This window comes from Daucus carota, chromosome 8 (assembly GCF_001625215.2).
Source record: "Daucus carota subsp. sativus chromosome 8, DH1 v3.0, whole genome shotgun sequence".
Lineage (NCBI taxonomy): Eukaryota > Viridiplantae > Streptophyta > Magnoliopsida > Apiales > Apiaceae > Daucus > Daucus carota.
Window position 1 is genome coordinate 24,439,072 of NC_030388.2, and position 288,358 is coordinate 24,727,429.

Consider the following 288,358-nt stretch of genomic DNA (forward strand, 5'->3'; position numbering starts at 1 on the left):
AAATCCCAGAATAGTGCTGGCACTGTTCTTTGTAATCCCTCTTTAGCCAGAACGTCTGCTTCAACATTAAGTTCCCTAGATACATAGTATAGACTTTTTGAAGAATCCAGCAGATGAATAAAATCAGGAATGGGTCTTTGTAAGATATTGCACACTTCATCTCTATTCCTGATTAACTGCAAAGCTCCTGTAGAATCTGAGCAGACTGCAACTCGAGCAACATTGGAAAAGTGACTAGCGATCAGACCTAAAGCATAGACCAGAGCTTCCAGTTCAGCATTAAGACTACAATCCAATTGGACTGGAATTGAGAAAACATGTAGCACCTTCCTATCATTGTTGATTAGACGACCACCAATTGCACCTTTAAAGGAACCGTTAACACACGCACCCCAAGCACCATCTACTGCATAAACTAAATCATGAGATAGTAATTTGAAGTTCCAGTACTCCACATTCAGTTTATTAAAATAGACTGCCACTGCTCCGTTAAGGTTAGATTTCCAGAGAGGGTCTGCTGAGAACGGAATCAATTTAGAGGCTTCACCCCATTGATTGACTCTGGAGAAAATTAGGCTTAGAAGGCATGATCGAGAAGGTGATGTAGAGTGAAATACCAACTCATTACGAGCTAGCCAAATGGACCAAACCGCCGCTGCAACCACCGTGTGCCATATTTTTTGAGACACTGAAGAACGATGGAATGACAAAATTTTCTCAAGAGAAAATGAGTTCAATCTTCTAAATTTCGAATCTAAACTCCACCAAATGGCTATAAATTCCCAAACCCATTTTGCTACCTCACACTCCCATAGCAGATGATTAATAGACTCTTCCTTAATACCACACTTATCGCACAACATATTTATTTCTGGTAATCTTGAGTGAAGAAAAACTTTTGTTGGCAGGACTCCCCATTGAATTTTCCATAAAAATATTCTAATCTTCGGTGGAACTTTAAGACCCCAGATTAGTGACCAAATTTTATGCTGTGAAGTAGTAGAAGGGACAGTAGTTACCATGTGCTTTTGGAGAGCTTTCGATGTGAAAGAGCTCTTATCTCCTAACCAAATCAGAGTGTCTTTCTGATGGAGAATTTGAGTTTCTTCAATTAAGGCATTCATCTGAGAGATTTGAGACAAATCAGAGGGGAGAATTCCATCTTGCCAAATGGTTAAATTTCTGCCATTCTCGATCCATAGAACTAAAAACTCTGCTATTGTTTTAAATTTCAAACTGGAGAGGGGATACAAACCAGGAAAAAGTGAAGCCAGAGGTCCATCACCCCACCACCAATCCTCCCAGAAGTATATGGACTCCCCATTCCCGAGTTTCCATTTAAATTTGTTGGCATTAAGGAGTGGTTCAATCACTCTGTTGTTGCTGATGCTTGAAATGCCTTGCATAATCGAAGAAGAACCTTGACCTCTAGTCAGTGACCCAAGGTCGAACCTGATCCTATCTCCATATTTACGAGTTAAGACTTTGTTCCAAAGGTGGTCTCTTTGCGAGTAGCATCGCCACCACCATTTTGCCAATAGCGAAATGTTCCTGACTTCAAGAGGAGCAATTCCCAAACCACCAGATGATTTAGGTGTGCAAAGGCGTTCCCAATTTAAGAGGTGTAATTTCCTTGGGGCATCTGATTTACCTCCCCATAAAAAGTGTCTTCGCTTTTTGTCGATGGATTGTATAGTTTTCTGTGGCATTTTGAACATACTAAACCAATACGACGACAAGCTATCTAGCACAGATTGGAGGAGAATTAAACGGCCCGCCATCGAAACATTTGCAGAATCCCATTTACGCAATTTAGACACTATTTTCTGCTCCAATGGTCTCCAAAAGATAGATTTTTTGGGGGACTGGCCAATAGTAGCACCTAAGTAAGAGAATTGATCATTTCCTATAGAGCAGCCTAACCACTCGGACCATTGCTGAAGTTGTACATGACTTTCTTTGAAGCCATAAAGCTTACTTTTCCCATAATTTATCTTTAGGCCTGAGATTACCTCAAAAATTTTTAGAGTTGTCTTGATTCCTTGGACCGAATGAGAGTCATTTGCCAGAAAAAGTATAACATCATCAGCGAACTACAAGTGAGATATTTTTTCTGAGTAGCCTGCAACTGACACTCCTTCAAACAATCCTGAGCTGTGAGAAGCGTTTAGGAGACAAGATAGAGCCTCACCTATAAGGTTGAATAAGAGAGGAGATAATGGATCTCCTTGACGAAGGCCTCTGGAAGGGTGAAATTCTTTCGTAGGGCTACCATTAACTAGAATCGATACCCTCGAAGAATCGAACATCTTTCTAATCCAGTGAATCCACTTCGAATCAAAATGCATTAACTCCATTACATGAAATAAGAAGCCCCAGTTTATGCAGTCGAAAGCTTTCGCAAAATCTATTTTAAGAATTAGCCCCCTGTTGCGAGCCGATTTCAGAGAGTGATATATTTCTGATGTGAGAAGAATACCGTCTGAAATTTGCCTACCTTTTACAAATGCCGTCTGAGTGGGGGAGATTAATTTGTTCATAAAAAAACTCAACCTTCTAGCCAAAACCTTTGAGATGAGTTTCATGCTGGAATTCATCAAAGAAATTGGACGGAAGTCAGAAGGATTTGAAGCTGCACTTGATTTCGGAATTAATGCTATAAACGAGGAGTTAGATCCCGGAGGAATGAAGCCTGTGGAATGGAAGGAATTAAAGGTGTTGCAGATATCGCTCTTGATAGTTGGCCATAGTGCTTTAAGCACCCCAGTATTAATACCATCAGGCCCCGGCGCTTTGTTCGAATCCGAGACTTGCAGAGCTTGCCAGATTTCTTTTTCAGTGAATTCCTCGACTAAAAGCTTGCTATCATCCTGAGAGAGATTTGGTAACAGTCCTTGACGAATGGAAAAAATGCGATCAGTTGGAGGTCTACAGAAGAAGTCTTGGAAGTGGTTGAAGAATTCTCTCTTTATTGAGGAAGGTTCTGTAGTCCAACCAGCGTCAACCTGCAACCCATGGATGAGTTTGATGCGATTTCTACCCGCTATGGCTCTATGAAAGATTCTGGTGTTGCGCTCTCCATGCAATTGCCAGTTCATTCTTGAAATTTGGCACAACATGCTTGATTTTTGCTCATAAGCCTGCTCTAGTTCTATCTTCACTTGCTTTTTTATGTTCAGAGCCGCATTTGTGTCATCAGCCTCTTCTTGATCTTTCTCCAGTTTAGCTATTTTGGCGTCTATATTACCATTCGAGTTTTGGTTCCACATCTTGGCATATTTGCGCACTTCTCTAAAGCGACTGTTGAGAGAGCAGTTCGGATTAGCTTTCCACACTTCACCCAGATTTCTCAGAAACTCTGCATTTTGAAGCCAATAGTTGAAAAGTTTAAAAGGATGAGGACCCCAATCTGATTGATTGCAAGAGAGAAAAATTGGACGGTGGTCTGAAGACTTTCTGTTAAGACCTTGTAATGACCAGTTACCCGTGATGTTCCACAAAGAATTAATCAAAGCTCGATCAAGTCTACTCTTTCTATTTTCAGGCCCGAACCATGTAAACAACCCATTGCGGATGGAGACGTCTGACAGACCGTTGTCATGCAAGAAGGAGAGGAGAACTATTGTGTCTCTGTGGTTGTATACGCAGTTCTCCCTTTCTAAATCTGAGAGTACTACATTGAAATCCCCAAGAATGACTAGAGGCAAATTAGGCTTTGAAGATAAAAAGTTGGAGAGCTCTAACCACAGTTCTTGTTTGGGAACACTCTTTTGCGGGGCATATATATTAACACAAATAAATTCACTGGTGCACCCTGGTTTAGATCCAACAAACCATTGCCAATTTTGCTTACATCCCACCTCAGAGGCCTTGATGATCGAACTGTCCCAGGCCAAAAGTAGGCCCCCAGATAGACCTTTGCAGGGAGAATCTATCCATTGAACCTCTCCTGAAACTCCTAAAGAACCAACCAATTTTTCACTCCAATGAGCTCTTTTTGTTTCTTGGAGACATAGAATCAAGGCTTTGCACTCTAGCATTACTGAACGTATATTTAATCTGTTTACCATCTTGTTGGTACCTCTAACATTCCAGCTTAGAATAGAAATTTTATCCATAAAAATAAAATTTGAATTATATGAGGAAGGTCACTGGAGAGACTTAGTTACCTAAGTTGGCTCTTATCAGATTGAGGCTAATCTCCTCTGAGTGATCTGGCAGAAGTCCCATGTTTAGAGCTGATTCATAGACAAATTTTGCTTCATCAAATGGCCCTTGTTTAGCTACTATAACTGGGAGTCCCAATTTCATGCCCTTAATTTTCCGGCGTCGAGGCACCTTGAAGGCTCTTATTTCCTTAGATTTAGCTTTGCCTTTGGATGGTCTACCTCTTCTGCTTTTGATTCTCAAGTTGTTAATACTTGAGAGCAACTCACTATTGTCAATTTCTTCCACCAATTCCTCGTTTGGGATAGAATATTTCTGCGATTGGATCGAGTGAGAAGCTGTAGATTCATCACTTGATAAATCTCGAACCTGCCATCTGAGTTTCCAATCGACTATCCCCTCATCCTCTTCTATTACATTTGGAAGCCTAGCCTCCCCATTCAAGGGAACAGAGAGAGGACCTTCAGTGCCATCACCTTCAATGTCTTCTTCGCAAATCAAAGCTGGGGGGGGGGGGTTACAGGGTTGATCAACGAGCCTGAGCTGTCTTCAAAGTCTATCGGCTCCTCTTCCTTCTGATGTTCATATTCCTTGTCTTGTGAAGCATTCAAAAGATCCTCCCCCTCGTATCCTGGAACTATTGATTCTGAAATCTTGGCATTGCCCTGAGTGCTCTTAGGATCCTTCGTTTGAGTATTCACTAGATTCTCATTATGGGAGTTGTCACTGCTTAAACATTCCACTTCCCCCCTTACCTCCTCATTCTCCTTGTGCTGTGCTGGTAGAGTTAGATCCACCTCCTTATCCTCCTCATGCTCCTCCATAATACAGTGGTTGTCACTTACTACTCCACAATTTTAATGGTCCAGGTTTTGTCTTCTACTTTTATGGAAACATTTTCATTTATGCACGAGGCACTATTAGTTTCCATTCTAATTCTTGGTACTTGGTAGATCCCTTCACAATCAATGATTGGATAGCAGTTTAGGATTTCCCCCCACTTATCAACCAACAATTTACAATTTTGAGGAGTCCAGGCTACCAATGGCAAACCCCTCAATTCAACATCCACTATTCTACTTGGGATATTATTGTCCCACTCGACCTTATTAATAGCTGAGAAGCCAATACCCATGAAGTCTAAATCTAGATCATTCATACTAACAGTGTCAGGAAAGTGTGCAATGAAAGAGTTTTGTGACAAACCTCTAATAGTAGCATCCCCGAATCCCAGGCCTGCCATTATCGATTCCACTTTTCCAACACTCATGTTTATGGCTGTTCTCAACAACAGACAAGAGTTCAATTCGGATAGAAAGTCCCTATCTGCTTCCAGCTTGCACTCCCTGACTTGCTTTTTTGAGGAGTGATCATTAGATGACATGCTTCCATTGAGTCGAGCTTCAGACTGCTTATTTTGTGTTTCCTTCTTGAGATTGTCTGCCTTATCGCTCTTTACGCTTTTAGGGGAAGACTTGTCCAAATTGAGCTTAAAGGTATTTGAGGGACTGGAGCTGACCTTCCTGGGTTTAGCAAACTCAAGGAGCAGTGTGTTGTTGTTGACGACTTTCTTGTGAAACTTTTCAATTAATTTAGAGGCTTGGATCGCATTTTCAGTGATAATGAAACCGAATCTATTACCCGAAATGCCTGTCTTCCTGGGGAGGATAATGTCTTTGACATTTACCACTCGTCTGAAAAGGAGCCATAGGTCTCTGAGTTGCAAACTATCACTGAACCCAATGATGTAGATTGTGTTGCTCTTCTTGTCTGTAGATACCTTTTTTCCCTGCACATTAGGAACCCCTCTCCTTGGTAAAGGTTTGACTGGAGACTTAGTCAAGACTTCTATGAAGGATTTACGGGGTCCTGGCTTATGAGATTTGAGTGCTATATCCTCAAGCGATTTGTGGTGAATTTGTCCTAATGCAAAAGAGAGTGCTCTTTCATCCCCTCCTAGAGCTTCTTTCAGAATACTAGCTTCAATTTTGCCTTTGTGGGCTGAAATGAAGTCTAGAAGGACTTGATTGGTATGAGGGTGTTTTCCATTCTTGCCTGGGGTATTGGACTTCTTGGCTAGCAGATTAAGTCTCGATATTGCTTCCTTTCTCCTTTCCTCCGAGATGCGACTGATTCTTGTTGCTTTTTTGGGGATAGTCTCCCTCCTTTCTTCTAATGAGCCGTAATGGATATGGTTCAGTGCCATACGCACACTTTCATTGTTTTTGATGTTGAGGACTTTGAGAGTGTTAGGATGGACCAAATGCTTGTTTGCTTCAATAAATCTCAATGTTTCCTTTTCTTCTAGAGAGGGGTATTCTGGCTTCCTTGCCTTACGGATTTTGAGGTTTGAAGCCTTTTCCCACAGTCCATTATTGAGCAGCTGCCTGTGAATTGTACATAGGGCCTCTTCTTCTCCCTTAAGACCCTCAGCTAACAGGTCTGGGTTGATTTTTGGTTTCAGGAATTGGACTTTCGCTTGTGCTAGTTTTAGAAGGGAGAAGTTACCTTTTGAAATCGCATTTACCAGATCATAATCGAGAAGGAACCAGTATTGAAGGATCTCTTTACTAGTCTTCTCAGCTTCCTCTTGATTTCCGGCGGTGTTGGAGTCTGACTTCGGCAAACGGTCGGCTGCAACGGTCGAGAGATTTTGAATTCCCATGATTTTCCTTTTGAGACTAATTAAATATATGTGTTGTATTGTTAACAAACTAAAGATGAGAGCTTTATCTGCCTAAACTATACTCCCTCCATCCCACCAGTTTCTTTACGTTACTTTTTGGCACACATTTTAAGACTCATATAAAGTATAGTTTCATAATGTTTTTATTTTTAAAAAAAATCCTGAAAAAGATTTTGACGTTTAAACTTTTATTAAAAAAAAAAATTTTAAAAATGATATTGAACTATATTTTATAAGAGTCTCAAAATGCGTGCAAACAGTGAATGTAAACATCCTGGTGGGACGGAGGGAGTACTTTTTATATCAAAAAACTTCCATTGATCCTCGTTTCATCACTGAAAACTACTCTTTATTCCAAAAAACTTACCATCGATCGTCATTTTTATCAACGAAACACATTAAGCATCAAGCACCCATATATTGATATCGTTCTTTTTGGCTAACCTTGCTGTTGCTTCATGTATCTGATTATATTTTCCAACACAATTTCATCTTTTTAACTATATTAGAAAACATTTTAAAGAATATTTCGAAAATACTTGTAAGCTATCTTGATTTCTAATACTAACAAGCTATGCATTTTAAACTAGAAAATGCTAAATATCATAAAAAATATTCTCAAATTTAAAACTTGGGAATAAAATTTGGGATCTGTAGTATTAATCTTCTAAATTGTGTTTATATATAGGATAAATACTAATCACTATCTTGTTACATTTACAGCTTAGACTCTTCCTTTTCGGGTTAATTATCAAGTTAGTCACTGAAGTCGGCTTAATGTATCAAATTGGTCACTGAACTCAAAACGGTATCAAGATGGTCACTGAAGTGAGCATAAATATCAAACAAGTACCTTGAAATATAAGTTCAAGCACTAAAAATATTATTTATAAAATTTTACACATTATTTTTGAATGTTACCTAAACCAACTAAAAAGTTATGACTTCAAATATTTATGATAATATATTTAGATTTTATCAAGTTTATTTATTATTTTATTTTTAATTAAAACAAAGAAAATAAGTATATAATAAACTATAAATAATAAATAAACTTGATAAAATATAAATATATTATTTTAAATACTAGAAGTCATAACCTTTTAGTTGGTTGTGGTAACATTTAAAAATAATGTGTAAAACTTTATAAATAATATTTTTACTGCTTGAACTTATATTTCAAGATACCCATTTGATATTTATGGCCACTTCAGTGACCATCTTGATACCGTTTTGAGTTCAGTGACCAACTTGATACATTAAGCCCACTTCAGTGATCAATTTGATAATTAACCCCTTTCTTTTATCAATTATCAATTATATATGTATATTTTGTCAAAAAAAGAAAGTTTTTATTGGAATTGTGCTAGTGTTTCAGCACCACTAAATTTCAGTAATGGGAGATGAATTTTGTCAGTCTGGTATCGGATAATGAATTAAAAAAAATCAAAAATAATATTTTTACAATACTACTTACATTTTGGGATTCAGGTTTTGGATAAACCCGATCCGAAACCAGTGGATTTGGATTTGGATGTGATATGTAAAATCCGTTTGGATTTGGATTTAGATTTTAAGAATAATTTGGATTTGGATACGTCAGATATCCAAACCGATCCGACCCGTTGCCATCCCTATCTTTAATATCGCTGGAAACCAATTCTTTCAGTGTTATTATTATTTATTTAAATATCTTAGAATTGATTTTAAATTGTAAAATTAAAATGAATAAATTTTTGTCCAAGACCCAAGAGATAATTAAAATTTCCATAAAAAATAAATAAAATAAACTTTAAAATCATATAAACACAAACACAGTTAAAATAAATGAGATATTATTATGAATGAAAATGTGCTCTACATAGCATAGATGGATTGAATTCAACATAGATTAATTCGCATCCGCAAATATTATCTTATGACCCTTACGATGCACATATACTTTTAAAATTATAAATGTATTTTAATAATCTTTATAGTGCACAGCTATTTTTAAAAAATATATTTATTTAAAGTAAAGTAACTGTAAACGCAATCAGACCAGCGACTTGTATCATTAATTACAAGCCTGTGTTCTTGTGCTCAGCAAGGAAAGCAAGAAGTTGTGATTGTAGAATCAAACCATTCCCCACCTGCTAAAGGACTTACAAATACAAACCAACTCAATTTGCTATGCTCAGAAGTTTGTTAACATACAGAAACAACTTAAAGGCTTCCTATGATAACTAGGGTAACGATTTAATAAAGAAAATGAATTGCATGAGGGCACATATTCATGTTGCAATCCTGCAGCTTCTAAATATCCTTCTCAGGACCATACAAGTCCCACATCATTCCTTGAAAATATTCACCACTGTTATTTTGTCACCTGTCTCCATACATGACCACGAGCCCAGTACGGCTAATAAACGTCATTCAGTCATTTGTGAGACGAGATAAGGCAGCTACCACATTCTGGATCAGAGGACGGGCAGAAGCCTGTTCTTGGATACACATACATGCCACGGCTACAGCCTGGTACAGACCTCGCATTGGATACTGATCTTGTAGTCTAGGGTCGGCAATTTCTGCAAACTTCCTGTGGTCAATAAAAGGTCTTGCCTGCAGTTAGACAACATCGACAACAAATTAACATCCTCATACCAGTTCCAAGAGCATATGTAGGTAAGTACGAAAACTGGGCTGTATGGATTACCCATTCTACAAGGCTTTGTTGTCCTTGAGGTCGAGTACTGTCAATGGCTTTACGTCCAGTTATGAGCTCCAACAGCACTATGCCAAAACTGTAAACATCAGATTGAACCGTCAATCGTCTTGACATAGTTAGGATCCCAGTAACCATTAGTTCCCATCACCCGAGTGGCAACATGAACCTTATTGCCTGTTGGGCCAAGTTTTGCAAGTCCAAGGTCAGAAAGCTTTGGGTTAAACCCTTCCCCTAGTAATATGTTGGATGATTTGAAGTCCCTGTAAATAACTGGAGGGGTTGCCTTGACATGGAGATACTCTAAACCTTTGGCTGCACCTGCAGCAATCTTCATTCGTGTGTTCCAGTCTAGAGGTTCTCGATTTTGTGGAAGATCTGCAAATAAATTTAAGAACTCTAAATAGCTGATTTATACAAAATCTGGAACGGAATATTCTGTTCACATGCAGTAGATGGCAGAACAAGGTAAGTTTTTAATTAACAAGGATACGCATCCCTTATATGTTCCTATCCCCTTGTTAATATATTATGGCTGCAGAACATAAGGGCAGTAATCAGTATATCATCCAATATGTACAAGTAATGAGCAGTGAGTAGACTAAAATCAAAAAATCTGTTTGTTACTTTGTTTCTTTTGTTTTTAGCTGGTTTCCAGAATTTACTAAAGCACGTAGAAGTTTCAGTCTATACAGATCTATATACTGTAAATTACACGATTTTACTAGATAGACATCTGAAAAACACTTAGCTACAAGTTTAGTACAGTAGCCTGCAAACAGAAAAATATACAACATATACATATCTGAAAAACTACCACAAGAATAAACTCACTCAAGTGTCCACCTGCAAATAGCGATTAGCTGCGCAATGACATTGAACATCAACACATGCTTCTGTCAGTTAATTCTCATCTTGATAACATGCCTCACATTCCATATACTTTCAATTCATCATGTAACACACAAAATTTAAATATCATCCTGATGAAAGAGAACTTGAACGAGCAAATTAGAATACTTGTAAATGTTTACCGTGCAGGTGGTTATCCAGCGATCCCAACATCATATACTCGTATACAACAAGCCGTTGAGCGTGTTGAGCACAGTATCCAATCAGACTGACAAGGTTAGGGTGGTGCAGAACATTAAGGATCAATATTTCAACAAGAAATTCCCTGTGACCCTGAAGCCCACCTCTATCCATTTGTTTCACAGCTACAACCTGTTCATCATGATTGCATTTCTATTAGCAGTGATCAGTGCCAAGATAAAAACAACATACTTGCATCTTGCTGATTAAAATCACTCAAGCACGGAGCTTTATATTCATGTGAATTCAAGTATTTACAAAAAATAACAAAAAGATGGGAATAGATGAACAGTATCAAGTTCCAGGTACAAAAGAAATGGCAGTACAATTAGCATGATATGAACAAGATTCTAAATACTCTCATATACCAAGAATTGTTAACATATATTATGTGCTCCATATTCTGTGGCATACCAACCCCCGATGTCCTGATGAATCCCATGAAGCTTACCGTACAGTTTAAATGTAGAATAACTTATAATCAGAATAATATTCTGATTATATCCTCTTAATGAATATAATCAGGATTACAACTCTTATATAAGCTTCAAGCACTAGCAATAGGTTAAGAAATAAATTAAAAACGTCTTTCCTTTACTTAAGGAACAAACAACAAATTACTAATGACCAAAAAATTCTAAAATAACAAAATATAATAATAATATCCGCAACACTGCAGCCCAGAGGTAGGGGGGGTTAGACCATGGAGGTAAGGTGTGTGAGATTTTAAATTATGTGCCTCTTTATTATTATCGTTGTTATTGTTGTTGCCATCATCATCATGATTAAACTTTTAAACAATTTCTGGGACATATAATTCCACACACCACACTCCGTCTTTAGCTTAGCTCGGTTGTACAGATGTTACATTCCTGTCTTAGCTCAAGTCTACGAAGTTTGTTCAAAGACTTAATTTAGTCAAGATGTCAGCAATTTGATTACATATAGGCAAAATAATTTAAAGGACTTCATTGTTGGCTCCTCGACTCTAAAAATGAAATGTTGTGTTTCTATCTTTCTTTTATACTCTTCTTCACTTTTTATTTCCTCCAAGTCTGCAAATATATTTCTGAAAAGTAATAAAATTCCTTTATCTATCAATCCGATCCTTCTTTAATCATATAATTTTTAAAATATGCTACATACTTTTATTATTGTCGTTTAAATAGTACATGTGTATGACTGATAAATTATTGAGAAAACCCTTTATTGATTCGAACATAAAACTGTAACTAGTCGAACTACTCATTCAATGTACTGTATAGATGAGACATGCGCTTCACGCCTTTACCGAGCCACACTCTATTGCCTCGTGTTTTGCACCTAGGTTCCAGGAGGTTTTGCACCTCTTACCCTTCATAACACTGGTTCATATCGTCCACCAGTGTTTGTGACTGGGGAAACATCCAAAGCTGAGGAGATTTTAGCAAATAAAGTTTGAAAGGCCATGTCATATTTAGTGATGTTGAGGACAAAGAGAAACGCGGGATTTACATATGGACAACTACAATTCAGAATTACAACTCTGATATACTGAGAATTTTTTAGATAATTATATTATATACCTCTAAATTATGAACACTTAAATTAGTGTTGACTCAGATTCTAAACAACAAGCACTATCTAGGTCGGGAGTTGGTCTGTGGCCGTTGATGGCCATGGAGGTTTTTTACAGCCATCTGTTTCCTGGCTAGGATTATAAATTTTGCTCCATTTTTGGCTTAAAAACATACTACCAGCAACACTTTTTAGCTGGTAGATTGTCTTCCAGCTACAAATTTTAGCTAATAGGTTACAAAAAAATTTCTGGTAGAACGGATTTTTTTATTCTTTTTTTGCCAAATAAATATATGAGATTTCATTAATCAGAATAAAACTATGCTGGGACAACCCCTAACCAGCGATACAACCAGGTGAAAAAACAAAATAACTTATTTCCTGACTGTTTAACAAATAGAATTTCAAAAATTCTCGAATCTAAGAATGAAATCAAAGACATCCTAATCAATCCAAATTGCACCGACATCCCTGAATACGTTATTATCACAATTAACCTTAACACATAAGAATCATTGATAGCCCGGTGTTCAGAAATCCCAATTGCATAAACTGAGGTTGGAGAAACTGCACCCCAACTAATGACTTGCCGGATACCAGCTATTGACATGCAGTAAATGCTGGAATCCAAAAAATGAACAATATCCAGTTGTGAAAGGTGAGCTCTTGCAATAATCACCGCCGCTCTAGCCTTGATACGGACTTTCCAGATCTCCCAAAACACCAATTCAATCACTCTCGAAGGACCAAAATAACAAAACAAAACACACCAGAATATACTAAAACATATGACACACTCCAAAAGGAGAGACACAAACCACTCCAAAAGGAGAGACATAAAAACACCCAAAAGATAAATGCAAAATTCTCACCCAAGGTGAAGATTATTGAAGGAAAAATGAAAAGAAAACAATAGGCCAGAGAAAATAGATCTCCTAAGATGACTATGGTTATTTAGATGAGTAGAGGGGAAGGGGAAGAGGAGACGGCGGATGAGGGGAGAGAAGGGAGAGAAAGGGGGTCGACTCGACTCTCATTGAAACCCTTGTACTCAAGCTAGCTGGAAAGACAAAATTATGAAATACCTTAATTTTAGCTAATAGGTTAACCCTAGCTTAATCCCTTTGCTATGATTTTTGAAGCTAGCTTACCTTCCACTCCATTTTTGTCCGTCTTCTCTCATAAGACAGACCACTTAAACAAGATTAGCTTCAATTAATTTGCTTCAGTACTCTACCAAATATCATACCAGGAATAGCCAAATAAGCAAGTAAAAACTTCACTCAGATGTAAAAAGCTTGCTATACAAAAGAGTAGTAGCTATACTCATCTACAATGTCTCTAAAACGACACTTTGCAACACAGGAAAATTCTTAACACAAAGCAAACAAAGTGTCAAGACGTTCTTCAAGGAAGATAACCAGGTGGCTTCAAAAATGATGAAAAAAGGTATTAAGCCAGGGTTTAACTAGTTTCAGGTAGAGGTGGCAAAATATGGTTTTGGTTTGGTTTTGGTTCTTATAAAATGGATTTGGTTTGGAGAAATGAACCAAAACCATTTCCAAACCATATATTAATAAATGTGGTTATGGTTTTAGTTTGAATTATAGGTAACTAGTTTAGTAAGGGAAAATAAGTATTATATAATGAACAAAAATTAATACACTCAAGTGACAATATAATGAATACTAAATAAAACAAAAGTGTGTTTGAGTGTGTGAGTTGATGTAGTGGTTCAAGCTCTTGGCTTCTCCAAGTAAGGTCATGAGTTCGAATCATGAGATGTGCATGTGTGGTGACTAGCAAAAAGAAAGAAAGAAAAGAAAAGGAACAAATCAAATCTTAAAAGTGAGACCAAATGTGGTTAGATCCATATTTTGTGAGAAATGTGAGACTAGAAACCAAACCAAATCCATTTTTCTATATGTGATTTTAAATGGATCCAAATCCACAATTTTGGTTTGGTTTGGATTGGTTTAATGGTTTTGCAACCATATTGCCACCTCTAGTTTCAGGGGTATTTTTCCCTTCCAGCTACTATTTGTAGCTTGAAGCTTTGAATTCAGTTCTACCAGAAATTTAACCATAAAATCTTGTACTTTTCTAGTACGTAAATTAGATGAACCTACTAGCCGTATAGCTCGAAGACAATCTACCTGCTAAAAAAGTAGCTGGTAGTATGTTTTCCGGCCAAAAATAGTACTCCCTCCGTCCCTCCCATTTCTTATCGAATGGGTTGGGCACGGAGGTTAAGAAATATGAATAAAGTAGTTGAAAAGAGAAAGAAAAGTGGGTGAAGTGGTGGGACCCACTGATTTTTAATGTATAAAAAGGAGATAGTGGAGTAAAAGTAGTGTGAAAAGGAAAGAAAAGTGGAGAAGTGGTGGGACCCAATCGACCATATTTGGTAAGTTTTGAAATGTAAAGAATTGGATGGGACACCCCAAAAAGGAAATTGTAAAGAAATGGAAGGGACGGAGGGAGTAGCTAGTAGCTAGTACCTCGCCATTCCTGGCCATCAATGTCCAAGGACCAGATCCCAGCTACGTCATGAAGTCATAAGTTATAACTCCTTCCTTAATTCTAGTAATAAAAAAAACTATAAAGAGATCATGTTAATCCGTTTGCTTGGAAGAGAAAGAAAACTCCTTGTAATCATCGATTCAAAAGGAACAAAAAATAATAATAATGGAAACATTCATGAAAACATTATTCCACAATTACATATTGTTTATACTGTGCAGTTACGTTGACAATTTTTCTGTTTAAGAAAAATTCTGAATCCTGAGAAGTTGACAAATTACTGGTTGCAACTAATATACACAAAAATGATATAGTAAGAGTAAGATCAATATTAAGTAAACGATTAATGGTATAGCTTTCCACAAAGATGTGCCCAACTATGTCACAAGTATATTCAAATCGTGCTCTCTGCAACTCATAAAATCTGAAATGGCCACATTATCCTTATGGTTGAACCTTTCTAGAAGTTTCTTAATGCTCCATATATATTCATTATGCTTACTTTCGGCTAAGGTACAATATAACATAGCTTTCCAATATGATCTTATGGATGGCATGCATCTATTTCCACCAGGAACGCCAAAATTTAAAGTGTTACTATAATTCACAACATTTAACTTCATATTCATGTACCTAGCGCATCCTGAGCAATACATGAGAAACATCGTTAACAAACAATGTACGTGTTTTGTGAAGTGTCCAAAATGATCAGAACCAAACAATATTCATTAATTGTCAAGGAAGTGCTAAAACGTAATATCAAAAAAGATGTAAGGAAGTGACCTGGGTTGCAGTTTTAAGTTCAAACAGATGGGGAAAACTAATTCAATCTCAATAATGTGATTAACAGATATTTCAATTGGACTAAGATCATTTTGAGCATGTGTAAATGTTGAAGGGATTCATAAATCAATTTTGTTAATTTGTCGGATAAAACATTTTAAACAACAATGATATTCTTTATATAACGCTATCAAAGGGCCAAAGGGTTGGCACTCAAAATTTACAAGGACTCAACAGGACAATTCTAAAAGTTCAAAAGTTGTTTGCAAATTTAGGAAACACTGAGATCTGGTTTCTACAATCTTTATAAATTTAGGAACTAGACTATGACTCTCTGAAAGTCCATAGTGTTTTTCAAAATATTATAGTGTTTTTCAAAATATTTTGAAACTTGTTGACATGTGACTCTAAATTTACATACAAACAAAAATGTTAAGGTTACATACCACATGTTATTTTTAGCACAACAAACTCACTAATGATTTTCAACCAGAAAAATTAAAATTAAAAGAGCAACCCAAAACTCTTAACATCAAATTAAATATTAATAGACGCTTAATTACTTAATTAATAATATTATTATTATGAACAAAAAATGAAGTTAGGCATGTCGAACAATTAAAAATTAATAGTTAGATATTATATTTGAGGGACCAGGAGAATAGGAGATCCATTGGACAAATGATTTTCTTAAAATATATAATATAATAATCAGCAAGAAGGGAAAGTTTACCTGACCCGTGTTTTGAAGCACACCTTTGTAGACACGTCCGAATCCTCCTTCCCCTATAAAGGACTCCTGACTGAAATCATTTGTTGCAGCTGAAAGCTCGCTTAAAGTAAATGTTTGTGCTACAGTGTGAGCATCAGGTACTTCCATTGCTCCAGCTGATTCTCTCTTTACGTCACCCTTTACACCAATACTGCTTCTAGAGTTAAGCGTATCTGCCTTAACGAGTTCTATCAAAATAAGTAAAAAGGATTTACTATATAGGTGACACGATTTTCTTACCTCACAAGACACAGAAGTTATTGTTTTGGTCTCTGTTATATTAGAGTATTACAATTATAAGGGAACTATATCTTATATATAATAAGCATAAAGAGGAATCTTACTCCTAGTTTTGGTTGTAACAGTACCACAAAAAATATAAGGATCGTTACATCTCTTACTAAATAGAAAACAAGCATTAGATCTATTAGTAAAGAGTTCTTTATTTGTGCTAATAGAGGGCTTTGTATCAAACCTTAAAAATGACAAATATCTTTTCTTATTTTATGATTTGTGTCCAAACTTTAACTGATACAATAGTATAATATTCAAGCATATAACCACACGCCTAGCTACTGTAATAAAATCATATTTTAGCATGATCATTCTGTTCAGTGGAGGCTTTCTTGCTATCCATCATGGCCTTGATATGTGTGGCTAATCATCCTACATCAAAGGAGTAACGTCTAACTCTATTACCAAATCTAGCATATCTTTGCAAAAAAAGTACGATTATTTTGTGAATCATATTTGGATTCTTCAGCATACATGCCAAAAAGTTTAAGGGGCACATACATTAAATCCAATGGCATGTAACTCTATCAATATGAGGCGTTTTGGGTCTGCCGAAAAATATATTTGTCAAGGCTTTACCCAAAACAGACAATACCATACTGTTAGAAACTGAGATTCCGTTGATATAAAAGCTTATAAATATGAATTTATTCATACTTTTCGGAGTATCACAATGAAGCCAGGCCTCTATTTATAGAATAACTGTAAAATTTACTTCATGTCTATACAATCTCTGCAACAACTTATTAATATTACAAGCTACGCTTTCTGCAGTAAGTTACATCATTTTGTTTGCATATGAAACGGATAGTTGAATTATCCATGTTGCTTTGTAGTCAAAATCAATATACTTATATAAAGGAGAAGCGAGGGGCGTGTAGGTGGCGCCTCTCACATCGCTTCGTTTTATTTTTCTAATTTTCTGGAATTTTTGGATGAAAAATATCAAAAATTAGAACTACTTTTTTTAATTTCAGGTATATTAGAAACAAGTTTCAGAATCTGATTTTGTTTCAGATTATTTATGGAATATAGTAGCTTGAAAGTTTTAATCTGATTTTGTTTCAGATTATTCAATTATGGGAAAGACAGATTATTTATGGAATATAGTAGCTTGAAAATTTTAATCTGATTTTGTTCAGATTATTTAATTATGGGAAAGAGTAGCAAACAAGTCTCTCTCCACCTATAAATACCCGTATAGATCGTAGGATTTGGATATCTAAATACAACCTCCTCGCTCAATACCACAAACATAGCTGATAGTTCTCTTACTCGATTTTTAAAAGAGGAGCGAGGGGCGTGTAGGTGGCGCCTCTCACATCGCTCTGTACTATTTTTTAATTTTCTGAAATTTTTGGATGAAAAATATCAAAAATTAGAAATACCTTTCTCTTGCTCGATTTCTAACTCGGAAGTGTCGTTCTTCTGCAACGATAAGTGAAGGCTGTTACAGTAAAGGTTGTTGCAAGCAAATATAATTATAGACCGTTATATTGGAGTCGACAAATCCAAACACAGGAAAAGAATATAGTCTTGATAGGACATTGATAGTTGATGTCAATAAATTAACTATTAATGATGTATGTTTGTTGGTTATTCTTTTATAATATTTGTTTTGTTCATCGGACATGTTTGTTGTTGTTAATTTTTATATTATTTACTTTGTATACATGAAAAAATTATTCATGCATTATCTGTTTGCTCCGTTCAAGCAACTTTTAAGAGGGTAATTATATTTAAGTTAAATGTTTTTGTGCACGATCAATCTAAAAAAATTGGAGTAAGGTGACAATGTAAGAACATGATTACTTTCCAAAAAAAAATAAATAATAAAATTAAGATTCATCATGCTTTAAATTGTTAATTACGGGTATAAATTTATTTTCATTTTTTCACCATGAATTATAGTCTAATTTTGCAATTTTATATATTAGTATTTGTATTACATCAAGATTTTTATAAAATTATTTTATTTTACAAATATTAATATTGGATCATTAATATACTTTTTATAGACAGTCATGAAATTATTTTATTTTATAAATATTAATATTAGATATTAATATAATTTTTATAGGTCGCCGCAACGCGCGGATTCTCAGCTAGTTAAGCATAAAGATAGAAATGTTAGTAATTCATATGGCATACTTTCATAGTGATTGTAAATAATGAACAAACGACTAGCAAAGTGCTACCGATAAATGAATAGAATGCAAAAGCTCCGAAACTAACCAGAAGATTGAAGTGGATAATTTGGCAAGTGTGTCGGACGATTATGACTATTATTGCGATCTTTTGCGAATTGCGTGCTCTTTGCAAGTTTCCTCTGTATTATTCGAGAAACTGATCAACTCTTCAATTTCTTGCAACTAATTTGCAGTGTCCGGGTATTATGGATTGGGTCCTGTCCTATCAATTGGGTGCGGGACATTCAAACAACATATGTTTCTCGGTTGTTCATGGTTTGCGTAATGTTTTTTCGGTTTTTGAAGTGTGCACACACTACACACTGAGCATCAAATTTTATAAGTTCAATGGTTTTTAATTTGCTCATGCTTCTTTTGTAATGATGGACCCCTGCAAATTCATCAACCACACCAATCAAAATCCATCAAAATTATAGAATTTGGTGCTTATCATGTGTCCATGGGCACACATTAGACAAACCCATGTTTTTTCTTGGTTGTTGATAGTTTGCGTAATGTTTTAAAAAAAGACATCTAAATTGAGACGGATAGAGTATCTTTTTCAAGGTTAAAAATGGGGTGGAGAAAATGGGGACTGCCCAAACCCACTCTGAATGGGGCAGATCCGTCCCGCTAATATGCGGGATGGGGTAGTGACGGAGATTGATTTTATGCACCCAAAATATGGGGCAAGTATGGTATTTGTTGAATCTCCCGCGGGGATTCCCCGCCCCGCATAGATTTAATATAAATAAATAATTATATTTAATATAATATATTTATTATATTTAGTATAACATATTTATTATATTTAATATTATTATTTTATAATACACAAAACTATAATTTTAAAATCTATTTAATTTGGAGAAGATGAAGACTTTTTCTATTATATCATTAACGTCTTTAGTTTGTGAAGTATTTTAAGTAGTTCTGATCTTGAGACTTGAAAGTATTAGAAAGTTCTTATGTTAGTAAAATGTCTTTTTTGATATTTTATATGTAAAACGGTTACCAAAAAAAGATTGCGCGATATTGTTATTCTAATTTGACATGCATGTATTATTTAGTTTTTTGCTTTTAATATACGTGTCTCATATATTTTTATTAAATTCTGAAGAAAAAATTACTAAATTTTTAAATAATTATTTAAAATGTAATAATATAGCAGCGGGGCGGGGCGAAATTATATTAAATCCCCAGTGCGGCGGGGATGGGGATTAAAAATAAATCCCCGCCGGGAATGAGGCAGGGACGGGGCAGGAAAAATATACATGGGAGCGTGACTGGGAAATAAAGTCCCCGCCCCGAACCCGCCCGATTTTTAAACGGGAAAAATATCAAATTGGTGATTCGTTCCATTCAAATATATCAATTAAGTTACCACTTTCCAGTTTGACTCCAATTGGTCGCCGAAGTACCTCTTTTGTTCAACCCGTTAGAGTCAAACAAGCGTATCGGTCATTTTTAACGTTAAACGTTAAAATATATATTAAATCAGCCAAATACATCGTGTGGAGATGAGTTGACATGCTTACTAGATTAAGACAAAATAAAACTCAAAGAATCTCATACAAATTTACACATATACATATTGCGCAAGAATTGAAGGACATGTACATATATACATGTATATGTATATATTTGTCTGAATTTTTTTGGGTTTTATTTTGTCTTAATCTAGTCATCATGACAACTCATCTCCATGTGGCGGTCTTATGCTAATTTAACGTTTATTTTAACGTTTAGCGTTAAAAACGATCGTTCCTCTTATTTGACTCTAACGGACTGAACAAAAGACGTACTTCAGTGACCAATTTGAGTCAAACTGGAAAATGGTGACTTACTTGATATATTTGAATGGAACGAGTCACCAATTTGATATTTTTCTCATTTTTAAACCTAATCTTTTTTAATACATTCTACACTTTTAAGTTGTTAGACCGGTGAAATACTCATATCGCTCGCCTAGTTAAAAAAGTCATTCAACAGACGATTAATCTCAACGTGTTAGAAAAAAGTTATAAACCTACCTTGGATATTATAAAATGTTATAAAATCTGTATAGTACTATTAAAAACGTTACCGATATGTGATTGCTGAAAGAACTCTTATATATCACTCCTTGTATATTACTACCACTTTCATTGTAGATCAACAATCATGAACTCTAACATTTTTTTATCTAAATTATTACTCACTTTTACTACACATCAACTGCTGTATTAGATACAAATTCTAACCTTTTCTTGTTTAAATTATTACTCACTTTTACTGCACATCAATACATCATCATCCCAACTAATAGCATACATTAGGAGACGTATAGTATACATTGGTATACGGGGACGTAACACGAATTTAATGTTTCAATAAAATATAAATCTGTAACTTATTTTTTAGGATTTTTTTCCTCGTATAAAAATATAACATTCATATTTTTATACAAAAATTAGAAATTTTTTAAAAATAAGTCATAAAACTATATTTTATAAGAGTTTTAAAATACGTGTAATGCAGTGATAAACATACAATTGAATGGGAAAAAAAAAAGTCCTCAATTTTAGATCCACACACTTGAGTAACAAATGAATACTTCAAAATGTCACATAAAACATTACATATAGTTATTCATACAATTCTAATTATTCTATAATTCTATCAAGAGCAACAATATTTTACAACACATTTACGTGGTCTGTCATAAATAAAGTCAAAATATATAAAAAGAAGCCCCATCTCGGCTGATTTAGTCAGTACTGCTGAAGGGAGTTGAGAGTCTAGCAGGCTCGGCTGATTTAATCAGTACTGCTGGAGGGAGTTGTCTAGCAGGAAGAATCTTATATTTTATATGTACAAAATTTTTAATTAAATCATCCTCTCTGCAATTGATGTGGAATTCAAGTTTCTTCACTTTTCACTGGAGTCCATTTATTAAGTGATGCAATCTCTCTTCTAGAATGTGATATGAACCCAAGAACATATCCAATAAGAACCCCCACCACCAGTACAACAGTTCCGACAACATACCAAGATCCTGAGTATCGCGCCTGAACCCTTGATTTAGAAATATTATCGTTGACCCTTACTTTAGAAACATGACCATTTGGAAAGTGATCATTATAGCCATTTTCATAGCCAGCAACTTGACCAGATGCCAGAATATCTACCACATCATGTACCTTGCCATCATGATTTCCTACAAAGGAAAGTGTTAGCTTTTCTTTTGTTGCATGAAGTCTAGTGTACCCAAATTCTCCAGTACGATACATTGACCATTTAGGTTGTGGGAAAACAGGGTCAGTAGGGTGATCTGGTCTTGGTTCCCATATAGGTTGCCAGTCTTGACCTGCCATTCCTATAACGACATGCACGGGTAATGCTTCCACTCCACAAGTAAAATTATTTATTGGACAAAACCTTTCGTACCTATGTACGTGACCCCATAATGCAAGGGTTACCTTATTTTTCACAAACAGAGGCTCCAGATGCTCAAGCATCTTCTTTCTTAAAGGAGCATCTCTGATCTCATTGCTTGTTGTGTACATTGGTCTATGTCCTTGGACGACCACAAACGGGGTCTTGCTTCTGTCAACTGATTCCAAGTCATTTTTTAAAAAGCTATGTTGGCTGCTCCCCTCTAGGAAATTGGTTTCTGTAGACATATATACGAAATGCACAACACCTACATCAAATGAGTAATACAAGTTTCGTGTTGCAGGAGCACTTGTTGCTGTTAATTCTGAAGAGTTTCCAGGCATATTGAACCTAAGACTGTAGGGTACCCCACATTCTCCACCCCCGTCTGTCTTATAAACAGAGCTAGCCCAGTCAGGTTTCCAAGGCTGTAATGGCCAATCATATTCATGATTACCAATGCACACTTGGTAAGGGACTTTGGAGGCAACCGGCTCAATCTGATTAAAAAAGGTGTCCCACAACCATGCGTACCCTCTAGCATAGCTAATATCTCCAATGTGGGAGATGAAAGTAGGCTTGTCACCAAGTGCTTCAATATCACGATGAATCCATTTTAGGGTTGATATGCTTTCTTCCTGTGTACGGAGAAAGGTGGAGTATGGTGTTGCAGCACCCATATCGCCAAACAAGAAAGCTGTTGTTTCATTCAGGCCTCCATCGTGAGAAACAAAGTTGTAAGTAGTGCTCCAACCCGCGGAGTCGCTACCCACCTGTCATATAAAAAGCAGATAGATGCTATAAATACTCGCCACTGAACAACATATCTTTGGAAACTTCTATTCACAAGTGTTAGTAATTTAACACATACAAAGTTGATAAAAACATTCAAATTGGTTGGCGAATTGACTATAACACCATCCCTTTTTTCAGTTTAATCTATGGAAATAAAATGCATAACAGCCTAACAATTGTCCATGATCAAACATTATCATATCTAGTACAAAAACTAACACCTCACACTTCCAGAATATATTCCTATTTGTTTGGCAATAACACAAAGACAAGTGATACTTTAGTTCAGAATCTTTGTAAAATAGAGAAGTGATGATGAAATAAATCTCGACAAAATTTAAGTGGATAGAGAGAATACGGGAACTAAACTGTGATAATATATGTGAAGTTAATACAACCTTGTAACAATATAAAGTTGAACAAAATGTCCAAAAAAGATATTGCAGGAGCGTCAAAGCGAACAGGTCACAGCTGAATTTAGCAAAATTATCACCAATTCATTACACATTAATATATCATAGATTCTAATGGCTCCCTGATTGTTATGGATGTATTATAGGTGACATGGCAAGTAACAAGACCATAATATCACACTAACAAGTACCAAGCGTGAACATGCAATCAGATAAACTCCAAATCTTTAGCAAATTGAGCATATATTCTTGATATTGATATATTCATTGCATCCCATAAGAGGGGATGGTTCTTAGGACCTAAAATTCATTCTTATTTATTGTCAGTCAGTCAGACTCTCATCCCCCATTCTCTATCAATATAAGTATATCACCTCCCCTTGGTTACACAGTCCCCTAAATTCAGTGAGTACAAAGTAAATATCATTTCACACCCCGACCTCTTTTAATACTCTCTTTTAAACTATATATTAACATACCCCTATATACCAAATTACCAATTCCTTTCCCATTCTGTCTGCCTGACTTGTTTATGCTTAATATATATATTAATGTGCTTTCTATGTACTTTTCTTTAGGAGTGCTCTCAATGCAATTTATGTATACTAGTTTATAACCCACATTTTATTTTACACCTTTTAACTAATTATTCGTATAAACATGTAGTAGTAGTTATTATGATTGTCATCTTTACATATATCAAAGCAAACATGGGTGTAACTTGTAGTACTAAAATTTTATTATGCTTTTTTGGTCATCCCTTAATTAACCTTATTTAGAAAAGAGAAATAATAAATCCAACACTAAAAAGCTTTCCCTTTGTACCAACAAGTCTACTATACGTGGTTGTCTCTTGCTCTTACAACATTAAACGAATTCAAAGAACAAATATACTATATACTCCAAAACAAAAAACTCCATCATTACCCTTTAACCTGTATTTTTTTAAAAAGTCAAATAGAAAAAATATATATAAATAATGAGAGACGTCTTTTACTCCAAGACAAACATGAAATCAATAAGTCACCACTTTATCCACTTTTTTCTAGCTTTATATAATTTTCTTAAACTTCGTTCCCCACCCAAATGTAAATAAATGTGTGGCTTAGAGGGACTAGCTTATATCACGTCGAATGCATGAGTACTTTTTCTATTCTAATACTTAATGTATTGAGCTTATATTTATCTTTGTTCTTTCCCTAATTTTTTAAGATGTTTAATTAATATCATGTTAAATATATTATAATAATTATATTAATTGTTTATTTGCTTTTTCGTTTAAAATACATGGATGTTAAAAAAAATATTTTGATATTGTTATTGAATGTATAATGTTTAGTTGTTTATAAATTAAATTTTTATTTAACACAAGTACCGTATATCATCATCTATTTTTCGATCGTTACTATTAATTAATCTTTTGTTTAAGCTATGGGGGACCCAAGACAACCAAAACCAACCATAAGAAGTCGCTCAGAGCATGTCCAAGGTGAGCCCGAGTGCGGTGGAACATGTGAAAAAGGATCCATCTTCAGAGTTTAGCATTGGAGCACCTTCCCAGGCTCAGTTCTGTTGTTTCTATTATATTCCACTCTTCTTTTTTATTTTTCTCTGACCGAGTTTACTGAAAAGGGGATATATACGTATCAGCGGGCCTGAAAAGTTGTTCACATGAGTTGTGTTTTCAGCGCCGAAATGGGCGTTTCTATTTTATATATTCTATTATAATGATCTAGTCAATACTAACAAAAATATATTAAAACATCCTAATTTCGCATCTTTTGGGCCTTTTTATTTCTAATCTGTTTTAATGGTCCGAACTCCGAAGTACTAAAAACTTATCCAAAGAGCCTAACAAAAACATATTCACCCAAAAAGAACCAGAGGCCTACTATTTAGGCCTATCTGTCAAGCCCTATTCCTATAATTCTAAATTCTAATTAACAACCAAACGACTTTTTTCACTTTGTGGGAATTTTAGATACTAGAAAACTAGTACTTACAGAAAGTTGATTCCTAAATGTAACCAAACAAGCACATGCTTTAGATTTGTTCCTAGAAATGATTAGGCATCTTCATACTAAAGCTTTCACAAAAGCTACCTAGGTGAAGGGGTGTACGCCGGAAAGGAACCAGCCCAGCTATAGCTGCCAATTTAAACCAATCAACTAATCCATACTTGTACAGTGAGTAACTTTTACATGTACATTCAAGGCATAAAAAACAATTATTTCTTACTAACCTAGATTCTAGTCAGTTAAAAAGTTCACCAAAATCAACTAAAAATATCACATTTGCTTTAAAAAAAACAAACTAAAATGATCACATAAACAACACCAAGAACTGATTACATTTAATCCTACTAATTTGTTCAATCTTACTAAGAGCAAGTCCAAGAGTGTCTTAGTTGATGCCCTAAATATAATATAAAATATCATGTCCTAGTATTTTAGGACATATTTTACCCACTTGAACTCCAACAATGTGCCTTATTCTTACAAGATGTTTAATATTTTATTATTAAAAACTCTCTTTCATCACTAAAGCATAATATAAAAATGGAGAGAGAAAATGAGTGTTGATGAGATTTTATAATAAAATATGTTATAGGGCAAGGAGAGAGATGCCTCAAAAATAAGGCTTGAGCATGTTGTCCTAGTGATATAAGGCATCACTAGGACATTGTTGGAGTAACTTTTTCCATCAAATGCCCTAAATGATAACTTAGGACATGAGATAGGGCATCTCTTGGACTTGCTCTAATCAAACAACAATAAAGTAGTTCAAGAACTTTCTTATAAATAATATCACATGTTCACAACCAACAAATAAAGCCAACTTCCGGATTAAAAATTCAGGTGACCGAGCAAATATAAACACAAGATACATAAAAGCATGCATTTGAATCCAGCAACTGACCTTATAGTAATACTTAATCCCTTTCTTCAAATTTTTCATAACCCCGTCGTGTATATACCCGGGATCCCTCCACCCAATACTTGTATTTGCCGGAGAATCACACATATGTTCCCTCTCATACCTCATAACCCGCGTACCCACAACCATATCCAACCTATTTTGACCCGACCCATATCTCACAAAACTCTCCTTCCCATCACCAGTCACAAACATCACCCTCATTTCACCCTCATTACCCGTCAAAGCCAAATGAACCTGTTCAGGGCCCCGACCCGACTCAAACTCCAACTCCTCTGACTTGCCCAACAGATGCTTCGTTCCAGGTAATGGGTTATGGTCCTGGTCCTGCTGGGTCGGGTCAACTTCGGATTCATCCCATCTAAAGATCCGAAACTGATAATTTGACCGGAGATTAACAACCGGGAAGGTGATTTGACCCGACCCGGATTGCCAATTGGATGAGTTGGACAGAAAGAAGTAGCCGATAAAGTGGGGTGATTCAGAGTTGGGTGGGGAGTAGATACCGAGCCAGTCGAGTTGAGAAGGTGAGTCGATTCCGGACCATTTGATTGTAACCGGGTCACCCGATTTAAAGAGCTTTTTCGGGGAGAAAGATATGGAGATTTCGGTTGAAGATGATAGCTCAAGAATTAGGAGGAAAAAAAGGGTGAGTGTTAATGGAATCATCAGAGGAGATTTGAGTATTATTTGGATCAGCAAGTTATGTTATAGATTCACAAGTTTGAACATGTAAACTATGTACAATTGTTTAGTTTATTTGATGATCTGGGTATGGATAGATCTGATGTCATTGTCCTCGTGGTTTGTTTTGGACATGTGTCTCTTTTTTTTCATCCTAGTAGCTAGGGGTGAGCAAAAATTCTCCAAACCGTCGGAAACCGGTCGATCCAATCCGTCCAAACCGAATTTAACGGTTTAATAACGGTTTGGTTTGGTTATGGTTTCAAATTATAAAAACCGAATTATTTCGGTTTGGTTTCGGTTTTTACTTTCAAACCACCCGATAAATCCGAACCGAACCGAATATGTAAATTCAAATATTAATATACATGTACTAAAATGTATTATTAAAAATAAAATTATAATCTACAAAAAATTGTAAAATCTTAAACATATAAAAAGTATCCTAGTAAAGATTTTCTTTAAAAATATTTTTTATTCTATTTTATGATATTAATTTTGATGTATGTATTATGTTTCAATTCTTTTTATTTATATTTTTATAAATGTATGCGAATACATTTTATTTATTTTCTTCCATCTCTGCTTATTTATCAAGCCAATATATTCTTGTATCCTCTTTAAATATGATTAAATAGAAAATATAACTTGAATTTTTCATTCCTTATTTTTCAAGTTAAAATTTAATTTTGTTGATAACTTTGTTTTACATATAAAAAACGGTTTAAACCGAAACCAAACCGAACCGAACCGTTTTAAATGGATTGGTTTGATTTGGATTTTAAACATAATGGTTTGGTTTTGGATTGAGATTTTGAAAAACGGATTATTTCGGTTTGGTTTGGTTTAGATCTTCCAAACCGCCCAAACCGCCCGGTGCTCACCCCTACTAGTAGCACAATTGTTTGCACGACTCAGAATCATGCATGCGGTAATTTTAGTTTTCAAACTCTTGAGGGATAAATTGAAATACACTCTTGTAATTATATTATTGTACTCATTTCAAAATTTTCGGTTGTCGATCTACTAAGTGAACAAAAAATTCAACTAAATAATTAAGCATCTAAAAACTTACGATTACGAGATTAAGATTAAAAAAGTTTCATAAAATAGTTTTTGAGTTTAACGATAACCATTAATTTTTAAATTGTGTCTACCGATTGTCATCGACCCGGATAATTTTCAACCCATCCCTAACATTATCCTAATTGCTCCTGGAGATGAACTTCTACATCGATGAACTTCTACATCTCATGTGCCCCTGCCATTAGGGGTGAGCATTCGGTTCGGTTAACCGAAAACCGTACCGAAAAACCGAAATAATTTCAGTTCGGTTAACCGAAAACCGTACCAAAAAACCGAAATAATTTCAATTCGGTTAACCGAAATTAATATTTCGGTTCGGTTTTCGGTAGCCAAATTTATGATTTTCGGTTTTTCAACCGCAGTTAACCGAAAATCGAATGGTTTACCGAATTTTATATATTTTATGAAAAAACTAATATTTTAATAATACTACCTCCATCCCAAATTAGATGTCCCCGTTGACTTTGGGCACGTAACTTTAGGTGCATTGACCGTCTACTTCCGAAATTTATTTTTTTATTTTTTCTTTTATAAATAAAAATTTCATATTTTAATTTTTATCTGCAAAAATAAAACTTTAAAAATAAGTCACGTATCTATGCGGTCAATGAACCTTAAATTGTGTGCCCAAAGTCAACGGGGCCATCTAATTTGGGATGGAGGGAGTACATGATTAGTGCACTTCAATAGTTATCTGTATCCACTTCATTAACTCAAAGAATCCATCATCTCTGAAACTTCCAAACGACGAGTCTTATCAGTTGAACAATCAGTATATCTACTCCTCGCGAATCAAACAATCAAACTAAAAGAATTAAGATAACCATTCGAGTATACTGATTCAGTTTTGTGTCTAGATGTGTTTCTGGCTTTGCAATTACAGCTATATGTTTGAATCTTTGTGTGTATCAATCTATTGGCTATCAGGAATCAGGAAATGTCACTGACCCAGTATGTGTGTACGCCAACATTACTACTACTTAAAAATTTCGGTTTATAAATTCGGTTTTCGGTAATAACTGAAATTTAAAATTCGGTTCAATTATAAAACCGATTTTAATTCGGTTCGGTATTTGGTAGAGGTTATTAGTAATTTTCGGTTTCGATTAATCGAAAAATATTTCGGTTTCAGTTTCGGTTAACCGAATGCGCAGCCCTACCTGCCATAGTCCAGACTGCTAATACTGGGTTTCATAAGACATCTAATATAAAGAATTTTTTCATAGTTGATACTATTATGCAATCTCTAATGAATATGTACACATGATCAGAAGGATAGTGATCGGGGCACTTCTTAATTACAACTTTCTTTTTAACAAATTCTTTTATTAGAATTCAAGTGTGATAGCATTTAACCTCATTTGTCGCTCCCTTGTTGTCCTTTGTAAGCAATCTTTTCCAAAATCTCGTGTATATCAGTCAAGTTTATTCTTGAGCAAGCTTCACCAAGTGGCATTTCAAGAAAGAATGAAGCAGTGCTTGCAATACTCGGCAACTAAGGGCAAAAAGTATCAAGAAAATAGCTGTGAAATGTCTGATATACCCTTATTCATCATATAATTACAAGAATACCAACCAAAAAATTCATTTAATTCACTAAAATTATCTAATGTTATTGAATGCTCTAATTACACATAAAATAATGACATTAATTACGCTTATCATCTTACATTAAAATTTCATTTATAAAAGTATCACTAACAAATTCGTGGCTACAAAAAATTAGAAGTCATTAATCAAGCAATTAATTCATGTAAATTTTAATCAATTAACACAAAAAATATTCACGTGTTTTGATTTTTGATTTTTTATTTAAATTTCGCAATCATAATCGCTTGGGTGAATCCCATAAATTTCATTTATTTACACACTTTCATGTTGATTCGATCTTAAACATTGCTAATTCTACACACTTGATTCAGTTTTAAACATTAAAAATTACACGTTGAGTCCGAATAATCTTAAGTATTATCAAAATATTCGAATCCTCCATACACTTTAAGTATATTATGACACATATAAAACTGCTTATAATAAAATGAAAATAGGAGCGTGAGATAGTGGCAGTGATACATTGTTCTCTGATCACAATCAAACTATCGAAAATTATATATGCATTACAAGAATTCTTGTAATATCTTGAAACTTAATCGTGATTTGACAACATGAGCTAATATGTCCAAATATGTTTATGATCCGTAATAAATTTTTAAAATACGGTGATTAATATTATTATTGCTAAATAGTAAATATTATATTTTCACTCGCTTAAACAAAGGAATCAAACTCACATATTTTATAGAAAAACAGATAAATAATACGCATGTTCTAAATAAGATAATTACACAAAATAATGATATAAAATACAATATAGATTAGCGGCCCGTGCCTTGCACGGGTTTTTATGCTAGTTAAAACATAAGAAGGAACCTGCATTTTTAAGAACAAATCATGGCTCAGTCGGGGTAGGAGGGGAGAGTTTTGTTGAGAGTTGGTGTTGTTGCAGTTAGTTAGAACTCTGATCAGCTGAGGGAGGGAGGGAGGGAGGGAGAGAGAGAGAGAGAGGGGTTGTTCAGTTGGTGGCTCGTGGCAACATAAAATGTCTTTGTTAAATTTTAACAAAGACTATATAAATAACTTTTGTTAGTTTTAAATGATACAATCACTTGATTGAAAGTTTTCGTTTTTTTTCGGTCAGTGGATCAAGTATAAGTTTTGATTGAGTATAGTTATGAACATTAACCCAATATAAAACACATCCTTAACATTATATTTAAAAAATGATAAAAAAAAATTGCATAAGTCCTTAAATGTTCATAACAAAGCTCCTCCAAACAATGCCAATATTTTTATTGCTAGCTCTGCATTGCAGAGCTTGCTAAAAGGGTGTGCAAGAGGAGCATCTGAACACGGCCTCAAATTTAAAAGGGCCTCAAATATTTTAAACCTATATATAGTGTCTATATATTTTTAGACCTAAAAAACTCTTTTAAAAGTCCATAACAAGATCCAAAACATATAAATATTATAGCTAAATACATCAAATTTTAATAGCGGGTCTGAATTTAAACAGACACAAAACTAGAAACATTTGTTATATCTCTATATCCTAATAAAGACTCTGAATTATCGATTATTTAATAACACTTTTCTCATTTTTTCGCATAAAATCATAGCCCTATCATGTTATTTCTATTTGACTGTTTCAGTTTTTCGTCTTTGTTTACTCCGTTCTCAAGTCCATCAGTTGGAGTTAATAAAATAATAAGGTTAGTTAAGGTAAACTTTTATAGCAAATCTATTATCTTTAACATTAGCAATCTAGTTTAATTGGATAGCCCTGATAAGTGTCTTTTATTTTTAATTTTTCGGTTTGATTGAGATTTAGTGATTGGGAATTGAGACCCTGAAACAAATAAAGTTGATTGAGATTTGAGCATTTGAAGCAAATAGAGCTGCTTAAAATTGTTTCTGCTTCAAACGACTCTAATTCACCATTACCAGGTTTTTTTGCTCCGCTTCGGAGGTTTCAATGTTTAAATTTTTATATACAATGTTATTGTAACTCTTCTTTGAACTATTTTTTCATATATATTAAAGTAATTTTATTATTGCAAAAGGTTCGAGAGGCATCAATTTTAGCTATCGAACATGACACTAGAACATTATTAGCCGGTAATGTATAGGATCTTAATTATATGAGTGTGTATTATGAATTCAAATATCAAATAACCCCACATTCTTAATCACATGGATGTACGAGTTAGATTTATACAGTCTACGTACAGTCTACGACTATTAGAAATCTGCAAATCTGGTATCATGTCACCAACAACATTCTATTCATTAGCATTCCCGTACTCTACCGCTCCATATGCGTGACTAATTTGAATATTTGATGTATGTATTTTGCCCATTATTTTATTATTTCCATCGCGTACGTCTTCTAAATCACGTACAAACTACAAACTTATAAGCATTTAAAATTATTACTCCATAGAAATATTTCACAGAAAATATTTAATATTTCATAAAAAATATTTCATAGAAATGCATATTGACATATACAGGTTCGTCTTTCTCAACATGGTCAATGTGTAACACCTCAGTCCCACATAGAGGGATATGAAGACTTTATTTCAATTTATAAGCAGGAACGGAACCAGTTTGGGTTGGGGTGGGCTTGACAAGTGAATAACGAAAAAAAAATCTACTTTCATTCATGCTAGGAATCGAAAAAAAATGAAAACAGCATCCAGTTAATCAGCATTCTCTTGATTATATTGATTTTGGACTTAGTTGGTAGTGGACTTGGGCTTACTTAACACATAAATCACATGATATATATAACTACTAAACTTTTTTTTAGAAAAACTTCCCTGGGCTTAAGTCAAGGGAAGCCTTTTTATACATCCGTCTCTGTAATCTCTCTATAAGCATAGATACTATTACCAATTGCACCAACAAATCAGAATTTTTTTGAGTGTCCGTGATGAGTTTGTGGATTTAGTTCAGTTTATAGGTATAAGTACTATTTATAAATGATTGTTTTTCTATAAATACTATTTATAAATGATTGTTTTTCTATAAATAATAAATTAATTAATTAGTAGAAATTGAAACATATTTCTAGATGTTAAGTTTATTATATTAATCAAATTGAAAAATGGAAATACAAAAATATCTGAATTAATTTATATAACACCTGAAAAATTTAATAAATTAAAATTTTTAATTATCTAGAGGAAAAAAACAAAATTGGTCGAAGTCATAAATATCCATAGGGTGTTGCTAAATGCAATTCAAAATTGCTTAGTGCAGTTCAGGGAAATTACTGTTTAATCCATGTGTGATTGTATACATGTACACGAGTATTGAGTAGCATTAATGTGAGCATTTACTCACCCCGTTCTGATTCTTGCAGACCGTTCTCATTTTGTTTATTTGAAAGACATTTGTTCTCCATATTCTCATTATGTGTATTTTTTTTATTCACTTTTATTTTTATTAATAATTTGTAAAAGTAAATTAAGTTCCATTCCTTACATTTAATTATATGAAATTTTAATTTTTATTCTAATAAAAAATGTACTATTTTTAATTACTTTTTATGAATTGACATTAGCTTCATTTTAGGTATATTACATAGGTAAATAGTTTAAAATAGCTATAAATTTTTGATTAAAACTTCAATTTTGTATTTGTGACAAGTCATTTCCCAAAATAAATATTAGATTAAAATGTTAAATATACCTCCATTTCACAATATATAATTTTTATAATTTTATATGAAAAAGATTAAAATTTTCATTAATTTACATGATATTATAATAAATTCCAAGTCCAGTTTTTTAAAAAGGTAATTTGTCTTCTGAAATTTGTACATTAAGGACTGCGCTAATAACAACAAATATTTGCAAAAAATATTTTAATAAAATATATATTATTAAAAGTACCAAACAAATTCTGTCAAAAAAAATACTAGACAAATATTCCTTCATCCCAAATTAGATGAACTCGTTGACTTTAAGCACGTGCCTTAAAGTCCATTAACCGCATAGCTACATTATTTATTTTTTAAAATTTTATTGTTGCAAATAAAAATTTAAATATGAAATTTTTGTTTATAAACTAAAAATTAAAAAAATAAATTTGAGAACTAGACGGTCAATGCATCTTAAGTTAACTTATAGTTATGTGCCCAAAGTCAACCAGCTCATCTAATTTGGGATGGAGGGAGTATTCAGTACTATACATCATAATTTATACATTATTTTTTAAAAAAATGACTTATCACAAATACAAAAATACATTTTTAATTAAAAATTATAGATATTTTAAACGATTCATCTAATCTAATATTATGAATATAGACAATGTAAGTCCTTAAATTTATTTTCATATTCATCTTTCATACTCTTTGTATATTTTATATTATATTTTGAATTATTTCACTTATGAGATTTGATTATATAAATAAAAAAATTGTTTCTTGGTAAATACATGTAACTAATGATGATTCATAAAAAGATAATTAACAAAATGCCTTTATTATTAGACTAAAAATTAACACCTCGTATAACCAAAAGTAAAGAATGAAACTTCATTTACTCTTACAAAATTATCAATAAAAATAAAAATGAATAAATTAAAAAGTTCAATACGCATCATGTGAATATTTTTTTTTTTCAATATAGCAGGTACAGCGAGAACGAATGGTTCCAACTTCCAATGAATACATGTCTCCGTGCACATGAATGAAAATATGTGAGCAATTAATGCTGACATCCATGCATACCATCATACTGTACAAGGATTAAGTAGTAATTTAGGCGAACTGCATTAAGCAATTTTGAATTGCATTTAGCAATTATGAAAAGGAAAAGATAAGAAGCTATAATTTGTGTGTTTGACACATATATAAACACAAACTCGTATAGTCAAGTTCATATGTGTCTTGCTCTGCTTATAAACTCAGATCATCTCCCCAACCACCATCTCCTCAAAACTCCTTAACTAACACCAACACTTTCACCTCTTATTCTCCAATCAATCTCTCGCCCTCTCTCTCTCTATCTCGATCTCTCTCCCTCTCTTGATCGTCGAACAGTTGAATAATGAACGCCAATTCTCTCTTTCGTCGCCGCCCCGAACTCATCTTCACCCTCCTCCTCCTCCTCACCACCATCGCTTCATCCCATTTTTCCGACCACCCGCCGCAACCCCATCTCGGAATGCACCGCCGATACCACATCCTCCACCGTTCTTGCACGTCTCTCCCCAAAATCCCCACCACCAACTCCAACACCAAAACCCCACCTCCTGTTTTCTGCTTTCACCATCTCCACAAACACTCTCCGGCGAGATTACACGCCGCCGACGAGATTGATCCAAGATACGGCGTCGAGAAAAGATTAGTCCCTTCTGGACCCAACCCTCTTCATAACTGAGGATTCATGTTAGCCCATTACACATACATAGCTAGTGTGTGTGTGTGTGTGTTTTCTTGATCGAGTCAAGATTTTTTTTATTATGTCTTTTTATTTTTTTGTTTGTGTAGAAGATATGTAGAGTACTAGTGCTGTTTCCAAGTTTGTTTTTGAGTTTGTATTCAGCTTTGTAACAGCAAAAAACAGGCCTGGAAATAGTAGCTTCTTTACATTCGGGGAGATTCGAATTCAATTTATCTAACAACGATGAAATACTCCCTCCGTTTCAAAATACATGTCCATCTTAGAAAAAAAGTTTTGTTTCAAAATACTTGTCCACTTCAATTTTTAATGTAAATTTATAGTTCCAAAATCAACTTTACTCCACATATTTCAAATTTATATTTCCAAGATCAACCCTATACCACATATTAGGTTCAATTAATGACTTATTACACCTCTTTTTTCTCAAAATCTACTTTTCTTAAACTATGTGATTTTTTGAAAGTGGACATGTAATTTGAAACGGAGGGAGTATTTGTTAGTTTAGAGTTTTGATTTTAATTTCTTGTTTTGTTATGGTGGGGGAGATGGTGGACGTTAGTTTCAAAGGATATGCATGAGTTTCATCAATATTCATTAATGCAGGTGGCCATGTACGTACGTACCCCGAGGACAAAATGGTCATTTACCTAAACTGCTTGCCTCATCTCGCTGATTAGTAAATGTTGATGTTACGATCTTGCTAGGGGTTCGGATGTTTAGTTATTATCTTTTGGTGCAATTATGAATGAACTTGTCCCGTCCTCCAAGTCTTCGCATGAATCGTTTTCGCACCTTTAAGCATCCCACTTCTAGCCCAACAATAACCCATAGTTGTGGCTTCAATCTCCATTTGAGCCCAGCCCATGGATCAAGCCCTTTGGTTATAACAGTGTTTTTCGAGATGCTTGCTTCTTAAACTTTGACATACTTTCCAGTTATCTAGACAGTTCCATATCGTTCTTTTAAAAATTTTCTTTTTTTTAATAAAAGTTTAAACATTAAAATTTTATTGAGAAAAAAAATAATTTAAAAATATATTATGAAACTATATTTTAAAAAAGTCTTAAAAAACGTGCCAAAAAGTAATGTATACAATTGAATTGGACGGATGGAGTAATCATTTTAGAGCATCTCTAACGGAATATGTATAATGGTCGGTTATATTGATTATGTAAATTTTTTTGTTAACAGGACATGTATATACTCGAATGGGATTATCAACAATTGTGCTCGTGTAAAATTATAATTAAGGGCTCACTTGGTTTGACAAATATAATCAACTAAATATGGTTGATTATATTTTTTCTAAGGAGATGGAGAGTTGGAGTTGTATAATTTTTAAATAATCTCTCTATAAGTACCACTTGATGTCACATAGAAAATCTTAGCTAAGAATTTTCGTGATGGAAGACGCTCTTACAGGAGGTATTTCAGCACAGCTCGCAAACTTGACAAACCTGGATGCAAGTACTTGACAAACCTGGTAGCTGTATCTAAATGGCGGAATATATTCAAAATAATTTCCAAAAAATACGGCATGCTGCTTGCCATCAACAGTTCTTACTTCTTAGAGCATCTCCAAGAGCCTCCTTGTTGGCTCCTAAATATAATATAAAAAATGTGGCTCTTAGTAATTTAGGACAAAGTTAAGAGTGTAAACTCCAACAATACTCTCTACATCTCTTCTCTATTTCATATTTTATTCATATATTGGGCTCCACTATAACAAAAGAGAGGGAAAGATGGAGGTTGATTGGAGGGAATGATTTTTTTATTGTGAAAAAATAAGTTAGGAGCCATGTAGTGGCTCTTAACTTTGAGGAGAGAGGAGAGAGAAACAAGAGGCTCTTAAGATTTAAGAGCCACTTAAGAGTCTCTTGGAGCAACATTTTGCTTCTCCCTCCTCAAATCTCAAGTTAGGAGCCTAAATGAAGAGCCTCTTGGAGATGCTCTTACTAGTATCCTGGTGTTTTTTGATAAATTGCATATGCTACATCATATTAATTTATTGCCAACAGTGATACAGGTATCTATCCTATAACAAAATGTCAGGAACGATCCTACCATCACTTGCTCATATACCTGGATTGACATATTTGTAAGTGTTTCTCTCAGTTTTTTGTTATGTTATTGTTATATGATTGCTTTCTTATGTCTTATTAGCAATGAGCTGAGCTGCTTAAGCTAGCCATCTTGTGTAGAACAGGCTGGAAACCTTGGTAAAGCAAGTGAACTATCTTCAAAATCCTGAACTGACTTGATATTAGAAGTCATTTTTAACTTTAAGTTGTCTTCAACTATAATAATGGAAGTAATCATTAGTGTTTTGTCTAGTTGATTATCAGACCCATATTATACTAGTATAAAGGTATATGACTGACTCTTGCTCCACCATAATTAGCTGAATTTATTAATGCTTCGGTGACCAGCCATTTGCTGTTGTTTAGAAGGAATGAAAAGAGGTGGTGATGGAATGAAAAATGTTACTCCATTAAGCAAAATTAAAGTTCAAAGAAAAGGATGTAAGATGAGCTAGAGTGAGTGCAACTTGGTACGATAAGATTCACCGGAGGGGGTGTTTAGTTCATGGTTAATGAGCCCGGTTAACGGGAATCGGAATCTTAATCCCATAACAAGTGTTTGGATTAGTTATTTGGTGCCATTGAATGGGAGCCCCAATCCTTTTAGGTGGTTAAATCATACCCTTCCCATACCCTCCATTCCCATTCCCTATTCCGATTCCCAACCTCAATCCAAACACCGCCGAGAAAATGAATGGGAATGACGAATTACAAAACATCTTTTTTGTCCGAAAATAATTGCGAAAATACTTTTAAGATACGTGATATGTCCCAAAGAGGATTATTGTAAAAAAAATTCAGATCTTTAAATTCCTTGGCTTCAAACTTCTTAGCAGAAATTGATGCGCACAAAATAACAATATGATCAGCTAATTAAAATTCAGCATAATACAGAGAGTAAATCACACTTTGCACCACTATCTATGGGTCGTTTTGCGATTTGGTCTCATTATTTAAAACTTTGCAGGTTGCACTCATAAGTTTTTAATCTGTAACGCTTTGCACCCACTTAACACTTTCCATCTAAACCACCGTTAAGTCTAACAGAAGGGAGGGGCAGTTTGGGAAAAATCTGCATGGGGTTTAATTAAATGCAGGTTTAACGAAAAAAAAGTCTATTTTAACGAAAATAAAATAAATAGTAAAACATATTTTATAAAATAACACATAAATATTATAAATCACTGCCAAGGATTATAAGAATTTAATAAAATATATTTTGATATTTATTTTATTTTGAATATAGAGATATGTGTTCTTACATATCCCTATATTTAAAATCTATTAAATACATATATTTAAAAAATATATATAAAACCAAAAAAATTTATTAAATGTTCAAAGTCTATTTTAACGAAAAAACACGTATTATTCTTACATATCTCTATATTCAAAATAAAATAAATATTAAAATATATTTTATAAAATTCTTAAACGTGGCACATGTTGCATTCGTTGCAAGGGATTTGCAGCAAATGAAGAGGTGCTTTCAAATGAAGTAGCAGGCTCCAGGGCTTAGCGAACAATGCACACTGGTTTCCAGTTCGAGCTGTAGAAACATTAGCACTAACAGAAGCCCCAGATATAGCTTTAAATGTGGTTTCTGGAAAACTCTTATTGAGTTCTGAAAGATCACATATTTTTCTGACATATCTCTATATTCAAAATAAAATAAATATTAAAATATATTTTATAAAATTTTTACAATCCTTGGCAGTGATTTATAATATTTATTTGTTATTTTATAAAATATGTTTAACTATTTATTTTATTTTTAGTTAAAATAGACTTTTTTTCGTTAAACCTGCATTTAATTAAACCCCATGCAGATTTTTCCCAAACTGCCCCTCCCTTCCGTTAGACTTAACGGTGGTTTGGATGAAAAGTGTTAAGTGGATGCAAAACGTAACAGATCAAAAACTTATGAGTGCAAACTGCAAAGTTTTAAACAATGAGACCAAATCGCAAAACGACCCAAAGATAATGGTGCAAAGTGTGATTTACTCTAATACAGAATAACAGAAAGCAATAACCTGGGAATTCATTACAAATTATTCACATGATCATACATCATCATGCACGTCCCCTCCCAACATCTCATAACCAAACCACACACCCCATACAAACACACTAAACATAGTTAAAACATCATACTAAAGTCATCATCAAACCAAGTATGAATCTATTTAAAGTATGAATCTATTTAAAGAAACCTCCGGCCATCTTCATAACTTGATCACCCATGCCACCCCCATCCTTCTCATCGGCCTTCCCCTCTTTCCCGGACCCCGCCGCCGGCTTCGCATCCCCGGCCTTGGGTGGATCATGGCCCGTGGTATCACGATACTTGTGCAAATACTCCTCCGCCTTGTCCACATACTTCCCATAGCTCGTGTCCCCCAGCTTCCCATACTCCTCCGCCGCCTGAAGCAGATCCTCCGCCGCTCCGGCCACCTTACCCTTATCCACCTTTTCCTTCCCCATCGCCGCGTCCGCCACCACTTTGGCGCTGGCTAAAAGCTCGCTGTTCGAGGGCTTGTGGTGGTCCCCGGCCGTGGCGCCCGCCGCGTGGGAGGCGGCGTCGGGTTTTTTGTCGTCGGATTTTTTGTCGTGGCCACCGAATAGAGCGTCCATTTTTGTTAGTTGATGTTTTGGGAAATGTTGGAGATGAAAGTGTTTTTATGGGGGGGAGAGTTGGTTAGTTGATGTTTGGATGAGATTGGAGGATTTTGTTGTTTACGTTAATGCCCTTGCATGAGGATATTCGGTGGTTGATTTGGAGTGGGGTTTTCTAAATTTGATATTCGTCAAAGGGTATGGATGTAATGTAGATTTGAGTGGAGGTTAGTATCTTATCCGTGACTTGCCGACAATTGTTTCGATGACGCGGCATGTTGCCCGGCCCTTCAAATATAAATATCTCGGTTCATTATTGAATTTGTTGTTGTCTTTTCGTATTTATACAGTAATTTATAAATATAAATTGTGTATCCGAGTGAATCATACATGTTGAGTATAAATATCACTTCATACCTCCCAAACCCCCACCCAATTATTTACATTCAGTTTGAGCACGAAGGTTAAAAAAGAAATAATAATAGCTGAAGTGGTGAGATTCATTGATTTTTGATATATAAATGAGAGATACGGTAGTGTGAAAAGGAGAAAAAGTGAGAAAGTGATGCGACTCATTAAATATTTTAGGAAAATTTTATAATGTAAACAAATAAGACGTCCAATAAAAAAAAATCATAAAGAATCCACTAGGACATAGGGAGTATGCATGTCTGAAGTACTAGTTAATTAATACTCCCTCTGTTTTTTAATATATGAGATTTGACTTTTTGGCACACACTTTTAAGTGCTTTGACCGGGTAGTTAAAAGTATTATTTTTGAATTTTTTTTTTCTAAATAAAAATATATAATCAAAACTTTAATTCACAAAAAAAATCAATTAAAAATAATAATTATTACTATGTGGTCAACTCACCTAAAAGTATGTGTCCAAATCAAAAGTGTCATATAAAAAAAAACAGAGGGAGTAATTACATATCACATAAGTTTAAAAGAAAACAATAATACAAATTGAGTGGAAAGAGCTCAACTCTAGAAACTATTTTAGTGTATAGTTAAAAGTCTACATCCCAACCAAAAATCGTTTTACAAGTTTAGTATAAACAAGCATCGTTATTTGGGTTTTCCAACGAACAGGTCAAGTTGACGAGAACTATCACAATTCACAAGTATGTCAACACTATATGGTGCCATGACCACATTATGACAATACTCGTTTCCGGGATTTACTACAAAAACAACTATGAGCCCTCTTCTTCTTCTACTGTAAATGTTAGCAACTTACAAATGCAAAACACTTTGCTCTATGTCGATGCAAGTTAATATACATCTATTGAAGCTATATTCTGGAGGAGTGCTGCCTGAGAACACGCGTGCATTTGGAAGCTTGATGCTCTTAGAATACACTTGTGTTCTCAGGTCACCCCTTTAGAAAATAGTTCCCCATCTTGTCTTCAACCAAAATATACTCTGCAGTTTCTACAGCTTTATATGTAGTTCCGTAATCCCAAATATTGTTTTAGCTGCAGATTATTGGTTAGCTTAAATAATGCAGATTGATAGGGTCAGTGACAATTTGAATTAATTTAAAATATTAATAAAATAATATATTTTTTAATCATTATTTAATTTTGAATTAAATATTTACATTTAGTTACTTAAAAATATAAGAAATAAAAGTTATTCCGGTACCCAAAATATATAGTTCCGTAAATTATTTTTGAGATTTTCTTTTTCTGTATAAAAATATAACATCCAAATTTTAATTTAAAAAAAAATTTTAAAAATAAATTACACAACTACATTTTTACAGGAGTATTATAGTCTGTCTCCGTGACTCCGTCCCCAAATGTATACTAATGGGACGGAGGGAGTATGAATTTAGAATAAACAAGATTTCCTGAACCACCCCGGCCAAACGACCCCTTTGATCGTTGAAAGCGAAGAAACCAAAAACCCTAAATTCCCAAAAAGTTAGTAGACATGGAAATGGAAATAGACAATCCTGAAGAAATTAAAGCAGATGAAGTGTTCAAAGCAGCCGAGTCAGGCGATTCATCAGTCTTCGACTCACTCTCTCCCCAAAATCTCCTCAAAATCCTATCTTTCCGAAACGAAGACCAGCGCTCTCTCCTCCACGTCGCCGCCTCTTCTGGACGCACTCAGGTACTCACTTCCCTCACTTATTTATACTTTGTTTATGTAGTTATAATGTTGAATTTTACTTTTAGGGTTTGTTGATTGATTATATATATCCTAGTAAGTTTTGGTTTGTTGATGATAGGTGGTGAAGATACTATCGGCTTTTGATCCGTTAGTAAGTGGTATAAACAGTGCTGATGAGGAAGGTTGGGTTCCTTTACATTCTGCTGCAAGTAGTGGCAATGTTGAGATTGTCGAGCTTCTGCTCACTAGAGGTGAGCTTCCGAAACAATTCGGGGAATTATATAACCTATTGTGGGTGTGTTGAGCCCGGGTTGTTTCATCTTTTTCTTGACAAGTAATGATGGTTTAATAATTTTTGACTAGTGGTATATAGATTTATAGTTTGTAGTCGTTGCAGACATACATAGTCTAAATCCTTTGTAAAAATTTGTATCTTGCAAGTGGATCACAGTGTGTAAATTCTGTTAACTTATTTTGTACTAGTTCTAAATGTTTTCGTAAATATGTTAGTTTGCAAAGTAATCAACATTGGCCATAATTTCATTGAACAAAAAAAGTTCTATCCACCTGGCCAGCTCTACTTTATTTACATCATATTTGAGTAGTTTTTTTTTTTTTTGGTTTAATTCTGTATATGGTATTTAAACCTATCATGTCATTATCTTTTCTCCTATGAATTCGAGTTGTATTTTTAGATGTTATACAGGAGTTTCCTTTGAGAATTTAAACCCCGGTAACTAGTGTGTTGTCATTGTGTCACAAGCACATAATTTCTATGTTACAGGGAATCAGCCTCTCAGTTCTGCCTCGGTAATTGGTAGCAAGAACGTATATAAAAGTTAGGATGTACTGGTGATCTGAATAGTGATGTATTGACAACATTTATTTTACCCTCCTGTAACTGATTGTAACTCTTGGAGCATATTTCGAACTAGCTAGGATTAATATGTTACAATATTTGGTCAATTTAACACCAATGAGCTGAATCTAATTCCTTACAGGAGCTGATGTTAATCTGAAGAATAATGGCGGTCGCACTGCCCTTCACTATGCGTCTAGCAAGGGTTGGTTGAAAATAGCTCAACTTTTGATTGCACATAATGCTAAGTTGAATGTGAAGGATAAGGTTAGTGATCACATGAATGAGATTTGACTTCTGTTACAAATCTTTTTGTTTCAGTAACAATGTTTAAGCCCATTCTACAATCACTATTACACATAACTCACTTCTATATAATCTTTTACAAGGCTTTTCATCTGTTATAATGTGGTGGTTTGCAATTAATTTAGGTTGGATGCACCCCACTGCATCGTGCAGCGAGCACTGGTAACGGGGAGCTCTGTGAATTTCTCATTGAAGAAGGCGCAGAGGTTGATGCTGTTGATAGGGCAGGTCAAACTGCCCTTATGACTGCAGTGATCTGTGACAACAGAGAGGTATTGAAGGAGATTTACCAAACTAAATTTCTAAAATGCAACGTAGTTTGGTCATGCATCATACTCATAATATCTACGCTAAAAAGCACTTTAAGTTCTTATTTAGATGCTATTTTCTACTTCGTCAGTTTGGTCTTTATACTTTGCTAGATTGGTCACTTGTACCGGTCAGTAGGACCTTAGTTCAGTATCAACGCTTACTTTCTAGGGATCAGTGGTGGACTTTGGGTCTGAGCTTTAGCTTGGGTGATTAAAGATTAAATAATCTATTTACATCTTTTATTCAAGTGAGCAAAAATCAGTATTGTTAATGAGCTTATACCTCTTTCCAACATCTTCCTCATATTGGGCCTGCTACTGAATTATTATGATGCCGACAAGAGCTTGGTTGCAGACCTTTACATGTAATGAGTATTATAGTGATGCAGTTTGGGCCGTGCAGCCCCTAATGGGTGTAATGAGGATGTCATCATAGTAATCTTGGTACAGTACCTGTCAACATATTTTAACCACAAATTTATATTTATAGGTGTGAATCGTCTGACTGAGCCGTGCAGTCTTATGATATGAATTGTACAATGCATTTGTATGAATTTAAAAATCTCTGCAGTAGGCAGGACTGTTCAGGATCTTGGTGTTATTTTTTTTATTAAGTTTATATAATTTTGGATTATACTAAGGAGCTCGTTATAAATTATGAATTAGAGTCAGAAAAATAAGCTGGAGAAAGAGGGATAATAGTCCTTGCTATATAGTATGTAGGAATCACACAGCAATGGAGGATTTTAGTTCTCTAAAATTGGTGCCCTCATCCCTTCCTGCTTGCAGTGTCTTTTTCCATCAATGTGTCATTCTTATATTTATATTTTTGATTGAGCTTTACTCTTCGCCACATTGCACCAGATAATGTTCTTAAAGTTATATGCACCAGATGTTTGTGGAACCAGTTTACACGTCTTCTTACGGGATTCCATCCTTGTGTCTGCATTGCCCTTCGTGTGTTGTAAACTGATTTAATGCTGCTGACCACAACTAGTTAGTGGATTGCGCCTTGATTGATCTCTGTGTTGCCATAATTCACTTTGGATAAAGTGAATGTAAAACATTGTGATATCAAGGGCAATTACATGAGAAAAAAAAAGGGAATGGATATAATAGACCAATCCCGTTGGTCACAAATTTGCAATGTAATATAAACTGCATCAATTGTGAGTGATTTCATTTATAATTCTGGGCTTGTTCATTCTATTGACAAAGTGCCACATTATAGCAGTTGATTCGTGCATATACTTGGCAATTTATCATGATTAGTATGAGCGGTAGGAAATTTGGCGAGGGAGTAGCAATATGCTAATCCACTGTTTTCTTAACGTCTTGTCAAACATAAGCTAATGTATCTTTAAATCTTATCTGTATCTGGTTAACAGGTGTCTCTACTACTGATAAGACATGGAGCGGACGTGGACGTAGAAGACAAAGAAGGGTACACTGTACTTGGTCGAGCTTCAAATGATCTAAGACCACTACTAATCGATGCTGCCAAGGCAATGCTTGAAGGATGAACAAGTTGTGGTTGTGGTCTTGTAATTCCAAATGGTAATGAAAAATGAAACTTTGGAATGATTAGGCTATGGAGCTTTTGAAAACCTGTTAAAAGAAATGAAAAAATGTATTTAAGTCGGGGTGGTCGGATGGGTCTGAAGAATCTGTAGTTGTAGTTGAAAGAAACAGTTAATGCTTCGTATTTAGTTGTTTCTTATGTTCCAAATACAATTTTTGTTTTGTTCCCTTGCTTACTCATCACTCATATTTACACTACACAGCATCTCAGTCATGAAAGTTCAGACCTATTTTTATTTTTTGCAAAAACCTGTTCCAATATTTTGTTTGAAACTTCGTTCGAGTTGGTTGGTTACTTTGTCCCTGAAAGATGCAGGAATGTGACACTAAACAAAAAGGACGGTCATTACATTGCACAAGTGTGTATATGCAGAGACCAGAGTGTTACGTGTCGCAGAGATGTACATACAATATGGGGTATAATCCCCCAAGCCAATCCCTTTTAATGTTTTTTTTTTTTTGTTTTAACCGGTGTTTTAAAGATCCTTGATCTATACAAAATATTTTACCTGATTATATTTCGATTTGACTAAAAATCTTCAATTTATCAAAAAGTATTTAATAAATCTTTGACAAATCCTGAATCGGTGGATCAACTGATTAATTCCATTTTCCGATATATACGTTCATGGTTTTAACTGTTAGAGGAGCTGAAGGGCAAACTTGGAAACTTGAACTAGACTAAAGAGCAGGATATAGGAGTATATTTTTGTGTAATGCTAATGAAATTCCAGCCGTTGGTTCATCTATCTTCCCTCCCACATCTTCTAGTTATCTCCTCTTGAGCAGGAGTTAAAGAGAATGATGATGGCATCTTCTACTTTACTGGATGCTTCTGTCAGAACCTCCACACTAACTACTACCACCATTAATAAGCACAGCATCTTATCCTCTTCAAATCCTACAAGCATCAGAACCCCTCAGCTTGCTCTGCACAGTCAAAGGAAACCTCTACTTTCTGTACATGTTCTTTCCAAGAATGTTCTTCATCAGTTGCCAACATGTTTACAAGATTCTATTCTTCAGACATCCCTTGTTCCTCTAACTGCTTCTCTTGCTCTTCTCCTGTTCTTCAGTCCTGCAGGTAATTTTTTTCTGCCCTGTCTAAATTATTTTATTTTTTCATTATTTGTGAATAACAGAATTTCAAGATTCAAGTTTAAGTTTACTGTATTACCTATTCTGTTTAGAAGTGATAATGAGGTCAGTTAACGGGAATCAGAACCTCAATCTCATGCATAAGTGTTTGGACTAGTTATGTGGTTATATGGAATGGGAACCCAATCCTTTCAGGTGTTAAATCATACTCTTCCCACCCCTTGGGTTTCCATACGATTCCCATTCCGGTTAACCCCCATTCCCATTCCCGATTCCCTTTCCCAACCTTAATCCAAACGCCCCCAAAGTATTAGAAGATCACCTTGATATGCATATTATATTTGTGTTGAAACTTAAAACAGTCCCACTCGAAATCACGTCCTTTGGGATTGAAGAGTGGTTTACTAATTGAGTCCATTGAGCTCTGGGACATGTATTTTTCTGTCAAGTAGCTCAGGGACATGTAAATTTTAGCCAAGTAGCTCTGGTACGTGTGAAGTTACCTCTTCAAGGAGGTGGAATGGCATTCAAAGTACTATAGCAAAATGTGAATCTTCAAGGTTTATTTTATGGACTAGAGATTGCTCCCACCCCCTAGTTAGGACTTTAAGAAATAATGATGATTTACTTCCAGAGCCATCTCGACTACACTGCAGTAAATTTATGTTGGATTAAGTATATTTTTGTTTACGGCTAGTAAACTTCTGTTTACTGTACTTTTTGAGTCTGTATGTGTGGGGTTTAGGACGCTGATTTTACACTGATATTGAGTTTGCTTGAAATGCAGCAAATGCCGGATTACTCTCGGGTTCAACTGGAATAGAATCTGTCCCTGGTCCCGAGTTGCCTAAAATTGAATTCCTCAACAAATTTAATGGTATGAATGCTCTGCACATTCTCTCAAGCAATTTATGTATAAGTTGATACTCATAGATTACTGGCCCTGGCATATGCAGAGGAAAACCAAAAAAGATATGCAGAAAATGATGCAAGATTCAAAGACTCTCCGGTGCTTAAGGAATTGCTTGAGAAATCCAAGATAAATAAAGAGAAGTAATTCTCTCTTCCAGCATAGCTTATTCCTTTACTGAACCTAATTTTGTTTGTTTTGTTTTCTCCCCCATAATTTTGTTTTCTTAAGTATATCAGGCTTAGAACTTCACATATGACAGAGAATGCAGTGAACTCTAAGACCTAGTTTCATAAAATTATTTCGAGTAGTATATGTATTGGTTTAGTTTAAGCTATAGTTGAACACACACTTGCATGATTCAGGTAAACTGAAACTTATCATGTTCGATGAAAACTTAAGAAAAAGTAAGCACATTTGCTCAATTGGTGGTATTAAGCTGTAGTTTACTCATGTCAAGAATTTTTTTATATTCCAGTCCAAGTAATATATCCGTCCCAAGGAAGTTGTAGTGCTTTTGAAACATGTATGATAAAGTCTACATCAATGTTTGCGAGTTGTAATGGTAAAATTATACATCAATGGTTGTGTTATAATTTCAATTTTGTCGGGGGACGAATATTCAGGAACAAACAAGCAATCTTGGACAAATATTGCTTGCGCGGTGCAGAATGGGGTGTTGGAGATTGTTCAACAGAAGGGATGAGACCGGATGAAAGAGATGAATTCATTGCAATGTTAAGGAAGAAAACTGGAATAGAATGATCAGAATATAGATGAGCACAATTGTTTGTTGTTTTCCAAATAATAGTGGATGTCAGTGAGTATAGTATGGTGTTATCAACTATTGCTAAGTTACAATTCACATAATATTCTTCTCTCTTTTTTACTGTTTTACAATTGATGGGGATAGATCATTATTCATTCATATGCTTTGTTTAATGATTTAAATTTTTATAAGCTGAATTAATTGAGTTATATTGTCTTGCTATCTCTAACTAGAAGGACTCTGCGAGCCTGTATTTGCTCTAACAAAATGGATTTTGTGATCAAATAAGTAAATAACTATTTAATTAAAAATTATTTGGTTGGACATATTCATATGCACAAGAGTACATATAATTCAAATAAAAACGAAATTAACAAAGAATAAAATTATGATAAGTTTATATAACATATTTTTAAATTTTATATTTTTAGACGACGATGACAACTAATTTAAATATTTTCTTATAGTTTCCCGACACAAAATGTAATAAAATGACCGGCTGGTCTTGATAATATATAAAATAAATACCCATGAATTTATTGTGGTATATAACTCTGAATATCATTATGTGATAATTTATAGAAATATTAATACTAAAAATAGTAGGTAAAAGAAGTGAAAGGAAATCTGATGAGGTTGACCAATTAAATAGGAAATCAGCATAGTTGTAAGAACCAGAAACAAAGAAATGAACTAGAAACGAGGAATTCACTTGATCTCATTTGTTCCAAGGATGATCCAATTGTACTGGGAATGTCCCATTTCTAAATTTTAAGGTACACCAATTTTTTTTATTTTCTTTGCTTTGATGTGTCTGTTTATTATCAAGTTTCATTCTTTTTACCATTTTGTTGTTACCCATTTCTTAATTGACTTCACATTGATCAAGAATCTGTATGTATACATCATTTGTGTGTTCTGTGTGTGTTCTGTGTGTGATCCTTCTTTATTTTCATTTGGTCTTGAATATAATTTAATCATATGAGTTTGGATTGAAAAATGGAGAATGTGGTATCTTTTGTAACATTAAGTTTATGTTTTTAGGGCAGAAACATAATTGGAATTTAATGTCTGGTTAGTGTAAAATTAGTGGAATTCAGGCACCACAGTATGGGAAATTAGGAAGGTTTTATATATGCTCAGCCTCGATTTTCATTGAAAATTGGATTGGACATGCTTTTTATGTTATTTCAGATCCAGGAATGCAATCAGATTTTTATTGATGTACAGATGCGAGGGAAAAAGGCAAGGATAGGCTATATTTGATTTTAGTTCTTTTTTATTGATCATGGATCCTCCACCTACCGATGGCGGAATTGAAAGAGATAACTTCGAAGAAGTTAAAGAGGGAGGTCCTATGCACCATTGCAATCTTTTTGATGCAGAAGTGACCCACAAGATAGCAGAAGCTTTTCTTCCCGGTTTAGCATCAGCATGTATTGACAACACACTTGGGGGTCTGTTCAAAAGCCCTGGATCAGTTGCCGTTGCAATTAGAAAAGAGATGGTGGACGCACTAATTCAGAGAAGTGAGACTTTCGTTGCAGAGGCTGTGGTGTTAGAAGGTGAAGCAGAAACTGAAGTGCCTGAACATCCTTTTGATATTATTTCGGATTTCATCGATGATTTTGCAAGTTCAAAAAATAACTTCTTTAGCAGGGTCTCTGGGTGGATGCTGAGTGATATGAGGGAAGATAAAATAGATGAGTTTGCTCAAGAAATGGAAATTAACGGGTTTTGGATGATTGATAGAAGGGAAAGTGTTGCCCAAACTCTGCTTAAGAATGTTGATTTTAAGGATGCTTTTCATTGCAACAAGAAGTTCAACACAGCAGACGAGCTTGTGGAGCATTTACCACAATGCCGGTTTAGGACTATTCACTGTCCAAATGAGGGTTGTGATGACCAGTTCAGTGCTGGTAACTCGGAAATCCATGATGCAGTTTGCCCCTTCAAAATGCTTCCATGCGAGCAGAATTGCTCAGAAATCCTAATGAGGCGTGACATGGACAGGCATTGCATCACTGATTGCCCAATGAAGCATGTCAGTTGTCCGTTTTCTTCGATAGGCTGTGCATCTTCTATTCCTCGGGCTAGGCTTGAACAACACAAATTGGAGAATGTGCGTGATCATGTGCTTAGCATTTTACAGAGCATCCACAAAAAAGCGTCAACAGAGGATCTGAAGCACAGGGTGGATCAACTTATAGAGGTGAGTTAGTAACAGTTTTATCTAGCATCATAGATAATAACCCTTGTTAGTTTTGTCCAATTCTCATAAATTGACTGTTTAGACAGCTTGGCTAAAAACTCAAGTAGAAATGCTTAATTTCTTATGTTGCAGAATCTTTTTACTTCTACATTAACTTAAACACCTTCATATTTTGAGATCCCTTTTTCTGTTATGTGCTTTTACTTATCTAATGGTCGATTGATAGCATTGGGAAGTTCAAAACTTGTAATGTTGACGACAAACAGATTTTTACATTGTAAAAGCTGAATATGAACTGTGGGAATTCTAAAATTTTAAAACCTTACATGTTGAAGAATATCTTTGCATTCTCCTTGACTTTTAAAAACATGCTATTAGACATAGAAGAATTCCTCTGTATATGCTGTTGAATTTTTAAAACAAGTAGATATCATCTTTCATCTGAATTATACACATATATTGCATCTTCCATTGACCTCTATAGTAATTAATGATTTCTCCAATGAAGCAGTTATCTTCACCTGAACAATTAGCAAAACCTCAGAATGTGCGACCTTTAACTACTTTGATCAAGAATCTTGAAGCAAAGCTTGGTCCCCTAGAAGTTATGCCAAAAACTACCAGCTCTGAAGAGATTCCATCACAGAATGAAGGATCTACAGATTCACCAAAAACAAAGGAAGAACACGTGGAGTCATCAAACACAATGGAAGTGCGCACACAACCCCCGCCAGAAAATAAGACCAATGATTCACCTATTAAACATATAGACTCGCCACAAAGCAGCACCATGCATTCACCTGCCAGAACAGAAGAATTTGAAGATTCACCCACTAAAGGCAGCTCCATGCAGTCACCTGCCAAAGAACAACACTTGGCAGGGTCATCAGATGGAAATGATGATCAAGGAAAAAATAATGAGCTTATGGATTCACCCACAAAAGACAGGACTAGGGAGTTGCCAGCTGAAGAAAAACACCCAGTTGAGTCTTCTGTTGTTGCAGAACACGTCCCTGCAGCCAAATCTGAAGAGCACAATGTATCTTTAGATAGAGAATCCCCTTCTGCAAATGATCTCTCTACCGGTCAAGCAAAAATGGATATACCTATGGATTCAGCTAAAAACGACAGTACTAGAGAGTCACCAGCCGAAGAATACCCAGTTGACTCATCCACTGTTGCGAAAGACCTCGCTGACTCTCCAACCAAAATTGAGGAGCACAAGGAATCTTCAGAAAGATCATCACTTTCTGGAAATGATATTTCTACCAGTCCAGCAAAAAAGGATGAAGTTGAAAATAAAGATCTCTCTGACCCTCCAGCCAAATCTGAGGTATAAATTTATCTCCCAACGATCAAGAACATGATGAGTAGCTTGTCAGAAGAGATGAAGGCAAGAAGGAAGCGCAAAAGGCATCCACTGCCCAAATAGAATAGCACAGGAAAACGCCTATCAACATAGAATAGTTTGATGGCTCACCCAGGCAGAACGAAGAACTACTGCCTGAAACGAGAATACATGTACAGTCTTTGTCTTTGTCATCGCCAGTGGAAGCTAAAGCTAATTTTCCATAACATGTCCTTGAAAGAGATTTTTTCTTAGTTTCGGATGCTAGAACTGTAACTTATTCATTCATAACTTTGATTTGCCAACTACTTAATGCATGAGAAGCCTTCTGGACTTAAGTGTGATCTTACTCTCATCTAAAAGGCATTGCTTAATGCTCAGTAACTCTGTTTGCTAATTTGATAATTTAGTGGTTGTATTGGTTTGAAGTCATTGTGGAAGTACTTGGAGTCAAATACCAGATATGTTAATTTGTTTCATAAGGGGAGCTCAATGTTTAGATTTTTTGGAGTTATTCCCTAGTGGTTATATACATTCAGCATCCCACCTAATCATTAACATTTAGTTCGGGTACTAAGATTAGAAAATGTGAAAGAAAAGAGAAAAAAAATGGGAAAAGTTATCTACTAGAAATGAAGAAATATATGGTATTTTGGGAGTTGGTATTAAATAAAAGGAACAAAATTGTTAAGATCTGGAAAGAAGAATCAAAGTATGTGTTTCTTCATTGAATATCTCTGTAAATTTGTTACTTGCCAATGCATGGTTTTGGATTTTGATTTATGAAATAATAAACCAATTTTTAATGTCCTTCCACTGAATATCACTTTAAATTGATTAAGTAATAAAAATATGTTCCGATCAATTTAATAAAATGTATAAATAATAGCCGTTGTCGTTATCACTAATTTATAAGCTAACAGAAATTTATATATAAGATAATGTATTTTTGTGACTTCAAATTTCGAAAACGAACTTGATTTTCTTATGCGAATTAAAAAATTCAAAAAGGCTATATTCAAACCTTCTTATACGACTCTCCGAGAGTGATGTTTGTGTCCGTGATGATTAATAATATAAGAGGTGAATAATATTATTTAGAGAGGATTTTTTCAACTTTTTATATGATCATTATTAAAAAAATTTGTATTCGTTCACACACACACGTGTGATCAAATAATAAGCGACTTATTCCTTGCAAACGTGTTTATTAGCAGGCTTGAGTTGCTCATTCGGCGCCATAGCTCTGCAATATTCCAATCCTCTTACAACCACCCGGTCAGTCCAGCCTTCACTCTTCCCTTCTTTATGCTCATTTTCATATATAAATAATTTTTATGTATGTATCTCCTCTGTGTGTGTAAAGACTAAAGTATGGTTTCTGTGTAATTTTCATTTCAAAGGGAGTAATTCACTTCTTGTATATTAGGGCTTCTTTAATTAGAGAAACATGCTGTAATTAAACTCAATTTTGTAAGTTTTGATTTGATCTGATTGTTCGACTTAATATATTCAAGTTCAAGATTGGTGAGAGGAGAAATAATAAATTTGTTGACAAGTTTCCCAAGCCAATTAGCTCTATATTCTTGGTAAAGTTTCAATTTTTAAATATGGGTTTATTTCTATCGTTTCTTATCATCTTTTTATGGGTAAATTATGTTATGTTATACAGTATTAAGGTCCATTGGCAATCTGTGTCTAGCTTTATGTGATTCCATTTTGTGTTTAAATTTTTTAGGTTTTTTTTAGAAAAATTGGTAATTGGGTTCTATGCATTAACTTAACATCAGATATGAACAATTTTTTTAGTGCTGAAGAGGGAAGTTAAGAGGAACGTTTTGGGAAACAATGGTACAGTGTATGTCGGTCAGCACCGTTCCCAGAAGCAGTAGTGGTGTCAATGGACCCGATCATGTTTCGAGGAGAAAGTTCAGATTTTCGGAGACAAGTCATGTAATTTTTGGTGTTCAAAGACATGGATTTGGGGGTCCCTTTTTGCCCCGCCAATCTTCAATTTATGATGTTGGTATAGAGAAACAACGAGATTTTACTGTTAAAGCTGGGTGGCTATTTAAAGGAAATGATAAAGAGTCAGATGCAAGCATAGAGCGTAGTGATTCTGCCATGGAGGATATAATGATATTCTTTTACCAGCTGGACTTGGGGACTCGTGTTCAGGTTTTCAATGATCTAGCCCTTTTAGAAACTATATATGTATTCAATACAAGCAGTTGTTTTAGCCTATAATGTTTTGTACTTGCAGTATGCACTGAATGTGGAGCAGTACGAGATTGCGCAACAACTAAGGAACAAACTTACTGAGGTCAGATGATAAGCTCCTATTTAAGTATATTTGCTTATTATTATTTGTTAGGTTCCTTATTCCAGAAGTATCGTGTTTGTCATTGAAGTGTGTCGGTGTCCTCATTGGGAAGCATTTCTACAACTGTTAAATTATTCAAATATTTCCATTTACATTTGGGGTCGGGATAAGTTTATTTTTCATTTTTATTGTCATGAATCAACAAAAGTGCTCAAGCTGTTTCATATTGTAAGGTTATTTTATTGTCATCTGTACTTCTTGTTTCATATTTTAGATGTACAAAGTATGTCAACAAAAATTATGTTAAAGTTGACTGCACATGTTGATTAAGTTTCCTGTTAAAAGGTTGATGCTGAAGTTATCAAGCAACAGGAAGCAAAAAGAGGATCTGCTTCTAAAAGTGAGGCTCAGGACAAAGCTATAAGCATCTTACGGCTACGGTGAGAGTCACATAATTCTGCTCTTGAAATTGGTCGAAGTTATGTATTTTCTAAATTATGATGTAATAATTTTCTGGTTCTGTCTTAGATCTTAAAGATTAATATGCTTCTTTCCTTCAGGGCAGACCTACAGGATGCAATTCAGAGTGAGAATTACGCCAAGGCAGCTTCACTACGTGATGAAATTTCTAAGCTAGAGTCACAGTCTCTGGCTGTATCAATTAAGGCTCAGGCCTATATCAATACTAAGTTTGCATTTCGTTTGGGTCAGAAACTTAAGCATAAGAAGTTTGGTAAGTACTTTTTTTTGTTATATTAAAATTTTATTATGTCCAGATTCATCTGCATTGAAACACAGTGTTTCTTTCCTTTTCTTTTCCTTTTTTAGTTCATGATTTTGGGTAGTAAAAAAGAACTAATAATACTTCTCTGCACGCATGACAAACATTTCTTTAACTTAGTGTATAGTAACAGTAGAGCTTCACTATTTCTAAATGTGAAGAAAAATAATCAAGCAATTAGGATCTATGTACTTTGTGTATGTTGGAGATGTTTAATAGGGTAATGCATTAAATTTTACTCTGGCTTGCAATTTTGACCCCAGTCAAGCCAGTGATACTGATATGGGTCATTGACCAGGCTTATTCAGTCCATAGGACCAATAGGATTAGTTTCTGAAAAATTTGTGTGGATACATCCAGCGCGATAGTTAATAGATATTTTGTACATCAAAAGGCTCTCTACTATAATGTATGTAATTTATCATCTACAACTGGAATTTGACAAGTAGGTTTCCTGTTGCTACTTCTGGAATATCTGAATATAAATGTGCATTATGAGAAATCTCCATCACAAATTTCCCGTGTTGTGTTTGAAATTACTTATTTTGATGGGACTTTAGGATATCGAGCTGTGGTTTGTGGTATGGATCCTGTATGTACCGAGTCAAGTTCATGGATGGAAAGTGCACAGGTTTCAAAGTTGAAGCATGGTCCAAATCAGCCATTTTATCAGGTATGATAAGATTTGCTACGTATTATAGTTGCAGCTGGACAGTGAGAATATTCTACTATACTTTTTGATTATCACTAGCCCTACTACAGTTTTCACTTAAAATCTGTTTCGGAGAGCCATCTTAGGTATTATTGGAAAGAATTATACTTCTTAATATGATTGATAAACACCTGGGTGGTGCACAAAGCTTGTACGACCGTAGGTGTTTATCATCATATGTATCACATCAATGGCATGTACTATACATTCTTGCTACAGTATCTCAAGTGCTTTTTATGGTTTTATGTGCACGTAACTTCTATTAAAGTATAGTGTTCATATAAATTCTTATATATTTGATTCTTTGATCTTGTACCGAGGAGATTATAGAAGTTTTATTCATTGTATTTATTAGCAAATTAATGATACGCAGTTGCAGAATTGATTGCCTGTTATCAATAGCAATTTACCATTTTAGCACAATCATTCGTTATGTACATATAACAAACAACAAAGAGCCCCTTCTAATATATTTTACTGTTTTTCAGGTCCTGGTTGATGTTCGTGCAGATCCCAATCTATTAGTAGCTTATGGTAATTAACATTTGTTTATCAAATACTCTCCAGTTTATGTCTTAACCCAACTTGGATTAAGCGGTTCTCTCATGTGATTTTTTATTTGCAATGGTTCACTTTAGTAGAGCATTTTATCTCATTACAGTCAAGCAATGCCTCAAGAAAATAGTTAATTCATGTGCTATGATTAAACTTCCCACTCATACAATGGTCCTTCTAATATATGATTTTGAAAATTTTCCTGTCTATAAGCAATTTTTTTATCTTGGTAACGGTTCTGTATTACAGTGTCAGAAGAAAATTTGCTGGCTCCGGAACAACCAGATACAGTGAGTAAAACTTGCTTCTCATACTATTACATGAACTTGTTCTTCATCTTACTGCAACACTTGTTTGCAATGTACAGGAGCGATTTGAACATCCTTATGCCCCCTTTTTATTCTACGGGGTGGATGCAGCTGGGGACTTCATACCAGTCAAGCAATTGCGAGAGAAGTACAACAAACCTAGGCATGAAGTGCCATATGGTCCACAAGATGAAGAAAATGGACAAGATGGTTAAGACAGTTTCAGCTGCATATTCAAGAATCAAGATCTCAGAAACTATGTGCAGTCAATAATAATTAAAATTCCCGTTTTCCTCAGCCTCATCTCAGTGTAAAGAATTGATCGATCAAATTTATCATCGCAGGTCAAATTATAATAGATCCCTCCTAGCGCTTTTTGCTGCAATATGCCGTTATTTGCTGGCATAAACCCTGGTATATGTATATATCCTACATCTAGGAGATTTTAACGCTACTCTTTGACTTGGAAACTTTAATAGATTGCTTGGCTCTTTATAGAACCAAAGTTATGTGTAGTACAACGATTTACAAGCGTAATAGTGCATGGCAAGCATTCTGTTTATTTATTCTTCCTTTCGAACAGGCTTGTAAGAGCAAGTAATCTATCTCATTACCTATTAATAATATAAAATAATGAATCCCAGTGAGTCTTAGTCATTTAGGTAATCTATTTTGATTGTCAACTCCAATAGCAATCCCTGTATTTGTTCCCTTATTATTATTTTAATAATAAATTTGAGAGAGAAGGTGAGAGAGAAGGGGAAAAATAGGGAAAAGACAAAAGAACGAAAGTGGGGATGAATTTTTTAGTCAAAAATATTAAATAGGTAATGACTCGAGGTTACCTAAAAATAGGTAATAATCAGAAGATTTGAGGATGGGTTAGTGATTTAGGTAATCACTAGGATAGTGTTGAAGTACCTCTTTTTCGATACATTATCTAAATATGAGTTTAGAAGCTTATTTAGGTAACCTATTGGACTAGCTCTAAGCGTCCGCATGATCCGAGAGGGACGCCAAATTAGTGAGGGAAATTTAATTACTTCCCCCGTTAAAATATGGGCATATTTGCTATTTTTTGCATGATTTTCCATCCCGACCTGAATAATATATATATTTTTTTGATATTTTAAACAATCTATTATAATTGTTATCATCCTCTTCAATTATGTTTAAGAACAAAAATTAACCAGATGCAATAAAGGTGCAACATGATGGAGGTTGTTGATTAAAGATGGAGAAGAAAAATGATAATCGATGATGAACGAAGTGGAGAAACAATTACATAAACGTGCAAAACTATTGCATAGTATACAAGGATACATAAAAAACAATTGCATAGTATACAAGAATACATAAAAAACAAAGGGTTTGTCTAGTGTGTGCCCATGAGCACATGCTAAGCGCGGAAATTTTTGCATTTAGATCATTTTGATTGGTGTGATTGATGTATTTGCAGGGGGTCCACTATTATTAAGAAGTGGGAGCCAATCAAGATGATCTAAACACAAAAATTTCCACGCTTAATATGAGCCTATGGGCACACCATAGAAAAACCGAAAAAGAAAACCATAGTTGATGCCAATGATTATAGCTGGTGGTTCGTATCTAATACAGTATATCTAATATTCACCCACTAAACATAATTTAAAAAATAATAAAAGGAGAAAATAAGGGTCGTCGAATTAAATATAATGAATGACTATATATATTGGTCTACCATACTACAATAAAAATATGGTCTACAAAGAACTTTACTCTAGTAGAATATAAATATATTATTATTTATGTATAGATATACAATTGGAGTCGGAGAGATATGAATCTCCGACCCGTTCAGACCCCGGAATTTTTTTATAAAACTTTACCCATTCCCCGTCCTCAAATAATTCTTTGAATTCTCGATCCTAACAGGACAACGATCGGATCGGGATCGAGCGGACAGGGTAAGCGCCCAATCCTGCCTAAAATATTTAGCCTAGATTTTAAAAAGAGATCCGGCCCAATTTTGAAAAACAATCCGATCCGATTTGCACCCCGAATCCAGTTCGTGTGCATCTATATTCTTGACCCTCCTGTTTTGTTCCCTGGATTCGGTCTGTGTATCTCCATTACTCAACTTGAAATGTTCACAAAGTTTTTTTCTTCAAAATTTTTTTTTTTGCAACTCCGCAATTAAATCTTGTAACTGTATATTAATTCTTGATTACATTGATGCAATTTTGTCATCAGCTCAAGTCTTTAGCTAAAGATTGAAGATTTACATACAATTTGGGTATTCGAAATTCACACAAGAATGACACTTTACATGCCTTTCTTTAACAGAACTTTAAGTTCAAGAACTCTAACTCAACTACATGCTCACCTTATAGTTAATGGTCACCAAAAAAGCCAACCTGCAGCAACTAAACTAATTGAATCATATGCAAACATGGGTCATGTTGAATCTGCTAGAATTGTGTTTCAGAACTTCAAAAACCCAGATTCTTTCATGTGGGGTGTGCTTATTAAGTGTCATGTTTGGAGTGGTTTGTTTAGAGAAGCTATTCTTTTGTATAATGAGATGTTGGGGAATTTTACCCAAGTTAGTAGCTTTGTATTTCCATCAACTTTGAGGGCTTGTTCTGGTATTGGTGATCTGGGTGTTGGTGAGATGGTTCATGGGAGGATTGTTAAATGTGGGCTTCAGTTTGATCTTGTGATTCAGACTTCTTTGCTTAGTATGTATGGTGAAACTGGGTGTTTGAGGTATGCGCGCAGTGTATTTGAGGATTTGTCTGTGAGGGACCTTGTTTTGTGGAGTTCAATCATATCGAGTCATGTGCAGAATGGTGAGGAGAGTGAAGGGGTAGATTTGTTTCGTGAGATGGTTGGGGAAGGTGTTGAACCTGATTCGGTGGTTATGCTTAGTGTGGCCGAGGCGTGTGCGGAATTGGGTTTGTGGAGAGAAGGGAAGTCGGTTCATGGATATGTAGTGAGAAATGCCATTTTAAGTGATGGAGCGCTGGATAGTTCTTTGATTACAATGTATGGTAAATGCGGTGATTTGCATAGTGCAGAGGGGATTTTTAACAATGTTGTTCACTTATCTACAGCTACTTGGACGTCAATGATTACATGCTATAATCAATGTGGTTGCTATAGAGAAGTCATAGATATTTTCTCCAAGATGCTATTGTCTAATGGGGAACCAAATGCAGTAACTATGATGGGAGTTCTTCGATCTTGTGTTAGGTTGGGTTGGTTAAAAGAAGGCAGGTCTGTTCATGGTTTTGTTATTAGGAAAATTATGGACCCTGAATATAATTCTTTAGTGCCATCTTTAGTTGATTTGTATGCTACTTCTGGTAATACAAGATGTGCCCACAAGATTTTATTTGTGTCAAGAGAGAGACATATTGTATCATGGAATTTGCTCATATCACGCTGCATCGAGGAAGGGTCTAAAGAGGCGTTGACTATATTTAGGAAGATGCAAAGTTACAATATATCTCCAGATTCATTTACGCTGGCCACTATGCTTTCAGCCTGTGGGAAGTTTGGTTTGCTGCTGTACGGACGTCAGATACATGGTCATGTTATAAGAACAAGCTGTCCAAGCGAGTTTGTCCTGAATTCGCTAATTGACATGTATGCTAAATGTGGGTTTGTGGATTCAGCTTACTTGGTATTTAAGAACAGGGGACAAGGAAGTGTTGTAACATGGAATTCAATGATATGTGGATTCTGTCATAATGGCTTTTCAGCAAAAGCTATTAGTCTTTTTGATCAGATGTATTCAAAAAGTCTTGAAATGGATGCAGTGACATTTTTGAGTGTAATTCAAGCTTGCTCGAATTTGGGATATCTAGAGAAAGGGAAGTGGATACACCATAAGCTTATTACAACTTGTTTACAGGATGATACATACATTAATACAGCTTTATTAGACATGTATGCCAAGTGTGGAGACCTTTACATGGCTAGGGGTATCTTTGATACCATGTCAGAAAGAACTGTTGTATCGTGGAGTGCCATGATCGGTGGTTATGGTTCGCATGGCCAGATTGACCTTGCGATTTCACTCTTCAACAGAATGGTAGAATCTGAGGTAAAACCAAATGAAGTCACATTTATGAATATATTATCTGCATGCAGCCATGCAGGATATGTGGAAGTAGGAAAGTCTTACTTCAACTTAATGAAGGACTTTGGTGCTGAACCACAGTTGGAACATTATGCATGTTTAATTGATCTTCTAAGCCGAGGTGGAAACCTAGACGAAGCGTACATGATCATTGATACAATGCCATTTCAAGCTGATGCAAGCAACTGGGGTGCTCTGTTGAATGGTTGTCGGATTCATAGACGAGTAGACATGATCCAAAAAATTCAAGAAAAACTTTTAGGTTTAGATATGGATGACACTGGATATTATACTCTACTATCTAATGTATTTGCAGAAGGTGGAGACTGGGGGGAGTTTAGTATGGTGAGATCATTAATGAATGGTTTAGGTCTAAAAAAATGCTTAGGAATGAGTAAAGTTGAGATTGATACAGGGGTGCATGGAAACTAAGCTGTATATATGCATCAATGATGAACAAAGTAAACATCCAACACTTGGAATCTTGTCCAGGAGTCCAGGATTGTAAGTAGATATGCTTGTTACGTTATTAAAGATAGATATGTTCATTATAATATTTACCAACTATTACTTATGTACAACGATTACTGTTATTACAGACTACACTGTAATAAGTCAATTCACATTACTGCCCTTTGTACGCATGTATGTTAAGTTCCAAGAGTACCCGAAATATCGCAGAAGGGGGTCAAATGCGTTACTCTTATAGTTTTGCTTTTCCTGACAAGATTATTATATAAGGATGAACTAGTACAATGAATGAAGAAGTAGTTTGATTCGGTCTGAAATCGTATAAATAACATTAGTTTAAATCAATTCTCTACTATCCTTGATCACTCGCATAGACACATGCACATTACTTTGCATGCATTTAAGTATTTTTGGTGATTCAGTGAAAAGAACATGATGGTAGAAATGTTGTCAGTGCGAGGGCTTTTCTTATTCTTGCTAATATATACAGTCTAGTTACTACTTAGGGAACTATGCTAAAATCTACAATGATGTATGTTGCCCCTAAAATAAATTGAATTATGTGAGATGAAGTTTTTTTTTAGATGATTATGTTTTTTTGTACCACCTAATTTTGTAGTTCTGACAGGCAGCTAAAATTGAGGCTGCAGCTGCCCATGGAAAAGATGGAGGATATATTGAAAACTAAATCCAGAATCCCAGGTATCTTATTCTTTTTTTCTTCTTGTCTACAAACTTGCAACAAGTAACTTTCTTTACTTAAATTCCCTACCGTACATCTCACCCTTGCACCAATTATGTCTTTTGGCAAATCTATTTTTGTAAACTGCAAAGTGAGCACTAAAAAATTGGTACCATTTTTTCTTTTCAAGTCTCAGACTTGAGTAATTGCCACTAAATTTATTTTTCATTCCATCTGAAAAATACAAAAAGGTGTGTTACATCCCTACATAGTTTTAACTTTCTCCATGACGTTGACCTTATACTTATAATCTGAACAATGGTATAAATGCATTATACAATGTGATTTAATTTCTCCTTGAAATTACAAGTTGAAGTATGACATGTTGAAATTAACTTGGGAAACATAAATTATGACATGTTACTTGCAATCTGGAGGCCTGCCATTATAGTTCTCGAATCAAAAACTTAGTGTCTACCAGATGTTGAGTATGATCACTTCCCAGTATGTTATACTCCCTCTGTTTTTTTTATATGATGCTTTGACTTTTGGCACACATTTTTAAGTGCTTTGACCGAGTAGTTAAAAATATTATTTTTTGAATTTTTTTTTTTGAATAAAAATTTTGATTATATATTATTATTCAGAAAAAGAAATTTTGAAAAATAATATTTTTAACTACCCGGTCAAAGCACTTAAAAGTGTGTGCCAAAAGTCAAAGCGTCATATAAAAAAAAACAGAGGGAGTAGTTGTGTATTTGGGAGTCAGCATGAATATAGTTTCAAGTAGCACTATTACAAGATGTTCATTTAGTTTAAAATTATAGTATACTTCAAAGATGCTAATTTGAGTTTCTTCATCTATTCAGCTAAATTAAAAAAGATCATTGTACGTGGGGCCTGTATTCATCTAGTCAGCATGAATGTAATTTCAAGTAGCACTATTACAAGATGTTCATTTGGTATAAAATTATAGTATACTTCATAGATGCTAAATTGAGTTTTTCCATCTCTTCAGCTAAATTAACAAAGATCATAGTGCGTGTGACACTGTATTCAAACTTGAGTTTAGTATCTTTTTTGTCACGAAACCTAAACATAGATGTAATATCGTACAATATTTTTTTTTTGCTTCAGTTTATTAGCGTCGAAGGTTAAGGTCTAAAATCTAAACTTTCCTGAAAATTAAGAGTACTCTTTCATTTAAAGACCCTCTAAACTAGATAATGCAAAAACGAAGACGGTTTACTTAAAACAGGGGTGTAGAAGTAATCTGACATGCTCTTTAAAGAGTGATGAACTGATATCTATACTGAATTTGGACCAATTGCCTATGCAGAGAATGAACCAGAAGTTGATGGAAGAAGCACCATTCCTTACATTGATATGCGAGCTGAGGAAAGCCATGGGTGATGCAACAGTTGCAGCTGCAGCATATATAGGGTATACTGGTATTGGTACTGTCCTTAAAATGAATCCCTTTCCTTCATAAAACTTAACAATAAAATGCGGGTAAATAAATAAAGAAATGACTTACATTTACGGGTTTTTAAGACATGAAAGTTTTTCTTGAAAACTACACAACTGTATTGTTATGTTTGGCCATATATAGGCCAAGCGTCCTGTGACAGAGATGATATCTTCTGTTGACTTGATTGAAGAACAATTATGTGTTTCAAGAGGGAAGATACTTTGTTACAAACAGGTATGATATAATATAACCTAATATAGGAATAAATCATTAATTTATGTTCACTTGCTGATTTTATTTAGAGGAAGATATTTTGCTTAGAGGACATTCAATATAATGCCGAATGATTGCAGAAGATTCTTTCAAAATTTTCAGACCTGGGCCAGGGAGTTTATGCTAAATTAAGCATATGTTGAACACTTCACCATGAGGGTTTAACATTAGCAAAATTACATTGTTCCTCGTATTGCTACATATGACAGTATGAGACCATACTCTCCATACTACTATAGTTTGGTTTATTGACTAGGGAAAATTGGAATGTTTTATAAGCTGATATACTGAAAAAAATTGTGATGGGTGTGTATTGTTAATTTATTAGTTTGTATGAAGGTAGATTGTGTCGGCAGTGCTATCTCGAGATATCTAGCAATCCATGCCGGAAAAAAATTAGTGCCCTATATTGATATCGTAAAAAGGTAATAAATGACATATCGATAATATTTATTCATTGGATCAGCCAAATAAGAAAGATATTTAACAACAAATTATTTAATCAAAACATTTAACAACATGTTTGATGCTATTTTGAAGTAAAAATTAAAATCTGTGCCCCTAAGAAATTTTGTGCTTATATATTTTATTAAATTTTTATTTACTCCTTTATATATATGTAAAAGAAATATGCCTTTAAAAGTTTAATTTTTAGGTACTCCCATTCGTTAGCATAAGCGGATTGGTCTCAGGCCAATGTGTCGGCGCTGTTGATGACACACATGTATCTGCTCACATAAGAATACCTAATAAACATGCTCTCGTGGTCATAGAGATACCCGAAAATTAATGTGCTGACTGACTGCATTTTTGATTCAAAATTCACATATACTTCGAGTGATCGGGGAAGGAACTGCATCAGATTCAAGAATAATTAAAATGCACTTATTAGAGAAGTTAAATTAGTAAAAAATAATTGACAGTGGGATAGACCCTAGCTTCCTAAAAATCTCTCTAACTCTTTTCATTTCTAGCTGTCGCCGGAGCTTCCATCAATCTTCATGAAAAGTCCCAATCAATTAATTTCTTTTGATTTGTTGTTCTTCTTTCATTAAAACTCCTCACCAGATCTATTCTTAGATGTTAGATCTATTAGTTTTTCAAGATTTTGATTCGGTGATAAATCAATTGGGATGCATAAATGATAAGTTAGGCGACTGTAATTCAGTTTTAGCCATATCTGGAGTTCACATCGATCGGTAAGATAAGGAACGTGTGAATTGACCCCACGATAATGGTATGCGTTCAAAATATTTTGTCATAGTACTTTTGAATTTGTCTGTCATATATGTCCTTTGAACAGATTTATATTTCGTAATTGAATTTTGTGATTCGTTTATAGCTAGATATATAAGGTTTTATACTACAAATTGTGTTATAGCGTTTTTGTATATTCAGTTTTTTATTGTGTTCCTTTCGAGGGAGAGTCATAGTTGATGGCTTTTTGATCGTATATTGTGATTTTATTTTGTCGTTAATTATCATTTGATGACTTTGTTTCGATGCTTGACATAAGCCTTTGTTCTTGATTATTTCTTCCCTCTTTTTTCTCTCTCTCTCTCTCTCTCTTTATTTCTTTCATTCGTTATTTTTTCTCTCCCTCTTTCTTTTCTTCCTTCCCGCAGATCTTGTGTCCTTCATCCGGGTTTTCTTTACGGTCATTAAAATTTTATTGACTAAATTTTGTGGGGCCATCTTTGCATGATTGTGGTTAGTCGGTAGATTTCTTTAAATGAAAGTTCTCCTTTTCTTCTTAGTTCTGTGGTTTTGCTTCTTTTTTTTCGAGTGTTTTTTTTAGACATCAATTTTTTTTATCTGAATTTTTGTGTGACATTTCAGCAATGCCCTCTGGTTAGATGAAAGATTTTCATGTATGAAAGAAGCTCTTTCGATCCTCTCGGTATTGTATTTTGGTACAATTCACTAACGTGAAAGTCTTATGACAAAAAAGAAAAGTTAAATTAGTTATCCCTGCCGGTAATTATTGAACAAATAATCAACCATTCTTTTTTCAATTCTTGTATTCAATATATTATACTGTATTTAATGTAGTCCTATATCTTATTTATGGGTAAATATTGTTTAGTTGATGCGGGTCTCCTCATAGAAGTGGACTAGTCCCACTTTTAGTGTTCATTACCATCTAAAAGAGTACACAAATCGTGGACCTGTAAATTGTAAAGAGGTATTTAATTATCGCCATGCATCATTGAGGAATGCTATTGGAAGGGCAATTTTTTTCCTATTATTAGAAGTATAATTAAGCCATTCTATTCGTGTCAAGCACATTCAGACATATTTATCACTTGTTATATATTGCAGAACTTCTTTGTACAATTTCTTACGAGAAAAAGATCATGATATGACACATGAAGAAGAAGTGATACAAGAGTTGGAAAAAGAAACTCTCGAAGTAGTGTTTTATGCACTAAGAAACAAGTTTGAAGGTTGGGGCCATTGCAGGTAAAATCGAAATACAATAGCGAATACTATGTGGAGCGAATACTTATTGCACAAGGATAATGATGTTAAAATGTTAGATTAGTTAATAGTTGTGGCGAACTCATTCGTAGTTAGATTGTTTTTAACTATACTTTGAGTGAGTTGTTTTGTTATTATTTTTGATTTAATTTAATCAGTGAATGTACTTTAATATTTTTACTTTATATATGTATTGCAACTGATTTTTGTATTAAAATTTTGTTCTCTTTACTTTGTATATGTAGTTCATAACATTTTGATATAATTCATTTTCAGTTTGATTTTAATATTTCCCAACCTGATATAAAATCAAGGAAAAATCATTAAGATGGTGATAAACAATCTAGATTCAGCTAGACAGCTACTTATTAGATTGGAGATAATTTTATCAGCTGAAAATATCTAACAATGGCCCTGTTTGGGACGGAGGGAGTATCTAGATTTTCTTGAAATTTAGAAACTAAGTTATATGTGGCAACTGATGAAGAAATATGGGAACTATTAATAGTTGGGTTTAATAGTTGGGGGTCTAATTAAGATGTTTACTTAACTGATGACATGACCTAATTAAAAGTATTAACTTTATTATACTTCTGCATTATATTATAGGCAAAACCTGATGCATGCAAGTGGAAAACGAAACAAATTTTTAACTACACTGAACTACACGAGTTAGTCGCAAAAGTAGAGCAGCAAGTTCAACAAGTGAAACAAACAATAATAAAAGAATAAGAGAAGGTCTAATATATGTTTCGGGGATTGGGAATCAATAGAAGAAATCAATAGCTTGTTATTTGACAACACTCTGAATTTGGAAAACATAGACAATTACAATGACGATGACATTCAGTTTGTTCTCTATTCGTAAGAAAATTTTAATTTTGCACTTGAATCAATGGCAAAAAAGAAGTGCGTGGATGCAGAGGAATTACTCCCTCTGTCCCACAATACAAATATCTTTTGGAAGGAAATTTTTTTCTCATAATATTTGTCCACTTTTGGTTTTCAATGCAAATGTATTGATATTATTCCAAAATTAACCTTCTTGAAAGTTGTATAAGAGGGTTGAATAAGAGTTTACATCCATACATTTATTAGGGGTAAAAGTGAGAAAATATTATCCAACTAATGTTTCCTTACTATGTGTAATTTTTTTCAAAAGATACTTGTATTGTAGGATGGATGGAGTAAAAAATAGGAAGAAAACAATTGAAATTTAAGATGATATAATTTAGCAGACTATGATAACATCTCAAGCCCACAACTAGATGCATACCGGACCAACAACCCACTAAAGGTCGGCCCAAAAGTGCTAACGAATTGGTATACATTAGTTATTTGCTTGTGTTTATAAAGGCCCAAACACATGTCAGATGTTACAAATATCCCCTCTTATATGCTCGACGTCCTCGTCGAGCACACAATCAACTTAAGCAATCCAAGCAGTGCCTTGGCACTTCCGGCCGAGTCATGCGTGGTGGGCCCATAACCCACATGTCCAAGGATCGAAACCTCACTCTGATACCATTTATAACATCTCAAGGCCACAACTAGATGCATACCGGACCCAACAACCCACCACAGATCGGCCCAAAAATGCTACCAAATTGGTATACATTAGTTATTTGCTTGTGTTTATAAAGGTCCAAAACCGATACGGATGTTACAACATGACTTCCTTGCAATATGTCGCAAATAGTATCAGGACATACCATATTGAAGAAGTGTAATGTTATGTTAGAAAGGTCTCGACAACGTGTATAATCACTTGGAAACTATTAATTCGAATGCAACTTAAATTTGTGAAACTTACTTGTTTCTTGTGTGAAACATCCTAAAAGTGCAATGATAATATTTAGTTGTCCCCTTCAAATGCAAAAACATATCTTGAAAAATACAAGATTTAGTTTATACTCTTTGTTTTATCATTTAATTATAATTCATAATAGGAACTTGGGATTATGATATCATTCGGGGGTCGTTTGGTTCGTGGAGCGGTATCCGGTTGGAATTAAAAATCGAGTTGAGGTGGTATGGGGTTAAGTTATCATTTTTGATATCATGTGTTTGGTTGAGTATTGGAATGAATTTATTTAATTTAAAATATTATCATGTTATTGATTAAATTAAATTATTTTATTAAATGAAAAATTATAGATTATTTTTATTATTATTATTAACATTTATTTGTACATATGGATATTTTTCTTTGATATTATTAATATTTTTTCAAAAAATAAAAAAAGAACATTAATAATAATACTCATACCATCATCTCATACCCATTTCTCCACTTGGGTTTCAATGAGTCATAACCTGGGGTTTCAGGTATGGGTATGAAGATAAAAAAAAATCCAACCAAACACTAGGTATGGGTTTAGCTCATTTCATACCCATATCTAGGGTTAAAAATGGGATGGGGAAAATGAGGAACCCGCCCCAACCCGTCCCGAATGGGGCAAATCCGCCCCGCTTATATGGGGAATGGGGTAGTGACGGGGAATGATTTTCTTCCCCGCCAAAATATGGGGCAAGTATGGTATTTGTTGAATCCCCGCGGGGATTCCCCGCCCCGCCCCACATATATTTAATATAACTAAATAATTATATTTAATATAATATATTTTTTATATTTAATATTATTATTTTATAATACACAAAACTATAATTTTACAATGTATAACATGTCTCTTTGATTTATATTATATTTAGTTTTTTGCTTTTAATATACATGTCTCGTATATTTTTATTAAATTCTGAAGAAAAAATTATTAAAATTTAAAGTAATTATTTAAAGTGTAATATTATAGTAGTGGGGTGGGGCGGGGCGAAATTATATTAAATCCCCGATGAGGCGGGGATGAGAATTAAAAATAAATCCCCACGGGGAATGGGGCGGGGACGGGGCAGGAAAAATATATATGGGGCGGGGTTGGGAAATGAAGTCCCCGCCCCGAACCCGCCCCATTTTTAACCCTACCCATATCTGATTTCTCATACCACCCAACCAAACGACCCCTTAATATTGATTTATTATTTTAGTTTTTAGTTTTAAATTTATGATACTCTAATTATATATGTGTAATGGATTTAAATTCTCAAAAGTTAGACTTTTGTCACGGGTTTAGAGTTTTGACCTTTCTAAACTCACCGTGCCGGCGTCTAGCACTTGTCGCCCAACCTTGCGCACTACTAGATCAGCTTACTAATAAAGCCCTTCTCTATTAGTAAAACCCAATTACCCTTGATCCACACTACTAGCCCCTTGCTAGTTACAAAGCTTAGCACTCAACCCTCACAAGCTCTCTAGCTCTCACTATGAATGCTATTACTTTGCTTTCCCAACTTGTTGTTCCTCCAAATGAGGGGTCTCACCCTTTTATAGACTCCTCCACCACTTGGAGAGAATTCTAGAACATGTACATCTCACATGCTTCTAGATTATTCCACTAACTACACCACTCTATTCTAGAACCTACCTTTCTAGAATATACAAGTACTACATAGGAAAACTCTAGAAACTCCCAAGCCTCTTGAAGGTTCCAGAAGACTCCACCAAGCTCCACATGGTTCTCCTACCTTCTAGACTCTTCCAAAACTATGAGCTCCTTCTAGAGAATTCCGCCAAGTTCTTCACCATTCTAGATTATTCCGCACTCTTCCGATCTTCTCTAGAATGTTCCTCACTCAAAGAGGTTGAATTTTGTCGGGGCGTGACACATTGCTATCTATTATCTTGTCAAATACCTTTAATTGTGTTGTGCGATTATTAGCTGAGACACTAATCGTTATTAAATATAATATTGTCGTTGAGTTGTAACTTTAACGAATGAATTACTAAAATTTTAATTTAAGATTGAAATAAACTAAATTACTTTTGCTCTTTAACTATATTAAAAATTAATGTTAAATTTGCTTTAATTTTTTTACTTGCTTTTGCAAGTAGTGTATGTATTTCTCGCGAATAACAGTTTTTCTGAAAAGACTTAGTCAATTTATTTGCGGTCACTAAAAGAAGAAAGAATTTTAATAAGAGGATACATCGATAAACTCAAAATTATCATATCTCAATATTCTATACATAATTTACGAGTTTTTGTTATGATAACATATAAGTTATCACAAACTAAGCTGGAAAAGCAGGAAGTAGATATATTACCATGTACCATATTCCGGCGAACACGTTTTTATGTAATTTTGTTCTTGTCACCGAACACATTTTCTTGTAATTTTGTTCTTGTGTATTTTTCAAAGTAATCAACATCCTAGTAAATTTATAATCGAATAAAAATCTTTAATACTTATAAAAAGATCGAGAAAACCCATGACCATATATCGACATGTCAAATCTTTCAAATATATATATAAAAGATAACATTTCAACCGCTTTTGTTTTAATATTCCGTCATATCATATTGTATCTTAACTCTTTTCTTGATTTGATTCGAAAGAATATAAGATTGGATGTTATTTTTATAAAATCCGTTCTTTAACTTTTTTTAATCAAATAAATCAATTCCATATCGAATAAGAATATCTTAATTCAAAACGATTAACGAAATTCATTATCGACGTGTTAAAAGATTGAGATTTGTATATATAATACCCATCCAACCACCTTTGTTGTCAATATCTTGCTTCTTCTTATCACCTCTCTCTCTAAACAAATCTATATCCATTTCATAAACTATTACTTTGCATAAAAGCATTCTCATTTTTGGTAAAAATGGTAAGGATGGAAGTCAATGTTAAGAATGTCCAAACAGAAGAATTCGGTGCCTTACCTTGTCTAGCTCGGGCTGTTCGGATTTTGTTGGTAGATCATGACATAACCTCACACATTTCCCTTACATCTATGTTTGTGCAACAAAATTATAAAGGTAATTATTTATTTTTTATACATTTCAGAACATGTTTTTCTCAATACTTCTCCTTTCGAATACATTTAAGATTTTGATTTTCTAAATTTTGTAAGTTTATGGATTCTTTCTTGTTTGGTGCTTTGCTCAGTGTGTACTACTTGAAATCTCAATATTTATCAGGGTGACTCATGTTAATGACTATGATTTATTTTCGAGATGCCTTATTCCTGAAAAGAAATCTATAGATACATGCTTTTTTGCCAATATATTTCTATCTTTGTAAATAACGAATATGAACCATTTTCAAATATTTAATTTTAAATCTTATATCATATCTCTTATTTAATCAACTAATGAACTTTTCAAATACTATGTGTGCAAGACTTTTGTGATTAATCTCTTACAATATTATTCGATGACATGTTTCTTGATCTGGTTGGTTTCAGTGACCACTGTTGAATCCGCAACTCAGGCACTGTCATTCCTTGAAGAGAAGGAGGAGAATTATGATATGGTAATTGCTGAAATTCCCATGCCAGAAATGAGCATCTCTGAGTTTGCAGAGAAAATTCATGGTCACAGTAGTAAAATTCCAATAATATGTAAGCCAGATTATATTTGATCTCCTTTTTATTTACATCATATGTAGTCAAAATTGATCAGCTTGTATGTATGCAGTGATTGCTAAAGATTTACCAAGAGAGTTAATGTTGGAGGCTTTTGACAATGGGGTGTGCTATGTCCTCCCAAAGCCACCTAGTCAAAGTGACATTGCAGGATTGTGGCAGCATGTCCGTCGAGTGACAGGAGAAATGCCTGCTTCGATAGACTTCTCTAACTTTCGATTAGAGGATTGGGACAATCCTACCAGTGATAGTGGTAGGGGTGGTTCTGCAAGAAATCAAGAAGAGATGAACTTAAAGATGAAAGGGGTCGTTACTGAAGAAGGCCATGCAAAAAGGAAACAGATCCATATTGCAGGCACTTCTGGTTCTTCAACTGACTTTGAGGTGGAGGATGGTCACTACTCTAAGAAGACAAACATCTCTTATTATTTGCATTTTCATGAGAAGTTTTTGAATGCAATAAGCACTCTCGGTGAACATGGTAATTAGCACTAATGTTGCTATAAATTATTTTATGATATATATGTATGCTGTTGTGTAATGGTAATAATGTGAACTTGTCTTTCTTTTGGAGCAGATGCTCAGCCAGAGAATATCTTAGCATTGATGAATGAGCCTGGCTTGACATATGACCAGGTTGCTAGTTATTTGCAGGTATATATTTATCTCAAACTAACTGATCAGTTCTGAAAAATATATGATATATATATTAAAACAATCTGCACCATATTATTCACTATGTACATATAACTGACTCTCATTCCAAATATAGCATTGATATCATTTATGTTACTCCGATTATTCTGTTTAGGGAGTCGTATCCGTATCCAACACTTGAACATGCAAACATGATATTATGTGCGGGATTCTTTGATTGAAATGTGGACACTCTGACAACCTAAAAGACTACATTTTAAGTTAAATTTACAATGTAAACGGGAAAAAGCAAAAAAAATATAACGAAACATATAAAAAAAGAAGACCCTTAATTTAAAAAATATCTAATAACTTGATAGAGTTACCTTTTGTTAAAATATCTACTTACATGTTTATTATTTTATGTCCCCGCATCCGTATCCCAAAAATAGAATACTGTCCCCGTTTCCCCAATTCGAAGTTTTCAAGTTCGACACTTCGTATCCGAGTTAGACTAACCTAGGTTATCCTTATTCTAATGTTGCTTAAACATTGATGTGTATCTAGTTTAGGTACCAGTTTCAGCTTATATATCTTGTAATTAAGGTGGACCATTGAAGTGCCTTCTCAGTATCACTTACCCTTTAAGTGTTCTTAAGTGTACCAGTGGAGTTTGTTCTGATCATCACTTACCTTCTTAGCTGCTTAATATTAATGTTGGTACAGAGCAGGTACACATATCTTATAGTCCTTTGTTACCAGGATGACAAGTTCATAACAGGAAGATTACTAAATCCTGTCCATATATGATTTCTTAATAGTTGTACAAGTACCATAATTTACAAATTGTTAAGCTTTTGCATGTAATCCTTATTGTAGTTAACTAATATTGATTACATTTGTTACTATTTTCAGTACAACTTAATTACATCATCTAGTTTACTAGAAAGTTTCCTTCTTCACTGCAGACATATGAAGAACAGAAGAGACTCTTGTCGAACGTGATGAAAACTGCTAGTCCAGTTATGCCAGCACCGGTAACCAATTCCAACCAAGGAAATGCCTTCAACTACCCGGGCAACCAATATGGTGTCCCAGTACCATACGCTGGAATGCAACAACCACAAGGTGCAAGTGGTTATTTTAGCAATAGATGGGAGGCTCAAGAACGAGGAGGTTCAAGCCTTCATTACCCTGGCAACAATACTGCGAACGCAGTTATCAACCCATATGTCGTCCAAGTACCACAGGGTAATGGTGGAATTCAAGAACCACAAGGTGCAAGTGGTTACTTGAGCAATAGCGGGGTGCCTCTAAATCAAGAACAAGGAGGTTCAAGCCTCGGTTACCCTCGCTACAATAGTGGTGGTTCAAGTATTGGTTACGTGAACAATGGTTGGCAGGTTCCCAACCAAGGACCAGCAGGTTCCAGTATGCACTTGAGGAATCGTTGGGAGGCCATGAATCAAGAGCCAACAGGTGTATCTGGAACTGCACCATATAGCTTTGGAAATGCACCAGCAGCTGCAAGCACACACTTGAGCAATAATTTCGAGGCTTCGAATCAAGGACCAGCTGGTGCATCTGGAACTGCACTATATGGTTCTGGAAATGCTGGCAATACGGGTGCCATGAACAACAAAAATCACGGAGAAGGCACTAGTGGTTCCGGTCAGCTGTTTGATGGACTACCTAGCGATGAAGAAATTAGCCGAATCTTGCAGGACTTTGAAGACTCTGGAGGTGACTTGTAGGATTTTATAAAGTGAGGTTTCAACAAGTGTCGCAACTCTTCAGCAGTCATGTGGCTAATTGTCAATCGCTTGGGGGTGGAAACATATCATAACTTGAAGACTTGTCCAAATTAGTCACGTATCACCACATTGATGGATTTAGCATTATTAGCTTTTTGAAATTTGGATGGATTTAGCATTATTATCTTGATATTACTGAAACTGCAAACACTGTTCTTAGCCAAGAATCAAGTGCTTCTTTTTGTTGAGGGTGTTTATAAGATTAATAAGAGTTATACAACTAATTCATCACTGACCTTGCTAAAACCATAAAACTGGCAATGATGTTGAAGAAACTTTCAACACATCAAGTAATTAACAATTTTCAAACACATCACTCTCAGTTAATTACTTAACAGAAATTCAAAAACAATTTTTAAGAATATGAAAAAAAATCTTAAAAAATCGTATTTTTTTAAAAAAATAAAAATCTTAAAAATTCAGAAAAATCTGAAATTAAAAAAAACTTTAACAAATTAAAAAAAACAGGAATTTTTTTTCAAAGTTCAAAAAAAATTGGAAAAAAATCAAAAATTTAAAGAATTTGAAAAAATTTGGAAAAAAAATTAGGTGGCAAGTTTTTCTTTTCTCGATTTTGAAAATTTTGAAAAGAACAAAAAAAGGCTTGCCACGTTTTGTTTTCCATTTTTTGAATTTTTGATTTTATGCACATTTTTCAAAAAATAAATAAAAAATGATCAGATTTTGTTACTTTTTTTCAGATTAAATAAATTTTAATATTTTTTCAGATTTTTTTTCAAATTTTATGAATTTATTTGTATTTTTTTTATTTCTTTTCGAACTTTCCGTTAATTACTTAACGAAACTGGCGAAGAGTGAAGCTTGTGAATTTTTTTAATTACTTGATGATGCGTTTGAAAGTTTTTTCAACAACATGACCCGGTTGCAAACTTTCAGCGAAATTAGTGATGAATTAGCTATTTCACCCAAATTAATAATCAGCGTGAAGGTTGAATAAGAAAAGAGATTAAATATTAAATTGGTCACTGAAGTGAAAGTCATGTATTACTTCGTTCACTAGTCTTAACGGGATATCATTTCAATCTTTAAAGTCACAATAAATATCAACGAAGTACCTCCAAATTTGAGTTCAAAATATAAAAATATTATTTATAGAGTTTGACACATTATTTTTGAATTCTACTGTGACCAAGTAAAAGATTATGATTCTAGTATTTATGGTAATATATTAAGATTTTATTAATTTTATTTAATATTTAGTTTTACTTAAAACAAATAAAATAATTATTTGATAAAAAATAAATAGTAGATAGTAAATAAATTTGATAAAATCTAAATATATTATCATAAATCATAACATGTTAGTTGATTTTGGTAACATTCAAGAATAATGTGTAAAACTCTATAAATAATATTTTTACTTCTTAAACTCATATTTTGAGGCATTTGTTTGATATTTATTATGATTTTACTAATCCAAATGATATCCCGTCAAGATTAAATAACAAAATGATATATGAAGTCCAATTCAGTGACCATTTTGATATTTAATCCATAAAAAAATGTCTAGAGTTACTAAAAAAGAATGTTGTTATATTAGATTTTTGAAAAGATTTAGAAGATAATCCGGCATCAAGATACGATTAGGGAAGCACCCCATCTCCATTCACAAAACACGGCTACTTGCTTTTTTCAGGCCGTAACTTACAAGTTTGTACTTTGCAAGTCCCCTTATTTTCTTGTGTATACTTTTCCAACGCCCAATGTTAACGAGACCATATTAGCCTAATTACAATTATACGGAGCAAAATCGAACGAAAATTTAAAAAACAATTTTATAATTTCGATAGATTTTTCTAAAATTTTGAGTTTTTTTTTTGAATTTTTGATCCGGACCAAATAAATAAAATTATATTTGTTATTTATTTTATATTATATTATGTATAATATATTTTTATTAGATATGTTTATATAATACATGTTCGACAAATATAATTTTATTCTAAACATTAATTTATATATTGATTAACTTGCCTATTATTTTAGTGTCAATCATTTAAATATAATTATTTTTGTTGATATATATATATATCTGTAAAACTAATATGATTGATATATTATTGATTTACTATTATATATATATATATATATATATATATATATATCACTTTTTTATATTATTGATTCACTATTATTTACTATTATACGCGCGCGCACATATATATTTTTATAACATTTTTGTTAAATTATGCATTAACAGCTTCTCGATGATTCTCGATGATTCTGGATAATTCTAAAAACTTTATAAACAGAGACTCGATGATTCTCGCCGATTCTCGTTGATTCTGGATAATTCTAAAAACTTTATAAATAGAGACTTCAAATTTTCTAACCTTGTCATTCCATACCATTATATCTCTCCCCTCTCCGTTTATTATCTCCTAAAACCTCTTTTCCCTGTCTAAAGATCTTTGTCAAATAAACCCTTTTTTTTTATTTTGCACAGTGGTTGCTTGATTTGCCCGATCTTTGTTTAATTTGCCTAATTTCCTCTGTCATGACGAGCGTCTCGACTTTGCTTGATTGAATTGGTAAGATGTCGTCTAAAGTATTATTATTTTTAAACGCTAGCACACACATACATACACTTGTGATGCGATTTGATTGGATATGAATGTATCAAAAAAAAATTGATTATATTTTCTACCACAAGTCCACAACTTAATTTACATTTTTTTTTTTTTTTGACAATGCAGGCTTATATGCCTTACAACTTAGTATCAATAATTCTCGGGGTGAGCCAGAGTCGAACCCGGGTGCCCCGGGTCAACAGAGGATAAACCCACCACTGGGCTATCCAATCGTGCTCACTTAATTTACATTTTAAATGTGAAATAAAATCAAACAAAATCTGCTTCAACACACACATAGGGTAATACTCCAATACAAACTACTATGTGTGTGTAAAATGTTTGGTTCAAATTAAAGTTATCGATCGATTATGATTTAGTTTTGTTTTAATTTTTATTTAATATTGGGTTAAGATATCTTTAAGTTCAGTTTGGATATTTAATCTGCATTTAAAAATAGATCACCCATGTTTCAATACAAAAAAGAGTTAACAACTCTAAATTTGCACAATTTTTCATATCATTATGTTATGAGTTTTTTCTCTAAATGAATATATTAAAATTTAGTAATATCATTACCTTGAACTGTGAATGTTTTCATATCATTATGTTATGAGTTTTTTCTCTAAATGAATATATTAAAACTTAGTAATATCATTACCTTCATATGTGAATGTTTTTATTGTAAATTAACACACTGTATACTTTTTGTTTCAATTTATGCGCAATTGCAGTAGATAATGAAGAAAATGCTCCAATAAGATCACTATCTTATGGTTTGCGAAAGCAATTATCAACCCATATGGTGTCCCAGTACCATACGGTAATGCTCGAATGCAACAACCACAAGGTGAAAGTGGTTATTTTAGCAATAGATGGGAGGCTCAAGAACGAGGAGGTTCAAGCCTTCATTACCCTGGCAACAATACTGCGAAAGCAGTTATCAACCCATATGTTGTCCAAGTACCACAGGGTAATGGTGGAATTCAACAACCACAAGGTGCAAGTGCTTACTTGAGCAATAGCTGGGTGCCACTGAATCAAGAACAAGGAGGTTCAGGCCTCGGTTACCCTCGCTACAATAGTATTGGTTACCTGAACAATGGTTGGCAGGTTCCCAACCAAGGACCAGCAGGTTCCAGTATGCACTTGAGGAATCGTTGGGAGGCCATGAATCAAGAGCCAACAGGTGTCTTTGGAACTGCACCATATGGCTTTGAAAATGCTGGCCATATGGGTGGCATGAACAATCGATTGCACGTTCCAACCCAAGGACCAGCAGCTGCAAGCACGCACTTGAGTAATAACTTTGAGGCTTCGAATCAAGGAACATCAGGTGAATTTGGAACTGCACTATATGGTTCTGGAAATGCTGGCAATACGGGTAACATGAACACTAGAAATTACGGAGAAGGCACTAGTGGTTCCAGTCAACAGTTTGATGGAATACCCAGCGATGATGAAATTAGCCGAATCTTGCAGGACTTTGAAGACTCTGGAGGTGACTTGTAGGATTTTATAAAGTGAGGTATCAATAATGTTACATAAATGGAATATTGCAGAAAGTTAGTTAGAGAAGTGCCAACTCAGCATAACAAACTTCAGTTTCTAGATCCTTCTGATCATCTTGTATACATATCATAGCTTGTACATTTCAGTTTTCAAGTTTATGAAATGTTAGCTTGTTTCCTCTTCATTTCTGCAACACCATTGCTGTTTGTACTGTCGCAACTCTTCAGCAGTCATGTGGTTAACTGTCAATCGCTTGGTGGAGGAAACATATCATAACTTAAAGACTTGTTCAAATTAGTCACTTATCACCACATTGATGGATTTAGCATTATAATCTTTTTGAAATTTGGATGGATTTAGCATTATTATCTTGATATTACTGAAATTGCAAACACTATTCTTAGCCAAGAATCAAGTGCTTCTTTTTGTTGAGGGAGTTTATACGATTAATAATCAGCCATAATTTAAGCTGGATGCAGCAGAAAACAACTTTTTAGTTTATTGCAAATTATATGTAAGAAGATTAAAGGAAATGATTCAAGTAGTAGTAAATAGATCCCTAAGCTGAGAAGTCACAAAGGAAAAACAAAAAGGCTTGTATTTCAAGGTAAAAATGTCGGTGCTGGCAGGTCTCTTTGGAACTTACATCTGCAACATAGATGTGAAATTAACATGAACAGCACTAAAACTTTCATCATAGTCTCTGTACTCCATGTTTGTTATTGTTCCAATTTCATCGAAGACTTGATATTCTGGTCTGACTCCTTGAGTGGCACCGTGATCGACTAAACAGTCCCTATGGCTTTATTAGTAAGGATACCGGTAAATAAGCTAAATCATCAATGTGCTATACTAAAACTCTCAGTTGAATCAACTTCAGAGTCTGAATGATCAGTCACGACATTAATTCATAAGACGAGAACATAAAGAAGAATGAGTTACACAGGCTGAGGAGAGAACAATAATTTCATAAGACAAGAACATAAAGAAGAATGAGTTGCCAATGTAAATACTGTTATCCTCATATTAAAGAACCTAGATTGATTACAGAATGAATTAGACAGATATCTTGAGTAAAATTACGAGACTGGAGTCCATCAACAGACATGCACCACAGTGAATCCTCCTCTTCGACGAAGATATTCTTCACGCTGTTGATCCAATTTCATCAAAGCCTCATGAACGGAAGCACGATCACCAACAAAAGTCTTGATAAAAGTCATAGCCACCACCAGACCCTTGAAATCCTTCTTCTTATTCATCCTCTCCCCACACCGCATAACTTGACGAATAATCTTGTCATGAACAATATCAGCCTTCACATTCAAGGGCTCCAGAGCCGATTCCGAGATTGTCAAGTAAGACTTGAGCTCATTACTTGCTTCGAAGAAATCACGCCGGTCCACAAAGAGCGTTCGTGTTCCAGTAGTCACTAGTTCCTCTCCGATCAAAGAAGATGTTGGTGAGTGCAAATAGTTCTTGAGGGTGTTTGTGACGAATTTGAGGTGAATGATATTCTCTGATTTTTGACAGGTTGAATGAGAAAGAGGGTAATGATATGCCTTGCGAACTCTGATTTCTAGCTGAGTCCCACGCCTTTTCATCACTTTGCTTCCTAGACGGGCCATGCTTAATCCTCTGTATTACAATCAAGATAACCTAGTAATGTATAATTTGAGAGAGATATAGTGGGAGAGACAATGGGAGAGATTGAGACAGAGAGAGAGTAGCAGCGATTATCTTTCTTTTTGTTTTACGATGACAAGTAGCAATCAATATGGGCAATATATAAGGACACACAAACTTGGCCACTACGCTTCCTCTGTTTTACGATCAAAACTAGGGCTGTTCACGAACCGAGCCGAGCCGAGTTTTGACCGAACCGAGCCGAGTTTTAATTTTTTTTCTGACGAGTCGAGCCGAGCCGAGCTTTTTTATCGAACAAAAATTGTGTTCAAGCTCGGCTCGTTAACTAACGAGCCGAACACGAGCTTGTTCGCGAACAAATACAAGCCGAGCCGAGTCGAGTCGAGTCGAGCCGAGCCAGAAAAAAAATAAAGACAAACCGCTAGTTGACTCTTAAAATAGCTAACCAAATAATTTTAATTTTTTTGAAACTTTGTTTATATCACTAAAATGTATATATGTTAACATCCATACGGTTGGATCGGTAAGAAATATTTTTTAAAAAATTGAAACACTAATTTAGGATTAAACACTAGTTAGCGGTACTAGTTAACCTTCTACTTGACTGTTAAAATAGCAAACCATATAAAATTATTATTTTCCGAAATTTTGGTTACATCACTAAAATATATATATATATATATATATATATAAATTATATGTTGAATTCTGAGTTCAATAATATATATAAATTATAAAAAAAAACCCAAAAATATTACATTTTTTCGAGTTTTAACGAGCCGAGCTCGAGCCGAGCTCGAGCCGAACATACTAAAAGCTCGGCTCGAGCTCGTTTACTTAACGAACAATTTTTTGTGTTCGAGCTCGAGCTCGTTAACTTAACGAGCCGAGCCGAACGAGCTCTTAACGAGCCGAGCTCGAGCTTGTTCGCGAACAGCTCGGTTCGTTAAACAGCTCTAATCAAAACCAGATGAGGATTTTGATACAATACGAGAGAGAGAGAGAGAGAGAGAGAGAGAGATTTTGTTGTCCTATGTGTAGCTGTAGTTCAGAAGTGCTCTTCCAGGAAACTTGGTCACTACGTACGTATTGTAGGCTTATTTGGAAACCTCTGCCAGTTGTTTGAAGTTTGAACTACAGTATATCGAAAAACTTTTTACAACTGATTTAATTTTACGGTAAAGAGTGTTTTTATATTGGTATAAAATATATATTTTAATTAGAAATATTTTTATTAATTAATATGAAATTGAGGTGAATTCATTATTATATTTTTAGGATAGATTCGGGTTACCTAAAACTCTTACATAAATCTTTCTTTCTACATGTTATAACAATAATAATACATTATTATATTATTATATTAAATCTTTCTTTCTCATGCCAGCAAGATAAAACAAGAATCAATAACAATAATAAATCTATTCTCAAAAAGATAAAATAAAAAATAACAATAATAATTAGAGAAAAAGAGAGAAAATTACTTTTGAAATTATTTTAGTAAATTAAAAAGATCATCTCAACTGTTCCAGAAAAAATTATCAACTCATTTATTTCATTATCATGTGATGAATCTCCAAAGATAAAACGACACAAAACAATGTGTCATAGTTCGATGATGCTTGTACAACCGTATCATAGTTCCATGATACTTCACATCGAATGTCACCCAATGTGACTTTATTTCCTAATTTGTGTAGGACCTTTTTATCCATTACAACTTAATATCATAAATAGCTATTCATCACAAACATTAGAATTTTTTTCATATTGAGGCCTGAAGGGAGTAATTCTAAGAATATTTACAACTAAATCATAACATAGGATGTATGAATTCCAACTATTCTAGATATTTGTAGATATGTGAACATTCAATTTCGAAATATTATTTAAAACTTATATTATTCTAGTGATTCAGGACGCTCCATATCATTGTTCGACTTATTTTCAATTTTTGAATTATGATACCAAATCATCTCCACAGCCTTCTCTTCCCTTTTACTTTGATGCAAATCATTAAAAATGGAAGATAACAAATTGTTACAAAAACAGAGTCTGATAAATGAATAGTGGTTAAGAAGGAAATTTCCAAGAACAAGCGAACAAGAAAAACAGTCTACAAATGGTTAAATACGGGAACAAAAAAAATGGTTTTTAGAATATCACAGACATTGCTTGTGGGATATTTCCGATTTCAGCCAATGGTAATGCAGGAATTCAAAAACAAAAGTTAAATTCCGCAACTTGAGGTCTGCAGAATATACACATCACAATTATTTGTAACATGTTCATTTCTGGGAAATGCACAACCCAAAACTATGATCTGTACTACTTACTATCAAAAACTAGGTATAATAAACTATATCCAGTATATATAGGAGATATTATCATATTCTAGCTAATAAATACCTATATGTCGCAACTAATTTCTTTTCTTCAGATCTCTCTGTTTCAGAGAGGAAATACTGTTGCAATTGCTGTTGATTCGTGAACAATCTCATATATTCCTATAACATTCTCAATAGTCAGCAATACTATAATGCACCATTCCAGCAGGTCGGACTTCCGGTTTTGCAAGACTTCTTGAAGAAAATGAATGTTGTGCTGTCAAAATTAGTAACACAATTAAATGGTGAAATAGAACACATCAAGAAAAACAAAATATAACCAAGTTTTGGATTAAAAAGTTGCCCTACATTTTACTGTCTACATTATAATTAAAAAATTTAAATAATTCAGAGCTAATAGAAACATAATGCACATGTCTTTGGGTAAGGTAAACGGATATATTATACTCCCTCTGTCCCTCTAGGTAGTTTACCTTGAAGGACGAGAGTTTGGCACGCATTCTAATGCTCCTTGAAAACATAGTTCCGTAACTTATTTTTTATTTTTTTTTCTTTTGATAAAAAATTGATGTTTGAATATTTATACACAAAAAGAAAATCTCAAAAATAAATTACAGAACTATGTTTTATAAGAGTCTTAAAATGCGTGTCGAACAGTGAAAAAAAACTGTAAAGAAATGAGAGGGATGGAGGGAAGAGTGAATTAAGGGTCTGTCTAGTGTGTGCCCATGGGCACATGCTAATTGCTAAGCACTAAATTTTATAAGTTTGGGACATTTTGATTGGTGTGGTTGTATATGCGGGGGGTCCACCATTATTAAGAAACTACAACCAATCAAAATGAGTCAAACTTGTGGAATTTGGTGCTTAGCATGTGCCCATGAGCACACACTAGAAAAACCGCTGAATTAATAAAGAGGACACTGTGAATATGTATGTTCACAATCAACTAATTCAATATTATAAGTTGTATTACTAGCAATTGAGGGACCTTTTTACGTACCTCAACAAATTTCAGTTTGAAGTCGAGGTTTCCAAACCGTTGTGTGACCTCGTATTCCTCACGTAGGTATTCGTATATTTGAGCATATTTTGCATCTCTCCAAGCAATCTCTGATCTAAATAATGTAAGCACATCATTCAGATGTTAATTATCATGCTCTAATGCATGAGATATTACATTGTAATTCATGGTTCAAGAGGCAACAAATAATATATACACATGAATGTCAGGAACGGCCTGTCTTAGTTGCAGTACTTGCTAATAGTAGTTGTCAGGATTAGTAATTAGCACAATAGTACAATTTAGTAAGGATAGTTGTGTCATTTCAGTACTAGAAGTTAGTTATAGCTGAGGTTTGCCTATAAATACTTGATAAGCTTTGTATTTCCAGTTATGTTGAATATGAATATGAAAATGGAACTTGTTCCACAATTCTCTCTCTCTTCTCTCTAGGGTTTCTCTCTCTCTAGAAATCTATCTTGTTCTTTAAGTTTCTCTTCTCATCTAACTCTGATCTATCTGAACTCTGCTTCTCATCTCTATTTCTGCCTATTTCTTCTCTAATTCTCTATTATCAAGCTGTTACCTTACTTATAAACTCAGAAAACACCGAATATAGTAACAAAGCTAGGTCAGAACTCATCAGTTCCTGACAAATTGGTGTCGTAGCTGTACAAATCGATCAACCACTGCTTCAATCATGTCGTGCACATCAATCCTAGCCGAGCGAGACTAGAAGTGTAGTAATCGCAGTAGCAAGTCAGAAACTTTGTTCTCAACAGTTCAGGTTCTTTGTTTTTATGTCTCTCTCTTAGATCTGTGCATTTCAGTGTTAGTTTGTGTTGATTCACTGTCGTTTAGAAGTCATTAGTAGTTGCTTGTACTTGTTGTCGAAGATAATCACAAAAAGAAGGAAGTTACATCTGAGTTGGTAAATTGGAGATAATACTACTCTGTTATGTCGAATTGCCGTTACTGTGACTTGAACTGGACTGAAGAGGTGATTCATATCTGTGTTGTTGGCACTAAGAACATAAACAGAGGAGAACATTAGTCTAGGTGTGATTTTCAGAAGTCACTCTTGTGTGTAGAGAATCTATTTGTGTAAGTGTGCTTATAAGAGAAATTGTGTTTGATAGTTTTGCTGTTGGTGTGTTGATCTGCAACACTAGTGGAGATTTGTGTTGTGAAAGAAGGAATTACTTCTAGTGTGTAGTAGTGGAGGTAATGCTGGTGAATGGAATAAGAAGTAAAGGTGTAGCAGTGAAAAAAAGTAATCACTGGAGGAGTGTACATCAGGTGTTTGATTTCTGGTCTCAACTAGTTCAAACTGTTGTTTATTGAAGTTAAATAGTTTCCGGCTCTCATTTAGATAAATTTAGCAGTTCCGATTTGAGAAAAATCACAAAAATACTAGATCTATCAAGTTTTCTTACATTCCAGAACTGTAGCACTCTGTTTCTTGTAGTTGATCAGAGTTGAACTGGTTGTGAGTTGATATTCTTGGAACTAGTGGAAATTCTAGAATTAAGTGGCGAATTGAATAGTGGCCTCTGTGTGTTTGTGTTTGTACTGGATTTGGTGGAGTAATCTGCTGTGTAGCGAAGTACGAGAAGTTTTAGTTGTCCTGTAAACATCTTGTTTGATTAAGTGACTGTGAGGTGATCAGGTTGATTGTGGTTGTACATTGTGGTTGTACTGAGAAGTTACTACTACAAACAAGTCGTTAACTAATTGGAGTAATGGAAATAGGAAGTGACAGGGCTTTTAATGAACTCTCGCAAGAAGTTCAACAGCAATTTCTCTGGTACAGAGAACAATCCAGTAGGAAGTTTCAGGAATTGGAGGATTTAGTTGCTTTGGCTGCTCAAAAGATTGAGTTATTGGAGAAAAGGAAGGCTCAGAAGAGAAGAAGACCTAGATTGGCAAATCCTTTTGCATCGAAACAGGAACCATTGGATTTACATTTCACTCAATTTGAGGAGTATACTGATCAATTGAAGGAAACCAGGCCACTGTTTAGGATCACTCGGGAAGAAGAGATGTCTTCTCCAGAAAATTCAGAACCAAGCCCAGAGGAAAAGTCTGAGATAATTTCTGCAATCTCAGAATATCAGATTGGGGATTCTGTGCATCATCTTGAGTTAAGACCTCCTAAGTTTGAAGGTGCTAGAGTCTTCGAGTCATCACATGATTGTGAGCATCTTGTGGCTGTTGAACCTATCTATAATGATGATCCTATCTATGATGAAATCTCATGTGAAGATAAAGAAGATTGGCAATCAGAGGAAATCATTTGTGTAGCTTTGGACCTGGAGGATTCCTTTAAGCCCAAACAGAATTATGACGACAATTCTGCTGGTGCCAAGGTGTGGGAATGTATTTCTGACTCTATGGAACCCTCTCCATCATTTTTTCTTTCTGCAGTTGCATATCTGCCTAGAGAGGTACCAGATGAGGCTGGTAATGTTGGAAACTTATCAGAAAAGCAGGATAAACTTTTTGGTGTAAACAACATGTTTGATTGTTCTTTGGAGACCAATTTGTTCGACAAGGATACCAAAAGAAAGACAACAACAAACGAAATGGGAGATGAATTGAATATCTCTATCACAAAGGAGGGAAGCAAAGAAGATAGTGACATGAAGTTATGGTTCGCTGGACAAGATGATATGACTAAGATTGTAGATAGTTACAAAGTTGAGAAAAGACAAGGTATGAAATCTTGCAGTTTTGGTAAGGAAAACGTGCTTATCTTTGATCCTGGTGGTCAGGTGCAAAATAAGAATTCAAAAGGTGATTATAACAAGTTCAAAGATGTGATCTGGAGTGAGGTGAAGCTAGAAGAAGCTGCTATTCAACTCCGAGTTGGGGGTCAGCTTAGACATGTGCAGGAGGTTTGAAATTCTTGGCAATAGATCAACTATCGATGGAACCTTCTCAGTTGCAGAGGAAGCTGTTCATTTTTGAGGTTAGGAATCCACTTAGACAAGGCCAAAATATTCTGAAAGTGAGTGATGGATTCGATCGAATTGTAAGTGAAATCAATCAGCAACACGTTGATACTGTGGGAACTAGGATGATTGCACTACCCTACAAGTATGAGTATGTGGTACTGGAAGAATGTGAACTGGAAATGAAGAAGTCCATGAGTCCTGAATACCATCAAGCCTCGAAGGCAAGTGTTACAATATACATATTTGATCCAGGAGGAGATTTAAGTTGTCTCCAAGTTGTTCTACTTAGTGTTTCGACTGGTACTGAAGTGCAAGATCAACCATGAGGACATGGTTTATTTTCAAGGAGGGAGATATGTCAGGAACGGCCTGTCTTAGTTGCAGTACTTGCTAATAGTAGTTGTCAGGATTAGTAATTAGCACAATAGTACACTTTAGTAAGGGTAGTTGTGTCATTTCAGTACTAGAAGTTAGTTATAGTTAAGGTTTGCCTATAAATACTTGATAAGCTTTGTTTTCCCAGTTATGTTGAATATGAATATGAAAATGGAACTTGTTCCACAATTCTCTCTCTCTTCTCTCTAGGGTTTCTCTCTCTCTAGGAATCTATCTTGTTCTTCAAGTTTCTCTTCTCATCTAACTCTGATCTATCTGAACTCTGCTTCTCATTTCTATTTCTGCCTATTTCTTCTCTAATTCTCTATTATCAAGCTGTTACCTTACTTATAAACTCAGAAAACACCAAATATAGTAACAAAGCTAGGTCAGAACTCATCAGTTCCTGACAATGAAGGTGCACGAAAAATAAAACATATACTTCTTTGTTTTGCAATTTTAATCATACAGATTTAGATCAAAATTTCATACTAATCAATTAGACCCACTTAGCATTCTAAACTACTACAAGAAAACTACTAATCACAAATTATTTTATATCTCAAAATGAAACAAAGACAATTTTGATTATATTCCTGACAGAGGAATTATAATTTGAGGCAACACTCGTCAATACTTAAACATAGCAGATGTGAGAGTGTCAAATCCGAAAAAAAACATTTGCATTCCAAGAGGGATTACCTGTCAAAAAGACCGACTCTGAGAATAACATCGGCAAGATTTGAATTGGCCTTCCCCACAAGTTGAAAAAGCTTTTTCCTATCCATCGTAAAAGTACCAGTTTTCTCCATCCCACGATTGATTCCGGCAAATTCTTCAACCATGCCGTCAACCTGAGGAGTGTTACAGAAACAGGAAGAAGTTATAGAGAAGCAGGAAGAGGGAGGGGAGAGGGAGAGAGTGAGGGAGCGGGTGTGGGGAAGGGAGGCAGCGGGTGCGGGAGAGGGAGAGGGGGGGATCCCCAACCAAATTTTGTGTTGCAAATAACCAAATTGCAATAGCTGTCACAATGGATACATTTAACTTCAAATACCCATTTGCAGTTGATGAAATCTAAGAAAACAAAGGTCCACTGTAAACTCCAACTATTTGTATTTCAAATCTACTGGATACAGTTTATTTTGTAGTCCACTTTCACTTAGGTACTCAGGTATATTACCTGTGAAACAAAATAATCCAGAGCAATACTTTGTCCAAGCACGCTACCAATAATGCGTATACTGTCAATGTCCAGACTTTTTAAAACAATGTAGTCTGCCCCTCCCTGCATGTCCTCAGATAGGTGTGGTTTCTCCTGTACAGCATAATCTGTGTATAGGACAAAATAATAGAAAGGATGAAGCTTTTTCAGAGAAATAAAAAGGTTACACCTGTCTGCAAAAACTGCACACTGTTTAATGAATTGCAGATGTTGATACTAACGTATAGCATAATAAGAGAAAAGAAGAGAGCAATCGGCAGTGACCAAACACATTTCATCAAACATCATGAATATTAGCAATATGCACACTTGGTGAACATAAGTAAATATTGCGGCTTGCACTAGACATTTTGCATTGGCAAATTCAATCCCCCATAAATTTAACAATAAGGAAAGAGAAAAGGAGGAACTTTAAAGCTGACTGCAAACTGTAATATAAGCACGATATATCACTCCTTTTTCATAGACGAAAATTTTCCTACTGCACCCATGGCCAGGCATCTCTGAGTTCAGAGTTTCATCAGCAGAAGACATCATCAACTCCGACACACATTTCTTTAATATTGATATCATAGTCAACTTTCTTGCCAAAGGTAAGAAGTATAAACTTACAGTCTAATAACTGTTCCTTAAAAAAATTACTAGATACATTTGAAACACAAATATAACTTATAAGCACAGGAAACATTAGCAAATATATGTATATTTATTTATACACACACACACACACACACACACATATATCGAATTTCTGGTGTGTGCCCATGGGCACACACTAACAACCACTTTTTAGTTAGGTGTCAAGATTTTTATAGGCTGCAGTCTCATTAATGATGGACCCCCTGTATGCACAAAAATCTCCACTGATAAAAATTTGTTACCTAAGTAATAAGTGACTGTTAGTGTGTGCACACACTAGAAAGACCTATATATATAGGCACAGAAAACTTACTGCAGTATTGCAGGTCAAAACATCTATGCTTAAATGGGTCATGACCCACAGATCCATGTCCAATGTTGGGTGCAGTTATCATTTATGTAAATGTGCTCTATGTGTAGTTCAAATATAAACAATGAGAAAATACAATAGAAAAAAAAGGAAAAAGTGGGCATCTGAAAGTTCATGAAATTCAATTGTGCAAGGAAAAATACATTCACTGGAAGGTCTGCGTAAAGATACTGACCATCTTTCCTCATCTCATTAAGTAATCCGGAAGCATGCTTTTTGATGATTCCGATGTAAGATTCAACTTCATGCTCCTCCATGTTGAATAAAACAGCAGAACCATATTGGTATACAACCATAAATTGACTTGAGCTCGCTTTCTCTCCCTGTACCCAAACATTTACAACAACTCAAAGGAGAGGAGGAAAATATTGTAGGCTTTGCAGCATCATGCTAATTAATTGTCAATTTTACTCTGCACCTTCATTTCTGCTTTATGTATGCAACTTTTTGAATAATTAGCAACTTAATGAAATTGCAATATGATAAACACATCTAGATTTACCTAGATGTCAAGTTTGACCATCTTTGTCTTTTAGCTGCCAAGCTTAGAAATTATTATGTCAAATTCTTCAACTTTAATATCAATGAAGTGTAATTGAATAAAATTAGTGTACCCCTAACATTGTAGTCAAATGGAAATATTGAACCTCATGTTTTCCCCAGACACAAATTAATCCATCCCTAGCTTTGTAGCCCAGTGGAGACCCCACTTCTCTTGATAATTCAAGTCTAAGTGGAGACATGTGTAAGTGTTTAAATTTCTGTAATTGACTTGAACACAAAAGAACAAAGAATTTAATTTACATGACCCTCGTTGTAGTTGAAAGATGAACATTTATCCCAATATATTTTCTTATGTTCTAGACATGTATCTACTAAACTAAACAAAAATGAGCTGCAACTCAGGCCACTGAGTCAAATATTCAGCCTATGAACCCCCATGTGCAAGAATGAAAACTCTATTTTACAGTAGGTAGTTATGGTATTTACTGAAAGAGTTTAGGTTGTATATAAGTGTCAAGTGATTGATGTAGAGAAAAATTGATGAGAAAATCATAAGAACAATGATGTCCTAAACAAAACACAAGAGGAAGAAATAAAATATATTGATATATGAGGGTACAGTGTTTCTTTATCCTTACCGTAGAATTTTTAGAAGAATTGCAAAATCTTAGAGCAATATAATTTGATGAGCGGGAGCTTGGAGGAACAATATAACTCAAATGTTCTGCCTGCATGCTCTTCAAATCAATACTGTCAAAATTAAAAATCTGAGAAATTCAACCATAAGGAACTAAATTATGAAAAAAAAAGGGGGTAAGGTGAGCCCTGTAGTGTAAGACGTGAGGATATAAAAACATGAAACCAAGGTAGAATCAAATGCTACATCTATGTAAATGTTTATACCAGCAGAATCAATATGTACCTAAAAGTACTAAAGAAATAAGGTCTGACCCTGCTTTACGTTCGGAAATATATTAAGCATATCTCATTTTGATTAAACCCCCCTACTTACCTATGCATCAATATGTTACACATTCAAATACTTTTGTTCTTAGACACTATTGTCTCTCTTTACTAAGTGCAAAAAAATAGGAAAAGGTATTCTTAATCCCAATTAGCAATATTAGAGTTAACTGTACATACCCAATCCAACTATTCCATCGAATTCTGAACAGAAACTACATATATATAGCTAACAGATTCCCGCATGACTTCAGAATTGATATAATTACAGATCTGTGACATCTGTCTCGCAATAGTAGACCTTATTTAACACAAAGCTTGTGTCTTTCTAATTATTCGAATCCATTACACATCACAAAGAAATACTTATCTAAACAGCACACAAACCCCCATTCGTACTCATTAATATAATCCAAAAAATTCATCATCTGCCAGTTCATGAGTTCAAGCATCACAAAAGTACAAAACAGACTAATCAAACACAAAATCAATCTAGCAGCTACCCAAAAATCATAACTAGCATAAACAATACATATAAATCCCGAAAATTTTAAAGTATCAAAAAAAGGGGTTACCTAGTAGAGAGAAAGAAAGCTCTGACAGGGATCTTTTCAAAGTCTTGATCTTTAATTGGGTCATTATAATCAAGATTATGAGATGGGTCACACCCATTTTCCTCAAATTCATCTTCATAAAGAGGGGTTGGACAAGGGACAGCAGAAAATGACCTGAAATTGTAAAACTGAAATCTGGGTACTTGTAAATTACAACAAGGTTGTATAAGAAATGGGCTACTATTACTGAAAAGAATTAAAGGGGTAGTCGTTGTTGTGTTAGAGACTCGGAAAGATTTAGAAGATAATCTGGCAAAGCAAGATATGATTAGGGAAGCACCCCATCTCCCCATTCACAAAACACGGCTACTTGCTCTGTTTTTTCAGGCCGTAACATATAAGTTTGTACAGTATTTGTAAGTCGCCTTGTTCGTCTTGTGCATACTTGTTAACGAGAGCGTATTAGCGTAATGCGTAATTACAAATACGGCCGAGCTAACTTGAACAAAAATTCAAAAAAGAACCTTATAATTTTTTTTATTTTTTTTTTGATAATGAGAATGAATCTCAACGAATACGATTCGGCAATTCGCCGTGATAATTCTTTCATTCAAGAAAGCTTATCATCTAACCGTCGGACATGCAAGATGACCGGAGAAATTTAGACAATAAAACTTTAATGTCCGAAAAGAAAATCCGTCTTCTTCCAAGCATCCTGAAAATATAAACAAAGGAAAACAGAGAAATATAAGTCGATATATATAACAGATTATATATATTATAAAAAAATAAAAGATAATATATCCAATAATTAAGCCAACAAGGTGGCACAAAATTGCAGCCAACAAGATGGCACGTAATTACCTCTTACAAGCCAAAAATATGCCATCAATCAAAGCCCTCCTATAAATGGTACAAAAATTAACCATCAATAAAGCACAATTAACATAATAACTGAAAATAAAGACATATACAAAAATTTCAAAAAAATTTCATAACACAAAAGAACCAGCTATAATGGATAAAGGAGATACTAAATAAGGAAATTAAAACTATTATACAAATTTCAAAAATCTGTGCAAAACATTAATTAATCAATATAGTTAATATAACAATTACTAAAAAGGGTAATTTCAAAATTTAAAAAGTTAAACATAGCCACACACTAATTAAGAAAAAATTGCATGAAACAATTTGCCTATATTACAACCAAAAAAATTAAAGAAATTGAATGCAGATAATCAAAATAATAAAATTAAATACAAAACTACAAAACTGAAATCGTAAATTAAGCCATAATTTTAGTCAAGAAAATCACAACCGCGAACCACCGAAGAACCACCGTAGAACCACCATCATCTAATCGATATCTAAAAATTCTTAATAAACAATGTTAACACTAAATCTGTCGTAGTAACATAGAGTACAATTTTACGCAAATTAATAGCAAACTGCAATGAGTATATTTATAAAGTAAAGACATTAAGATCTGATGCAAAATCTAAATTACCAACGGATCATATAAACAAGTAATATGGTGAATTAGAAAAAGTACACCTTAGTTTTGTGGAGTATATTCACACAAAAAGAGTCGTCTTCTAATTCTGATCGGTCCTTTAAAAATGTCTTTCTTTTTTCGCAAATTCGACCCGGTTTGATGTATAGAGAAACGCAAACTCCACTCCCTTAATAATCCTTGACTCGGTCGAATGATTTTGGTGGGGGTTTGGAATTGCCAGATCGTTCTATTTTGATTTAGTAAAGCAAATGCTATATAAAAATTAACGAGAGAGTAGAGAATATTTACATAGCCAATCACCAACGTAAAACGGAGGAGTTTCAATAGTAGTCCTTTCGATTAAGAACCTTATAATTTCGGTCCAGTTTAATTTAGAATTTTCTATTTTCTATTTTTTTGAGTTTTTGATCCGGATCAAATAAATCAAATTATACTTGTTATTTATTTTGTATTATGTGTGTACTATATTTTTATTATATATATATTAAGTTATGCACTAGCAGCTTCTCTATGATTCCCGATAGTTCCAAAGCCGCTTCTTTATAATTCTAGATAGTTCCAAAATCTTTATAAATAGAGACCCCAGATTTCCTAACATTGTCGTTCCATACCATCCTATCTCTCGCCTCTCTTTTATCCCCTAAAACCTCTTTTCCCTTTCTGAAGATCTTTGCCTAATTCACTCTTTTTTATATTTTAATTTTGCACAATCGTTGCTTGATTTACCTGATCTTTGGCTAATTCGCCTAATTTCTTTTATAATGACGAGCGTCTCGACTTTGCTTGATTTGAACTGGTAAGAAATTGTCCAAAATTAACTTTTAAACACCAGTACACACATACATACACCGTGAATACATGACTTGTGATGATTTGATTGGATGTAAATGTGAATGTTTTATTGTAAATTAACATACTGTATACTCTTTTTTTTTTCAATTTATGGCAATTGCAGTGAATAATGAAGAAAATGCTCCAAGATGGATTAAGATCACTATCTTATAGTTTGCAGGTTAGATTTCATTCAATCTGTTTAGTACATGCAAGTGAATGTTTTTTGTTCGTAAATGATATGTTGTTATACTAGTTGTTTTTAGTTAATTATTAGTTTCGACTATATTATAATTCATTGTTTCCTTTTTGATGTCATTGGCTAATGGGTCAGGGTCATCATAAGTGGACTGCAAGAGGAAATCGCCATGAGAGATGGTGTAACCAAACACGGTGTTGGAAAATGGCGCATAATTCTCAGTGATCCTGAGTTTAGCATTTGGCGCACAATTCTCAGTGATCCTGAGTTCAGCACTGTGTTGGTTCAAGCCTCGGTTACCATGGCAACAATAGTGCGAAAGCAATTATCAACCAATATAGTGTCCAAGTACCGGACTGTAGTGGTGGAATTCAAGTACCACAAGGTGCAAGTGGTTACTTTAGCAATAGCCGGGAGCCTTTCAATCAAGAACGAGGAGGTTCAAGTCTCGGTTACTCTAGCTACAATAGTACGAAAACAATTATAAATCAATATGGTGTCCAAGTACTAGATGGTAATGGTGGAATTCAAGGACCAGGTTCAAGTATTGGTTACCTGAACAATGGTTGGCAGGTTCCAAACCAAGGACTCGCAGGTTCAAGTAAGCACTTGAGGAATAGTTGGAAGGCCCTGAATCAAGAACCAACAGGTGTATTTGGAACTGCACTATATGGCTTTGGAAATGCTGGCAATATGGGTGACAGGCACCAACTGTATTAGAGTTTATCGTCAGAGAATGTTTCTCGGAGTTTGTCAAATCTGGTTCTCAAGAGCTGATTGATTATAATCAAAGAGATATATTTTATAGAGATTTGTAGGTTACATGACTTTAGTAATCAGTAGCTATCAGTTATTGGATATTTAATCTAATGCTTAAATCATGTTTATCATATTTGTAATTGATAGGGTAGTTGTGCAGTATATAAGCACAGATTAGGTTTACATTACAGAATCATGTTTAAGAGAGTTTCCTTAGAGAGAGAACCCACAGAATCCTTACCTTATTTGTAGTATTAGGTAGGGTTCCGCATCAGAACTTAAGTATTAGTTAGGGTTCCATATTTACCTTGAATATTGACTCCGATTTGCAATTTTTAAAGTCTATAACTTCTTCTTTTTATTGGAAGTCCACAATTTCTTTGAAGTAAATAAATTATTAGTTATTACATAAATACAAGAATGCATATACCAAAAAATTATTAACTATTACAAAAATACAAAAATGCATATACGAAAAATGAAAAAAAAGAGCCGATTGTAATTTGATGGCTATAATTTTTACCGATTTTTAAATTAGTGATTATAATTTCAAATTTAAAGATCGGCGTCTAAAATTTTTGGTGAGATTCAAAATGATGGCAATACTTCAAAATTTACAAACCGATGACTTTAGTTTATACCGAATTTCGAAAAGATAACCGTGTCTTAATAATTTAACAAATATATAAGGTAAATGAAATGATAATATCGTAAACTTATAGAGAAAGTTATTAAGTTAAAAAATAATATTGATGTCATGTACACACATAAATAGCTATTTATACGCCAAAATATTATTCAATTTAAACGATTTTTCTTCAAAATGTAAAATTTAAACTATCTTATTAAATCGATTTTGGAATATTAAATTTAAATAATATTATAATCGTTATCAAATCAAAGTTGATGTGAATACGAACTTGATAACCTTTTAATCTTAATATAAATTTACGTGTCACCAAAATATTTTTAAAATTGGTAAATTACTTTTTCATATGATATTACTAAAGTTTTATATGTTGAGCTGAAAAAATAGTGCCACTCTTTTTTAATTTGACTTAAATCATTGTCACTAATTTATAAATTTTACTCCCTTCCTCCCAATATACATGTCTTTTTTGATTTTTGATTAGTTAAATTGATTATATTTTGACTGATATATATATATATATATATATATATATATATATATATATATATATATATATATATATATATATATATATATATATATATATGGGAAACCGGTCCACAGCCACCGGTGGATAAAGACCGGTTTCCAGCCACCAAATCATAACCACTCGTTGCTGTGATCCTACGGTTGAAAAAGAGACTCCTCGCAATGAAACATTGCAACCCCGCAATGAATCATTGCGGGTATACATGTCCCCGCAATGAAACAATGCAACTCCGCAATGAATCATTGCGGGTATACAAGTCCCCGCAATGTTTCATTGCAGGGAGTCTCTTTTTATTCCCTGGACCCTTTTACCCCTCCCTTCACATATTATATGCCTTGTAGAGTTTATTAAATTAAATTGTTATCATTTAACATTTTAAATTATATTAAAAATATTGTTAAGATTAGAAGTGGTGAGAAAATTTTAATTTTTCTTAGTACAATATATGAATAATTTTCTATCTAATTTCTATATATTTTTATCTTATTAACTATTTTATGTCTTTTTGCTATACGAATAATTTTACTTATTTTAATACTACTGCTTGTTTCTTAAATATATCGAACATATGTTTGAACTACATAGTTCACATGCTCTTTTATGGTTGATTAACTTTTTGCAGTTAAAGTTGAATTATTTTATTACAAATTATTCACTTTTTTCAATTCTATTTTGTACTGGTAGTGTTTTCAGATATACTCGAAAATATTCAAATCAAAGATAAATATCAAAATTATGAATAAACATCACTTAAATTGGTTGAATATTCGTAAGAACACATATAATTAGTATTTTTGCTAGAATTTAATATTTTTTGATAAATTATTAACTTTTTCCAATTCTCGTTTGTACAAGTAGTGTTTTGAAATATATTCGAACAAATGCAAATCATTGATACTCAAACAAATACAAATCAAAGAAAAATATCTAAATTATTAATAAATGTTATTTAAATTAGTGAAATATTAGTAAGAACACATATATTAATATTTTCTAGCTAAAGGAGAATACATTCTTACAATTTATTGAACTTTTTAAAATATTTTGAATAAAACAAGTAATATTATTATCCCCGCAATGTTTCATTGCGGGGATAGTTTACATAATTTTCATCCCCGCAATGAATCATTGCGGGGTGTTAAATTTGATTGAAAAGGTGGTTGGATGAGGTGGATAGTTTTTATTGCAAAAAGACACCCGCCATGTTTCATTGCGGGGCGTATTTTATTTTAAAAGATACCCGCAATGAATCATTGCGGGGGGTATTTTTTTACTTCATTTACACCAGTTTGATACCCACAATGAATCATTGCGGGGGATATTTTTTTACTCCAAAACAACCAAACAAGGATTCGAACATTGTACCTTGCAGTTTCAGGACAAGTAATGACACCAGTTTGACAATAGATGTTTTTCATTGGTAGTCGTCCATTAGGAAGGAGATATATAACCTTTGAAATAAAATTCAATAATAAATAAATTTTACTATATATTGAAATTGATAATGTAACTTAATTTTATTTCTTATTTAATTAATAATATAAATAATTTAATTTAATTAATAATTAAATTAAATTAATTTTATATTCAGGTATTTTAATTAATATTATACTTTATAAAATTCAATTTTTATATTAAAATAATTTAATTTAATCAATAATATAAATAATATAATAAATAAATAGTTTAATTATTTAAAATTTAAACAAAAATATTTTTAATACAAATATTATAAAAAATAAATTCACTTCAGTTACAAAGTATTGCGAGATGTTAAAAATATATATTTTATATAAATAGTTTATAATATTAAAAGTTTAAATGAAACTATTTATTTTAATATAAATAATATAATAAATAAGTAATTTATATTATTTAATATTTAAAAGAAAATATACATATTAATATAAACAATATAATAAATAAATAAGTAGTTAATATTATTTAAATAAAATATAGATGCATGTGGCAGAAGGGTACTGAGGGTATGAATTTTTCACCAGGCTTCCCGCAATGTATCATTGCGGGTAACTAACACCCAGCAATGAAACATTGCGGGTCAATACCCCGCAATGTGTCATTGCGGGAGTTAATTACCCCGCAATGTTTCATTGCGGGGTTGCAATGTTTCATTGAGGGGATTCCTTCTCATCCAACGGCTCAGATCTGGTGGTTCACTATCCAACGGTGGCTGTATAACAGCCCCCAGATATATATATATATATATATATATATATATATATATATATATATATATATAATATTATATAATTGAAAAGATGTAAAAAAAATATCATTGAAAAGTAAATCCAACTTATTTTAGTATGTAACTTTCTATTTTCTAAAATAATGCATAAATATTTTAAATAATTTGATCAAAAATTAGTAAATTTGTAAAATAAAATTGAGGAGGAGGGAGTAAATTGTAGGTTTGGATCTGAGTAAAAACCTCTACCTTGATTACCGATTTACAAATTTAAAACAATAGCCATTACTTTGAAATTGAGAAGGGTGTATTGGATTGAGATTTTAAAGCATTTTTTTGCATTCATGAAATCCGAGAGTATTTGATTGAGATTGTTTGAAATCCATTAAAATCTTGAGTTATTCAATTGGGATTTCAAATTATGCTACAAAATCTGGTGGTATTCAATTGGAATTTTAAATTATGCTTTAAAATCCGATGGTATTCAATTGGGATTGTTTAAAATCCATTAAAATTTGATGATATTAAAATGCTGATGGATTTTTTTTTCATTTCATAAAATGATGGATTTTGTGGCATTTTTCACTGTATTTTAAGTTTTTTTGAAATCCCACCAAAATCAATGGGATTTTGAAACATTGTACCTAAATCCTATCAATTTTGCGACATTTTATCAGGTATCCGCAAAAAATCAAAATCACATACAATCTATTAAAATCCATAGACTAAAAACAATCTCTTAAAATCCCAATCGAATACAGCCAGTGAAACTCGCCTCAAACTTTTATCCAAAATTACAACTTTACTGAGAAAAGAACGATAATTCCTCGAAACTTGTAGAAAAAGAAAACAAAATATATTAGCAGCGAACAAAGAATATAAACAACTACTACGAGTCGAGGCTCGAGCAGCGACAACTGATCTTTCTGCAACTGCAATTCTCCGATCTATTATTATTCCAAGGTGCGGCGTTCTCCGATATCTATGCTTACAACTAATTGTATCTGTATATCTTTCGTTTTGAGGTTTCAATTTTGCTTTGCTACAAACCCTAGATTTAGTCATTCATCTGAAGCGTGTAATTAGTGGTTGCGCTGTTCTCTCTTATTTTAGTTGGTTGTATGTAGGCGAATGTTTGATCTTAATGTGATGTTTTTCAGTATTTTTGAAATGATTGTGTGGTTAATTATGTAATTTGTTGTTAATTAGTTGAAGAGATTGGGATTTATCTGATCTGTGAATTACGAAGGTTGTAGTTGTTGTGTTGAAATTAGATGCTGAAGAATTTGGGGCTGTAACAGAACTAGGAGGTTTTTGTGATGAAACAGAGATTCCGATAAGGTTGTTTCACCATTAGGTTGTTTACCCCTCTATAATTGTATAATAGTTGGAAAAGAACATTTTGTGTACCTCAATTTTACAGAATTGTGATCTTAATACATGTGCGAGATGTGTGCTTTGGTCTTTCGAGATAGATTTTTGTATTCCAGGGGCATGTCATTTATTAAACCTTGCTATTTTTATGATTTGTGTTATATGACTTTTGATAGATTTTTAAACATAGTATTTCCCACAAGGTTTAATTAATTCAGATTATTAAAATTGCAAATTACTCGCGTCTTTGTCCTTTGAAAACTGTAATTGATTTAATGCAAGTCTCTTCGAATTCACTGGTTGATTTATGGAAAACTGAGAATTATGCTTGAAGTTTGCCTTGCACTTCGATTACTCTTTAGCTTCTAATAAATTGTCTTTTGATGCTGTGGACTTTTTGATTTCAGGTAGCTGATTAATATCGGTAACTGTTTCTTATCTGTCATTGTGAGTTATATTCGGTTCTGTGGGACAATTTTAGCAGTTAAAACTTTCCTATTTTAATGAATTTTATTAATTTTTGTAACTTAGACCAGGAAATAGTGCTTACTAGGTACCATAATTCAGTAGTTTTATTGTTATGATTGCCAAGCTCAGTAAATAATTAGACATTAGTGTCAAGGTGCCGAGGAGGCGATCAAGTGTCTAGACAGTGAACTCCTAGGCACCAATGAAGCAATGAGGCACTCACAAGCTGTTTTGTTGCTTACTCCAGGACATTAGAAACTTATATATCTGATGATGAGGTTTACATTTAATGGCCACTGATTGCAATCAAATATTCACTTGACTTATCTTTCTCAATGGGAGCTGATTTAAACCACTTAAATAACTGTATATCGTTCCATTAAATTTATTGAAGAAAATAACAGAAAATATGATAAAATGGAGGTCATATTATGATGTGGCAATTTTAGGGTAAGTATTTGACAAATAAAACATAAAAATAATGATTAACTTAGAACAGAAAGTATCAGTTTCGTCACTTTTTTGAGAAATTTAACAGGGTGAAATAATGGTGATATAAGTTGGTTTAAACGAGCTCCCATTGAGTATCCTGAGTTAAGTGAGGTATCATGAGACATCTGAGTGCAATTAGTGGCCATATATAAACCCCCTTCAATGATAAATTGAAAAGGTTATGTCTACCACATACATTTTACAGATCAGACAAAACCAACTATATCCTGTCTGAAGTTTATGCATCTGCGAGGTTTAATATTTTATATTAACTTTTCTGCTAATTGTAAAGTTGTTACTTTTTTAATAATTGGTAGCTTTCATGAGATTCCAAATAAGTAAAGAGCTTAGAGTTTTAAATTTGTACTATTAAGTAGACAGTAAGAATATGACATAGCTTTTACTGTGAAATTTTTAGCTTGGCATTTTGGCTATGTTATAACAAAACCCCTGTGCACTTATGGCATTCTATTATGGCATTCTATTGGTAGTTCTATAGAAAAAGATAGCAGTATGTTGCATCTTCATAAATTTCACAAAGCTTGAACTTGGAATAAACATACCAAGGGGGCAGATAGTGTTATTAATTATAATTGAACTTTATATTAAAAATAATCTTCACAGTGAAGATGAACGAATGTTTGCTCGATATTTATCACTTGATTATACTTGTACAGACTTTGAATATTGGAAGGGATTCATGGCATCATTTCTCCCAGCAACAACTGAATCCTTGATTCAGGCTACAGAAGCCAAAGCTGCACCTGAAGCCATTGCAATTCTCTACCGTGTACTTGATGACCCTTCATCGACTTCAGAAGCTCTAAGAATCAAAGAACAGGCAGTCTCCAGTCTTTCAGATCTTCTTAGAGAACAAAGTAGGGCTGAGGAATTACGGAACCTTCTGACTCAATTAAGGCCATTCTTTTCCAAGATCCCCAAGGCCAAAACTGCCAAAATTGTTCGTGGAATTGTTGATACTGTAGCTAAAATACCTGGTACATCTGATCTTCAGGTCTCCCTTTGCAAAGAAATAGTTGAGTGGACCCGTGCTGAGAAGCGTACGTTCCTCCGTCAACGTATTGAGGCAAGGCTTGCAGCTCTTCTGATGGAAAGCAAGGAGTATTCAGAGGCGCTAAGCCTTTTGTCAGGTTTGATTAAAGAGGTAAGAAGGTTGGATGACAAACTCCTGCTTGTGGAGATAGACTTGCTGGAGAGTAAGCTCCATTTTTCTTTGAGAAACCTTCCCAAAGCAAAGGCTGCTCTCACAGCTGCAAGAACAGCTGCCAATGCAATTTATGTGCCTCCTGCTCAACAGGGAGTTATAGATTTGCAAAGCGGGATCCTTCATGCAGAAGAGAAGGACTATAAAACTGGTTACAGCTATTTTTTTGAAGCTTTTGAAGCTTTTAATGCACTTGAAGACCCTCAGGCCGTTTACAGTCTCAAGTATATGCTTCTGTGCAAAATCATGGTCAATCAGGCTGATGATGTAGCTGGAATAATATCATCACAAAAGGTGGGATTGCACTATCAGGGCCCGGAACTTGATGCAATGAAAGCAGTTGCTGATGCTCATTCAAAGCGTTCACTCAAGCTTTTTGAGTCCGCACTTAGAGATTTCAAGGCACAGCTAGAGGAAGATCCTATTGTCCACAGGCACCTGTCCTCCCTCTATGATACTTTACTGGAGCAGAACCTCTGCAGGTTAATTGAGCCTTTCTCAAGGGTCGAGATCGCTCATATTGCTGAGTTAATTGAATTGCCTGAAGAGCATGTTGAGAAGAAATTGTCGCAGATGATCCTTGACAAGAAGTTTGCAGGTACCTTAGACCAGGGTGCTGGATGCCTCGTTATTTTTGATGACCCGAAGTCTGATGCAATTTACCCTGCAACATTAGAAACCATTTCTAATGTGGGCAAGGTTGTTGATAGCCTCTTCACCAGGTCTGCTAAAATCATGGCCTAAATGTAGTGGCTCAGGGAATACTTTATTTCCCCTGTGGTTTCCTTTCGCATTTGCAACATTGACTTGCTCAAATGTATTACTACCAGAATTTTTCTTGTGATGTTGCTTTGGAAGACTGAGTCACTTTCATCATTGAATTCTCGGACCAAATCTAGCATGCTAATCTTTAACAGCTCCATGCTTTTGTTATGTTATCCGTTCAGGATATGACTTGCATGAAGTTATAAGGAAGATATTTGTGATTGGCTAATAAGAAGTTTAAGTAAGCATTTACAAATTATTGGGTTTCTATTGTCCCTGAGACCCTGGCAGGTCGTGGTTTAATAGCTATATTTTCATGCAATCAGAGTTTAAATTCTGATCTGGTGTAATTGTCTCTTATCTATGGGTTTTGAATTCTTAAAGCTTTCATTCACCCACTTGACCAAGATTTCATGTATTCTGTCTTTTGTCGATTAGACGATCAACCAAACCAGCAAAGCCAGCCCTTCTGACAATGTCCACCCAATGCAAATCAGCAAGCCCTTCTCTTCTTTGATATTACCTGTCCAACCCGAAACGGGTAAAGTGGAGAGGAGATCTATTTTAGTTGTAGTCTTTCATTCTACATTGTTGGATAACAACTAAATAATAATTTAAATTTCAAACTTATTTTGTTATTTATGTAATGTTTAAGAGTGTAATCACTTAATAGTTAACATATTTCAATTTTGACAAATTTAAAAAGCATTTTAATCGTTCAATCTGCATTGTTAATCGAAAAGTATAATATAACAAAAATTAGGATCATCTGAAACATCAACAGTCATGCACCTTAACATCTTCAAGATAAATTGAAATTATAGCATCTGCAATGAGTTATAGATGCAATAATTCAAAAACAAGTATATGTGTAAATCTACTTTCATTCAAGGTGGTTGTAAGTACATATATTTTCCGGTTTCTAATGTCTTCAAAACAAATAAAGTAACTACATCCAAGTTATGTTGTAGGTGAACCAAAATTAACAAACAGGTCGGCAACAAGGTTCTTCATCAACCATGATCATGAGGCGGTGGAGGAATTGAGAAACGCAGTCAGGTTTTACCTCCTCAATTTTTGGCAAAAATGAAATGTCAAATTAGATCTAACAAAAATCTGCATGGATACAGGTTGGCTAATTGGCGTTTCGACTGACCTCTCAAGTAAGATAATGAACAATCTACTGAATGTGCTTCTTTCCACCAGCAACATCTAAATACTCCCTCCGTCCCATTTTAGTTGTCACATTTGGTTTTGTGCCGGTCAAATTGACCAAAGTTTGACTGAAATTTATTAATATTTTATCAATTGAAAAAATAAAAAAAACATGTCACCGAAAATAACTTGTAATCTACTTTAAGATGTAATTTTCAGTTTTTTAAAATGATAAAAGAGTGACTTGTAATCTTTGGTCAAAAATTAGTCAATTTGACCAACAAAAAAGGAAATGTGACAACTAAAATGGGACGGAGGGAGTATTGTTATTCCTCTGTGTTTGTAACAAAATGTAATGTGCTATTGGCATTTCATCTCCTCCGCTCAGCATAATTTACTGTTATGCTCTTAATCAATTTGCAGTGCGTTTGCAAAGAAGTTTTCTGTATTATCTACATGACCAGTCTAGAGATAAGTTTTAAGGTCCTGCAGTTTTACGAACTCCTTCCAACATACAGCAGTGATCAACAAATACTACATTCAACACCGTCATAATATATCTCCTATACTGATTAAAATCTGTTACTGAAATCACATCATACCTTGGTCATCACATTGTAACTTGACAAATCAAAACTATACACCTACAGAACAATTGCATATTTACAAACTGATAATAACAACAGCAGAAATTGGAAATCATAGTCACCATACTGGACACCAATTCTATGCAACAAAAAAGCCTAAGTAACCATGACACAATTACGCATCTACGCTAGAATGCTTTGTCTTTCCTCTAAACAACCTTATTTCAATATATAGAATTTCCTTTATTCGATAGCTTTTTTTTTAGATTTCAAAGCCCTGCAAGGCGGGCATCAATACTAGTTGAAATTATAGCATCTGCAATGAGTTATAGATGCAATAATTCAAAAACAAGTATATGTGTACCTCATTTAAAAGATAAATTACATAAAATAGTTCGGATGGGCATTCATCCCGCCCCGCTCGACCCCGATCCGATCCCCGCCCCGTTCGGGTTGATTTGGGGAATTTTTCGGGGGGGGGGGGGGGGCGGGCGGGAAAGTTCTATAAAAAATTCGAGGATTGGGGCGGGGTTTGGGATTCGTGTCTCCCCGCCCCGATCCCCGCCCCCAATTGTATATTTATAAAAATAATAATATATATTATACTATATAAATTATTAAAAATAGATATCTTCAATAATATTTATTAAAATTAAAAAATAATCTTTATTTTTATTGGTCGATTATATTTATATTGTAATAAAATATATTTTCTAATTTTAAATTTGTCTTTTATTTATATTATTAATCAATTTTAATATGATTTGATGTTGAATATAGGAGAATATCATTTTATTAGTATATTAGGAGTTCGTAGTTTATTTTTTTTATTAAAAAGTATATTATATATTATAAAATTATTATTATTTAATTAAAAATAAAACTCCCCCAATCTCTGCGGGGATCCCCGTTCCCTATTCGGGGCGGGATCGGTGAGGAAAAGAATCCCTGTTCGGAGTTCGGGGTGGGGTCGGAATGAGTATTAAATTCGGGGATCGGGACGGGAATAGTACTCCCCGACCCCAAAGTGCCCCGCGTCCGTCCCTAGTTCACCTCTTATTACCATACAAACACGTTTTGATATAAAATTAGATGTTGACACACTAATCAAATACAACTTTGGGTCTATCTCAATTGAAGGAACAATTATTTAAAAATAAATTTTAATTAAAATATATATTATAATTCGATATAAACACTCTTTAGCGTCAAATTAAATCACTAGAAAACAGTTTTCAGATATACTTCAAACAACTGGCAGAGGTTTCCTTATTCAAGAAAGAACGAAAAAACCTGGCAGAGGTTTCCAAATAAGCCTCCAATACGTACGTAGTGACCAAGTTTCCTGGAAGAGCACTTCTGAACTACAGCTACACATCGGACAACAAAATCTCTCTCTCTCTCTCTCTCTCTCTCTCTCTCTCTCTCATTGTATCAAAATCCTCATCTGGTTTTGATTGTAAAACAGAGGAAGCGTAGAGGCCAAGTTTGTGTGTTGGTGCTTAGAGCAAGTCCAACAGCTGCCCTATTTAGTGTCCTAAGTCATAATATAAGGCACTTGACTAAAATTATTGATCCAAGAGTGTCCTAGTTGTGCCTTAAAACACTAGGACAACTAAGAAGTGCCCTATTAATGAGGCACCACTATGCATGCCCTAAACTATGCCAATCAATAAAAAATTAGTTTCCTTTCATCTCTCTCTTCCCCTTCTTTTCATTTCCCTCCAATAATCATTTAAATATATTACTATTTTAATAATAGGGCTTGTGGATAAGGCTTCTTGTTGGAGTGAATGTATGAAAGTGATGTCCTAAACTACTAGGACATCATATTTTATTATTATTATAAGGCACCCACTAAGACACTCTTGGACTTGCTCTTATATATTGCACAGATTGATTGCTACGTACTTGTCATCGCAAAACAAAAATAAAGATAATCGCTGCCACTCTCTCTCAGTCTCAATCTCTCCCATTGTCTCTCCCACTCAATCTCTCCCAAATTATACATAGCTAGGTTATCTTGATTGTAATACAGAGGATTAAGCATGGCCCGTCTAGGAAGCAAAGTGATGAAAAGGCGTGGAACTCAGCTAGAAATCAGAGTTCGCAAGGCAAATCATCACCCTCTTTCTCATCCAACCTGTCAAGAATCAGAAAATATCATTCACCTTAAATTCGTCACAAACACCCTCAAGAACTATTTGCACTCACCAACATCTTCTTTGATCGGAGAGGAACTAGTGACTACTGGAACACGAACGCTCTTTGTGGACAGGCGTGATTTCTTCCAAGAAAGTAATGAGCTCAAGTCTTACTTGACAATCTCGGAGTCGGCTCTGGAGCCCTTGAATGTCAAGGCTGATATTGTTCATGACAAGATTATTCGTCAAGTTATGCGGTGTGGGGAGAGGATGAATAAGAAGAAGGATTTCAAGGGTCTGGTGGTGGCTATGACTTTTATCAAGACTTTTGTTGGTGATCGTGCTTCCGTTCATGAGGCTTTGATGGAATTGGATCAACAGCGTGATGAGTATCTTCGTCGAAGAGGAGGGTTCACTGTGGTGCATGTCTGTTAATGGACTCCAGTCTCGTAATTTTACTCAAGATATCTGTTTAATTCATTCTGTAATCAATCTAGAAACTTTAATATGAGGATAACAGTATTTACACCGGCAACTCATTCTTTTTTATGTTCTTGTCTTATGAGATTATTGTTCTCTCCTCAGCTTGTGTAACTCATTCTTCTTTATGTTCTTGTCTTATGAATTAATGTCGTGATTGATCATTCAGACTCTGAAGTTGATTCAACTGAAAGTTTTAAGTATAGCACATTGATGATTTAGCTTATTTACGCGTATCCTTACTAATAAAGCCATAGGGACTGTTTAGTCGATCACGGTGCCACTCAAGGAGTCAGACCAGAATATCAAGTCTTTGATGAAATTGGAACAATATCAAACATGGAGTACAGAGATTATGATGAAAGTTTTAGTGCTGTTCATGTTAATTTCACATCTATGTTGCAGATGTAAGTTCCAAAGAGACCTGCCAGCACCGACATTTTTACCTGGAAATACAAGCCTTTTTGTTTTTCCTTTGTGACTTCTCAGCTTAGGGATCTATTTACTACTACTTGAATCATTTCCTTTAATCTTCTTACATATAAATTGCAATAAACTAAAAAGTTGTTTTCTGCTGCATCCAGCTTAAATTATGGCTAATTATTAATATTATATGCTCCCTCAACAAAAAGAAGTACTTGATTCTTGGCCAAACAAAAATGAATATCAAACAACACACAAACAAATCAAAACAAGCAATCAAGTTCTTTATTATGTTCTGTAACGAACAAACTTAGTGAAATCACCATATGAAGGGTAATCGGGTGCTTAGTCTCAAAAGGAAACCTTAGGTCAGTCCTCACCGACTCCAAGCTGTACTCTGTTCTCTATGCCACCAGTTTTCTACTCTACTTGTACATTGGAATCATATTCATTCCACCTGCACTACAAATTGGAGTGAAATGTGATTCCAGAATTCCCGCCTGCTTTCAATAAACAGATGTAAGCTGCCCTGACTGATGATATATCTTGCTAAGAATAGTGTTTGCGGTTTCAGTAATATCAAGGTAACGAATTTCATGGAGTGTTGTGCATTGCATATACTTCCCTGAAATCATAAGAAAATAATATATGCCGCACCACATAATAAACCCATCCGAATATCAAAAGATAATTATGCTAAATCCATCCACATTTCAAAAAGATAATAATGCTAAATCCATATGATAACAAGTCTTTAATTTGGTGACTAGTTTCCTTCATCAAGTGATTGACAATAAACCACATGACTTCTGAGACTTGTGATACCTCAGAACTTGACCATATCCCAGAAGCTAACTGCAGAGCCTTCAAACTCCTGCATGATTTGGTTAAGATCTTCATTGCTGGGTATTTCACCAAAATGTTGACCGGAACCACTGGTGCCTTCTCCGTGGTTTTCATTGTTCATGGCACCCGTGTTGCCAGCATTACCAAAACCAAACAGTGGAGTTCCAAACTCACCTTCTGGTTCTTGCTTTGGAGCCTCACAATTATTCCTCAAGTGCTTCCCTGCACCGGCTGCTCCTTGGGCTGGATCCTGCAATCCATTGCTCATGTAGCCATTTATTGGCATCACTTCACCGCTTGCACCTGCAGATTCTATGTTGGGAACCTGCCAGCCATTGCTCAGGTAACCGGTACTTGCAACTCCTAGTCCTTGATTCAAAGCGTTCCAACTATTGCTGAAGTAACCAATTCCACCTTCTGGTACTTGAGCGCCATATTGGTTGATGTTCCCAGGGTAGCCGAGACTTGAGCCTCCTGGTTCCTGATAAACAGCCTCCCAGCTATTGCTGAAGTAACCACTGGCACTACTGTTGCCAGGGTAGTTGAAGGCGTCCTGAGCTTGTTTTACACCGTCAAAACCATGGGGCAAGAAGTTTGGGGCTCCCGTATAGTTTGAACTTGCAGCAACAGAGGTATTCCCCTGGTTGAAACTGATTACCTGTGCTGAAGGGAGCACAGCTGGAATAACTGGACTAGCAGTTCTCTGCACTTTCCACAAGAGACTCTTCTGTTCTTCATATGTCTGCAGTGAGGATGAAATTTTTTTAGTATACTAGATGATTTGATTAAGCTGTACTTAAAAAAGTAACAAGTGTAATCAATAATAATTAACTACAATAAGCATGAGGTGCAAAATCCTAACAGTTTGTAAACTATGGTACTTGTACAACAATTAAGATATCAAATATGGACATGATTTACTAATCTTGCTGTTATAAACTTGTCATAGTGGTAACAAAGGACTACTCCCTCCGTCCCAAAAACAGTGAGCTGGTTTGACTTTCACGGAGATTAAGAAAAACGTAGTAAGTTTAGTTGAAAAGTGGGTAAAGTGGTAGGGTCTATCAATATTTAATAATAGATTTGAGATAGTGGAGGAAAAGTAGTGGATGTAATAGTGTTTATTTAATAAAAACAGAGTATAAAATAGAGAGGTGGTGGATGTAATAGTAAAAAGTGGTGTTCAAAAATAGTAAGTATGATAGATTCATTCTTTTTGAGACGTCCCAAAAAAGAATAAGGGTCACATAAAATGGGACGGAGGGAGTATTAAACATCTGTACGTGCTTTGTACTAACAGCAATATACCAGATACCCATCATTGTATAAGCAACATTAGAATAAATGATAGTATCCTATATTACTATGACTTCGGCACGACTTGTGGGACACAATACACTTTCCTTTTCGGGATGTCCCATTCAATTCTATACATTTCAAAACTTTCCTAAAATAGTAAACTTTTATAATATAAAAATCCCACTCACCCACTAACTTCATCTACATACAAATGTATATATCTCAATGGGACGGAGGGAGTACCAAATTTTCAAAATTGGGGACACTGACACACTATCCTATTTTTTGGACACGGGATAATACATTAATAAATAAGCATGATAAGTACATATCTTACCAAAAAGTAACTATCAAGTTATAATTAAACACAAATTTGTGAGAAATTTTGTAAATTAGAGATCTTGTTTGCTTGTTTTTAATTTTAATTTTAATTTTTATTTTACTTTTTTCCCTTTTAAGTTGTATATTCACTTAAATTTAGTCTTTTAGCTAGTCAAAGTGTACGCATTTCAGTCGATGATCCGCCATAGAATAAGTGTCATGTCCGAGTGTCAAGTGTTGTAGACGGGTACGAATACCTAAAAAGAATAGTCAGAGTGACATAAATGATATCAATACTATATTTGGCAATGAGACAGTTATAAGTAGGACTTTAAAATGATTTGGATGATACCAGATACCCCTCTACTTAGGTACCAGATCATATTATTTTTAGGTTCTCCAGATTTGGGTTCGGGATCATTTCATTTTAATATAAACTGATACGGGATATAGGGGTTCAAATTTAAACCGAATATGAGTCAATATCCTATTTTTCTATTTTCAAGCCGAGTAGTGTATGATCCATTCAATATGAGACGAATGATCCACTAACATTAAATATCATTTTTATTTTAATTATTCAAATAATTATTATTTAAAACTATAATAATTATAAATTAAAACTTATAATTATATATATATATATAATTATATATATATATGTGTGTGTGTGTGTGTGTGTGAAGATAATATGTATTATTATGGTGAATAAATCATATTTAAGAAGATTTAAACTTAAATAAGATATTAAAATTTATTAAAATGATACTATTTACTTACAAATGTAATGAGTTAAAAATATAATATGTATATGAATTCGAATCGAATATGAACCATGGCTCATATTCGGGTATTCGGTAGGATCATATTACGAAAAATAATACTATACTTGATATGAGTGAGCACACAAGTGATCATATCCGGGACCATGCTTTATGAAAATATGAGACATGTATCATATTTTTGAACCGGATATAAGGCAAGATACCGGATAGTCCGGATCAATTTCCAGACCTAGTTCTGTGTGTGTGTAGTGAATAATATGTTACAGATTGTTTTGATACATCAGATATTTTTCAGAACAGATCAGTTAGTGTTTAAGTAAATATATACCTGCAAATGAAAAGCGACCTGGTGATATGTCAAGCCAGGCTCATTCATCAATGTTAAAATATTTTCGGGCCGAACATCTGCTCCAAAAGAAAGATAAGTTCACATTATTACCATTACACATCATAAATATATATATTAACATAAAAATATACAATACTAGTGCTAATTACCATGTTCATCAAGAATGTTTATTGCATTCAGAAACTTCTTGTGAAGATGAAAATTCCAAGTGATGTTTCTCTTCTTAGAGTGGTGACCATCCTCCCCCTCAAAGTCAGTTGAAGAACCAGAAGTGTTTGCAGTCTGAACCTTTTTTCTTTTTGCATGGCCTTCTTCCGTAACTATCGCTTTCATTTTTAAATCCATCCCTCCTTGATTTCTTGCAGAACCACCCCTACCGCTCTCACTGCCAGGAGTGCCCAACTCCTCTAATTTAATGCTAGTCATGTCTAAAGAAGCAGGCATTTGTCCCGTCACTCGAGGGATATGCTGCCACAAAGCTGCAATATCAGATTGACTGGGTGGCTTTGGGAGGACATAGCACACCCCATTATTCAGAGCCTCCAGCATCGAATTCATTGGCAAATCTTTAGCAATCACTGCATAAATACAATCTGATCAATTTTGACTACTTATTATGAAAATAAAAAGGAGATCAAATATAATTAGACTTACACATTATTGGAACTGTCGTACGGTGACCATGAAGTTTCTGTGCAAACTCAGAGATGCTCATTTCTGGCATGGGAATGCAAGCAATTACAATATCAAAAATACTGTTCTGCTCTTCAAACAAAGACAGTGCCATAGTTGCGGATTCAACAGTGGTTACTGAAACCAAAACAAGAGACATATCATCGAATAATATTAGAAGAGATTAATACCAAAAGTTTTTGTGCGCATAGTGTTCGAAAATTTCATTAGTTGATTAATAAGAGATATGATATATGTTTTAAAATTAATATTTGAAAAGTGGTTCAAATTCGTTATTTACAAATATATATATATATATATATATACATTTTTTGGGAAGAAACATGTGTTTATCGATTTTTTTCTAGTAATATGGCATCTTAAAAATAAATCAGGATCATTGACATGATTTATCTTGGTAATATTGAGATTTCAAGCACTACACACATAGCAAAGCATAAAACAACAAAAAATTGATGAACTTACGAAATTTGGGACAATCAAAATCTTAAATGTATCTGAAATGAGAAGTATTCCAAAATCATGTTCAGATATATACAAAAAATAAATAATCACCTTTATAATTTTGTTGCTCAAACAGAGATGAAAGAGAAACGAGTGAGGTTGTGTCATGCTCTACCAACAAAATCCGAATAGTCTGAGCTAAAAGAGGTAAGGCGCCGAATTTGTTTGTATAGGTATTCTTGATATTGACGTCCATCCTCACCAAAAATGAGAATGCTTTTATGCAAAGTAATAAAATGGATATGGATTTTTTGGAGAGAGGCGGTGAGAAGAAGCAATATATCAATAACAAAAGTGATTAGAGGGTATTGCATATATAAATCTCAATGTTTTGACATGTCAATGTATGTTAATGGATTTTGTTTATAATTTGAATAAAGATATTCTTATCCGATAATTAATTGATTCACTTGATTAAGAAAAAGGCGAAGAACAGATTTTAGAAAAAACTTATTCAATCTTATGTTGATTTGAATCAAATTAACAAAGAAGTTAAATACGATAAAATATGATGGAATAGTAGAGCAAAGCGGTTGGGGACGGTATCAGGATGTTGATTACCTAAAAAAACAGAAGAATAAAATTATAAAAAAATGTGTTCACAGGAATATGATACATGATAATATATCTACTTCCTCTTTTCCCAGATTAGTTTGTGATAACTGATATGTTATCTAAAACTTATAGGATACATATAGAATATTGAGATATTATATTTGAAAGTTCATTCACGGGAAATACATACACAACTTGCAAAAAAATAAAGTAAAATTAACAATAATTCTAAGAGTCGGTTGCTATTTGGTAGCCTTAGTTTGCACCGAATTTCAAAATGATGACTATTTTTCAAATTCGCAAATCGATGATCAAAGATTTTGCTAATTTCAAATTGGTGGGTACACTTTATGATTACAAATCGGCGAGTTTAGTTTATACCGAATTTCAAAAAAATAACTATATTTTGATAATTTAATAACTATAAAAATTAATTAGAATAAAAACATCATAAGGGCATAGAGAAAATTTATAAATTATAAAAAAATAGTGTCGATGTCACATATACACACAGATATTTATCAACATGCAAAAATTTTATTTAGTCTCAACAATTTTTCTTGAAAATATTGTTTAAGTTTAAACCATCTTAATTAATCGACTTTGAAATGTTTGATTTAAATTATATTATTACCATTAAATCAAATTTTACTTGAACACAAACTTGATAACCTTTTGGCTATAAAATATAATTCTGTGTTATCAGAATATTTTTAAAATTATTCAATTACTATTTTTATATATTATTTTTGGAATATTATTTTAAACAATAAAAGTACCCCACCATTTTATAACTCGGTATAAATCGACAAAAGGCCCTCCATATAACAATTTGGAGAATCGATGACCTAAATATTACATTCTTAAAAACTAGCCCCCAGATATCACATTAAAATGTTGCATCGTGTAGCGTTTAATGTATGTTTTTATATGGGTTTGCCTTATTTGGGCTTTCAAAAATACTGGATAAAGTAAAGTTTATTCATAACATCAATTACAAACCAACCCTTAAATAAAAATTATAAACCAATATAATGTAGTTATATTCACTTTAGAAATTAGTGATTTTTGTTGTAAAAATTAGTGAAAACTTTCAGAAATTAGTGAAAATCTTCAAGTCAATGCTTGTTGTCGATTCTGGTTATGATGAGGATGGTGGTGATAGCGGAGGTGGTGGACATAGGCGCATCGCCTTAAATATTTCGGCCGCATTTGCATCATTTTCGAAAAATTCATGATGCGATTTCCGACGGCGTAAAAAGATACTCGTAAATAGTGTTGCTGTAGCTGCAGATAACTAGGGCTCCGGCGCCATCGGTAGAACTATAGTACTCCTCGTTGTCGCAATTAGGACACTAACGCGCTCATCCAGGCTGTATATGTTTTGTAATTGCGGACAATGTCTTATATTTATGCCAGTGTTTGTACAGAGTTGTGCTATGTTTGAATAGTTATGCATTGTTGGTTTTGGATCTGTCCCGGTGATAACGATTTGTTGTGTACATGTTTTGTTTAGTTGAGATGGTAGGCGGAGGTGAGAGGTTATAGGTGGTTCACGTCCAGGTAAAGGCGATGGCAGAGGTGGCAGAGTTTTTAGTTTGTAGAATAAGGGGTCGTTTGGTTGGGTGGGATGGTGAATCAGGTATGGGTATGAAACCAGCCAAACCCATACCTAGTGTTTGGTTGGACTTTTTTTTATCTTCATACCTATACTTGAAACCCTCAGAATATGACTTTTTAAAACTCAAGTGGAACGGTGGGTATGAGATGCTGGTATGGGTGACAGTATTAATATTCTTTTCTTATATTTCGAAATAATAATAATAATAATAAATATTTATATATACAAATAAATGTTAATAATAACAATAATAATAATAATAATATTTATAATTTTTTATTTAATAAAATAATTTAATTTAATCAATAATATGATTATATTTTATATTAAATAAATTCATTCCAACACTTAACCAAGCGCATGATATCAGAAATGATACCTTAACCCCATACCACCCCAAACCCATTCTTAATTCCAACCCGATACTGTTCCACGAACCAAACGACCCCTACATGAGTTTGTAGTTGAATAAGACTCACATTACAAATCTAGCGTCAAGGTCCTCATCTTTCTAGCTATTTTATCGTGGGCCTCCTTTTTTGAGCCAAAAAAAAGTATAAACGCGAGTAGATGTAGCGTTTGTGGGAGTTTTTTTGAAAGAAAATTATAGAGTACGGCACGGTACGTCTTAATTGATACCCCTCTGTCTCTCTCATTTTTCAACATTTTTTTCACTGTTCGGCACACACTTTAACGCGTCTATTAAACATAATTCTACAACTTTTTTAAAACCAAAAATTAAATTATATGGAACCGAAATTGATTCATGTTACCGAAAACCGAATCGATTTGTTTAATTGTTTCTAATAACCGGATCGGATACGGGGACAAACTGACCGACCCGACCAGATAACCCAATTGCACGAATCTTCTCTCTATTCTAGACTACATAACTGAAGCTGACTCTCTCTCCTCCCTCTCTCTCTCTCCTCCCTCTCTTTCATATCTCTCCCCCCTCTCTCTCTCCACACACACAACTGAAGCGATCTAGTTGCTTTTAACTTACACCCACTCCTCTACAGATCTTCACTTTGACTCAAGGTAAGCTTTGATCTTATATATTCACATAGATCCATCTCCATGATACACACACACACACACACACCTTTATATACTTACAACTATACAATTTATGTATGTCACCTAATCTTTCACCACAAGACAACTGGGTATTTAATCTTGACATTATGGGCTGTCGAAAGTTCTGATTTTTAAAGTGATGGTTTATTTATTTGGATAGTTTGTGATGATCAATTAAAAGTGAATCATCTATTTAGCAAAAAAAAAAATGTGAATCGTCTCGTGTTGTTTTTTGTGGCAGATATGAGTGAGGTATTTGAAGGATATGAGAGGCAGTATTGTGAGCTCTCTGCCAATTTGTCGAGAAAATGTAATTCGGCTGCTCTTCTTGATGGAGGTATTGCAGTTTATGCTTGCTTATTGTTTTCGAATAATTTGACTAGATTCCATCAGTTTTTTTCTTTGCTGTGTGTAAGTATGATAGTCCTAAGCAATATTTCCGAATCAAAGTAAATTTCCCTAATTTAAGAGATAACTATTGATATAATTAACTCTTGTAGAACTACATGACTATTGAGCTTCCAAATCCTTTTATATTGATCCCATATAGTCTCTTTGGGATTTTAGGAACATCAGCCGTATCCTGATATGGGCTAGATAAGTTTATTTGAATGCTTTTATAAGCACAAGACTGCTATTAATGTGGAATAAATTAGTAACTCATTATGAATCGACATGTAGTGGGTGTTGGGTGGGGTGAATGCGTTTGGTTGTTGCAGATCCCCGAGTGAGGATGTTTACCCTAAGCTAGCTTTTGGGGTTGAGATTTGTAAGTCTGAGAGGGGTTCTTATCCTACATACTTTCTTTTGTTCGGAGATAGGACCATTCGCCCACAATATTAACGTGGTATGCATTGCTTCATCTAAATTACTAGATTTTTGGAAAGAATAACCACAATCTAGATAATGGTAGTCTTAAAAAAAATTAAATACTGAATATTGATCATATAGTCAGTGTTGTTAAATTGGTTTGCCATCAGTAATGTGCATTTGTTCATTATTCTCGTAGCAAGTATTTTCCACAATTTTTTGGGATACCCTTTTTTCTTGTTTGATTTTGGTCTGTTTCTAAGTTGGTCATCTATAATTGTTTTGTCATTTCTTGCAAAAAAATTTGGTTAAGTAGTTATGTATGCTTCAACTTAATATTGCTCTTGTTACAATTTGAAGAGCAGAAGAACAAACAGATTTTGGAACTGCAAGCTGGATTGGATGAGGCTGATGTCGTGGTAATGTATCTTGCTCAGTATATTGTAATAGAAAGTCTTTTAACTTTGTTTTTCTTATGTTTTATGCTGGTACTATGCCACCAGATACGGAAGATGGATCTCGAGGCAAGAAGCTTGCAGCCAAGTTTGAAAGCTATGCTTCTTGCTAAGCTAAGGGAGTACAAATCTGATCTAAATAAGTTGAAAAGGGAAGTTAGGAAACTCACATCAGCTAAGTCTGATATTGCTGCTCATGAGGAATTGTTGGACTCTGGAATGGTAGATGCACATGCGGTACGTCGTGCAGTATACATGTGTGCGTATATTTTGGGAATTATGTGCTGGCTTTATTAGCGTAGAATATAAATTTATGGATGGATTGATTGTATAGTAAATCAACATAGCTTAACGCATTTATTTCTATGTACTTATTAAAATTTATGCTAATTTATATTCCTAGTTTTTCTTGTTGCAAATACCATTCCACTTGATCCGCAGTATTTATTTAAGGATGTCCTAAGCCCTAATTCATTGCAACATTTCCCTCGTGGAAATTTTTATCTTTTTATCAGTCCTATTATTAAGAATGAAACTATTTGTGGTACGAAGCAAATGTGTTGTTTGAGTCGAAGCATTCCATACTCTCGTTTTTTTCCTGAGACATGTGTGTGTGTGGCGTGGGGTGGAGATGATTGTAGCTGTGTTAAGTTTTATAGACTGTGTTGTGTGTTCATTATGTTGACAAATCATACTTTGTATCTGTGACTGCCATCAGTATTTGCTCTAATTTATGATTTTGGTATAGGTTTCTGTAGATCAGAGAGAAAGATTGGCAATGTCGACTGAAAGACTAAACCAATCAAGTGATAGACTCAGGGAGAGTAGAAGAGCTGTGCTGGAGACAGAACAGCTTGGTGTATCAATCCTTGAGGATTTGCATCAACAACGGGAAACTCTCCTGCATTCCCATACAAAGGTATTTTGATCACAAGATATATTTTAATGAACATGTTTCTTTTTTTTTGGGGGACTCTGTTTTGGAGGAGCAAGTGGGTGATTTATGCTGTTTACGGCACCCTGCTGAGTCCCTTGCAAACAATATTCTGAGTTCTTTCTAGCATTCTCTTGCTCAAACTTAATTATCCGGTTTTCTGTTTGCTTTTCTGTGCTGCAGCTTCATGGCGTAGATGATGCGATTGACAAGAGTAAAAAGATTTTGAGTGCAATGTCTAAAAGGATGAGCAGGAACAAGTGGATTGTTGGCTCTGTCATTGCAGCCCTTGTCTTCGCAATTTTATTGATTCTCTACTTCAAGCTCTCACATTAGGTGCCACCAATTTGATCTGGATTGTTGTGTATATAATGTTAACCTTACAATTTGCGCTTTTCATGTCTCTGTATTACATTCAAGCTTTGATCGAACATTATGTTAAATTTGTGATTAGCCCATTCTTCATTTTGGCAATCTTGTTTGTATGGGCAAATAGATTTTTTTTTTTTAACACTGTGAAAAGTGTCAAATGTGATTATGAGATTCTTAATATGTTTGATTGGCTACTTAGTTTTTGCTAAAATCATGTAGAAGCTATTCTTATTTTCACTATTTATGTCCTTGATTACATAATATAGTAATTTATGGCTTATTATATGTAAAATGACATTATTTTAGCAATCAAGTGTTATGTAACTTGTTACTCTGATATTAACAAGTTCTGTAATTTGTGTTGCGCACTGCATAACTTTCTTAACTAATTAATAACTAATGTTATATAGTTACAGAACAAACCATAATTTTCTTAACTATGAAAGGATGCACAAACTACTTTTAAACTGGAACCAGCAATGCCAATCAATCAATTAATCATTGTTTTAGAAGTGCCAAAATGTACTAAACATAGCTCAGCCATCCAAATAATTATCACCAAAATCCAAATGCAAAATGCCAATAATAGTAACTAAACCATACAAAAATAATTCTATACACACACTCTTAGATACATATACATATTTTTAGTTGCATTCCATATCCACACCTCCATTGCCCTTAATTCTAGCCTGATTACAAATGAGTGGAACCTCCGGTGATGGAAACAATGCGGCAGCAGCTGCAAAGAAGAAAGGCAAGGCAAAAGTGAGCCGAACATCTATGATATTATGGCATGCTCATCAAAATGATGCATCAGCGGTGAGAAAGCTGTTGCAGGAAGATCGGATGCTTGTTCTAGCTAGGGATTATGATCATCGTACTCCACTGCATGTAGCTTCACTTCATGGTTGGATTGAGGTTGCCAAATGCTTACTTGAGTTCGGTGCAGATGTTAATTGTCAAGATCGCTGGAAAAACACTGTAAGTTTTATCGTTCTTCATTCATGCATAAAAAATATGAGTATCATGCGGTAAAGACCATAAAACTGTCATAACATTTTCGTTTTGTGCTTGGTCTATGTTGCCGTTCTGTAATTTTTCTTAGTTCCCATGGTTCATCCCTAAAGTCTATAATATAAAATATGTGTTTCAATGCATGTTCTAATTAAGAGAATCGACAGAACAAATGTATAATGTTATGGATTATTGTCGTAAAGTTTATTGCCAGGGACTGATCTAAACATATTGTTGCTAATGTATGCATGTTATAGACAGAAATGGCTAAATATCTAATATTGAATATCGATTAGATGTAATAAGTTTTGAATGCTTCTGCAATGTTTCTAGTTAAAAAAAATAGTTATTAAGTTGCGAAGTTTATTACCAGGGAGTAGCCTAATTGCTAATGTAATGCTTATATATATTGTTAATTTTAGGGAATTAGTGAATATGCTGTTGAGTAGTCTAATTGCTAGTTTAATGCTTGTATATATATATTTGAATTTGTATTCTTTTGATGTGACTGCTAAGTCTGCTGATGATCTTTGAGGATTGATTTAAGTACCTGATTATTGTGACAGCCTTTAGCAGATGCAGAAGGAGCTAAAAAGCATCAGATGATTGAGTTATTGAAGTCCTATGGCGGTCTATCTTATGTAAGTTTGGTGTATGTGGCCAATGTGCATGTTTGTCTTTCATTGTTCAATTGAAGAATGTTAACAAAAATGTGGGCTGACCGTAATTTTCTCACTGAATTATTGAGACATATTAGAAATCAGATTTAGAAGTGAGCCCCTTTATGAGCTTTTCTTGAGCACATTCTACATTCTTTGAAATCGTTGAAGTGGTCTCTTGTAAGCACTTTGAGAGCTCACAAATGATAGTTAGCAGGATTTTATAATATATATCCACAGCTGCTAAATATACTTTTCTGGGTTGTTAATATCCTTCTGTTTCGAGTTTCTTATGCATTCTTTGCTGAGATATATTGGTGTTCTGCAGGGTCAAAATGGTAGCCATTTTGAACCAAAGCCTGTTGCACCTCCTTTACCTAATAAATGTGACTGGGAAGTGGAGCCCACTGAACTGGACTTCTCAAGTGCGATCATTATTGGAAAGGTCTTTTTATATATCTGTTAAAATCATTAATTGTTATATTTCGGTTAAAATCATTGATCATTATTGCTAAAATACTGATTAAAGCTGCTACAGTTGATGGCAGTCTTCTAAATTAGTTCTTTTAACTGTTTTAGGGGTCCTTTGGCGAGATTCTGAAAGCATTTTGGCGTGGAACACCTGTAGCTGTGAAGAGAATTCTTCCAAATCTTTCAGATGACAGATTAGTGATGTATATATCCACTTCTTATATGGCATAATCCTATGTGTGTACATGTCTAATGCATCATTTTATCATGTCTTATTTTGATTATCTGCTTAATTTGATTATGGATCAATGATTTTTATATGGCACAAGCTTATGTGATCTTTTCTTCTCTACTGGTATTCAGTCAGGACTTCAGGCATGAGGTGAATTTGCTCGTTAAGCTTCGCCACCCTAATATTGTGCAATTTCTTGGAGCAGTTACAGAAAGGAAACCACTAATGTTAATTACTGAATACTTACGAGGGGTAAATCACAGCAATTTATGTATTTTAATTTTGTACCCTAGTTGGCTGTGATTTAGAAGTAGTCTTGAAATCCCGTTGGCATTTTTCTTATATATGGTTGTAGGGTGATCTTCATCAATATCTAAAGGAGAAGGGCGCGCTTAGTCCAGCAGTAGCAGTTAGCTTTGCATTAGACATTGCCAGGTACTTTTTTCGTCTTCTGTTTCTGACGATCGATTGTTCTAGTATTGAGAATTGTAAATTTGATGTTGCAGAGGTATGGCTTATCTTCATAATGAGCCTAATGTTATAATTCACAGAGACTTAAAACCAAGGTTAGTAGCTTTTGTCTTGATATGAATTGCTAATGCAGGCAAATATCCTTTTTCGAACCATTGTGACCGACTTTCATGATTTTTTCAGAAATGTACTTCTGGTTAACTCAAGTGCCGAACATCTAAAAGTCGGGGACTTCGGACTAAGCAAGCTTATCAGGGTTCAACATTCTCATGATGTATACAAAATGACTGGCGAGACCGGAAGTTGTGAGTGTTTATGCAATTATTCCGTTGCCATTTACATCAATTTTTTACTGTTGTTCATCACTCTTTCTTCTTTTTCAATTTAAAAGATCGGTACATGGCACCCGAAGTTTTTAAGCACCGTAAATATGATAAGAAGGTCGATGTTTTTTCTTTTGCAATGATACTCTACGAGGTAAGATTCTATTTTCCAAAATCTTTTAAAAGAATTGTCAGGATACTTCTGTCAGTTCTTCACCTGATTACGAAAATTGTTAAAGATGTTGGAAGGTGAACCACCGTTAGCGGGCTATGAACCTTACGAAGCAGCCAAATATGTAGCTGAAGGACACAGACCCACGTTTAAGGCCAAAGGTTTTAGTCCTGAGCTAAAAGAGTATGTAAAATCTACTCCCTCCGTCCTCCCGAATTGTATACACCGCACAACCTTTAAATTGTAATGTTTGTGATGTAAATATTTTCAGCCTGACAGACAACTGCTGGAAAGCTGATATGAACAAAAGACCTTCTTTCATTGAGATTCTGAAGAGGCTAGAAAGAATCAGGGACGCGCTTCCCACAGATCATCACTGGAGCTTATTTTCTTAACATATGAGTTAGCGTAGGTCAGTGTTAAATATTGTCCCATATAAGTTATGAAAGTGTTGTCCGCTTCACCAAATAGATCCCTCTTTGTTAGTTGGGACATAACCATTGAGCATGTATTAATGAACCTGCTTTGTTCACCAGATCTGGCTGAGGTAAATTGAGTTACACATTTTAAGTTGATCATATTTTAACTAAAATAATAGACTCAGAACAACTCAAGCGAGAACCCTTTAGTAGAAATCATCGAACCAGCATCCCACACTCCTTCCTCGACCAATATCACACCACACGCGCTACTATCACAAAATCATCGAACCAACATCTCACACTCCTTCCTCGACCAGCACCACACCACACACGCTACTATCACCACACACCTTCCTCGACCACCATCACACCACCCAGGCACATACGCCTTCCTCGACCACCATCACACCACCCAGGCACATACGCTACTATCACGATTACAGGGACCGTAAGAAAATATGATGGAGAAGTGGAATGAGTATTCCACCCAGAATATGTGATTATATTTCTAGTTCAAGTATTTTGGATAGAATGATTAAATGAATGAAAATTATATAAACTTTTTATAAACCTCATCATCATCACTATTAATAATCCCAAAGAGTCATTTGTTAAATTTGAATAGTATTTACTAGATGAGTAGACATCTGAATCAAGAATAGATGAACAAATAGTGTTGTTTGTCAAGCTAATTTTATTTTTTCAGAATGACACAATTTATTATTTTTTGGATTAATTAGTATTTATCTAAATATTTGGATACAGAAATATCATTACTTATTCTAATAATATGCATTATTTAATTAGTTCACATGTCTTTCAAAATCCCGATTCATAATTTTTTAGTTATATTCATTCATTTATGTACAGTTTTCTCATATTATTTTTTCCTTTTTAACAGAGAAATATGGAAGTCAACAAAGTCGATGTTGTAATTCAAGTGAAGATTTGTGGTGACTGATCTTTATCGAAATTCTTCTTAATAGTGGTGGTGATGGATGTAGTGGTTGAGATTGTAGGCTAAAATTCGTGATTGTAGGGAAAAAAAAATAGGATTATTCTACAAGTCTATCGATCTCAAGTATTTTTTTGCCTTCTGCAAAAAAAAAAAAAGAAGTATTTTTCCGCATACATTAATGTGTGTTTACGTACCCTTATTTATAAAGGACCAAGCAATACGGTCATATTTGAAAAATTTGCAAAAATATCCCTACTTTCAAACTTATTTTCAAAAATACAATCGAGATTGGAAATTGGATGGCAACGCTCATTGAAAACAATTGATTTTCATATTACTAGAATAAAAAACAAGGTTGTCTCGTATTAAAAGATTATAACCCAAAAATTTTAAAAGATTATTATCACATCGCATTATTGTTTTAGTTCATTATTATGAGATGGTAATATCTTAGGAGAGAAGATATTATAATTCCATGAAAATATAAAAAAAGTGTTTGCAACACAATCCATGGGATTAATGACCCCATAAATTAAAGAAAATAATGTAGTTATCCGGAAATTATAATTCTTTTAACAAACAAACATGGCCCTAGTGTCCTGTATCAAGATCTATGCATTAAGAACGCGTAACTAATTATCCTAAGCTTCAAAACTTCCATAGAAGGATGGGGGCAGGGAGATGAGCAATTATGCAGTACTGCCATTTTTATACATTCTTCAAGTCAAACATTTTGGCGTAAAGAACATAATATTTGAAGCTATGCGCTCGATTAAATTTATACAAGACCATAAGAATGCAAGTTAAATAATCTTCTTCTTCTCAAAGAATGATTTTAGATGCCACACCTGCAGCCCCGAGACAGACAAGCAAATCACAAGTGAAAGCAAACTGAGCCAACTCATACTGGAGTTGGTTGCTGTATTAAGTTTCTGCATCTCTTGTTCCCTGCAACAAGGATCGGACACTATTCAAACAAAGCGAAAGGGATATACAAAGATGCCTAAAGGGGAAAATGTCATTACCTTTCACGAAGATAAAACATTTCTTCATGGACAGATGTGACAGTTTCTAAGAGTTTCTTCACCTCCAATTCCATGGCCTGTTAATAAAGAAAAATGATGCATACCTTAAACAATAATTTGATTTGAAGTTGCGGCTTTGATTAAACCAGTTTTAGATACAGATTTTAAATAAAATAAAAGAAAAAACAGTAATAGACAATGACGGCAGGTAAATAAGCTTTCAGCATAAAACCACACACAGATACAGGGAACCCGGGTGCAGTACTTGTTGGCGAGCACTGTAGTAACTAATTAACTAGTCCCAAAATGTAGATGCTCCTATGTTCAAGTCCAGGGTTGTCTATTTAGAAGAGGCGCTTGAGATCTAAATCTACTTACTGTCTACTTGCCCTTTAAACTAATATATACAACTATTACACCACTATTTTCAGGCATCAACATCCTGCAATGTCCCACATATATTTGAATGACATCACAAATCACATTAAAGATATACTGCAGTTGTTTCCATGGTGCTATAGATCTCCTTAAAATGAGTTATTGATGGTTTTCATAATCAAATCACTAAAAGCAACAATGCCGACCATAATATATAGTAGAAACAGAGCTTTTTCTTCAGGGTTATCAAAGTGGGCATCCATTTGGTCTCTAGTCTTTGCTTAAAAATCCATATCATAAAGCAAAATAAACATTTTCGTTAAAAAACAAACCAATTTACGCCAAAAATTTATCAACAAGTTGCCGTAAAACATGCAAACAATCCTACAATTGCTACTTAACACGAAATGCATACACATAAAAAGACCTCTTACATATAGGTCATACAGACAAGGCAACATCCTCAAGACAAGCGAGTTGCTATATAGGCTAATGGCACTCCTAAATTAGCTCAAGATAACAGATTCATTTAATTATTGCTTAAACTTTTAGCGGAAGATAACAGATTCATTTAATCATTGCTTAAACTTTTAGCTAAATGAACTCATTTTCATTCCATATGCAAATGTGTGTGCACGGGTGTGTCAGAAAGAGATAGAAAAAGGCTTACATCGACTGAGCCTTTTTTGGCAACATTAGTCCAATCTTTAGCAGCAATACCAGACTTCCATTCAAAATCAACAGTCATTGCAGTAGCAGGCTTATGCTCGACAGCCAAAAAGCAAGCAACATAGTCACCCGACTCCACTGCCTGAAAACTGAATTGTCCAGACTCCACATTGTCTGCAGAATGATAGCTTCTCCCATGTTCAGATGATACCTGCACTCAACACAATGGAAACTATTACCACCAAAACGATCAAATCTCGATCAAAATTTCATTTTCTCTTGCAACACAAATATAATCATTTTCACCCTTTCGATAAATCACAACAAAATCCATAAAGAACCCCTTCTGTTTGATTAAATCAAAAGTCACAGACCATTTCTAGATTTGAAACTAAAAATCACCTCTCCCACCAGAAAAGATCAATTCTTGGTCATAATTCACCTTTTTCTCTTTTCAAACAAACATTATATATCTTTCTAGAGGGACCCAACAAGATCTTTACAGAACCCATTTGTCCAATTCAATCAAAAGTAAAAATTCTATAATTAGAAGGCTGTTGAAAAAGAAAGAGTAAAGAAAAAAACATACCCTGACAATGATTTTCTGAGAATCAGGGAGAGGCTGATTATCATTTGGATTAACAATAGAATACTTGCCAACAGTCATGGAATTCACTCTGATCTCTTCAGAGATGCATTTGGAATGACCTGATTCCAGATCAAATCTCAGAGATTCTGAGACTGCTACATAAGCCCCAAGGATTACAAACACAAGCATGCAGCTTCTGCACACCATCTTCAATGTATGTGATATATATCTCTGTGTGTGTTCTGGTCACAGGAAAAAATTGGATTACGGAGGGGCAGAGAAATGACTAACGAGGATGGTAAACAAGAGTCAAAACAAAATCAATCTCAAAGAATTGTAGATTTTCTTTATGACTTTATCTAATAAAATATTTTTTTGGAACAAATTAATTCAAATTCTTTTCTTAGTACCGATCCGAATGGTTTATCCAAATTTAAACCGATCCGAACTAAATCGGTTGGTTTAATAATTTTCTGATTGTCTAATTATTGAATTACAAGTAATATATATATATAGGCTAACATTCAAAAGAGGGACTCCTTATATGGAGTTACATAGTGCGCCACTATAAATCATCAATTTTATTATAAATTCTGTTATAGAATACATATAAAACGTGATTCTAATATAAAATACTATAAAATAAATCTATTTTAAGTAATTTAACACTTAAAATTTGATTTAAAAAGTATATTTTCGAAACTGATTCTACAACGGAGGATTATTATTCTGTTATAGAATCATGTTGAGATATTGCATAATTTTAGATGATCTTTGGAATAAAAAAATTGTATAACTTCGTTTTCGGTTTAATAATCAAAATTTGCAATTATATTTCATAAAAAATATAATAGATTATATATTATGTATATATTTATAATGGTGTGCTACGTAACTCCGTATAAGAGAGTATGCTATGGAGTGCTACCATATATATATATATATATTACTGATATTTTATATGTTAATTAATAAAATGTATTTTTTAACGCTAATTTAGTATACAAATTTTTTATATTATTTATGTATATATAAAAATCCATTAGTTTATTAAGTCCGGAAAATTCATCAACATTTGACTATCATCAGATTTTAATGGAGTTTAAACAATTTTAATTGAATACCATCAGATTTTTAAACATAATTTAAAATCTTGATTAAATATCATCGGATTTTTTTAGCATAATTTAAAATCTCAATTGAATACTCAAGATTCTGATACATTTTATAAAATCCAAGTTGAAAAACCTCGAATTTAATGAATAAAAAAGATTCTATAAAATCCGAATTGAATATACCCCCTAAATGTCTTATAATAATATCCAAAATTAAGATTAGAAAATCTGGTGGTATTAAATCATAATTTTGAATTATATTTACAATTTTAATGATATTCAATTGAGATTATTTTAAATCTATTAAAATATGATGACATTCAAATACTAATATACTAATGAAATTTTTATAATTTCATAAAATGATAAATTTTATGAGATTGTGCAGGGTATTCATGTTTTTAATTTATGAGATTTTAAAACACAGGGGGTGTTTGTTTTAAAAAAGTCGAAGTTACTTCTGACTTCTGCTTTTCTTGACCCGTTTGGGTAAAGAAGTAGAAACACTTTTCTCTCTTCTGTTTTTTTTTTCCAAACACTTTATTAACTTATTTACTTCTCACTTCTACTCCATTTCTTTACTACCGTTTGGCTGAGCTTAAAATAAGTGCTTCTTGCTTAAAATAAATAAGTGGAGTAGAAGTTAGAAGCCAGACAAGACTTATAAGTGATTAAAGTGTTTGTCAAATAAGCAGAAGTCCTGAAACAAAAGCTAGCATTCCTAGCTTTTTATAAGTGCTTCTTGACTTATTACACAAACAGTATAAAATAAGTACTTCTAACTTATAAGTCCAGAAGTCGGCTTAAAAGCCGTAGCCAAACACCATCATATAAGCCAGAAGTCACTTATTTTAAGCTAACTTAAACGGCCATAGTGTGTGCTGGAACTAGAGGTGGCCAAACGAACGAGCTCAAACGGCTCGACTCGTCTCGACTCGTATAAAAACTCGCATAAAAACGATATCGTAACGAGACGAGTTCAACTCGGCTCGGCTCGGTAAACTATACGAGGCGTTCACGGGATTGAATATCACAACTCGGGCTCGGTACGCCTCGGCACGGACGTTCGTCACGGCTACCGCTTCGTCTCGGCCGCTCAACTCATCTCGCAGGTCTCGGCTCGACTCGCCGAGACGTCTCGGCTCGTCTCGTGGAGACGCGAGTCTGCTCTACTTCCATATAAACCCCGACCCCCCTCCCTGTCTCTCACACCTCCCTCTCATTCTGTCTGGGTAACTACACAAATGATGACTGAGGAGTGATGAGTGGTGAAGTCTGGGTCCCACCTCCTGGTGAGGCTTTTTGATTAGCAGTGTACGTAGAATAGATAGTCAAAAGCATGTATGTATAGACTTTTTTGATAAGATATGTTTTATTTTTTGATGAATCAAAGGTGCGTTTGTCATTTATAATATATTTTTATTTATATAACTATATTATATTTTATTATATGTTATCTATTTTCATTTCTAATTATAATTATTTCTATTTAGAAATATTCAAAGTAATTAATATACTTGCCAAATTAACGAAAATAAAAATAAGAATATATGACAACAAAAAAAAAAAAAAGTTTGTGACATTGTGCTGTTGCCTATTACCTACCGCTTAAGTAAACTCGTCACGAGACGAGTTGGCCGCCTAGGGCCCTGGACTCTGCTGCAATCCCAAACATTTAAAAAAAATTATATATAACTCGCCCAACTCGCCAAACTCGCGAGTTGGACACGAGTTTAGTATTGTATGATTCGGCTCGTCTCGCCTCGCCTCGCCAGCCTGGGACGAGACGTCCCCGAGTCCACCTTCAATCAACTCGTCTCGCCTCCGACTCGTCTCGCCTCGTCACGTCCGTCTCGTTTGGCCACCACTAGCTGGAACCCAGCATCAATTCTACTACACTTTGTGGTTCATACTATCTCCCCAAAAACAAATACCAGATCATCCCAACTTTCACAGCGTATGGAACACGGACCTGATGTATAGTCTAAACATTCCGATGTTATTCATTTCAACCAATCACAACACAAGACATTAACAATGAACTCAAACATTATTTCTCTAAATTCTTAGTCCATGTACCCAGGATAACTGCCTTGATTTTCCTCATGAGTCAGCGCCGCCTACACGTGGTCGAACAACTAGTAAATAATATTAAGCAGAATCAGCTAAAATAAGACACGTTTGTTTAAATTAATTGGTGAAAACGAATGTTAATGAAGTTTAAGGAACAAGGTAACAACTCCTCATTTGGAACATATAGAAAAATTACATCAGCTAAAGCAACTCATCTCAAGCCTGACCATTACTTTGTCCTCTGGGAACTTGATTAATACCCAATTGTTACTAATTATATCAAATTAACACAACCAAAAACATGTTATATTGGATTCATTAGACTTTGACTGGTTTTGGCAATGTGTGTTAAAGACTAAGAATGATCCATAATCAAGTTTATTTTACTAGCTACTTGCAGATTACGCGGTGGTTGTTTTGTTTGCTCCTCTTCTCCTGCACGTATATATATCAGGCCGGTCAAGTATCAATATAAACTAAAACATAAGTACTATTCTTGGTATTAATCGATATAGCAAACGTGTTCTTAAATTAAAGTGATTGCATTCTTGGTTTTGTATTGCAGATGGGTGGAAAGGTGAGTCCAGATGATGCAAAGGTGAGTGATGAACATAAAAAAGCGGAGAAAGAGAGGAGAGAAGCTCATATTAAAACACTGGATGATCTTGTTAACGTTAATTCACTTTTTACTTTAGCGGTGTTTGTGGGCTTGTCTCAGGCTTCACCAGGCGCTATCAGCCTGGAGAATCGTGAAGAGTGTAATGCTGGTCCTGGAGTAGCTAAAATGCTGGTTCTGTACGAAGTTGTGGCCTTTGCTTGTTTCCTCTTATCAAGCCTTGTTGCAAAAGTGATAAAGCTACTGCTGGGCTTGGATAGTGATAGATTCAAGTTGGTTCAGGATAGATTTGATTTAAAGGACTTTTTGTTGATTTTGACCGCCAGTGCCTCTGTTAGTGGGATTATTTTGCTAACACTTTCGGTCATTAACATAGTCCAGATCCGAATAGGCTTGTATTCTTGTGGAAGTGCTGAAGCAAGGAGAGCTATATGGGGTCTTGGTACTATCGTTGCCATTGCTTTGGTGATTTACGTGCTGGCTCTGATTGTAGCTATTTATGCCTCTATTACTACTGATGGTCAGTATTCAACTAGTTCAAAAACCAATTCTGATGAAAAAAGGGGTGATCATCAGAAAGATGAAAGTTCTGGTGTAATCCAAGGCCGCTCAGCCGTTTGATTTTGTGCTCAGTGTCACGAAGAATAGAATTTACTGCTAGATTGAAGTTCAGTATTTGTTTGTAGTCTATATGGAATACAGCCAACTAAGGCGACGTTTGATTCATTATGTTAGCTACCCAATGTTGTGTGCAGTGATTGTTTCTTAATACTAATTGCAGCAGAGAGTAAATTATTTGGAAGTGAGCTATATATTTTAGTAGTAATACTCTAGTATAAGTATGCATATCAACTATATTTCAATCAAGATCATACTAAAACTAGGGTAAACTATAATCATTTGAGCTCAATAATTGAAATCATTGTTTTAACATTGCACTGGGAAAGAGAGGAAAGGAGATATCCTTAAGAATTACACCCTTCTCATGACAGCACAACACATTAAGCTGCAATACGCTTATGCTGTGCAGAGTCTTTCTTCATCCTTAACACCATATTCCTTCAGTGAGGTTGGTGCATGCATGTAAAGATAAAGTCGCAGATTGCAGCAGATAAAATATAGCAGTCTGCGAAATCCAGTGATCTCTCGGAGAAGATGCTTGTTCCCAGGTTCAGTACCTTTCACAGCAAGTAATTATAAAAAGATATTAATCGAGGGTCCGTTTTTATATTAGAAATATAAAAGATCGAAATTATAAATTACAGCTGTGCATGAAGACCCAAGATAATCTCTCTTCCAGCTGGCTGATTTCAGATAAGGTTAAAAAGACTCTCTGGCGCCTATAAATATAACCAATCTTCTGTTAAATTCACTAGCTACTTTCTACGCAAGTTTTACCACGCTCATACATTAATTAACCTAGTCTCCTCTCAAGTCTTAAGGTTTCAGGATCAGAAATTAGTTATGGCCTTAAAGCTTCCCGTAGGCTATAAATTTTGCCCAAGTGACAAAGAGTTGTTGGAGGACTACTTGAAACGCAAGATTCAGGGGACACTTTCTTGGGATGTGATCCAGGAGAAGGAGATTTACGGTCCCAACGCCAATCCATGGGAGATTTTCAGTGACTCTTCGACTCAGTGGATAACCTTTGGTAAACAAAAATCTGTTTATGTCTTTACTCGTTTGACAAAGATGGCAGATAAGGAATCATCTGGTGAGGGGAGTGAAGGACACTATGTGAGGACAGCAGGTTGTGGCACGTGGCATGTTGAAACGGGTCGTAAGGCCGTCATGGATGGTGATAATAATCCTATTGGGGAGAAGAGGATGTTGGTTTTTCAGATTAGTGATACTAATGGATTGAAGAATGGAGTTCAGTATTATTGGAACATGCATGAGTATCTCTTGAAGGGGATTGAGGATTATGTGGTTTGTCGTATCACTCTTGATATGATGAAAACTGTCAAGGTTTGCCCCAAAGATGTTTCTGGAAGACGTGGCAGCACCAAGTCTAAAGCAAAGAAGAAATCTGCTACTACTTCTAATAGTAATCAGAGGGAAAAGGCGGTGTTGGTTAATAGTTTCTGCGATCCAAGAAAGGAGGTGGCCTCTAATATTGATGATTCTAGTACGTGTGGATTCAGTTATGAGAATCAGAGATGTATTGAAGAGAGGATTGAGATGGTCTATCAGAATCTGTTGGCCTCGACGAATACCCTTTGTCTCGATGGTTCTGACCAAAGATCAATCCCTAATGAAGGCATGCCACAATATGATGATGCAAGGGGCAGGTCTTGTGTTGAAAAACCAGAGGGTCAGGGGCTGAATATACTTAATGATGATCAGGGACTCAACAATGAAGAAGCTGCCCAACCAGTGATTATGGGTGAGGGTTTTCAAAACATGGGGACAGTATTATCAGATTTCAACGGTGGGTCTGAGGACGAAGTATATCTGGACTTGGAGGATATAAATATAATTGGTGATGATTTCTGGTCAGATGCTGCAGACAATGTGCCGATGATGGATCAGCCACTGCCCAACCATGATGTTCCTTTAAATTCAGAGAATTTGCTTGATGCGGGCTCTTGGTCAGATTTATTGGAGGAATTGGGGCAAGACGACAACAATGTTGACAATGTGCCAATGATGGATCAGCCACTGCCCAATAGTGATCTGTCTTTGAATTTTGTGGATTTGCTTGATGCGGGTTCTTGGTCAGATCTATTGGAGAAACTGGGGCAAGTGAACAACAATGTGCAGGAGCAACCGCAGCAACAATGGCAACAGCCTACGCAGAACATGAGTTGCGGATTGGGGAAAAGGAAGTCATTTGAAGCCGAGGAAGCAGGACCTGCTAAAAAGACTTGCATGTGACTTAGTTTTCATGTTCTGATTTTATTAATTTTTAGGCTTTCTTGTATAATGACGAAATTGGTTACTGCAGTTGTCTGTTTATTTACTTGGCCAATTCCAAGGGAATGGAACATTTTCTTCTTACAATCTAAAGTTCTTGCATATATACTGCTAAACTTTGTCAATGGATAATGTACTCAACTCTGCATCCGATTTTCAGATTTATTTTCTTAGTTGCTTGAACAAATTCAGTGAATAAAACATTGTTGAAATCAATCTATAGCGTTTTAGTTCAATAGTTTTAATAAGTTGTATTGCTCTGCGCTTGGATTATGTATTTGTTTTACTTGGTGATCTTGTATGTGAAGAAGCTTCAACTCATTTTAGGTCTCCGAGGCCGTCACACTCTTCAACATTGTCAAGTGTTCTAATATGAGCCTGTTTACTTGTGCATTCTCCGGAACACATTTCCATCCATCTGCAATAAAAGACCAAGAATGTACTCACATTGATTCTTATTTTCTAGACTTTTCTCCTTGAGTCCTTGGTCTTGCGTTGCATGTGTCAACTGTTACGCATGGGAATTCAGGGTTTATATTTCACTCATTTTACAATAGAATCTGCGGAAAGAATTTCTGTTCATGTCTTGTGTTGTACTCTCTCGTCTTGTCATATTTCTATTTTTGTTGGTCAAATTGATTAAGTTTTGACCAAAGATTATAAGTCCCTCGCTCATTATTTTAAAAAACAGAAAATTACATCTTAAAGTAGATTAAAAGTTATTTTCAGTGATATATTTTTTTTATTTTGTCAATTGATAAAATATTAATAAATTCAGTCAAACTTTAGTCAATTTGACGGGCACAAAACCGAACGTGACAACTAAAAAGGGACGGAGAGAGTAAGGCCTGCGTTCCCTGAGCTGAGAAACTTATGAGGGTTTGGTCTCTAATAAATGCAGTAATTAGATAGTATGAAATTTCAAAATTAGCCTGAGCTCAAATGGAAAAATATATTAATTTTTAGAACAAAACAAGATGACAAACAAACAAAGGTTAAATGATATTCTCAATTATCTCTGATTAATATATTTTCGAAGAATAACTTTTGATAAGCTGCTACGTTGGAGTCCAGAATATTAGATATGAACATAATTTGTTATTGCAATATATTTCAAATTTCTATATATATTTCGAATAATAAATGTTTATGTCAAAATGTTGGTGAGATTATAATTATTTTTAAGATCCAAATACAAGATGTAGCAATCAACATTGGGAGTTTGGGACCATGCATCGCATATTCACAGTGTATATCAAAACATCTCGAATTCGTGTGTTGCGTTTCACCACTGAAACAAGGTCTGCGCAAATCAAATTAATAAACAAATAAGAGTTTATTGCGTTTTGAATCCCAGTGGTTTTTGATCAAAATCACTTTATTACCAATACTTTCTATAATTGCACTATCCATCCTTTTATTATTTTTGACGCATCACTTTGCATCCTTCCTCTTAAAAGTTTGGGGTAGTTTGGACAATATTAAAAAATTAATTATAGATAGGCTTTTATTTAGTTTTTTTGACCTCTAAACGATATTTTTTGAAAATTCTTAAAGAATGAAAGTTGTAGAGAACGAAAAGATCCTTTTAAAACAATAAAATTCAAAATTATTGAATTTTTTTTGTAATTTTTTAATAGATTACAAAAAATAGAGATCTTGTAAAAATTCATAATAAATTCAATTAATTTCAGATTTCGATGATTTTGGATGATTCAGAAAACAATTTCAATTGGTTATAACTTTCGTTCATGTTGTCTCCTCATATTATGTTTCGAAATATTTTCGACATAATAAAATGTATTTACAACTCATTTTTTTAGTTTAAAATTCAATTTTTCAAAAATATTTCGAATCATGATATGAGGACACAACATGAACGAAAGTTATAGACGATTGAAAGTGTTTTCCGAATCATCAAAAATCATCGAAATCCGAAATTAATTGAATTTATTATGAATTTTTACAAAATCTCAAATTTTTATATTTAAAAAATTACAAAAAAGATTTCAATGATTTTGAATTTTATTGTTTTAAAAGGATCTTTTCGTTCTCTACAACTTTCATTTTTAAGAATTTTCAAAAAAAATATCGTTTAAAGGGTAAAAACATTAAATAAAGATCAATCTATGATTAATTTTTTAATATTGTCAAAACTACCCCTAAATTTTAAATGGAAAGGGTGCAAAGTGACGCGCCAAAAATAGTAAAGGGATGCATAGTGCAATTATAGAAAGTATTGCTAATAAAGTAATTTTGACCAAATCAGTGGGTGCAAAACAAATAAACTCAACAAATAATGAGTCGGGTGTGAAGCACCCTATCATGTTATTGTGACAAAAATTGGGGACATGTGTTTGAGATATTTAGCATTGAAAGGTTACTCCCTTCCGGGTTCATGTCACAGCGGGACGGGCATGCCAGATTGGGCATGCCCTAGGCATGCCTTTTGTCCATTTGGCATGCTTTTTTACTAATTTTTTTTATATATATAATAAAATTTATATAAATATTATATCTTATAAATATTGAAAATTTTAAATATAGTCCAACTTCATAGTTAAATATTAGATAAACTACTAATATAAGTTAGTACTGTATTAAGTTCTGTTCTTAATATTTACTAACTTTTGTTATATTTGTAAGTGCACTTTAGTATCAATCCTGTAATGATGCAGCAGTTTTTGCTATATTTAATGGAAAATGGCATGCCATTTGGGCATGCCTTTTTATAAAATACATGCCTATAGGCATGCCAGTGAGAACTGCCGTGACATGTACCCGGCGTCACCCTTCGGCTCTTTTACATGTCCATTTTGCATTTCGAGGAGTTAAATTGATCAATTTTTGATTAAACATTACAAATTATCTAATCATTATTTTTAAAATCTGAAAGTTGCATATTAAAATACACTAAATATACTTTCTATTGATATAATTTTTATTATTTTTCTCAATTATCTGATACATGTAAAGTTCAGTCAAAATAAAGTCAATTTGACTGGTCAAAAGTCAAAATGGACATGTAAAAGGGGACGGAGGGAGTATAAATAATAGTATTATAATTATCTCGTGCATTTTATAATAAAATCAATATAAACAATGTGAATTTATGGAGCAGGCTTGTGTTCCATGAAGCTCTTGATCTCTCTGAAAAGCAATCAGCTAGAGCAAGAGTCCAACCAATATATGGAGGAACCAGCATAACACATTAAGCAGTAAGCACATACACTATTGCCGCCAAAACAAAGACTAAGAAGTATACTCAGAGTAAGAACATAAAATATCTAGCAGAGAAAATATAGCAAATCTAGTCTCTCGGAGAGAGCTAGCTGATTGGAGGGTTCAGAGAAGATGCTTGTTCCCTGGATCCAGTACCTTTAGCAGCAAGTAATTATAAGAAGATATTGATCGAGGGTCCGTTTTTCATATTAGAAATATAAAAGATCGAAATTATAAATTACACCTGCTGCATGAAGACCCAAGATATATAATCTCTCTTCCAGCTGGTTTAGATCAGATAAAGATAAGAAAGACTCCATCTCAGGCGCCTATAAATATACCAATCTTCTGTTAAATTCACTAGCTACTTTCTACCCAAGTTTTACCACGCTCATACATTAACCTATTAACCTAGTCTCCTCTTAATTCTTAAGGTTTCCTCAGCATCATAAATTAGTTATGGCGTTGAAGCTTCCCCCAGGTTATAAATTTTGCCCAAGTGACAAACAGTTGTTGGAGGACTACTTGAAACCCAAGATCCAGGGTACACTTTCTTGGGATGAGATCGAGGAGAAGGAGATTTACGGTCCCAACGCCAATCCATGGGAGATCTTCGATGACTCGTCCACTCAGTGGGTAGTCTCTGGTAAACAAAAATCTGTTTATGTCTTTACTCGTTTGACAAAGATGACCGATAAGGAATCATCTGGTGAGGGGAGTGAAGGACACTATGTGAGGACAGCCGGTTGTGGTACGTGGCACGTTGAAACGGGTCGTAAGGCCATCATGGATGGTAATAATAATCCTATTGGGGAGAAGAGGATGTTGGTTTTTCAGATTAGTGATACTAATGGATTGAAGAATGGAGTTGAGTATTATTGGAACATGCATGAGTATCTTTTGAAGGGGATTGAGGATTATGTGGTTTGTCGGATCACTCTTGATATGATGAAAACTGTCAAGGTTTGCCCCAAAGATGTTTCTGGAAGACGTGGCAGCACCAAGTCTAAAGCAAAGAAGAAATCTGCTACTACTTCTAATACTAAGGATGGGAGGGAAAAGGCGGTGTTGGTTGATAGTTTCTGCGATCCAAGAAAGGAGGTGGCCTCTAATATTGATGATTCTAGTACGTGTGGATTCAGTTATGAGAATCAGAGATGTGGTGAAGAGAGGATTGAGATGGTCAATCAGAACCTGTTGGCCTTGACGAATACCCTATGTCTCGATGGTTCTGACCACAGATCAATCCTTAATGAAGGTATGCCACAATATGATGATGCAAGGGGGACGTCTAGTGTTGAAAAACCAGAGGGTCAGGGGCTGAATGTACTTAATGATGATCAGGGACTCAACAATGAAGAAGCCGCCCAACCAGTGATTTGTATGGGTGAGGGTTTTCAAAACATGGGGACAGTATTATCAGATTTCAACGGTGGGTCTGAGGACGAAGTATATCTGGACTTGGAGGATATAAATATAATTGGTGATGATTTCTGGTCAGATGCTGACAATGTGCCGATGATGGATCAGCCACTGCCCAACCGTGATGTTCCTTTAAATTTAGAGGATTTGCTTGATGCGGGCTCTTGGTCAGATTTATTGGAGGAACTGGGGCAAGACGACAACAATGTTGACAATGTGCCAATGATGGATCAGCCACTGCCCAATAGTGATCTGTCTTTGAATTTTGAGGATTTGCTTGATGCGGGTTCTTGGTCAGATCTATTGGAGAAACTGGGGCAAGTGAACAACAATGTGCAGGAGCGACAGCAGCAACAATGGCAACAGCCTACGCAGAACATTAGTTGCGGATTGGGGAAAAGGAAGTCATTCGAAGCTGAAGAAGCAGGACCTGCTAAAAAGTCTTGCATCTGATTTTGTTTTCATGTTCTGAGTTTATTTTTAGGCTTTCTTGTATAATGACGAAAGTGGTTACTGAAGTTGTCTGTTTATTTACTTGGCCAATTCCAAGGGAATGGAACATTTCTTATGACAATCTATAGTTCTTGCATGTATACTCCTAAACTTTGTCAATGGATAATGTACTCAATTCTGCATCCGATTTTCTGATTTATTTTCTTAGTTGCTTTGACAAATTCAGTGAATAACATTGTTAAAATCAATCAATAGCGCTTTAGGTCAATAGCATGAAGCTGTATTGCTCTGCAATTGGATTATATATTTATTGTACTTGGTGATTTTATATGTGAAGAAGCTTAGACTCATTTTAGCTATCCCAGGATCAGAATCACATTCTTCAACATTGTCTAGGCTATGAAGCCTGAGATAAGCCATGGAATAAGGGTAGAGTTATTAGTAAATTAAGATCATCTAGTGTTTTAATATGAGCTTGTTTGTGCATTCTCTGGACTCACATATCCACCCATCTGAATAAAAGACCAAGAATGTGCTCGCATTAATTTAAGGATACGATTGCTGGTATGTCGATAGTTCTACTTTTTTAGACTTTTACTTAATTTCGTACTTGGAGAGCCCTCATATTGTGAGTAACTATCGAATAATCTACAATGACTAAAATAAATTTGTTGTTTTCTCCTTTGTCTTGCGTTGCATGTCATTTGTTACGCATGGGAATTCAGGGTTCGGGACTTATATATTTCACTCGTTTTACATTAGAATCTTTTGTGTTCATGTCTTGTGTTGTATTAGTTAAAAGAAAAGAGTTAGAACATTTAGACTAAATTATCTATATATCGAGCATGCCTCTGTTTCGTAAGCTGAGAAACTTATGAGTTATGAGGGCTTGATCTGTCAAATGCAATCATTAGATACCGATCGTTTATGATTATCCTGGAGGCGATTCGACTTGTCTCGGCGAGTTGATTCATCTCGGCAGTGATGAGACAAGCCAACATGATGTGTCGAATTTAAGTTGAGACAGGCGGTAGGTGAGCATTCGGTCGGTTCGGTTCAAAACCGAACCGAACCGAAAAAACCGAAAACCGAAATATGCTTTTTTTCAAAACCGAACCGAACCGAATTATTTTTCTAAACCGAACCGAACAAACCGAAATATTTCGGTTCGGTTTCGGTTTCGGTTTCGGTTTCAAAAACCGAAATTTTCAAAAAAACCTGTGCTCTTAGCAAGTGTTATCCTTTGTTGCTCTGCCTAGATACTACCATTGCCAATTTAACTAGATTCATCATGCCTTTCAAAATTCGCCGTAATCCAGAAGCTTACTGATATGCAAGATTGGGTCAAAACACAAAACAAATGCTCACAGTAGTTCCCCATTCATGAAACTAAGCAGGCTCGAGAACAATGTAAATGATTGAAATAATTGTTGCCTTGCTGCTGCTGCTGCTGCTGTTCGTGTGATGTATTGACGTGAGGTGAAGAGCTGCGACTTCAAAAGAGAACTAGCTGGATAGGACTGAGTACATGGTTTAGCTATATATAAAATATATTTTTTAAGATGTATTATAAATTTCGGTTTTTTCGGTTTAAACCGAAATATCATATCAAAAACCGAACCGAACCGAAATTATTTTCGGTTCAAACCGAAAAACCGAACTAACCGAAATTTTGAAAAAAATGAAACCAAACCGAACCGAAATTATACGGTTCGGTTCGGTTTTTCGATTTTGGTTCGGTTTTGCTCACCCTTAGTACGAAGTGAGACGATACGCGAATTCTGATTCTAAATTTCGTGAACGCTTCGCCTATTCAAATGATCCGTGCCGAGTTAAACTTGTCTTGTAACAAGGAAAAAAAAATTGATAAGTTTTTAGATGAGACGAATCGAGCCGAGCTCATTCATCTGTTTGGCTAGCTCTACTTTTAATTTTAGGAACCGACTGTAATATTTTATCTTTAAAAATTTTAACTGACAGTTTCAACTTTCAATCTTGTATGGTTCAGCATATTTTTTTAAGACAAGAACAACAAAAACACAATTACACAATTATCTTTAAAAAATGAATGATAAATTTTTAATATATTTTAATAGTTAAATTTTTTATATATATTTTAATATATCGTTGACACATTTGTGTTTTAGCAACATCTCAGTAAGGTATAAAATTTAATCAAGAGTATGCTAGTGGCTGTGATATATGATATTACTAGGCACAAATATATATATAATTTTTATTAAAAATCATCAATAAACAAATAATGAGTTGGGTGTGAAGTCACTCTGTCATGTTATTTGGACAAAAGTTGGGAGGATCTTGTACTAAGTTTCCAGGATGATAATATGAAGCTCTTATTTCTCTGAAAGTGAAAAGCATTCAGCTAGAGCAAGTCCAAACAATGTATGGACTATGGAGGAACCAGCATAACACATTAGCACATACACTTTTCCCGCCAAAACAAAGACTAAGAAGTATACTCAGACTCTCAGAGTAAGAACATAAATATCTAGCAGAGAAAATATAGCGGCCTGCCTGTAAAAATATCTAGTCTCTCGGAGAGAGCTGATTGGAGGGTTCAGAGAAGATGCTTGTAATTCCCTGTGTCCAGTACCTTTAGCAGCAAGTAATTATAAAAAGATATTAATCGAGGGTCCATCCTTCTTATAATTCCTGAGTCTACCAGGGTCCCCAGTTAACCAATCAAAAAACTTGATTTATTTTAGAGCCAATAGGATGGCAAGCCTAAAATTTAGACCAATAAAATTATAGCAGTTTTTTGGTCATTTAACTAACCATGGTCAGTGGATAATTTATAAGAATTTTTTTAAAGTTAACCATGGTGAGTGGATAAATTATAAGAATTTTTTAAAAGTAAAAATACTATTATTTTAACAGAACACTACTACATCCACAGTTACGTCACAACTGTGAAAATCAGAATAGGAGAACTTCACCTGCTCTTGAAACAAAACTTTGCGCGACCCTTCCGCTACTGACATTATTTACTTCTTCGAATTCAACCGGAAACCGTGTAAGCTCTCTCCAACTCATTAGCATACAACCAGAGCTTTCGATATTGTATGTTATTTTTATTGTATGCTATATGTTTGTGTTATTGTCTAGCTTATAATACCTGAAGCTACAGGTCCCAAGTTAACCAATCAAAATCAAGTTTGATCTGTCCAGCTTAACAATTCAACTGCCATTCAGAAGATGCAAAATTTCCCCTTTCATATTGTCTTTATTGTTTTTAGTTTATTTGGGATGTTTAGTTAGTTGTATGATTTTCTATATATCTAGCCAGCCAATGTATGGATTTTTTAGTGTTATAGATTGCTAAAATCTGTGTGGTGATTTGACCACTTAGTTAAGAACAACGATAATACCAGTCAGAAGAGTGGAGATTGTTTTAGGCTTTTACTTTAGATTTTAAGGAGGAGAAGACCACATGGGATGTGGGATGAGTAGGTGATGCTGGAGCTATATATCTAAAATACAGGAACTGTGTGTAGTTTATTAACTATCATTGCTAAAACTGCGAACTTCTATATGCAAAATTGAAAGATGAAGGACAGTCCAGAAAACAAATCAAAATGACATAATAAAAACTCATAATGCCATGATCTGAGACATTGTACTCATAGGTTAAAGTACCACTAATTCTTTCACAGAAGTTAAAAGAATGACTTAGGAAAAAAAACTAAGTTAAAGGAATGATAAAAGACAAACTTTTAGCACTCTCAATTCAAATTTTGTAATTTCTTGACCATTTATGTGAACATCAGTATTACCATTAGTAGCATTGTGGCACCATTAGTAGCATTGTGGCTGAGTCTTCCATGAAAACTTAAATGCAAACTTATAATATTGTTTGGTTTATTACTGCTGCAATACTTTGTATCACAAACCCAGCACAACTCCTCTGTTTTCCACTTCCCTTTTCCACACTTACAACACACCCTCCTTTTACCTATCTTTTATTTTAATTTTTCTCTGTTGTGATCCCAACATATTCCAAGAGCTTCATATTTAAATTTGCAGAATGTTAGTGTTTAACTTTAAATGTCCAAAACTGGCACAATAATTAGAGTAGTAGTAGTTGTTGTTGTTGTTCTTATTATTATTATTATTATTATTATTATTATTATTATTATTATTATTATTATTATTATTATTATTATTATTATTATTATTATTATTATTATCTTTTATTTTAATTTTTCTCTGTTGTGATCCCAACATATTCCAAGAGCTTCATATTTAAATTTGCCGAATGTTAGTGTTTAACTTTAAATGTCCAAGACTGGCACAATAATTAGAGTTATTATTATTATTATTATTATTATTATTATTATTATTATTATTATTATTATTATTATTATTATTATTATTACATTTTTCCTGCGATAATACCTTTTTTCCAAATAACGAATATATAACACCACTTTAACATGTATATTGAAAAAAATTATTAAAAATGCATATTTTAAAAATTATTAAGGACTAATTTTTTTTAATATAATTACTTTTATGTATCTTTTGTGTGGAAGTTCATGATTTTACTTTTCCTTTCGTAAAATATTGTAGAATTTTAATGTTTAACCTTAAATGTCTAGACCTTGACGCATTTGTCGACTTTTTTCACACATATAACATGTAAAGTGTTAATTGTTAATTTATTGATCTTTTTAATGTTTTTTTTTGGGGTTCGAGGTAAATAACTTTTTTCTTTTGGTGGCTCAGGTAATTAACTGTGACTATTTATATGGACAATTCTCATCCTCAACAGCACACCGTCACTTTGCCCTTGAAACGAAAAAGAGGTTTCCTAATGCCTTGATATATTTCAATTTCTTTTGTTATGTTAAATTATTTTTATTCATCATGGTTTCAATTGTCACTTTCAAATGATAGGACGACCAAAGAAAGAAGTTGTCAATAGTTCAAATACACCTACATCGGTGTCACCTGGACAAAAAAGGGCCATCGGTATTGATTAAAATCCATGCATTTTAGATATTATGTTATAAAAATGTTCTTTGGTCATATCATAATTTTTGTTTTAAATAATTACCAGGTCGACCAAGAAAGAATGTAGATGTTGGAACTTCAAGCACCACACTTGAATTAAAGGATGGTGTCCTGCTTTCAAACTCAACATCTCAACTCATGTCACCTCCACCAAAAAAACCTGTTGGTATAACTTTACAACCACTTTATATGTGTCAATAAGTATCTAATACATATCATATTTTTATCTAAATATAATGGTTATTTATAAAATTACATTGATATCAGGCCGTCCGAGAAAGGTGCATACAAATTCAATAAGTGCCTGTGAAACAATAATTAGAGGTATATTTTCACATATTTGTTATGTACTCTTCTATTTATTTGTACTTAGATTTTAATTTTTTTGTATAATATTTTACAGGTCGACCCGTGCCTCTTATACCTGTGCCTCTTATAGGGAAGACATCTACATTATGTAATAATACTTACATTGACGTAAATGGTTAGTTTTATTGTTTATGTTTGTACGTTTGGCCAAGTTATAATGTTTAGTTTTCATCTTATTATTTGTATTTATGATGTATATATTCATTTTGTAGCCCACCTTCGTCCTTTATTGCCAAAGCCGCCTTATTTATCATATAATAATGTCAGAAACGTACCATCTTCCTCACAACTTACAAAAAGTGAGTATTAGATTGCAGCATCCACTATATTTTGTAATATGGATATTTTCTTGCAATAATCATGATCTAATTGTATGTTTTTATAGGAAGTGGACATTCATTTGTAAATAGTAGCAATGATACGAGAGGAACTTCATCAAAGGTTTTAAAAATTAAATCCAGATTTTCTGGGAGTATCGACGATGTAAATGATTCGGAATCATATGAATTAGACGAAGGTAACCATTATGTGTTATTTCATATATATATATATATTTTTTGAAATCATGTGTGATTTCATATATAACACCATATATTCGTAATATTTTCTGATTGATACATGTAACATATACACATTCATTTACGAATTGATGAAATTCCTTTTTTATGGACATGCAGAGTATATTATCGACGGTGACAATGATGAGAATTACATTAACGGCGAAGAAGCAACTGATGATGATACAATGATGACCCGAACAGGCGAAGGTACTAATTTCCTGAAATAATAATGTATGGACATTACCATTTGTCAAGAGTCATGAATATTATTATGTTCACTTTCATCTAATATCATCATAATTATTATCTTAATTAGGTATTAGAAGTAACTATCTCAATTTAGGTATGCCCAAGTACAAGTGCAAATTTTGTCAGGCTATGATGTGGATTGAGGAGAGAAATAACAAATCTGTGACCGACCCTACCTTCTCAATATGTTGTGCTGGTGGTCAAATTCAGTTGCCAGAGGTCAAAGATCCTCCTCCTTACCTAGCTGGACTACTATTTGGACAATCGAAGAAATTTCGCGCTTCTATAAAAGTGTATAATGCCATGTTTTCTTATACATCTTTAGGAGGTAAAGTGGACAAGCTCATAAATAAAAATGGCGGGGGTCCATTTTGTTTTCGACTAAGTTGTCAGAATCATCATAGCATTGGGAGTTTGGTACCGCTTGATGGGAGAAAACCAAAATTTTGTCAGTTATACTTTTATGACACTGAGAATGAGGTTGATAATCGAATGCTTGCATTTCGTTCAAAGGATGATAAAAAGGGTATACAGCGAGAAATTGTTGAGAATCTCATAAAAATGTTTGATGAAGTAAGTCCCTTGGCTCAGAGATTTCGACAAGCAAGAGATCGTTTCAAAGAACAGCCACCACAAGATCTGAAGATCATTCTTAAAGAATCTAGGTCCGCTTCTGGACGTCCGAATCACATTTATCCATCTTCAGAGATTGCTGCATTCATAGTTGCAGAAAATGATCCTTCGGGTGGTGATAGAGATGTAGTTGTCCATACAAAAACTTCTGTTCCAAAGAGAATAAGCTTTATACACCCGCTTTTCATGGCATTGCAATATCCTATATTATTTCCATACGCTGAATATGGTTTTCATACAGGAATAAAATATAGGACTACAGGTTCTAATACTAAGAAGAAAAGGAAAAATGTAACACTGAAAGAGTACTATTCTTACCAGCTCCATACACGACCAAACGAAGGTTAGTTATTGTACATTTTGTTCATTGTACATATAATGATGGTTCATGTTAAAATAATGATAATAGAATTTATGTTACATTTATATGCAAAATTTATGTGCAGGATTGACATTGCGATATGGTGGACGTCTCTTTCAACAATACATAGTTGATGCTTTTTCTGTTATTGAGCAAACACGTCTTCATTGGTATAGAACTCATCAAAGTACAGTCAGGGCTGATATGTATCAAAACATTCGTGATCAAGTCAGAAAAGGTGATGAAAATCCCAATAGTTGTGGAAAATCCTATATTTTGCCAGCATCCTTTACTGGTTCAAAACGGTACATGAACCAAAATTTCCTCGATGCTCTTGCCATATGTCGGGCTATCGGACATCCAGACATATTTTTGACAATGACAGCTAATTCCAAATGGCCAGAGATTCAACAAATGCTTGACCATACTCCCGGACTGACTGCGGATGATGCACCAGATATAGTTACTCGAGTTTTCAAGTTAAAATTAGACCAGCTTCTGCATCTTATTAAGAAAAAACATTTTTTTGGTCGCTGTATTGGAGGTATGTGCATTTACAAGTTTAAGAATGTTATGACAAATTTGTGAACTACCATTTATGATATTTCTGACAATGTAATAAACATTATATTTCAGCATTACATGTCATAGAATTTCAAAAACGCGGCTTGCCTCATGCACACATGGTGATATGGTTACATCCTGACAGTAAGCCTAAGACCATTCAACAAGTCGATGAAATGGTCTCTGCCGAGATACCAGATATGGATCAAGATCCGGATGGCTACAATGCTGTAAAACAGTTCATGATTCACGGACCTTGCGGCACAATCGACAATACCTCTCCATGTATGGATGCTGAACGTAAGGTTTGCACACGCCATTTTCCAAAAAGGTAATCGTTATAAGGATACATGTTTAATTACTATAAATTAGTATTGTTACTGTATTTTATACGATAAAACACTTCCATACTTGCTATATTACTGTTGTTCATACAAAAAAACACCATACATTATGTACACAACTTACTAATTTTAAAGTCATGGCAAAATAACAAGAAACAAAATTGCAATATAAACTGCATGCTACAACATTGTATAATAAAATACTCTATTTTGTTAAATGACAAAATTTTAAATAATTCTCATAAGTTTAAGAGTTACACTATGTTAGGATACTGTGCATCAAGCACTTCCAAAATAACATCAGATGCTTCGATGACCTTGGCCAACTCCCTGTACAAAGCCTTCTCCGGAGTGTCTACATAAAATCAAGTCTTAGACAACATAAACATATAAAAAGTGGTATTTTCAATTAAGATTAATATGTTTTGCATTGGAATATTGTAGAGTAAATAGTCAGCACCACACTAATTTACAGAGCAAGACAGAAAAATAAATCATTCAAAACAAACTATACATGCTGGAATATTGATGCTTCATCACTCTGCCAAAAAAATAAATACTGAATTTATTTATTGTACTGTAAAGAAAAAAAATAAACCATTATCTGTAACTAACCTAATGCATATATTCAATTTTTTATAATTTCAAATGTTCAGATTAAAGTATTACTCATGGGAAAAAAACCCATCAGGGAATATAACTTGATATATTCCTCTTGAATAACTGCTTAGTGGCCACTAGAAACCGAAAGGTATGCCATTGATATAATACCAATGTATAATCTGCTGGTATTTTACATGTTTTACTTGCATTAAGTTACATTTCTTTTATAATTTATATGTTGTAATTGTTACTACTTATTCCATGTTTAATTTGCATTAGTCTAACTTTCACCTCCTGTATAATTTCATAAGGTATGCTTCTGAGACAACCTATGATGACAGTGGATTTCCGGTGTATAGACGACGCAAAACAAGCCATACTGTTCATAAAAATAATGTCGACCTAGACAATCAGTGGGTAGTGCCGTATAACAGAGATTTGTTACTCATGTTTCAGTGTCACATCAATGTTGAAATTTACAATCACTCACGAAGTTTGAAATACCTTTTCAAATATTGCATGAAAGGACATGACCGAGCAACCATGCTATTGGTTGGAGCTAAAAATACACTGCATGAAAATACCCAGCAATCAGACAATACTAAAGTTGCTCCTATTAATGAGATCAAACAATATTTAGATGGTCGGTACGTGTGCGCTTCAGAAGCGATATGGAGAATTTATGGATTCAATATACACCTCAGAACTCCATCTGTTGAACGACTACCTATTCATCTGGAGGATATGCAGATCATCACTTTTAACAGCAATGAGTTGTTAACAAATGTGGCAAAACGTGCTTCTTTTCGACTTACTAAGCTCCAAGCGTGGTTTCAAGCTAATCGAGAATATCCGTGGGCACGAGATCTCTACTATCAAGAGTTTCCTGCTTCTTTTGTGTGGGATGCAAATTCAACCAGATGGACACCTAGAAAACAGGGTTTTGTTGTTGGCAGGATGAACTCCACTTATGCTTCTTCAGGAGATTTGTTCTACTTAAGAATGATACTTACTAGAGTCAAAGGAGCAACGTCTTTTACTGACCTTCGAACTGTCAATGGACAAGTATATAAAACTTTTAAAGACACATGCAATGCTTTGGGACTTTTACAAAATGACATGGAGTGGCACGAGGCAATAAAGGAAAATTCTCACCATGCTACTACATCACAGTTGCGTCAGCTTTTTGTTCATATTATCGTCAACTGCGAGGTCAGCAATCCAGCAAAACTGTGGAATGATCATATAAAAGATTTTTCGGATGATATAGTTTGGATGCGGCGACGTATTTCTAAAAATAATGAACTCATTTTGTCCGAGGAGGAAATACAATTTTGGGCTCTCGCAGGTTAGTGTTCTAAACACTGAATACGTTATCACTGTTTTATTAATTTAGATATAATAGCACATGAAAAAATCTTATTTCTGCCAATATTGAATTACTCTCAGAACTTGAGCAAATATTGAATTGCATCGGGAAGTCTCTACGGAGTTATTCAGATATGCCATTCCCTCCCGCTGAATTTCTATGCGGAATTTCAAACACTCTTATTCAGGAGGAAAGAAGTTATGATATTCAGACCATGATAGCCGAACACCAACAACTACACTCAACTCTAAACAGAGATCAAATGGTGGTATACGATTCAATAATTGAATCTGTTCACAATAAAAAAGGAAAGTTTTTTTTTGTACATGGCAGCGGTGGATGTGGAAAGACCTTCCTATGGCGAACAGTAATTTCAAAATTGAGATCCGAAAGAAAAATTGTTTTACCCGTTGCTTCCTCTGGAATTGCGGCCGTGCTAATGCCAGGAGGTAGAACTGCTCATTCGAGATTTAAGATACCATTAGATGTAGATGAACATTCAAGTTGTGGTTTGAAAATGGGAACCGATATAGCTGAGTTATTACAAAATACAGATCTAATTATTTGGGATGAGGCTCCAATGCAAAAGAAGTATGCATTCGAGGCACTGGACCGAGCTCTTAGAGATATACGTGGCAGCATTTCAGAAGACAACATGTTGAAGCCATTTGGTGGTATTACCGTAGTTCTTGCAGGTGACTTCAGACAAATCTTACCTGTTGTAGAGAAGGGGAATAGGCAAGACATTGTTAGTGCTTGCATAAATCGGTCTTATTTGTGGGATCAAGTTACGTTCTACACTCTTAAACAAAATATGAGGTTGAAAAGAGGTAATACTGAAGAGGTTAACAATGCTATCAATAAATTCAGCAAGTGGGTGCTAGACATTGGCGATGGACGGCTTTCATTTGTTAATGATGATGACCCAAATAAGGATCCAGAAGTTGTAATTCCGCAACAGTTTATCAGCCCCTGCACAAATAATCCTCTTTCCGATATTGTTGACATTGTATACCCAGATATTGAAGGCAATTTCAAAGATCATCGATATTTAAGGGATAGGGCAATTCTTGCTCCAACTAATAAGGTGGTTGATGAACTTAACGACCATATCATGGATCGTATACCAGGAGAAGACCAAATTTACTTGAGTGTTGATAGTATTGACGAAGGTCCAGTAAATGAGAGTGACCTGAATTCAGCTTTTCCAGAAGAATTTTTGAACTCAATTGACATGTCTGGACTTCCCAAGCACATGCTAAATCTCAAACCTGGTGTTGTGGTCATGCTAACAAGGAATATAAACCAGGCTTTTGGGTTGTGCAATGGCACACGTATGGTGGTAAAAAAACTTTTTAAATGGACAGTTGAATGTGAGATTATCACCGGAAGCCATTCAGGAAGTAGACATATAATCCCAAGGATGATAACTACCCCTTGCGACAACAATTCTAAATGGCCTATCATATTTAAAAGAAAACAGTTTCCTCTGCAGGTCTGTTTTGCAATGACAATTAACAAGAGTCAGGGACAATCAATGGAGAAAGTCGGCTTATATCTTCCAAACCCAATCTTCTGTCACGGACAACTGTATGTTGCTATTTCACGTGTCACTACCCCAGAAGGATTGCATATTATGTTGGGAGATGGAACAAACCACACTAAGAATATTGTATATGAAGAAGTCTTTTACAACCTACCTACAGAATAGAATTCTGTATTAGAAATTAAAATATTTGAACCTGACACTTATTTATTGAATATGTTTATTTTAGTGTGATTCTTCCCGTTCATTTATTTCCATCTCTTCAATCTAAACTGTATTTATTATATTTGTTTAGAGATAGATTGTATAGTTTAAACTTTTTACAGGTGTATCTACAAAGTCGATTAACGGGAAGCTGTATATTAAAGGCACTGAATGATGCATATAATTTTAAATACTGCATGACAGGAACTTGAATATGCATGTGATTCTGTGATTACAAATTTCAAAACTCTGTTAATTTTAATTTAGTTTATTTGCTTCATAAGAACTCATGGACCTTCACAGGTCACAACTACATCAGTGAAGTCTTCAACCCCAATCACTTATATACAAACACATGTTGATGTAATTTATATGCATGTGTATATTTGCAGAAAACACATATTCATGCTTTCGGCGGAGTCGATTTTGTGAATGGAATGGAAGAGGTTCCTGAAGAGGGAAAGGTTTACGTCATATCGGAATTTAATGTTGATGATGTCAAATATTCTTATTCGGCTGTCAGTAATAAAAAAGAAATATATTTCCTCAAACGGACAACAATGACACTCATCAAGGAAGACGACGGAATGATTCCAAAATATAAATTCGAGCTGGTAGGTTTCAATGCCCTGAAAGCCAGAGTTGGAGACACCAATATCTTGACAGGTATTGACATACAGAAAAACAAATTTATATACAATTATAACACCCACTTATCACCTCCTGTTATCACTAAGCTCTTGCTCGCATTACCAGATCTTATGGGTTCAGTTGAAAACATCCTTCCAATGCAAAGCCGCAACACAGCCACAGGGCCAAAGGACATATTGTTGTTTGACCTTACAGACGGCAGGTAAACTATTAATCTCCCTGCATTATCCTAAACACAAATCTTTTTTGCCCAAACATAATTTAATATAATTTTTGCAGTGAGAGGATAAAGGTAACAGTGTGGGCAGACCAGGCACATGAATTAAAAGCAGAACTCGACAAAATGGGAGATGAGTACAAAATCATCATTCTTACCAGTTGTGGTATAACAGAGTATCGTAGTAAGTATCCTTCCCCCAACCTCATTTAAAATAAATACACAATATAATATACTAATTTGTAAATATAATATCAAAATGGCCTAACAACCACAATCTCATTTTTGCAGAACAACTACAAGCAAGTTCACTATCCCCAACAAAATTCTATATCAACCCAAATTATGATGCGGTGCACAATCTACGATACAAGTACGTAATGTTCTCTAAATATGCATATCATGCCTCTTTTCTACTAAATCATCATATAATTATACTCACCAATAAACTTATCAACACTTTGCATATTCATGCCTTCACAACACTCTTATGCCCACTATTTCCATGTGTTTTGATGTAAATTAATATAATATCTTCCCCACCTACTATCAAAACAGGCTCAATGCTATAAATGAACCAATGATTGGGGATGAATCACCTTCAGTGGTTGACTGCTCAGAAACGAAGATCGAAACATATAATTTGAAGCAGATTACCGAGCTTCGAAAATCTGATATGCAAAATGTATGTAAATCCTACCCCATTTTATTGTCAACTAAAACAATCTCCTGGACTCTTATTACTAACCTATTCTAACCATGTTGTAGTTGGAAGTGATATGTCATGTATCCGTTTGTAGCATCGATGCACAGTCTAAATGGTGGTTTTATAGTTGTGACTCATGCCCAAATGAACTCACTTTCATCGACAATAGCTACAAGTGCGAAGACTGCGTCAAGATCGTATCATACCCAGACAAGAGGTATCACTTTAAATACATAATATCCGGCATATTATATACAAGTAGTAAACATGTTTTACAAATAATATTGCAGGTTCAAGGTCTCTATGTATGTTACTGATCCAACTGACACAATTCAAGTGTTTATGTTCGATCGCGAGGTCAGGCGTTTAGTGTCAGCCACAGTAAACGGTTTAATTGGTCAAAATATGAAGGTAAAAACACATTATAATCTTTTTAAAAATAAAGTCTGCAATACTAATATCCTATCATAGAAACAATAATATCCTAAACCATTGATTATATCTTTTACAGGAAGGAAAGGGAGACAAAATACCAGAAAAAATTATCAACATCACTGGAAAAAGACTCATCCTCACTTTATCCTTAAATCCTAAAAACTTGGTTGATGGGAATTCGGTATATTTTGCATCAGATGTAGTTGAAACTTCTGAAAATCCATCACCTGAACAACCTTCTGAACAAAATACCACAGTAAGGGCTCTCAAAATTTATATTGCAACTATAGTTTACCAAATAAATTAATATTCCTACTCAACTGTTTGCTATCAAATACAACTTTAACGACCCTAAAATAACATATTATTTTCTCCATTCTTACAGGTATCAACTACACATCATAATGGTGCTGCTGTCGATAATACCATGGGGATAAAATCTGCATCAAATAAACGAGTGCACAACAAGGACGATGGACCTACTAAGAAAAAAAAAACTTAATTACCATAGGACATCATCCTTTTCTCACAGACACGTAGGAACTATAATTTATTCTCTTAGAACTATGTTCTTTATCTGATGCTCAACTTTACATTCTTATCGGGATTATAACTGATACTATATTATTTATGTTCGAAATTATTTACCGATTACTCTTCATATATGCCAATTCTTGCATCATGAACCGTGTCACAAAACAATCAAGCTTCAACTAGGAAATAACAACAAAAAACAGTGCACAATTTGAAATGTCGTGTCCAATATCTATTTAACAAAAATTTTAATAAAATTACGGTGCGTAGCACGGGTTAAATACTAGTTTTTATATTAGAAATATATAAGATCGAAATCATAAATTTACAGCTGCTGCATGAAAACCCAAGATAATCTCTCTTCCAGCTGGCATTATATCAGATAAAGTTCAGAAAGATTCTCTGGCGCCTATAAATATACCAATCTTCAGTCAAATTCACTACTTTGTACACAAGTTTTACCACGCTCATACATTAACCTAGTCTCCTCTTAAGCCTTAAGGTTTCAGCATCGTAAGTTAGTTAGTTATGGCCTTGAAGCTTCCCCCAGGCTATAAATTTTGCCCGAGTGACAAAGAGTTGTTGGAGAACTACTTGAAACCCAAGATTCAGGGGACGCTTTCTTGGGATGTGATCCAGGAGAAGGAGATTTACGGTCCCAACGCCAATCCATGGGAGATTTTCGATGACTCTTCGACTCAGTGGATACCCTTTGGTAAACAAAAATCTGTTTATGTGTTTACTCGTTTAACAAAGATGGCAGATAAGGAATCATCTGGTGAGGGGAGTGAAGGACACTATGTGAGGACAGCAGGTTGTGGCACGTGGCATGTGGAAACGGGTCGTAAGGCCGTCATGGATGGTGATAATAATCCTATTGGGGAGAAGAGGATGTTGGTTTTTCAGATTAATGATAGTAATGGATTGAAGAGTGGAGTTCAGTATTATTGGAATATGCATGAGTATCTTTTGAAGGGGATTGAGGATTATGTGGTTTGTCGGATCACTCTTGATATGATGAAAACTGTCAAGGTTTGCCCCAAAGATGTTTCTGGAAGACGTGGCAGCACCAAGTCTAAAGCAAAGAAGAAATCTGCTACTACTTCTAATACTAATCACAGGGAAAAGGCGGTGTTGGTTGATAGTTTCTGCGATCCAAGAAAGGAGGTGGCCTCTAATATTCATGATTCTAGTACGTGTGGATTCAGTTATGAGAATCAGAGATGTGATGAAGAGAGGATTGAGATGGTCTATCAGAATCTGTTGGCCTCGACGAATACCCTTTGTCTCGATGGTTCTGACCACAGATCAATCCTTAATGAAGGTATGCCACAATATGATGATGCAAGGGGGAGGTCTCGTGTTGAAAAACCAGAGGGTCAGGGGCTGAATGTACTTAATGATGATCAGGGACTCAACAATGAAGAAGCCGCCCAACCAGTGAATTGTATGGGTGAGGGTTTTCAAAACATGGGGACAGTATTATCAGATTTCAACGGTGGGTCTGAGGACGAAGTATATCTGGACTTGGAGGATATAAATATAATTGGTGATGATTTCTGGTCAGATGCTGACAATGTGCCGATGATGGATCAGCCACTGCCCAACCGTGATGTTCCTTTAAATTTGGAGGATTTGCTTGATGCGGGCTCTTGGTCAGATTTATTGGAGGAACTGGGGCAAGACGACAACCATGTTGACAATGTGCCAATGATGGATCAGCCACTGCCCAATAGTGATCTGTCTTTGAATTTAGAGGATTCGCTTGATGCGGGTTCTTGGTCAGATCTATTGGAGAAACTGGGGCAAGTGAACAACAATGTGCAGGAGCAACAACAGCAACAATGGCAACAGCCTACGCAGAACATGAGTTGCGGATTGGGGAAAAGGAAGTCATTCGAAGCTGAAGAAGCAGGACCTGCTAAAAAGTCTTGCATCTGATTTAGTTTTCATGTCCTGATTTTATTTTTAGGCTTTCTTGTATAATGACCAAGGTGGTTACTGCAGTTGTCTGTTTATTTACTTGGCCAATTAATCCAAGGGAATGAAACAATTTTTGTTACACTCTAAAGTTCTTGTATGTATACTGCTACACTTTGTCAATGGATGATGCACTCAACTCTGCATTCGATTTTCTGATTTATTTTCTTAGTCGCTTTGACAAATTCAGTGATTATAACATTGTTGAAATCAATCTACACTCTACAGTGATTTAGGTCAATAGTATTAAGCTGCATTGCTCTGCAATTAGATAATATATTTCTTTTACTTGGTGATCTTATATGTAAAGAAGCTTCAACTCATCTTAGGTATCCCACACTCTTCAACATTTTCTAGGCTATGAAGCCTGAGTTAAGCCAAGGAATAAGGCTAAGCTATTAGCAAATTAAGATCATCCTGGTGTTTTAATGTGCGCTTGTATTTACTTGTGCATTCTCTGGACTCACATTTCCACCCATCTGCAATAAAAGACCAAGAATGTACTCGCATTGATTTAAGGATACGATTGCTGGTATGTCAATAGTTCTGATTTCTTAGACTTTTACTTAATTTCGTACTTGGATAGCCTCATATTGTGAGTAACTATCGCATAATCTACAATGACTAAAATAAACTTGTTGTTTTCTCCTTGGTCTTGCGTTGCATGTCATTTGTTAGGCATGGGAATTCAGGGTTCAGGACTTATATATTTCACTCGTTTTACATTAGAATCTTTTGTGTTCATGTCTTGTGTTGTATTAGTTAAAAGAAAAGAATTAGAACATTTAGACTAAATATATATATGGAGCATGCCTCTGTTCTGTATGCTGAGAAACTTATGAGGGCTTGATCTGTCAGATGCAATAATTAGATGCTGATTGCCAGGGCCGGCCTCAGAGATTTGGATTCCCCAGACGAACTTATAAAATGGTGCCCTTTCAAAGCAGGATTATATTTTTACGGTGGCATTAAGCTGTGTGTCTTACACAAAATATTAATCATATATAACATTTAATTAGGTAGTTAGTAGAAACTTAGAAATAAAAATTTGCACCTAGACTAGAGAGTTAGGATCATAACAATTTATTAAAATGACATACTCATTGCCATCAATTCCTTGTGCTGATCATCACTATTGACCAAATAATATGCATTTTTGCAAGCTAGTATCTTCCTTAAGGGTCAAAGTTACATACTGATATACCTAGAAACATATTAATTCCATCTGCTTGGCTGCAACAATCTATTACTAACTCCAGTAAATGACTGAATGTACGAAATATCCCACTGCCTGTCCAGAACACTTCCAAAAAGTATCACTAGGTGGCAAAGCAAACTAACTGGAATTACAACATGTTTATTTTAACTAGCCTTAATTGCAAATCACTATTTGATAATGGAATTAAAGAACAGGTATAGGGCTGCTTTAGAAAACCAGTACTTAATTTGGACCTCAGTTTTTTAACAATTAACTTCTTATATTTTCATAATAATTCGATTTTACTTTTGCTAAGTATTTTCAAATTATTTATATATGTATACATATTACATTTTGGTGCCCCTTTCACATTTTGGTGCCCCTCTCAGCATGGTGCCCTAGACGTTCGCGTTGGTCGCTTTAACCAAAGCCGGCCATTGTTCATGATTATCATGGACTCAAATGAGAAATATAATAATTTTAATAACAAAACATGACCGAAGGTAAACAAAATTTCAATAATATTTTTAACTATCTTTGCTTGATACATTTTTGAAAATTACTTTGGCAAACTTGTTGCTATCTCTCTTTTCAATGATATTTTTAATTATCTCTGCTTGATTCATTTCTAAAAATAAGTTTGGTAAGTTTGTTGCTATCGGTCTTTGGTAATTATCTCCACGTCATACGCGAATTCTAATTCTAAATTTCGTGAACGCATGCGAGTTAAATTCATATTGTAACAGACCAAAAATTAGTAATTTTTAGATGAAACGAATCGAGCCGAGCATTCGAGCCGACCTCATTCGTTTGTTTGGCCAGCTCTACGTATCATCTAATCTGTGTTATTTAAACTAATTTTAATTTTGGGAATCGACGGTAATATTTTATCTTTAAAATTTTAAGCAATAGTTTTAATATTGTATGGTTCAACATATTTTTTGAAGACAAGAACAACAAAGACTCAATTGTCTTTAAAAAATGAATGATAAATTATTGTCTCCAATTATTAATTAAGATATTATTCTGATGTACTCCCTCCATCCCAAATTAGATAAGTTAGTTGACTTTGGGCACGTAAATTAAGGTGCATTGACTGTATAGTTCCGAAATTTATTTTTTAAAATTTTCTTTTATAAATAAAAATTTCATATTTAAATTTTTATTTGAAAAAATAAAATTTCAAAAATAGGTAATGTAGCTATGCGGTCAATGAATTTTAAAGTACGTGCCCGAAGTCAACGAGCTCATCTAATTTGAGATGGAGGGAGTAAAAAATAAGACACTTCTACCTATTAGAAAAGTAGAGCAATAAATTATTTATTATATAATAAAATAAGAAAATAAGAAAAGAGATCCTTTTAGGTTACATGACACTAGTTCATATACTCCCTCCATCCCAATTTTTGTCTTGGTCAAATTAACTAAATTTTGACTGGTATTTTGTTATTATTTTTACATGATCCTGAAAATTGAAAAAAAACATTTTAAAACTGAATGGAAGTACATTCTAATAATATATTTTTTATAAATTTTTTTAATTATTTAATATATGTAAATTTCAATGTCAATTTGACCACAAAAAGTCAAACAACACAAATAAATTGAGACGGGAGTATAACGTTAGGATTTTTGGATGTTATAAATACTTAAAATGATATATTCTTCAGTAAGATCACGTAGATGTGATAGGGACAACAACACTTATTCCCTGCTACAATCACAGTTCACAGCTTCAGGTTCAGCAGAGAAAATATAGCGGCCTGCAACAAAATCTAGTCTCTCGGAGAAGATGCTTGCTTGTTCCCTGGGTCCAGTACCTTTAGCAGCAAGTAATTATAAGAAGATATTCATCGAGGGTCCGTTTTCCATATTAGAAATATAAAAGATCGAAATTATAAATTACAGTTGCTGCATGAAGACCCAAGATAATCTCTCTTCCAGCTGGCTTAGATCAGATAAAGATAAGAAAGACTCCATCTCAGGCGCCTATAAATATACCAATCTTCTGTTAAATTCACTAGCTGCTTTCTACGCAAGTTTTACCACCACGCTCATACATTAACCTAGTCTGCTCTCAAGTCTTAAGGTTTCAGCATCGTCGTGAATTAGTTATGGCCTTGAAGCTTCCCCCAGGCTATAAATTTTGCCCAAGTGACAAACAGTTGTTGGAGGACTACTTGAAACCCAAGATTCAGGGTACCCTTTCTTTGGATGTCATCCAGGACAAGGAGATTTACGGTCCCAACGCCAATCCATGGGAGATCTTCAGTGACTCGTCCACTCAATGGATAATTTCTGGTAAACAAAAATCTGTTTATGTCTTTACTCGTTTAACAAAGATGGCAGATAAGGAATCATCTGGTGAGGGGAGTGAAGGACACTATGTGAGGACAGCAGGTTGTGGTACGTGGCACGTTGAAACGGGTCGTAAGGCCGTCATGGATGTTAATAATATTCCTATTGGGGAGAAGAGGATGTTGGTTTTTCAGATTAGTGATACTAATGGATTGAAGAATGGAGTTGAGTATTATTGGAACATGCATGAGTATCTTTTGAAGGGGATTGAGGATTATGTGGTTTGTCGGATCACTCTTGATACAATGAAAACTGTCAAGGTTTGCCCCAAAGAGGTTTCTGGAAGACGTGGCAGTGCTAAGTCTAAAGCAAACAAGAAATCCGCGACTACTTCTAATAGTAAGGATGGGAGGGAAAAGGCGGTGTTGGTTGATAGTTTCTGCGATCCAAGAAAGGAGGTGGCCTCTAATATTGATGATTCTAGTACGTGTGGATTCAGTTATGAGAATCAGAGATGTGGTGAAGAGAGGATTGAGATGGTCAATCAGAACCTGTTGGCCTTGACGAATACCCTATGTCTCGATGGTTCTGACCACAGATCAATCCTTAATGAAGGTATGCCACAATATGATGATGCAAGGGGGACGTCTAGTGTTGAAAAACCAGAGGGTCAGGGGCTGAATGTACTTAATGATGATCAGGGACTCAACAATGAAGAAGCCGCCCAACCAGTGATTTGTATGGGTGAGGGTTTTCAAAACATGGGGACAGTATTATCAGATTTCAACGGTGGGTCTGAGGACGAAGTATATCTGGACTTGGAGGATATAAATATAATTGGTGATGATTTCTGGTCAGATGCTGACAATGTGCCGATGATGGATCAGCCACTGCCCAACCGTGATGTTCCTTTAAATTTAGAGGATTTGCTTGATGCGGGCTCTTGGTCAGATTTATTGGAGGAACTGGGGCAAGACGACAACAATGTTGACAATGTGCCAATGATGGATCAGCCACTGCCCAATAGTGATCTGTCTTTGAATTTTGAGGATTTGCTTGATGCGGGTTCTTGGTCAGATCTATTGGAGAAACTGGGGCAAGTGAACAACAATGTGCAGGAGCGACAGCAGCAACAATGGCAACAGCCTACGCAGAACATTAGTTGCGGATTGGGGAAAAGGAAGTCATTCGAAGCTGAAGAAGCAGGACCTGCTAAAAAGTCTTGCATCTGATTTTGTTTTCATGTTCTGAGTTTATTTTTAGGCTTTCTTGTATAATGACGAAAGTGGTTACTGAAGTTGTCTGTTTATTTACTTGGCCAATTCCAAGGGAATGGAACATTTCTTATGACAATCTATAGTTCTTGCATGTATACTCCTAAACTTTGTCAATGGATAATGTACTCAATTCTGCATCCGATTTTCTGATTTATTTTCTTAGTTGCTTTGACAAATTCAGTGAATAACATTGTTAAAATCAATCAATAGCGCTTTAGGTCAATAGCATGAAGCTGTATTGCTCTGCAATTGGATTATATATTTATTGTACTTGGTGATTTTATATGTGAAGAAGCTTAAACTCATTTTAGCTATCCCAGGATCAGAATCACATTCTTCAACATTGTCTAGGCTATGAAGCCTGAGATAAGCCATGGAATAAGGGTAGAGTTATTAGTAAATTAAGATCATCTAGTGTTTTAATATGAGCTTGTGCATTCTCTGGACTCACATATCCACCCATCTGAATAAAAGACCAAGAATGTGCTCGCATTAATTTAAGGATACGATTGCTGGTATGTCGATAGTTCTACTTTTTTAGACTTTTACTTAATTTCGTACTTGGAGAGCCCTCATATTGTGAGTAACTATCGAATAATCTACAATGACTAAAATAAACTTGTTGTTTTCTCCTTTGTCTTGCGTTGCATGTCATTTGTTACGCATGGGAATTCAGGGTTCGGGACTTATATATTTCACTCGTTTTACATTAGAATCTTTTGTGTTCATGTCTTGTGTTGTATTAGTTAAAAGAAAAGAGTTAGAACATTTAGACTAAATTATCTATATATCGAGCATGCCTCTGTTTCGTAAGCTGAGAAACTTATGAGTTATGAGGGCTTGATCTGTCAAATGCAATCATTAGATACCGATCGTTTATGATTATCCTGGAGGCGATTCGACTTGTCTCGGCGAGTTGATTCATCTCGGCAGTGATGAGACAAGCCAACATGATGTGTCGAATTTAAGTTGAGACAGGCGGTACGAAGCGAGACGATACGCGAATTCTGATTCTAAATCTCGTGAACGCTTCGCCTATTCAAATGATCCGTGCCGAGTTAATCTTGTCTTGTAACAGGAAAAAAAAATTGATAAGTTTTTAGATGAGACGAATCGAGCCGAGCTCATTCATCTGTTTGGCTAGCTCTACTTTTAATTTTAGGAACCGACTGTAATATTTTATCTTTAAAAATTTTAACTGACAGTTTCAACTTTCAATCTTGTATGGTTCAGCATATTTTTTTAAGACAAGAACAACAAAAACACAATTACACAATTATCTTTAAAAAATGAATGATAAATTTTTAATATATTTTAATAGTTAAATTTTTTATATATATTTTAATATATCGTTGACACATTTGTGTTTTAGCAACATCTCAGTAAGGTATAAAATTTAATCAAGAGTATGCTAGTGGCTGTGATATATGATATTACTAGGCACAAATATATATATAATTTTTATTAAAAATCATCAATAAACAAATAATGAGTTGGGTGTGAAGTCACTCTGTCATGTTATTTGGACAAAAGTTGGGAGGATCTTGTACTAAGTTTCCAGGATGATAATATGAAGCTCTTATTTCTCTGAAAGTGAAAAGCATTCAGCTAGAGCAAGTCCAAACAATGTATGGACTATGGAGGAACCAGCATAACACATTAGCACATACACTTTTCCCGCCAAAACAAAGACTAAGAAGTATACTCAGACTCTCAGAGTAAGAACATAAATATCTAGCAGAGAAAATATAGCGGCCTGCCTGTAAAAATATCTAGTCTCTCGGAGAGAGCTGATTGGAGGGTTCAGAGAAGATGCTTGTAATTCCCTGTGTCCAGTACCAATCTTCTGTCAAATTCACTACTTTCTACACAAGTTTTACCACGCTCATACATTAACCTAGTCTCCTCTTAAGCCTTAAGGTTTCAGCATCGTAAGTTAGTTAGTTATGGCCTTGAAGCTTCCCCCAGGCTATAAATTTTGCCCGAGTGACAAAGAGTTGTTGGAGAACTACTTGAAACCCAAGATTCAGGGGACGCTTTCTTGGGATGTCATCCAGGAGAAGGAGATTTACGGTCCCAACGCCAATCCATGGGAGATTTTCGGTGACTCTTCGACTCAGTGGATACCCTTTGGTAAACAAAAATCTGTTTATGTGTTTACTCGTTTAACAAAAATCCATGTGTTTACTCGTTTACTCGTTTAAAAATCTGTTTATGTGTTTATGTGATAAAGATGGCAGATAATAGTAAAGTATATACATGTATTTTAAGCGAAACACCACTTGCAATATTGCACTTCTAATACTACCACATGCAATATCACGGTTCATAACCCGATACAGTTTATGCAGTCCCGTATATACTTCTTAATGTTATTAACAGACAAAAGGATATTTATGTAGTTTCACCTCTGTTATACTTCTTTTGTGCTTCTTTTTGCTATATAATGAAGCTGCAACCCCCTGAATCATTCTACAACCTCACGCAACCCTAATTTTCTGGCTAGCATAACAGTTGGAAAATTAGGGTTGCGTGAGGCTGTAGAATGATTAGGCGGGGGTGTTGTAGGTTCGTTAAATAGCAAAAAGAAGCACAAAAGAGCCGTTATAAAGGCAAAATTACACAAATACCCCTTTATCTGTTAATGACGTTAAGAATTATAGACGGGACTGCATAAATTGTATCGGATTATGAAATGTGATATTGCATGTGATGATTTTAGAAATACAGTATTGCAAGTGGTGTCTCGCTTAAAGTACAGGTACACAAAATGCACTTAATTACTCATAATAATATTATATCTATCTCATGCATTTTATAATGAAATCAATAGAAACAATGTGAAATATTTATCAGTAGGCTTGCGTTCCATGAGCTGCAAAAGTTGGGAGGATCTTGTACTAAGTTTCCATGATCATAATATGAAGCTCTTAGTGCATAGTAACACATTAGCACATACACTTTTCCCGCCAAAACAAACACTGAGAAGCTGAAGAAGCAGGACCTGCTAAAAAGTCTTGCATCTGATTTAGTTTTCATGTCCTGATTATATTTTTAGGCTTTCTTGTATAATGACCAAGGTGGTTACTGCAGTTGTCTGTTTCTTTACTTGGCCAATTAATCCAAGGGAATGAAACATTTTTTTTCATCACAATCTATAGTTCTTGTATGTATACTGCATGAACTGTGTCAATGGATAATGTACTCAACTCTGCATCCGATTTTCTGATTTATTTCCTTAGTTGCTTAGACAAATTCAGTGATTAAAACATTGTTGAAAACAATCTACAGTGATTTAGGTCAATAGTATTAAGCTGTATTGCTCTGCAATTAGATAATATATTTATTTTACTTGGTGATCTTATATGTGAAGAGCTTGGACTCATTTTAGGTATCCCAGGATCAGTGTCACACTCCTCAACATTGTCTAGGGTATGAAGCCTGAGATAAGCCAAGGAACAGGGCTAGAGCTATTAGTAAATTAAGATCATCTGGTGTCTTAATATGAGCTTGTTTACCTGTGCATTCTCTGGTCTCACATTTCCATCCGTATACATGCAATAAAAGACCAAAAATCTATACGTACTCACATGGGTTTAAGGATACCATTGCTAGCTAGTATGTCAATAGTCCTCATATAGTCGTATACAAGTAAAAGAGAAGCAGTCTTAATTGTGAGCAACTATCGCATAATTCACAATTACTAGCCTGGACTCAAATGAAAAAATATACTAATATTAAGAACAAAACTTGACTAGAAACAAACAGAAGTTCAATGACTTTTTCAATTATCTCCGTCTAATATATTTTCGAAGAATAAGTTTTGGTTACTTTGGTGTCATCTCTTTTTTCTTTGGAGTCCAAAATTTTAAAAAAAATATAATTTGTTATGGCGATAATATTTTAAATTTATTTATTTTTAATAATAAATGTGTATGTCAAAATGTTAGTAAGATTATAATTATTTATTTATTCAACGATCTAGCAAAATTTGTGCAATCAAATTATGAACAAGTTATAACCTACATTACCTGACAAAAAAAAGAGATATATATAAAGTTTAGGGATCTTTTTAAAAATACCCATCTGTAAAATTATTTTTTTAAAAAATACTACCATCTTTTTCATTGTTTTTAAAAATACCTTTTCATAAATTTTTTTTTTCAAAAATACGATTTGCAACTTTTGCAACCTCATTTGCAACCTTGGGCGGCGCAGCCGTAAAAGTTGCAAATGAGGTTGCAAAAGTTGCAAATGAGTTTGCAAAAGTTGCAAATGAGGTTGCAAAAGTTGCAAATAAAAATGGAAAGTTGCAACTGTTGCAACTGCAATTGCAACTAGTTCAACTGAAAACTGTAAGTTGCAAAAGTTGCAAATGAGGTTGCAAATGAAGTTGCAACTGCAGTTGCAACTTTTGCAACTGCAGTTGCAACTTCATTTGCAACCTCAGTTGCAACTAAATGCAACTGAAAACTATATATAGTTGTAAATGAGGTTGCAAAAGTTGCAAATGAGGTTGCAACTGCAGTTGCAACTAGGGCTGAGCAAAACCGAACCGAAACCGAAAAACCGGACCGAACCGAATAATTTCGGTCCGGTTCGGTCCTGATTTTCTGAAATTTCGGTCAGTTCGGGTATTTCGGTCCGGACCGAAATAAAATACGGTTTGGTCCGGTCCCAATTGAGAAATTTCGGTTCTGGACCGAATGGACCGAACTTTTATATATATAATTAATATTTTTATTTTATATATTAGATAAAATATTATACTATCTCTATCCTATACACTAGTCGACTAAACAATCTTCTACTATCTCTAGAGCCGCGCCTTTGTCACACACGCAGTAGTACACGTACACCGTAGTCCGCACACAATCACCGGCCCCGTTAAATTCAAACTCCACAGATTCATGAACTGAGCAGTAGATACTTTCAGCTATGGATTAGTATCTTTAATTTATTTCCTTGTTGTACCAGTTGTCTTTCTTTGTTAATATACATGATTACATGAAGCTGCTTGATCAGACTACTGCTGCGGTACTATCTTGTTTATAATGCTTGCTAATTTTCTTTGTAAATATAGATTAATTTGATTTTCTTAAAAAATTCGGTTCTAGCGGACCGGACCGGACCGACCGAATTATTTCGGTTCGGTTCCGGTTCGGTCCATATGCAAACTTCGGTCCGGTCCGGTCCAAAAAAATTTCAAAGTTTGGTCTTCGGTCCGTTGGACCGAATCGACCGAATGCTCAGCCTTAGTTGCAACTTTTGCAACTTCATTTGCAACCTCAGTTGCAACTAAATGCAACTGAAAATTGTAAGTAACAACAGATGTATGGTGTGCCCCTGGCGGGGCCATTAGATTACAATAGAATCAACTGAATGCAACCATATGCAACTGAATACAACCATATGCCATATCGATTCCGAAAATGAGGTCGAAAATGACATTTGAAAACTGGAACTTGAAATCAGGAATTCAACTGCATATGAAGTTGCAAAAGAGGTTGCAACACGGCTGGCGCCGCCTGTAGTTGCAAATGAGGTTGCAAAAGTTGCAAACAGTATTTTTGAAAAAAAAAATTTATGAAAAGGTATTTTTAAAAATAATTCTGGAAGGTAGTATTTTTGAAAATAATAAAAGAAAAAGTAAGTAGTTTTGTAGATTTCCCTAAAATTTACATGGTACGTATTACCATTTCTTAATACCATCATCGATGGTTTCTGTAAAAAAAAAAATAATAATACTACCATCATCGATGGCTACATGGTCCATCTCCGCACCCATCCAATTCATCCCGACCTAGAGACTCGCCTTAATTTCTAGTAAGCCCACTTGATCCATCACGATCCTAATAGATCCCCTAAAGAATCAATCTAAATCTATTTCCGAATCCATAATTCTTCCAGTTCTGTTATTTATATTGATTTTGTAATAATAAGTGTTGTTTTGATTTTTATCACGTAATTTGAGGTGAAAAAAACATATTTCTACATATTATTTTTAATTTTTTTTTCTAAATAAAAGTTTAACATCTATATTTTTATTAAAAAAAAGAAAAACTGAAAAATAACGTGTAGAATTATGTTTTTTTTTACATCTTAAATTACGTGTGAAAAAGTCAAAACGACAATTATATTGGGACAAAGGGAGTATTTGATGACCCCTTGTGATTGAACATGTCTTAAATTAAATAAGATAATTTTTTAATTCACATCAGTTTCATCAATTCGATAATATTTTATTATAATCTCTAGATTTAACTCCTTTGGCCCAAATTGTAAAAAGATCCAGTATATATAGTCATACAGTGAATCCTCCGTGTAACATCATTGTATCGTTGTGCGAGATCACCAAATATTGGGATAAGAAGGCAGTTCCACATTCATCGTATTAATCGTTACCCATAATTTAATAATATCTTTATTGTCTAAAAAACCGGAGATCTCCTACTGACCTTCCCCATATTATGTGTATTTTATGTTTCTTGTTTTTATAGAATTAATTTCTATCATTTTGTTTCCAACACTATAGTGATACTACTAATATTCTGCTTTCAAGATTTATTACTCTGAATAGCAATAGTACCAATGATAGTTTCCAATCTTTCCCACTTGGTGATTAAAAGCTGATATTGTTGTGCACTTGAAGCCTCTGCAATTTCTTGTTATGGTACCTTCTGACTTATTGCCCTCTGTCATCTCTCTCTCTCTCTCTCTCTCTCCCTCCCTCCCTCCCTCCCTCCCTCCCTCTCTCCCTCTCTCTCTCTCACACACACACACACACATACACTTTATTTCCCAAAGCTTGAATTTTTCTTGTATCATTTGATAACCTTTACAGTCAAACAGGGTCATGGCCTCATGGGCTAGTCTTGTAATTTATATGCAGTAGTGTGCTTGTATATATTTATGCTTTTGATATTACATTATTGTATACATTTGATTTAAGGTAAATTGTGAACATTTTGTGACAATCTGTTAGGTGAAATCTCCAGTGGTTTATTTGGGGTATGTTGAAATTGCAATGAGGTAGGGGGGGATAGAAATGGATGTTAGACATGAGACTTCAGAGATGAAGTATGATAAGTTCTCAGGCCAGGTGACCCGAAGGACCAGATTAAGAGTGTGGTTTGTTCGGATTTGTTTCTGCATTTTGATATGGACACTTCTTGTTCAGTTAGTCACTGTTGGTGGTCTTTGGCATCCAAACTTGTTAACTAGATCGTTGAATCGGAGAAATAAGTATAATATGTTATCCATAGAGGAAAACGTGGTGCAGTCTACGCCATCTCTTCCACCTGCAAGTGAGTTTTCTTGATTTATTAACTTTGGATTTTATTGGAATTTGCTCATGCATGTCTGTGATTGTTATTTTCCTGATTGTGGTTGGCTCAAGAATTCTCCTTTAATATGACTGTAACTAATGAGATCAAAGTTCTTTTCCAAGACCTCTTCCTAGAATGCATGTTAAGTAACTAGTCAATCTAAAACCTTAAAGGTGTGAGAAAAGGGCTAACAGGATCTTATATATTCTCATAATTTATTATTTATTATGGTTACGAAGGCAAATTTGTGCCCCAAAGATGGGCGCCCATTATCCACTCTTCGACCTAAATATGGGCTTTCGAGTTCTGGGGAGTGAGAGGGAGTGTTAGAATATACAATATGATCCTGACCGCGCCTCCTCCTAACACCTTAAGGTCTTAGGAGAACTGGCAATTATCTCTCAATATCTTTAGCATCAGTTAGTGTACATTAGTTGTAACTTGATAGCTGTGAAATCTGTGAAATCTGATAGTAACAGCCAGCTTCATAAGCCTAATGAGAGGCTGATGGTAGGTGATATGATAGGCTGATATTAAGGGATAATGTAGGCAGATTTTCAGGCAGATAAGAAGGGATTTGATAGCTAATTTTTAGCTCTAATTAGCTCTGTATTACCTATAAATACAGGAGCAGCTTGCGTGATAAATTCATTCAGAAAAAATGCATTTTCTTATATATTTGTGATTAACAAGGTATCAGAGCTTTGAGCTCAATCCTACGTGAAGTATATTCTGAAAGTTTACAATTATTGCACAAATTAACAGAGTATTAATGGGCTTGTGCCCAATGACAGTATAATGTGACGATTACTGATTATTTATCCTAGGTATCATAAGCTTACTGGCTACTGAACTATAATAAGGCTAAACGATGAGTAATATGGAGAGAACTTTGATTTTAATTTTTCATGCCACTCTTTGCAGTTAAAGTGGGCGAGCGAGCCATGATCCTTTACTAATATTGATACGTGAAAACTTTCTTTTTCATTTCATGTAAAATTGTACATTGATTCCACATTTCCTACTATTTTGCAGGGAACTACAGTAGTAATGGATATCTCAAAGTTTCTTGCAATGGGGGTTTAAATCAAATGCGTGCTGCGGTTTGTACTTGTGTTTTCCCTCCAGGTGTTGTTATTATTTTGAAGTACTAATTTACATAGCAAAATGTGCACTTTTCAGATCTGTGACATGGTGACAGTTGCTCGACTTTTGAATGTCACCTTAATTGTTCCGGAGCTTGACAAGACATCCTTCTGGGCTGATCATAGGTATAACTTTTACCTTTCTGTTATATCCTTCTGCTGCTTGGTGTTTAACATATCACCCTGGGGTGCTCAACTTGTAGTAACTTTGAGGATGTTTTTGATGTGAAACACTTCATTGACTCTTTGCGTGATGAAGTTCGGATTGTTAAAAGACTACCAAAAAAGTTTGTCAAGATATATGGATACCAGCCACTAGAGATGGCTCCTGTTAGTTGGTCAAATGAAAAATACTACCTGCAACGGGTATGTTACTCTGTATGTGCTAAAGTTAGTTTTACGTGTAATTTGCATATTTATTGAATTAACTTCTCCTAGTATTTGAATTTTTTCATTTTAAATAATTTGGTACCATTGAGGTACAATAAGTGGAAAGAATTAGACAAGTTCTTTACAAAATTGATTTTATCCACCCCCCCTCCATGTCTGTCTAATTTGACAGAACATTTCTTTATGGGCTTACTTTCACCTAATGCAGATTCTACCACTCTTCGAGAAGCACAAGCTAATACATTTCAAGAAAACAGATGCAAGGTTAGCAAATAATATGATCCCCCTTGATCTTCAGAAACTCAGATGCCGTGTCAATTTCCAGGCACTAAGATTTACACCTCAAATTGAGGATTTGGGACACAAATTGGTTCATATTCTTCGAGGGAAAGGTTCTTATATAGTGCTGCACCTAAGATACGAGATGGATATGTTGGCTTTCTCAGGTTGTACGCATGGCTGCACAAAGGAAGAAGCCGACAAGCTGAAGCGATTAAGGTGATTTCCTATTAAAGTAATCCCTACCCTCGGGGACTTGAGCCTATACTGAATGCATATGCATGTATTTTGTTCCTTGGAAAATGATTTAAGGTCTTTCATTTCAATCCTCTAATTTAATCACATAGTTTGAAGTTTGAACTTGGCTTCTAATCACACACACAGACAGAGTTATTTATGACAGAAAATAGTAATAAGATTGAATGTTTTGGATGTTAGTATATGCAATTTTCTGTTTGTTTTATTTATCAGATCATATTAAAACTCCCTCAACTTTGATTTTTGCAATAATTTTATGTATATATATCCACTGCACTCTCTTTGCAGGTATGCATTTCCAAGGTGGAGGGAGAAAGATATAGTTTCTGAAGAGAGGAGATTACAAGGTCAATGCCCTCTTACGCCAGAGGAGGCATCTTTAGTGCTTGTAGCATTAGATTTCGACAGGGAGACACAAATATATATTGCATCTGGCGAGATATATGGCAGTGAGAGGAGACTTGATCAGTTACGAGTTTCGTTTCCACTTATTGTGAGTAATTTATGCCTTTATGTTGTGTAATCCATAGATTAATCTAAAAATTGATTTACAAATGTTTGAAAACATTTCAATAGACTATTTAGTAAGGTTACGAGGGTGCAACTTCTTATACATTGTTTTGGTGCCATTTGGTAATATTCCGATGCTTTTTCAATGACATCAGTTGCTACTTTTCCAATCACTGAAATAAACTGCCAATTCTTCGTTATAAGAAACTGTATGATTCCTTTGTTATCAAACAACAATCCTCAGAATCCTTTACGAGTCCTCTTAGTTGTCTGATATGAATTGGTTGATGTTTTGATTGGAGTCTTGATGTTACAACTTTTCAGGTGAAGAAGGAGACGCTTTTGGATCATGAAGATCTGCAACAATTTCAAAACCATTCATCACAAATGGCTGCACTGGATTTCATTGTTTCCATTTCCAGTAGTGTTTTCATACCCACATATGATGGTAACATGGCAAAGATAGTTGAAGGTCACCGAAGGTACAAAATGCAAAAAATTTCAAGAAGCGATGTATATATGGTTACTTTCTAACGGAAAAGATCAATGATACTCCTTGACCTTAAGATTCTATTCTAATAAATTATACATCATGCAGATATCTAGGGTTCAGAAAGACCCTCCAGCTTAATAGACGAAAGATTGTAGAATTAATCGATTTACATAAGAACAATACACTTTCCTGGGATGAGTTCTCAGCTGCTCTAAAATCAACGCACAAGAAAAAGGTAGGAGAGCCCTCTCATCGCAAAGTAATGAAAAGCAAGCCCAAAGAAGAAGATTATTTCTATGCAAATCCGCACGAGTGTCTATGTGAAAAACCAAGGTGCATCAACTTGTCACATGCTGAAAATGTTAGTAAAAATTATTGATCAGCCATATTGCTGGGGTGGTATTAGCAATCTGTCGTATTGAATGACCATGTCTTAATGAGGAAACCATGTAAATACGTAGTTGTAGATTGAAGGGTCAGATACTTGATAGTAGTTGAAATACATCTGTCGAGTGTTTAGATTAATGGAGCCAGAGAAACAATTGGTCTGGGAAGAGTGCCGAAGAAGTGTTGCAGGAAACATTGAAATAATCCAAGTCCTATGCAGGAAATACATTCATTTTGTCAATAGTGTTGGCTGGATTCAATATCAGGAATAATATTCTGCAGATGTTCATATGAATACCATAGCATTTCTATCCACAGACACATGTACCAGTAGTTGCTCATAATATTCATTTCAGATTTTGTAATCTACCATCCCTCAAATTAGTGAATCTTTTGTATTTGTAAGACAACCTCGTACTCTGGTCAAGTCTTGCTTGTGTCTGAATTCTACATGATGATGTACTGTATCAGATTTCGCCATCAGCAGAGTGCTCATTCAGGATCTTTCTTGTTTAATATTAAGTTTCGAAAATTGTCAACTGTTAGGTAATATATGAATACAAAGCACCATATAAAAATTACCTTCTCTTGATTTCATTGCCACAATTTTAATTCCAGCACCGGTAAAATGACATTTTCATCACATCAGAAAGAGGTTCATGGATGCCGTGGCTGACATGTGTTCTGTTCTTGATGTGGAAGTGTGGCACACCCTGTGTTAGTACTTTCATATAGACAAGACGGAGGTGTACATGTGGTAACTACCCTCTAAGGCGCCTCTCGACGTCTGCATAAGCTGTAAACACCAGAGGTTTTGCTAAAATAGACTATCGAAATCTCAGAGTAGGGTGTAAATATTTTATCTTAATGTGTATCCAGTTATAAACTTCATGAACAAGATTGTCATCTAGCCTACCTAATTCTGCATAAAAAACAACGGAAAACCAATTCATGCACCTTATATCATATTGATAGCATGCGTTGAACCTTTCCTGTCAGCTATTCTTGTCAATTCCTGTAATTAAAAATTAACATCAACTTCTTATCTCAAACACTAAATCTTATGTTTTCCGGTTCATTCAAGGCCATACACTGAAAATTATTGAGTTGAGTGAGTTCATGATAGTGAAGAAGTAAAAGATGAAGTTTGGAAAAGAATTGAAGTCGCAGATGGTACCAGAATGGACAGAAGCATACATGGGTTATGATTCTCTGAAGAATCTCTTGAAAGATATAAATCATTTTCAAGAAAGAAATAGAACAGCACCTTTAGCTACTAATCCACCTGGATTAAGTCGAAAACTCACACTTTACAGAGCTTTTAGTGGCTTAACCCAAAGAACTGTTTCTCCAAGAACTCATGACTCTGAAAGCCAGCCCATTTTGGTTAACTCAGTGAAGAGATCAAATGGAGAAGAAGGGTACGAGACGAGGTTTCTGATGGTGGCTGACGAAGGAGGAGAGTATGAACTTGTATTCTTTCGGAGGCTTGATGATGAGTTCAATAAAGTTAATAAGTTTTATAAGGGTAAAGTTCAGGAGGTGATGAAAGAGGCTGCTGAGTTAAATAAGCAAATGGATGCTCTGATTGCATTTCGGATCAAAGTTGATAACCCAAAGCATGTAATTTTTGAAAGTCAAGTGGAGATGAACCGTCTTGCTGCTGCTGCTAAAGCTTCCTCGGAAGCAGCTGCTTTAACTGCCTCAGCTTCTACTGCCATGAGATCAAGAAGTAAGTCTATTGTTAAGTACTGCATGTTCATAAAAAAATTTAGTTAATATTGATTGATGCTCTAAGTTGTTGATTAACAGGGAAAGTAGATCACATGGATGTAATAGATGAAGATCATTCAAACACTGGACAGAGATCAGATGATTCTTTCAGTAACGATGCAATTTCTGGAGGCGTCAGCAAGACCAGGGGAATTACATTCAGACCACCTCCGCTGGAGATACTCAGCCATGTTACAGTTAATAACTCTATTGAGACACCTCGTTCGACCATAAGAAGTGTGCTTAATATTCCTATTCAGACTGACTTGAAACTGACCAAGGAGAATCTGAGTAAAGTTGAAGAACAACTTAAAAGGGCTTTTACTGAATTTTACCAGAGGCTTCAACTTCTAAGAAGTTTTAGCTTTATGAACATGTTGGCATTTTCAAAGATCTTGAAAAAATACGATAAGGTAATAAGCGATTTACATTCCCTAGTATTAGATTATTTATCCTTTCTGCTTGCTTATAGTTTCAATTCTGGGATTTCCTGGTCGCTTCAGATAACTTTAAGAAACGCTTCCAAGTCCTACTTGAAATTGGTTGATAACTCTTACATTGGCAGCTCTGATGAGGTGAAAATCTTGAACTTGAAAAGAAATTTTCTCAGATCATTCACATGCTGTGTATGTATGTCCACTGCACGTTTGTAAATGGACATATAAGACATAAATGAGATAATTTTACAGGTTCCGAAGCTCATGGAAAGGGTTGAAGCTGCATTTGTTAAGCACTTTTCTAACTCTAATCGCAAAAAAGGACTGAGCATTCTAAGACCAACAGCCAAAAGACAACGACATAGAACAACTGCCTTCTTAGGTACATTTCTAGTTTCCTCTGCATAAGCTTATCTTATTTTTGAGACGAGTAATCTGCCGGAATTTAATGACGGATGCACTTGATGCCTTTAGTACACTATAGAATTACTCATGGAACTACAGATCACTGGTTCCTGGACATCTTTCTTCAAATGTCTGTGTTTTTTAAATTTAGTTCCTTTCTCATCTTATAGAAAAAAAATTCAGGTTTCTTTGCTGGGTGCACGGTATCTCTCATTATCGCCCTCATTTTAATTGTACGAGCTCGTAACATAATACAAGAGAGTGGCAGAGACAAATACATGAATACCATGTTTCCCCTGTACAGGTAAACTCTGCTAAAAACCTGTTTTTCTACCCTAACCAGCACCATAGTCCATACCCTCATATTGTTATATTCGTTGTAGCCTGTTTGGGTTCATCGTCTTGCACATGATAATGTATGCTGCAAACATATACTTCTGGAGACGATATCGAGTGAATTATCCTTTTATATTTGGGTTCAATCAAAGAACTGCACTAGGCTACCGAGAAGTTCTATTGCTTGCTTTTGGCCTCGCAGCCTTAGCAACAGGTTGTGTGCTAGCAAATCTTGATATGGAAATGGAACCCAAAACAGGGGATTACAAGGCAATTACCGAGCTTCTGCCTTTGGTTTTAGTAATTGTAAGTTCAATAAACCTATATCACTAATCAGTTAACATCTACCCTTCCAGTTGATTACAAACTGATATTTTCACTACTGGTTTATTTTCTGTAGCTTGTGTTATTAGTAGTGATCTTACCATTCAATATCATCTACCGTTCAAGTCGATACTTCTTGCTCACATGCATCTTTCACTGCATTTGTGCTCCTCTATACAAGGTACCGTAAAAGGTGAAATTATCACCAGTGCCTAATTTTCTAGTTATAGGAATAAAAATCAGTTATATGATTCTATTACTGTGAATGCAGGTTGTACTATCCGACTTTTTCTTGGCGGATCAATTTACTAGCCAGGTTCAGGCTTTCAGAAATCTTGAGTTCTACATTTGTTACTATAGTTCAGGTGACTACAAACGCAGAGAAAACAGTTGCAAGGATAACGAAGTTTTCAATACCTTCAATTTCATTGTAGCCGCCATCCCATATACATGGCGCCTCCTTCAGGTACTACAGTTTCTTTTTCCTGTAACAAATATCACTTAAAAGTAGAAAATTAAGTTCTGTTTCTGGTATATTGTCAGTGTCTCAGGCGCTTCTTTGAGGAAAAAGATAATTGGCAGGGTCTAAACGGACTAAAATATCTTGCGACAATTGTAGCTGTGACTACTAGAATAGCTTACAGCCGCGACAAGAGTGCTGGATGGAATATAGTGGCCTGGATTGCCTCTATAATCGCCGCATTTTCTAGTACATATTGGGACCTTGTGTGGGACTGGGGGCTACTAGGCCGAACTTCCAAGAACCGTTGGCTACGAGACAAACTACTAGTTCCACACAAAAGTGTTTATTTTGTAGCCATGGTTAGCAGCCTCCGATCTCCATTCAAATTTACACTTAATTTTCGAGAGTTAAAATAATCTAGTAAGGGGGTACATTTAGTTTTGAATGTAAAAATGCAGGTATTGAATATTCTGTTGAGGCTTGCTTGGCTCCAGACGGTTTTGGACTTTGATGTTTCATTCCTTCATCACCAGACATTGGTTACGATTGTAGCCAGTCTAGAGATCATCCGTCGCGGCATTTGGAACTTCTTTCGGTAATTTTAATAATTCAAAATCGTTAAAATTTGATATCTAATGCAGTTGTTACAGAGTGTTGCATACTTGCATGTGTAGGTTGGAGAATGAACACTTGAACAATGTGGGGAAGTATCGTGCCTTCAAGTCTGTACCACTACCTTTCAACTATGATGAAAATGAAGATGAAGAAGATGCATAATTAGTAATTATATCCTGCTTGTTAGTTTTATTTTATTAGTAAATTGACATGTTATCCGAAAGTTTTGGTTCATGAATTAGAAATCATATATATAATCATATATAATTAGGAAAATGACATGCATTTGTTCCAAACAACCATGTCAATTGTCAAGTAACAAAGCAAGACGAGGTTTATTAGTGTTGCACAAACAAAAATCAAAACATATTCTCCTTAAAGACAGATTAAGAGAGCAAATGCGATATCACAAATAATGGGCATGCCTAACCTGGAACCAAATCACCTAAGCTTCTCCTTGCCAACTTTCCTCTAAGCAGCCCATATAGCCTTCAATCGGCAGAGTGAAAGTTGCCATACAACTATTGATCATCGGAAATGGAGCAAAATGAGGCACTAGCGCAGCCCTCTTCAACTCCTCAGGTAATGCCTCAATCGCTGCCTTCTTACACTTCAACAAATTAGTCTCTGCAGCTTGTCTAGTCCTATGTTTCCTCGTCAAGATCCTCGAATACTCTTTCGCAAGCTTCTTTCCATCCTCAGCAGTCAACTTATACTTAGTATCTCATCCGTATTCACTAAGGTTAGGTTCACTTGGAAGCAACGAGGAGAGAATGAAATTGAAAAGTTATATACAAGTTTTATGGAAAAAGGGGAAATTTTATATACAAGTAGGAGATAATAGTGATTAAATATGAATAGGTTAATTTTCTTGTGATAAAGATTGTAAAGACGGAGCACGATTGGATAGCCCAAGTGGCGGGCATATCCTCTGTTGTCCCGGGACACCCGGGTTCGACTCTGGCTCACCCCGAGAATTATTAGAACAGATACTAATTTGTAAGGCATATAAGCCTGAATTGTCAAAAAAAAAAAGATTGTAAAGACGACAAGGAAAGTAGGAATGGAATAAGTATTCTTTCCAAAATATGTGTGTTAAAATTTTAGTTAAATAGTAGCAATTGAATGATTGCAAGAATAAAAGTTATAAACATTTTCTCTAATAACAGCATATCAAAATACAAAACTCATTCCATTCTCTCTCCGTTCTGTTCCATCAAAGTCAAACACAACCTAAGCCTAAAGTAATCAAATCGAATCCAGGTGTCCCAATTATTCCAGGATTATCATCATCCTGCATTTTACTCTGCTTCTTCAGCTTCTGCATTTTACAACACAAAACAATTCCGTCACAGTCTGATGATGTTTAACAACGAAAAACACCTCAATTCGTCCACATAAATCATTTTAAACAAACAACTTCACTTCAGTATAAATATATTTATATAAATAAATAATTTAGAACCAAACATGAAACTTGAAATACTCATGACAAGAAAAAAGATCCATTTTCTGATGTTACATAATCAGCCTGTCAAAATTAGGTATTGAATTTCCTATTTTCTAATCTGATCACCAGCAGCCCTGCACCCAACAGTTTTGAATAGTTTTGTTGGGGAAGTTGTTAGCAATTGATGATGAACCATCTACTGTTCGTCTTATATAGTGTTTCTTTAATGAATTGATAGCTGTCGAACTAGGGTTCATGTCACAGCGGCACGGGCATGCCAGACTGGGCATGCCCTAGGCATGCCTTTTGTCCATTTGGCATGCTTTTTTACTAATTTTTTATATAAATAATAAAATTTATATAAATATTATATCTTATAAATATTGAAAATTTTAAATATAATCCAACTTCATAGTTAAATATTAGATAAACTACTAATATAAGTTAGTACTGTACTAAGTTCTGTTCTTAATATTTACTAACTTTTGTTATATTTATAAGTGTTATCAATCCTGTAATGATGCAGCAGTTTTTGCTATATTTAATGCAAAATGGCATGCCATTTGGGCATATCTTTTTGTAAAATACATGCCTATAGGCATACCAGTGCTGTGACATGTACCCTATGCTGAACACTGAAATTTCATTAGTTAACCTAAAATACTAACAATATATCAGAACTGCTGAATTTACTATCATAATTTTCTTGTCAGCTCTTGCATGCACGAAATTTCTCAGCATAATTTATGTTTACGGTCTCCTACTGTCGGCTGTCCGTATATAACACCAAATATATACACATGCATGCGCCGTGTTTACGCGTAAACAGAGTTATTATAGTAAATATCTTCAGTCTTTAAAGTAAATAATATTTCTTAAACCGAGTTATTAAACTCTGGGAACCCGACACATTTCTATCTCTTTCTGAATGTGATGTATATGTATCATGATCCATGACCCTCCATGTACTTAGGATAAAAACAAGAACGTACATATAGTATGTAGTACTGGTAGAGACACAAAGGGAGATATAGGGGTCGTTTAGCTGAGATTAAACTAAATGTTTGATTAAATTAAAAATTTATATGGGGATATTTGCCTGAGCTTAAAATCTTAATTAAAGTAAAAAAAGGTGAAATATAATTTATAAGCAATTTAAGAATTAAAAGTGATTAAAATGTTTCGGATAGAACCAAAAGCTCGAGACAAAAACTAGCATTTGTAACTTCTCAAAAGTACCCAACCTCTTTGGAAAAGAAGTGTTTCTCTTGCTTTCCCAATTACAGGCGAATAGTATGCGAGCCGCGAACGTATATATAATACATACTGTCTAATTCAATATGATTTCTCCCGATCTTCGTTACGTACCATTGACACAATCATACAGGCATGCATATATGTACAGAACTATGTTTATTAGCGTAGTGCCGTTCAAGTCAAGTAAAATCTATCTGGCTTAATTTACTTGACATTTAAAATGTATACATGTTTAAATTCAGAAAAACGATCGTATACAAGGAACATCATGCGTGTTTACTGGCCTTGTACTCTCTTTGGGAATGCCTCTTTACTTGTCTGCTAATACCATCTACAAAAATATTAACTACTATGATTAAAGAACATCAAGAAGCGGGCTTTCTTCATCCGAACAGTTGAGACATCAAGAAGATTTTATGCTTGTACTCTCTTTGGGAATGCCTCTTTACCTGTCTTAGTTGATATTTTTGTATATGCTTGTACACAACTCTTCGGATGAAGAAGCCGGCTTCTTTTACCCAAAATAAGTGGCAATGCTTCTTCATCTGAGCAGTTGAGTACAAGCATTAGCAGTCTTTTAACTAAAAGAAGTTGGTTTCTTGAAGAAACATTTCCGTTGTAAATTAAAAACCTATGACGAATTATAAGATTAATTTATGTCGTAAATAGAGCAGTTTGCTGTTGTGTGTCTAGCACAACTACAAAACTAGTTACAGATTACTTTTTTTTTTTTTTTGAAATAAAAGCACTTACATTACTTAAATAGAATCATAAACAAGAATCTCAACCACAATTCAGAAGGATTACTAATCCATTCCTTCACATCGACATAGAACGTGTTGCTCTTGCTAAGATATGAGCTACGAGCCTACGACCTTCACAGACCTATGAGTAAAGTCAATTAGCACGTTATCAAAGTGCTTACGATAGTCAAGACAATCCAAGACAATTGTGTGAACCTGGGGTTTTTGACAAGCATCTGACAATTGCTTTGCGTCTGTTTTGAAGACATTGAGAACAAGTAATTTGTCTGTTTCATATCTGAACTTTTGAATTTATAAATGACGTCAAAATTAATCTATTTTTGCATTAAACATGCTGCTTACAAGAGTTAAAAGGTTAGATAATAAATAACTATCAAGCTAGCTGTAGATTAAGCAAGGCGTACTTTGATAATAAATGATAATCATTTTATAAGATAACTGACTGATCATCATCTCAGCAGATACAAATCTTGATTTGCTTATTACAAAAGTCGTACAACTTGCCCAGAAGTTCTGAACCGAAATAGAAAAAAATTTATGTGTTGACTCTAAGAAAACCGTACACCCCGTGTTGGATTTGCCAACCAAGTACTTCTGTCTATTTATAATATTTGCAGTTTCTGCTTTCTCACATGCAAATTGTATGCAGCTTCTATCTCTTCTTCCTCTTGTACTTGTAGCCATTTCTTGATTCTCTTCTCTGATCCCTTCTGTTTTCTCTTCTTTTTTTTTTGTATACGATAATTGATGATGCAGGACGAGTAATAAGGTCTAGCCTTAGTTCGCATCAACTGAGCGAAACAAAGCCAGACCGACAGAGGTGAAGAGCTCATGGCTCAAGAGCCAAGCAACCAAAAAACCAAGAGTGAGATCGTTCGGTTACAAAACAAATGTTCAAATATCCCTATAAATTATAAACATCAGCTGCAACAGATTGCCATTTTAAATCACATTGTTAGGAAGCTTTGCTTGATTTTTGTTTAGAACTCAATCTAGCTAGCTCATCAGAAGATCCAGTACTGATCAAGCTCATTTCTTCTTGCATCTTATATTTTATACATATTTTAGTTGCTCACAAATCATATATAAACACATATTCTAGCTTCTGATTATTCATAATTCATACTGTCTTCGAGTTTTCATCATGAAATTTGGAAAGGAGTTGAAGTCACAAATGGTGCCCGAGTGGCAAGAAGCATATATGGATTATGAATTCTTGAAAAACCTCTTAAAAGATATCCTTCATCACAAAAAAGATACTACCCCTGCACCTAATTCTGATCATCCATCAGGATTAACGCGAACTCTGTCACACTACAGAGCTTTTAGCGGTCTGACATCAGTTCAAAGAAGCCTCTCTATGCGCAGTACCACCAGTAGTCACCACGAAGACATTGAGAACCACCCCATTGTGGTGAACAATGTCAAGGGACTGGATGGGGAAGATGGCTATGTCACCACTTATCGCGGGGCAGGGGAGGATGATGGAGAGCAGGAGCTTATCTTCTTTAATAGGCTTGATATTGAATTCAACAAAGTTAACAAATTCTACAGGGCTAAAGTTGAAGAGGTGATGAAGCAAGCTGATGAGCTGGATAAACAGATGAATGCTTTGATTGCTTTTCGGATCAAAGTTGATAATCCACAGCATGCTTGGTTTGAGACTGCTGTTGATATCGATAAATTTGCTTCCACCACCTCATTATCAACTTCAAATTCTTCCTCTGGAAGGGGGCCTAGCAGTAAGTACTAAAATTATTACATCTTCACACAAAAAATCGCGCACATTAGATAGCTGATTTATAGCAAATATTTTGTATCAATTACAAATTGTTATTGTGCAGAAAGAATATTGCCTGAGCAAATGGATAAAATAGAAGAAGACAGATCCCTAAGAGGGCTGCGGTCAGATGATTCGGATGATTTATCATCAAGGGATCATCGCATATCAGACGAAATACGACATTCATCAGGCCGAGTTGTTCCAGAAGTAACAATGAGCAAAAGTTCAAGAAGTAGCACAGATAGTGACTCTGTCTCTGGTAGACCACCATCACTTGAGATACTAAAACGTGTGACGGTTAACAAAGCGGCTGATACGCCTCTTTCGACAATCAAGAACGTCCTTAACGTTCCAGTGGACACGAACTTGAAGTTCACTAAAGAGAATCTGAGTAAAGTTGAAGATCAACTCAAAAAGGCTTTTGCTGAGTTTTATCACAAGCTTAGACATCTGAAGAGCTACAGGTAAATAGTTAATCATTTGAATCCATCTTGTTCGCTTAACTATTAATTTAATTAAGTAGAAATTTAATTGTGTGTTTCTGTTTTTTATTAATAATTGTAACAGCTTCTTGAATATTTTGGCCTTTTCAAAGATCATGAAAAAACATGACAAGGTACGCAATAATCAGTTAGTCCAGCTCGTTTTTGTTTTATTGCCTGCACACCGACACACCCGAGTCTCGGATCTAGATTGGACTCTGGTTCTTAGATAGTTTTTTTAATGCTCAAATTCGACCAATTTGCAGATTACTTCAAGAAATGCTTCAAAGTCCTACCTAAAAATGGTTGACAACTCGTATATTGGTAGCTCCGATGAGGTAATGTGACCTTACAATTGTTATATCAGTTTAGTGATTCAAACTTTTTTATTTAAACATAGTTATATACTATTTTTCCTTACATCTGTTTCGGTGTATATCTGTCAGGGGAGTGATCTCAAAAAATACATTTGTCTTCGTAAGAAATTATTTATAAAGTATAGGTATTTTTGTGAATATTTACGAGCATGAATGTAAAACCAGAAATCAACGAAGGTGATGACTAAGGATTAATTGAACTAAAAATTGGATATATTATACTATTATAATATTAATACTTATCATAGTCATAGAAGAATAATTTATAATGATTAATCAAATTTTAAAAGTCAAAGCTGAAGGTATATATCTCACATGAAATTAATCGGAAGTTGATCGATCGAATCGGGAATTTTTAGAACCATGTAAACACACTTATTAGATGAAATAGTTGATGATTGGTTTAAAAACAAAGTTTGAGTAAATTTGACCAATAATTTCAGATTATGACAAACAAACCAGTATAGTACTATGCACGTCAGTCAGATCCATATATTAGTCAGACGCTACTTTCGGCCGATTTAAGATTAATTTTCTTTTTAACTGATGTATATAGTTATTACTGGAACACTGAGTAACTTCTAAAATTTGACATCAATCAATTAGTTTTCAAATTTTTTAGCATCACTAATGGAACTGCAGAACTTGGCAAATTACAGTTCTAAAGTTTTGCTAATCAATTTGTGGATAATCAACCACAGGTAATTTCCAAGCTCCTGGACAGGGTCGAGGCAACATTCATTAAACATTTTGCTAATGCAAATCGCAAGAAAGGACTCGACACCCTTCGACCAAAAGCTAAAAAAGAAAAACATAGAGTCACAGCTTCTCTAGGTAAACAACCTGCAGACTCTATTCAGTAATTTAAGTTTTCCCTGATTGATCAGACTACTCAAATTAGAACTATTTCTGGTAACTTCTATTATGCTGAAACAGAATAAGATATATTTTGATAATTTTTAGTGTTGTTTAACCCACTGAAAATCAATTGGACCAGGTTTTCTTGCTGGTTGCACAGTGGCTCTTCTTTTCGCCCTTGTTATGAGTGTAAGAACCCGTAAAATAGTTGAGAAAGACGGCCATGGACAGTACATGGAAACTATGTTTCCTCTGTACAGGTATATAAATGGACTTGTACATAATTCAGATACTGTGACATTTCATAATTAAATAAATGTATCTGCACTTGAAATGCAGCTTCTTCGGGTTCATTGTCCTGCACATGCTGTTCTATGCGGGGAATATTTATTTCTGGAAGAAATATAAAATAAACTATCAGTTCATATTCGGGTTCAAGGCAGGAACTGAATTAGGATATCGAGAAGTTCTCCTACTGAGTTTTGGACTCTCTGTGCTAGCATTAGCAAGTATTCATGCGAATCTTGACATGGACATCGACCCTAAAACCAACGACTACCAACAATTCACGGAGCTCATTCCTCTGATTTTAGTAATTGTAAGTTCACTGATTAATTAATTTCGAATTTTAGCCCTGTTATCTTTTTGCACTAATTAATTTATATTTAACCCTGTTGTATCCTGCAGCTGATATTTCTGATAATGATCTGCCCATTCAACATCATATATCGTTCCAGCCGCTACTTCTTTCTTACATGTTCGATTCACACTTTCTTTTCTCTGTTATACAAGGTACAGTATGTCCCAAAAGTTTATACAATATATATTGGTGCTTTTTTCTCATGAATGGATACAATGCAGGTTGTGCTTCCGGATTTTTTCGTGGCGGATCAGTTTACCAGCCAGGTTCAATCCTTCAAAAATATTGAGTTTTACATCTGTTACTACAGTTCGGGTGGCTACAAAGTTAGAGAACACGATTGCAATAAAAATACTGTTTTCAATGTCTTCACTTACATTTTAGCCCCGCTCCCCTTTTGGTGGCGCATGCTTCAGGTACAAATCTTTTTGTTTCTCCCTCCGTCCCAATTAATTTATCTGTTTTGTTTGACTTTTTGTGGTCAAATTGACCAAACTTTAACCGGTAATTACTAATAATTCTTACATGATCTTGAAAACGGGAAAGTATGGTCAATTTGACCATAAAAAGTCAAACAAGACAAATAAATTGGGACGAAGAGAGTATAACTCTGCAGGATTAATGGTATGAATGTATTTTATCTCGTCTTTGTTTTTCCTAGTGTGTGAGGCGATTCTTCGAAGAAAAAGATGCTATTCAAGGATGGAACTCACTGAAATATTTTGCTATAGTGGTATCATTTGCTACAAGAACAGCTTATGGTAAAAACAACAGCAACGAGTGGTACATAATAGCTTGGGTGACCTCTATAGTTGCTGGCGCAGTCGCTGCATATTGGGACATTGTTTTCGATTGGGGTCTTCTCAACAGGAAATCCACTAACCCTTGGCTCAGAGACAAACTCATTGTTCCCTACAAAAGTGTTTACTTTGCAGCCATTGTAAGTCTTCAATATCATTATCACATGTTAATTAATTACTTCTTGGTGCTCAGATAAATTGATACGTATATCCTTCGTATGTGAACGACAGGCCTTGGATGTGTTGCTGAGATTTTCGTGGATTCAAATTGTTTTGGACTTGGAAGTTCCTTTCCTGCATGAACAAAGCATGATTGCAGTTATAGCTATTCTGGAAATTGTTCGTCGTGGAGTTTGGAATTTCTTCAGGTAAAATAATAAAATTAAATTATAATCATCCATTCCTTGTACACGGCTTCTATGACTATTAATTAAGAGCAATGCTACATGCACACAATTGGGTACAAAATTTTGCACAAAAGAAGCAGTGTAGTAAGACGCATAAATGCAGACACAGTCACACGGAAACATATTTAAGTATGTTACATATGTGTTGTGTAGGTTGGAGAATGAACACCTGAACAATGTGGGCAAGTACCGTGCTTTTAAGTCTGTACCCCTGCCCTTCAACTACGAAGAAGATGAAGATGCATGATGCCTAGCAAATCGCTGCAGTCTCCGGTCTCGTGCATTGGTAGGAATACAGAGCATATGTGTACAGAGAGTTTCGAGTAAAATGCATTGTTGTCATCTGTTCAACTGTTTGGTTTGTGCTGAAATGCATTTGACATTTCCGTTGATAATAACTAAATTCACAAAGCCTAGAAAGACCAGTGAAGGTCTAGGGAATTGAGGGATTTTCACCTGGCCTTCTGAGTTGTTATTTGTTCATGTTCAGTTTGGATTTCACCTTTTATTTTTATGTATTTGAATTTGGTATGCAGATAATAATATGTCTCAGACTCTGGGTGTCTCATTAATCATTCAAAAATAAAAGACTGCTTATTTGAAAATAAAAAATAAAATTAGGGATACTTTCACAAAATTCCAGAGGCTTTTCATGTTTCCTCATAATTTAAAGCCTCTAGCAAGTGCACTTAGATGCAGAAACTAATAGAGGAATCCATAGACTGCAACATCGATCAACAATCTGATCACAAGAGTATAAAGAACGAGTTAAATGCACAACGTGTACCTCAACTTTCCACTTCGTGCACTTTGTGTACCTCGAATTTGACATCTTGCAAACTGTGTACCTACATTTACAAGATTCTAGCGAGTTGTGTACTTCCGTTAGTTTCTCACTAACACCGTCAAGAAGCTAGGGTTATTCTTGTCTTCTACAACTCATCACTTCTGCAACCATTCGTGGCAAAACAGAACACGCATTTTATGATACAGTATTTCCATATAGCTTCTACGTGTTCTCAGGTCTCAACTAATTACACAGTACAAGGATATATATAACAAACAATGCCAGAATAATCCTGTAATGGACTACAAAGAAGCAGATAGAGATTTGTAATCATTTACGTGTGAGAAACCATGTCTTACAAATATTAAAAAGGAACATTTAGTTACACCATTTATCCAAGAGCAACACACGAGGTTCAATATGTGTCATACGGCTAATCATTCGGAATGTCCTGTTCAAAGATAAAAATAAGGTTTAGGAAAATATAAAAATTATATTTTCATAAAAATTTATTTTATTATAAATCATAGATAATAAATTATATAAAAATAACATTATTTATATGAATATAAAAATCAATAAAAACAATGTTATATTGAATAATCTATTTTTACAAATAAGTAATATTATATTGTATATGTGATTGTTTACGTTATTTAATATAAAATTAATTTACAAACAAATATTAAATTATAAATTACAAAAGAAAACTATGTAAGTTAAATTTTAATGGTCATGATTCATGAACATTAAATTCTTATTAGATATTGTATCTTATAAAAAAAATAAGGTCTTGGAAGATATAAAAATTATATTTTCATATAAATTTATTTTATTATAAATCATAGATAATAGATTATATAAAATAACATTATTTATATGAATATAAAAATCAATAAAAACAATGTTATTTTGACTAATCTATTTTTACAAATAAGTAATATTATATTGCATATGTGATTGTTTACGTTATTTAATATAAAATTAATTTACAAACAAATATTAAATTGTAAATTAAAAAAAATACATAAGTTAAATATTAATGGTTATGAACATTAAATTCTTATTAGATATTTACATAATTTATAAATTTATTTTGTTATAAATCATAGATAATAAATTATATTAAAATAAAGTTATATATATTAATATAAAAATCAATAAAAATAATGTTATATTGAATGATCTATTTTTACAAATAAGTAATATTATATTGTATATGTGATTGTTTACGTTATTTAATATAAAATTAATTTACAAACAAATATTAAATCATAAATTACAAAAGAAAACTATTTAAGTTAAATTTTAATGGTCATGAACATTAAATTCTTATTAGATACTGTATCTAATAAAAAAATATGTAAATGTCTAATTAAAATTCACTTATCGTGAAGTACTTGTCGTCAATCGACTAAATAATGAACTCACAAAATGCATAACAAAAATAAATTATTGAACTATAAATAGTCTAACAAACTTATAGACATATAAATGTGTACCGCTTAGCCGTTCTTTGAACCACCAGACATAAGACAATTACAATACTCAGTCATTCAAGACCCAATCACAAAGCTTAGTGTTCATTTTCAAGAACAATAACCTCATGTACACTGCATTACTGCAACACCCAGTGATATACACTACAAACAAAATATACCCGTTGTAGGTTCCAAAGGACAGCACATGCCCCTACCCTATGCATTGTCATTGACGGTGTTAGTTGGAAACTAACGGAAGTACACTACTAGCTAGAATCTTGTTAATGCAGGTACACAGTTTGCAAGATATCAAATTCGAGGTACACAAAATGCACGAAGTGGAAAGTTGAGGTACACATTGTGCATTTAACTCTATAAGAGCAAGTCCAATGGTGAGCTATATCTTGTGCTATATCTATATTATAGCTCAAAATCAAAAAAATTCAACTCCAATGGTGTGCTAAACTTGGTGCTAAAATAGCATATTGCTATAGTTGGTGCTATATTTAGCACAAACTATAGCAATAGCTATAATTGCCACCTCATCAAAAAGTAAAAAAGTGGGAGGAAATGAATAAAAAATAGATTTATATCTCAACCTATTCAAGTACATTGGAGAGTTGGTGAAATTTGGCACAAGATATAGCACCAACCATTGGAGATGTGATATTATTTTAGCACCAAAAACCACTTTTTGGTGCTATATTATAGCAATAGCTACACTTATTTTTAGCTCACCATTGGACTTGCTCTAAAGAACTGAGGAAACACCCTCTGGATTCTCAAAACAATTAGCTTTTGATAAATTATAATTATACTCCCTCCGTCCCTTTTTAGAGACGAAAGGAGTATAATTACATGTGTAATGCATATGCATGTATTAAAATGCTAGCTAGCTAATCAAATTATACATTTCATATAAATAAAGTTGTTAGCAGTTGAGCACCTCTATATACGTTTTTACAACCCGATTGAAAGCTGTCGTAAACTGATTTTCGAGTCTTAATTCTTCTGATACCGTTGACGTTACGCATGCAATGTATTTAGTTCCATTTCATTAGATTATATCAAGGGCTCCTGTCTATATCGCCGATTATATGCCGGTGAGATATTTTTCTATCAACTTACTACTTCAACCGTCAAACACTGATGACGCATAATGGGACTTTGATGCATGTACACCGTTAGCCATTACTCCCTCCGTCCCAGTCAATAGTATACATTGGGGGACGGGGGCGCGGCACGGACTTTAATGCTTCAATATAGTATAGTTCTGTAAATTATTTTTAAGATTTTCTTTTTTTGTATAAAAGTATAACATTTATATTTTTATACAAAAAAAGAAAATATTAAAAATAAGTTGTGGAACTATGTTTTATAAGAGCTTTAAAAAGCGTGTCGAGCAGTGAAAAAGAAACGTATACAATTGACTGGGACAGAGGGAGTACGTTTCACTAAATCTTTCTATTTATTTCGAGTCTCATTCGAAAGATCTTAAATCATAGAGGACAAGAAATTAACTTTAATGTCTTGTAATTAATTTTCAATTATTATTTCAATTACAGTATGTAATATTTCATATATATATATATATATATATATACACACACACGCACACACATTTCATTTATTTAAATTTTAATTTTAAGATTTTATGCGTCGACGCCGTGTTTCTCAAAATTTTGAAATTTATAGTATGTTCTTTAATATCGATCAATTTGTGGATTGATTAAATGTTAAATTCACTTAAATATTAACATATCTATTTATTTTCGTGACTCAAACACATCGTCTTTATCTTTTTTTTGTACATATACCGAAAGAGAGAGAGACGAGAGTCGAGAATACGATAAGATTAATAAAACAAATAAAAATAGAAAATATATATATTTAGGAAAGTACTCAAATACAAATTACAAACATTAATACAAGCCCGGTCTTAAGAGCAACTCCAACCGGAGTCACTTGTTAATTAAAATTATCGGATGGCACCCATTATAAAAATCTTCTGAAATTTTAAGCACTCCAACGAGACTTTTCTATTAGCTGAAATTTTAGCTATCAAGATTTCTTCTTTCAAATTTGTTGATTCCCTTCACGATAATTTAATTATCCTTTCAATTGATAAATTTTTCTCGACTTCATTGTATTTTTATTCTATCTCCGTACGATCAATTAATTTGAATACCACATGCGATATATTTTGGTTTGATTTTTTAATTTGAAATTTGTAATATAAAAATGATTGTATCAGAGTAAGACCATGTATATAAAATAAATAATATAAATACAAAATATCTTGTGTCAAATTATAATTAATCATATAATAATAATAGCTTTTCACTATTAACGTTGATATCAGCTATTAATATAATTTATAATGTCACGTCTCCGCATTATATTAGGACAAATTTTGATACTGAAATTGATACCCCGAACGCAACTCTAAACTCCTATCGGGGACCTGTCGAATAACAAAATTTATTATAGTCAGCGTCTTCCGTCGCAAGTGGAGAAGAAACTTCTAGTAATTTAATTTCGAAATAAACACTCACGATTAAAAAATAAATTCTAGCAATATATTATATAATATTTGAAAAAAAAACACCCATGTGATCCCGTCAGCACAAATATTTAATTGCAAAGTCGTACACTTGCACAGCAGAAAACATTAAAAAGAGGATAAAAAAACATGCTTGGTTGACTTGGAGCCGTACAATCCGGGCTTGAACAAAAGTAGTGGTTGTACTTGGTAAGAGTAGTTACGTGATAACTGGTCAATAACGCATGCATGTTGTTTACAGCTCTTATCCCCGACTGCTTCTCTGACTTGTTATCTTGATCGCTTATCCCTTCGTTCTTCTTCACATTTAAATAAGTTGGAGTTTATCATTTGACAGTCATGCATGCGTGTAGGGCTGAGCAAAAAACCGATTTGAAACCGAAACCGAACCGAAACCGGGAAAAACCGGAGAAAACCGATCCGAATATAACCGATCCGAAACCGAAACCGAAAAATTAAAAACCGAACCGATTTAAATGGTTGGGTTCCGGTTGTACCTTCCAACCGAACCGATAAAAACCGAACCGAACCGATTATTAAAATAATAATTAAATAATAAATATTATACATTAATATTAATAAATATATAATGTATATCATATTTAAAAATTAAAAAATCTATTCGAATGTTTCTAACAACACATAACATAAGTCTAAACTTTCAGTTTAGAGGCCCAGTACCAAGCACCAACAGTCTCTGAACTCTGAAATTACAGACTTATTGAAATTAAGAATTAGGTTGGCAATATGCTCACTGATCTGAGTCACTGCATCACAGAAGCACTCAAACACTTTCACAGACCCGCATAACTATTAGAAGTTTGAACCTAGAATAGTACAATATACTCCTGTATTAATTATTATGTATTCTAATTTATCTTGTTTATATATTACTTTTACATTTTTATTTGGCGGTTTCCAAACCGAAACCGAGCCGATTATAACCGAACCGGTGTTTTAAAACCGAAACCGAATCCGAATCCGAACCGGCGGTTGCGGTTTTTGATTTTAAAAACCGAAGATATATGGTTCCGGTTCCGGTTTTGTCCTAAAACCGAGCCGAACCGGCCCACGCTCTCCCCTACATGCGTGTATGCCTGTGTGTTTCGGGCTTTGAGCTCGTTGAGATAAAACTTTGAAAATGAATACATGTAGCATCATGCCCATCTTTAGAACGATAGCATCATGCCATATTCGGAACCATGCCATCTTTTTGGAATCACCCAAATTAAATGTTCAGTTGACAAATGCATATTTTGCTACTGAATTGTAGGGGTGACAATATTGGACCCGACCCGACAACCCGACACGAATTCGACCCGCAAAATACGAATTCGGGTTGGGGTTTTTCGGGTTCGGGTCGAATTTGGGTTGACCCAAAATCAACCCAGAAAAAACGGGTCATTTTCGGGTTGAATTCGGGTTACCCGAAATTGACCCGAAATTACCCGAAAATTAATATATAATATAAATATTATATATATTTATATTATATATATTATTTTTATAAAATTTATTAGTTAAATTTAATATAAAATTATTTAATTTAATAAATATTAATTTATTTGGATTAAAATATTATTTATTTATTATTTAAATAATATTTTTATTAATCAATATTAATTTTCGGGTCGGGTTCGGGTTACCCGCGGGTAGTGCGGGTCGGGTTCGGGTCGGGTATTCTGACCCATTAAAATTTTGGGTCGGGTTCGGGTTGGGTAAATTTTTTGACCCGCGACTGTCAACCCGACCCGAACCCGACCCGAAACCCGAAATTGCCAGCCCTAACTGATTGTATACAAAAATGACGTTGCAACTTGTAAATGCTCTGATAAGGATTTATGGAGTTTATTATAAAAACAAAACTAGATCGTTCGGTTCGTGAATCGGTATGGAGTTGAAATGTTGAAATGCTAAAATGGTATGGATTTAAGATATGATATCTCATATCATGTGGTTAATGTAGTGCTCAATATATTTAATTTTAAAAAAATTAAGTTATTAATTTATATTAATTAGAATTATTATTAATATATTTTCTTGCGTCATTGATTATTCTTATATTAAAAATTAATATTCAATTATCAAAATAAAGATAAAATGTTAAAAAATGAAATTGATTTTCATGCCTCTATCTCATATGCGCCTCCCTCTTTGAGTATGAAAAAACTATATCTTTCAGATCCCTATGGATCAATTTACTAGTATTTTGTGCCGGCTAATGATGGGTTGTTGAGTCCGATATGTATTTAGGTGTTCGATTTGTGATGTTATATTTATAGTCGGAATACAAAAGTTCAAAATTTTTAACAATATTTTAGTAGGTAGTTTTTTATAATTTGATTTTATAAATATATTTATGATTATTTTAAAACATAATTGGTAACAAATGAATTTAATAATTTGTATGTCAAACAAATTACAAATATCAAAAAATTACTCTACCACATAAATTTTATGAACAACTCCTTATTTAACTAACACGGCTGTAAAGTATATGCCAAGTACCTGGTTGAAACGGCGCCAAGTAAATTATATGCTAGTTGCCTGGTTGGTAAAATCAATCCTTTTACTTATAACAGCGGTTCGATACACGCCTGTGTTTAATACTAAATTAAGTGTATATAATTTAAATAATTATATGACGAATAAATAAAATATGACCATGAGCATGGAAAAAACCTCATGTAGAAATGAATTACAGTCTTCATTCTTCAAGGATGACAGCCAAACGGTATATGCTGTATGGATCTTTACATGCTGTTGTGATTTTCAGTATTCTACTCTCTTCTCCGTAACACACAACACATGCAATATATTGAGTCAAAATTTTCAATTTTCGCGGCTTTAATTACTTGCCACAATGCTTTCGGCCTACTCAAAATCAGAATGCGGATCATAAAATCTATACGAAAGGTGCCTTTGCGTAGCTTTACATATAGAAAGCTAACTACTTTCCACTTTTCATGGATGAGCACAACTACTTCTACGAGCTTACGTTTTAGTGTTCCTTCACTTTCTCTTTACTTTCGGCTGAAGGAACAGACCCTCCATGACTGCTGAATGCATTTATAACATAAGTTTACCACAAAATGGGATTACAAACTTCACTCTACTTACTTTCCCCACACTATAAGAAAAGCGACTGTTTTCGACAATTTTTTCGATCGGAAGCTATTTTCGACCGTTTTCGATCAAATGTAAGCGGTTATTTTCGATATTTTTTTTGATCGGAAGCTATATTCGATCGTTTTCGGTCGAAATTACATTCAACCAGATATGGCCGAAGTTAGTTCAATCAGCGGGAGCTTTAAATTGTGGTCGAATTTATATTTCCGACCAAAATTTTAGAATTTTGAGCGGGAAATGAAAATTTTCAATTTTTTTCAAGGGGAAGGATGAAATTTTCGACAGTCGAAAATAATTATGTTCGACCGGACCAGTAATTTCGACCAGCTTATAGTCAATCATCAGAACGCGGTCAAAAATACTTATTTTCAACAAAAACAGTCGAACATACTTATTTTCGACCGGTTTTGACGATAAAAAATAACCACCCTTCTTGTGGTGCCACATAATACAGATCCTGATCCTCTTCTGTAAAGCAGTCAATTTTATACCGTGTCAAATTTTTATACTTCAAAGATAATGGGCGGATGAAGAAACAGAAACTTCTTCTGGCTTTTACTTTTCTTTATATGTTTGTGTAAAAAAAAAAAAAAGCACTTTTAAGAAGCTGAGAATGCTAACTTCTGTCTCACGGCTTCTGCTTCTTTTCTAAACACTTTATTAATTTATTTACCTCTCATTTCTACTCCACTTCTTTAATTTAAGTTAAAAGTCACTCCTTTTAAGTTAACCCAAACCGCCCCGATGTTTCTGAACCACAAGAATGCGTTAATTGTAGCCTTTTTAATACACAATATAATATGGCTGATTTCCAGAGTTTCCTTGGACAAGACTTTGTATTCATCCATCGAACTTAATTGATACTTTGTACTCAAACTTTAAAAATTAATAATTATTATGATTTTCATATGGCGTAAAAAAAATTAATTTAGTTCCAAATATTAATACAAAATTTAAGATTCATATTTTTAATTAAAATAATTTTGAATATAGTTGACCAATCCAGTACTCCCATCCCTGTTTGTTTTGTCCGACGATAAAAATTAGTAAACTTAAATACGCTAGTTATAAAAATAGTTTAGTATCATTTTGTAACAAATTAATATAATGAACATTTATTTTTTTGTATAAATTTAATTAAATCAATAATTTTGAAATAAATAATATCAAAATTTTGACTAAGATGGATGAAACTGAAATAGTACATTATTATAATTATAAAATGGAGCCGTGAATTTTGGCGGCATTAGCTGAAATGCCAAGTTCCACGCATGATATATGTTCATGAATTATGACCCGATACTTGAAATATGTAATCAAGAAAATAATAAATAGTTTAAAGAGAATAAAAGAAAAAGAAAGATGACACGAATTATATAAACACAACTTGAACATAAAAATGTTACTCCTATTAAAAATCTGACTGGTCACCCATGTGATCAAAGCAACAACATATAGATTTTAAATCCGAGAGTCGTCCCATTGCGCGTAAAATAATAAAATAAGAGTTGGGGACAGACAAGGAGTGAGTTGACTTGGCCTCCGTACAGCCCGCTTAGTAGGTGGTAGTAGTACTTGGTGTGTATTACTCTCACATGCATCTTGTCATGTTGTGTACAGCTCTTATCTTTTTCCTCGATTACTGCTCCTACTTATTTTTCTCTTTCTTGTCTGCTTATCTCTCCATCTTCCCATAGGTAAACATGCATTTCAATACTTTTTCGTACTCTATTTTTCTGCATATTCGGGGTCGGGGACGGTATCTAAATTTCAGAAATGTCACTTATGGTATAAAGTAATGAATGGAGGAATAAGAATAATATTTATATTTTTATGGAAAAATAAATTTTTTAAAAATAAGTTATGAATTTGTATTTTATATGATACTAAAATGTATTACAACAAATGAAAAAAGCTGTAAGAAAATGAGAGGGACGGAATATCGGTAAATATCATTTGTTATGTTTATAAAAAAAATTTAAGGGGTTAAAATATCTCCCAATCTTGTAATTTTTTAACTAAAAGTCATTTATACATGTTATAAATAAAAAATATAAAAATTAAGTAAAAAATCCAACTCTAATGTGACATTCTCCTTATCTATAATTATAGTCAATCTCATAATGTTGGCTCTATTTAGCAAAACTCTGAATGCGTATGAAAATTTCATATCATCAATAATCATATAAAACATAGTATATTCTACTTATAATAATTTAACATGATATTATATATCATTTTGTTGGAAATATTAAACTATTAGCGCAATAATGAGGCAGTTATATATCAGGAATTAACAAGAACATGCAAGGCACCAAATAACGAAACAATACACGAAGGCAAAACAGAAATATAATCAATACCTTAAATCGGCAAGAAAAGACAGAAATCACTTAGCTTGCGAAGCTTTATCAAATACTGATCAAAATCAGAATAACAGCTGAGTCGCCTAGCCCTTGAAAAGCCTAGACTGTTCTTGAAACGATAATTGCCCCACTTACACTGTGTTGGGTTACAGCAATCTCGTCTCCAGGATAAAACAGCTCCGATCAACTCGTTCACAGACACGCAATTGATCAACAGCGACCTGACCTCAGTTCGCCCAGAAAACCTAAGCAATCTTTTTTTTTGTATGTATTATTGTAGAGAGAAAATAGAGAAGAGTAGCAGCTAGGGTTTTGTATTTTTGTTATCAGTCTATCTCACAAAACGTTTTGATTCTGTATATAATACAAAATAAAACGTAACTGAAGATATGGCATTAATTACAATAAATATTCTGACTTAATGCATTTTATTTTAATTGAATATATTTCAGTACATTCACCACTCAGGGGCACGTACATTCAGCACTCTGGGGCACGTACATTCAGCACTCAGGGGCACGTACAATCACCGCTCAGGGGCACGTACATTCAGCACCCTGGGGCACGTACATTCAGCACCCTGGGGCACGTACATTCACCGCTCAGTTTATTTATGGATTACACTAAGAAAATGTCTTAGATCCACACATGAAAGTTTAAGTCCTCATTACAAGGAACAACCTCCAACAATTAGATTAAGGTAATTCCATCAAGAACCCATATAAAACGAGTCTTAAACTTACCATTTTCTAACAATCCCCCACTAATCCATACAGAAATGCATATCAGATTTTATCATGACTTGTTTTTCAGAGTAGGTACCCTTCCGGGTTTGAACCCTCCTAAGTCCTCTACTTCGATGGCTACCGGATATAGATGGAATATTTCACCTTGAATCTTTATCCGTTTGGTGTAACCACACTCCATAGACGACGACAAGTCAAAGGCTATGGTACAGATCTACGGCTTTGAGACGTTAATGGTCGTGTCTCGATCCTGTTCGACGAATGTTTCAAGGAATAACCCATTCATCTAATTGCGACCACACAATTACATTCGCTTAGTTGGGCATCTCCAAAGATGTACTGCTAACATCTCGTCAAATGACTTGACCCCATTCAGAGTTTTAAAACTCTTGCTATACATGCAGTAACAGTACCTTTTAAAGTTTCCAGGGGATAGACTCAGATACACAAGTATCTAGTTATATGTAGTAAAGGTACTACCGATCCATCCTTACAACTTGTTATTACCACATTGAATACACTTTGAGGGATCTCCTCTCAGGTGTATTGGGTTCCCGCTGTAGATGAACCATGATGGGTTACCAGTCCCATCCCCAACCTCGACTTAAGGACTACAGCATGCTCAAGCCCCTTAGTCAACGGGTCAGCTATATTATCCTGAGTTCCAATGAACTCTATAGCTATAACCCTATCAGAAACAAGACCCCTTATAGACTTAAGTCTAACTTGGATGTGTCTCTTTGTTTTAGCGTTATACTTTACACTTCTGATCTTGTCAATAGTTGTACGGCTATCACAATGAACAGAAATGGCAGGAAGCGGTTTGCTTACTACAGGTAACATTGACATCAGTCCATGTAACCATTCAGCCTCCGTCCCCGTGGCATCCAATGCACACAACTCAGCCTCAAAAGTAGACCGAGTAATCAAAGTCTGTCTAGAAGACTTCCAGGACACAGCTCCACCCGCTAGGGTAAACACATATCCAGTCACTCCATTAGAGCCGGATTTCTTAGCTATCCAACTTGCATCACTGTACCCCTCGAGTACCCCCGGAAATCTCCGGTAATGCAAGCCAAGAGAAATAGTTCCCTTGAGATATCTAAGAACTCTATCCAGAGCCTCCCAATGAGTCTTGTTCGGACAGCTTGTATATCTGGCTAACTTAGACACAGAATAAGAAATATCTGGTCTAGTCACGTTAGCAAGATATTGCAAACTACCAATAATCTGAGAATACCTTAACTGAGACACAGGTACACCTGAACTATTCTTGACAAGGGCCACTTTAGGATCATAGGGTGTACTCGCGATTCTACAATTTGAATAACCATACTTCTCAAGTATAGATTTCTCTATATAATGAGACTGTGACAAGGTTATTCCATCAGTTGACAGTGTTAACTTGATCCCAAGAATCATACTAGCCTCACCCATATCCTTCATCTCAAAGTGCCTTTTCAAGAAACTCTTTGTCTCGTTAATAATCGCAATATTGGTTCCAAACAACAAAATATCATCAACATATAGGCATACAATCACACATTCATTTCCTCTAACCTTATAGTAGACGCACTTATCACTTTCATTAACTAAAAATTCGAATGCTAAAACAGTTTCATCAAACTTTTTATGCCAGTCGATAGGTGCTTGTTTAAGGCCATAGATGGACTTGACTAGTTTACATACTTTCCTCTCGTTACCGGAAGCAATAAATCCTTCAGGCTGATCCATGTAAATCTCTTCTTCAAGGTCACCATGAAGAAAAGCAGTCTTTATGTGACAGCCCCAGAATCCGGGGGTCTGGATTCTGACGTCACTACATCAAACCCATTTTTAAACACTTTTGGAAACCTGTATTTTTATTTTAAGATAATGAAAATCCAAAAGAATTTTCAACTTGAAAACATTTAATAAAAGATTTGAATGAGAACGTAAATCAAATGATTTTAAAACCTGAATTTCAAACTTGAAAGCCATAATAGGAGAATTTCAAGAGAACACTTAAACTTTAATAACTGATTCGAAAGAGAACATGTAAACCCCCTAAAAGCAACAGGATCGCATCCAGGTTACAGTATTGAAATTAGAATCTACCACTATTATTACACAACATCTCTTACCAAATCAGATCATCTTCGATAAGAAGAATCACTGTCAACTATTCCAGCTTGCACCAACCTCATCAACTTTCCTGAACACTCCTCGACCACTGGATCCTCAACTCTGTCTCCTCGCCTAGCATTAGCCTTACTCACAATCTCAATCAATCATCTCCTCTTTAAGCCTTTCTGAAATGGTTAGAAAGGAATAGCAAGGGTGAGCAACAATGCTCAGCAAGTAATAATAAACAATGATAGTTCTGAAATGATATAATAGAATTTCACGAGTTCAAGATATAAAAGGGTTCAACCTGAGTTCACGAGTTTAGGTATTGTATAAGAACACCACAATACCTTGCAGCAATTGAATACTGAGGAATTCAATCTTTCCAAAAGAATTATTGAATTGGACTATCACATTTTAATTAAAACCAAGGTTAGGCAGCTGATCAGTTCCGCACTAACCCCGAGCAGGCCCCGCCATGCTCTATCACTGGATCCAAGGCACTCATTGGCCTAACATGACCACGAATCTGGTCCACAGGTTTATATAAAACAATAATCCAATTCTCTAATTCAATTCAAGAAGCCAATGTAAATCAACAGAACATCATCATAATCATCATCAACAACTGAATAATTTCAAATCAAACTTTGATAATAAACTTTTCATAAGTCACAGTCCATTCTTTCATAAATCATCGTTCAGGAAATCCCTAACTATTCAATATCCTCCATTATCGGCTAAGCAACTGAATTTAGCCTGCTAAACCAGCATGACAATGGCGGGTTGAATAATCAAGAAGATCCCAATTCATTCAAAGCTCTAACTATCACTGAGCAACACATGCTTCAATGACAATCTGAACTTCGAATTAATTTGTAAAACGGAAATTCTTTAGAAACCTGAAGATTAGAAAGAATGGTTCAGAATACTCGCACTTTCGAACATTGAAAAGAAAGGTATGAATACTTGAAACATATACCAAAGGAATGGATCAGAATATTTGCAATATATCCAAGAGAAAGGTTTAGGATACTTGCAACACATCAAAAGAATGAATCAGAATATTTGCAATATATCCAAAAGCAGGGTGCAGGATACTTGCCTTAAATCTGACTCCCGTCTCACAGCTCATTCTCATCTTTCCACTTTCACAATCTATGCATATCATAGTCTCTAGACCATCTCTGGCTATACTCTATCTACCGCATCGCTTCGCTTACTCGATTCATCCCTTATTCGCTTTGCAATACCATTCTGACTTTTTGACGTCTTCGAGCGTACACGTCTCCTCCAAATCCTTTACGAGAATAAGATAATACTATAGTCACTAAACAATATATCGCATATACATATCACGTATACCGATACCCACTTATATACCCCCCTTTAAACTTATCACATATCACTTAACACATAATCATGCTTTGACTCTACCAAATAGTCAAGTCATATTCCACATAACATATTATCAATCAATTATCCTATAAATCTTATCGATAATTTGACAGCGTCTCCTCTATTTATTAGAGTATCCCCCTGTCAACATATTCCAAACAATCAACTCCAGTCACTATAATCCATATATTCTTATCCAATATCAATCATACGAATCATTTATCACTTCACAATATCAAAACTAACACGTACTTCACATAATCATCACCTAATAGCACTTAGATCACATATTATCACATTATGCATACTTATCAACAATTATTCACCTTATAGACTCAGCCATATAGTCACATCATATTAAAATAGACATTATAAGCTTCTGTCTCTCTTTCGTTTCACTTGATTCCGACTTACGGATCAAAAGTTATGATCAAAACTGTTTTCTAACTCCTCTGTCGGCACATAACACATCAAACAGATAGCAGGCAACACACCACACATAAGGTTTCCCATCCCAATTGATATTAAATCAAGTCTTGGGTTAAAACTGATTTTTCGGGAATTTTCTGGAATTTTTAAACATTTTTCGGAATTAAAATCGATAAAAGAATCACTTTTCGGATAAATAATCAAGTCCCAAATACTTGAAATTGGACTTGAAATCATTCATAAACAATAATAGAGCCTTGAAAATAATTTAGAAAAATATTTCAAAGCTCGAAACTATTTTTGGGATTTTTAAATCAAAAAGGAATAATTAAATCCAAATAATTCATCAATTCAAATCAATTAATAATTAATTAAATTAATTAATCAATTAATATTTAAATTAATTGACCAATTAAAATAATTAATTACTAATTAAAATTAATTAATAAACTAATTTAGATTTATTTTTGAATAAAGAAATAATTAAAAACTATTTTTGAAATTCAAATAATTAAATAAAAACAATTTTTGAAAATTAAAATCAAAAGGTTTAAAGTGTCAGATTCATAAACTTTTAACACAGGGTGAAAAGTGTAACTTTTGAGAAGTTTGATGGACTGTTTGCGAAAAACGAAAGTGCAGTGCTTGCACTTCATCATCTTTACAAGTTGGGTGGCCAAACGGCAATTTGCCGCCGGCCACCACTAACTTCGCCGGATACGGCCACAGAGGCCACCACTGCCTCCCAGAATCTCCAGAATCACTCTAGAGGCCACCAGGAACCTATTCGTGCCATCACTTTAAGCAAACAATCGGCCATTTGGCCGTAAATCCCGCCGAGAAAACTCGACGCCGCCATGGCCGAGCTTCTCCGACGAACACGACCAGACCTCCTCCACTCGATTTGAAGCTACCAATCGATTCTACACCTCAAAATACACATGCTAGTACCTTCCAATCATACCCCGAACTACCAGATTACAAACCCCCAATTTCCAATTAAAAATATCCAAGAACACTCAAGAACATTCAAGAACACAACTAAATAATCAAACCCACTTTTCTAGGTGTTATGGAACTCAAAAATCAACATATAATATACCAAAACGACGAGAAAAACACGTTCTACAACATAGAAGCATCAAAACAATCAAACAACCAAGTTTGCAAAAATTCACTATTTAAATCTTAATAATTCGAATCTTAAAGCTTCAATTACTCCCTACCTGTGAATCTCAGGTTGTTTTTGATGATTGATTAGAGTTCTACTCTTCGATATCTTCGATTTGACTATTCGCACGCTTGATTCTGACTCCAATAACGCCTTCAAATCTTCGTTTGATTATGAAGAACACGAAGAACACCGCTCGGTTTCTCTCGGTATTCGTGCAGAGAAACTGGTGAAATGATTTTACGGGTGAAAATAAGCTCTAGAAAGGTCTATTTATATTTACAAATAATTGGTACCCCTTTGGATCGTTTATGACATGAAAATACGTATTTAATAGCTTTATATTAATAAAGCGGGGTCCAATCGGTACTGGTTTTCGAGATAATCATCAAAACGGGGCTTTTTAACTCAATTATTGGTCTGCGGGTCCCACGGCAATTATTACATGATAAGGATGACGAAAATATCTCTTTTCACGTTTATCGAGACAAACTGGATAATTATCGACAATTACAATACCCGAAAAACTCCGCCGGACCGACTCCAGGGAAAACCGTACTCCGGATCGAAAAAGTCAAAACACGAAAAGTGTCCGGAATATTCAAATTAGGCTAAAGGTCAGTTTTGTTGAAACTTCCGGGAAGAAAATTTGCTACACCGTTACGAGTGGACTGTTTTACGGAAGTCAAATAATTACTAAATAAATATACATTTACACAATTAAATCCGTAAATCGATTATAAAATCATCTAACATTCCATAAATCGATATGAAAATATCCAAATAAACTATATTTTCTCCTGAGCATATAGAAATTGAAATCTCGCGAATACGAGCACATACGAGCATTCAGCTCAGTAAACTAGATAACACAAAATTCACAAAAATATATAATAATCACATAATAATCATAAATCACCATAATTAATTAAACGAGCAATACCACAAGTAACACTTAGTCACATACCACATATATTCACATAATAATCATCTAGAATTTTCGAAACAATATATGAAAATCAGTTTTAAAAATATAATCATTTATCAATAACACAATAACCCGGGGTTTAAATATAAAACCTTGAAAACTCATTAAACTGGAATAAAATATTAAATCTTATTCCTTTCTTTTTAATAAAATCATTTATAATATTAATAAAAATATTTTTAAAAATCCGGGTTATTACAATCTACCCTCCTTATAGGGATTCCGTCCTCGGAATCAAAGAAAGAAGGAGGACGAAAAATCTGTAAAATCCATATTAATCCAAATAACAGAAATAATTACATTCACACTTTTCACATAATCATATCACTATTCCATTAAAGCCAACAATAATATCAACATATTAGATCTATAATAATCATAAACTAATTTTAAAACATGGGATATTACATTCTACCCCCCTTATAAGGATTCCGTCCTCGGAATCCTCCGAAGAAACTAAAACGTATCATCATACATCTTTGATCGATCTTGGCATACCTTTGACTTTAATGAAAAAGGAAAATCAAACTTTTATAATTGCAAAATTCATTCCCCAAGAATCGATCTTTGGGAATTTTCGAATAGAACAAGGTGTTTTCAAACTAGGTTACATTGGAATACAAGAGTGACTGGGAGATCAATACGATCAAATGAACTTAATGTTGCGTGTCCACATTAGACACTACTAAAGGTTTTTAACCTTCTTGTAATCACAACACACACAAGTGATGGCGTCCCATCCAACTCCTATCACACAGACAGGTATACCTTGTGTCCCCTATACATAGGGTTGTTCATCCCAATCAGATAGAAAGAATCCAAGAAATCTCAAGGAGCATCAAGGAATGTTAAGGATTATCGAGGTATATATTAAGGAATATCGAAAAGATATCAAGGAATATCAAAGAGTGTCAAAGAATATCAACAAATATTAAGGGATATCAAAGAATATGAAAGAATATCAAGGGATTCCACTGTCTCTTCATAAACACGCCTTTGTCATACACCGATTCAATACTAACTCACACCAATAATCAATATCATTATCATCTTAGAATTTGAGAAATTGAAAATCTCATTTATCCAAATGATATCATAATAACTCACTGATGAAGAACATAATCAAAAGAATCTTTAGTTGAAGAGAGGTATTGCCAAGGTCTTCTCAAATTCTCACTCTGCTTTACGAAATCGTTATTCGATTTATGTCATCCTTTCAACGTTCTCGATAGTCGATTGACGTTCGTTCGTAGCAACCTCGTAAAATTCATAGTAGACGTTATCGTTCGTAATAAGTCCTGACCTCCACTTCATCCCCATTATCTGTGAAGTCACTAGCAAAACACGTAGCATATCATCGATTGTATGGATTGCCAACCTGTGGGTTATGGGCCCACCTTGATATCGTTTGAAGTCCCGATTAGCTTGAAGCGTCGTCGTCGAGGACTAACGTTCTAACTCACTCACAGATATCACTTCTAATAACTACACTCGACTTCACATACTCTCTATCAGGCACTTCTCATCTATCAACCTCTATCTACCAATCTTCCCTTCTAATTCAGTACAACTCATATCTTACACTAACTTTTCATATCTTCACTCCAAACAATATACATCTTCCAAATATCTGACATGGTCAACATACTATGAACCATGCATCTTTATCATTCTCAAATCAATACCATAGACCATTTTCAACTATGCAGTATAGTCAGAATACTCTGAACTCTGCATTTTCACCATTCTCAACTCTATCATTCACAATCAAACTCTTCTATCTAGGTCTAATCTTGACCTTTCTCATAATTCATCATCTCAATTTGTCAACATACTAGAAATACTATGTCTAAACTTTAAGAATCAAAATCTCTCTAAACCTATACACTCAATTTAATCGTCTAACCAGATTCTATACCTCTATCGCATCTTTAGACTATTTCTAAATAGTCTCACAATACCTCTATACGAGGTCACCCAACATTCTTCTCTAGAGAACCTATAACTATGATCTATATTCTAATTTCAAATACTTATAACCTGTGGCTCTGATACCAACTGTGACAGCCCCAGAATCCGGGGGTCTGGATTCTGACGTCACTACATCAAACCCATTTTTAAACACTTTTGGAAACCTGTATTTTTATTTTAAGATAATGAAAATCCAAAAGAATTTTCAACTTGAAAACATTTAATAAAAGATTTGAATGAGAACGTAAATCAAATGATTTTAAAACCTGAATTTCAAACTTGAAAGCCATAATAGGAGAATTTCAAGAGAACATTTAAACTTTAATAACTGATTCGAAAGAGAACATGTAAACCCCCTAAAAGCAACAGGATCGCATCCAGGTTACAGTATTGAAATTAGAATCTACCACTATTATTACACAACATCTCTTACCAAATCAGATCATCTTCGATAAGAAGAATCACTGTCAACTATTCCAGCTTGCACCAACCTCATCAACTTTCCTGAACACTCCTCGACCACTGGATCCTCAACTCTGTCTCCTCGCCTAGCATTAGCCTTACTCACAATCTCAATCAATCATCTCCTCTTTAAGCCTTTCTGAAATGGTTAGAAAGGAATAGCAAGGGTGAGCAACAATGCTCAGCAAGTAATAATAAACAATGATAGTTCTGAAATGATATAATAGAATTTCACGAGTTCAAGATATAAAAGGGTTCAACCTGAGTTCACGAGTTTAGGTATTGTATAAGAACACCACAATACCTTGCAGCAATTGAATACTGAGGAATTCAATCTTTCCAAAAGAATTATTGAATTGGACTATCACATTTTAATTAAAACCAAGGTTAGGCAGCTGATCAGTTCCGCACTAACCCCGAGCAGGCCCCGCCATGCTCTATCACTGGATCCAAGGCACTCATTGGCCTAACATGACCACGAATCTGGTCCACAGGTTTATATAAAACAATAATCCAATTCTCTAATTCAATTCAAGAAGCCAATGTAAATCAACAGAACATCATCATAATCATCATCAACAACTGAATAATTTCAAATCAAACTTTGATAATAAACTTTTCATAAGTCACAGTCCATTCTTTCATAAATCATCGTTCAGGAAATCCCTAACTATTCAATATCCTCCATTATCGGCTAAGCAACTGAATTTAGCCTGCTAAACCAGCATGACAATGGCGGGTTGAATAATCAAGAAGATCCCAATTCATTCAAAGCTCTAACTATCACTGAGCAACACATGCTTCAATGACAATCTGAACTTCGAATTAATTTGTAAAACGGAAATTCTTTAGAAACCTGAAGATTAGAAAGAATGGTTCAGAATACTCGCACTTTCGAACATTGAAAAGAAAGGTATGAATACTTGAAACATATACCAAAGGAATGGATCAGAATATTTGCAATATATCCAAGAGAAAGGTTTAGGATACTTGCAACACATCAAAAGAATGAATCAGAATATTTGCAATATATCCAAAAGCAGGGTGCAGGATACTTGCCTTAAATCTGACTCCCGTCTCACAGCTCATTCTCATCTTTCCACTTTCACAATCTATGCATATCATAGTCTCTAGACCATCTCTGGCTATACTCTATCTACCGCATCGCTTCGCTTACTCGATTCATCCCTTATTCGCTTTGCAATACCATTCTGACTTTTTGACGTCTTCGAGCGTACACGTCTCCTCCAAATCCTTTACGAGAATAAGATAATACTATAGTCACTAAACAATATATCGCATATACATATCACGTATACCGATACCCACTTATATACCCCCCTTTAAACTTATCACATATCACTTAACACATAATCATGCTTTGACTCTACCAAATAGTCAAGTCATATTCCACATAACATATTATCAATCAATTATCCTATAAATCTTATCGATAATTTGACAGCGTCTCCTCTATTTATTAGAGTATCCCCCTGTCAACATATTCCAAACAATCAACTCCAGTCACTATAATCCATATATTCTTATCCAATATCAATCATACGAATCATTTATCACTTCACAATATCAAAACTAACACGTACTTCACATAATCATCACCTAATAGCACTTAGATCACATATTATCACATTATGCATACTTATCAACAATTATTCACCTTATAGACTCAGCCATATAGTCACATCATATTAAAATAGACATTATAAGCTTCTGTCTCTCTTTCGTTTCACTTGATTCCGACTTACGGATCAAAAGTTATGATCAAAACTGTTTTCTAACTCCTCTGTCGGCACATAACACATCAAACAGATAGCAGGCAACACACCACACATAAGGTTTCCCATCCCAATTGATATTAAATCAAGTCTTGGGTTAAAACTGATTTTTCGGGAATTTTCTGGAATTTTTAAACATTTTTCGGAATTAAAATCGATAAAAGAATCACTTTTCGGATAAATAATCAAGTCCCAAATACTTGAAATTGGACTTGAAATCATTCATAAACAATAATAGAGCCTTGAAAATAATTTAGAAAAATATTTCAAAGCTCGAAACTATTTTTGGGATTTTTAAATCAAAAAGGAATAATTAAATCCAAATAATTCATCAATTCAAATCAATTAATAATTAATTAAATTAATTAATCAATTAATATTTAAATTAATTGACCAATTAAAATAATTAATTACTAATTAAAATTAATTAATAAACTAATTTAGATTTATTTTTGAATAAAGAAATAATTAAAAACTATTTTTGAAATTCAAATAATTAAATAAAAACAATTTTTGAAAATTAAAATCAAAAGGTTTAAAGTGTCAGATTCATAAACTTTTAACACAGGGTGAAAAGTGTAACTTTTGAGAAGTTTGATGGACTGTTTGCGAAAAACGAAAGTGCAGTGCTTGCACTTCATCATCTTTACAAGTTGGGTGGCCAAACGGCAATTTGCCGCCGGCCACCACTAACTTCGCCGGATACGGCCACAGAGGCCACCACTGCCTCCCAGAATCTCCAGAATCACTCTAGAGGCCACCAGGAACCTATTCGTGCCATCACTTTAAGCAAACAATCGGCCATTTGGCCGTAAATCCCGCCGAGAAAACTCGACGCCGCCATGGCCGAGCTTCTCCGACGAACACGACCAGACCTCCTCCACTCGATTTGAAGCTACCAATCGATTCTACACCTCAAAATACACATGCTAGTACCTTCCAATCATACCCCGAACTACCAGATTACAAACCCCCAATTTCCAATTAAAAATATCCAAGAACACTCAAGAACATTCAAGAACACAACTAAATAATCAAACCCACTTTTCTAGGTGTTATGGAACTCAAAAATCAACATATAATATACCAAAACGACGAGAAAAACACGTTCTACAACATAGAAGCATCAAAACAATCAAACAACCAAGTTTGCAAAAATTCACTATTTAAATCTTAATAATTCGAATCTTAAAGCTTCAATTACTCCCTACCTGTGAATCTCAGGTTGTTTTTGATGATTGATTAGAGTTCTACTCTTCGATATCTTCGATTTGACTATTCGCACGCTTGATTCTGACTCCAATAACGCCTTCAAATCTTCGTTTGATTATGAAGAACACGAAGAACACCGCTCGGTTTCTCTCGGTATTCGTGCAGAGAAACTGGTGAAATGATTTTACGGGTGAAAATAAGCTCTAGAAAGGTCTATTTATATTTACAAATAATTGGTACCCCTTTGGATCGTTTATGACATGAAAATACGTATTTAATAGCTTTATATTAATAAAGCGGGGTCCAATCGGTACTGGTTTTCGAGATAATCATCAAAACGGGGCTTTTTAACTCAATTATTGGTCTGCGGGTCCCACGGCAATTATTACATGATAAGGATGACGAAAATATCTCTTTTCACGTTTATCGAGACAAACTGGATAATTATCGACAATTACAATACCCGAAAAACTCCGCCGGACCGACTCCAGGGAAAACCGTACTCCGGATCGAAAAAGTCAAAACACGAAAAGTGTCCGGAATATTCAAATTAGGCTAAAGGTCAGTTTTGTTGAAACTTCCGGGAAGAAAATTTGCTACACCGTTACGAGTGGACTGTTTTACGGAAGTCAAATAATTACTAAATAAATATACATTTACACAATTAAATCCGTAAATCGATTATAAAATCATCTAACATTCCATAAATCGATATGAAAATATCCAAATAAACTATATTTTCTCCTGAGCATATAGAAATTGAAATCTCGCGAATACGAGCACATACGAGCATTCAGCTCAGTAAACTAGATAACACAAAATTCACAAAAATATATAATAATCACATAATAATCATAAATCACCATAATTAATTAAACGAGCAATACCACAAGTAACACTTAGTCACATACCACATATATTCACATAATAATCATCTAGAATTTATGATTAACCCTCCCAATCCGGGGTCTAGATTGAGGAGTCACAAATCAACCTTAACATGCACAACCTGGATTTAGCAATATAAATACTCAACCCCTTTACACCACAAGGATCTTTAACAGGTGATGGTATGAAACAAGTTACAACTACTAACCAAAATAATAAGTTATAAACTTATTACAAACCCTTAATAAATAGCATCAACCATAATTCCGACTTGGAATTATATAAAACATCTCAAAGGTACTGTTTACAACGGTCCATACTAACATACTTACTCCCCACTGACTATCCAAAGCGTCCTCTACCTGAGCTGGTAAAGTAATCTAATGAAACAGAGAGGGGGATGTAGACAGTCTAACGAACTGAGCACCTAGGACTGGCCATCTTCCTCTTGCTTAGCTGTCAGGGTTAGATAAACAACAGAATGAGCTACAAAAGCTCAGCAAGTAACTATAATGAACAAATAAATTAAACTATTCAACAAAATAAGATGGAGAGTTTTCGATTATAGACTAAAGTTACAAAGGTCATAATAGAGATTCAAAGTTCAGGATCATTACATAAAAACTATTTTTGTAAATGAATAATTCATAAAACATTCCTCTTTTCAAAACTTTCGTAAAATTACCCTTTTCATAACATTTTCCTTCAAATCAATCCTTTCATCAAAACTTTATTTTCCATCACAAAAATATATCATTTTCAAAACAGTCCAACACCTGGACAATTCTTTTCATAAAACATTTTACTCGATTGGAGTGTATAACGCTCTGGATTGCACGGGTGATCAGCCACGTACAATCCCCATGCATACCGGACTTTACAGTCCCTCTGGACGTGAATAGGGTACCCGAAAGGCAACTTATTTGGCCTTTCAAATGCCAGCCCTCACTGGTCTTCATAATGTGCCAGCCCTCACTGGTCTTCATAATCATATAGCTGGACCGGCGTTACTCGGCCACTTACGCCTCCAATCTATAGAATTCCGTGGAAAACCATTAAATTGGAAAACTTTCTTCTTTAAAAAAATATCTTTCATTTTAAAGCCTTATCAACCTTTCAAATCATTATGACACTTGCAATCACTTGCAAGTCTAAAACCATTCTTAGTTTCAAATATAGAAACAAGATCCATATTCTTGTGGAGGTCAAGCATATGGAAAGGAAATATTATTCAATCAAAAGATAGATATTCAGGATAAGAATATACTGGATACAGAAACATGATCTTCATGAAAGAGCTCGCGTTCAAAAGTGAGACAATATATTCAATGAGAAAGGAAATCAGGCTTTCATAATTCAAAGGGTAGTTCAGAGGTGACAGTACTTATCATTATTTATCAATAAGTTGCTTAAGAGAGAGAGGAAAGTTACTTGCCTCAACTCGTTTTCCACTTGATAAAGTAATCCTCTAACTGTCACCTAATGGAGCCTTTCCTTTCTTAAGCTTCGCGACCTCGTCTTTCGAATCTACACGCGTAATAATGCTAACTTTAGTATCCCTTTCAATACTCAACATTCACTTAGGACGTCTAAACTAACCTACCCCATCGATTCACGTATCATTTACTCGTATATAAACTTCATACAAATACACATGACATAATCACATATAACTGTAACACGTAACACATAATAACATTTGTCACATAATATATTATAAGCAGGTAAGTTAATAAAATACATAGGTGCGCCTCTAAAAATTTTTATTATTATTATATATAAAAATTCTGGCAGCACCTCCTTTGTTTTATCAACTTCCAGTCGAACTCAAGCCGACACCAACAACCCAAAACAACAGCATAATCAAGTAAAACTTCTATTACAAAGAATATACATACATACATATATATATATATATGTATATGTATATATACCTCATTTAAAACCAACCAACAACTTTATTGTCTCATCTTTCACCATTTAACTAATACCAAAGTTAAAATTTTATAACTCAAACCAAAAATCTAATTATTCCAATAAATCTGGAAGTTCATTTACTTAAATTTTCATATTAAACACTTTTCCAGACTCATTCATATAGCCCTTCAAATAAATTAAATACTGATTTCAATATTCTAGCCAATGACAGCTCGCCACGTTATAATCTTCTTCATCACATCAACCAGAATTTCTCTCTCCTCGAAGTCAACTGCCATAGCCAAACTTTGACCGCCTATAACTCATTCATTTTTAATCCGATTAACATGATTCAAGAGCCTATCCCAGCTATTTTTTCGCAAGGAATCCAAATATGCAATTTGTTTTAAGGTCTGAGCTAATATAAGCACTGACCGAGTCAATTTACAGTAGCAACCAAACTTAAAGAAAAACACACAATCACTACTCATTCTAGTCATTAATAAAACCCATATAACTTGAATTGAACAAAGGAAGCCAACATACAGCTAATAGAATACACATGTTCATCTCATCCTTACAAAATCAAAACAAATTTATATCAAACCAAAAACAAGATTCAAATTTATAAACCCATGTCACCGGCTCTGAATTCATCATCACCGGTGACGGTGAGTCGTGGGTGGCCCAATTCGGGTGCCAATCCCCGAGTTCTCACCCCCATCCTCCACAAACAATTGCACAACACCATCACATAATCAAAACTTTAAGAGTTAAAGATGGGTTTGAAAATAACTCAATTAAAACTTACCCCCAAGCTTGTATATAAAAATCAAGAGAAATAAGAGAGCAAGAGAGAGAGAGAGAGAATGGAGAGTTGAGAGAGATGGAGAAGTGTCGAGAGTGGTCTGGAGAAGGAGCTGAATTGGGGTTAAAGAACCAGGGGCATTTTTGTAATTTTGCATCAAAAACTGATTTTTTTTTTTTTATTTTTTTTTACCTTATACTATCATATGCTGAAAATCCTGAAAATGAGCTTGTAAATTATAAAACTTCTATGAAATTGCTCTGAAGAACTCGAACTATATTTTTAAAATATAGAAGATGAAATTACCTCTCTCCCCATATTTTTAAAATAATTTTTGAGCGCATAGATTATTTTATATGAATTTTACAAGATAATGCTCGATAATCAAAATAATGATTGTAAAAATCATTTTAAAATAGTAAATCACTGAAATAAATTCAACGATCATTTTTAAAAAGTCTCTAGGAATATTCTAGAGATAATAAAGCAAATTACATGATTTTATCACATCTCAAATATTTTACAAAAATATGTAAGCTCATATACTCATATTTTCACATGATAAAATATTTAAAATTATCTAAAGCCACATCAATCACATATTCCAACACGTACAAGTCATATAGCACGTAGTCATACATTCCACAACCAAATCTCATACTTTCGTTTAATTAATGTTTCAAATTATAATTATTCACACTTTTCTATCTCCGTCATTTGCGTACAATCCGATATCCTTTATCGGTCATATATTCACTTTATCCACTTAACCGTATCAACACATACGGGTCACAAAATCATGTACCCATATATTTCCCATGAAACTTATTACTCATTCATTTCTCGTTTAAATCCTCGTAAATAATCATTTTTCGGTTCTTTGATCGTTGGCTCATATTCATAAATCATATAGCACCTCATCCAACTGGAATATAATATAATATTTATTTATTTTCTAATTTCACATAAAATGACACACCTGCATATAATATTCGAAATATAAGTCGCGAAATCCCGGGTATTACATCCTTCCCCCCTTAAAAGGATTCTGTCCCCAGAATCACACCTAAGTAAATAAATGAGGATACTTGTTAAGCATTTCGCTTTCAAGCTCCCAAGTTGCTTCCTCAACTCTAGGATTCCTCCACAAAACCTTTACTAACGGCACTATCTTATTTCTAAGCGCCTTCTCTTTTCGATCTAGGATTTCTACCGGCTGCTCTACATAAGATAGGTCTGGTTGAATCTCTAGGGGCTCATATTCTATCACATGAGTTGCATCTGCATTGTACTTTCTAAGCATAGATATGTGAAAGACATTATGAATATGTTGCATCTGCGGCGGTAGAGCCAACTCGTAAGCAACCCTTCCAACTTTCTTTAATATCTCAAAAGGTCCGATATATCTTGGACTTAGCTTCCCTTTCTTTCCAAATCTGGATAGTCCTTTCCATGGTGATACTTTTAGCAATACTTTCTCTCCAGGCTCGAATTCCATATCTCTTCGATTCTGATCAGCATACTTTTTCTGTCTATCTTGTGCAGCAACCAATCTTTTCCGAATCAATTCCACTTTTTCTTTGGTCTGTTGAATCAACTCTGGACTTGAAAGCTTACGCTCACCAACTTCATCCCAATATAAAGGAGATCTACACTTTCTTCCATACAAAGCCTCATATGGCGGCATACCGATACTCGCGTGGTAACTGTTGTTGTAAGAGAATTCCACCAAAGGCAAATGATCGTCCCAGTTTCCTTTAAAATCCAATGCACAAACTCTTAACATATCTTCAATTGTTTGAATAGTTCTTTCGCTTTGCCCGTCCGTCTGTGGATGATAAGCGGTACTCATATTCAGCTTGGTTCCCAAATGCTCCTGAAATTGTCGCCAAAATCTCGAATTGAATCGGGGATCTCTGTCCGACACAATAGACACCGGTACTCCGTGTCGCATAACAATCTCATCCAAATATAACTTAATCAACTTATCTAATGAAAATCTTTCATTGATAGGTAGAAAATGTGATGATTTGGTCAAACGATCGATAATCACCCAGATAGCGTCATGGTTAGCTCGGGTTCTTGGTAGTCCTACTACAAAATCCATAGCGAGGTGTTCCCACTTCCATTCAGGGATATCCAGTGGTTGAAGCAGTCCACTGGGTCTTTGATGTTCTGCTTTTACTCTCTGACACGTGTAACATTTGCTTACCCATTCTGCGATCTCTTTCTTCATGTTTGGCCACCAAAAGTTTTCTTTTAAATCCCTATACATTTTGGTACTTCCGGGATGGATTGAATATCTTGAATTGTGAGCTTCATGTAAAATTTCATGCTTCAATTCTGTGACATCAGGAATCCAAATACGAGAAGAAAATCTCAATATGCCTTCATCATCCTTTTGACTATTTATCTCTTCACCAGACAACTTATCCTTCTCTTGAAGCATCACTTGCTCTTGACATCGTCGAATCTTCTCTAGCAACTCGGGTTGAAAGGTCATTGTATACATCACATTGTCTTGTGACTTCGGCATTCGAACCTCAAGTTCCAACTTTTCAAATTCTTTTACTAACTCTTTCGATGACATTAACATATTCAGTCTCTCCTTTCGGCTCAAAGCATCTGCCACCACATTTGCTTTTCCAGGATGGTAGTTTATTGTACAATCATAATCTTTTATCAGCTCCAACCATCGTCTTTGTCTCATATTCAATTCCTTTTGAGTAAAGATGTACTTTAAGCTCTTGTGGTCCGTATAGATTTCACACTTTTCTCCGTATAAATAATGTCTCCAAATCTTAAGTGCAAAAACAATTGCTGCTAACTCCAAGTCATGAGTTGGATATTTCTGCTCGTGAGGCTTCAATTGCCGAGAAGCATAAGCAATCACTTTTCCATGTTGCATTAAAACGCATCCTAGCCCTCTACGAGAAGCATCACTGTAGATCACAAAATCCCCTTTTTCATCTGGTAAAACCAACACTGGTGCTGATACCAACCTCTTCTTTAGTTCTTGAAAACTCTCTTCACACTTGTCTGTCCATACAAACTTCTCGTTCTTTCTGGTCAACTTTGTCAATGGAACCGCAATCTTTGAAAAGTCCTGTACAAATCTCCGATAATATCCAGCTAATCCTAGAAAACTCCTAACTTCTGTGGGTGTCTTTGGCCTTTCCCAATTCATTATTGCTTCGATCTTTTCAGGGTCCACTTTGATGCCTTCACTGCTCACTACGTGACCAAGAAACTGAACTTTTTTTAGCCAAAACTCACATTTAGAGAATTTGGCATACAACTTCTCTTTCCTTAATATTCCAAGGACCATCCTCAAATGTTCGGCATGTTTTGCTTCCGTTTTAGAATAAATCAAAATATCATCAATAAACACGATTACGAACTTGTCCAAATATTTCTTAAAAACTCTGTTCATCAAGTCCATGAATGCGGCAGGTGCATTTGTCAGCCCAAAAGACATCACTAAGAACTCGTAATGTCCATACCTCGTACGAAATGCCGTTTTAGGTATATCTTCCGCTTTGATCTTCAACTGGTGATAACCGGATCTCAAATCAATCTTAGAAAAACATGTCGCTCCCTTTAATTGATCAAACAGATCATCGATACGTGGTAATGGATATTTATTCTTAATGGTTAACTTATTAAGTTCACGATAGTCGATACATAACCTCATGCTTCCATCCTTTTTCTTGACAAACAAAACCGGCGCTCCCCATGGTGATACGCTTGGTCGAATAAATCCTTTATCTAATAATTCCTGTAATTGCATAGCTAACTCTTTCATTTCTACAGGTGCCATTCGATAAGGAGCTTTCGACACAGGTTCAGTTCCGGGTGCCAAATCAATCGTGAATTCTATCTCTCGGTCTGGTGGCAAACCAGGTAACTCGTCCGGGAAAACATCGGAAAATTCATTAACAATTCGAATTTCTTCAATCTTGGGTGGTTCCTTACTAACATCGACTACATGAGCTAGATAGGCTTCACATCCTTGTCTTAATAATCTTTTTGCTTGAATCATTGTTAGAAACTTCTTCTCTTGCTTTCGTCCTCGAAAGACGACTTCCTTATTATCCTTGGACTTTAATCTCACTTTCTTATTCTTGCACTCAATTTGAGCATCATGGTCTGCTAACCAGTCCATTCCTAAGATAATATCAAATTCTCCTATCTTGAAAGGTATCAAGTTCGCAAAGAAATGACAACCTTCTATCTCTATGTCACAACTGGGACATATACTATCAACCGATACTTTATCCTGATTAGCCACTTCTATAACTAAGTTGGGTTCTAACGGTTGAGTAGCACAATTCAATTTATCCACAAAGTTCTTTGATATAAAAGACTTAGTAGCTCCAGAATCAATTAATACTTTTGCATCTAAAGAATTCACAATAAGCATACCTGCAACCACATCTGAGTCCTGAACAGCATCTTTCATCGTCATATTAAAAGTTCTGGCTCTGGGTTGTACTGGAGGTGTCGGTGTTGGTGATCCAGCTATCCTCAGAACATTTGCTTGTTGAACAGGCTCCTTGCAATCTCTTGCCATATGGCCCAACTTTCCACACTTAAAACATGTCACGCCCTTCTTGCCCGAAGTACTAGTACATTCTGAAGAATAATGGCCCTTCTTGTTACATTTGAAGCAAGTGATGTTAGGCTTATTACAGATTCCAGAATGCTTCCTCCCACAAGTCTTACATTCTGGGGCTGGAGGTCTATTGCCTTTCTGCTGCTGACTTTGACCGGGGAAACGGTTACTCTGTCCGACATTTCCGGGCTTGGATCCTTGAAATCCTTTATTGGTTGGGTTGTCAGAACCCTTCCTGAATTTTCCTTTAAACTTTCCACTTGTTTGCCCTTGACTTTCTTCCGATCCTTCAAATTTTCTTTTCTTACTATCATTCTCTCTTTTTGACATCTCACTTTCACCTTCCACAATCATAGCCTTCTGAACCACTGCAGCATATGTTTGGAGTTCAAAAACGGCCACTCGACTACGTATCCATGACTTAAGCCCTTGTTGAAACCGTTTCGCCTTTTTGTGTTCAGTATTCACATACTCTGGCACAAACCTTGCCAACTCTGAAAACTTTGCCTCATATTCTGCTACAGTCATACCTTCCTGCTTCAATTCTAAGAACTTGACTTCCAATTGATCTTGTAAGTATTGAGGTAGATACTTTTCCAAAAATAACTCCGTAAACCTTTCCCACGTAATAATACCATTTCCTTCTAAGGTCTTGGTGGACTCCCACCAAAAATTTGCCTCGTCTTTCAGGTAGAAACTTGCATATTCCGTTTTCTTATTTTCACCCACCTCCGTTAAAGCAAAAGCTTTTTCCATTTCCTTTATCCAGGTTTTCGCTTTAATTGGATCTGTAGTTCCCCTAAATTCAGGTGGGTGGAGGGATTGGAAAGCTTTAAAGCTTCCGACTCGAGGAGCTTGGGGCTGCTGGTTCAAAGCAGCGGTTTGCAGCTGAAGAAGACGGAGAATTTGAGTCATGGTAGGGTCTTCTTGATCCCGACCTTGATTCTGATTACCCTCATCTGGGTTTGTTGGTGTGGTTGACATTTTTCTGATGAATAGACAAGCAACCTACTATTAGGCAACATGCTAACATGGCAATATATCATAAAACAATCTCTTCTTATCCACCTTATATATATACTTCCAACATTTTAAACTTTTAGCACATGCAGCTCTATTACCACATAAGTTGCTCGCCATATCATAGAAATCATAGGGTAAGAGTTCAGGGTATTATTCTGAAACATAGGTATTAAGCATAGGTATTATCTGAAACTGATGTGAAAGGAACAGTATGGTGCAACAATGTTATGAAAAGAAATGCATAAGTAGTTATAACGATAATCAGGGTTACAAAAACAAGTTTGAATTGAAAGACAACACAATAATGTGGCTACATGATCAAATAAGGGGAAAAACTGAGAAATATTCCATAAGTGTCACCAGCTGCAAACCAACTACTACAACCAGCAAAACAAATCTAGGATAATATGGGTCATCTTGATGACTCGGCACCAACTCAAGTAACTCCAATCCTACTGGTATAGAGATACAACAACTACAAGTCACATATTCCATCCACCTGGCCAACTTATACACCTTATAAGCCTAGCCTTGGCATCACAAGTCAATGACGCTCACCTAAACGTCTTCGACTCTAACTCAGACACGCTATTCTACTCTTATAAACTTAACTCGTTAAGACTATATCCAATAATCTCAACTGAACCCTATATGGGTTGGGAACGCACAATTAACTTATGTGGTTCTCCTAAGGCCTGCCTATTATAACTTGTTTCAGGGACCAAAACCTGTAGCTCTGATACCAACTGTGACACCCTCCCAATCCGGGGTCTAGATTGAGGAGTCACAAATCAACCTTAACATGCACAACCTGGATTTAGCAATATAAATACTCAACCCCTTTACACCACAAGGATCTTTAACAGGTGATGGTATGAAACAAGTTACAACTACTAACCAAAATAATAAGTTATAAACTTATTACAAACCCTTAATAAATAGCATCAACCATAATTCCGACTTGGAATTATATAAAACATCTCAAAGGTACTGTTTACAACGGTCCATACTAACATACTTACTCCCCACTGACTATCCAAAGCGTCCTCTACCTGAGCTGGTAAAGTAATCTAATGAAACAGAGAGGGGGATGTAGACAGTCTAACGAACTGAGCACCTAGGACTGGCCATCTTCCTCTTGCTTAGCTGTCAGGGTTAGATAAACAACAGAATGAGCTACAAAAGCTCAGCAAGTAACTATAATGAACAAATAAATTAAACTATTCAACAAAATAAGATGGAGAGTTTTCGATTATAGACTAAAGTTACAAAGGTCATAATAGAGATTCAAAGTTCAGGATCATTAATGTAATATCCCATGTTTTAAAATTAGTTTATGATTATTATAGATCTAATATGTTGATATTATTGTTGGCTTTAATGGAATAGTGATATGATTATGTGAAAAGTGTGAATGTAATTATTTCTGTTATTTGGATTAATATGGATTTTACAGATTTTTCGTCCTCCTTCTTTCTTTGATTCCGAGGACGGAATCCCTATAAGGAGGGTAGATTGTAATAACCCGGATTTTTAAAAATATTTTTATTAATATTATAAATGATTTTATTAAAAAGAAAGGAATAAGATTTAATATTTTATTCCAGTTTAATGAGTTTTCAAGGTTTTATATTTAAACCCCGGGTTATTGTGTTATTGATAAATGATTATATTTTTAAAACTGATTTTCATATTGTTTCGAAAATTCTAGATGATTATTATGTGAATATATGTGGTATGTGACTAAGTGTTACTTGTGGTATTGCTCGTTTAATTAATTATGGTGATTTATGATTATTATGTGATTATTATATATTTTTGTGAATTTTGTGTTATCTAGTTTACTGAGCTGAATGCTCGTATGTGCTCGTATTCGCGAGATTTCAATTTCTATATGCTCAGGAGAAAATATAGTTTATTTGGATATTTTCATATCGATTTATGGAATGTTAGATGATTTTATAATCGATTTACGGATTTAATTGTGTAAATGTATATTTATTTAGTAATTATTTGACTTCCGTAAAACAGTCCACTCGTAACGGTGTAGCAAATTTTCTTCCCGGAAGTTTCAACAAAACTGACCTTTAGCCTAATTTGAATATTCCGGACACTTTTCGTGTTTTGACTTTTTCGATCCGGAGTACGGTTTTCCCTGGAGTCGGTCCGGCGGAGTTTTTCGGGTATTGTAATTGTCGATAATTATCCAGTTTGTCTCGATAAACGTGAAAAGAGATATTTTCGTCATCCTTATCATGTAATAATTGCCGTGGGACCCGCAGACCAATAATTGAGTTAAAAAGCCCCGTTTTGATGATTATCTCGAAAACCAGTACCGATTGGACCCCGCTTTATTAATATAAAGCTATTAAATACGTATTTTCATGTCATAAACGATCCAAAGGGGTACCAATTATTTGTAAATATAAATAGACCTTTCTAGAGCTTATTTTCACCCGTAAAATCATTTCACCAGTTTCTCTGCACGAATACCGAGAGAAACCGAGCGGTGTTCTTCGTGTTCTTCATAATCAAACGAAGATTTGAAGGCGTTATTGGAGTCAGAATCAAGCGTGCGAATAGTCAAATCGAAGATATCGAAGAGTAGAACTCTAATCAATCATCAAAAACAACCTGAGATTCACAGGTAGGGAGTAATTGAAGCTTTAAGATTCGAATTATTAAGATTTAAATAGTGAATTTTTGCAAACTTGGTTGTTTGATTGTTTTGATGCTTCTATGTTGTAGAACGTGTTTTTCTCGTCGTTTTGGTATATTATATGTTGATTTTTGAGTTCCATAACACCTAGAAAAGTGGGTTTGATTATTTAGTTGTGTTCTTGAATGTTCTTGAGTGTTCTTGGATATTTTTAATTGGAAATTGGGGGTTTGTAATCTGGTAGTTCGGGGTATGATTGGAAGGTACTAGCATGTGTATTTTGAGGTGTAGAATCGATTGGTAGCTTCAAATCGAGTGGAGGAGGTCTGGTCGTGTTCGTCGGAGAAGCTCGGCCATGGCGGCGTCGAGTTTTCTCGGCGGGATTTACGGCCAAATGGCCGATTGTTTGCTTAAAGTGATGGCACGAATAGGTTCCTGGTGGCCTCTAGAGTGATTCTGGAGATTCTGGGAGGCAGTGGTGGCCTCTGTGGCCGTATCCGGCGAAGTTAGTGGTGGCCGGCGGCAAATTGCCGTTTGGCCACCCAACTTGTAAAGATGATGAAGTGCAAGCACTGCACTTTCGTTTTTCGCAAACAGTCCATCAAACTTCTCAAAAGTTACACTTTTCACCCTGTGTTAAAAGTTTATGAATCTGACACTTTAAACCTTTTGATTTTAATTTTCAAAAATTGTTTTTATTTAATTATTTGAATTTCAAAAATAGTTTTTAATTATTTCTTTATTCAAAAATAAATCTAAATTAGTTTATTAATTAATTTTAATTAGTAATTAATTATTTTAATTGGTCAATTAATTTAAATATTAATTGATTAATTAATTTAATTAATTATTAATTGATTTGAATTGATGAATTATTTGGATTTAATTATTCCTTTTTGATTTAAAAATCCCAAAAATAGTTTCGAGCTTTGAAATATTTTTCTAAATTATTTTCAAGGCTCTATTATTGTTTATGAATGATTTCAAGTCCAATTTCAAGTATTTGGGACTTGATTATTTATCCGAAAAGTGATTCTTTTATCGATTTTAATTCCGAAAAATGTTTAAAAATTCCAGAAAATTCCCGAAAAATCAGTTTTAACCCAAGACTTGATTTAATATCAATTGGGATGGGAAACCTTATGTGTGGTGTGTTGCCTGCTATCTGTTTGATGTGTTATGTGCCGACAGAGGAGTTAGAAAACGGTTTTGAACATATCTTTTGATCCGTAAGGCGGAATCGAGTGAAACGAAAGAGAGATGAAAACTTATAAAGCCTATTTTAATGTGACATAATAATAGGATTGAGTCGAGAATGTGACTATGTGTTGTTTAAAATGTAGAATGTGAGTATATGTGATCTAATTGCTATAAATTGATGATTACGTGTTAAGTGATATGTGATAAATGATTTATATGACATAGTGTTATGATTTGATTAGTATTGGATAAGGACATATGGATTATAGGAATTGGAATTGGTTGATTGGTTGTTGATTGAGATAGGATAACAGGTGGATAGTCTTATACATAGACGAAACGATGTCGGATTTTCGATAAGGATTGATATGATAATTGATGTGATATGTTATGTGGAATATGATTGATTATATGTTAGAGTCAAAGCAAGCTTATGTGTTACGTGGTATCTGATAAGTTTAAAGGGGTATATAAGTGGGTATCGGTATACGTGATATGTATATGCGATATATTGTTTAGTGACTATAGTATTATTTTATTCTCGTAAAGGATTTGGACGAGACGTGTACGCTCGAAGACGTCAGGAAGTCGAAATGGTATTGCAAAGCGAATAAGGGATGAATCGAGTAAGCGAAGCGAAGATGTACGGTAGATAGAGTATAGCCAGAGATGGTCTAGAGACTATGAGATGCATAGATTGTGAAAGTGGAAAGATGAGATTGAGATGTGAGACTGGAGTCAGATTTAAGGCAAGTATCCTGCACCCTGCTTTTGGATATATTGCAAATATTCTGATTCATTCTTTTGATGTGTTGCAAGTATCCTGCACCCTGCTTTTGGATATATTGCAAATATTCTGATCCATTCTTTTGATGTGCTGCAAGTATCCTAAACCTTTCTCGTGGATATATTGCAAATATTCTGATCCATTCCTTTGGTCTATGTTTCAAGTATTCATACCTTTCTTTTCAATGTTCCGAAATGCGAGTATTCTGACCCATTCTTTCTAATCTTCAAGTTTCTAAAGAATTTCCGTTTTACAAATTAATTCGAAGTTCAGATTGTCATTGAAGCATGTGTTGCTCAGTGATAGTTAGAGCTTTGAATGAATTGGGATCTTCTTGATTATTCAACCCGCCATTGTCATGCTGGTTTAGCAGGCTAAATTCAGTTGCTTAGCCGATAATGGAGGATACTGAATAGTTGAGGATTTCCTGAACTGTGATTTATGAAATGATGGATCATGATTTATGAATAGATTATTATCAAAGTTTGATTTGAAATTATTCCGTTGTTGAAGATATTTATGATGATGTTGTGTTGATTTACATTGACTTCTTGAATTGAATTAGAGAATTGGATTATTGTTTTTATATAAACCTGTGGACCAGATTCGTGGTCATGTTAGGCCAATGAGTGCCTTGGATCCAGTGATAGAGCATGGCGGGGCCTGCTCGGGGTTAGTGCGGAACTGATCAGCTGCCTAACCTTGGTTTTTTTAATTAAAATGTGATAGTCCAATTCAATAATTCTCTTGTGAAGGATTGAATTCCTCAGGTTTCTATTGCTGCAAGGTATTGTGATTCTTTTATACAATACCTGAATTTGTGAACTCAAGTTGAATCTTTTTATATCTTGAACTCAAGAATTTCTGTTATATCACTTCAGAACTTTCATTGTTTATTATTACTTGCTGAGCATTGTTGCTCACCCTTGCTATTCCTTTCTAACCATTTCAGAAAGGCTAAAAGATGAGATGATTGATTGAGATTGTGAATAAGGCAAATGCTAGGCGAGGAGACAGAGTTGAGGATCCAGTGGTCGAGGAGTGTTCAGGAAAGTTGATGTGGTTGGTGCAAGCTAGAGCTGTGCTATAGGGATTCAAGTGTAAGTCATAGCTGGAATAGTTGACAGTGATTCTTCTTATCGAAGATGATCTGATTTGGTAAGAAATGTTGTGTAATATTAGTGGTGGATTCTAATTTCAATACTGTAACCTGGATGCGATCCTGTTGTTTTAGGGGGTGAAAATGTTCTCATTCAAATCTTTTATTAAATGTTTTCAAGTTTTAAATTCTTTTGGATTTTCAATATCTTTAAAAAAAAAATTAAAAAAAAATACAGGTTTTCAAAGTGTTTTAAAAAGGTTTCGTGTGGTGACGTCAGAATCCAGGCCCCAGGATTCTCGGGCTGTCACACTTTACATCCATTTGATGGACGATAAGACCATGCACAGAAGCCAATGCTATAAGCATTCGGATGGTTGTCATTCTAGCAACAGGAGAGTATGTATCAAAATAGTCTATACCTTCTCTTTGCCTAAAACCCTTAGCAACTAGCCTCGCCTTGTACTTATCTATTGAGCCATCCGGGTTCAACTTCCTCTTGAAGACCCACTTACATCCTATAGTAGAACACCCAGGAGGGAGATCGACTAACTCCCATGTTCCATTAGAAACAATAGAGTCCATCTCACTCTTTACAGCGCCTTTCCAATGCCTTGACTCCGAAGAGTCCATGGCTTGACGGAAAGTTAAAGGTTCATCCTCGACATTGTAAGTGAGAAAGTCACTTCCAAAGTCCTTGACTACCTTTGCACGCTTACTCCTTCTAGGTTCCTCTACTTCGTTAGGAGTAGAGCTACTACTAGGATTCGCCCCCACATTTGTCATCTTTTCCACATGATCGGGAATAGAACTCGATGTGAGAGTCGGATCATCCTCAGAATTACCCTGAGGTATACCAGTCTTCATAGGGAACACGTCCTCAAAGAACGTTGCATCACGAAACTCAACTATCGTATTAGCCACAATGCCATCTATGTCAGATTTTATAACTAAAAATCTCATAGCGGTTGTGGTCTCTAGATAGCCCAAAAAGATACAATCAACAGTCTTAGGCCCTAGTTTCTTTCTCTTGTGTTCAGGTACAAGTACCTTTGCAAGGCACCCCCACACACAAAGATAATTCAAACTAGTTTTACGTTTTCTCCATAATTCATATGGTGTCTTATCCATGTGTTTCAAAGGGACCCTATTCAGAATATGGCAAGCCGTATTCAGAGCCTCTCCCCACATGTATTTAGGCAACCCCGAATTAATCAACATGCTGTTAATCATATCTTTAAAAGTTCTGTTATTTCGCTCTGCCACCCCATTAGACTCAGGTGTGTATGGTGGAGTAACCTCATGAACTATACCATTGCTTGCGCAAAATTCATTAAACAAGTTACTTGTATACTCACCACCTCTATCAGATCTCAAACGTTTAAGTACTTTGCTCGTTTGTGTTTCAGCTTCATTTTTAAACATAATGAATTTTTCTAGTGCTTCATCCTTATGTTTAAGCAAATAAACATAACAATATCTACTATAATCATCTATAAAGGTAATGAAATATCTATAATGATCCTTAGTCAAAACACCACCGAATTCACATATGTCTGTGTGAACTAAATCTAACAATTCAGAATCCCTAACAACATTATGAAAAGGTTTCTTTGTTTGTTTAGCAGTCACACATACTTGACACTTAGATTTCTTATCAATGGAATGCTTTGGAATCAACTCTAAATTCATCATATTCTTTAGAGCACCAAAATTTAAATGACCAAGTCGTGAGTGCCATAAATCAGATGATTCAACACAATTAACAGAAGGAACATTAATAAAACCACCCAAAACGGGTTCCACATTTATCAAAAATAAACCATCCGACAAGTAACCCTTGCCAACAAATGTACCAGTTTGAGTAATCACAACTTTATTACATTTAAAAGAAAGTTCAAAGCCATTTTTAACTAAATAGCTTCCACTTATAATATTTCTATGAATAGAAGGAACATGATGCACTCTAGTGAGGGTCAGAACACGCCCAGAAGCAAACTTCAGGTCCACGTTTCCAATTCCTAGCACTTGAGCAGCACTTGCATTCCCCATTCTCACTGTCACTCCATGACACTGTTGATAAGATACAAAAAGAGTAATATCAGCACAAATATGCACATTAGCTCCTGTATCAATCAACCATTCATGAGACAGATAAGCGGAAAACAGTTCAGGGTTGTAGGCAACATACCCGTCATTGGTTTCAGAGGCAACAACCTCACCAACAACCATGTTAGCCACAGGCCCACTCGTGGTTCCAAGCACAGTATTATCCTGAGCTACCACACCAGCTTTCTTAGCTTTCTTCATGGGACAGTCCTTGCTCCAATGACCAACCTGTCCACAAGACCAACATGGCTTGTTTGCCTTTGGTTTATTAGCCTTGTTCTTGTCATTCTTGGGTTTATCCTTCTTAGTGACAGATTTCCTTTTCTGTCCTACAGTTACTACGTTCACCTTCGAACTACTCCCATGCTCAGCAGGCATCACATGTCCTTGTTTGGACTTGTGCTGCTCCTGCACAGAGATGTCCAACATCAGATTAGTCCAAGTGATCTCTCCTTTCTGTCTTTTCAGGGAGAGAGCAAATTCTTACCAAGACTTTGGGAGTTTTTTCAATCACGGACATAACCTGAAACTTTTCAGGCAGGTCCATTCCGGACTCCTTCAAAGCATGCACCAACATCTCAAATTCATGCACCTGTTCCGTCATGGATTTTCCATCTACCAGCTTGAAATCAAGAAACCTCGCCACACTATACTTCTCAAGACCTTGAGAATCAGTATTGTGGGTTTGGTCCAGCTTCTCCCACAAAAGCTTAGCAGTATAGGCATCCGATGAATATACATCGAATAGAGTGTTCGCTAACGCTGCCAAAATAGCAGCCCTAGCCACCCCATCCTTTTCAGCCCACAAAGCATAAACCTTTGCAGAATCAGCCTTCTCTTGATCCACAACAGGAGAATCATACTGCACCACTGGCCATAAGCCCTTAACCGTTAACCAGAGCTTCATCTTTTTCTGCCAACGAGAAAAAGAAGCCCCCCCACTGAATTTATCAGGCATGCCCGATAAATCAATAGGCTGAGGGAAACGGTACGTAGCCCAATCAATGGCAGCAGTACCACCAGAACCAGAACTAGGAGCCACAGGAGTTTCAGTTTCGTTAACCATCTTGCTAATAACTATATAACACGAATTATCGTTTCAAGATTGTTGGAAATATTAAACTATTAGCGCAACAATGAGGCAGTTATATATCAGGAATTAACAAGAACAGGCAAGGCACCAAATAACGAAACAATACACGAAGGCAAAACAGAAATATAATCAATACCTTAAATCGGCAAGAAAAGACAGAATCACTTAGCTTGCGAAGCTTTATCAAATACTGATCAAAATCAGAATAACAGCTGAGTCGCCTAGCCCTTGAAAAGCCTAGACTGTTCTTGAAACGATAATTGCCCCACTTACACTGTGTTGGGTTACAGCAATCTCGTCTCCAGGATAAAACAGCTCCGATCAACTCGTTCACAGACACGCAATTGATCAACAGCGACCTGACCTCAGTTCGCCCAGAAAACCTAAGCAATCTTTTTTTTTGTATGTATTATTATAGAGAGAAAATAGAGAAGAGTAGCAGCTAGGGTTTTGTATTTTTGTTATCAGTCTATCTCACAAAACGTTTTGATTCTGTATATAATACAAAATAAAACGTAACTGAAGATATGACATTAATTACAATAAATATTCTGACTTAATGCATTTTATTTTAATTAAATATATTTCAGTACATTCACCACTCAGGGGCACGTACATTCAGCACTCTGGGGCACGTACATTCAGCACTCAGGGGCACGTACAATCACCGCTCAGGGGCACGTACATTCAGCACCCTGGGGCACGTACATTCAGCACCCTGGGGCACGTACATTCACCGCTCAGTTTATTTATGGATTACACTAAGAAAATGTCTTAGATCCACACATGAAAGTTTAAGTCCTCATTACAAGGAATAACCTCCAACAATTAGATTAAGGTAATTCCATCAAGAACCCATATAAAACGAGTCTTAAACTTACCATTTTCTAACACATTTTTCAAAATAGCCAATTGATATAGACTGTACCGTTAATTAAATCAAAATATTTTACATATTCGACAAAATATATATAATATTTTACATGTTTAATTTAGCTAATTATTTATAATCAACTAACAAGGATGTTCTTATACCAACATACCTATTTTTTTTTATGTTTTTAATAAACAAGGATGGAGCCCGAATTTCCTCCTAAACCGTCATATCAAGTAAATAACTCATTTAAAATTTAAAAGTATTTAAAGAAAATTGCATGATCCAATAAAATATACTCCCTCCGTCCCACCCAATTGTTTACAAATGTGTATAAAATAGTGGAAAAGTGAAAGAAAAGTGGGTGAAGTGGCGACACCCGTTGATTTGTACTCCTTCTGTCCCACCAAATTCTTTACAATTTCCTTTTTTGGACGTCCCACTCATTTCTTTATATTACAAAACTTTTCTAAAATAGTTAATGGGTCCCACCACTTTCCCACTTTTTCTTCCTTTTCACATTACTTTTACTCCACTATCTCTCTTTTTATATATTAAAAATCAATAGGTCCAATCACTTACCCACTTTTCTTTCATTTTTTCAATACTTTATACTCCCTCCGTCCCATTTTAACTGCTTTTGACTTTTTTACACGTATTTTAAAGTGTTCAAAAATCGTATCTAAACATAATTATTCTTTATAAAATTTATATCAAATAAAAGTTTAGAATCTAAACTTTAATTTGATATAAAAATTGAATTTTTTTATTAAGTGTAGATATAGGTTTTTTGCATCTCAATATACGTGTCAAAAAGTCAAACATCAGTTAAAATGGGACAGAGGGAGTACATATTTCTTAACCTTCGTGCCCAACCCAATGTAAACAATTGGGTGGGACGGAAGGAGTAATATATAAAAAGAGGGGTAATTGAGTAAAAGTAGTGTGAAAGGGAAAGAAAAATGGAAAAGTGGTGGGACCCATTAACTATTGGGTTTGTCTAGTGTGCCCATGAGCACGTGCTAAACATCAAATTTTATAAATTTGATGGATTTTAATTGGTGTAGTTGGTGTATTTGCAAAGGGGGTCCACTATTATAAAGAAAGAGTAGCCAATCAAAATCATCCTGAATTTTAGTGCTTTGACACACACTAGAATAACCGTTAACTATTTTAAGAAAATTTTGTGACGTAAAAAAATGAGTGAGACATCCAAAAAACGAAATCATAAAAAATTGGGGGGTACAGAGGGAGTAATTCAACAAAAAGACATAGATTTCCATAAAAATAGAGATTGCGGTCCAGAACATGTAACCATGTATTTCATTTCTGATGCGACTGAAATTAAGCGGGGGAGCCATGTTATGGCCGCCACAAGCTATGACCTACTTTGAATTCCTAATTTTATTTTGGGATGTTTGGCCGAGATTAAAACCCGCTTCTAATTTTATAAGTTAGGAAGATTTATCCGTATCGTTTGTGTAATAAGTCGAACAAGTACTCATAAAAAATTGAGAATATTAATTTTTTTTTCATGATTTCTAATTTTTCTCAAACATGCTCTAATCACATATAAGTAACTTACTTCTAACTTCTATTTCACTACTTTACTTTAAGTAAAAATCACTTATTTTAAATTAATCCAAACATTCCATTATTTTTGGAAATTTACCTAAACTATCTTTTTTTCAATTCATTTTGCTATTTTAATGATTTTTGAAAATATTTATAAAAATACTAATTTTTTAAAAAATACCTCCAAAGATACGATCTGCAACTAAATTCAACCGGATGAAATTAGTTGACCCCGCAGGGGTTACCAACATGGTGCATACTCAGTACCGCGTAAGAAACCAAGAATGATCCTTTATGTAGCAATTAATTAAGCAATACGTGCCTCATCAGAAAGAATCTATCAGAAAACTGACTGATCATCAATTCAGCATTTACAGAAGTCTCCGTACTTGCGCAGCAGTTCAACAAAAATATAAAACTACAAATTGACTTAAAATATACAACTGTACCTCCCGCGTAGCAGCAGTACTTGTTCCCTTTCGTTCTATAAATATTCAATGCAACTTATGTGATCTTGCATGCAACTCAACTCTATACACCTCTCTTTTCTCTTCTTCTGCAAATACTTCTAGCTGTTGCTTCATATTCTCTCTTTTCTTCACTTTTATCTTCTCAATATTCTACCTGAGCAATATTTATCGTGTACAAGCATATTATAACTCGATAGATAATGAAATTCGAAAAAGAATTGAAGTCACAAATGGTGCCAGAATGGCAAGAAGCATACATTGATTATGTAGTACTCAAAAACCTTTTAAAAGATATCCATCATTCTATAAAAAAAACAGACCCTCCTCCACAGCCTCATTATCCATCCGGATTAACGCGAACTCTGTCACACTACAGAGCTTTTAGCGGCTTGACGACAGTGCAAAGGAGCCTTTCTATGCGCAGTACCACCAGTAGTCATCATGAGGACATTGAGAACCACCACATTGTGGTGAACAATGTCAAGGGAATTGATGGACTAGACGGCTATGTCACGACGTATCTCAGAGCTGGAGAGGATGATGGCGTGCAGGAGCTTCTTTTCTTTAATAGGCTTGATGTTGAGTTTAATAAAGTTAATAAATTTTACAAGTTTAAAGTTGAAGAGGTGATGAAGCAAGCTGATGAGCTGGATAGACAAATGAATGCTCTGATTGCTTTTCGGATCAAGGTTGATAATCCAAAACATGCTTGGTTTGAGACTGCGGTTGACATTGATAATCTTGCATCTTCAACTAAAGCATTATCAACTTCCATTTCTTCGCCAGGGAAGAGGCCAAGCAGTAAGTGCAAAGTTTAATTAAGTGCTTAATCTGAAATTAAGTGCTTGTCTTAAGTTAAAATAAATACTAATTGTTACTGGTTTATTCTGCAGAGAGAATGGCAGAGCACATGGATAAGATAGACGAAGATAGATCACTTAGAGGGACGAGAACAGAAGAAACGGAAGAACCAGAAGAAACAGAGGACTCGAAAGAATTATCATCAGGTGATCATCCTCCTCCTCCTAAAGAAGTTAAACATTCATCAAGACAAGTGGTTCCAGAAGTACTGATGAGCAACAACAAAAATACGACCACGAATAGTATGTTAATTACTGGTAGACCACCTTCACTGGAGATACTAAACCGTGTGACAATCAACAAACCAGCTGATACGCCTCTGCCAACAATCAAAAACGTCTTTAACGTCCCCGTTGAGACAGACATGAAATTTACAACAGAAAATCTCAGTAAAGTTGAGGAGCAACTCAAAAAGGCCTTTGCTGAGTTTTACCATAAGCTTAGACATCTCAAAAGCTACAGGTACAATTTACGTGCAATCCAGCTTCTTTAGTTTGTTCCTTAATCACCGCATTATAATTTACCTAAGCTAATCCTGTTTTTCTTGCATGTGAATTGATGTAACAGCTTCTTGAATATTCTGGCCTTTTCAAAGATCATGAAAAAGTATGACAAGGTACGTCGCTTGACAATCCATTAGTCCAGCTAGTTTCCATTTTTTACACACACACGCGTATAAATAAAGGCAAACATTCACCAATTCTGGTTTTAGGTTGCTCTCCTAACATTTGAACTGATCAATCAATTTACAGATCACTTGTAGAAATGCTTCCAAGTCCTACCTAAAGATGGTTGACAATTCGTACGTAGGCAGCTCTGATGAGGTACCTTGACCTTTCACTTATATAATATATGCATTTTTTTGTAAATATTTATTCAAACAAAATCAGTATAAGGTAGCTAGCCAGCACCCATGTTACTCAGATCCGAATCATGTTCTAATCATGTGATTAACTGTACTTACCGACAATTCAGGACTAATTCCTTTTTATTTCTATTAAATGTATTTTTACAGATTTATTGACTAATTAATTAAGTTGTTGCTTATTATGCTATAGCTTTCAGGATCCATGAATTTTACATACAAGTGTGAAGTTTGATTAGTACAATGATCTAGAGTAAATGAATAATGCTAATAATTTGTAAATAATGAATCACAGGTAATTCCAAAGCTCCTGGACAGGGTTGAGGCTACATTCATTAAGCATTTTGCTAATGGGGATCGCAAGAAAGGACTCAACACACTCAGACCAAGAGTAAAAAAAGAAAAACATAAAGTGACTGCTTCTTTAGGTACATATAACTGGTTACAAGTTGTAAATTCTGAAACAGAAATATAGATATTCATGTCAGCAATTTCTAATGTCATTTTGCCTACTGGAAACCAATTCGATCAGGTTTCTTTGCTGGTTGCACCGTAGCTCTTATTTTCGCCCTCATTTTGGCTGTACGAACCCGTAAAATTGTTGAGAAGGATGGTCATGAACAGTATATGGAAACCCTGTTTCCTCTGTACAGGTACACAAATAGACTTCATTTGTCGTTGGAGACAAACTGTATACCTGAGTATTACGGCATTTCATAACAATGTATATATTCTTTAAACTAAATGCAGCTTCTTCGGGTTCATCGTCTTGCACATGCTGTTCTATGCGGGGAACATATATTTCTGGAAAAAGTACAAAATAAATTATCAGTTCATATTTGGGTTCAAGGCAGGAACTGAATTAGGATATCGCGAAGTTCTCCTCCTGAGTTTTGGACTCTCTGTGCTAGCATTAGCAAGTATTCATGCAAATCTTGACATGGAAATCGATCCTAAAACCAACGACTACAAACAGCTTACAGAGCTTCTGCCTCTCCTTTTAGTAATTGTAAGTTCACTAACTTAGCCTTTATCTTTTGTGCTAATCAACATATAAATTTCCTTAATTATTTATTTTCTTGCATTTTTTTCACTTGCAGCTTATTTTTGTGATAATGCTCTGTCCATTCAACATCATATACCGCTCCAGTCGTTACTTCTTCCTTACCTGCGCGATTCACACTTTCTTTGCTCTGTTGTATAAGGTTGGTAAATAGCACTGAAATTTAGCTTTATTGCACAAAAAAGGTCGATATGATCCTTCTGTGCGACGTTTCTTTGTCTCATCTCATGTATGAATTCAATGCAGGTTGTTCTCTCAGATTTTTTCGTGGCAGATCAACTTACCAGCCAAGTTCAATCTTTCAGAAGTATTGAGTTTTACATCTGTTACTACAGTTCGGGTGACTACAAACTTAGGCAACATGGTTGCAATAATAATACCGCTTACAATGTCTTCACTTACATACTAGCCCCGCTTCCATTTTGGTGGCGCATGCTTCAGGTACTAAACACAAGCATTTATAGGTCTTTACAACTTCCAAGCAAATTTGAAGGATAGAAACTGATTATTTTCCCTTTGATGTTTACTGTTCTTAGTGTGTGAGGCGATTCTTCGAAGAAAAAGATGCTATTCAAGGATGGAACTCATTGAAGTACTTTGCTATAGTAGTATCATTTGTTACAAGAACAGCATACGGTAGAAACAATAGCACCGAGTGGTACATAATAGCCTGGGTTACCTCTGTAGTTGCCGGTATAGTTGCTACTTACTGGGACATTGTTTTCGACTGGGGTCTTCTCAACCGAAAATCAACTAACCCTTGGTTAAGAGACAAACTCATTGTCCCCTACAAAAGTGTATACTATGCCGCCATTGTAAGTAATTTATTCAAGATTTTAAATTCTATTTATTTCCATGATATAAAAACAAATTCTTGAGCTCAAACACATTGTTCCCCTGGTTAACAGACAAACTGATGGTTCTTTTTATTTATGATAGGCTTTGAATGTGTTACTGAGATTTTCGTGGATTCAAATGGTTTTGGACTTGGAAGTTCCATTCCTGCACGAGCAAAGTATGATTGCAGTCATAGCTATCCTGGAAATTGTTCGTCGGGGGGTTTGGAATTTCTTCAGGTAAATTAACAGATATACTTCTATAATCGGTTTTTCTAGTGTGTGCCATAGGCACATGCTAAGCACTAAAAATTATAAGTTTGACTCATTTTGATTGGCTCTTATTTCTTAATAATGGTGAACCCCCTGCATATACAATAACCACACCAATCAAAATTTCTCAAACATATAAAATTTAGTGTTTAGTATGGGTCATGAGCACAGACTAGACAAGCCCTTTTATAATTTCCAGTAAGTGGTGGAAATATTACACACAAACACATCCTAATGATTGTCATAATGTTGTGAAGGTTGGAGAATGAGCACCTTAACAATGTCGGGAAGTATCGTGCATTTAAGTCGGTTCCCCTGCCATTCAACTACGAAGATGATGAAGAGGATGACTAGAAGATCTTACAGGCTCGTATGTTACAGTACAGAGTGTATGTATATATATGAAAAAAAGAGTCGCAAGTAGAATGTATGTTCTATATATCTTGTCATTTGTTCAACTGTTTTACGTGGACATGTGTCGTACACATCCCATTCATAAACAAGTTGTTTGACAATGTCAAGAACGATGCAGATTTCCATAGTATAGCAGATGGAGATGAAGAGATATCAGGAATTGGTGAATTTTCACTGAGTCTTTTGAGATCCTCAAGATCCTCTTTGTCGATGTTTATTTTGGACGTGATCTTGTCTATCGAGTATGTATATAAATGAAGAAAAATGCTCTGGAGTAACTATTTTGGCAGGTTATACAAGTACATAGTTTTATGTTGAACATAAAAAAAATATGAACTTTAACTTTAAACGCAATATAATTCATCTGAGCTGTGATAATTCAATCTTCATCCCCTTCACTAATTAAGCCTCTTCTATCTTCCATCATCTATCATATTTAGCAATGTTTTAATAAATCAAAATCTGATTCTTTTTGGGTGAGTCCTTGTTAAGTTCGTGCTTGTTATCAAAGGTTGTTGGTCATGCCTTTTTTTGGATGTTGTTTTATGTTATGATATTTTTGTCAGTCTTGTTGTGGATTTCGGTAATATTTGTAATAAGGACTTACATGATAATTTGGCTAATTCGTAAAGCTTGAATCAAATATGGAACGGTAGTGATTCTCGCAAGAGCTCACATTTCACAACAAAAAATTGTTCATATCTTGGGGGCAATTGTTGCTCCAATATGAGTTGATTAACTGATATTTATGAACATTGGGCTACAAATTGTGCTTATGTGAAGGTCAATGTTCACAACTGAAGTAGATTGGATTGTTCGAGATATCATTGTAACATTTTTAGATTAAAGAATTTTAATATTCTATGTGTTAAACGATTTGTAGGGGTGTAATTTGGGCCGAGCGAGCCGAGTTTCGAGTCGAGCGTAGTTCGAGCTGAAGCTAATCGAGCCGAGCCGAGCCGGCTCGTTTAACTAATCGAGCCTAAATCCTTGCCCGAACTCGACTCGTTTAATTTCACGAGTCGAGTCGAGCCGGCTCATTTAGCTAAACGAGCCGGCTTTAGCGAGTCGGGCGAGCGGCTCGTTTAATTTTACACTTAATCGAGGCTAAATTTCTACCCGAACTCGGCTTGTTTAATTTCACGAGTCGAGCCGGCTCGTTTAATTAAACGAGCCGGAGCCTTTGCCCGAGCTCGGCTCGTTTAACTAAACGAGCCGAGTCGAGCCTAGTTAAACGAGTTCGAGCTGGGTGAGCTCGCGAGCCGCCCAACTCGAATTACAGCTCTAACGATTTGAAAACAAAATGACTACTTGTTTAGCTTATTTTTTTTTGTTTCATAATCAGATTGTATATAGTTGACAATTCGGAGTTTAATTTGTTCTGATTGGATTTCAGTATTTTGATGAATTCTTCCCATTTTGTGGAAAAAAATATCGGTATGTTAATCCATTTGGTTCATGCCTACAAGGATATCTTCAATGCCCGATCACATTAGAACATGACTCATTTAATTTTAACATGTACTAATATGATAAATCCTAAATCTCTTTGTTCTATGATTGATGGGCATCAAAAGGATATTAGTATTGTCCTCCATTTGGGTTTACAAAATTTTAACATGTTTACAAAATAAATTATTTATAATCAAACAATCTTATAATCATTTGTTCACAAGTTAATATTATTCTCTATATAAAATATAATATGTTTAATATTATTAAATATGTTATTTCATGAAAAATCAATACTTGTTAGTTAATAAGTGATACATAAGGTATCAACACAACATTAATCATACATGTGCTTTGATACAACGGAGAATCAATTTTTTTTTGGCTAATTAATTTGGTGATCACCAATCTTTTATCCAAAAGATAAAATACCAAAAGTATGATATGAATGAAAATATATATGATCTATTTTTTTATAATAAACTCAAAAGATAAAATAGCTCCATTGTTATGATCGGATACGTTAAAATAGTCCCGCAAAATTTGAGGGTCCAAAACACTAATTAGGTCATAGGGCCATTTTATGATCCGCCTTATTGAGACCCATCAAATTGACATTTATTCACAACACTAATGAGGTCATGGGGCCATTTTATGATCCACCTTATTGAGGCCCAACAAATTGACATTTATTCACAATTACACACGTAACTCTTCTAGAAAATAGAGATCTTTTTAATAAATCTTAATCCTTTATTCCCCTTTTGTAGATATTACTTTTAACTTAATTCAAATATTCTTCCTAAATCTTTTGCATTAGAAAAAGAAAGTTTTTAAGATAAAACTGAATCCGTTATTCCCTTTTTCAATATTTACTAGTAAAATCAGTTCAAAGATTTTTCATACATGTTTTGAATTTCAATATATTAAATCATGTAGAATGTTCGTACTTCCAACCAAATTTACTCGTAAATAAGTCAAGGGGTATATTTATGCTTTTTATGAATTTTATTATATTAAATTTAGACACTAAAAACTATTAACTTTTGAGACATTAGATCATAATTTTATATTATTATTGGCTTGAATGAAAAGATTGATGATTTTAATTCGGACTTTTAATTATACTTGTTTAAAATCGGACTACAATAACATATTAATATATAAATTAAGAGGGGTATATTCGATTGGGATTTTAATGGATTGTTTTTTATCTACGGATTTTAAATGGATTGTATGTGATTTTGATTTTGTGCAAATTCTGATAAAATGTCGTAAAGTTGATATGGATTCTTTAGGATTTAAGAACATTAATGCTTCAAAATCCCATGGATTTTGATGGGATTCCAAAAAACTTAAAATACATTGAGAAATGCCACAAAATCCATCATTTTATGAAATCCAAAAAAAATCTATTAGCTTTTGAATATCATCAGATTTTATTAGATTTTAAACAATCCCAATTGAATATCGGATTTAAAGCATAATTTAAAATCCTAATTGAATACCACCCGATTTTGTAGTATTATTTAAAATCTCAATTGCATACCTCTAGATATTAGTGGATTTTAAAAAATCCCAATTGAATACTCTCGAATTTCATGAATGCAAAAAAATCCTTCAAAATCCCAATTCAATACACCCCTGTAAAAGTATCAATATTTGCATTTATTTCAACACGAGTTAATGAGATAAAAACTAAAACATACCTTCTTGTATCAAATATACCAACAACCAATGCTTGACTAATATTATTTACACAATATAACTTAAAAATATATGACAGTAGAATATATAATTTTATATATGTAGACTTGTTTTTATATGTGTTACTATTTCTTTTGTTCCAACTATATTTTTAATTTTTAATTCTTAATTTCTCAATTTCTTACATTTCAAATTTTGAAAAAAAAAATTGTAAACATTATAGTACAAATTTACCTGTTCCTTTCATTTCATCCACTTTTCAATACCACAATAATTAATAATTTAGTGGCGCGGAAAAAATATTATTTTTACTATTTTATAAAGAATTAATATATGGTACTATTATCTCATATACTTTAATAGTATGAAAAAATGCATGTAATTAGCCACAAAGATTTCAGTATTAATAAATATTTATTTTTTGTAAAAATTTTATTTAAAATTCTGGAAATTTGAAATGAGATAAATATTAATTTTATAAATTTAAAAACATATAAAAGACATAAATGTAATCACATATGCAAAATTTAAGAATATATGTTTGCAAAAGGTCACAACAAAGATCAATACAATACATATCTTATAATAATTAATAAAAGTAAAGATATTACACCAAAATTTAAGATTCTATAGTATATTTTATTCTTTATACACGCCTTTATATTGGAGCATGTAAATCATTGTTATCATTTGGTTTTGACACCTCCATTTTCAGATTGCAAGCTTGATTTTTGTTTTCTCTCTCTCTCTCTCTCTCTCTCTCCCTTCCATTTTGTAAGTTATATCATTTTGGATATTTGAATACTTCTTAAGGGTGAAGTGAAACATACACTACTACAAGAGCGGCTATTTCCCATGTATATACGTGAGTTTTTCTATGTATCATATATGTTGTAAGAAATTTTAATATTTCTCTTCATTTATGTGGATAAAATTTAAAAATTTATGTATTATATGTTATATGAAATAATGGTACTTATCTTCATTTGTTTGAATAAAACTTAAAAATATATGCGCTTTGATGTAGAGATGAAGCTATTTTGCTCAACATAAATTCACTCCTTCAGTAGCTTTCTTGTTATATTTCATCTTACTAATTTGTGATTTTTCTTTTGTTTATTTGTCTTGCTATAAACTGATATAGTTCTTGCGGTAAATATAAATATATAATAGTATTTGGGACGTGGATGCTTAACTATATATACAATTATCACTGCACTATCAGAGGGGGCTGAGATCCCGGGCCAATAAGGGCCCAAATTTATAAACAATATGCTGTGTTATTTTTTTTACAAGATATTCAAAAGGAGTTTACAATTAGTATATTTCTTGTTATTATTTGTATTTTAAGTTCATTTTATTTATACAAATTAGTTTAATTTTATATAAAGTAAAAATTAATTGATTTGAAATTTCATACACACCCCAATAATTTTACCTGGATAACTGAGGTACCAGCTTAATGTTATGGCATGCACAGATTAAAATGGAGCACAACTCGGAAAGAGGACCGCAGGGTGATGGTGTGCTTGGTGGTGTTGTTGGTGCTAGTGATGCAGGTGTTGTGGCTGCTAATGGTGGGGGTGCTGTTGTAGATAGTGTATTGAGACCAAATAATCATGGTGAGGATGTGGAGGAAATGAAGAAAAAGATGGAGTCCTTGGAAGAAAAACTGAAGGAGACGGAAGAAAAACTGAAGGAGAAGGATGAAGATTTTGAAAGCCTTCAAGATTCATATCAAGCTCTACTTGTAAAGGAGAGGAACAACAATGACCAGTTAGAAGATGCTCGAAAAAAGCTAATAAATGTGAGTTGTTTGGTTGTCTTACATTTTAATATGGACTTCACTGTCAATGAATCTGAGTTTTCTTTACATGTCTTGCTCGAGTAATAATTTCATTGTCCACACATAGGAAAATGAACTGAAATATTTAATCTCTTTTGTTATGAATATCTATTTGCGTAAATTATGAGCCATTCAAGGCCATAAAAGTTCAGCCTGCATACTTTAGCCAAGTCATTCATGATAACCTGACTCTCCCTATACTACAAACCATGCACACTCGATAGCAATTATCTTTTGTTGATAACAATTATATATAAGCAAATGTCTGCAATTTCTAGTTCGGGAAAATAGGAACTGAAAAATATGTATTGTTTTGATAGTGTCCACCAAAGGTGATCATTTTATTGTTTCAATAGGTTTTGAAGGATAGGCGGACTAACATGAGGGCCTATACTGGTGTCAAGCTGATGGGAGACCTTAACCTCAAACCCATATTTGCTGCTGCAAAGAAAAAGTATCTTCCTGCCGAAGTTGAATTGAAAGCAATGGAATTTTCATCCCTGCTAGAGGAGAAACTTCGGGATCCAAACTGGTACCCCTTTAAGGTCATAACATTTGGTGAAGATAGCAAGGTAAGCATTCTGTAGATAAATTTACTTGTCAACTCGAAAGTCATAGCTTCTCCCTTTTACGCAGACCATATCTTTTTACAGTCACTCATGCATCACTGTGATTAGTGACTTGTATTCTCCCTGACATTGTAGTAGTTTGTAACCGGACAGTTTCTAGACCACTCTATATATTCTCGTTTCCTTGCTCACGATCTCTCTCTCTCTCTCCCTCTCTCTCTCTCTATTTCCTTATTGTATGTTTTGATTTCATGTGACATGTTAGAGAGTTATCAATGACGAAGATGAAAGCCTGGTGATCATAAAGAGTGAGTGGGGTGATGAAGTGTATAACTCGGTGGTGAAGGCACTAACAGAATTAAACGAGTACAATTCAAGTGGAAGATATCCCGTTCCCGAGTTGTGGAATTTCAAAGAAGGAAAGAAGGCAACCTTAGGTGAGGGTGTCGATTTCATGGAAAGGTTGTGCAAGACAAACAAGAGGAAGAGAAATTAAAGTATTCTTGTACTAATGATTTGCACCCCTTCTTTACTTTACCCGTTTGATTGTCGATGTGTTAGGACCATTTTTCTATGTTGTATACGAATTTCATATATCTTTTTATACATCTTTATAAGCATGAGCATGTAGAATGTTCAACTTCCAACCAAATTAAGGAATTTATTCCTAAATAAATCCAAAGCCGATATATATGTGTGTATGTCTATATATATGCGGAGAGGACGGCAGGAACCATTTTTCACATTACTATATATCATTAACTATTTGCCTACACAATATAACATTTTATTTTAATATAGAATATTATGATGCAAAAATTTCATATACTTAAAACTTGTAGGAATTGAAAAAGATCAATTTTTAGTTCATATTTTATAATTTTGAATGAATTTTAAAAGAATAAATTCCTCGATTCTATTCATGGCCGGCCAACAAAATTGAAAAGAGACACAACCACTTAATGTTTTGTGATAAGTACCTGACAGCCGCCCTTGTCTGATATCATTGGCTCTAGCCGTGGCGGAGCCCACATGCACGGATTTGTTTTTGGCTTCTCGTATCAAAAGAACTCATGCTAATGGACTAGTTTGGATACTTATTTTGAAGACAAATCTGTTTTATCTTTACGATGCGGGAGTTGGGTTGACACCCACTCACCACTACCCTCACTTTGTGATTTTTCTTTTGTTTATTTGTGTTGCTAAACTGATATAGTTCTTGCAGTAAATATAAATATATAATAGTATTTGCATAAATGTATATGTGTACTTGGGAAGTGGATGCTTAATATATAATTATAGCTGCACAATCAGATCGAGGGGGCTGAGACCGCACAGCGTGGCCAATAAAGGCCCAAATCTATAAATAATATTTTGGACGTGTTGTTTTTTTTACAAGATATTCAAAAAGAGTTTGCAATTAGTATATTTCTTGTTACAATTTGTATTTTAAGTTCATTTTATTTATACAAATTATTTTAACTTTATATAAAGTAAAAATTAATTGATTTAAAATTACATACACGCCCCAATAATTTTACCTGGATAAGTGAAGTACCAGCTTAATGTTATGTCATGCACAGATTAAAATGGAGCACAACTTGGAAAGAGGACCGCAGGGTGATGGTGTGCAGCTTCGTGGTGCTGGTGATGCAGGTGTTGTGGCTGCTAATGCTGGGGGTGCTGCTGGTTATATTGGTGTAATGAGACCAAATAATAATGGTGAGGATATTATGGAAATGAAGAAAAAGATGGAGTCCTTGGAAGAAAAACTCAAGGAGAGGGAAGAAAAATTGTAGGGGAGGGAAGAAAAACTGAAGGAGAAGGATGAAGATTTTGAATGTCTTCAAGATTCATATCAAGCTCTACTTGTCAAGGAGAGGAACAACAATTACCAGTTACAAGATGCTCGAGAAAAGCTAATAAATGTGAGTTGTTTGGTTGTCTTACATTTTAATATGGACTTCATGTCAATGAATCTGAGTTATTTTTCATGTCTTGCTCGAGTAATAATTTCATTTTCCACACATAGGAAAATGAACTGAAATATTTAATCTTTTTTGTTATAAATATCTACTTGCATGACTCTACCTATACTACAAACCATGCACACTCGATACGAGTACAACTTCCCATTTTGATTTGTAACTAATTATGGAATTTTTTCTCTTTTCCAATTTAGTTGTGTTGATGAGCACATAGGTCTAGGGAGTGTTGTTGCTTGTGCAAATAGGGCACAAGAGGTTGTTTGGCCAAAAAGGCAGCGTAGATATGGTGGCCTGCCCAAGTAAGTTGATTGGCAATCCTCCTGTATGTTAAATTTCTTGCACAATTTTTTTTCGCTATTGTGGGAAACATGTCAGTTTGATTACTATTTACCATATATTTCTAGTTTGTATATATATATATATATATAGAGAGAGAGAGAGTCCGGTGAAAAAATTTACCTGAGCATTCTTTAGCAGATTATAGCATTAGAAGGATATTTTTTGTAAAGCAAAACATTAATTACAGAAGAGAATAGAAGAGAATGGTATGTTTTGGCTCACAAAAACATTTTTTCTTGATAAGCTTCCAATATATATAAATACACCAGAGTAATCTCAATTAAGATATGAGCTTTTTCTCATGCTCGTCAATGATTACATAATATTTAGAACACATCTTTGTAATCAGTTTATAATTTTCTCATGAATCCTACGTCATATGGAATGTAATATAATTAAAATAATGTCTTTGTCATTTGATCCAATAGAGTTCCGTAGATAGGAATAGATTTGATAAAACCTGATAACTCTCGGATATTAGAGTATTAGAACGGAAAGATCCATTAGATAATGATACCAGTGGTTCTAAACCATCTCTGGCGATTAATCAACAATTCAAATAGACTCTTTTGCAGGCTCCGAAGCCATGGTCCTTATTTGTTCAGGTCTTGATATATAAGAGAGTTTTAACTTGCACCTAGCTAATTCTGACACTGAAGTCGCTGAGAGACAAGTTTTTGTAAAATACTACCGCAGTGAAGCGGAGTGCTAACCTGTTTAAGTGTGAAATTTCATATCAGCTTCAAATTGTAATCATGAGCCTTTTATTTGGCATTAACTTTCACTGCTTTGACCTATCCAACTAGAGATCTTTCACCATTTGATCATGTGAAATATAGATCTTGTATTTAGTAAGAACTCTTGAAATACTTTTTAAGTGACAATTTTCTTGCTTTTGCACCAACAATGTTATGCATTATGGAGGACGTGATAACTTGGCTTATCAATGTGCTTTAACATTCTCTATTTTAAGCACTTTTACTATAAACCTTGAGTGCAAATTCTTCCTTCTCCCTTATTATGCAGAAAGGACTGTGGTGCTTAGGTGTGTGGTGTTTTTGCTATGCAACCTGTATATTGGACGTCATTTACTTTGCTTGGATGATAATTTCTAGTTATCCTGTAATGTATCGCAGAGCCCCTAGAAGAGCTTTATGAAGACCAACTCTCTCAGCTGCGGTGGTTGGGTTTCCGTGACACTCATGACAACATACAAGCACTGGTCGAGACATCTGGTGATGTTCATGCAGCGGCACTTTTGCTTCTTCAGGACCTTTGACTGCTTCAGAGCCTTTTTTGTGAAGGTAGTATGTGATTTCTATGGATTAGTTTTACATGGAAGTCTAAATCATCAGGTGAAGTCTGATAATTCAGAAGAAAAATCCATAAATCCAAATTGTGTCTTATCATTTATACAATTTTACTTTGTTGTTGGCATTTGATGGCAACACCTGTCATGGCAACATCTATCGTGGGAAGCTGTTTGATAACGAGACTTAACTCCGACCAGGATTGTTTCTTAAACTGGAGGATTTTTCCTCTGAATTTTGATTTCGCTTTAGCCCATCACATTTTTTACAATCTTTATGTATTCTCTAATTTCTGTGTATGGGACAGAAATGATGAATTTGATAAACAAAAAACTTACAACTATGGCATATTTATAGGAGGATTATAATAAACTTCTCAAAAAGAAATTATATACAATATTTTTATTCTAGCACAAAGTTTGCTATAAGAGTGAGACGGGAATTTAAGGTACGTCAAATCAAACGTGTGTTAACTCTGTGTCAGAATGTTCCAGTGAATAAACAACGTTTGATTTTCTGTGGCCAGTATCTCCAAGACGATCAGACCATTGGGAGTTTTGATTATTAACTGTATTCTGATTAATTTACAGTATTTAGTATTATTACTTTGTAAAGTTTTTTGATCGATATTATTAAATACCCTTGTGTATGTTAACATATTTTATATCAGCTTCAAATTGTAATCATGAGCCTTTTATGTGGCAATATTAATGACCTATCCAGCTAGAGATCTTTCACCGTTTGATCGTGTGAAATATAGATCTTGTATTTAGTAAGACCACTTAAAATACTTTTTTTAAGTGACAATTTTCTTCCTTCTGCACCAACAATGTTATGCATAATGGAGGACATGATAACTTGGCTTATCAATATGTACTTTTAACATTCTCTATTTTAAGTACTATAAACAAGTTGTTTGACAATGTCAAGAACGATGCAGATTTCCATAGTATAGCAGATGGAGATGAAGAGATATCAGGAATTGGTGAATTTTCACCGAGTCTTTTGAGATCCCCAAGATCCTCTTGGTCGATGTTTATTTTGGACGTGATCTTGTCTATCAAGTATGTATATAAATGAAGAAAAATGCTCTCAAGTAAATATTTTGGCAGGTTATACAAGTACGTAGTTTTATGTTGAACATAAAAAAATATGAACTTTAACTTTAAACGCAATATAATTCACCCGAGCTGTGATAATTCAATATTCATCCCCTTCACTAATTAAGTCTCTTCTATCTTCCATCATCTCTCATATTTAGCAATGTTTTAAAAAATCAAAATCTGATTCTTTTTGGGTGAGTTCTTACTAAGTTCGTGCTTGTTATCAAAGGTTGTTGATCATGCCCTTTTTTTGGATGTTGTTTTATGTTATGATATTTTTGTGAGTCTTGTTATGGATTTCGGTAATATTTCTAATAAGGACTTATATTATAATTTGGCTAATTCGTAAAGCTTGAATCAAATATGGAACGGTAGTGATTCTCGCAAGGGCTCACATTTCACAAAAAAAAATTGTTCATATCTTGGGGGTAATTGTTGCTCCAATATGAGTTGATTAACTGATATTTATGAACTTTGGGCTACAAATTGTGCTTATGTGAAGGTCAAAGGTCACAACTGAAGTAGATTGGATTGTTCGAGATATCATTGTAATATTTTTAGATTAAAGAATTTTAATATTCTATGTGTTAAACGATTTGTAGGGGTGTAATTCGGGCCGAGCGAGCCGAGTTTCGAGCCGAGCGTAGTTCGAGCTGAAGTTAATCGAGCCGAGCCGAGCCGGCTCGTTTAACTAATCGAGCCTAAATCCTTGCCCGAACTCGACTCGTTTAATTTCACGAGTCGAGTGGAGCCGGCTCATTTAGCTAAACGAGCCGGCTTTAGCGAGTCGGGCGAGCGGCTCGTTTAATTTTACACTTAATCGAGGCTAAATTTCTACCCGAACTCTGCTTGTTTAATTTCACGAGTCGAGCCGGCTCGTTTAATTAAACGAGCCGGAGCCTTTGCCCGAGCTCGGCTCGTTTAACTAAACGAGCCGAGTCGAGCCTAGTTAAACGAGTTCGAGCCGGGTGAGCTCGCGAGCCGCCCAACTCGAATTACAGCTCTAACGATTTGAAAACAAAATGACTACTTGTTTAGCTTATTTTTTTTTTCATAATCAGATTGTAGTTGACGATTCGGAGTTTAATTTGTTCCGATTGGATTTCAGTATTTTGATGAATTCTTCCCATTTTGTGGAAAAAAATATCGGTCTGTTAATCCATTTGGTTCATGCCTACAAGGATATCTTCAATGCCCGATCACATTAGAACATGACTCATCTAATTTTAACATGTACTAATATGATAAATCCTAAATCTCTTTGTTCTATGATTGATGGGCATCAAAAGGATATTAGTATTGTCCTCCATTTGGGTTTACAAAATTTTAACATGTTTACAAAATAAATTATTTATAATCAAACAATCTTATAATCATTTGTTCACAAGTTAATATTATTCTCTATATAAAATATAATATGTTTAATATTATTAAATATGTTATTTCATGAAAAATCAATACTTGTTAGTTAATAAGTGATACATAAGGTATCAACACAACATTAGTCATACATGTGCTTTGATACAACGGAGAATCAATTTTTTTTTCGCTAATTAATTTGGTGATCACCAATCTTTTATCCAAAAGATAAAATACCAAAAGTATGATATGAATGAAAATATATATGATCTATTTTTTTATAATAAACTCAAAAGATAAAATAGCTCCATTGTTATGATCGGATACGTTAAAATAGTCCCGCAAAATTTGAGGGTCCAAAACACTAATTAGGTCATAGGGCCATTTTATGATCCGCCTTATTGAGACCCATCAAATTGACATTTATTCACAACACTAATGAGGTCATGGGGCCATTTTATGATCCACCTTATTGAGGCCCAACAAATTGACATTTATTCACAATTACACACGTAACTCTTCTAGAAAATAGAGATCTTTTTAATAAATCTTAATCCTTTATTCCCCTTTTGTAGATATTACTTTTAACTTAATTCAAATATTCTTCCTAAATCTTTTGCATTAGAAAAAGAAAGTTTTTAAGATAAAACTGAATCCGTTATTCCCTTTTTCAATATTTACTAGTAAAATCAGTTCAAAGATTTTTCATACATGTTTTGAATTTCAATATATTAAATCATGTAGAATGTTCGTACTTCCAACCAAATTTACTCGTAAATAAGTCAAGGGGTATATTTATGCTTTTTATGAATTTTATTATATTAAATTTAGACACTAAAAACTATTAACTTTTGAGACATTAGATCATAATTTTATATTATTATTGGCTTGAATGAAAAGATTGATGATTTTAATTCGGACTTTTAATTATACTTGTTTAAAATCGGACTACAATAACATATTAATATATAAATTAAGAGGGGTATATTCGATTGGGATTTTAATGGATTGTTTTTTATCTACGGATTTTAAATGGATTGTATGTGATTTTGATTTTGTGCAAATTCTGATAAAATGTCGTAAAGTTGATATGGATTCTTTAGGATTTAAGAACATTAATGCTTCAAAATCCCATGGATTTTGATAGGATTCCAAAAAACTTAAAATACATTGAGAAATGCCACAAAATCCATCATTTTATGAAATCCAAAAAAAATCTATTAGCTTTTGAATATCATCAGATTTTATTGGATTTTAAACAATCCCAATTGAATATCGGATTTAAAGCATAATTTAAAATCCTAATTGAATACCACCCGATTTTGTAGTATTATTTAAAATCTCAATTGCATACCTCTAGATATTAGTGGATTTTAAAAAATCCCAATTGAATACTCTCGAATTTCATGAATGCAAAAAAATCCTTCAAAATCCCAATTCAATACACCCCTGTAAAAGTATCAATATTTGCATGTATTTCAACACGAGTTAATGAGATAAAAACTAAAACATACCTTCTTGTATCAAATATACCAACAACCAATGCTTGACTAATATTATTTACACAATATAACTTAAAAATATATGACAGTAGAATATATAATTTTATATATGTAGACTTGTTTTTATATGTGTTACTATTTCTTTTGTTCCAACTATATTTTTAATTTTTAATTCTTAATTTCTCAATTTCTTACATTTCAAATTTTGAAAAAAAAAATTGTAAACATTATAGTACAAATTTACCTGTTCCTTTCATTTCATCCACTTTTCAATACCACAATAATTAATAATTTAGTGGCGCGGAAAAAATATTATTTTTACTATTTTATAAAGAATTAATATATGGTACTATTATCTCATATACTTTAATAGTATGAAAAAATGCATGTAATTAGCCACAAAGATTTCAGTATTAATAAATATTTATTTTTTGTAAAAATTTTATTTAAAATTCTGGAAATTTGAAATGAGATAAATATTAATTTTATAAATTTAAAAACATATAAAAGACATAAATGTAATCACATATGCAAAATTTAAGAATATATGTTTGCAAAAGGTCACAACAAAGATCAATACAATACATATCTTATAATAATTAATAAAAGTAAAGATATTACACCAAAATTTAAGATTCTATAGTATATTTTATTCTTTCTACACGCCTTTATATTGGAGCATGTAAATCATTGTTATCATTTGGTTTTGACACCTCCATTTTCAGATTGCAAGCTTGATTTTTGTTTTCTCTCTCTCTCTCTCTCTCTCTCTCTCTCCCCCCCTTCCATTTTGTAAGTTATATCATTTTGGATATTTGAATACTTCTTAAGGGTGAAGTGAAACATATGAAATTACACACCTAGAGGGGGGTGAATAGGTGTTATGGCTAATATACCCGATTTTTATAAGTTACCGAATAATTAATCTGTCAATGACAGCCTGCTGTTAATTTTCAGAGTAAACTGTTAGCCTGCTAATAAGATAAATGCAATGCAAATAATGTAAAGCAGTATGCTAGCAACACCAAGAATTTTAGCCAGGTTCGACCCCTAACCCTAATGGTCTACGTCCTGGTCCCCTACCAACTGGTAAGAGATTATATTATTAATCAATAATATCAACGATTACAAGATTCAATAATATAACTCCCTTTCTCCCTTGTTCCTGTTATCAGCCTGCTGAAACCCCTGAACCACGAACCAAAAGCTCTCCAAGACCTATACTTCCCAAGTATACTCTTCTAGCTAACTAGTCCCCTTGTTCCCTTGTTTCACAAGCTCGATACCCAGCAACAAAACATTACACCTTGAACAATACAATGAATAAGTGTAATACAACCGAAACTATGAACTCTCAATATAGATATATATGCAAATATAAGTACTAGAGCTCAACAAAAGATTTAGCAATGTAAAGAGTTGTATTTCAGAAATCTTGGTGTGTTCTCCTTGTTCTCTACCGAAAATGAAAGCACACACAAATTTATATACATCATACCAACGGTCATAATCCAACAAACTTTCCAACGATCTTGGTAACAACCTCACGTTTAAATTTAAATTGAATGATGAACGTTTGGATGATATATGTTTACTGAGTAAAAAGATAAATCACATTTGAAATCATCTCAGTAAAGTATTTAAAATAAAAACCCGTTTGAAACAAAATAGGAGTTTGTTAAAGATAAGATACTTTTGAAATAAAATCTCCTATTTGTTAGGAAAACGTTTTTGAATGAAACTCTTTATAAAACTGAGCTCTAATATTTATATCAGATATATATAAATATTAGAATCCTTACAAAGTCGTTTCCTATTAAATCTCCTTGAAAATAGACTTTGATCTTTATCCGATTGTTTCTCTGTTCACGCTGTAAGCCTGCTGATAGCTTGTAAATATCCCTGTAAGCTTGCTGACAGCTATAATCATGCTAACATCCTGAAACACTGTTAGTCCGCATAAACAACCTTTGATAGCATGCTTTCACATATCAGTTCCATGTTATTAGCTTGCTGTTAGTGTCATCATCAAAACCTAGAGAGTATCAATCTCCCCCTTTTTGATGATTACACTATATTAGGAAAAGTAATAAACTCCCCCTAAATATAGCAATCTAATATCACTAAACTTTCACAATTATCACAGAGAATAAAATCTAGCAGATAATCCTAACTCACAGATATTCACAGATATGCAATATTTAACACAGAAAACAATTAACCAAAGCAAATATGCATAGATAATTAACCAGGATAAACCACCTGGTGTCCAAAATATTATCCAACAAAACAAACCAAGTTAACTCAGGATAAACCACCTGAGACCAGCAAATTCAAATCCAAACCAACATAAACCAACTTAGTCTTAAAGCAAATTAAACTTAGGGCCAAATTAAACTTAGGGCCAATAATGTACTTAAGCAGATAACACAAACTTAAGCAAAGTATTATTAATTTCCTAATTTCCTCCCCCTTAATCATTAAAAAGGTGAGAAAATCAAGATCCAGCCTTGTCCTGTTCATCCTTCTCCAGTCCAAACTTCTTGACAAGCTCTGCAGCAATCACATTCCGAGCTAGCATTTCTTCCCCTGCAGCAGCATACTTGGAGTCCGTTCCAGCAGCCTCCTTCAAAGCATCCATAGCTGTTCTCGGCCGTGGGCTATCAGTAGCATCATCCTCTGAAGTGAAAGTAGCCTTCACATCAGATGAACCCCCGGAGCCATACATCCTTTTGCAGAGCTCATAAGCAAAGCTTCCAGAACTGCACTTCTCAGATGCAGTAGACGTTCTAGCCCCAAACATCATGTCTTTCCAAAAAGCAAACTGAGTATTCAACTCAACCATCTTCTCAGATAACTGCTTCTGGCCATCCATCACCTCCTTGTGATTTGCTCGAAGCTCATCCATATATTCCTGAATCTCTTGTGCAGAGATTCCCAGGTCAACAACGTTCACAGATTGAGCAGAAGGTGTAGGTGGAGACACCTCAACAACAACTAACTGACCATCCTTATCCAACTTCAAGTTTGATTGAGTTAAAAATTTCATATCAAGAAATTCTTTAGCAGACACAGAATCCTCACCAACAAAGGACACCCCAAACCACTCAAAAACTCTTGTTAACAAAAACCCATATGGCAGTCCACCAGATGACTTACTGTAAGTCTAAATGTAAAGACAACCCTATCTGTTACATAGGGATGATAACTCAACAATAGAACAGGAAAAGTAAATAACACTACGCCTGCACCGGAATCGGAAAATACGAAGACAAAGGTTGAAGAAGCCATCTACAGTCTTGAAGGAATAAGTTCACTGGAAGAAGTTCATTAATATGTTCATGCCTCAGTGAAGAATAAAGATTGAAGTATTCAAGATTGTGGAAGCAATGAAGATGTTGTCCAAGTACTCGAAAGATTTCAGTGCAACCCCTGAAGCAAGATATTTTTATATATCTTGGTTGGTTATTTATAATCAACAAACTGAAGCATAAACTAACCCGGAACCGACTGATCAATGTTTGCTGACAAAGACGGTACAATGTTTAACTTCAGTGTTAGTCGCTTGTGAACCAGACCAGTGCACTAAGCGTCAGCACGTACGGAGCTTTGCAAAGTATTTATCGATCGAAGAATTGATCCAGTCATATCAAGTCATTTGTTCCAAAGCCAAGCCAAGCCAAACTTCAGCTATGCCAAAGTCTCTGCTCAAATCCATATGTCAAGCTTCCACACAAAGCCATCTCAGGAAGTGACCTATCTTTTATATGTGTGCACTTATATATTTGTATATGTACAAATATATTTATATATATGTATATATGTATATTTAATTAAATATAATATATATAATATATATGTATATATGTTTTTTTAAACATATGTATATGTATATTTATATGTATGTATATTTAAATAAATATATATGTATATAGTATATGTATTTATATTTTACATAAGCAATTATATAATTAAGTGTATATATATATTATATTATGTGCATAAATATATTTATATTTAGAGAGAGCTATATATATCTTTATATATATATTTATATTAATATTTACACATAGTTATATGTATATTATATATATTTAAATATATGAGAATATATTTAAATATATGTGTATATATATTACTATATGTTTATATAAATATTATATATATGTATATATTCATATATACTTTTCTTTATATATTTATGTTTATATTTATATTTATAAATAACTATATATATCTCTATATATATTTATATATATTTACATTTGTATTTACATATAATTATATATTATATATATTTAAATATATGAGAATATATTTAAATATATGTACATATATTATTATATGTTCTTATAAATAAAATATATATGTGTGTATATATTTATATATACTTTTATTTATTAATATAAGAACAACATAATATATTATATTATATATATTATGCATGCATGTGATGATGTCAGGTGTCTAGGGCACCCTAGGGTTTGCATGTATATGAATATTATATACACACATGCAGAGGAGAGATAACAGTGAGATTCTTCACTGTTGAGGCGCAACTCCACGTAACCAGGAGTGATAAGAGTGTGTACTGGGGTGATGCTCCAAGCGCAACTTGATTATTCAAGTAAAAGGCCAAGGCAGTTTGTCTCACACATATATATACAGAGTGGAGCGCAAGTTCAAGTCTCTTTTAACCAAGGAGAGAGAACAGGGGATGTCTAAGACGCAAATTCACATTACTTGGATTTATTCTAAGTAAAATATCAAGGCATACACTCCCTGAGGCGCAAGTACATTAGTGGCGCAAGTTTGAGTGACTTGGAATTTATTCTAAGTCAAAAAACACTTCCACTGGAACACAGAAGGCGCAACTTCACAAAGTTGGCGCAACTTTGTGTTAACCAGGAGAGAGAGAGGAGTGACAACAGTGCTATACAGTGGAACTATGGCGCAACTTCCTCCAAGTGCAAGTTCATGGCTTTTGGCGCAACTACACTTTACTTAGAATAATTTTCTAAGTATACAAGTGACCCTTGATGATCATTCTTGGCGCAAGTTCACTCCCCTGGCGCAAGTTTGGCTTCATGAAGTTAACTAGGGTTAGTTAATGAGAAGTCTATAAATACTTGAGATGTGTGTTCATTATTAACACACACTCTTCACCACCTTTATGGTGGAATGGCTTTGTGCCTTGCACACTACTACACACAAATAAATCATAGCTTAGTTTTGTAATATATATATATATTTAGAAGCTAGGGTTTGTGAGTGTACGTAGTAGTAGCCATTGTAGCCAACCTTCGGGTTTGGATTTATAGCACCCTTCGAGGTATTTATCAATATACAGATATACCTTGGAAAATATTGTGTGTTGGTTTAATATTTTCATATCCTCAGAAACCGACCCAATAAATATCCGGAACACGAAACCCATTACAGAACTGCAATTTATTTATCCGCAAGATTCGAAAGAATTTTTAAAATTGTAGTGAGTATCGTATTCAACCCCCCCTTCTACGATACTTTGGACCTAACAATTGGTATCAGAGCAGGCTGATTGATATACAAATCAGGATCCTTATCGTACGGAAAATCAAGAACCTAGCTTTTGATATTTGATTAGGGGAAATGTTCTTCCGGTTTGTGTTGCTGAATTTGTCCGTAGGCCTAAGCAAGGATTATCTGTCGGATACTGAACTTTGGACCGGGACTTATAAATTTATACTTTAAATTTTAAAAAAGTTTATTTTATAAATTTGACTTAATTTATTTTAAACTTATTAATTGAGTTTATTATGAATTAATTAAATTTATCGTATAAACTTAATTAAATTTACTTTATAAACTTTACTAAATTCATTTAATAAATTTGCTTAAATTTATTTGAGACTTGTAAAGTTTACTCTTAGACTTTATCAAGTTTATCATAAATTTTTATAAATTTATTATTTAAATTTGTATAGTTTATGATTTAAATTTAAGTTAAAATATAAAATATAAATTTAAGAGGATTTAACTGATTATGGATATAAGTTCAAGTTCAAGGGTTCAATTTCGTGTGTTCTGGAAGTTATGATTTAATTGGAGACGAGACACTTGAATATTTTCAAAAATTAAATTTATCTAATAAATTTTAATATATTTACTAAATGAGTTTGAAATAAATTTATTCTAAACTTATTCAGTTTATTATGAATTTATTTGAATTTATTTTTTAAATATATTTAAATTTACTTTATAGATTTAACTAAGTTTATTTTATATTTTATTTTCTTTCATTTTTTAAAACTTATTTCTTAATTTATTTTCTTTATAATTTAAACTTAGTTTAAGTAATCAAGTGTCCCGTAACCTTTTTAATTATTCTACTCCAAGACAAATCAGATTGACATTTAGTTGAGACAGATGAGGCTGACAGATTACAAGACAAACATCGGGCTTTCAAATACCAAATTCTCAGAACCGGTAATGGAAGTACATTGATGACCCAATCCAATTGATTTCTCAAAGGATTATTAGAAGCAGTTTTCTATGTTCGACAAAGCTGATTGTGATTCGAAGAAGATTCTATTGAAGATTGATTTGACACTACTGACAGTGAATTTTGAAGAAGGTACTTCAGGCCTTGATCTGAGTAATTACTCCGACTTGATTATCAGATCACCAGATCAGGATGGGAACTTGCTTTATGTGTTGAGTGCATCTTCCCAGGGCTCGGAATGTCAACTTTGAATGGTACCACTAAATGTAGAAAAGAGAAGTTTTTACGGACGAATCTTCAAGGGATTGCAATCTAACTCAGTGATTCAGGGATATACAATTACTCAGTGAATTGTACCAATGCTAAATCTATTTGGAATCAGCTGAACCAAAGACAGAGAACTGTGGAGGTTTAAGGATATTTATCGAGTTACTATCGTATCAAATCAGTTTCGTGCATTTATGTCAGAACCTTAGGATTGAACAAAAGAGTTTATAGCTGCTGAATCTGAGGAAGCTCAAGTCGACGAAAGTTAACACTTTTGAAGAATGTGAGGACAGAACTTCAAGGATTAGCATAAAACTGTCTTAGAGGTTTAGTCATGTCAGATTCAGATGGAATCCATTGGTTTCAAGTGGAGACTCTTCGAGGTTCAGTTCGACAAGTTGTTTGAAAACTGAGTTGGTCAGTACACACATTATTGATTGGTATCTTTAGCAAAGAAGGGTTTCTATATATATTGAAGCCTCGACAAACAAGGATGATAGGGCTTGTCTGAAATTCTAGTGGATGTTTTGAAAGAAGCATCACAACAAGTTCTTATGCTATTTTAGGAAAGGTGTGAGCTGGATCAGTTGCTGATGAGAAGGATGATTATGGTTATCTGGCTATCCTAGCATTCTCTGAAGATGACTCAACTTGCACATCTCAGGTACAAATTCTTTCTAACTATGCATTACATATTTCTTTATATTCAAAGCATGTTATAAATCTCTGAGTAGAATTGTTTAACACACAAGCACAAGCATGATAGCATCACAATAGATAATGTTAAACTAGTATGCTAGATGACTATTCTGGTAACTAGGATTGATGATAATCTTGTGCATGTGTCTTTAGCAGATTCTTAACATGTGTATGAATATTTAGGATTTGATTATTTGCAATTGTGAGAGTAGAAGCTTTCCTTTGGAACACGACTCTTAGTTTTAGAGGTTATGATCCTAGCATGTATAACTTTGTTAAAACATTTACTTTCAGATTCCCTAGTACAACTAGATTTGCTTATTTATCTGAATTGTTTGTTAAGGAATTTATTTGTTCTATGATGGAATGTCTACCTTGTGTCAGTAGAACTTTTAGAACTTCATGTTAGATCTAAAACTGACTTAGGTAAGAGAGATAGTATAATGCCATATAACAATAGAGATGATTATTATGAATTGATAATGTGATTATTAATTTGTCTATGATCGTTATGCTTTTAGGAGATTATTGAATATCTGTAATTCTACTTGCTACCTGTTACACTTGTGTTAATTGGTTTAAGTAGAGAGTACTGAATCTTCTGAATTGCATAACTGCCTACCTTGCTCTTGTCTTATCTTTGATTATTTGCCATGTGTATTCAACATCATGTCTGCTTATTTTCTTGTCATGAATGCATGTCCGTGTACTTGCATTGATTTTAGAAAAGCATGTTTGAGAATCACATTAGGGCAATGTCTAAATAAGAATTAGCATGTTAAGGTTGATTCTGTTGTTACCACTGTTAAAGAAAAATCTCTAATCCATCCGGACCCAGTTATGATTGGGGACCATAGAACACTTTCCATTTGTGATTGCAGGTTACATATGTTCCATATGATTTTTGGTGCACTCTGTTTGCTGAGTAGCTGAAATCATATATTTACCAAAAGTACCCTGTCAGCAAATGTGATCGTGTGAGCAGTTCCGTCAATAATCTTTGAAAGATGACAACAAAGATTCTCTTGCGGGACATGCCTGTTTTCCTGGAATGTCATCATGGAAACATATCTTTCTTGAAAGAGTCAAAGCACACAAATTCCTAGTATCAGACTGTTCTCTGACAAAGGACATTATGTCAGTTCATGGAATAGTGTTTTATCTCAAATCAGGAAGGATTTGAATTTGCTCGTAGCTAATATGGAACTTCAACTGAAGATGAAGTGAGCTATTTCGATAGTAAAGCTTCATCGGATGAGTGTTAGCTATGGAACATGAAGCTCTCACACTTGTATGTCAAAACAAGGAGCTCTTTTTATTCGTAAGAAGAGAATTGGTGAGAGGACTACCTCATCTGGGATTCTATATGGATGAAGCTTATGAGGTATGTCAATAGGGAAGTCGAAGGAGCATCGCACAGAAGCAAAGATATGATTAACATTACTGAGCCGCTTCAGATGATACGTATGGATTTCTACGGATCAGTTAATGTCATGTCTACAACAAAGCCAAATATCTTTTTGCGAAGATCATTGACTACTCTAGATTCTTTCGTGTTGTTCGTATGTGTTCGAAGGACAAGACGTCACAAATGAAGGTTGATCAAGATGAACCCTGATCATTGATAAATCCAGAAAGACACCATTCTTTCCAGTGATCAATCAGAAGCAAACACTAACTCTTGGTATGTGTTTGGAGGAAAATGCCTCTTTGCAAGTCTTGCATTTGAAGATCAAAGAATATTTTCCTCGGCTACTCTATGGAGTCTACAATCTACAGGGTGATTGTGATTGATCAATAGAAGGTGATTGTAAGTCTAGACGGGACATTGAACGACACTTTGCTCCAAGCTGTTAAAGGTGATAGTATTGGTTTAATAATGATTCAGATCCGAGCAGAATCTCTTTGCAAGGATAAGGATTATTAAGGAGATCCCAGCAACAGCTTAGGGGGAGCATTTGGTGGATCTACTAGTCAAACTCAACACCACACAAGATGAACATGACATATAAAGAACGTATCTGCTTAGACAAAGGGTTTGGAGTCAATATCATTCTCGGGTTCTAGTTCTTAAATGTTCCTAACGGTGAAGTGAAGACTGGGAGAGCTATTGTGAAATGATGTTATTTCTTTGAGTTTCAATCTGAAGTGAAACTTGAGGAAGATTCAGAAGCTCTTAAATGGATCCAGATTGAGTGATTGCACAGCAAGATGATCTCAATCAGTTTGAAAGCAGATTGTGCGGATTCTGATACCCTGACCTAATGACAATTCATTACTTAGTACTCGTCGGGTATTTAGATTCCAACTGGATGTTTTTGGCTCTGTTACGAGGGACAAGCCAATTTGGTTGCTTAGAGTTACTTCAAAAGAGAAGGTTATGAAGATGACAGAAATAGAATCTTCAAGTTCAGGACTCTACATCTTAGAGGACTTAACGACCTTCAAAATTGAACTAAAGCGCCATTGACGAGACTTGGGTTCAGGATATTACAGTGAGCTAGAAGATGAAGCTTCATACAACATTTCAAGGACTTTGCAGTTGCAGATCCAACGAAATTTGTATTCTCTTTCTTCACCAGCTCTCTATGGGTTGCTATCCAACACCTGATGATCGTCACAGACATGGTATGACTTCTGACTAGCATATTTTGAATATGCGTGATACCATGATTATCATGGTATCCAAATTATTACCTCTCATGATACAAGGCACACACAATACAAATATATGTGCTGTGATACCATGATTATATTATATGTGGACTAACATCACTTGTGCAAGATAAATGCTAAGTGAATGCAGATTAGTGATATGATGAGTTTGTTGGAAAGTTGCAATTCCTTATGGCCTACTAGTTAGCCTAAAGAATGATGGCAATAAAAGGAAGTCAAGGATCTTTTGAATATGCGTATTTTGAAAGATTCTAGACCTGCCAAGACTTATGCCAACAACCACTGGACTTGATCAGTACAAGAAAAATACATCAACTGAAATGTCAAGTCTCAGAGGTATTCAACTTATCACTTTACTTAACTGCAAGTAGATCACATACTATATTTTACATAAGGTATTATTTCATTCATGAGCATGTCTATCGTATTTCTTGAATGAATTCATGAGTATTAAATTGTCTATACATAGGACTTGTGAATTTATTTAAAATCCAATACCTCGTGCTTTTTGCTATTCTATGTGATTGTCATGTTTATTGCTTTGCATGCTTAGATGGTGATTATATGTTTTAGCATGAGTGTTTGTTATCTCAATTATTTAAATTGTGTTGCATGACAATTAAGTGACTTATTTGTTCATGATTTAAATGATTAGGGATGACATGAAGCATGACTTAATTATGTTATTTTTTCTTGATCTATACCTCTTCAACAATTGGTATCTAGTAGAGAAATTTAGCATAATCTAGTTGTGATATATCTGTATATGTGAACATACTTAGGATGATTCTCTAGGTTGAATTCACTTATATTGATATATAATCGGTTGCATGACTTATTTGTTTCTAGACTTATGACTTGTATCAGTAATTGGTATCTAGTTTGAATCTATTTAGAATTTAGTCATGATATACTAATATTTGTGGAGTTACTTAGATTCTCTCTAGGCTGAATCCATTTATATTAGTGTATATATTTGAAGCATAACTATTTGTGTTGGATATTTGATGATTTATTAATTGATATTTTATTTCATGTCTAACTACATATAGTTGTGATACTTTTAGTGTTAGTGATATTTTGCATGCTTATATGTAGATCACTAATATTAATTGTTAATATTTTCTGCGAGGAGTTGTGTGAGTTTACTTGTACTCAATGCTTACATGTATAGGACTTTTGAACTTTTCTTCAACTTTCCATCGGGCTTGCGAATATCTTTGTATGATTGTCATAATTTTTGTTGTTATATGCTGACCTGATAATTATATGATATTGCGTAGGTAATTATTATTTTATCTTAGTTAAATTGTGATCCATGACAATTATATGCTTATTTGTTTCATGATTGACCTTGATATAATAATAGATGCATGATTAATTCACTTTTTAAAATATTTAATTGGTATCTCTTTTTGATGCTTTATTGATGTTTTATTTGCGAATTAATTGTGATGTATTGGCACTGGTGAAATATTGTTGCATATTTCTTAAAACTACTAGTGCTAATATATTTTAGGTGTTTAATATTCTGAGTACAAGGGAGACAACAAAATATTTATTCTGTCTCGTATTTATGTTCTGGAGTGGTGAGTTTCTGTAAAGAAATTTCCTTATCAATTGATTTCAACAATTGGTATCCACTACTCTATTTTATAAATATTTCTTAGAATATTTTGCATCTATACATGTAGCGTCATAAGACGAGATATTGATTATCTTGTATTTGTGTACTTGGTGATCTTTGTCACTTGCAGCGTCTGTTCTGACGATGTGCTAGTATGAGGCCTTTTCACTAATTAGTGTGGCGAGTGCTTTATACACTGTAGCGCATAAATTTTCTTGTTTCCTTTTTAAAATTGTAGTGAGAAACAGGAATCTGTGTCTTTTTCAAAGACAAGTTCATTTAAACCTTTTATGCATAGATTCAGACTCTCGTACTCAAACCAGTTTTTAATGGAAAACTTTGATTCTTTCATCGGTTGTGATTGTCATTCTTTATGAAAATCATTTTTACAATCACAACTGATTCATTTTTCCTCAAAAGATTAAATGCAATGCTTTCATTCAAAATCATAGACTTTCCAAAGTGCATTTATATCTCATTCTGTTCTTCAGAACTTTATCAGCCTCTTGGCTTTCCTAGATAGTCATAAGGTTGAAAACCAACAATCTTTATCCCAGACTATAAAACCAAATTCAGAACACATCCCAACTTTCCCCATGGAGTAATAAGGAACTTATTAGACTAGAGGTCAATGAGGGAGAAACTGTACTCGTTGCAGCAAATAAGGATGTGAGGGATAGTGTACCCACAGCTCTACCTCTCAAGGAGAAAAGGTGTTTTCAAACTTGAGGTAACTGTTGCTCATCTGTATTCTCCCAAAAGAATATAGAGCTGAAAAGGCAATAAAACAGTCTCTGGAATCATTTTCTTAACAGGATGAGTCCATTGAAATTCGCTCGTCAGCCAGAGCATCTTGTATTGAGTCAAGCACATCATCAGTAATCACTCTGATGAAGAGCCTAAACAAAAAACCTTATGGACACAATACAAAAGAGTGCACAGTAAGGTTAAAGGTTTTGTTCTAGAAGCAACTTCTTCATTTACCATTTTACGGTAGATAAGATGGTTGATGCCTTTACAGGTGTAAGGAGGAAACGAGGATCTCAATTGCCAAATCTTCAGGATTCTCGTCTCCCTCCCCAGATAAGAACAGATCTGGATCCAATCGGAATGGATTTCCTATTTATAGGAGATCGGCAACTCTCTGACTATAAGTCAATTTATTGATGAGTCGGTTGAGGATCGGGGATTTACGAAACCCCATTGCACCGCCAGTGACCTCTCTTGAAGGGGCTATGGTGATTTTCTCATGCAGGTACAGAAGACCATACTTTGAGTGCTGAGAGAAACACTGTGAGCCAAACACTGAGAGTTAAACACTTGGTGAGATTCTGAGAAGAACCAGTTAGATATCTGAATGAGAAATATGTGAGCATGAGTGAGTGCAAACACATAGGAAATTGAGAAGAGTGAAACACTTGTGAGGTACATATAATAATAATTGGTATTGAAAGCTCACAAGTTGTTGAAAGAATTGACGGAAGCAACTACGGTTCATTCCATTTCACGGTGTGAATTTATGGTTGATGATTCTCTTGAATCAAGTGTCTTCACAGACATTGAGGAGGACTTAGGCCTTTGCCATAATTAAGCCTTTGTCTAACCTCCCAGAGCAAACAACTCTGGATCCTTAATTGGATAAGCCACTTAGTGGTTGGCAACTTGTGGACCATGATTCGGATTTATCTGATGAGTCTACAGGGACTGGGAATTACGAACTCCCATTGCACCACCGGTGACCCCCTTTAAGGGTGGCTAAGGTGATTTTCTTGCAGGTACTCAGCATTTTGGAAGCTCAGTATTTGTGTGGAGGGATATACTTACAGAACTCGTGAGTGACACCCTTACCCAAAAATCGAGAGAAAATTGAGTGTTGAGTGATACACCTGCAGAACATTTTAGTGAGACACCCATTAATTACCAAATTTATACCTAAAGACAAAGTGGATGTTGTTACTGGAATATCAGTTTTACTCATTACTTTTCCGTTTGGAACCTATTCTTTCAGCATAAGGACCAACCCAATCAAAGTAAACCCTTAATCTGAACTCTTTCTTCGACCCCAGCTTTAGCGTTGTTTAGTTCTCTACGGGGATATTATCTTTTGGTACAGGATGTATTGGACACGTTCCTTGACCATATTTGATACCACATATCCTCGGAGGATTCCACAACTAAGGGGGAGAATATATTTAGGGGGAGAATATATGAAAGGAGGAAGAAAAAGTAAGTTAGCTTTCTTTAGCTGTCTACAACTAAGGGGGATTAAACTACTCTTTAGTTGTGTACTACTGAGGGGGAGATTCTTCTTTCAACTAAGTTGGAGAATTGATCTTTCATCTAAGGGGAGACAACTACTTATCACTAAGGGGAACCTGATCAAGGTAACTGGAGGAGAAGTATAAGGTGATACAATTATTCTTCAGTAAGTGGTAGAAAGGAACTTATTCATTACCACTGAAGAATTCAATGAAGCTGCTGATTGTTCTTTGCATAATGGAATGTTTTGAATTCTCTTCAAGACAGACTATGAGGATTTTCAGGCAGGTAAGCAAGAACAAGAGAAATAAAGGTGATATGCACATTTGTTATTTCTATTCATGAAATCTGGAAATGTACTATATGATCCAGAAACTTTGTAGCATTATTTACTAGTCCAGGACTTTACTTTTTCTAGTGTTAGTTGAGTTATCCTCCAAAGGATTTGCTTGTTATGATTAACAAACAAATAGGGGGAGATTGTAAGTCTAAATGTAAAGACAACCCTATCTGTTACATAGGGATGATAACTCAACAATAGAACAGGAAAAGTAAATAACACTACGCCTGCACCGGAATCGGAAAATACGAAGACAAAGGTTGAAGAAGCCATCTACAGTCTTGAAGGAATAAGTTCACTGGAAGAAGTTCATTAATATGTTCATGCCTCAGTGAAGAATAAAGATTGAAGTATTCAAGATTGTGGAAGCAATGAAGATGTTGTCCAAGTACTCGAAAGATTTCAGTGCAACCCCTGAAGCAAGATATTTTTATATATCTTGGTTGGTTATTTATAATCAACAAACTGAAGCATAAACTAACCCGGAACCGACTGATCAATGTTTGCTGACAAAGACGGTACAATGTTTAACTTCAGTGTTAGTCGCTTGTGAACCAGACCAGTGCACTAAGCGTCAGCACGTACGGAGCTTTGCAAAGTATTTATCGATCGAAGAATTGATCCAGTCATATCAAGTCATTTGTTCCAAAGCCAAGCCAAGCCAAACTTCAGCTATGCCAAAGTCTCTGCTCAAATCCATATGTCAAGCTTCCACACAAAGCCATCTCAGGAAGTGACCTATCTTTTATATGTGTGCACTTATATATTTGTATATGTACAAATATATTTATATATATGTATATATGTATATTTAATTAAATATAATATATATAATATATATGTATATATGTTTTTTTAAACATATGTATATGTATATTTATATGTATGTATATTTAAATAAATATATATGTATATAGTATATGTATTTATATTTTACATAAGCAATTATATAATTAAGTGTATATATATATTATATTATGTGCATAAATATATTTATATTTAGAGAGAGCTATATATATCTTTATATATATATTTATATTAATATTTACACATAGTTATATGTATATTATATATATTTAAATATATGAGAATATATTTAAATATATGTGTATATATATTACTATATGTTTATATAAATATTATATATATGTATATATTCATATATACTTTTCTTTATATATTTATGTTTATATTTATATTTATAAATAACTATATATATATCTCTATATATATTTATATATATTTACATTTGTATTTACATATAATTATATATTATATATATTTAAATATATGAGAATATATTTAAATATATGTACATATATTATTATATGTTCTTATAAATAAAATATATATGTGTGTATATATTTATATATACTTTTATTTATTAATATAAGAACAACATAATATATTATATTATATATATTATGCATGCATGTGATGATGTCAGGTGTCTAGGGCACCCTAGGGTTTGCATGTATATGAATATTATATACACACATGCAGAGGAGAGATAACAGTGAGATTCTTCACTGTTGAGGCGCAACTCCACGTAACCAGGAGTGATAAGAGTGTGTACTGGGGTGATGCTCCAAGCGCAACTTGATTATTCAAGTAAAAGGCCAAGGCAGTTTGTCTCACACATATATATACAGAGTGGAGCGCAAGTTCAAGTCTCTTTTAACCAAGGAGAGAGAACAGGGGATGTCTAAGGCGCAAATTCACATTACTTGGATTTATTCTAAGTAAAATATCAAGGCATACACTCCCTGAGGCGCAAGTACATTAGTGGCGCAAGTTTGAGTGACTTGGAATTTATTCTAAGTCAAAAAACACTTCCACTGGAACACAGAAGGCGCAACTTCACAAAGTTGGCGCAACTTTGTGTTAACCAGGAGAGAGAGAGGAGTGACAACAGTGCTATACAGTGGAACTATGGCGCAACTTCCTCCAAGTGCAAGTTCATGGCTTTTGGCGCAACTACACTTTACTTAGAATAATTTTCTAAGTATACAAGTGACCCTTGATGATCATTCTTGGCGCAAGTTCACTCCCCTGGCGCAAGTTTGGCTTCATGAAGTTAACTAGGGTTAGTTAATGAGAAGTCTATAAATACTTGAGATGTGTGTTCATTATTAACACACACTCTTCACCACCTTTATGGTGGAATGGCTTTGTGCCTTGCACACTACTACACACAAATAAATCATAGCTTAGTTTTGTAATATATATATATATTTAGAAGCTAGGGTTTGTGAGTGTACGTAGTAGTAGCCATTGTAGCCAACCTTCGGGTTTGGATTTATAGCACCCTTCGAGGTATTTATCAATATACAGATATACCTTGGAAAATATTGTGTGTTGGTTTAATATTTTCATATCCTCAGAAACCGACCCAATAAATATCCGGAACACGAAACCCATTACAGAACTGCAATTTATTTATCCGCAAGATTCGAAAGAATTTTTAAAATTGTAGTGAGTATCGTATTCAACCCCCCCTTCTACGATACTTTGGACCTAACACTTACCCTCAACAGAGTCCAACATATTTTTCAGAATTAACTCAGGCAAATCAAACTTCCTACCAGCCATGATCATAGACACAACCACAATATCTTGTGAAGACAGATTAGACCTAGTACCAAGCCTAGGGCTAACATTTTCAATAGATAGTTTAAAAAGTGCTTGAGCAAGTGGAAGTAATTGTGTAGTGGAAGGAAACACACCCTCAGAAACATTTTCAAGACCAGTAATCAATTTTAACTGATCTTGGAGAGAAAAACCCTCAACATTTTTCGGACCCCTCTTAGTATGAATCGACACAGTAGACGGTGGAATCTTTAAAATTGCACCCAAGAACATCGAAGACAAACAGATCTTAACATCCGAAACAAAAGAAACATACTGATCCGACCCAACTAGTTGAAGATTAGCATAAAACTCTCAAACCAAAGCAGGATAACATATCTTAGGTAAATCAACCAAGAACGATTGAAAACCTAAATCCTCAAACAACTTAACAACACCGCAAGAGTAAAAAGTTTTTCCAGAGAGAGGCTTACCCAAGATGACCTTTCGGCCTGCAAGCCCTCGAACAGCCAACATCTCCGATTTAGGCTTTTTCTGAGTTGACTCAACCCCAGTCTCATCCCGATTAACACCAGAAAGTTCATCACCGCTCTCAACCGTCACGAACTCGTCATCGTCCTCATCAATTAGCTTGCGCTTCTGAGAAATAGAAGATGGCTGAGGAGTGTGAGCCTTCAAGTTCGCCCTTGTCTTTTTCCTCATTGCGAGCCGTAAACCGATAGTTGCTATTGTGATTACGAAAGCTTTTCTGAGAAAATGGGTTAAAACCCTAGCGTCTCGGGGAGGGTTGTATATGTAGTTGAAGAGGCGTGGAGTGAGGAGATATTTCAACACTCTTTTAACAATTATCAGGGGAGTAGTTTTAGGAATAAAATTAAACGAAGTGATATTCCTAAAATAATTCATGTTTATCGACTAGATACCGAATAACTCAAAATTGTTAACAGCACTTATCACTTATCACATATATATATCCCTAGAAACCGAAATTGGAATTTTAAACTTATCATCAATTACACTGATAATCACATAATCACGTATCAAAAATTCAACACATAAATTCATCAGTCTAAACACATAACGGTAATATCATTTATGTACACATATATCAAGTAAACACTTAAACTGACCGGCATGCAAAATAAACAAAAATTATGTAAAATGCTAGGAGTAAGCTGAGAGTACCCGGACCATGCTTAAGAGCCTGCTGACTGCACATCACACATACCCAATTCCCTTCTCAGCACAACATATCGTTCTTCAGGTAAAGGTTTTGTGAAGATGTCAGCTAGCTGATCTGCTGTAGCCACAAATATTAATTTGACAGCACCCTTTGCAACATTATCTCTCAGAAAATGATGTCGAACATCAATGTGCTTTGTCCTTGAATGATTGACTGGATTTTCTGAAATGTTGATTGTACTTGTGTTGTCACAAAAGATAGGAGTTTGCTTGCATTTGATTCCAAAGTCCTTCAATTGTTGTCTCATCCATAGCATTTGAGAGCAACAGCTACCAGCTGCTAAATACTCCCCCTCAGCCGTAGATAGAGCAACTGAAGTTTGCTTCTTGCTTAACCAAGAAACTAAGCTTTGACCCAAAAATGCACAAACACCACTTGTACTTTTTCTATCAGTTTGACTACCTGCATAATCTGCATCACTATACCCAACAAGATCAAAAGCATTTGTGATAGGATAGAATAAGCCCAAAGTAATTGTTCCACTTAAATATTTAAATATTCTTTTAACAGCTTGTAAGTGAGAATCCTTTGGTTTTGCTTGAAATCTAGCATAAACACAAACACTATACATAATATCAGGTCTAGAGGCTGTAAGATAAAGTAAACTACCAATCATACCTCTATACATTCGAATATCAACATCTTTACCATTTTCATCTGCTGTCAGCTTGCTGACAACGCTCATTGGTGTTGATTTCGCCTTGATATTCTCATATCCAAATCTTTTGAGTAGATTCTTGATATACTTGGATTGATGCACATAAATTCCTTCTGGAGTTTGCTTAATTTGGAGCCCCAAGAAATAATTGAGCTCTCCCATCATGCTCATGTCAAACTCACTATGCATGCACTTTGAAAACCACTTACACAAAGAATCATTAGTAGATCCAAATATAATATCATCTACAAATATTTGAACAACTAATATATCTTGACCCTTAAAGATAGTAAACAAAGTAGGATCAATTTTACCTCTAATGAAACCATTTTTGATCAAGAATTCACTTAACCTTTCATACCATGACCGAGGTGCTTGCCTTAATCCATAAAGTGCCTTCTTGAGCTTGTAGACACGGTTTGGATATTTTTCATCCTCGAATCCTGGTGGTTGCTTGACATAGACTTCTTCCTTGAGATATCCATTTAAGAATGCACTTTTGACGTCCATTTGATGTAGCTTGAACTTCTTGTAGCATGCAAATGATAACAGCATCCTAATAGATTCCAACCTTGCAACCGGAGCATATGTTTGATCAAAATCAATCCCTTCTTGTTGATTGTATCCTTGTGCAACAAGTCTAGCTTTGTTCCGAGTGATAGTACCAAATTCATCAACTTTATTCTTGAACACCCATTTGGTTCCAACAATTGAAGCATCCTCTGGTGGATCTACAAGTTCCCAAACATCACATCTTTCGAATTGGTTGAGTTCTTCTTGCATTGCCATGATCCAATTTTCATCTTGTAAAGCTTCTTGAACATTCTTTGGTTCCTCTTGAGCTATGAAGGCAGCATAAGCACAAATGTTGGCTTGAGCTTTCCTTGTTTTGATTCCAGCTGATTTATCTCCAATGATCAACTGAGGAGGATGATTCTTCACTGTTCTAGTTGACTTTGGTAGATTATGTTGAGCTATGACCTCTTCATTCCTTGTAGTCTGCCTAGGAGGAGTCTGATCAACAACATTTTGACTTGCTGATGAAGTTTGACCTCTGGATTCATCCAATGTGAGCTTTGACATCTTATCCAAAGTTTCTTCAAGAGATGGAGTGGATTCAGTAGCTTTATCGCCTTCTGAAGTTGTGGCAGTTGACTTGTCAGCTTGCTGATTTCCAGTTTCCTTCACTGTCAGCTTGCTGCTAGTACCTGTACCTGCACATTCTTCCTCATCCCTTGCAAGATCATCAGTAGACTCTTGAAATGAAACATCAATAGACTCTTCAACAATATGTTTAGCAAGATTATACACTCTATAAGCACGACTTGTTAAAGAATAACCCAAAAATATAGCTTCATAAGATTTAGAGTCGAATTTACCATCCCTATCAATGGTTTTGAGTACGAAGCACTTAGATCCAAAAACTTTGAAGTAGCTGATGTTAGGCTTCTTTTTCCTTAGCAAATCATAGGGAGTCTTGTTGAGAATTGGCCTGATAAGCACTCTGTTAAGAACATAGCATGCTGTGTTGACAGCTTCTGCCCAAAAGCTTCTTGGCAGCTTGCTCTCCTGCAGCAATGTCCTAGCTGTTTCTTGTAAGGACCTGTTCTTACGCTCTACAACTCCATTTTGCTGAGGTGTACGAGGTGCTGAGAACTCATGTGAGATTCCTCTTTCTTCACAATAAGTTATGAAGTCTTTTTGGAATTCCCCACCATGATCACTTCGAATACCTACAAGTCTTGTATCTAGTTTGTTCTCAAGCAACTTGATTAGTTTCTCAAATTCACTAAAAGCACAATCTTTAGTACGCAAGAATAATACCCAAGTGAATCTAGAATAATCATCAACAATTACAAAGGCATATTGTTTACCTCCGATACTCTTATAAGCTTCGGGACCAAAAAGATCCAAGTGAAGAAGCTCTAAAGGTTTAGAAGTAGATACCATTTTCTTTGCCTTATGTGGAGTCCTTGTTTGCTTTCCTAATTGACAAGCAGAACATGTCTCCATCTTGACATACTTAAGCTTTGGTAGTCCTCGAACAAGCTTCTTTGCTGACAGCTTGCTGAGATGATCCATATGAGCATGTCCAAGCCTTCTATGCCAAATTTCTGGATTATTATCCACAGCTGCTAAACAAACACCTGCCTCCTGTTCTTCAAAGTTCAAAACATATATATTTCCTTCTCGTTTTGCAACTAGAGGAGTTTTGTTAGCACCAACAAGTATAGTACATTTGTCCTTACCAAAGTTAACAATATGACCATCATCAAATAACTGACTTATACTAAGCAAGTTATAAGTAAGACCTTTAACATATTGTACCTTGTTGATAGAAATGATACTATTACCTATAGTTCCTTTGCCAAGAATAGGAAGAGTTTTGCTATCACCAATTGTGACACGTCCACCCTTCTTCATCTTCAAGCTTAGAAACTGAGATTTGTCTCCACTCATGTGCCTAGTGCATCCACTATCCAATATCCATTGATTTGGCTTTACTTTAGACACGAGACAAACCTACAAAACAAACACAAACAACTCAACGTTTTGGTACCCAAATTTTGTTGGGTCCAGCAGTGTTAGATGATAAAACATATAGAACATTTAGATCAGATTTCTTGATCCACATTTGGACCACTTTAAAACTCTTCTTCCATGTTCTGCCAGTCTTATCAGCATACTGTCTAGAAGCTGTCTTCTGTCTGTTTGTGTTGTCAGCATACTGTCTGTGAGCTGACTTCCTTCTCCAGCTTGCTGATTGAGTATTCTTCATTGGACAATTATTAGCAAGATGGCCCTTCTTTCCACACTTGTGACAAGTCACCCAAGGCATGGCATAATTGTATGGAATGCCATTTTTCCCTTCATATCTCATTGATGATGTGGATGTAGAAGCTGCACCAATGCCTCCTTTGTCATGAGAACCTTTAGCTTGTTTCATCATAGATTTAAGACTTTCTTCTCCTTGAACAAACTTTCCCATGGCTTTCTGAAGATCTTTGACTTCTTGCTCCAATGATTTGATCTTTTCAGCTTGAATAGAGATTTCGGCTAAGCTTTGAGCTTTGCTTAACTCGAATGCCTCCAAGCCAGCATCCTTAGCTTTAAGATCTGCTCTCAGCGAGCTGAGTTCCTTCATGAGGGTATCATTCCTTCTTTGGATTTGCATGTTGTTCCCTTCAAGTTGTGAGATTTGTTCCTTGAGAGTAGCAATGATTCCACTGCTTGCCTTGGCACTCTTTTCATTCAAGAAATCTCCTATGACTTTCTTCAAATGAACATTTTCTTTCTCGAGCTCATAGTTCTCATTCTTTAGATCAATGAGTTCCATTATTGATAAACAACTCTTATCCTGCATGGTTAGTTCACAAGTAGTTGTATCAATAGTATGTAATTCAGAATTAATAGAATGTACCTCACTATTAGTCTCTGAATCCGAATCGGTTGTATCAATTGAGCCATCGAGACCAACAAGAGCCAAATTCACCATCTCATCACTAGAATCATCAGAAGCTGATTCATCTTCATCATCACTCCAAGTTAGAAGTGCCTTGGATTTCTTTTTATTTTTGTAATCAGCTTGCTGTCTAGGCGGCTTTGACTTGTTTTTCAGCTTGTAGCAGTCCCTTTTGAAATGCCCTTTCTTGCCACATTCAAAACATGCATCATCCTTTGGATCTTTCTTTGCACCAAAAGCTTTGCCCTTTTCTCGCTTCATTTTGTTTTTCTTTTCAATCATTCTCTTGATTTTTCTGGACATAAGAGCTAGATCCTCATCTGATTCTGTTTCCTCATCTGTTTCCAGCTTGCTGACAGAGGAGTGCAGTGCAAGATTCTTCATTTTCTCTGTTGGCAGCTTGCTGCTTTCTGAGCTGTTAGCTTCAATCTTAGCTTCAAATTGTTCCAACTCAGCAAATATAGCCAGGTGATCCATAGTATCAATGTTAAGAGCTGACTCCAATGCTGTGACCTTGGCACCATATTCGAATGGAACAGCATTTAGAATATTCATGTTGATTTCCGATTGAGGAATCTTTTTGCCAAGTCTTTCAAGACTGTTGAGAGTGACTTGGAATCTAGCTTGGCTTTCTCGAATGGATTCTCCCTTCTTGATAGCGAAGCTTCCAAATTCTTTCATAAGCTTTCCAAGCTTGACCTTCTTTAACGCCTGTGAGCCTTCGTGATATGTCTCCAATGCATCCCAAATCTCCTTTGCTGTTTTGAGAGATGAGACCTTGTCATATTCAGCTTGATTCAGCCCATTGATAAGTGTACTCCTTGCTTTTCCATTGGCAGCAACCTTTGATAGCTCGTCCGCTGTGAGAACATCAACGTCCTTGACTTTGTCATCTTTATCAAGATATTCATAAGGACCTCTTTGCACCACTCTTTGCATTAGGGGATCTCTGGACAGATGAGCCTCCATTTGGCCTTTCCACCAATTGTAGTTGTCAGAACCCGTGAAGAGGGGAGCTCTAAAATCGGACTTTCCCTGAAAGTTATCAGCCATATCGATCGATACTATTCCTGTTACAGAAGTATTAGTACAAACACAGCTCTGATACCAATTGAAATTACACACCTAGAGGGGGGGTGAATAGGTGTTATGGCTAATATACCCGATTTTTATAAGTTACCGAATAATTAATCTGTCAATGACAGCCTGCTGTTAATTTTCAGAGTAAATTGTTAGCCTGCTAATAAGATAAATGCAATGCAAATAATGTAAAGCAGTATGCTAGCAACACCAAGAATTTTAGCCAGGTTCGACCCCTAACCCTAATGGTCTACGTCCTGGTCCCCTACCAACTGGTAAGAGATTATATTATTAATCAATAATATCAACGATTACAAGATTCAATAATATAACTCCCTTTCTTTCTTGTTCCTGTTATCAGCCTGCTGAAACCCCTGAACCACGAACCAAAAGCTCTCCAAGACCTATACTTCCCAAGTATACTCTTCTAGCTAACTAGTCCCCTTGTTCCCTTGTTTCACAAGCTCGATACCCAGCAACAAAACATTACACCTTGAACAATACAATGAATAAGTGTAATACAACCGAAACTATGAACTCTCAATATAGATATATATGCAAATATAAGTACTAGAGCTCAACAAAAGATTTAGCAATGTAAAGAGTTGTATTTCAGAAATCTTGGTGTGTTCTCCTTGTTCTCTACCGAAAATGAAAGCACACACAAATTTATATACATCATACCAACGGTCATAATCCAACAAACTTTCCAACGATCTTGGTAACAACCTCACGTTTAAATTGAAATTGAATGATGAACGTTTGGATGATATATGTTTACTGAGTAAAAAGATAAATCACATTTGAAATCATCTCAGTAAAGTATTTAAAATAAAAACCCGTTTGAAACAAAATAGGAGTTTGTTAAAGATAAGATACTTTTGAAATAAAATCTCCTATTTGTTAGGAAAACGTTTTTGAATGAAACTCTTTATAAAACTGAGCTCTAATATTTATATCAGATATATATAAATATTAGAATCCTTACAAAGTCGTTTCCTATTAAATCTCCTTGAAAATAGACTTTGATCTTTATCCGATTGTTTCTCTGTTCACGCAGTAAGCCTGCTGATAGCTTGTAAATATCCCTGTAAGCTTGCTGACAGCTATAATCATGCTAACATCCTGAAACACTGTTAGTCCGCATAAACAACCTTTGATAGCATGCTTTCACATATCAGTTCCATGTTATTAGCTTGCTGTTAGTGTCATCATCAAAACCTAGAGAGTATCAACATACACTACTACAAGAGCGGCTATTTCCCATGTATATACGTGAGTTTTTCTATGTATCATATATGTTGTAAGAAATTTTAATATTTCTCTTCATTTATGTGGATAAAATTTAAAAATTTATGTATTATATGTTATATGAAATAATGGTACTTATCTTCATTTGTTTGAATAAAACTTAAAAATATATGCGCTTTGATGTAGAGATGAAGCTATTTTGCTCAACATAAATTCACTCCTTCAGTAGCTTTCTTGTTATATTTCATCTTACTAATTTGTGATTTTTCTTTTGTTTATTTGTCTTGCTATAAACTGATATAGTTCTTGCGGTAAATATAAATATATAATAGTATTTGGGACGTGGATGCTTAACTATATATACAATTATCACTGCGCTATCAGAGGGGGCTGAGATCCCGGGCCAATAAGGGCCCAAATTTATAAACAATATGCTGTGTTATTTTTTTTACAAGATATTCAAAAGGAGTTTACAATTAGTATATTTCTTGTTATTATTTGTATTTTAAGTTCATTTTATTTATACAAATTAGTTTAATTTAATATAAAGTAAAAATTAATTGATTTGAAATTTCATACACACCCCAATAATTTTACCTAGATAACTGAGGTACCAGCTTAATGTTATGGCATGCACAGATTAAAATGGAGCACAACTCGGAAAGAGGACCGCAGGGTGATGGTGTGCTTGGTGGTGTTGTTGGTGCTGGTGATGCAGGTGTTGTGGCTGCTAATGGTGGGGGTGCTGTTGTAGATAGTGTATTGAGACCAAATAATCATGGTGAGGATGTGGAGGAAATGAAGAAAAAGATGGAGTCCTTGGAAGAAAAACTGAAGGAGACGGAAGAAAAACTGAAGGAGAAGGATGAAGATTTTGAAAGCCTTCAAGATTCATATATATCAAGCCCTACTTGTAAAGGAGAGGAACAACAATGACCAGTTAGAAGATGCTCGAAAAAAGCTAATAAATGTGAGTTGTTTGGTTGTCTTACATTTTAATATGGACTTCACTGTCAATGAATCTGAGTTTTCTTTACATGTCTTGCTCGAGTAATAATTTCATTGTCCACACATAGGAAAATGAACTGAAATATTTAATCTCTTTTGTTATGAATATCTATTTGCGTAAATTATGAGCCATTCAAGGCCATAAAAGTTCAGCCTGCATACTTTAGCCAAGTCATTCATGATAACCTGACTCTCCCTATACTACAAACCATGCACACTCGATAGCAATTATCTTTTGTTGATAACAATTATATATAAGCAAATGTCTGCAATTTCTAGTTCGGGAAAATAGGAACTGAAAAATATGTATTGTTTTGATAGTGTCCACCAAAGGTGATCATTTTATTGTTTCAATAGGTTTTGAAGGATAGGCGGACTAACATGAGGGCCTATACTGGTGTCAAGCTGATGGGAGACCTTAACCTCAAACCCATATTTGCTGCTACAAAGAAAAAGTATCCTCCTGCCGAAGTTGAATTGAAAGCAATGGAATTTTCATCCCTGCTAGAGGAGAAACTTCGGGATCCAAACTGGTACCCATTTAAGGTCATAACATTTGGTGAAGATAGCAAGGTAAGCATTCTGTAGATAAATTTACTTGTCAACTCGAAAGTCATAGCTTCTCCCTTTTACGCAGACCATATCTTTTTACAGTCACTCATGCATCACTGTGATTAGTGACTTGTATTCTCCCTGACATTGTAGTAGTTTGTAACCGGACAGTTTCTAGACCACTCTATATATTCTCGTTTCCTTGCTCACGATCTCTCTCTCTCTCTCTCCCTCTCTCTCTCTCTATTTCCTTATTGTATGTTTTGATTTCATGTGACATGTTAGAGAGTTATCAATGACGAAGATGAAAGCCTGGTGATCATAAAGAGTGAGTGGGGTGATGAAGTGTATAACTCGGTGGTGAAGGCACTAACAGAATTAAACGAGTACAATTCAAGTGGAAGATATCCCGTTCCCGAGTTGTGGAATTTCAAAGAAGGAAAGAAGGCAACCTTAGGTGAGGGTGTCGATTTCATGGAAAGGTTGTGCAAGACAAACAAGAGGAAGAGAAATTAAAGTATTCTTGTACTAATGATTTGCACCCCTTCTTTACTTTACCCGTTTGATTGTCGATGTGTTAGGACCATTTTTCTATGTTGTATACGAATTTCATATATCTTTTTATACATCTTTATAAGCATGAGCATGTAGAATGTTCAACTTCCAACCAAATTAAGGAATTTATTCCTAAATAAATCCAAAGCGGATATATATGTGTGTATGTCTATATATATGCGGAGAGGACGGCAGGAACCATTTTTCACATTACTATATATCATTAACTATTTGCCTACACAATATAACATTTTATTTTAATATAGAATATTATGATGCAAAAATTTCATATACTTAAAACTTGTAGGAATTGAAAAAGATCAATTTTTAGTTCATATTTTATAATTTTGAATGAATTTTAAAAGAATAAATTCCTCGATTCTATTCATGGCCGGCCAACAAAATTGAAAAGAGACACAACCACTTAATGTTTTGTGATAAGTACCTGACAGCCGCCCTCGTCTGATATCATTGGCTCTAGCCGTGGCGGAGCCCACATGCACGGATTTGTTTTTGGCTTCTCGTATCAAAAGAACTCATGCTAATGGACTAGTTTGGATACTTATTTTGAAGACAAATCTGTTTTATCTTTACGATGCGGGAGTTGGGTTGACACCCACTCACCACTACCCTCACTTTGTGATTTTTCTTTTGTTTATTTGTGTTGCTAAACTGATATAGTTCTTGCAGTAAATATAAATATATAATAGTATTTGCATAAATGTATATGTGTACTTGGGAAGTGGATGCTTAATATATAATTATAGCTGCACAATCAGATCGAGGGGGCTGAGACCGCACAGCGTGGCCAATAAAGGCCCAAATCTATAAATAATATTTTGGACGTGTTGTTTTTTTTACAAGATATTCAAAAAGAGTTTGCAATTAGTATATTTCTTGTTACAATTTGTATTTTAAGTTCATTTTATTTATACAAATTATTTTAACTTTATATAAAGTAAAAATTAATTGATTTAAAATTACATACACGCCCCAATAATTTTACCTGGATAAGTGAAGTACCAGCTTAATGTTATGTCATGCACAGATTAAAATGGAGCACAACTTGGAAAGAGGACCGCAGGGTGATGGTGTGCAGCTTCGTGGTGCTGGTGATGCAGGTGTTGTGGCTGCTAATGCTGGGGGTGCTGCTGGTTATATTGGTGTAATGAGACCAAATAATAATGGTGAGGATATTATGGAAATGAAGAAAAAGATGGAGTCCTTGGAAGAAAAACTCAAGGAGAGGGAAGAAAAATTGTAGGGGAGGGAAGAAAAACTGAAGGAGAAGGATGAAGATTTTGAATGTCTTCAAGATTCATATCAAGCTCTACTTGTCAAGGAGAGGAACAACAATTACCAGTTACAAGATGCTCGAGAAAAGCTAATAAATGTGAGTTGTTTGGTTGTCTTACATTTTAATATGGACTTCATGTCAATGAATCTGAGTTATTTTTCATGTCTTGCTCGAGTAATAATTTCATTTTCCACATATAGGAAAATGAACTGAAATATTTAATCTTTTTTGTTATAAATATCTACTTGCATGACTCTACCTATACTACAAACCATGCACACTCGATACGAGTACAACTTTCCATTTTGATTTGTAACTAATTATGGAATTTTTTCTCTTTTCCAATTTAGTTGTGTTGATGAGCACATAGGTCTAGGGAGTGTTGTTGCTTGTGCAAATAGGGCACAAGAGGTTGTTTGGCCAAAAAGGCAGCGTAGATATGGTGGCCTGCCCAAGTAAGTTGATTGGCAATCCTCCTGTATGTTAAATTTCTTGCACAATTTTTTTTCGCTATTGTGGGAAATATGTCAGTTTGATTACTATTTACCATATATTTCTAGTTTGTATATATATATATATATAGAGAGAGAGAGAGTCCGGTGAAAAAATTTACCTGAGCATTCTTTAGCAGATTATAGCATTAGAAGGATATTTTTTGTAAAGCAAAACATTAATTACAGAAGAGAATAGAAGAGAATGGTATGTTTTGGCTCACAAAAACATTTTTTTCTTGATAAGCTTCCAATATATATAAATACACCAGAGTAATCTCAATTAAGATATGAGCTTTTTCTCATGCTCGTCAATGATTACATAATATTTAGAACACATCTTTGTAATCAGTTTATAATTTTCTCATGAATCCTACGTCATATGGAATGTAATATAATTAAAATAATGTCTTTGTCATTTGATCCAATAGAGTTCCGTAGATAGGAATAGATTTGATAAAACCTGATAACTCTCGGATATTAGAGTATTAGAACGGAAAGATCCATTAGATAATGATACCAGTGGTTCTAAACCATCTCTGGCGATTAATCAACAATTCAAATAGACTCTTTTGCAGGCTCCGAAGCCATGGTCCTTATTTGTTCAGGTCTTGATATATAAGAGAGTTTTAACTTGCACCTAGCTAATTCTGACACTGAAGTCGCTGAGAGACAAGTTTTTGTAAAATACTACCGCAGTGAAGCGGAGTGCTAACCTGTTTAAGTGTGAAATTTCATATCAGCTTCAAATTGTAATCATGAGCCTTTTATTTGGCATTAACTTTCACTGCTTTGACCTATCCAACTAGAGATCTTTCACCATTTGATCATGTGAAATATAGATCTTGTATTTAGTAAGAACTCTTGAAATACTTTTTAAGTGACAATTTTCTTGCTTTTGCACCAACAATGTTATGCATTATGGAGGACGTGATAACTTGGCTTATCAATGTGCTTTAACATTCTCTATTTTAAGCACTATCACTATAAACCTTGAGTGCAAATTCTTCCTTCTCCCTTATTATGCAGAAAGGACTGTGGTGCTTAGGTGTGTGGTGTTTTTGCTATGCAACCTGTATATTGGACGTCATTTACTTTGCTTGGATGATAATTTCTAGTTATCCTGTAATGTATCGCAGAGCCCCTAGAAGAGCTTTATGAAGACCAACTCTCTCAGCTGCGGTGGTTGGGTTTCCGTGACACTCATGACAACATACAAGCACTGGTCGAGACATCTGGTGATGTTCATGCAGCGGCACTTTTGCTTCTTCAGGACCTTTGACTGCTTCAGAGCCTTTTTTGTGAAGGTAGTATGTGATTTCTATGGATTAGTTTTACATGGAAGTCTAAATCATCAGGTGAAGTCTGATAATTCAGAAGAAAAATCCATAAATCCAAATTGTGTCTTATCATTTATACAATTTTATTTGTTGTTGGCATTTGATGGCAACACCTGTCATGGCAACATCTATCGTGGGAAGCTGTTTGATAACGAGACTTAACTCCGACCAGGATTGTTTCTTAAACTGGAGGATTTTTCCTCTGAATTTTGATTTCGCTTTAGCCCATCACATTTTTTACAATCTTTATGTATTCTCTAATTTCTGTGTATGGGACAGAAATGATGAATTTGATAAACAAAAAACTTACAACTATGGCATATTTATAGGAGGATTATAATAAACTTCTCAAAAAGAAATTATATACAATATTTTTATTCTAGCACAAAGTTTGCTATAAGAGTGAGACGGGAATTTAAGGTACGTCAAATCAAACGTGTGTTAACTCTATGTCAGAATGTTCCAGTGAATAAACAATAACGTTTGATTTTCTGTGGCCAGTATCTCCAAGACGATCAGACCATTGGGAGTTTTGATTATTAACTGTATTCTGATTAATTTACAGTATTTAGTATTATTACTTTGTAAAGTTTTTTGATCGATATTATTAAATACCCTTGTGTATGTTAACATATTTTATATCAGCTTCAAATTGTAATCATGAGCCTTTTATGTGGCAATATTAATGACCTATCCAGCTAGAGATCTTTCACCGTTTGATCATGTGAAATATAGATCTTGTATTTAGTAATACCACTTAAAATACTTTTTTTAAGTGACAATTTTCTTCCTTCTGCACCAACAATGTTATGCATAATGGAGGACATGATAACTTGGCTTATCAATATGTACTTTTAACATTCTCTATTTTAAGTACTATAAACAAGTTGTTTGACAATGTCAAGAACGATGCAGATTTCCATAGTATAGCAGATGGAGATGAAGAGATATCAGGAATTGGTGAATTTTCACCGAGTCTTTTGAGATCCCCAAGATCCTCTTGGTCGATGTTTATTTTGGACGTGATCTTGTCTATCAAGTATGTATATAAATGAAGAAAAATGCTCTCAAGTAAATATTTTGGCAGGTTATACAAGTACGTAGTTTTATGTTGAACATAAAAAAAATATGAACTTTAACTTTAAACGCAATATAATTCACCCGAGCTGTGATAATTCAATATTCATCCCCTTCACTAATTAAGTCTCTTCTATCTTCCATCATCTCTCATATTTAGCAATGTTTTAAAAAATCAAAATCTGATTCTTTTTGGGTGAGTTCTTATTAAGTTCGTGCTTGTTATCAAAGGTTGTTGATCATGCCCTTTTTTTGGATGTTGTTTTATGTTATGATATTTTTGTGAGTCTTGTTATGGATTTCGGTAATATTTCTAATAAGGACTTACATTATAATTTGGCTAATTCGTAAAGCTTGAATCAAATATGGAACGGTAGTGATTCTCGCAAGGGCTCACATTTCACAAAAAAAAATTGTTCATATCTTGGGGGTAATTGTTGCTCCAATATGAGTTGATTAACTGATATTTAAGAACTTTGGGCTACAAATTGTGCTTATGTGAAGGTCCAAGGTCACAACTGAAGTAGATTGGATTGTTCGAGATATCATTGTAATATTTTTAGATTAAAGAATTTTAATATTCTATGTGTTAAACGATTTGTAGGGGTGTAATTCGGGCTGAGCGAGCCGAGTTTCGAGCCGAGCGTAGTTCGAGCTGAAGTTAATCGAGCCGAGCCGAGCCGGCTCGTTTAACTAATCGAGCCTAAATCCTTGCCCGAACTCGACTCGTTTAATTTCACGAGTCGAGTGGAGCCGGCTCATTTAGCTAAACGAGCCGGCTTTAGCGAGTCGGGCGAGCGGCTCGTTTAATTTTACACTTAATCGAGGCTAAATTTCTACCCGAACTCTGCTTGTTTAATTTCACGAGTCGAGCCGGCTCGTTTAATTAAACGAGCCGGAGCCTTTGCCCGAGCTCGGCTCGTTTAACTAAACGAGCCGAGTCGAGCCTAGTTAAACGAGTTCGAGCCGGGTGAGCTCGCGAGCCGCCCAACTCGAATTACAGCTCTAACGATTTGAAAACAAAATGACTACTTGTTTAGCTTATTTTTTTTTCATAATCAGATTGTAGTTGACGATTCGGAGTTTAATTTGTTCCGATTGGATTTCAGTATTTTGATGAATTCTTCCCATTTTGTGGAAAAAAATATCGGTCTGTTAATCCATTTGGTTCATGCCTACAAGGATATCTTCAATGCCCGATCACATTAGAACATGACTCATTTAATTTTAACATGTACTAATATGATAAATCCTAAATCTCTTTGTTCTATGAATGATGGGCATCAAAAGGATATTAGTATTGTCCTCCATTTGGGTTTACAAAATTTTAACATGTTTACAAAATAAATTATTTATAATCAAACAATCTTATAATCATTTGTTCACAAGTTAATATTATTCTCTATATAAAATATAATATGTTTAATATTATTAAATATGTTATTTCATGAAAAATCAATACTTGTTAGTTAATAAGTGATACATAGGGTATCAACACAACATTAATCATACATGTGCTTTGATACAACGGAGGATCAATTTTTTTTTCGCTAATTAATTTGGTGATCACCAATCTTTTATCCAAAAGATAAAATACCAAAAGTATGATATGAATGAAAATATATATGATCTATTTTTTATAATAAACTCAAGAGATAAAATAGCTCCATTGTTATGATCAGATACTTTAAAATAGTCCCGCAAAATTTGAGGATCCAAAACACTAATTAGGTCATAGGGCCATTTTATGATCCGCCTTATTGAGACCCATCAAATTGACATTTATTCACAACACTAATGAGGTCATGGGGCCATTTTATGATCCACCTTATTGAGGCCCAACAAATTGACATTTATTCACAATTACACACGTAACTCTTCTAGAAAATTGAAATCTTTTTAATAAATCTTAATTCTTTATTCCCCTTTTGTAGATATTACTTTTAACTTAATTCAAATATTCTTCCTAAATCTTTTGCACTAGAAAAAGAAAGTTTTTAAGATAAAACTTAATCGGTTATTCCCCTTTTCAATATTTACTAGTAAAATCAGTTCAAAGATTTTTCATACATGTTTTGAATTTCAATATATTAAATCATGTAGAATGTTCGTACTTCCAACCAAATTTACTCGTAAATAAGTCAAGGGTTATATTTATGCTTTTTATGAATTTTATTATATTAAATTTAGATACTAAAAACTATTAACTTTTGAGATATTAGATCATAATTTTATATTATTATTGGCTTGAATGAAAAGATTGATGATTTTAATTCGACTTTTAATTATACTTGTTTAAAACCGGACTACAATAACATATTAATATATAAATTAAGAGGGGTGTATTCGGATTGGATTTTAATGGATTGTTTTTTATCTACGGGTTTTAAATGGATTGTATGTGATTTTGATTTTGTGCAAATTGTGATAAAATGTCATAAAGTTGATATGGATTCTTTAGGATTTAAGAACATTAATGCTTCAAAATCCCATGGATTTTGATGGGATTCCAACATTGAGAAATGCCACAAAATCCATCATTTTATGAAATCCAAAAAAAATCTATTAGCATTTGAATATCATCAGATTTTATTAGATTTTAAACAATCCCAATTGAATATCGGATTTAAATCATAATTTAAAATCCTAATTGAATACCACCAGATTTTGTAGTATTATTGAAAATCTCAATTGAATACCTCTAGATATTAATGGATTTTAAAAAATCCCAATTGAATACTCTCGAATTTCATGAATGCAAAAAAATCCTTCAAAATCCCAATTCAATACACCCCTGTAAAAGTATCAATATTTGCATGTATTTCAACACGAGTTAATGAGATAAAAACTAAAACATACCTTCTTGTATCAAATATACCAACAACCAATGCTTGACTAATATTATTTACACAATATAACTTAAAAATATATGACAGTAGAATATATAATTTTATATATTTAGACTTGTTTTTATATGTGTTACTATTTCCTTTGTTCCAACTATATTTTTAATTTGTAATTCATAATTTCTCAATTTCTTACATTTCAAATTTTGAAAAAAAAATTGTAAACATATTAATACAAATTTACCTGTTCCTTTCATTTCATCCACTTTTCAATACCACAATAATTAATAATTTAGTGGCGCGGAAAAAGTATTATTTTTACTATTTTATAAAGAATTAATATATGGTACTATTATCTTATATACTTTAATAGTATGAAAAAATGCATATAATTAGCCACTAAGATTTCAGTATTAATAAATATTTATTTTTTGTAAAAATTTTATTTAAAATTCTGGAAATTTGAAATGAGATAAATATTAATTTTATAAATTTAAGAACATATAAAAGACATAAATGTAATCACATATGCAAAATTTAAGAATATTTGTTTGCAAAAGGTAACAACAAAGATCAATACAATACATATATTATAATAATTAATAAAAGTAAAGATATCACACCTAAATTTAAGATTCTATAGTATATTTTATTCTTTCTACACGCCTTTATATTGGAGCATGTAAATCATTGTTATCATTTGGTTTTGACACCTCCATTTTCAGATTGCAAGCTTGATTTTTGCTTTTTCTCTCTCTCTCTCTCTCTCTCTCCATTTTGTAAGGTATATCATTTTGGATATTTGAATACTTCTTAAGGGTGAAGTGAAACATACACTACCACAAGAGCGGCTATTTTCGACGTATATACGTGAGTTTTTCTATGTATCATATATGTTGTAAGAAATCTTAATATTTCTCTTCATTTATGTGGATAAAATTTAAAAATTTATGTATTATATGTTATATGAAATAATGGTACTTCTCTTCATTTGTTTGAATAAAACTTAAAAATATATGCGCTTTGATGTCGAGATGAAGCTATTTTGCTCAACATAAATTCACTCCTTCAGTAGCTTTCTTGTTATATTTCATCTTACTAATTTGTGATTTTTCTTTTGTTTATTTGTCTTGCTATAAACTGATATAGTTCTTGCAGTAAATATAAATATATAATAGTATTTGCATAATCAAATGTACATCAATATTTGGGGCGTGGATGCTTAACTATAAATACAATTATCACTGCACTATCAGAGGGGACTGAGATCCCGGGCCAATAAGGACCCAAATTTATAAACAATATGCTGTGTTGTTTTTTTTACAAGATATTCAAAAGGAGTTTACAATTAGTATATTTCTTGTTATTATTTGTATTTTAAGTTCATTTTATTTATACAAATTAGTTTAATTTTATATAATGTAAAAATTAATTGATTTGAAATTTCATACACACCCCAATAATTTTACCTGGATAACTGAGGTACCAGCTTAATGTTATGGCATGCACAGATTAAAATGGAGCACAACTCGGAAAGAGGACCGCAGGGTGATGGTGTGCTTGGTGGTGTTGTTGGTGCTGGTGATGCAGGTGTTGTGGCTGCTAATGGTGGGGGTGCTGCTGTTGATAGTGTATTGAGACCAAATAATCATGGTGAGGATGTGGAGGAAATGAAGAAAAGATGGAGTCCTTGGAAGAAAAACTGAAGGAGACGGAAGAAAAACTGAAGGAGAAGGATGAAGATTTTGAAAGCCTTCAAGATTCATATCAAGCTCTACTTGTAAAGGAGAGGAACAACAATGACCAGTTAGAAGATGCTCGAAAAAAGCTAATAAATGTGAGTTGTTTGGTTGTCTTACATTTTAATATGGACTTCACTGTCAATGAATCTGAGTTTTCTTTACATGTCTTGCTCGAGTAATAATTTCATTGTCCACACATAGGAAAATGAACTGAAATATTTAATCTCTTTTGTTATGAATATCTATTTGCGTAAATTATGAGCCATTCAAGGCCGTAAAAGTTCAGCCTGCATACTTTAGCCAAGTCATTCATGATATCCTGACTCTCCCTATACTACAAACCATGCACACTCGATAGCAATTATCTTTGTTGATAACAATTATATATAAGCAAATGTCTGCAATTTCTAGTTCGGGAAAATAGGAACTGAAAAATATGTGTTGTTTTGATAGTGTCCACCAAAGGTGATCATTTTATTGTATCTATAGGTTTTGAAGGATAGGCGGACTAACATGAGGGCCTATACTGGTGTCAAGCTGATGGGAGACCTTAACCTCAAACCCATATTTGCTGCTGCAAAGAAGTATCCTCTCCTGCCGAAGTTGAATTGAAAGCAATGGAATTTTCATCCCTGCTAGAGGAGAAACTTCGGGATCCAACTGGTACCCCTTACCCCTTTAAGGTCATAACATTGGTGAAGATAGCAAGGTAAGCATTCTGTAGATAAATTTACTTGTCAACTCGAAAGTCATAGCTTCTCCCTTTTACGCAGACCATATCTTTTTACAGTCACTCATGCATCACTTATTATGACTGTATTCTCCTGACATGTAATAGTTTGTAACGTTCTCCCATACTTGTGTAGTTTTCCTGTTTCTTCTCATGACATCTCAGTTTCTCTCTTTCTCTCTCTCTTTCCTTCCTCTCTCTCATCTCTCTCTCTCTCTCTCTCGCTCTCTCTCTCTCTTCTTTTTCCTTAGTATGTTTTGATTTCATGTGACATGTTAGAGAGTTATCAATGACGAAGATGAAAGCCTGGTGATCATAAAGAGTGAGTGGGGTGATGAAGTGTATAACTCGGTGGTGAAGGCACTAACAGAATTAAACGAGTACAATTCAAGTGGAAGATATCCCGTTCCCGAGTTGTGGAATTTCAAAGAAGGAAAGAAGGCAACCTTAGGTGAGGGTGTCGATTCATGGAAAGGTTGTGCAAGACAAACAAGAGGAAGAGAAATTAAAGTATTCTTGTACTAATGATTTGCAACCCCTTCTTTACTTTACCCGTTTGATTGTCGATGTGTTAGGACCATTTTTCTTTGTTGTATACGAATTTCATATATCTTTTTATACATCTTTATAAGCATGGAGCATGTAGAATGTTCAACTTCCAACCAATTAAGGAATTTATTCCTAAATAAATCCAAAGCGGATATATATGTGTGTATGTCTATATATGCGGAGAGGACGGCAGGAACCATTTTCACATTACTATATATCATTAATTATTTGCCTACACAATATGACATTTTATTTTAATATAGAATATTATGATGCATAAAATTCATATACTTAAAACTTGTAGGAATTGAAAAAGATCAATTTTAGTTCTTATTTTATAATTTTGAATGAATTTTAAAGAATAAATTCCTCGATTTTATTCATGGCCCGCCAACAAAATTGAAAGAGACACAACCACTTAATGTTTGTGATAAGTACCTGACAGCCGCCCTCGTCTGATATCATTGGCTCTAGCCGTGGCGGAGCCCACATGCACGGATTTGTTTTGGCTTCTCGTATCAAAAGAACTCATGCTAATGGACTAGTTTGGATACTTATTTGAAGACAATCTGTTTTATCTTTACGATGCGGGAGTTGGGTTGACACCCCACTCACCACTACCCTCACTTTGTGATTTTTCTTTTGTTTATTTGTGTTGCTAAACTGATATAGTTCTTGCAGTAAATATGAATATATAATAGTATTTGCATAAATGTATATGTGTACTTGGGAAGTGGATGCTTAATATACAATATATAGCTGCACAATCAGAGGGGGCTGAGACCGCGCCAATAAAGGCCCAAATCTATAAATAATATTTTGGACGTGTGTGTTTTTTTTTACAAGATATTCAAAAAGAGTTTGCAATTAGTATATTTCTTGTTACAATTTGTATTTTAAGTTCATTTTATTCATACAAATTATTTTAACTTTATATAAAGTAAAAATTAATTGATTTAAAATTACATACACGCCCCAATAATTTTACCTGGATAAGTGAAGTACCAGCTTAATGTTATGGCATGCACAGATTAAAATGGAGCACAACTTGGAAAGAGGACCGCAGGGTGATGGTGTGCAGCTTCGTGGTGCTGGTGATGCAGGTGTTGTGGCTGCTAATGCTGGGGTGGGTGCTTTGGTTATATTGGTGTAATGAGACCAAATAATAATGGTGAGGATATTATGGAAATGAAGAAAAAGATGGAGTCCTTGGAAGAAAAACTCAAGGAGAGGGAAGAAAAATTGTAGGAGAGGGAAGAAAAACTGAAGGAGAAGGATGAAGATTTTGAATGTCTCAAGATTCATATCAAGCTCTACTTGTCAAGGAGAGGAACAACAATTACCAGTTACAAGATGCTCGAGAAAAGCTAATAAATGTGAGTGTTTGGTTGTCTTACATTTTAATATGGACTTCATGTCAATGAATCTGAGTATAAGCAAATGTCTGCAATTTCTAGTTCGGGAAAATAGGAACTGAAAAATATGTATTGTTTTGATAGTGTCCACCAAAGGTGATCATTTTATTGTTTCAATAGGTTTTGAAGGATAGGCCGACTAACATGAGGGCCTATACTGGTGTCAAGCTGATGGGAGGACCTAACCTCAAACCCATATTTGCTGCTGCAAAGAAAAAGTATCCTCCTGCCGAAGTTGAATTGAAAGCAATGGAATTTTCATCCTGCTAGAGGAGAAACTTCGGGATCCAAACTGGTACCCCTTAAGGTCATAACATTTGGTGAAGATAGCAAGGTAAGCATTCTTTGATAGAATTTACTTGTCAACTCGAAAGTCATAGCTTCTCCCTTTTATGCAGACCATATCTTTTTACAGTCACTCATGCATCACTGTGATTAATGACTTGTATTCTCCCTGACATTGTAGTAGTTTGTAACCAGACAGTTTCTAGACCACTCTATATATTCTCGTTTCCTTGCTCACGATCTCCTCTCTCTCTCTCTCTCTCTCTATTTCCTTATTGTATGTTTTGATTTCATGTGACATGTTAGAGAGTTATCAATGATGAATGATGAAAGCCTGGTGATCATAAAGAGTGAGTGGGGTGATGAAGTGTATAACTCGGTGGTGAAGGCACTAACAGAATTAAACGAGTACAATTCAAGTGGAAGATATCCCGTTCCCGAGTTGTGGAATTTCAAGAAGGAAAGAAGGCAACCTTAGGTGAGGGTGTCGATTTCATGGAAAGGTTGTGCAAGACAAACAAGAGGAAGAGAAATTAAATAGTATTCTTGTACTAATGATTTGCACCCCTTCTTTACTTTACCCGTTTGATTGTCGATGTGTTAGGACCATTTTTCTATGTTGTATACGAATTTCATATATCTTTTTATACATCTTTATAAGCATGAGCATGTAGAATGTTCAACTTCCAACCAAATTAGGAATTTATTCCTAAATAAATCCAAAGCGGATATATATGTGTGTATGTCTATATATGCGCGAGAGGACGGCATGAACCATTTTTCACATTACTATATATCATTAATTATTTGCCTACACAATATAACATTTTATTTTAATATAGAATATTATGATGCATAAATTTCATATACTTAAAACTTGTAGGAATTGAAAAAGATCAATTTTTAGTTCATATTTTATAATTTTGAATGAATTTTAAAATAATAAATTCCTCGATTTTATTCATGGCCGGCCAACAAAATTGAAAAGAGACACAACCACTTAATGTTTTGTGATAAGTACCTGACAGCCGCCCTCGTCTGATATCATTGGCTCTAGCCGTGGCGGAGCCCACATGCACGGATTTGTTTTGGCTTCTCGTATCAAAAGAACTCATGCTAATGGACTAGTTTGGATACTTATTTTGAAGACAAATCTGTTTTATCTTTACGATGCGGGAGTTGGGTTGACACCCACTCACCACTACCCTCACTTTGTGATTTTTTTCTTTTGTTTATTTGTGTTGCTAAACTGATATAGTTCTTGCAGTAAATATAAATATGTAATAGTATTTGCATAAATGTATATGTGTACTTGGGAAGTGGATGCTTAATATACAATTATAGCTGCACAATCATAGGGGGCTGAGACGGCACAGCCTGGCCAATAAAGGCCCAAATCTATAAATAATATTTTGGACGTGTTGTTTTTTTTACAAGATATTCAAAAAGAGTTTGCAATTAGTATATTTCTTGTTACAATTTGTATTTTAAGTTCATTTTATTTATACAAATTATTTTAACTTTATATAAAGTAAAATTAATTGATTTAAAATTACATACACGCCCCAATAATTTTACCTGGATAAGTGAAGTACCAGCTTAATGTTATGGCATGCACAGATCAAAATGGAGCACAACTTGGAAAGAGGACCGCAGGGTGATGGTGTGCAGCTTCGTGGTGCTGGTGATGCAGGTGTTGTGGCTGCTAATGCTGGGGGTGCTTCTGGTTATATTGGTGTAATGAGACCAAATAATAATGGTGAGGATATTATGGAAATGAAGAAAAAGATGGAGTCCTTGGAAGAAAAACTCAAGGAGAGTGAAGAAAAATTGTAGGAGAGGAAGAAAAACTGAAGGAGAAGGATGAAGATTTGAATGTCTTCAAGATTCATATCAAGCTCTACTTGTCAAGGAGAGGAACAACAATTACCAGTTACAAGATGCTCGAGAAAAGCTAATAAATGTGAGTTGTTTGGTTGTCTTACATTTTAATGTGGACTTCATGTCAATGAATCTGAGTTATTTTTCATGTCTTGCTCGAGTAATAATTTCATTTTCCACACATAGGAAAATGAACTGAAATATTTAATCTTTTTTGTTATAAATATCTACTTGCATGACTCTACCTATACTACAAACCATGCACACTCGATACGAGTACAACTTTCCATTTTGATTTGTAACTAATTACGGAATTTTTTCTCTTTTCCAATTTAGTTGTGTTGATGAGCACATAGGTCTAGGGAGTGTTGTTGCTTGTGCAAATAGGGCACAAGAGGTTGTTTGGCCAAAAAGGCAGCGTAGATATGGTGGCCTGCCCAAGTAAGTTGATTGGCAATCCTCCTGTATGTTAAATTCTTGCACAATTTTTTTCGCTATTGTGGGAAATATGTCAGTTTGATTACTATTTACCATATATTTCTAGTTTATATATATATATATATATATAGAGAGAGAGAGAGTCCGGTGAAAAAATTTACGTGAGCATACTTTAGCAGATTATAGTATTAGAAGGATATTTTTTCTAAAGCAAAACATTAATTACAGAAGAGAATAGAAGAGAATGGTATGTTTTGGCTCACAAAAACATTTTTTTCTTGATAAGCTTCCAATATATATAAATACACCAGAGTAATCTCAATTAAGATATGAGCTTTTTCTCATGCTCGTCAATGATTACATAATATTTAGAACACATCTTTGTAATCAGTTTATAATTTTCTCATGAATCCTACGTCATATGGAATGTAATATAATTAAAATAATGTGTTTGTCATTTGATCCAATAGAGTTCCGTAGATAGGAATAGATTTGATAAAACCTGATAACTCTCGGATATTAGAGTATTAGAACGGAAAGATCCATTAGATAATGATACTAGTGGTTCTAAACCATCTCTGGCGATTAATCAACAATTCAAATAGACTCTTTGCAGGCTCCGAAGCCATGGTCCTTATTTGTTCAGGTCTTGATATATAAGAGAGTTTTAACTTGCACCTAGCTAATTTGACACTGAAGTCGCGCTGAGAGACAAGTTTTTGTAAAATACTACCGCAGTGAAGCTGAGTGCTAACCTGTTAAGTGTGAAATTTCATATCAGCTTCAAATTGTAATCATGAGCCTTTTATTTGGCATTAACTTTCACTGCTTTGACCTATCCAACTAGAGATCTTTCACCATTTGATCATGTGAAATATAGATCTTGTATTTAGTAAGACCACTTGAAATACTTTTTAAGTGACAATTTTCTTGCTTTTGCACCAACAATGTTATGCATTATGGAGGACGTGATAACTTGGCTTATCAATGTGCTTTAACATTCTCTATTTTAAGCACTATCACTATAAACCTTGAGTGCAAATTCTTCCTTCTCCCTTATTATGCAGAAAGGACTGTGGTGCTTAGGTGTGTGTGTGTGTTTTTGCTATGCAACCTGTATATTGGACGTCATTTACTTTGCTTGGATGATAATTTCTAGTTATCCTGTAATGTATGCAGAGCCCCTAGAAGAGCTTTATGAAGACCAACTCTCTCAGCTGCGGTGTTGGGTTTCCGTGACACTCATGACAACATACAAGCACTGGTCGAGACATCTGGTGATGTTCATGCAGCGGCACTTTTGCTTCTCAGGACCTTTGACTGCTTCAGAGCCTTTTTTGTGAAGGTAGTATGTGATTTCTATGGATTAGTTTTACATGGAAGTCTAAATCATCAGGTGAAGTCTGATAATTCAGAAGAAACATCCATAAATCCAAATTGTGTCTTATCATTTATACAATTTTATTTGTTGTTGGCATTTGATGGCAACACCTGTCATGGCAACATCTATCGTGGGAAGCTGTTTGATAACGAGACTTAACTCCGACCAGGATTGTTTCTTAAACTGGAGGATTTTTCCTCTGAATTTTGATTTCGCTTTAGCCCATCACATTTTTACAATCTTTATGTATTCTCTAATTTCTGTGTATGGGACAGAAATGATGAATTTGATAAACAAAAAACTTACAACTATGGCATATTTATAGGAGGATTATAATAAACTTCTCAAAAAGAAATTATATACAATATTTTTATTCTAGCACAAAGTTTGCTATAAGAGTGAGACGGGAATTTAAGGTACGTCAAATCAAACGTGTGTTAACTCTATGTCAGAATGTTCCAGTGAATAAACAATAACGTTTGATTTTCTGTGGCCAGTATCTCCAAGACGATCAGACCATTGGGAGTTTTGATTATTAACTGTATTCTGATTAATTTACAGTATTTAGTATTATACTTTGTAAAGTTTTTTGATCGATATTATTAAATACCCTTGTGTATGTTAACATATTTTATATCAGCTTCAATTGTAATCATGAGCCTTTTATGTGGCAATATTAATGACCTATCCAGCTAGAGATCTTTCACCGTTGATCATGTGAAATATAGATCTTGTATTAGTAATACCACTTAAAATACTTTTTTTAAGTGACAATTTTCTTCCTTCTGCACCAACAATGTTATGCATAATGGAGGACATGATAACTTGGCTTATCAATATGTACTTTTAACATTCTCTATTTTAAGTACTATAACAAGTTGTTTGACAATGTCAAGAACGATGCAGATTTCCATAGTATAGCAGATGGAGATGAAGAGATATCAGGAATTGGTGAATTTTCACCGAGTCTTTTGAGATCCCCAAGATCCTCTTGGTCGATGTTTATTTTGGACGTGATCTTGTCTATCAAGTATGTATATAAATGAAGAAAAATGCTCTCAAGTAAATATTTTGGCAGGTTATACAAGTACGTAGTTTTATGTTGAACATAAAAAAAATATGAACTTTAACTTTAAACGCAATATAATTCACCCGAGCTGTGATAATTCAATATTCATCCCCTTCACTAATTAAGTCTCTTCTATCTTCCATCATCTCTCATATTTAGCAATGTTTTAAAAAATCAAAATCTGATTCTTTTTGGGTGAGTTCTTATTAAGTTCGTGCTTGTTATCAAAGGTTGTTGATCATGCCCTTTTTTTGGATGTTGTTTTATGTTATGATATTTTTGTGAGTCTTGTTATGGATTTCGGTAATATTTCTAATAAGGACTTACATTATAATTTGGCTAATTCGTAAAGCTTGAATCAAATATGGAACGGTAGTGATTCTCGCAAGGGCTCACATTTCACAAAAAAAAATTGTTCATATCTTGGGGGTAATTGTTGCTCCAATATGAGTTGATTAACTGATATTTAAGAACTTTGGGCTACAAATTGTGCTTATGTGAAGGTCCAAGGTCACAACTGAAGTAGATTGGATTGTTCGAGATATCATTGTAATATTTTTAGATTAAAGAATTTAATATTCTATGTGTTAAACGATTTGTAGGGGTGTAATTCGGGCTGAGCGAGCCGAGTTCGAGCCGAGCGTAGTTCGAGCTGAAGTTAATCGAGCCGAGCCGAGCCGGCTCGTTTAACTAATCGAGCCTAAATCCTTGCCCGAACTCGACTCGTTTAATTTCACGAGTCGAGTGGAGCCGGCTCATTTAGCTAAACGAGCCGGCTTTAGCGAGTCGGGCGAGCGGCTCGTTTAATTTTACACTTAATCGAGGCTAAATTTCTACCCGAACTCTGCTTGTTTAATTTCACGAGTCGAGCCGGCTCGTTTAATTAAACGAGCCGGAGCCTTTGCCCGAGCTCGGCTCGTTTAACTAAACGAGCCGAGTCGAGCCTAGTTAAACGAGTTCGAGCCGGGTGAGCTCGCGAGCCGCCCAACTCGAATTACAGCTCTAACGATTTGAAAACAAAATGACTACTTGTTTAGCTTATTTTTTTTTCATAATCAGATTGTAGTTGACGATTCGGAGTTTAATTTGTTCCGATTGGATTTCAGTATTTTGATGAATTCTTCCCATTTTGTGGAAAAAATATCGGTCTGTTAATCCATTTGGTTCATGCCTACAAGGATATCTTCAATGCCCGATCACATTAGAACATGACTCATTTAATTTTAACATGTACTAATATGATAAATCCTAAATCTCTTTGTTCTATGAATGATGGGCATCAAAGGATATTAGTATTGTCCTCCATTTGGGTTTACAAAATTTTAACATGTTTACAAAATAAATTATTTATAATCAAACAATCTTATAATCATTTGTTCACAAGTTAATATTATTCTCTATATAAAATATAATATGTTTAATATTATTAAATATGTTATTTCATGAAAAATCAATACTTGTTAGTTAATAAGTGATACATAGGGTATCAACACAACATTAATCATACATGTGCTTTGATACAACGGAGGATCAATTTTTTTTTCGCTAATTAATTTGGTGATCACCAATCTTTTATCCAAAAGATAAAATACCAAAAGTATGATATGAATGAAAATATATATGATCTATTTTTTATAATAAACTCAAGAGATAAAATAGCTCCATTGTTATGATCAGATACTTTAAAATAGTCCCGCAAAATTTGAGGATCCAAAACACTAATTAGGTCATAGGGCCATTTTATGATCCGCCTTATTGAGACCCATCAAATTGACATTTATTCACAACACTAATGAGGTCATGGGGCCATTTTATGATCCACCTTATTGAGGCCCAACAAATTGACATTTATTCACAATTACACACGTAACTCTTCTAGAAAATTGAAATCTTTTTAATAAATCTTAATTCTTTATTCCCCTTTTGTAGATATTACTTTTAACTTAATTCAAATATTCTTCCTAAATCTTTTGCACTAGAAAAAGAAAGTTTTTAAGATAAAACTTAATCGGTTATTCCCCTTTTCAATATTTACTAGTAAAATCAGTTCAAAGATTTTTCATACATGTTTTGAATTTCAATATATTAAATCATGTAGAATGTTCGTACTTCCAACCAAATTTACTCGTAAATAAGTCAAGGGTTATATTTATGCTTTTTATGAATTTTATTATATTAAATTTAGATACTAAAAACTATTAACTTTTGAGATATTAGATCATAATTTTATATTATTATTGGCTTGAATGAAAAGATTGATGATTTTAATTCGACTTTTAATTATACTTGTTTAAAACCGGACTACAATAACATATTAATATATAAATTAAGAGGGGTGTATTCGGATTGGATTTTAATGGATTGTTTTTTATCTACGGGTTTTAAATGGATTGTATGTGATTTTGATTTTGTGCAAATTGTGATAAAATGTCATAAAGTTGATATGGATTCTTTAGGATTTAAGAACATTAATGCTTCAAAATCCCATGGATTTTGATGGGATTCCAACATTGAGAAATGCCACAAAATCCATCATTTTATGAAATCCAAAAAAAATCTATTAGCATTTGAATATCATCAGATTTTATTAGATTTTAAACAATCCCAATTGAATATCGGATTTAAATCATAATTTAAAATCCTAATTGAATACCACCAGATTTTGTAGTATTATTGAAAATCTCAATTGAATACCTCTAGATATTAATGGATTTTAAAAAATCCCAATTGAATACTCTCGAATTTCATGAATGCAAAAAAATCCTTCAAAATCCCAATTCAATACACCCCTGTAAAAGTATCAATATTTGCATGTATTTCAACACGAGTTAATGAGATAAAAACTAAAACATACCTTCTTGTATCAAATATACCAACAACCAATGCTTGACTAATATTATTTACACAATATAACTTAAAAATATATGACAGTAGAATATATAATTTTATATATTTAGACTTGTTTTTATATGTGTTACTATTTCCTTTGTTCCAACTATATTTTTAATTTGTAATTCATAATTTCTCAATTTCT

General features: G+C 34.4%; 27 protein-coding genes, 1 long non-coding RNA gene and 1 pseudogene across 37 annotated transcripts; 23 read left to right on the forward strand and 6 right to left on the reverse strand.

Annotated features, from left to right (window-relative positions):
• Positions 1 to 8,901: 8,901 nt before the first annotated feature.
• On the reverse strand, positions 8,902 to 19,075 carry LOC108198404 (serine/threonine-protein kinase PBL27-like; annotated as a pseudogene).
• Positions 19,076 to 21,349: 2,274 nt separating this feature from the next.
• Positions 21,350 to 27,131, reverse strand: LOC108199727 (probable inactive purple acid phosphatase 2). The gene is made up of 2 exons (XM_017367669.2): positions 26,312 to 27,131; positions 21,350 to 22,957 (listed from the first exon to the last, which is right to left on the reverse strand). Exons 1-2 carry the CDS (start codon positions 26,996 to 26,998, stop codon positions 21,668 to 21,670), a joined length of 1,977 nt encoding a protein of 658 aa, XP_017223158.1. The 5' UTR covers positions 26,999 to 27,131; the 3' UTR covers positions 21,350 to 21,667.
• Positions 27,132 to 39,175: 12,044 nt separating this feature from the next.
• LOC108199756 (nodulin-related protein 2) lies at positions 39,176 to 39,835 on the reverse strand. The gene has a single exon (XM_017367717.2). The coding sequence runs from the start codon at positions 39,786 to 39,788 to the stop codon at positions 39,354 to 39,356; it is 435 nt and encodes a 144-aa protein (XP_017223206.1). The 5' UTR covers positions 39,789 to 39,835; the 3' UTR covers positions 39,176 to 39,353.
• Positions 39,836 to 41,564: 1,729 nt separating this feature from the next.
• On the forward strand, positions 41,565 to 45,120 carry LOC108199755 (uncharacterized). The gene is made up of 5 exons (XM_017367716.2): positions 41,565 to 41,895; positions 42,014 to 42,146; positions 42,897 to 43,021; positions 43,186 to 43,332; positions 44,760 to 45,120. Exons 1-5 carry the CDS (start codon positions 41,713 to 41,715, stop codon positions 44,892 to 44,894), a joined length of 723 nt encoding a protein of 240 aa, XP_017223205.1. The 5' UTR covers positions 41,565 to 41,712; the 3' UTR covers positions 44,895 to 45,120.
• A 538-nt stretch (positions 45,121 to 45,658) lies between these two features.
• On the forward strand, positions 45,659 to 47,888 carry LOC108199840 (uncharacterized). The gene is made up of 4 exons (XM_017367836.2): positions 45,659 to 46,036; positions 46,838 to 46,927; positions 47,007 to 47,103; positions 47,587 to 47,888. Exons 1-4 carry the CDS (start codon positions 45,754 to 45,756, stop codon positions 47,723 to 47,725), a joined length of 609 nt encoding a protein of 202 aa, XP_017223325.1. The 5' UTR covers positions 45,659 to 45,753; the 3' UTR covers positions 47,726 to 47,888.
• Positions 47,889 to 48,363: 475 nt separating this feature from the next.
• On the forward strand, positions 48,364 to 51,633 carry LOC108199839 (uncharacterized). 2 transcript variants are annotated; one of them, XM_017367834.2, is made up of 3 exons: positions 48,364 to 48,505; positions 48,924 to 49,941; positions 50,453 to 51,633. In XM_017367834.2, the coding sequence occupies exons 2-3, from the start codon at positions 49,018 to 49,020 to the stop codon at positions 51,278 to 51,280; spliced, it is 1,752 nt and encodes a 583-aa protein (XP_017223323.1). In that variant the 5' UTR covers positions 48,364 to 48,505; positions 48,924 to 49,017; the 3' UTR covers positions 51,281 to 51,633. The 2 variants fall into 2 exon arrangements, with proteins under 2 accessions (XP_017223323.1, XP_017223324.1); XM_017367835.2 differs by having other exon boundaries at positions 48,368 to 48,505; positions 48,960 to 49,941; positions 50,453 to 51,516.
• Positions 51,634 to 52,415: 782 nt separating this feature from the next.
• On the forward strand, positions 52,416 to 56,530 carry LOC108197082 (clp protease adapter protein ClpF, chloroplastic). Of its 2 annotated transcripts, none has more exons than XM_017364571.2 (9): positions 52,416 to 52,567; positions 53,099 to 53,467; positions 53,553 to 53,612; positions 53,958 to 54,052; positions 54,173 to 54,345; positions 54,954 to 55,066; positions 55,594 to 55,639; positions 55,910 to 55,950; positions 56,028 to 56,530. In XM_017364571.2, exons 2-9 carry the CDS (start codon positions 53,138 to 53,140, stop codon positions 56,181 to 56,183), a joined length of 1,014 nt encoding a protein of 337 aa, XP_017220060.1. In that variant the 5' UTR covers positions 52,416 to 52,567; positions 53,099 to 53,137; the 3' UTR covers positions 56,184 to 56,530. The 2 variants fall into 2 exon arrangements, with proteins under 2 accessions (XP_017220060.1, XP_017220061.1); XM_017364572.2 differs by having other exon boundaries at positions 52,535 to 52,567; positions 53,080 to 53,467.
• Positions 56,531 to 57,953: 1,423 nt separating this feature from the next.
• LOC108197097 (putative pentatricopeptide repeat-containing protein At1g69350, mitochondrial) lies at positions 57,954 to 65,657 on the forward strand. 5 transcript variants are annotated; one of them, XM_064083469.1, is made up of 4 exons: positions 57,954 to 60,598; positions 61,194 to 61,267; positions 62,587 to 62,698; positions 62,860 to 65,657. In XM_064083469.1, exon 1 carries the CDS (start codon positions 58,265 to 58,267, stop codon positions 60,524 to 60,526), a length of 2,262 nt encoding a protein of 753 aa, XP_063939539.1. In that variant the 5' UTR covers positions 57,954 to 58,264; the 3' UTR covers positions 60,527 to 60,598; positions 61,194 to 61,267; positions 62,587 to 62,698; positions 62,860 to 65,657. The 5 variants fall into 5 exon arrangements, with proteins under 5 accessions (XP_063939539.1, XP_017220092.1, XP_017220089.1 ...); XM_017364603.2 differs by having other exon boundaries at positions 65,314 to 65,657; XM_017364600.2 differs by having other exon boundaries at positions 61,185 to 61,267; positions 62,587 to 65,657.
• Positions 65,658 to 70,198: 4,541 nt separating this feature from the next.
• Positions 70,199 to 73,350, forward strand: LOC135148522 (uncharacterized). The gene is made up of 5 exons (XM_064083795.1): positions 70,199 to 70,352; positions 70,781 to 70,915; positions 71,013 to 71,441; positions 71,538 to 71,614; positions 72,565 to 73,350. The coding sequence occupies exons 1-5, from the start codon at positions 70,199 to 70,201 to the stop codon at positions 73,348 to 73,350; spliced, it is 1,581 nt and encodes a 526-aa protein (XP_063939865.1).
• An 8,026-nt stretch (positions 73,351 to 81,376) lies between these two features.
• On the reverse strand, positions 81,377 to 90,570 carry LOC108197203 (protein RETARDED ROOT GROWTH, mitochondrial). 2 transcript variants are annotated; one of them, XM_017364750.2, is made up of 7 exons: positions 90,117 to 90,570; positions 89,217 to 89,328; positions 88,250 to 88,397; positions 87,024 to 87,172; positions 86,546 to 86,697; positions 82,512 to 82,626; positions 81,377 to 81,764 (listed from the first exon to the last, which is right to left on the reverse strand). In XM_017364750.2, exons 1-7 carry the CDS (start codon positions 90,446 to 90,448, stop codon positions 81,612 to 81,614), a joined length of 1,161 nt encoding a protein of 386 aa, XP_017220239.1. In that variant the 5' UTR covers positions 90,449 to 90,570; the 3' UTR covers positions 81,377 to 81,611. The 2 variants fall into 2 exon arrangements, with proteins under 2 accessions (XP_017220239.1, XP_017220240.1); XM_017364751.2 differs by having other exon boundaries at positions 89,217 to 89,315; positions 90,117 to 90,258.
• A 2,243-nt stretch (positions 90,571 to 92,813) lies between these two features.
• On the forward strand, positions 92,814 to 93,364 carry LOC108198406 (single myb histone 6). The gene is made up of 2 exons (XM_017366161.1): positions 92,814 to 93,113; positions 93,218 to 93,364. Exons 1-2 carry the CDS (start codon positions 92,814 to 92,816, stop codon positions 93,362 to 93,364), a joined length of 447 nt encoding a protein of 148 aa, XP_017221650.1.
• Positions 93,365 to 97,605: 4,241 nt separating this feature from the next.
• Positions 97,606 to 101,230, forward strand: LOC108199922 (26S proteasome non-ATPase regulatory subunit 11 homolog). Of its 2 annotated transcripts, XM_064082878.1 has the most exons (3): positions 97,675 to 97,753; positions 98,572 to 98,611; positions 99,802 to 101,230. In XM_064082878.1, exon 3 carries the CDS (start codon positions 99,825 to 99,827, stop codon positions 101,091 to 101,093), a length of 1,269 nt encoding a protein of 422 aa, XP_063938948.1. In that variant the 5' UTR covers positions 97,675 to 97,753; positions 98,572 to 98,611; positions 99,802 to 99,824; the 3' UTR covers positions 101,094 to 101,230. The 2 variants fall into 2 exon arrangements, with proteins under 2 accessions (XP_017223435.1, XP_063938948.1); XM_017367946.2 differs by lacking the exon at positions 98,572 to 98,611 and having other exon boundaries at positions 97,606 to 97,753.
• Positions 101,231 to 106,729: 5,499 nt separating this feature from the next.
• On the reverse strand, positions 106,730 to 110,290 carry LOC108199133 (two-component response regulator ORR22). Its single transcript, XM_017366876.2, has 4 exons — positions 110,158 to 110,290; positions 109,653 to 110,081; positions 109,483 to 109,559; positions 106,730 to 107,491 (listed from the first exon to the last, which is right to left on the reverse strand). The coding sequence occupies exons 1-4, from the start codon at positions 110,288 to 110,290 to the stop codon at positions 106,730 to 106,732; spliced, it is 1,401 nt and encodes a 466-aa protein (XP_017222365.1).
• Positions 110,291 to 113,700: 3,410 nt separating this feature from the next.
• LOC108200033 (vesicle transport v-SNARE 12) lies at positions 113,701 to 116,721 on the forward strand. The gene is made up of 6 exons (XM_017368092.2): positions 113,701 to 113,917; positions 114,198 to 114,293; positions 115,127 to 115,185; positions 115,270 to 115,458; positions 115,970 to 116,140; positions 116,339 to 116,721. The coding sequence occupies exons 2-6, from the start codon at positions 114,200 to 114,202 to the stop codon at positions 116,489 to 116,491; spliced, it is 666 nt and encodes a 221-aa protein (XP_017223581.1). The 5' UTR covers positions 113,701 to 113,917; positions 114,198 to 114,199; the 3' UTR covers positions 116,492 to 116,721.
• Positions 116,722 to 117,108: 387 nt separating this feature from the next.
• Positions 117,109 to 121,363, forward strand: LOC108200032 (serine/threonine-protein kinase VIK). 2 transcript variants are annotated; one of them, XM_017368091.2, is made up of 12 exons: positions 117,109 to 117,511; positions 118,111 to 118,185; positions 118,532 to 118,648; positions 118,783 to 118,877; positions 119,038 to 119,158; positions 119,262 to 119,341; positions 119,413 to 119,472; positions 119,561 to 119,682; positions 119,769 to 119,854; positions 119,940 to 120,055; positions 120,144 to 120,284; positions 121,196 to 121,363. In XM_017368091.2, exons 1-11 carry the CDS (start codon positions 117,230 to 117,232, stop codon positions 120,265 to 120,267), a joined length of 1,278 nt encoding a protein of 425 aa, XP_017223580.1. In that variant the 5' UTR covers positions 117,109 to 117,229; the 3' UTR covers positions 120,268 to 120,284; positions 121,196 to 121,363. The 2 variants fall into 2 exon arrangements, with proteins under 2 accessions (XP_017223580.1, XP_017223579.1); XM_017368090.2 differs by lacking the exon at positions 121,196 to 121,363 and having other exon boundaries at positions 117,110 to 117,511; positions 120,144 to 120,450.
• Positions 121,364 to 121,868: 505 nt separating this feature from the next.
• LOC108197746 (transmembrane emp24 domain-containing protein p24delta7) lies at positions 121,869 to 124,274 on the reverse strand. Its single transcript, XM_017365442.2, has 4 exons — positions 123,914 to 124,274; positions 123,326 to 123,535; positions 122,278 to 122,354; positions 121,869 to 122,200 (listed from the first exon to the last, which is right to left on the reverse strand). Exons 1-4 carry the CDS (start codon positions 124,118 to 124,120, stop codon positions 122,056 to 122,058), a joined length of 639 nt encoding a protein of 212 aa, XP_017220931.1. The 5' UTR covers positions 124,121 to 124,274; the 3' UTR covers positions 121,869 to 122,055.
• Positions 124,275 to 127,563: 3,289 nt separating this feature from the next.
• On the forward strand, positions 127,564 to 128,519 carry LOC108199036 (uncharacterized). The gene has a single exon (XM_017366797.2). The coding sequence runs from the start codon at positions 127,667 to 127,669 to the stop codon at positions 128,336 to 128,338; it is 672 nt and encodes a 223-aa protein (XP_017222286.1). The 5' UTR covers positions 127,564 to 127,666; the 3' UTR covers positions 128,339 to 128,519.
• Positions 128,520 to 129,181: 662 nt separating this feature from the next.
• Positions 129,182 to 130,594, forward strand: LOC108198409 (NAC domain-containing protein 7-like). The gene has a single exon (XM_017366163.1). It carries the CDS (start codon positions 129,182 to 129,184, stop codon positions 130,592 to 130,594), a length of 1,413 nt encoding a protein of 470 aa, XP_017221652.1.
• Positions 130,595 to 138,239: 7,645 nt separating this feature from the next.
• Positions 138,240 to 147,609, forward strand: LOC108197676 (uncharacterized). The gene is made up of 14 exons (XM_017365365.2): positions 138,240 to 138,764; positions 140,477 to 140,556; positions 140,648 to 140,722; positions 140,811 to 140,930; positions 141,032 to 141,088; positions 141,168 to 141,248; positions 141,346 to 141,432; positions 141,519 to 141,650; positions 141,811 to 141,900; positions 142,010 to 142,918; positions 143,022 to 143,480; positions 143,573 to 143,831; positions 144,759 to 145,795; positions 145,897 to 147,609. The coding sequence occupies exons 2-14, from the start codon at positions 140,499 to 140,501 to the stop codon at positions 147,525 to 147,527; spliced, it is 4,995 nt and encodes a 1,664-aa protein (XP_017220854.1). The 5' UTR covers positions 138,240 to 138,764; positions 140,477 to 140,498; the 3' UTR covers positions 147,528 to 147,609.
• Positions 147,610 to 147,864: 255 nt separating this feature from the next.
• Positions 147,865 to 150,237, forward strand: LOC108198411 (uncharacterized). Its single transcript, XM_017366165.2, has 9 exons — positions 147,865 to 148,232; positions 148,323 to 148,419; positions 148,497 to 148,618; positions 148,726 to 148,807; positions 148,993 to 149,119; positions 149,203 to 149,357; positions 149,431 to 149,551; positions 149,652 to 149,831; positions 149,961 to 150,237. Exons 1-9 carry the CDS (start codon positions 148,004 to 148,006, stop codon positions 150,075 to 150,077), a joined length of 1,230 nt encoding a protein of 409 aa, XP_017221654.2. The 5' UTR covers positions 147,865 to 148,003; the 3' UTR covers positions 150,078 to 150,237.
• Positions 150,238 to 155,401: 5,164 nt separating this feature from the next.
• Positions 155,402 to 156,817, forward strand: LOC108198412 (NAC domain-containing protein 82-like). Its single transcript, XM_017366167.1, has one exon. The coding sequence runs from the start codon at positions 155,402 to 155,404 to the stop codon at positions 156,815 to 156,817; it is 1,416 nt and encodes a 471-aa protein (XP_017221656.1).
• Positions 156,818 to 163,383: 6,566 nt separating this feature from the next.
• On the forward strand, positions 163,384 to 168,166 carry LOC108198898 (rhamnogalacturonan I rhamnosyltransferase 4). The gene is made up of 9 exons (XM_017366672.2): positions 163,384 to 163,535; positions 163,848 to 164,169; positions 165,226 to 165,293; positions 165,373 to 165,461; positions 165,539 to 165,701; positions 165,934 to 166,223; positions 166,551 to 166,755; positions 167,097 to 167,254; positions 167,371 to 168,166. Exons 2-9 carry the CDS (start codon positions 163,911 to 163,913, stop codon positions 167,642 to 167,644), a joined length of 1,506 nt encoding a protein of 501 aa, XP_017222161.1. The 5' UTR covers positions 163,384 to 163,535; positions 163,848 to 163,910; the 3' UTR covers positions 167,645 to 168,166.
• A 256-nt stretch (positions 168,167 to 168,422) lies between these two features.
• Positions 168,423 to 172,228, forward strand: LOC108198413 (phosphate transporter PHO1 homolog 3). Its single transcript, XM_017366168.2, has 11 exons — positions 168,423 to 169,384; positions 169,465 to 169,838; positions 169,929 to 170,000; positions 170,115 to 170,244; positions 170,451 to 170,571; positions 170,651 to 170,909; positions 171,004 to 171,108; positions 171,199 to 171,393; positions 171,471 to 171,749; positions 171,849 to 171,985; positions 172,065 to 172,228. The coding sequence occupies exons 1-11, from the start codon at positions 168,793 to 168,795 to the stop codon at positions 172,165 to 172,167; spliced, it is 2,367 nt and encodes a 788-aa protein (XP_017221657.1). The 5' UTR covers positions 168,423 to 168,792; the 3' UTR covers positions 172,168 to 172,228.
• A 3,814-nt stretch (positions 172,229 to 176,042) lies between these two features.
• Positions 176,043 to 181,375, forward strand: LOC108197967 (phosphate transporter PHO1 homolog 3). The gene is made up of 12 exons (XM_017365702.2): positions 176,043 to 177,218; positions 177,321 to 177,723; positions 177,827 to 177,875; positions 178,008 to 178,079; positions 178,820 to 178,952; positions 179,116 to 179,236; positions 179,316 to 179,574; positions 179,664 to 179,768; positions 179,838 to 180,032; positions 180,278 to 180,556; positions 180,648 to 180,784; positions 180,977 to 181,375. Exons 1-12 carry the CDS (start codon positions 176,621 to 176,623, stop codon positions 181,068 to 181,070), a joined length of 2,445 nt encoding a protein of 814 aa, XP_017221191.1. The 5' UTR covers positions 176,043 to 176,620; the 3' UTR covers positions 181,071 to 181,375.
• A 32,616-nt stretch (positions 181,376 to 213,991) lies between these two features.
• Positions 213,992 to 218,612, forward strand: LOC135148298 (uncharacterized). The gene is made up of 2 exons (XR_010286314.1): positions 213,992 to 215,326; positions 217,088 to 218,612. It is a non-coding gene; the product is annotated as an uncharacterized LOC135148298 (long non-coding RNA).
• A 5,991-nt stretch (positions 218,613 to 224,603) lies between these two features.
• On the forward strand, positions 224,604 to 229,138 carry LOC108198787 (phosphate transporter PHO1 homolog 8). The gene is made up of 12 exons (XM_017366562.2): positions 224,604 to 225,346; positions 225,439 to 225,868; positions 225,974 to 226,022; positions 226,159 to 226,230; positions 226,567 to 226,699; positions 226,804 to 226,924; positions 227,022 to 227,280; positions 227,372 to 227,476; positions 227,581 to 227,775; positions 227,871 to 228,149; positions 228,274 to 228,410; positions 228,701 to 229,138. The coding sequence occupies exons 1-12, from the start codon at positions 224,746 to 224,748 to the stop codon at positions 228,795 to 228,797; spliced, it is 2,478 nt and encodes an 825-aa protein (XP_017222051.1). The 5' UTR covers positions 224,604 to 224,745; the 3' UTR covers positions 228,798 to 229,138.
• Positions 229,139 to 233,502: 4,364 nt separating this feature from the next.
• Positions 233,503 to 234,927, forward strand: LOC135148523 (factor of DNA methylation 4-like). Its single transcript, XM_064083797.1, has 3 exons — positions 233,503 to 233,823; positions 234,219 to 234,434; positions 234,697 to 234,927. Exons 1-3 carry the CDS (start codon positions 233,503 to 233,505, stop codon positions 234,925 to 234,927), a joined length of 768 nt encoding a protein of 255 aa, XP_063939867.1.
• Positions 234,928 to 236,020: 1,093 nt separating this feature from the next.
• LOC135148524 (uncharacterized) lies at positions 236,021 to 238,037 on the forward strand. The gene is made up of 4 exons (XM_064083798.1): positions 236,021 to 236,226; positions 236,614 to 236,718; positions 237,785 to 237,795; positions 237,895 to 238,037. Exons 1-4 carry the CDS (start codon positions 236,021 to 236,023, stop codon positions 238,035 to 238,037), a joined length of 465 nt encoding a protein of 154 aa, XP_063939868.1.
• Positions 238,038 to 269,837: 31,800 nt separating this feature from the next.
• On the forward strand, positions 269,838 to 271,853 carry LOC108192443 (uncharacterized). The gene is made up of 4 exons (XM_064083800.1): positions 269,838 to 270,043; positions 270,431 to 270,535; positions 271,601 to 271,611; positions 271,711 to 271,853. Exons 1-4 carry the CDS (start codon positions 269,838 to 269,840, stop codon positions 271,851 to 271,853), a joined length of 465 nt encoding a protein of 154 aa, XP_063939870.1.
• Positions 271,854 to 288,358: the final 16,505 nt, after the last annotated feature.

Excerpts from the sequence above, each read along its gene's own strand:
- LOC108198409 (XM_017366163.1), top strand. The coding sequence starts at position 129,182 with ATGGCCTTAAAGCTTCCCGTAGGCTATAAATTTTGCCCAAGTGACAAA.
- LOC108197097 (XM_017364600.2), top strand. The coding sequence starts at position 58,265 with ATGACACTTTACATGCCTTTCTTTAACAGAACTTTAAGTTCAAGAACT.
- LOC108199755 (XM_017367716.2), top strand. The coding sequence starts at position 41,713 with ATGGAAATGGAAATAGACAATCCTGAAGAAATTAAAGCAGATGAAGTG. Across the intron at positions 42,147-42,896 it reads CGAGCTTCTGCTCACTAGAG|GAGCTGATGTTAATCTGAAG; the intron begins GTGAGCTTCCGA and ends AATTCCTTACAG. Across the intron at positions 43,333-44,759 it reads TGATCTGTGACAACAGAGAG|GTGTCTCTACTACTGATAAG; the intron begins GTATTGAAGGAG and ends TCTGGTTAACAG.
- LOC108199727 (XM_017367669.2), bottom strand. The coding sequence starts at position 26,998 with ATGATTCCATTAACACTCACCCTTTTTTTCCTCCTAATTCTTGAGCTA. Across the intron at positions 22,958-26,311 it reads GGATTAAGTATTACTATAAG|GTGGGTAGCGACTCCGCGGG; the intron begins GTCAGTTGCTGG and ends TTTATATGACAG.
- LOC108198413 (XM_017366168.2), top strand. The coding sequence starts at position 168,793 with ATGAAGTTTGGAAAAGAATTGAAGTCGCAGATGGTACCAGAATGGACA. Across the intron at positions 169,385-169,464 it reads TACTGCCATGAGATCAAGAA|GGAAAGTAGATCACATGGAT; the intron begins GTAAGTCTATTG and ends GTTGATTAACAG. Across the intron at positions 171,750-171,848 it reads GTGTTTATTTTGTAGCCATG|GTATTGAATATTCTGTTGAG; the intron begins GTTAGCAGCCTC and ends GTAAAAATGCAG.
- LOC108197967 (XM_017365702.2), top strand. The coding sequence starts at position 176,621 with ATGAAATTTGGAAAGGAGTTGAAGTCACAAATGGTGCCCGAGTGGCAA. Across the intron at positions 177,219-177,320 it reads CTCTGGAAGGGGGCCTAGCA|AAAGAATATTGCCTGAGCAA; the intron begins GTAAGTACTAAA and ends GTTATTGTGCAG. Across the intron at positions 179,237-179,315 it reads ACTATGTTTCCTCTGTACAG|CTTCTTCGGGTTCATTGTCC; the intron begins GTATATAAATGG and ends CTTGAAATGCAG.
- LOC108200032 (XM_017368091.2), top strand. The coding sequence starts at position 117,230 with ATGAGTGGAACCTCCGGTGATGGAAACAATGCGGCAGCAGCTGCAAAG. Across the intron at positions 119,159-119,261 it reads TTACTGAATACTTACGAGGG|GGTGATCTTCATCAATATCT; the intron begins GTAAATCACAGC and ends ATATGGTTGTAG. Across the intron at positions 119,473-119,560 it reads CACAGAGACTTAAAACCAAG|AAATGTACTTCTGGTTAACT; the intron begins GTTAGTAGCTTT and ends TGATTTTTTCAG.
- LOC108198898 (XM_017366672.2), top strand. The coding sequence starts at position 163,911 with ATGGATGTTAGACATGAGACTTCAGAGATGAAGTATGATAAGTTCTCA. Across the intron at positions 165,462-165,538 it reads TCCTTCTGGGCTGATCATAG|TAACTTTGAGGATGTTTTTG; the intron begins GTATAACTTTTA and ends CTCAACTTGTAG. Across the intron at positions 165,702-165,933 it reads AAAAATACTACCTGCAACGG|ATTCTACCACTCTTCGAGAA; the intron begins GTATGTTACTCT and ends CACCTAATGCAG.
- LOC108197203 (XM_017364750.2), bottom strand. The coding sequence starts at position 90,448 with ATGGGGAGATGGGGTGCTTCCCTAATCATATCTTGCTTTGCCAGATTA. Across the intron at positions 89,329-90,116 it reads GCTTTCTTTCTCTCTACTAG|TATTGATTTGAAGAGCATGC; the intron begins GTAACCCCTTTT and ends TAATTTTGACAG. Across the intron at positions 86,698-87,023 it reads TGGATTATTTTGTTTCACAG|GTTGACGGCATGGTTGAAGA; the intron begins GTAATATACCTG and ends AACACTCCTCAG.
- LOC108199756 (XM_017367717.2), bottom strand. The coding sequence starts at position 39,788 with ATGGACGCTCTATTCGGTGGCCACGACAAAAAATCCGACGACAAAAAA.
- LOC135148522 (XM_064083795.1), top strand. The coding sequence starts at position 70,199 with ATGGTAAGGATGGAAGTCAATGTTAAGAATGTCCAAACAGAAGAATTC. Across the intron at positions 70,353-70,780 it reads TGTGCAACAAAATTATAAAG|TGACCACTGTTGAATCCGCA; the intron begins GTAATTATTTAT and ends GGTTGGTTTCAG. Across the intron at positions 70,916-71,012 it reads AGAGAAAATTCATGGTCACA|TGATTGCTAAAGATTTACCA; the intron begins GTAGTAAAATTC and ends GTATGTATGCAG.
- LOC108199036 (XM_017366797.2), top strand. The coding sequence starts at position 127,667 with ATGGGTGGAAAGGTGAGTCCAGATGATGCAAAGGTGAGTGATGAACAT.
- LOC135148524 (XM_064083798.1), top strand. The coding sequence starts at position 236,021 with ATGGAGCACAACTTGGAAAGAGGACCGCAGGGTGATGGTGTGCAGCTT. Across the intron at positions 236,227-236,613 it reads AAGGAGAGGGAAGAAAAATT|TTGTGTTGATGAGCACATAG; the intron begins GTAGGGGAGGGA and ends TTTCCAATTTAG.
- LOC108198412 (XM_017366167.1), top strand. The coding sequence starts at position 155,402 with ATGGCCTTGAAGCTTCCCCCAGGCTATAAATTTTGCCCAAGTGACAAA.
- LOC108192443 (XM_064083800.1), top strand. The coding sequence starts at position 269,838 with ATGGAGCACAACTTGGAAAGAGGACCGCAGGGTGATGGTGTGCAGCTT. Across the intron at positions 270,044-270,430 it reads AAGGAGAGGGAAGAAAAATT|TTGTGTTGATGAGCACATAG; the intron begins GTAGGGGAGGGA and ends TTTCCAATTTAG.
- LOC108199922 (XM_017367946.2), top strand. The coding sequence starts at position 99,825 with ATGGCATCATTTCTCCCAGCAACAACTGAATCCTTGATTCAGGCTACA.
- LOC108198411 (XM_017366165.2), top strand. The coding sequence starts at position 148,004 with ATGGAAGAGGTTCCTGAAGAGGGAAAGGTTTACGTCATATCGGAATTT. Across the intron at positions 148,619-148,725 it reads TGGTATAACAGAGTATCGTA|AACAACTACAAGCAAGTTCA; the intron begins GTAAGTATCCTT and ends TCATTTTTGCAG. Across the intron at positions 149,552-149,651 it reads TAATTGGTCAAAATATGAAG|GAAGGAAAGGGAGACAAAAT; the intron begins GTAAAAACACAT and ends TATCTTTTACAG.
- LOC108198406 (XM_017366161.1), top strand. The coding sequence starts at position 92,814 with ATGAGAGATGGTGTAACCAAACACGGTGTTGGAAAATGGCGCATAATT. Across the intron at positions 93,114-93,217 it reads CGGTTACTCTAGCTACAATA|GTTCCAAACCAAGGACTCGC; the intron begins GTACGAAAACAA and ends AATGGTTGGCAG.
- LOC108200033 (XM_017368092.2), top strand. The coding sequence starts at position 114,200 with ATGAGTGAGGTATTTGAAGGATATGAGAGGCAGTATTGTGAGCTCTCT. Across the intron at positions 114,294-115,126 it reads GGCTGCTCTTCTTGATGGAG|AGCAGAAGAACAAACAGATT; the intron begins GTATTGCAGTTT and ends TACAATTTGAAG. Across the intron at positions 115,186-115,269 it reads TGGATGAGGCTGATGTCGTG|ATACGGAAGATGGATCTCGA; the intron begins GTAATGTATCTT and ends CTATGCCACCAG.
- LOC108199839 (XM_017367834.2), top strand. The coding sequence starts at position 49,018 with ATGGATCCTCCACCTACCGATGGCGGAATTGAAAGAGATAACTTCGAA. Across the intron at positions 49,942-50,452 it reads GGGTGGATCAACTTATAGAG|TTATCTTCACCTGAACAATT; the intron begins GTGAGTTAGTAA and ends CCAATGAAGCAG.
- LOC108197082 (XM_017364571.2), top strand. The coding sequence starts at position 53,138 with ATGGTACAGTGTATGTCGGTCAGCACCGTTCCCAGAAGCAGTAGTGGT. Across the intron at positions 54,346-54,953 it reads ACTTAAGCATAAGAAGTTTG|GATATCGAGCTGTGGTTTGT; the intron begins GTAAGTACTTTT and ends ATGGGACTTTAG. Across the intron at positions 55,951-56,027 it reads CTCCGGAACAACCAGATACA|GAGCGATTTGAACATCCTTA; the intron begins GTGAGTAAAACT and ends TGCAATGTACAG.
- LOC108197746 (XM_017365442.2), bottom strand. The coding sequence starts at position 124,120 with ATGGTGTGCAGAAGCTGCATGCTTGTGTTTGTAATCCTTGGGGCTTAT. Across the intron at positions 123,536-123,913 it reads CTCAGAAAATCATTGTCAGG|GTATCATCTGAACATGGGAG; the intron begins GTATGTTTTTTT and ends TGTTGAGTGCAG. Across the intron at positions 122,355-123,325 it reads CCAAAAAAGGCTCAGTCGAT|GCCATGGAATTGGAGGTGAA; the intron begins GTAAGCCTTTTT and ends CTTTATTAACAG.
- LOC108199840 (XM_017367836.2), top strand. The coding sequence starts at position 45,754 with ATGATGATGGCATCTTCTACTTTACTGGATGCTTCTGTCAGAACCTCC. Across the intron at positions 46,037-46,837 it reads CCTGTTCTTCAGTCCTGCAG|CAAATGCCGGATTACTCTCG; the intron begins GTAATTTTTTTC and ends CTTGAAATGCAG. Across the intron at positions 47,104-47,586 it reads TCCAAGATAAATAAAGAGAA|GAACAAACAAGCAATCTTGG; the intron begins GTAATTCTCTCT and ends ACGAATATTCAG.
- LOC108198787 (XM_017366562.2), top strand. The coding sequence starts at position 224,746 with ATGAAATTCGAAAAAGAATTGAAGTCACAAATGGTGCCAGAATGGCAA. Across the intron at positions 226,023-226,158 it reads TCATGAAAAAGTATGACAAG|ATCACTTGTAGAAATGCTTC; the intron begins GTACGTCGCTTG and ends ATCAATTTACAG. Across the intron at positions 228,150-228,273 it reads GTGTATACTATGCCGCCATT|GCTTTGAATGTGTTACTGAG; the intron begins GTAAGTAATTTA and ends TATTTATGATAG.
- LOC108197676 (XM_017365365.2), top strand. The coding sequence starts at position 140,499 with ATGGACAATTCTCATCCTCAACAGCACACCGTCACTTTGCCCTTGAAA. Across the intron at positions 140,557-140,647 it reads GCCCTTGAAACGAAAAAGAG|GACGACCAAAGAAAGAAGTT; the intron begins GTTTCCTAATGC and ends TTCAAATGATAG. Across the intron at positions 141,651-141,810 it reads ATCATATGAATTAGACGAAG|AGTATATTATCGACGGTGAC; the intron begins GTAACCATTATG and ends ATGGACATGCAG.
- LOC135148523 (XM_064083797.1), top strand. The coding sequence starts at position 233,503 with ATGGAGCACAACTCGGAAAGAGGACCGCAGGGTGATGGTGTGCTTGGT. Across the intron at positions 233,824-234,218 it reads CTCGAAAAAAGCTAATAAAT|GTTTTGAAGGATAGGCGGAC; the intron begins GTGAGTTGTTTG and ends TTGTTTCAATAG. Across the intron at positions 234,435-234,696 it reads CATTTGGTGAAGATAGCAAG|AGAGTTATCAATGACGAAGA; the intron begins GTAAGCATTCTG and ends GTGACATGTTAG.
- LOC108199133 (XM_017366876.2), bottom strand. The coding sequence starts at position 110,290 with ATGGCACTGTCTTTGTTTGAAGAGCAGAACAGTATTTTTGATATTGTA. Across the intron at positions 110,082-110,157 it reads TACGACAGTTCCAATAATGT|TGATTGCTAAAGATTTGCCA; the intron begins GTAAGTCTAATT and ends GTATTTATGCAG. Across the intron at positions 107,492-109,482 it reads AGGTCGCTTTTCATTTGCAG|ACATATGAAGAACAGAAGAG; the intron begins GTATATATTTAC and ends TCCTCACTGCAG.